This window comes from Gorilla gorilla, chromosome X (genome assembly GCF_029281585.2).
Source record: "Gorilla gorilla gorilla isolate KB3781 chromosome X, NHGRI_mGorGor1-v2.1_pri, whole genome shotgun sequence".
Classification (NCBI taxonomy): Eukaryota; Metazoa; Chordata; class Mammalia; order Primates; family Hominidae; genus Gorilla; species Gorilla gorilla.
Genome location: NC_073247.2, coordinates 151,929,792 through 152,218,149, shown reverse-complemented (window position 1 = coordinate 152,218,149; position 288,358 = coordinate 151,929,792). Strand labels below are relative to the sequence as shown.

At 40.0% G+C, this 288,358-nt stretch overlaps 1 protein-coding gene, 1 non-coding gene and 2 pseudogenes across 2 annotated transcripts; 2 read left to right on the top strand and 2 right to left on the bottom strand.

The window, feature by feature from the left end:
• Positions 1-9,787: 9,787 nt before the first annotated feature.
• SOX3 (SRY-box transcription factor 3) lies at positions 9,788-11,878 on the top strand. The gene has a single exon (XM_004065361.5). The coding sequence runs from the start codon at positions 9,798-9,800 to the stop codon at positions 11,136-11,138; it is 1,341 nt and encodes a 446-aa protein (XP_004065409.2). The 5' UTR covers positions 9,788-9,797; the 3' UTR covers positions 11,139-11,878.
• A 10,289-nt stretch (positions 11,879-22,167) lies between these two features.
• Positions 22,168-43,927, top strand: LOC134757908 (small ribosomal subunit protein eS17-like; annotated as a pseudogene).
• Positions 43,928-63,583: 19,656 nt separating this feature from the next.
• On the bottom strand, positions 63,584-63,644 carry LOC115932519 (U7 small nuclear RNA). The gene has a single exon (XR_004068790.1). It is a non-coding gene; the product is annotated as a U7 small nuclear RNA (small nuclear RNA).
• A 53,926-nt stretch (positions 63,645-117,570) lies between these two features.
• On the bottom strand, positions 117,571-258,268 carry LOC101132329 (polycomb protein EED-like; annotated as a pseudogene).
• Between the last annotated feature and the right edge of the window lie 30,090 nt (positions 258,269-288,358).

The following is a 288,358-nucleotide window of genomic DNA, read 5'->3' as shown; positions in this document are numbered from 1 at the left end:
GATGATGATGATGATGATGATGATGATGATGATGAATGGCATTATTTGAGTGCTTACTCACTTCAGATTTTGGCACATGCATCACCTCCCAAAGAGGCATTTCCTGAACATTCTATTTAAAACATCAACTCCCATCACACTCTAGACCCATATCCTACTTTGTCTTCCTAGCACTTATTACTTCCAGACACTCACTAATTCTATTTATTCATTTGTTTATGTTTATTGTTCCTGTCTTCCCCTAGAATGTAAGTGTGATGGGTATAAGAACTTTGTTTAGTCCACTGTTGTACCTCCAAGTTCTTGAAGAATATCTGGCCTATATTAGACCTTCAATAAAAATGTGTCTATTAATAAATGACCTTGCTTACTTATGTCCATGTGACCCTTGAGCCTGTGCTCTTATTCACCAAGATCTAACAAAAATCGACTGGCGCAATTCAAGGCTTCTGTACAAGGATTCTGCCCTGGGGGATTTCTTCTCAAGCATTAGGATCCCTTCGTTTCCTTAATTTTAAAACAAGGAAACACCCAGGCTCTATTTTACGTCAGCATCCTGAGAAATAGTTCTGCTACATATGTTGACCCCTTCCAAAGCTGCAGTTAAAGCTTCAGTTTTCTTTGACAGCAGTTTTGGGACTCCCTCAAACTCCTTCTCGGTTGACCACAACATCCCATATTGATACCTCTTTCCAAAAAGAAAACCAAGTGCTATAGTACATAAGATCAGACTCACCAAAATACTCACATAGCTCTCAGTCTGGACAACTTCCAGGCTACTGATTAGCAACCACACATTGCTAACTCCTACCACTAAACTTCACCTTGGGAAGGTGGCAGTTTTCCTCTAGCTCCTGCAGAATTCTCTGTGAAAGCAGACACCCTCATAATGCAATAGACAAGAGGAACCGTCTCACCCTTGCATACTGGTAAGATGATGCCCTTTATTATAGGAACCCAAGGGTAGGAAGAGTCAAGGGACTTGATTGCCAAGGAAAAGCACCTTCTTCCAGTTGCCAAGGAAATCAGATATGGCAATGTCATACTCTTTGGCAAAATGCTTTTAAGAACTCCATTCTGACATCCATTTGAAGAAAGCAACAAAGAAGTTAATGCTCAAAAGCAAAAAGCAAACATACCAATTCATCCATATTTTTGATAAAAATGTGACGAGAAGCCATCAAATGGAAGCATCCATTTTCAACAAGAAATACATGCTGAATACAGGAGCATAAGAAGCATTTTTGTTTCGTTTTGTTTTGTTGAGACAGTGTCGCTCTGTCACCCAGGCTGGAGTGCAGTGACATGATCATGGCTCACTGCAGCCTCGACCTCCTGGGCTCAAGCAATCCTCCTACCTCAGCTTCGTGAGTAGCTGGGACTACATGCGCATGCCACCATGCCTGGCTAAATTTATTTTTTGTAGAGACGGGGTCTCACCATGTTGCATAGGCTGGTCTTGAACCCCTAGCCTCAAGCAATCCTCACATTTCAGTCTCCCAAAGTGCTAGGATTACAGATGTGGGCCACCACATCTGGCCCATAAGAAGCATTTTGGTAGCAACTTTTTTGTCATTGTTCTTCAGAAATGCATACTTTGAATAGTCATCCTAGTGGCTCTACTCTGTCCATCCTTTCTAAACTGGCCATCTACCTCTGTTTAACTTTATTTAAAGCATCAAGGGAATGACACCTCTCAGGGACCCGTCCATGGTTATTATCTTATTTGGTTTAAGTGAATTTATAGTTTTGTTAAAATGTTCTTTGTTTTGTGAACAAATCAATTATCCTTAACTGTATTTTAAAAAGATTCTAAGTAATTTTATTAGGACAACCCTAAACAGGAAAATCGCCAACCAACCCCATTGAATTGCACTATTGTTTAGTTATTCAAGGAATTTATACAGTGATTTATAAAGATCAGATAGATAAGCATTTTACTTTCAAAGGAAGTAAAGCCTTCCCAGCCTATAACTCTATTTTGATGTTTCTAGAACATATATCTACAGGCTTACTAAGACTCACTGCTATTATTACTGAATTTTTTTCTCATATTATTACTTTCTGTGTATTGAAAGGTTTTATTTTGTAGCACACCATAAAAACATAATTTTTTTCTTGCAGGCTAGATAATTTCACCAAAATGGTAAAGAATTAATATTTCTAAAATGAAATTATATCTAATGACACCAAACCAATGGGGTTAGCAAATTTCAAAAATTTTATTTTTAAAACACAAAGATGTACAAACCAAATTATGGTCTAAAGGGCATAGCAAAATTATCTAGAGATGGATTGAGCTCTGTGAACAATTAGAAACAATACTGAAAGCTGCTCATTTATGTCCCTCTGTCATCATCTCGTCTGGGTCTTTCAATGATGGACTGAGAAATATAGAAAAAAAAACAAAGCAGGGTTTTCAATATGTTTTTTTTTTTTTGGAAACAATAAAAACATTAAACTTTATGTATATAAGTGTCTGTGTACCAAATGGTAGTCCTTTCATGAAAGTCCAGCTTGGGTTTTGTCTGAGTGGGGAAGTGGGGAGGGAGTCTGTGAATACCCCCAGAGTCATTTAAAATATATAGTATTAGCTAATTGATGACAGGACTAAAAACAATAGTAAGTAGGCAGCCTGGCTGTGAGCCAGGAACAAGGCTTTATGGTGAAAGCGAGTTTACATTAGAGGCCTGTTTTTCCCCTTTCCTTATATGAAATGAACAGCTGTAATTGAAAAGCAAGGAGCTCTATGGTTTATAGAAATAGGTGTTGTGAAGAGCCTTGGCCGTCTAATTTTCTTCCTATTGCAGGGCAGGCTTCCATTGTCTGTTTTTTAGAGCTAATTTCTTTTCTGATCAAAAGGCCCACGTCGTTGAAAAGGTAGTAATGACTATTCATTTGGCTGAAGCCTCCATTCTCCAGACTGCAAGCTTTATTTAGAAATGGCTATTTCTTTCTAAAAGGAAAAGCTCATTTATGTCCTCTATAATGTCAATTAAAGTAGAATATATTTTAATTATTTATCCTGAGGAGAAACCTTTTAGGAACTTAATTTAGTATGCCTATGTTATGCAGACACTACAATATGTGAATGTGGAATGATATCTAGACACATGAGTTTTATTTTATTTTACCACTAATGAATAGTTTATTTGCAACTAATTAACAAGTTAAATCGGCACAATTAGTGTCGGATTTCTTTAATAATATAACTCATAAAGGGATAGCCATTGGAACTAGAAAATAAGGTTGGTTGTTGGCTTTGTAAAGAAACCATTCCACAAAAGGGGCAGTTTTTTCCCATTAGAAAGGGTTATTGGGACGTTCTTCCCGTTGCTTTTTCAAATGAAAGCTGGTCTGTGCTGCGGGAGGAAATATGTTCAGAAACAAGGGGAGATGGTGTTAATTACACAAACATCACATTAGCAAAGCCCCGACGTCCTAACTCGGCGATGCTTTTCGGAGAAATGGAATTGGGATGACGGCGGCCTGGACGCCAAAACGCCATCATGGCCAGACCTCTCGACAGATCTCATTTTGTCGCGCCGTCTGGCCGCCAGCCCGCGGGGAAACGGGTCTGCCTGAGGATAGGCATCCTCCATACCTGGCAAGCAGCAAGCGGTACTCTAGCTGTTCCTGGGCCGCGTCCCCGCTCTCTATCGCGAGCAGCGGCCCCAGAGCCTCCCTTTTAGGCCACTCAGACGGCAACGCCGGGACGCTGGACCGCCAGGGCTCCAGGCACGCGGGCGCTTCCCCCTCCGCCTCTCCGCTAGCTGGACTCTGCGACGCCGTGGGAAAGCGCGCGCACGCAGGGGAATGAGCGTGGCCCCTGCAGGTCGGGGCGTAGCGACCCCTCTCACGCCAGGTCCTTGTCCAAGATGTTGCGCTTCTCGCGAGGCCCGATTTCTCCGTAGATCAACTAGGGGGATGGGGTAGCATCAGGCGAAAATTTCTTTCTCTCCGAATCCGGAGTCCTCTTGAGACTTTCCCAAGCCATTGCCACTATCTGATACGGAATGGGAAAGTGCAGGGTCTCCGTCCCGTACTTGGTGCACAACTCAGCACATAGCAGGTGGATGACAAAGGTTAGTGAAATGAAAAAAAAAAAATGAGGGCGTTGAAGAGATGAAAAGAGAACATAGAAATTCTGCGCACCAAATTCCACGGCTTTCCACTCTCTTAAAAGAAAATGATAAATAAAAAGAAAAACAAAGAAATGAATAAAAGAGTGGAAAAGGAACTGCTGAGTGCTGCCTTCGAATTTAAAATTTTCTCCAGGATGCTCTACCCAACCCCCTGCCATCCTGCGCCCCCTGTGGTTGGGGCGATAGCTTTGCTTGGTCACACTGGAAGTGCCTGGAGGTCCACTGATTTTCCAGACACCCTTTCCCGAGAAGCGCTGCCTTGCCTGGCGGACCCGAATGGAATTGTGGAGACATGGAAAAACTCAAACAGCATTGCATACCGATAACGATTTTAAGATTACTTTATTGGCCCCGGCTTCCTGCAGGTCACCTCACCTCTGTACAGGTGAGCGCTGTGCCTCTGCAGTCACAAAAGGAAGTGGAAAGGGCAACAGGCCCAGTGGGAGGGCAGGCCTAGACGTAGGGGGCCGAATTCCCGGAGTTGCTCCGCAGGGGTGGGGGTTTGGCAGTCTGCGGAGCTGAGCGCGTGAGGAGAGTTGTGGGGATGGGCAAAGACGGGTGTAGGAGGGGGGTGAGAGGCAAAGAGGCTGACAGCGATGGCTCAGCAAAGCCCGCTGGAAATGGGACCCAGTGCATGGGCAGAGCCTTCCTTCCTCCGGGAAAAGGGCAACTTTCGGGTGGTGAGGTCAGCGAGTAAAAGCAGAAGGCAAAGGTTGTCAAATTCCTTGGAGCTGCTGCGCACATAGGGAAAAGAGAGCTGGTGATTAACACCTGAATACTCTGTGGGTGGAAGGAAACTGAGCGCCAACGTGTGGGCCGAGGGGACTCCCAGTATATTTTCCAAGTACAGCTCAGCTAACCAAGTGAATTGAATGCGGAAACTTTTTAAAAAGTACCCCCGCACCCTCCCAAAAAAGAGCAACACCAAACTACGATAGAATACAGTTGTACAGCCCGCAGGAGACTTGATGGTACCTCGAGGACCTTGTTTTCCCATATCTCGCAGCTCCTAGCAACCTTTCTTTAGAGACCATCGACTAAGTTATTACAATCTACACCCACCAGCCTAGGGTCTTCAGCTGCTTCTGTGACCTGTAAGAAAGAGTACTTCCGCTGGAGACGGTGCTACGCTTTGGCGGAGTGGGGCTGGTGTTCCTACTGAATGCTCCAGGAACTGGAAGGTGCTGTCTCTACCACCCCGTTGAAATGATGGTGACCTTTCTGACCTTTTTTTTTTTTTTTTTTTTTATACAAGGGATGGTTCTACAATAGACCTAAGCCTATGATTTTTTGATCAAGGCTCTCGATCAGCGGCCTAAATACACAATCTTGGCTAGAAGCCAGAGTAAACAGACAAGGCGTGTTCTCAAGGGAAAAAATAGAAATGACTGCTTTAAGAAACGCAAACTGTTGCGGGTTTGTTTTTGGTTTTGTTTGTCTGTTGAAAATCAAGGCGTCTCCGAGAGTCCCCAGGATAAGTTGTTCTCACTTCCTAAAAGCCAGACCCCGAGCTGGGCTTGGCTACACTTGAGAAACCTGAAAGGCGAACGCTAGGCCACAGCCGGAGGGCAACCTTTGCTGACCCTATTGTCAGGCTTCAGCGGGCCCAGGCGAGCCCAAATACCGCCCACCCCACCCCACTCTCCGACTCTCCGTCCCCCAAGCGACACAGACACACATCGGCCCCAAACCACCCAGCACGCAGAAGACACCCTTCTTCTTCTTCTTCTCCTTCTCCTTCTCCTTTTTTTTTTTTTTTTTTTTTTTTTTTTGAGACGGCGTCTCCCGCTCTTGTCGCCCAGGCTGGAGTGCAGTGGAGCAATCTCGGCTCACTGCAATCTCCGCCTCCCGGGTTCAAGGGATTCTCCTGCCTCAGCCTCCTGAGTAGCTGGGATTACAGGCGCACGCCACCAAGCCAGGCTAATTTTTGTACTTTTAGTAGAGACGGGGTTTCGCCATGTAGGCCAGTCTGGTCTCGAGCTCCTGACCTTAGGTAATCCACCCGCCTCGGCCTCCCAAAGTGCTGGTATTACAGGCTTGAGCCACCGCGCCCGGCTGAGGGCACCTCTTCTAATAAGTTGGGTCCTAATCATGCCAGGGACCTTGAAAAAGGTCCCCTATGAGCAGTTACTGAAGAGGAATCAATGCAGATACCTCCGCGCGAGTCGTGGGACAGCTCCTTTCCTGCTCTTTCTACCAGTAGCTCTAAGGCACAATTGCTGAGTGTTCTTTGCAGATATAAGGCACTTGGGACACCTGATGTCGGCCAAGCCTAGAAATAGGAAGAAGGCAGAGCAGGGGTGCCCTATGTACCCAAAGCCCATTGGGCCAGTCACGCTAGAGTCTTGGTCCCGGAGTTTTGCTATAACCCGCCCTCTAAGGATAGGCATCACATCTGCTCCGCCGCAAATCCGCTTGGTCTCTTTCGAAGGTTGGGGCGACCTCCAAGCCCCGCAGGGCGAAGCGGCAAGAGGCTACGCTGGGTGAAGTTTCCAACCGAAGCCAACAAACGGCGCTATTGTCGCGCCCTGGGTTCTGGGAGCCCCAGGGCTGGCTCCAGTCGGAGGGAGCGGGAGCTCTCTAGGAAGGGCGGGGGAATGGGGAGGGGGCCTTGGTCGGGTTCCCAGCGCCAGATCCGGAGCTCTGTGAACCGCCCAAGGGCACTTGGAGGCTGGAGAGGGCGAGAGAGCTGCTGAGCGCGCTCTCTTCTCCTGAAGAGGTTGAAGGATCGGTCCTGGTTCCCGCTGCGTTCCTCTGCTTTCCTCGCTGGGTGCAGGGTGCGCGTCGGAGACACTGGAGTTGGGGCTCCGCCAGCTGCCCTGCCTTCCCGCAGCCCCAGCCGGAACCGAGGCCTCCTGCGCTGTGGTACCTGTCGCGACACCTCTCCCGACCCTTAGCGAAGGTTGCGCCGCTGGGCTGGTGCCTAAGCCTGCGCTGCAGGTGGGCTAAGAACTGATTTATTTCCAGCCTTCCCCCATCTCCCCACGCCCGCAATGGTAACCTTGCTTGTCTATTGAAATGATAGCTTGTATTTAGAAAGTGTCCTGGCAAGAGTTTCCAAGGAAATCTGGCGTGGCTCTTACTTGAGAATGTGCAGATCACCCCAGAACCACCAGATACGGAGATTTTATGTATCTACCCCCCGAGAGGGAGCTGGCCTCAGCGAGAAGCCGGGAGAATTGGGAGAGTGTGCCTGGTCCTGGCAAAAGACTGCTGTAAATCTGGCAGGAGGATGTAGGGCAAAAATGAGCTCACCTAAGCCTCGGGCTAAGTGTAATCAAATGTCAGACAGCTGGGAGCAGTGACTAGTTTCCCCTGGTAATCTGCTGCGGGGAGGGTGTCGGCCCAGCACCGTATCCCCTGCCTTGGGAAATATGCAGCCCAGGCGCTGTCACTGCAACGTTTACTTGGGTCCTAAAACTTGGAAAGAAACCTGACATCTGTCAAGCTACTGGACGCCAGGCCGCGCGTCGGTTGGGTAGTTTCCTAGAACGCGCTTCACTTAGCAACAGCCTCCGGGGCCCAGAAAAGCCCAGAGAGGGCATGCGGGAAAGACGGCAGGAGGGCAGAGATATTGCACATTGGCTTCTGTAGGAGAGGATGGATTTGCCTAAGAAAGTTTGACCTTGTCGGCCACTTCTCCAAGAAAACAGGTGCAGGTAGGGATTGCCTAATCATTGTTTTCTGAGACGTACTTATCAGCTCACGTTCGCTGCGCGCGCGCACACACACACACACATACACACATACACACACATACACACACTATATCTACACACAGAAACCTTCCAGAGAGTTTACTTAAATTTAAAACCCTAAATCCGTATACCCATCCAGTTGACTGCAGCCCTTGGCTGCAGAATACTCAGATCAAGTGGAACACAAACTTAAGGGGCAAGTTTCCAGACCCCAAACTTCCGGGAGATGATGCCGACTGGGAGCCGGGATTCTTTTGCCAGAGGTCCGCCTGGCCGAGAGGGGGCTGGCCTGCCCTGAGCCTCCACTCCCCGCCCCCCGACCCCACTAACAAGCCGAAGAGGCGTACTTTTTAATTCGTGGAGAGAAAGGGGGAAGAGCCCAGCGTGCAGAAGTCCCGGGATCGCCTGGTCTTGCATTAACGCTAAGACGCTGGAAACCTGGGATTCCCCCCTGCACCCGCCACCCACTTAAGATTATGCTTTCCGTTTAGTTCCCCACCTTTCCACGGGGCTAGGGATGATGGGGGGGCAAGACCCCACACCGTATGGACACCTTATTTTAGTTTCTGCCAAATCTGCCGGGATGGCTTCTCATTCCCACTCGCTACCTCGGGCTGCTCCGAGAGTTTCAAACGCTGTGCCACTCGCTTCAGCTGGCAGTGGCGATTATCGGGGTTTCCTCTCCCCGCAGCCAGAGTTCCCGCGCCGCTAGTCTTTGGCAGATAACCCAACAAGCAAGTGAATGTCCCGCTCCGAATCTCAGGAAGTCTCTAAAACAATAAAAGAGACGGACGGAATCCGTTAGCAGAGCCTGCTCCCGGGGGAGGCGGGAGGCTGCGCGCCCAGAGTAGCGCTCAGCGGTCCCGGCAGGTGCGGGGGCAGTGGAGGGGGCTCGGCGGTTCGCCCGGAGGACGGCCTCGGCTCAGCTCCGGCCAACTTTCCCCCCTCCAAGAAACTTTTCTTTCACTCTGAGAGGCTCCGTGTTGCCATGAAAACGGATTTTCCAAGGGGCCCGACCCTCCCCCTCAGGGGCATCGGACTGGAAAAACCGAAATGGCCACAGAGCAGAGACAAAAAGGGGCCGCTAAGCGGGGGCCAGGATCGAGAGAGCGGAGGCCAGTTCACCCCCTACGTCCCACACATACTCTCCACACCACCTTGTGCGAGCGCCTCCGACAGGCTCAGGAGACGGGCGACTGACTGCTTGCCCGCCCTCCTGCAAACCCCCAAGAGCCTCATAGCCGAATGCATCCCGCAGTCCTGAAGCCTGTCTCCCATGCCCGGGCCCCTGACCCACGCTGCGTCCTGGACGCACTGGCCCTCCTAGAGAAAGATCTGGACAACCAGCGGCCAATTCCAGGGAGAGCTTCTTGGAGACGCAGCCAGGAGCACTTCCAATGAGCCTGGAGTCCCTAAGCCGGCCTGGGTAGCTGGTGGTGCCCTGCGTTCCTAGGGCTGGCAGCAGAAGCGGCCAGAAAACCTCCGTGCAGACAACGGGAAGCTTTGCGGGCTGGCCGGGGGATGGGGCGCCGGTCTGCCTTGACAGGGTTGCAAAGTTGTTTTCTAAATTCCGAAGGCGCCCCTCTGCCCCCTCCCCCCAATCTGCTTGCGTGCCCCCTCCCCCCTCCCCCCGTCACCTCCTCAGGTTTCGTTCTTTCAAACTTTTTGAAACCCTAATTGGTGGCCTCTGAGTGGGCCTCGTGTACTCCCGCCTCCTAAGTAACTCTTACCACGTCACTAGGCCAAAGAGGGGCGTGGGGTGAACGAAAGGGCTCCCCGAACTTTTTTTTTTCCAGCCAGGCCGAACGGGGGCTCGGTAATGATTGGCCAGGGCGCATCACTGCGAACCTGTCAATCACGGGTCCTCCGGGTTGCGAGGGGCGGACCAAGCCCCAACCCCGGGGGATCCGAGCAGGTATATAAGGGGCCCGGCTGGAGCCCAGGCAGACTGTGAATGCGACCTGTTCGAGAGAACGCATCAGGTGCGAGAAGCCCGCGGGTTCCTGCTGACTTGGCGCGGAGCATTTTGATAAGCCTACCCTTCCCGCCGGACTCGCTGGCCCACAGGCCCCCAAGCTCGGCTCCGACGGAGTCCCAGGGCCTTTTCACCGTGGCCGCTCCAGCCCCGGGAGCGCCTTCTCCTCCCGCAACGCTGGCGCACCTTCTTCCCGCCCCGGCAATGTACAGCCTTCTGGAGACTGAACTCAAGAACCCCGTAGGGACACCCACACAAGCGGCGGGCACCGGCGGCCCCGCAGCCCCGGGAGGCGCAGGCAAGAGTAGTGCGAACGCAGCCGGCGGCGCGAACTCGGGCGGCGGCAGCAGCGGTGGTGCGAGCGGAGGTGGCGGGGGTACAGATCAGGACCGTGTGAAACGGCCCATGAACGCCTTCATGGTATGGTCCCGCGGGCAGCGGCGCAAAATGGCCCTGGAGAACCCCAAGATGCACAATTCTGAGATCAGCAAGCGCTTGGGCGCCGACTGGAAACTGCTGACCGACGCCGAGAAGCGACCATTCATCGACGAGGCCAAGCGACTTCGCGCCGTGCACATGAAGGAGTATCCGGACTACAAGTACCGACCGCGCCGCAAGACCAAGACGCTGCTCAAGAAAGATAAGTACTCCCTGCCCAGCGGCCTCCTGCCTCCCGGTGCCGCTGCCGCCGCCGCCGCGGCCGCGGCCGCAGCCGCTGCCGCCAGCAGTCCGGTGGGCGTGGGCCAGCGCCTGGACACGTACACGCACGTGAACGGCTGGGCCAACGGCGCGTACTCGCTGGTGCAGGAGCAGCTGGGCTACGCGCAGCCCCCGAGCATGAGCAGCCCGCCGCCGCCGCCCGCGCTGCCGCCGATGCACCGCTACGACATGGCCGGCCTGCAGTACAGCCCAATGATGCCGCCCGGCGCTCAGAGCTACATGAACGTCGCTGCCGCGGCCGCCGCCGCCTCGGGCTACGGGGGCATGGCGCCCTCAGCCACAGCCGCCGCGGCCGCCGCCTACGGGCAGCAGCCCGCCACCGCCGCGGCCGCAGCTGCGGCCGCAGCCGCCATGAGCCTGGGCCCCATGGGCTCGGTAGTGAAGTCTGAGCCCAGCTCGCCGCCGCCCGCCATCGCATCGCACTCTCAGCGCGCGTGCCTCGGCGACCTGCGCGACATGATCAGCATGTACCTGCCACCCGGCGGGGACGCGGCCGACGCCGCCTCTCCGCTGCCCGGCGGTCGCCTGCACGGCGTGCACCAGCACTACCAGGGCGCCGGGACTGCAGTCAACGGAACGGTGCCGCTGACCCACATCTGAGCACCAGCCTGCGCTCGTCCACCCTTGTTCCCCACCCCCACCCCCACCCCCGCCCCGCACCCCCAAGTTGGGACGCCTTGTTTAGCTTTGCTTGCCTGGGACTGTTGCCTTGTACCGATGATGGGGAGGACTGAAAGTTTTGCTGTAGCTGTCGGGTTTTGTACAAAAGCAAAAATAAGTCAGGAGCAGCGAAAATGGGACTTCTAGAGAGCTCTCTTGCCCCACGCCGCTGCTCCTTCTTTCACCTTTGTAGGCTGGGAATCGCTGTGTTATTTGCAAAGAAAAAACAGCCCCCACTCCTCCTCCTGAGTTCCAGGGTTATTCTGTTACATTTGAAAATGTTGTCTTGTTAGTTTGCAGTTAGCCAAGGAGTGAATGGGAGAAACATAGTATCGGGTGAGGCCAGCTGGAGAACTGCAACGCCTACGCCCCCAGTCGTGTCGCGTCTGTTTTCCTCGTGGTTTTTTGGGGCGCTGACCGCTCCAAGCAGCGCGGCAGCTAAAGCCAATGTTAATTTATAGCCAGGTGTGCGTGTGTCTCCCGCCTCGCCGCCCCTGGCCGCGGGACAGCTTCTGTCCAGTCATGTTGAGTTGGTGATTTCTGCCGTGATCTGTTTGATATTTCTTCGCGCTAATGTGTTCAGATTTCGTTTGGGTAGTGGGGAGGGGCTACTTTGTTTCAGGTTTTTCAAGCTTTTACTCTTAATTCCTAAATGAGAGATCAATAAATTTTATAACCAACATGATGGAGTCCTGATAATTTTGCGGCCCTGAAACTTTTTTGCAGGTTGGGGAGGGACCAACACTAGGTTTTACAACTGAGATCCCATCCTAGGGGCGGGGTGGGACCTGGGGGGAGGCAAGCATAATCTGAAATGGTTTCCTTTTAACTACTGGTGATCCACCATACACCAGCTTCCAATATTCTCAACTGAAACTCGGAACAGAAAGCGGCTTGTCTTCTAGGAGCGTCTCCCGAGAGCGGGCACACAGTAGTAGCTAATGCGCAGAGCCCGCGGCCGCGCACTTGTTGATCGCAGTGAGCGTCTGCTGAAAGTGTCTGCTGCCGCAGCCACGCGAGGCGGGGCTGGAAAGGCGCGGCCGCTGAAACCGACCAAAAACGGGGCACTTTTACCTTTGTGCACTGGGGCGGGAAGACATTTGAGCCTAGCTGAAATATTTACAAAACGAAAACCCTTCGGAAATCTCGATGATCCTATTAAAAATAAATGGTTACAGGGATCCCCAGCAGGAAACAAATACATTTCAACCCTGGTAGCTGAACCGCCGGAGTCAACATTCAGCGCTGGAAGATTTGGTATTAAAAAGTACTCCTTAGATTTTCAAAGATCTCCGAAACTCCTCCCAGGCGTTTTGTTTTTAACATGTCAACTCAGTCCACCTATTTGTTTTCCAGAGAAGGCTCCTTTTCATCCAGAGTCTCGAGCCCGCTTTCTACTCCATCCCTCCTCCCCACTTTCCTCCAGTCCCTGACCCTTGGCCATTCCACTGTGCCCCCCGAAGGGCCTTTAGTTTCGCGCCCAGCCACACGGCCCCAGTGTATCTGTTTGGGGCCTAGGAAGAAAACAAATAGAACCAGTGTTTTTTTACCCCCTCCTCAGCTGTTTGAGGTGATTTCCTTAATCCCTTTAATCCTGTTACCTCGCTATCCCAGAATAACTAAACTCAGCCTTTCCAATAAGCTTGGCCTGGTGCACTGTTTTTATCCTCATCCACTACTGACCACAGGTTTCTTTGCTTGAGGTCCGCTGGGACCCTAGGCGACAGTCTCCCGTAAATTGGTCCGAATTCCACATTTCCAGCCGGCTTCCTTTGTGTGGGCCAGTCATTCACCTGCGGGCCGGGGAGGGCCTGGTGGGGGGGTGGGCAGGGGGCTTTCTGAGGCTTCGGGGGTCGTGCCCGCTTTTTACACATCACTGCGGATCCTGGAGGCTAAACCCACTCCGCCTCTTCAAGAAAGGTCGGGTCTCCCTGGGAAGGCAGCACCAGCCCCCTAAGACATTTCCACTGCCAACCCTCACCCCCCGCATTCCATCCCCCACTGTGCAGCATGGGGTGGGAGGGGGCCGGCGTTGATTTACAGACCCATATGCTTTGCCCTCCACCCAGTCCTCCTCCTGGTCCTGCCGCGCGTCCAGGCTCGGGTTCGGGTTCAGTCTTAGCCTTGGTACCACTCCCCCTTCTCCCAATCCCAGGGCCACAGACCTCGCGCCCCTCCCGGCTGGTTGGTGCTTCAATCCTTGCTGCTGTGATTGGAGCAAACCTGCAAGCTGCCTGGTCAGTGAGCCTCATCTCCCCTGGCCCCTCAACCCGGGTGCTCCAAAAACCCAGGGGCGAGAGGAAACTCTTTTGTCCTATCTATCCCCCCATCATATTTTTACCGTGTTTGGCCTTCAATAAAATACCTGTCCGTAGGTTACTCTGGGTTTCCAATTGCTAGCAATTGTGGACTCAAATTTGGTCTGAAATGACTCCAGGAAAGGGAGGGTAAAAACAAGCAATTCGCCCCCACTGTGGGAGGCGGTGCCAACAGGGGAATAAACTCTGACACTGCTTCTTTCGAAGAGTCCATTGTGCTGCTGCCTTCTTAGAAGTGCCAGGGTCACCCTTTCAGTGTGTCTCACATATCGCTCACTCTCTCTCTAAACATCCATGGCTTTGTGCTTCACTTTGTCTGATTTCCAAATTGCCTTTAAGAGAAAAGATTTCATCAATCAGCACATTAGGAGGATTTAAATACAGATGAAAAATGATTTTTGTTTTCTTTCCTTCAGCAATAGGGAAGAGAACGGAACCGAACTAGAATGAAACTTTCATCTTCTAGGCCAGAGTTTTCAAAATGGGGCCCCTCCCCCACTCCTCCCTACTCACGTCTATCAGGGCAACCGAACCTTAATCCATTTTATAGATTGGGGTTCTGATAAGGTTTAATTTGTAATAAGGGTTCTGCTGCTTAAACAGCAACAATAATGAAATCTGGTCAAACTCCAATTCCTCCTCCCTCCTCTTCCTTGTTTTACATAGGAGGAAACTGGCCCCAAAAGGGGAAATGACGGTGCTCAAGGTTGCGTAGCTGGTTCTACCGCGGCGCAGTGGAACCACACTCCCAGGCCTGGGAGGGTACTCTCTCCTCTGCCGGCCACAAAACCAAGAGATAAACCAGTGAAATCACAGCCCCAGCTGCCCCTCAAAGCCATAATCCAGCGGGGCCTCTAGAGAAAGGCAATTCCTGACACAGAGACACCTACTAGCCACCTCTTCGTGAATGATGTGATGTGGAAAGCATCAAGTCCTTACCGAGGGAAAATGGCTAGTCCATTTTTTAGCTTCTATGATAGGTGCAGAACTACTTTTTGGTGGGAATTACCCTAGGTAGAGTTTTGCTTTCCTATCTTCTGACTATACAACTTCCTTCATTAATCCCCCTTCTAGAAATCTAGGAGTGGGTGAGGGTGGGGGCTGAAGAAGCGCATCCAAAATGCAGCCAAAGATTTATAACAAAGATACTCATCACAGCCCTTCTTATGCAAAAAAGTTCCAAACAGACCAAATGTCCAACAAATGGAGAAAGGTTAGGTAAAATGTTTTAAAAAGTCTGCTTTGCAGACATGAAAATCGTTTACAGAGAAATTTTTAATGACACAGGGAAAAGCTTAAAGCACAAAGTGTGAACAGCGAGATACACAGAACTATATTCAGTGTATATGACCTTGACTATTTAAAAATAAGTATATTCGACTGGAGAAACATGCAAAAATGCAGGGTAGTGTTATGAATGCTGGTTAGTCATCCTTCTCATACTTTCCAATTTTCTCTAATAGGATTGCATTCCTGTTATCACTAGAAAAGGCAGGTTTAAAATATATTCTCTCCCTATCACAAATACAAAATTGTGTCTCCTTGTGAAAGAGAAAAGTTCAAGCCTTTCCTTCAGCTGTTTTGGGATGGGGAGGGGGCAGGGAGCCCCAGGAGCAGTAATCCTCTAGCTTTTCTCCAGGTTGGGGCCTGCAGTTAACACAAGCAGGACAAGCACACCAGAGCAACCCCCTGCCAATTCCCCTCCTCAGTAAGCAGGAGCAGGATCAGATTAGTGAGCGGCTCCGTCATTCTTCAGACCCACTCACTGGAGAAAAAGACCTCCTTGGGAGCCAAGCTGAACAGCCTGGGCTGCGGGGAGCTGGGGCCGCTGAGGAACCAGAAGGCGCTTAAATGCAGGGGCCCAATCAAACCTCACTGCCCTCTTGAGAAGGGGGCAGAGAGCAAGCCCAGGGGTGGGTTCCCAGGTCAGGCAGAGGAGAGGTTAGGTGAGCACCAACCAGCTGAGTGGAATACATACAACATGCTGTGTCTCTCCTTTCCATTGTCACCATCCTCATCCACACCACCACTGTCATTTCTTGTTGGACCTCTGCCATGGCCTTCTTCTACCTGTTCTCACTGCTTCTACTCTGCCCGCTTCAACCCATTTTCCCTAGAACATTCACTCCACTTGCCCAACATAAATCCTTTCATTGTTACTTTTTAAAGAACTTTCTGGTGGCTTCCTATTGATTGCTCTTTAAAAAATATCCCAACTCTCAAAAGCATTGCCTGATCCAGCTCTTACCTACCTCTCTGGGTTCAACTCCTTGGACCTCTTAGTCTTCCTTCGCTCAACCTCAGCCAGGATTCCTTTTGAGAAATGTTTGTTGAATAAATAGATTATGGTTTGTGTTAGTTTCATATCTCAACACATTTTAAAGTCTAGTAATTGTCTTAAATAAAGATTATTATGCACAGTACATATTTTATTTTTTGCATCTGTAGGATTTCCCCCAAATCCACACATCAAGCACAGATTTCCTAACAATTACATCTATTGACAAAAAGGCACGGTTTCTTTCTTGCCTCAGGGCTTTTGAACTTGCTATTTCCTCTGCCTAGAATGTTCTTTTCCAAGCTTCCTTCTCAAATAGTCCAGTGTCCTTCTGAACATCCCAGTTCAAGCATCACTTTTTTTTTTCATAGAGATGGGGCCTCACTATGTTGTCCAGGGTGGTCTTGAACTCCTAGGCTCAAGCAATCCTTCTGCCTCAGCTGCACAAAGTGCTGAAATTACAGGTGTGAGCCACCACACTCAGCCACTTTTTCTTTTCTTATTTTTGGAGAGACAGAATCTTGCTATGTGGCTCAGGCTGGTCTCCACCTCTTGGCCTCAAGCAGTCCTCCAACCTCAGCCTTCCAAAGTTTTGGGATTACAGGAATGAGGCACGATGCCTGGCCCTAGCACCACTTCTTTTAGAGAGGTTTTCATGGTGCCCTTCTTCAGAATAGGATGGATCTCCTTGTTATAAGCTGTTATAGCTCTGGGTGCCTTTCCGACACTGATTCCAGTGATCATTTTAATTTATTTGTATGATTCTGCCTCTTGTCTGCTTTCTAGTCTATAAGCTCCATGAAGGCAAAGACCGTGTCTACTCTTCACCAATACTTAGCACAATGCCTATTTTATAGGAGGCTCTCAGAATATTCATGAGTGTTTATTGCATGTTTAGGAATGGGTGCCCTGGGGACTTAAAGCCAATAGGATCAGTGAAAATCAAGATTGAGTTTATAATTTTTTGTCTCCATCTCTTACCAGCTGTGGGCTCCTGAGGACATCACTTACTCTGAGCCTCAATTTGTTGAAATGTCAAGTGGGGACAACAATGTGTCCAGTTTATTGTTAAGGATTCAATAAAAAACGGTGCTTTGAGAGCTAAGCACAGTGCCTGGCACACATCGTGCAGTATGTGTTAGTTATTATTATCTTTGTAAATTTTTTTTTAAAAAAACTTTTTTTTAGGAACAGGATCTCGCTATGTTGCCAGCCTAGAGTGCAGTGACTATTCACAGGTTCCATCATAGTACACTGCAGCTTCAAACTCCTGGGCTCAAGCAATCCTCCTGCCTCAGCCTCCTGAGTAGCTGGGACCACAGGCACATGCCACCACAGTTGGCTTATGTAACCTATTATGATCACTTTCTCAATAGCCTCTGTTGACCTTTCAGAAAAGAGGGAGTGTTCTCTGGTCAGATTGTGTACTTCCCACCATGAGTGATGCTTCTCATTGCTGAGGCTAGTTCTTGATGAAGAAGAAGGCACCATCAGTCTTCACCATTAATAATGAAAAGAAAGCCATACGACACCAAAAGCATAAACAGACACACAAAAATAAATAAATTGAACTTCATAAAAATTAAAAATGTTTTGCTTCAAAGAACACCATCGAGAAAGTGAAAAGACAACCTGCAGAATTGAAAAAAATATATGCAAATCATATATCTGATCAGGGGTTTATGTCTAGACTATATTAAAAACTCTTGAAACTAAATAATACAAACACAACCCAGTTAAAAAATGGGCAGAGGACTTGAGTAGACACTTTTTCCCAGGGAAAATGTACAAATGGACAATAAGCCCATGAAAAGATGCTAAACATCATTAGTCATCAGGGAAATGCATATCAAAACCACAATGAGATACCACTCACAAATAACATGGTTATTACAGTAATAATTTAAAAGTAGACAATAACAAGTGTTGCCAAAGATGTGGGAAAATTGGAATCTTTATTCAGTGCTAGTGAGAGTGCAAAACTCTTTGAAACAAGTCCAGCTGTACCTTAAAAGGTTCAGCATTGATTTACCATATGACCCAGCAATTCCACTCTAAGGAATAACCAAGAAAAATGAAAACATATTTTCACGCAAAAATCTGTAAACTAATGTTAGTAACAGCACTATTCATAATAGCCCAAAAGTAGAAACAATCTAAATGTCGATTACATGATTAATAGGTAAATAAAATTCAATATATCCATACAATGAATAGTATTCTGCAATGAAAAGAAATTGAGTACTCATATATACAGGGGCTAGGATCCACACACATCTTTCTTTGTTCTGTCAGCTGAGAGGACCTGGAAGCAGAGACATCCCAGTTACAATGAGTACACCTAGTGCCCAGATCTTAGTTTCTAATATCATTCTTCAATAAAAGGAACCAGGGATCTTTGGGAAAATGACTGATTCTAGGACTGGGGCCAGAAATATACAAAATAAGCCTGTTGCGTCTTGCAGTGATGGAAAGTAAGGGAAGGAAAAAGAGAGAGACAGAGAGAGAGAGAGAAATAGGGAGAGGGAGAGAGAAGACACATAAACTACAATGATGCTCTGTGTCAAAGGAACACAGTAGCCAACTAAAATAGCTCCCAGTGACCAAATTGGAACAATTTGAGCAACAAAATGAATAAAGCAGTATCGGATTATAACCTCAAGTATTAAAAAATGCATGTATCCACACTGATATAAATAAATAAGTAAATAAATAAATGAGAGGAGAGGAAGAGAGAAATCTGTGCAGAAGAAGTCAAAATAATTTATGTAGATACTCTGGACTCAGGGTAGTGGAGCACAACTCCCTATGCCTTAAGTGTGGGCTGCTCATAGTGAGTACCTTCCAAAACTGTATGGAAAACAGGCAAAAAGAATAACTGCAGTGGAGAAACCTGACAAACCCTATCAAATCCAGATTATCAAGGTCAACATCAACAGTCATAAATCATGTTGATAGCATGTAGCCTTGATATGATGTGATGAGAATGGCACTTTACCTCTGCAGTCTTCCTCCCCAAAACAATAATCCCAGTTGAATCATAAGAAAAGCATAAGACAAATTCTAATTGAGGGACATTCTACAAAACACCTGACCAGAAATCCTCAAAACTGTCAAGGTCATCAAAAAACAACAAAAGGCTAAGAAATAGCCACGAGTAGCCTAAGCAGACATGACTACTATTGTAATGTAAATGTATTATGGTATTCTGATAGGATCCTGGAAAAGAAAAAGGACTTTAGGGAAAACCTGAGGAAATCTGAATAAAGTATGGAGTTTATACAATAATAACACATCAGTATTGGTTCATTAATTATAACAAATGTACCACACTAACGTAAGATGTTAATTATAAGGGAAATGGGATATGGCATTATATGGGAACTCTCTGTACAATCTTCCCAATTTTTCTGTAATCCAAAACTGTTCTGAAAGGTAAAGTTTTTTCTTTATTTTTTTGAGACAGGATCTCCTTCTGTCACCCAGGGCGGAGGGCAGCGGCACGATCTCGGATCACTGTAACCTCCACCTCGCGGGTTCGAACAATTCTCCTGTCTCAGCCTGCCCGGTAGCTGAGACTAAAGGCATGCGCCACCACACCCAGCTAATTTTTGTATTTTTAGTAGATACGGGTTTTCGCCATGTTGGCCAGGCTGGTCTCGAATTCCTGGCCTCAAGTGATCTGCCCACCTCGCTCTCCCAAAGTGCTGGGATTACAGGTGTGAGCCACCATGGCCAGTCAAGTTGTTTTTTTGAAAAATAAATGATGAACATCAATGAACCTTGAAAACATTAACAAGTGAAAGAAGCCAACTGTAAAAGATTATATATTGTATGATTCAATTTGTATAAATATCCAGAAAAGGCACATCTATAGAAACAGAAATTAGATTAGTGCTTGCCTATGGCTGGAGGGGTTGGGAGGAAATAGAGAGTTACTGCTAATGTGTACAGGGTTTCTTTTTTGCATGGTGAAAATGTTCTAAAATTGATAGGGACGATGGTTGCACCACTTTGAATATTCTAAAACCCAATGAATTTTAAATTTTACATGGATGAATTTTATGGTATTAAATTATATATCAATAAAGTGGCTATTTGAATTTAAAAAAACACCTGGGGCTCTGGTGGCTGATACTAGGAGAGGTGTTTGAGAGAAAGCTGTCCAGTGCTAGGGGCTATTGTACTAACCAGCTGCTACCTCAAATCCAAATGCATTCTGCTAACCTAGTCTGTTAGAACAGGAAAAGTCCTCAGAAATAATCTAATCCAGCACTCTCACTTTACATACAGGGAAACTGAGGCCCAGAGAGACACAGGCATAACAAGGTCACATAGCTTGTTAATACCAGAGTCAATGAACCAGAGCTTGGGTATTCTCCCTCCCTGTTCAATGATTTTTACAACTACCCTCAACTTGCCTTTAATAAGGCTGAATGTGTTCTTTCCATCTCCACCAGAAACACCTTCTCAGTTTGAGGGTATATAGAAAAGGACAAAACATTCCCAAAAGAAAAACAAAGTAATCTTTTTAGTTACTAAAAGTCTAGAATTAGTTACTAAACATCTAGAATTCCAAAATGGGTTCTTGTGGTAGCAACTCTCCTCAAAAATTTTAAAAGTGAGAACTTCTGTATTAAATAAAATTTTCATTGACAAAAGGGTCCTATTTAAAGAAGTAATTAAGAGCTTGTTTCTTTTTGAAGCATGTATTCTCTATGAAAACGTCAATCAAATGTAACTGAAGTTTAAATTACCATGTTTATTTTACTCTTACATTTTATTAACTAATGATAAATATGCTTTTATATGTGGATCTTGACAATCCCTGATGAGCAAAAATAAAAAATGTATAATACTTATTAAACAGTATTCAAAACATTTAATGAACTTCAATTTTTATCTAAACATGAAACCTTCAAGGACTTTTGAAATATGTTAAAAAGCTCTGCTAATGCTCATGATTTATTTACTCTATAAACACTTTTGAGGCAACCTATATGTCAGGAAGTGTGCAACGATCTGGGAACAAAAGGAAGTCATGTGGCTCACAATGTAGGTTTGGAGAGAGAAGGTCAACAGGTCTCATTCTTGAGACAAAATGAAATGGGAACCATTCCATGGTAGAGCCAGGGTTCATGAGAGAGTCAAAGAAGGGGCTTCATGGAGAAGAGAATATTTAAGCTGAGCCTTATAGTATACATAGAAATTTCATAGGAAAAGAAGGGGTGGTGGGCATTCTGGGCTGACAGAAGAGCATGCAAATAACACAGTCATCTATCTTGGAGTCAGGGAACTTTATGTGGTTAAAGAGCATGGCTTTGAAGGGAGCGGATGGAGTGATGTCATGGGAAATGAGGCTGGAGAGGTAGAAAACGTCATATTCGTGGGCCTTGAATGTCATGCTAAGGGGTTGTGACTTGATTCTGTACTCAGTGGAAACCATGAAATGATTTTGGTCAGTGCTTTATAAAGATCAAGCTGACTACGGTGTGAAGGACAAGTTGGACAAGGAAGAGGCTAGAGGCAGAGAGAATAGCCAAGAGGCTGTTTGATTTTGGTTAAGGCAAGAAAGCAATCTCTGACTGAGTCCAGTAGCAATGAGCATGGGAAGTGGTAAGATCAAGAGGTAGGTAAGCAGGGTGAGTCTCTTCTTCATCCTGGTTGGGGGTGACTAGAGAGAGAGGTAGCATGAACAGAGATAGAGAGCACAAGAAAAGGAGTTTAAGTTCTTAAACTTTTTTTTTTTTTTTTTTTGAGACAGTCTTGCTCTGTCGCCTAGGCTGGAGGGCAGTGGCGCAATCTCGGCTCACTGTAACCTCTGCCTCCCGGGTTCAAGCAACTCTGCCTCAGCCTCCCGAGTAGCTGAGATTACAGGTGCCCACAACCACGCCCAGCTAATTTTTGTATTTTTAGTAGAGACGGGGTTTCACCATTTTGGCCAGGCTGTTCTCGAACCCCTGACCTCGTGATCTGCCCGCCTCGGCCTCCCAAAGTGCTCGGATTATAGGCATGAGCCACTGCGCCTGGTCAGTTCTTAAACTTTTAAAGTGAAAAGAACAGATTTTGATATGTGACTTTAGTTTGGTACTATATGTTTCCATGTATAATCACATTAATATCTACATCACTTTGTTCAAATGAACCATTGCCCCATCAAATTTAATGTGGTTTTGTAGGTTAATAAAAACATATTCCATCTACTAGCATTGCTCAATTGAAAATGATCCTATTTGTTGCTTTATTAATTGCGCAATTGAAATACCATTATTTGCAAGTAGATAGTTTCAAACATTCAGAAGTAGTCTGTGCATTCTTTTCTGAGAAGACCTCTAAGGTGCTTTCTAACTTTAAGATTCTTCTATGAGACTCTATGCAGGAACAGGATATCTGTAATGTCAAAAGCCCCAAGCTGCTCAGCAAAATTGGAATGGTAACAAACTTCTGTGCTCACACCCTGGGTAGGATAGTGTTGTCAACACTTCCAGCACAGCTGATAGAGCTGTCTTTCAGTCTGTCTGCAGGCTCTGTTTACATTCTGCAGATTAGCTAGAAACACACTCACCACCACCAACCCCTGATAAAGATCTCTGGGTCAACTTGACATCTTCTAGACTCTTCATGTACTGTGTTTCTTCTAACAAGCTCTCCTGCTATGTCACATTATATAATTTCTTTGGGAAAAATAAATTAGGCTGAGTATGTAAACAACATATGAACTCTAGAGATGTTGCCGATAATTACAAGCAGCAGAAATCAACAGCAGATTTACGCAGCACACTTAAAAAGGGAACTTGTCCAATTTGGAGAGGGCTCAGGTTAATCTGAAAGGTGAAGAGAGTCAGTCATATTTAGAGTCTTCAGTGAGGTAAAATGAAAACCCAAAAATGGCTGCAAAGATAAGGAAATTTTTTTTTTAGGATGCGAAGTAGTTGCTTAGGAGAAGATATACATAGATAGTACACACAAAAACACATACACACAATAACACTGGTTTGATGAAATGCTGAGGATCTCCAGGGCTTCACTGTTGCACTTCCTAAGCCACCTCTACATTAATGCTCCCAAATGTCCAGTCCATATGATTCTCCTAAACCTCTGCCCTTTGAATCCTGCTGCCTCCTAAGTATATTTACAGGGGTGTCCCACAGGCCCTCAGACTTTGGCCAGCAAACTAGTATATCATATTTCTCCCCAAAGCAACACCTCCTACTTTATTTTCCATCTTAATTAAACAGCATCGATGTCTGCCTAGATATCTGTTTCCTTCTCACACTCCAACCCAGCTTGCTCACATTTTCAGAATTCATCTGCTTTTCATTGCCACTGCCTTATTGGGGCTTGTATTACTTATCTATTGCTGTGTAAGAAATTATCTCAAATGTTGGCAGTATAAAACAACAGATACCCTACTTGTTAATTCCAGTTTCTGTGGCTCAGGAATTTTGGTGTGGCCCACCTGGTTCAGGATCTCTTACAAGGACGCAGTCAAGGAGTTAGCCAGGACTACAGTTATCTCAAGGTTCCACTGGAGTAGGATCCATTTCCAAGGTAACTGATGTGGCTGTTGGCTTGCCTCAGAAGATCTACTTCCCAGTTCACTTAAGTGGCTGGTGGGAAGGCCTCTGGTTCTAGCTAGGTTTTGGCCAGAGACATAAGCCACTTGCCATCTGAACCTCTCCATAGGGCCGCTCACGACATGGCAGCTGATTTTGGAAGTCATAGACTTTCTGTAACCTAATCTCAGAAGAGTCATCCAACACCTTTACTGTATTCTGTTTATAGGAGTGAGACATTAGGTCCAGGCCACACTCAAGGGGAGGGGAATAAACAGGGGCCTGAATGTCAGCAGGCAGAGATCATTGGTAATCAACTTAAAGTCTTTCAGCCGGAAGGTCCTTGTCTTTGGCTGGAATGTAATGCAGGCACTAGCATCCCACTGGCCTCCAGGGCTCCAGGGTCACCTCGCTCCAGGTCATCTTTCATATTGAAACCAGAGCAGTTTTCCTATGAAAACAATCTGATTATGTGATGCTGCTGCTGCTAAAAACCAACTCTGTTGGCAACCTGTGCTACCCACAGGACAAAATACAAGCTCCTTGGCAAGCCATCCAAGGCCCTCCGTGATCTGTTCCTGACTTCTTAGCTCCTTGGTCTTGTTTCATATCAACACACTCTTCCTCTAGAGCAATACCAAATTTCCCATGATTCCCAGGTTCCCTGAAACAAACCAGGTTCTTCTAGGTCCTTCTACAATTTCAGAGGCAGTGAAGAATGTATGCTCCTCTGGCTGCCTGGTCTTGTTTTCTGCCTTTCATCCTTCGAGGCACAGCTTCAGTGGCACCTCCTTTCAGATTCTTACCCTGACTATCCCTGTCTGTGCCTCCCAAACTCTTTGTATGTAGTTCCATTTGAGGAACTTACACAGTGCCTGGCATATATGATGAGACACTTGATGCCACTTTGTCATTTTCTTGGATAAAACCAAATAGAGCTAGAGCTGTATGAAAGAAAAAAAGGCATAGATTATTGCAGTTCAAATGAGGTAGGACTTGGAGGGCTTGAGAGGAGAAAGGAACGCATTTGTCTGAGGTTACACTGCTATTCACTGACTGAGTTGGAACAACTAACAAGCTTAGCCAGACCTCCTTCCATCAACTCAAGTGCTCTTGCTACTCCTACAAAAGTAACTTCACTGCTTTTAGGCTCCCTGTTGCCCCCCAAAATCTATGATTCGCCAAAGGTAGGAAAAACAGAAGTTTAAAAATAAGCCTGCAGGTGATGCTTCTCCATTCCTGTTAGAATCAACATGAGTCCTATTACTATCTCCATCTTGTGTGAACATAGACTTCCTGCATGATAGGGTGGCGAGAATCGCATTCTAATTTGGAGTAAAGAAATCAGAAGAAATTCCGTCCCCTTTTCAGTTTTTGTTGTAGGGCTGAATTTGTTTGCAGGAGTTTATGGTCCTGGAGGACCACTCTTGGGCCTCCTCCAGTAACTGCATTCTTCTTCATTTTCTGTATGTTTATTCAGCATTCTCCTTTCTGGGTACATGGATTTCCATTTCCAGAGCTAAAAGCTCCAGGATATTCATGGGAAGAAATGTATGGACAGCAGAAGGTTCTCCTTTCCTTCTTCTTCCTTTTCTACTGAATAAGTCCTTAACATACCAAAAAGAGCTGTCCTAGAGATAACAAGGACTTGCAGCATGTGATGCCTGAGTAGCTACAGCAGCAAGGGCAATTCCAGTGACAGTGCAGGCTCTGAAATCAGCAAGAATGAGGAATCTGACAGGAGGTGCTGAGGAGGAATATGCTGCAACGGCTCACGAAGTGCTGATGTGGGGAGGGCTGTGGCAGGGCAGCTGGTTGTGCGTCAAAATCCCAAAGATATAGTGAGGTTCTTGCTAGATATTATGTACTTACAGTGGAGAGAGGAAAGAATTAGGGCTCAAATTGTGAAGCCGGTTAAGTCTTTCAGAGCTTGACCAGTGTAACCAGTTGGATTTTAAATTTCAGCTTCTACCCAAGTCCATAGCTTAGCTTGCTTTCATTGAATATGTTTTGTGAACCTCTCTCAGACTCAAGTACCTCTTCTGCAAAATGGGAATAATAGCGGCACTTACTTTATAGCCAGGCTCTAAGTTTAAATAGGAGAATGTATATAAGGGGCTTATCACTCAATACAGGGAAAATATTACCTTTATTATTACAATCCTGGAAGAATCCAAAACTCCACATTCCAAATGAACATTAGACTATGACCTCTAATAAATCAACCCATGTAGTTTCTCAAGACAAATAATATCCAAGGTCACACAGGTAGTAAGCAGAGGCTTTGCAAGAACCTCTGTGACCTTGGATATTATTTCCTAAGCTCTCTGAGCCTCCAATTTCCTTATCTGTAAAATGAAGACAATAATAGTATTGACTTTACAAAGTTGTAGAAAAGATTAAATAAAAGACTTAGCAATGCCTAGCATATACTATTATTATTATTATTCTAGACACAGCCTTTCTATAGTTTATGCAATCCAGGTTTACTTTCCCGCTGTAGTGGAAAGAGCACAGGCTTTGCAATTGGACCAATATCAGTTTGAGATGCTTAGAGTGTAGATTCCAGAGTCTTAGTGCCTGGGTTTCAATCCCAGCCCCATCAGTAACTGTGTGACCTTGGGCAAGAACTTTAACTAAGAGTCAAAGATTTATTGTAGATTATTTGCTTACATTTCAATAGCACACACAAACTATTACATTTTCTTAGGTCTGAATTGAAATATTAGCAGTATATTTATTTTCAGAAGTGGTTTCTATAATTTTGTAGCCTTTTAAAGCCTCAGTATATTATGTTGACCTTTCTATTCTTCAGTTTCCCCATCTACAAAATGCTGATTATAACAGCACATACCTCTGAGTTCTGTTATGACCATCTACCCAAAATTTGGTCCAGTGTCAAGACTGATGATGCCAAACACAAACAAAAAGTGTATGAAAATGTTTGTTAATTGCATAATTGGGGCTCTCCAAGGGAGAGCAGGGCAGGCATCCCAAGCCGGCCCAAAACTGGCTTGAGAGAGCTAGAAAAGGAGATTGGACAGGGGGTTTTATTGTGGCTAGGAGGTAGGACCAGGGTATGGGTTCCCACACATGGTCAGGGGCTTATGTGGTTTGAATCCTGCCAGCACTAAAGGAGGTAGTGCCCAAGCTTTCTTAAAAGCTTGCCCAGATGTGGAGAACAGTGGGACGAGGGGGCTGAAGCTTAAAAGCTGCCAGCAGTCAAACATCAAAAAATGGAATCAGACTGCTTATTACAAGTTGTGACCCAATAAATGAGATAACACACATAAAGTACTTAATGAATAGTGGCTGTTATTATTTGAACCAAAAGTCTTGATAAAGTCATTGGCTGCTTTATTGCAAATCTGTGAATCTGTGACTTCTTTATGTTGAGGGGTTCTGTGGTATAGTGGAAAGAATACTTAATGAATAGGTCACTGGGTAACCTAAGGTCTACCCCTCATTAGTCCTCATTAACTTCCCCTCTGGGCCTCAGGTATAAAATAAAGGGGTAGGACAAGATGTCCTAGAAGGCTCCCTGAGAGTCTAATAAGGTCTGAAAGGTATGATGGTTGGCTCATTCACTAAGTGGTATTGCTGCAGAATGAAGAACCACTGGCATTCCTTTTCAGTCCACTTTCCACTGTTCCATATGTTGTTACACTCTATAACATTTGAGTCTTTAAGGCAGATTTAAACCACTAGAGTAAAGAAGTAAACAAACAATAGACCGAGAATATGAGCTCTAGGTTGTCTTTTTTTTTTTTTTTTTTTTTTTGAGACAGAGTTTCGCTCTTGTTGCCCAGGCAATGGCGTGATCTCGGTTCACTGCAACCTCCACCTCCCGGGTTCAAGCGATTCGCCTGCCTCAGCCTCCCAAGTAGCTGGAATTACAGGCATGCACCACCACGCCCAGCTAATTTTGTGTTTTTAGTAGAGACGGGGTTTCTCCATATTGGTCAGACTGGTCTTGAACTCCCAACCTTAGGTGATCCACCCACCTCGGCCTCCCAAAGTTCTCGGATTACAGGTGCGAGTCCCCGTGCCCAGCCTTAGGTTAAGTTTTAATAGATCAACAGTTGTTCCATAACTTTCTCACAGTCTGAAAAAAACAATGTTCCACATCAACCTTGTCTGCAATAACTTTGATTTTTCCATTCTTAAAAAGCATTCTCTTTTTTGTCTTTATTATAAAGACATATCCATTAAAATATTCATTTGAGATGAAAAAGGATGGAAGAAAGGGGAAAGAAAATTACTAGAGAGAAAGAAAATTTAGAAAAATAGTTTCCAGAAATGAGAAGATCTTACTTCTATCTTAAGAATGTTTCCACTGGTGAGCAAGCTAGCATTACTGTGTCTGGAAGGGGTATGGTTTGCAGGACAAGACACAGAACTACAGCATGTCTTTGATGAACATTTGTCAGGGACAAATGAGGTCGAAAGACAGTTTCCCAGGGAATTGTAACTTGTTTGCTCAGAGCAATTCCTGATGTCTAAACTCTCAGACGTCCCTCAACTCAGCCATGCATAAGAACATTCTTGTCGACAGTGAGTTTCAATCTACTTTTGATCACTTTCTTCAAGCCTGTCAACACTTCAATTGCAGTTCATTTGGGGAGGGTGGAAGGACCTAGACTATGAAAAGAGCACAGCAGACTAGGAGGTAAGCCATTCTCAAGAGGATGTTGCCCAGGGTTGTGCTTGCTTAAAAATATGATGGCCAGGTCTGCTTTAGTAAGAGCCACTCTTCTTGGCTTCTTTGGCTCTAGGTATGTCACAGGGCATCTCTATGTCCTTTCCGATAAAAGATGTGCCTTATGGAAAGTTTCCATCCATTTTTACCGAATTTTACATTATATACATATTTCCTAGAGGAGATACTCTATTTCCACATGTTGAGGCACATAATGTGCCATGGATCTCATTCATGTCACATTTGACTGTCCCAGCCAAATGGATGCCCAGCTTGGAGGCCTCCAGGGATGAACGGATCACTACCTTGTGGGGCAAAGTGGCCCCTGTTTGAAAAGCTCTTACTATTCTGTTTTGTACCTGCCACCCATTCCTCCTAGTGGGGACTTACAGAGTTTCCTCTCTATCCCAGGACAGCACTGTGCAGTAATTTTGCTCATCTCCAAGCCAATCACTCTCACTTCCTTCAACTTTTTCTCATTTGGAAGGTTCTAGGTGCTCTTCAATTTTCATGTGTCTCTCCTGAGAAAATTTTGCAATATTTCTTCATCTATCAGTACAGTGTAGCAGCCAGAAGTGAACACTGGGTGGGGTTTGACTAGGGCAGAGCAGAGCAGGACTCACTTTCCCACACTGAAGAGCAAGTTTCACCACCCCGGAAGTCTATGAGTACATTACACTGTTGACTCACAATAAATTTCATATTGATTAATTTAGCTACTCAATCCTACTTCATTGTCAGGTCCTGATTCTGTCATCCAACACATTCTTCCCAGCTGGTATTCTATAGAGATAGCTTAGCCCAATTTTATAATTAATATAAATTAATATATAATTATATATAATATAATTTCATATATTGTATATAATTTGGGTTATACACACATTTTGAATATTTATCATATATATGGGAGTGTTTGTGTGTGTGTATCTATCTATATATGAAGGTCGAATATTTATCATATATATGGGAGTGTGTGTATGGACACTCCCATATATATGATAAATATTCAACCTCTGTATATTTTAAATATACATTTATGTATATATAAAATCAAACTGATGGCCATATATATATATATACACATATATAAAATCATATATATATAATCAAACTGATTGCCACTTATAATTTTTTTTTTGAGATGAATTTTCACTCTTGTTGCCCAGGCTGGAGTGCAATGGTGCGATCTTGGCTCACTGCAACCTCCACCTCCCGGGTTCAAACGATTCTCATGCCTCAGCCTCCCGAGTAGCTGGGATTACAGGCATGTGCCACCACGCCTGACTAATTTTGCATGTTTAGTAGAGATGAGGTTTCTCCATGTTGGTCAGGCTGGTCTCGAACTTCCGACCTCAGGTGATCTGCCCGCCTCGGCCTCCCAAAGTGCTGGGATTACAGGTGTGAGCCATCGCGCCCAGCTACCACTTAGAATTTTTAAAAGCGAATTCTGGTCACTGGGTAAGTACCCACTTATCTTTTCTATTTCTGCCATTTGGACAATGGGAGTACAGGGGACATTGATTTCTAGTCCAATTCATTTTGTGATCCTGCGCATTTATACACACTACCTCCAGACTTAACCCATTTGATTCCTGGCATGTCATCAGGTCCTTATTCTTCTCATATCTATACCAAACCCTCTATCCACACTGAACTAAAGTCACCACCATGATTGACTCTTAGGCCCCTTGACCCCAGGATCCAGGACTTCAGCTTGAACACTAACCCAAAGAAATCGCGTCAGAACTAAAGCAAAATGGCTTGGACAGTAAGGGCTGCACAATACTGGGGCAGGCTCCTGAGAGGGTCTGGGGCTTCCTTTCCGAGAAGGTCTGGGAAGGCACTTGGAAGTTCTTTTCAGGGAAGGATTCTCAAAGAAAGGAAAAAGTTAGCTTCTTTTATCGTTATACCTAGACCCTAGAGAGCTATTGGGGAACATCCAGCAAGAATAGAATAAGAACTCCAGTATTGCCTCTAAGCCTTAACCTCCCTCCCACAGCCACTGAGCTCAGCTTCATTTGTTGTGTTCTAATAAACTCAGGACCAGATTGAGATTTGGACAGACATGGTTGCATGCTGTTGATGATGATTTTAACATCTTGAAAGCTCATGAAATTCCAGCATTTGATCTCCACAGGGACTGTTAAACTGAACAAGCTACAATATTTTTAGTCACAAATATTAGCAAGACACTCCAAGTTGCAGTATATATGAAAGCTACTTACTGAAACTGTTGCTTCTCAGTGACTTCCTTTGACTACTTTATCAGTAGCTGCCAGATTCCAAGATCCCCTACTCTTGTGATTCGCTGAGCATGGAATTTATTCAGTCTTTCAATTGTGCCTAAGCATACAAAAAACAGGGTTTCTTTTTTCTTTCTTTCTTTTTTTTTTTTTTTCGAGATCGGGTGTTACGCTGTCACTCAGGCTGTAGTGCAATGGCCTAATCATAGCTCACTACAGCCTCAAACTCTTGGGCTCAAGCAATCCTCCCACCTCGGTCTCCCAAGTAGCTGGGACTACAGGAACACTCCACCATGCTGGGCTAATAATTTTCTAGTTTTATGTAGAGACGGAGTCTCCCCATGTTGCCTTTTTTTTTTTGTTAAATGTAATGGCTTAGGTTATAGACCCTAATCAAAAAAGCTTTTTTTTTTTTTTGAGATGGAGTTTCACTCTTGTTGCCCAGGCTGGAGTGCAATGGCACTATCTTGGCTCACTGCAACCTCCGCCTCCCAGGTTCAAACAATTCTCCTGCCTCAGCCTCCTGAGTAGCTGGGATTACAGGCACCCGCCACCACACCAGGCTAGTTTTGTATTTTTAGTAGAGACAGGGTTTCTCCATGTTGGTCAGGCTGGTCTCAAACTCCTGAACTCAGGTGATCCTCCTGTCTTGGCCTCCCAAAGTGCTGGGATTACAGGCATGGGCCACCACACCTGGCCCAAAAAAGCATTTTTATCCACCAAAATACATAAATAAAAAGATACAGACACACACACTCATAGAATTTCAAGAAAGGGCCGATGTCATATTCTAGTCCAAACCCCACATCTTTCAGATGGAAATGCAAGCCCAGAAAGGAGAAGGAGTTTCAGCAAAGCCACACCAGGAGTTAGTGGTGGAGCGTGGACTAGGACTTGGGGCTTTTGGTTACCAGCTTAGTGTCCTTGCCTCCATACAATACTAAAAGTTGATTTAAGATAAACCTATCATGTATCCATGTTGATGACTGAGGGAACCCTGCTAGTGAATACTGATATTTTATCAAGAGTGAGAAGCACCACTTTCTTTTCCCTTCCTTTACTGTGGGAAAAATTAAATGTTCTTCAGAACTTGTTTTGAGATACATTTGTCCACTCACGAAAATACATTTCTACATAAATTTAAAAATTCAAATATGTATGCACAATGAGTACTTCTTGAGCACCCACTGTGTATACCTAGAGAAGTAGAGTAACATACATAACTCTGGTCCTGGGTCAAACACTCACTTGCATTCTGCAGAGAATGAATTCGAATCTTTGCTTCAAAACTGTGGTTACCATTTACATAACTTTATATTACGATTAATGTAATCCATATAACAATATATATCATAATAATGTTATCTAGTATAAATCAAAAGAATTAAAACATTTTACCCAGATTTTTGTCTAAACAGAACTGAAAAGTGGTGTTAAATTCCCTAGCTTTGTGTTCAATTGATTTCCCGGCATGCTTTTTCTTAGTTGGGGATGTTTACTGACCTCAAAATGGCTCTGGACATCTCACCCATCTGTTGGACTAAAGAAATGTAAGTGGCCAGCAAAAACTTAGCAGTCAGCCAGAGGTACTTCTCATTAGATAACTAAGGAAATGTCTAGTTAACAAAGCACTTTTCCCTCACATTGCTTACTTTCCTACCAGCAGCTACTGAGCATGCTTAAACTATCTCCACAAATGCTTATTTTCTAATTGAATTTTTCTTATTTTTACTGTTGAATTTTGAGAGCTCTTTATATATTCTAGATAGAAGCTCTTTGCCAGATAGTGTTCATCAATATTTTCTTATTCTTTGGAGCTTGTCTTTTCATCCTTTTAACAGCATCTTTCCCAGAGCAGAACTTTTAGTTTTGATGAGGTCTTATTCATTAAATTTTCCTTTTTTGGGCTATGCTTTGGATATCACGTCTAAAATGTCTTCAGCAAGCCGTATATCTTGCCTAGGCTTTTTTTCTAAAAGTTTTAGAGTTTTACAGTTTATAATTAAGTCTGTGACTCATTTTGAGTTAATGTCTGCTTAAAGCACAAGGTTTGGATAGATGTTATTTATTTATTGTCTATGGGTGTCCAATTACTCCAAAATGGTGTTGAATTGCTTTTGCAACGATGTCAAAAATAAGTTGGGCTTCTTTGTGAGTCTATTTATGAATTCTTTTTTGTGCTCTATTTATCAATGTTATCTATCCCTCTGCCACACTGTCATAATTACTGTAGCTGTGTAGTGAGACTTCATATTAGATACAATCAGTGTTCCTATGCTATTCTTCTTTCTTCAAGATTGTTTTATTTATTCTATGGCCTCCACCTTTCTAGGTAGATTTTTGAGATAGTTTGTCTATGTCTACTAATAAAAACAAGATCAACTATTACTCACTTTTATTCTACTATTAAAATTCTCCAAAAATAAAATTTCCTAAAAACAGGGAGATAATTCTACCTATTATTACCTGCACTGGGGTGGGGGCACCACTCTCACTACCCTGCCTTTGGAAGGCCAGTGCTCCACCCTAAGTTTCTTAGTGAGTGCCCCAATAGGTGTTGCATTTGTAGCTTCCAAACACTATTATTTTACTGCATGGTGATATTGTTGGTGACTTTCTGTAGGGTACTTTTTTTGGTCTTTCTGAGGCCTTCAGGTGCTCACAGCATCGGGTGAGGTACAACACATACTACTGTGAGGAAGGTGGCCTGGAAGTGATTTTGTTGTCTGCCTTTGTGAGAAGATTGTCACTGTTACATTGGTATCGTCCACACAGCACACCTCGACCCAGATGGGCCCTTCCCATTTCTACTCCTACCTGCTCCCTCACCCCGACATGCAGAAGCACCAAGCCCCTTTTCCCATTTGCCTGTGGGATGAAGTGTGGAGGAGGAAATGTGTCTTCCATGTTCAGTCTTCCCCCGTCCATATTTTGAATGTCTGGCTAACCGTGGAACTCCACCTCCCTCCCTCCCTTCTTACACACAGGGCTTACTTGGATTGGTGGCATTCTCTGAGGATCTCTTGGTTCTGATTTCATTTCTTAGTCAACATGTGGTAACAGACAATTATTGTTGGCTTTTTCTCCTCTCTTATGCTTTCTTGATTGGGTAATAGATGTTTCAGAGGACTTTTTTTTGCTCGCAGAAGGGTAAAGGAGTAATTTATATCCTCATGGCTGGCTTGTGTACCTGGGAAGGCAACAGAGTGAGCACAGAAGGGCAATGGTTTAAGGGAAGAGGTTAGAGATGGGATGGGAAGAGGGGCTTCATAAGGGATGCAGGCTGAGGAGGGGTTTGTGCCAGGCCAGGAGAGGGTAGTGATCTTGGGGGAATGTATGGGGAAGAAGAGAAGGAGCATGGGTGGGGTCATCTGACCTGGCAACTGTCTCTGCACTTGCACTGGCAGGGGGTTGTCCCCTCTTTCTTTTCATCTTGAGCACTTGTGGCTGATTGTTCTACTCTTGTGGTTGGTTGGTCCTTATCTGTGATAAATAGCTGTGGTTTGCTTGTAAATCTCAGCCAAGTTGAAACCTCCCAGTGGTCTGTCCCAGGGCTCTTCCCCTCCCTGTATGTAGCCTCCCTGGGGCAAAGCCAAGCCACACTCTTAAGCTTTGTTTGGTTATCCAGGCACTGCTCCAGCCAATGGTAGCCCTGGAGTGTCTGAGACATCACGAAACACAACCCCAACACCTCCATTGGTGTTTGGGTGGTGGTGGGGAGGCTAAGATGCTGTGATTGGAGAAAGGGGGTTTCTTTAACACCACATAAAGAGCCTTCCCAGTCTGATCTGCCACTCCTTCCTCTTCTCCACATATTCAATTCTGTTGACCCACATGGCAGAGAGAGGGTGCTTCCTCCAAGTTGTTCCCCATAGCCACCACATCAGTGGTTCGTTTTGTTCTCTCCCACCCGTCACCATTACCTAGTTTTTTGGATGACTTCCCTAAAATCCCTCTAAGGTAATGTGGCCACATTTAAGTCTCCATGGCCATGTGAATCACCCTACTTGTCTCCAACCAAATTATGTGCTGTTTTTATTGACTCTCAAGCTAAAGACGTTTTTTGCATTTTTAAATGATTGCAAAAAATTAAAAGAAATATATTCCACGACACACAAAACATACAATTAGGACTTCAGTATTCATAAATAAAGTCTTATTGGAACATATATATGCTGATTCAAATATGGCTTAAGGCTGCTTTTTGTGCAGTAGAGTTGAGTAGTTTGAACAGAGACTGAATATTTACTATCTAGCCCTCTGTGAGAAAGTTTGCCAACTTCTCTATTCGGTTCTATTGATATATTTGCCTATCCTAATATCAATATCATATGGTCTATTTCATCTTGGCTGAATTCTGGTAGTTTGTGGTTTTGGAGGAGTTGATGCATCTCTTCCAAGTCGTTAAATTTATGAGTGTAAAGTGTTTATAGTAGTCCCTTATTGTTTTTTCCATGGCTGCAGGATCTGTAGTAACATTTTTCATTTCATTCTTGATATTGACTATTTGTGTTTTCAGTCTTTATTTTGTTAGTCTTGGTACAAGGTCATCAATTTTATTGATTTTTTTTCAGGGAAACATCTTTTCATTTTATGAATTTTCTCTATTTTCTCCAATTTCCTAGATTTATGCTTTTATCATTATTATTTTTTCCTTCTGCTGGCTTTGGGTTTATTTTGTTCTTCAGTTTCTAGTTTCTTGAGGTAGGAACTTTGATTGTTGATTTGAGACCTTTTCTTATTTGTAAGCAAGCATTTATTACCACGCATTTTCCTCTCAGCTTTAGCTTAGCTGTGTCCCATATGTCTTAATAGGTTGTGCTTTCATTTTCATTCACTTCTATGTATTTTTAAAATTTCCTTTGAGGTTTCCTCTTTGATCCATGGATTATCAGTATGCTGCTTAATTTCCTAGAGTTTAAATAATTTCCTGTTAACCTTCTGTAGTTGACTTCTAGTTTGATTCCACTGCGGTCAGAGAACATACTTCGTATGCTCATTTTTTTTAAAAAAATGCTGAGGTTTGTTTTACAGACTAGGATGTGGTCCTTCTTGGTGAATGTTCCATGGGCACTTGAAAAAAAATATTTACTCTGCAGCTGTTGGGTTGAGTATTGTATTTTCTATATATGTCAATTAGATCATATTGGTTGATCCTGTTGTTCAGTTTTCCTACATACTTGCTGATTTTTTGCCTAGTAGTTATATTGATTGATGAGAGTAGTGTGTTGAAGTCCCCTACTGTTACTGTGGATTTGTGTATTTCTTCTTTCATTTCTATCAGTTTTTGTTTCATAGATTTTGAAGCTCTGTTGTTTGGTGTATACACATATCAGGATAACTACGTATTCTTTTGGAGTGTTCCTTTCATTTTTATATAATGTCCAATTTGCCCCTAGCAATTCTTTTGCTCCAAAGTCTACTTTATCTAATATTAATATACCTACTCCTGCTTTTTAAAATTAGATTGTGCATGGTATATTTTTCATTCTTTTACTTTCTATCTACCTTTGTCATTATGTTTGAAGTGAGTTTCTTCCAGACAGTGTGTAGTTGGGTAATTTACCTTATCCACTCTTTCAATCTCTGTCTTTTCATTGGTGTATTCAAACCATTTATACTTAATTTTTGATATGTTAGCACTTAAGCTGCCATGTTATTATTTGTTTTCTGTTGGTTTGTTCCTTTTCTTCATTGTGCCTGCCTTCTTGTGGGTTACTTGAACATTTTTAAGAATTCTATTTTGACTTTTTGTTTCCTAATATATCTCTTTGTGTAGTTCTCTTTTAGTAGTTGAGCTAGGCGTTATAACATAAATATATAACATTGAGTCTACTTGTTTTGATATTTTTCTACTCATTGAAACTGTACTTCTATTTAGGTCTCTGCCCTTCTCAATTAAAAAATGTAAATGTCATAATTATTTTCTCTATATTGAAACCACCTAGATGATATTATAATTTTTGCTCCAACCATTAAACATAATTGTAATAAGTTGAATTATGTCCCACAAAAATATATGTTGAAGTCTTAGCCCCCAGTACCTATGAATGTGACTTTATTTGAAAATAGGATTAGTGCAGATGTAATTAGTTAAGATGAGGTCATATTGGAGTAGGGAGAGCCCTTAATTCAAAATGAGTGGTATCTTTATAAGTAGAGAAGAGACACAGAGACATAAAGACATGAGGGGAGAATACCATGTGATGATGGAGGCAGAGATTGAAGTGCTGCAGCTGCAAGTTCAGTTCTCCTCCTGACCCCATTAACACATTCCTGAAGAAGGCAGAGTACTGCCTCATTCAGCCTCATTCCTGCATTGGAACTCAGCTCCCCACTGGTAGGGGAGGCCAGAAATCAGAGAGCCTACTAGCCCTGCCACAACACACCCTGTTCCACCTCATTGATGCTGGATAGGTGTGGAGGCTCAGCTTCTTAGTGGGCTCCTCTGATAGCAGCTGGGGAAAGAGTAATCAGAATACCTAATAACCTCACTTCACACTGCTTCATTCCACTTCATTGATGCTGAATGTAGGTGCAGGCTCAGCTTCCCTCTGGGCCCTGATGGTGGAGGGAGGGGAAGAGGGACATGCCAATTTGCCTCTCTTTGCACCACCCCCTTTTCTTATCTGATACTATTGGCCAGAAACTTCATTTATAATGAAGTATGGTGAGCGGCCATCTGAGTCTGATTTTAGGGAAAAGGATTTAGTCTTTCACTATTAATTATCATGTTAGCTGTAAGTTTTCTATATTTGCCTTTTATCAGGTTGGGGAAGTTCCCATTTTTTTCCTAGTTTGTTGAGTTTCTAAAATGAAGAATGGATGTTAGTTTTTATCTAATATTTATTCCGAATATATTGCAATGATCGTACATACAGACACCTATAAGTGTGTATACATATATATGTTTACATATATGTATATATGTTCTTATACATACATAGTTTGTTAATATAGTGAATTATATTAATAATATTAATTGATTTTTTAATGTTAAGCCAACCCAGCATTTCTGGAATAAACCTCAATTGGTCATGATATATTATTTTTTTAATATAGTGTCAGATTCCATTTATTGAAAATCAAATCTTTTCTAACATAGGCTTTTAGTGCTTTGTATGACTTTACATTTTTTGCATCCATGCTTATGAGTGATACTATACTGTAATTTTCTTTCCTTAGAATGCCTTTGGCTGGTTTCTGTTTCAGGGTATTATGGGTTGATTGTGTACGCTAGATTTATATAACAAAGGCCTAACCTCCAGTACTTCAGAATGTGACCTTATTTGCAAAAAGGGTCCTTGTGGATATAATCAGTTATGTTATTATAAGGTCATACTGGAGAAGGATGGGACCTTAATGTAATGTGACTCTTCATTTTAAAAAAGGGGGAGGATTTAGACACACACACATGCATGCACACACACACACACAAGCAAGGAGAACATTATGTGAAGATACAAGGAGAACTAGGAGTGATGTGTCTACAAGCCAAAGATTGCCAGCGAACCACAGAAGCTGGGGAAGAAGCATGCAGCAGATTCTCCCTCACAGCCCTTAGAAGGAACAAAACTTGCTGATTGATACCTTTGTTAACAGACCATGCAAGAAAGAATTTAGGGTGAATCTATAGAATAAAGTGAAAGCAAGTTTACTAAGAAAGTAAAGAAACAAAAGAATGGCTACTCCATAGACAGAGCAGCGTTATGGGCTACTCACCTGAGTACACTAATAGTTATTTCTTGATCATATGCTAAACAAGGGGTGCATTACTCATGAGTTTTCTGGGAAAAGGGCATGGATTTCCCAGAACTGAGGGTTCCTCCCTTTTTTAGACTATGTAGGGTAACTTCCAGACATTGCCATGGTATCTGTAAACTGTCATGGCACTGGTGGGACTATCTTTTAGTTGGCTAATGCATTATAATTAGTGTATAATAAAAAGTGAGGATGATCAGAGGTCACTTTTATTTGCCATCTTGGTTTTGGTGGGTGTATTAGTCCATTCTTACACTGCTATAAAGAAATACCCGAGACTGGGTAATTTATAAAGGAAAGAGATTTAATTGACTCACAGTTCCACATGACTGCAGAGGCCTCAGGAAACTCACAATAATGGCAGAAGGGGAAGGGAAAACAAGAATCTTCCTCACATGGTGGCAGGAAAGAGAAGCCCAGGGGAAACTGCCATTTATAAAACAATCAGATCTCGTGAGAACTCCCTCACTATCATGAAAACAGCATGGGGGAAACTGCCCAATGATCCAGTCACTTCCTACCAGGTCTCATCCTCAACACCTGGGGATTACAATTCAAGATGAGATTTCAGTGGGGATACAAAGCTGAATCATATCATTCCACCCCTGGCCTCTCCCAAGTCTCATGTCCTCACATTTCAAAACCAAACACACCTTCCCAACAGTCCCCCAAAGTCTTAATTCATTCCAGCATTAACCCAAAAGTCCACAGTCCAAAGTCTTATCTGAGACAAGCAAGTCCCTTCTGCCTAGGAGCCTGTAAAATCAAAAGCAAGTTAGTTACTTCCTAGATACAATGGGGGTACAGGCATTGGGTAAAACACCCTTTCCAAATGGGGGAAATTGGCCCAAACAAAGGGGCTACAGGCTCCATCCATGTCTGAAATTCAATGGGGCAGTCATTAAATCTTAAAGTTCCAAAATGATCTTCTTTGACTCCATGTCTCAAATCCGGGTCACACTGATGCAAGAGATGGGCTCCCATGGCCTTGGGCAGCTCTGCCCCTGTGGCTTTGCAGGGTATAGTCCCACTTCTGGCCGCTTTCATAGGCTGGCACTGAGTGTCTGTGGCTTTTCCAGGCACACAGTAAAAGCTGTCGGTGGAACTACCATTCTGGGGTCTGGAGGACTGTGGCCTCTTCTTACAGCTTCACTAGGCATTGCCCCAGTGGGGACTCTATGTGGAGGCTCTGATCCCACATTTCCCTTCTGCACTGCCCTAGCAGAGGTTCTCCATGAGGGTTTCACCACTGCAGCAGACTTCCACCTAGATATCCAGTAGTTTCCATACACCTTCTGAAATCTAGGTGGAGGTTCCCAAACCTCAAATCTTGACTTTTGTATGCCTGCAGGACCAACACCACATGGAAACTGCCAAGGCTTGGGGCCTGCACCCTCTGAAGCAATGGCCTGAACTGTACCTTGGCCCTTTTTAGCCATGGCTGCAGTGGCTGGGACACAGCACACCAAGTCCCAAGGCTCCACACAGCAGGGGGGCCCTGGAGCTGGTCCAGGAAAACATTTTGCCCTCCTAGGCCTCCTGGCCTGTTATGGGAAGGGCAGCCATGAAGGTCTCTGACATGCCCTGGAGACATTTTCCCCATTGTCTTGGCTTTGTTACTTATGCAAATATCTGCAGGCAGCTTGAATTTCTCCCTGGAAAATGGGTTTTTCTTTTCTACTGCATTGCCGGGCTGTAAATTTTCCAAACTTTTATGCTCTGCTTCCCTTTTAAACATAAGTTCCAATTTCAGATCATCTCTCTCAAGTTCAAAGTTCCACAGATCTCTAGGACAGGTGCAAAATGCCACCAGTCTCCTTGTTAAAGCATAGCAGGAGTGACCTTTGCTCCAGTTCCCAGGAAGTTCCTCATTTCCATCTGAGACCTCCTCAGCCTGGACTTCATTGTTCATATCACTATCAGCATTTTGGTCAAAATCATTTAACAAGTCTCTAGGAAGATCCAAACTTTCCAACATATTCCTGTCTTCTTCTGAGCCCTCCAAACTATTCCACCCTGTGCCTGTTACCCAGTTCCAAGGTCACTTTCACATTTTCAAGTATCTTTACAGCAGTGCCTCACTACTTGGGTACCAATTTATTGTATTAGTCCATTTTTACACTGCTATAAAGATGCTACTCGAGACTGGGTAATTTATGTAGGAAGGAGGTTTAATTGACTCAGTTCTGTGTAGTCATGGAGGCCTCAGGAAACTCACAGTGATGACAGAAGCAGAGGAAGAAGCAAGGACCTTCTTCATATGGCAGCAGAAGAGAGAAGAAAAGCCCAAGGGAAACTGCCATTTATAAACTCATCAGATCTTGAGAACTCACTATCATGAAAACAGCATGGGGAAAACCACCCCAATAATCCAACCAACTCCCACAAGGTCCCTCCCTCAACACCTGGGGATTACAATTCAAGATGAGATTTGGGTGAGGACACAAAGCCTAACAATGTTAGTGGGTTTTGGCCGGCTTCTTTACAGCATCCTATTTTATAAGCAGGGTCTTTGTGACCTGTATCTTGCGCTGACCTTCTATCTCATCCTGTGACTATAAATGCCTAACCTCCTGGGAATGCAGCCTAGCAAGTCTCATCTTCATTTTATCCAGCCCCTATTCAAAATAAAATTGCTCTGATTCAAATGTCTCTGACATCTTAATCGTGAACTTCTAGCTTCCAGAACTGTGAGACAATAAATTTCTGTTGTGTAAGCCACCCAGTTTGTGGTACTTTGTTATGGCAGCCCTAGAAAACTAATACAGGGTAACGCTGGCCTCATAGATTGAGTTGGGAGGTATCCTCTCCTCTTCAATTTTCTTTTCTTTTCTTTTTTTTTTTAGATGGAGTTTTGCTCTTGTTGCCCAGACTGGAATGCAATGGCGTGATCTTGGCTCACCGCAACCTCCGCCTCCCAGGTTCAAGTGATTCTCCTGCCTCAGCCTCCTGAGTAGTTGGGATTACAGGCACAGGCCACCACGCCTGGCTAATTTTGTATTTTTAGTAGAGACAGGTTTCTTCATGTTGGTCAGGCTGGTCTTGAACTCCCGACCTCAGGTGATCCGCCCATCTTGGCCTCCCAAAGTGCTGGGATTACAGGCGCCTCTTCAATATTCTAGAAGACTTTGTATAGAATTGCTATCATTTCTTTCTTAAATGTCTGATAAATTTCACCTGTGAAAGCACCTGGGCCTGGAATTGTCTTTGTGGGTAGGTTTTTATCTAGAAACTCAATTTCATTAATAGATATAGAACTATTCAAGTTATCGATTTCTTCCTGTGGGAACTTTGGTAGTTTATATCTTTCAAGAATTTGTCAACCAGGCATGGTGGCTCATACCTGTAATCCCAGCACTTTGGAAGGCCGAAGTGGTCAGATCACCTGAGGTCAGGAGTTCAAGACCAGCCTGGCCAACATGGCAAAATACTATCTCTACTAAAAATATAAAAATTAGCCAGGCATGGTGGCACTTCCCTATAGTCCCAGCTACTCGGGAGGCTGAGGCAGGAGAACTGCTTGAACCCAGGAGGCAGAGATTGCAGTGAGCTGAGATCAGGCCACTACACTCCAGGACGGGCAACAAAGTGAGACTGCATCACAAATTAAAAAAAAATATGTCCATTCATCTAAGCTATTTAATTATTGGCATAAATTTGTTCATAGTAGGCTCTGAAAATTTTAATGTCTGTAGGATCTTTCATGATGTCGTTTTTCTTCATTTCTGATACTGATAATTTGTGTATTCTCTTTTTTTCCCTCACCAGTCTGCCTAGAGATTTATCAATTTTATTATTCTTATTTAAATAGCTTTTAGTTTCATTGATTTTCTCAATTGTTTTTCTGTTTTCTATTTCATTGATTTCCATTCCTTTCTTCTGCTCAGTTTGAGCTTATTTGCTCTTTTTTCCCCTAGTTTCTGCAGGTAGATGCTGAGGCCATTGATTTGAAACCTTTCCTCTTTACTAGCATAGGTGTTTAGTGGTACAAATTCCCCCTTCATCACTGCTTTAGCAGTTTCCAACAAATTTTGTGTTTTCCTTTGCATTCAGTTCAAATTACTTTCCAATTTCACTTTTGAACTTTTGAGTTCTTCTTAGACACTCATGGTTTATTTAGAAGTATGTTATTTAGTGTAAAAATATTTGGGGATTTCAGGAGATTTTTCTATTATTGATTGCTAATTTAATTCCTTTATGGTAATATAACAGACTTGGTATTACTTGAATTCTTCCAAATATATTGAGATTTGTTTTATCATCTAGAATATGGTCTATTCCGGTTCATAGTTTGAATGTGCTCAAAAAGAACGTGTATTCTATTGAAGGTTCTACAAAGGTCAATAGGTCAAGCACATTAATAGTTATGTTCAATTCTACTGTGTCCTTGCAGTTTTTCTGTCTACTTCTACCAAGACTGAAATCCATGTTGAGGCCAGGCATGGTGGATTATGCCCATCATCCCAACACTTTGGGAGGTCAAGACGAGAGTGTAGCTTGAGCCCAGGAGGTTGAGACCATCCTGGGCAACATAGTGAGACCTCATCTCTACTAAAAAATAAAAAATAAAAAATTAGCCAGGCATGGTGGCATGCCTGTGGTCCCAGCTACTTGAGAGGCTGAAGCAGGAGGGTCACTTGAGCCCAGGAGGTTGAGGCTGCAGTGAGCCATGATCGTGCCAATATACTCCAGTCTAGGTGACGGAGCCAGATCCTGTCTCTCAACAAATAAATAAAGTTAAAATCCACACATTGAAAGCCTACCTATCCTTTTTTAGACAGGGTCTTGCTCTGTCCCCCAGGCTGGGGTGCAATGGTATAACTACAGCTCACTGCAGCCTCAATCTCCTGGGCTCAAGCAATCCTCTTGCATAGCTGGGACTGTAGGCACACACCACCACACATGGCTAATTTTTAAATTTTTTGTAGAGACAGAGTCTCATCATATTGCCCAGGCTGGACTCCAACTCCTAAGCTCAAGTGATCCTCCTGCCTCAGGCTCCCAAGTAGCTAGGACTACAGGTGCATGCTACCACGACTGGCTAATTTTTAAATTTTCTGCAGTGACAAGGTCTTGCCATGTTGCCTACACTGGTCTCAAATTCCTGGCCTCAAGCAATCCTCCCACATCTGCCTCCCAAAGTGTTGGGATTACAGGCTTGAACCACCATGCCTGGCCTCTGACCCATTCTTAAAGCTGGAGTAAAACAATCACCTGTATGTGAACTGTACATACTTAGGTTCAAATCATGCCTCTACCACTCATTGTGTGTCCTTACATTAGTCACTAGTCACTTCACCTCTCTGGGCTTCAGTTTCCTCATCTGTCCAATGGGGATAATTGTAGTACCTACCCCACAAGTTCATTGTAGGATCGTGTGAGAAAGTGTCAGAGAGCTAGATGTTTCTAAATGGGCGGTTTCAGAAAAAAAGATTTGTCTCTTTTAGCAAGGACCCGCCAAGCTGGACCACGTTCTCACCAAAAGTATGAAGAAGGCAGCCTGGATCATCATTGAAAAGTACTATACCTGCTGGGCAACTACTTCCACATGAACAAAGGCATGTGTGAGGAAATTGCCATTATTCCCAACAAGAAGCTCCACAACAAGATGGCAGGCTATGTCACACATCTGATGAAAGAGATTTAGAGAGGTCCAGTGAGGGTTATCTCCATCGAGTTGCAGGAGGAGGGCAGAGAAAGGAGAGATAATTATGTTTCCGAATTATCACAACTCTGGATCAGGAGATCATTGAAGAGGATCTGGACACTGAGGAAATGCTGAGGGTTTTGGACTTTGGCAGTCTGTCCAAACTGCAAGTCAATCAGCCTATAGTTAGGATGAATTTTAAAATACCACGTGGAGCTGTTTGAATCTTTTTGCTATGGTGCAATATTTTTAATAAACCTGGAACAACAGAAAAAAAAGATTTATTTCCTATAATTTTCTCATTATTTGGAAAGTTAGAGTTGTAAAGGTCCTTGTCAGTTTTCAGTTTACTATGCCTACCCACTTTTATTTAAGATCGTAATTTATCTGGTCATGTAGTCATCAGCATTTTAACCAAAAGGGATGTAGACTGGGTGTTAAATGTCTGTAGAGCAATAGTTGAATACTATATAAAGAGGTTTTAAATAAAGAATAGTAGGTCGTTAATAGCTCTCTCCCTTCCCTGGACCCACCCCCAAGAAAGATTCAGAAATAATGGGTTTAACAAAAAGAAATGCAGCCATCACAAAGGGCTAGATTAATGTGATGTTTTGCTATTGTTTACTTTTCATTCTGGCTATTACAGAGATATCCTGGCAACAAGTTATCCGTCGCGACTTAGGTCAGAGTGCATGCGAATGAAAAAAGCCCACAAACAAGTAGAGACGGTTCAAGTAGGCTTTCAAAACCCAGACTAATGAGAAATTGCAGATAAAAAAACAGTAACTTTCCCTGCTGCAAAATTGCCTCTCAAATAGATCATCGTTTTCTGGTATCCAGGGAAGGTCTGTTCAAGGCAGCAGAGTGGAGGTGGCTGGAGCATGCACTTTAAAATCAGGAAAAAAATGGGGCTTACTTCTACACTTTGTAGTTCACCATTGATATGACCTGACCTGACTCCATCTCATATGTGAAAAATGAAGCTTGTGATCCCTATCTCCATGTGTTGTGGTGAGGGTTACATGAGATGGTATTGGTTAGAGCCCAGCACTCTGCCTGGCCTGGGAGAATAAATGCCTGTCGCATCTTTAGAGAGAAGTTCCTTTCACTTTTCTAACCCTTTATCTGTTTTTTAACATCTGTGATGTTATCACATTATGTTAAGGTCTCCCTTGGGTTTTTAAGCCTTCTGCTCCTATATAGTCTACGCTCTTTAAATTTTTGTTTTTTCTATAATTAATCTTTTCCAGATAAATATCATACAACTGTGTGGACTCATAGAGTGCAAAACCACCTGGGCCCACAATTCCAGCCTGAAATCCTCTTTGTTTTTAGTCACCTTCTTATCTTACCCAACAACTCAAAACCTCAGTACTCAAATGCAAGCCCCTGAACTGACAGCCATGTCCTACTTACACTCTCAGCAGATGGCTTTGCCTCCTCCTTCACAGAGGAATTCCCTTAGATTCCTGGCCATCGCTTGTTTCTACAGCCATCTTTTCCTTGTTGTTTCTTTCTCAGAAGAACCAGCTTTCCTTTTTCCACCCTGGGTTTTGGATCTCATCCTTGCTGACTCCTTAGGGGTTTCTTTCCTTTTTTTTTTTGAGCCGGGTGTCGGGGGAGGTGGACACAGGGTCTCACTCTGTTGCCCAGGCTGTAGTGCAGTGGCATGATCATGGCTCACTGCAGCCTTGACCTCCTAGACTCAAGTGGTCCTTCCACCTCAGCCTTCCGTGGGGTTACAGGTGTGCGCCACCACACCCAGTTAATTTTTCTTTTTCCTTTTTTGTAGAGATGGGGTCTCATTATGTTGCCCATGCTGATCTAGAACTTCTGGGCTCAAGTGATCCTCCCATCTGGGTCTCTCAAAGTGCTGGGATTACAGGTGTCAGCTACTGTGTGCCCAGCCATTAGGGGTTGCTTCCATCGATTCCTCTCACCATTTCTGTATTTTTTTTTTTTTTTTTTTGAGACTGAGTCTCCCTCTGTCGCCCAAGCTGGAGTGCAGAGGCGTAATCTCGGCTCACTATAACCTGCACTACCTACTGTAACCTGTACTACCTACTGTAACTGATTCTCCTGCCTCAGTCTCACTGGTAGCTGAGATTACAGGTGCCCGCCACCATGCCCAGCTAACTTTCGTATTTTTAGTAGAGCTGGGGTTTTGTCATGTTGGCGAGGCTGGTCTCGAATCCCTGACCTCAAGTGATCTGTCTGCCTTGGCCTCCCAAAGTACTGGGATTACAGGCGTGAGCCACCATGTTTGCCACCTCTTCTGTATTTTAACTTCTTGTTCTCTATTGGAGCCTTCCAATAATATTGGAAACATGATCATATTTCTCTTATCACCATTCCACCAAAACCATAGCCTTCTCTTCACCCAACATCCACTATAGCTAATGCCTTAGTGTCCCTCTTTTTACAGATGACCTTGAAAGAGTTGCCTACAATTACTATCTCTGCTTCCACACTTTTTCCACATTCCTCAACCCAATATTGTATGGGTTTTGCCTATATGAGCCTGTTAAATCTATTCTCATTCTGGTAATTAGTGAGTTTCTCATTGAACACAGTATTAGTTAGGACATAGGTTCTGTTGCTGTAACAGAAATCCAAGATAAGAGTGGCTTAAACTACATGAATGTTGCTTTCTCTCTCAGGTAACCATCAGGAGGTAGGTAGTGCAGGGCCGGTACAGCAACACTGCTCAATGAAGTATTCAGGAACCCAAGTTCCTTCTACCATCATACTCTGCCATCCCTAAAATCTTACTCTACCTGTATGGTCAAAGATGACTTACCATGACACCCAGCCAGTGAGGAGGGGAAAAAGGGAAGGATAAGGAATGTCTTTTCCATTAGAGGTAACAACTCACATACCACACACACCACTACTGCTCACACCCCACTGGCTAAAACTTAGTCTTATGGCTAAACCTGACTCTGCAATGGAGACTGGAAATATAATCTCCATTCTGAATGGCCATGTGACTTGCCCAAGATTCTGTTATTATGGAAGAAGGAGTGAAGAAATATTGGGGAACAAGTAGTCTCTGCCATGCTATCCATATCATCTTAAAAAAAAATCATCCTAGAACATGTGAGGTCAGAGGTTGGTTTCTAGAAGTACGCCTCTGATCACCCGCAAATTGACTGTACCAAGTACCAGAGCTGACTTCTACTCCTGAAATTCTGCTGTGGTTGTAGGATCCTTCCTCAAGCTTGCAACACAGGGTAGGAAGCAAGGAATAGGGAAGTCTCTATGATATCAACATTCTTGCCTAGCATGTTCATTGCTACATATCTGGAAACAGGCAAAATACCTCACATATAGTAAATGCTCAATAAATATTTGAAAATGCATTGATATTATACATGCATTTAGTTAAGGGAAGACGACAGAAGTTTTATCATCTTGAAGGCCCTGAGAAAACCCAGGAAAAACCTTGAGCTTGAGGTAGTAGAAGAAATGAGAGTGACTTAATGAATCTGATGACATCATGCCCCTCCTTAAGATATGTTAGTTCCTTCATTAGCCTGCATCAGAACTCAATCGTACCCTAAACTACTCTGTAAATCATAGTTTCTAGCTAGATGATCAGCTGCATGAATGAATGAGTAGATAGAGAAGTGGGTATAGAACCAAGCTGGTCTCATGCCTGGATGTTTTCCTGGCGAGTCATCGCTTCTGGGAGAAGCTTTCCTTGTACCACAGGATGTCTTTTGGTTTTCCTTAATGACCTCTAGGCCAGTAGTTTCCAATGACTACGTATGAGAATAATCAGGGGCACTTATTTAAATTATAGATACTTAGACTTCTTCCGGAGAGTCTTTTGTTTGAAAGCCATTATCTAAATAGTGAGCGAGAGCCTCCAGGTAGTCATAAGGTTTGGCAGTTCATTCAAAATAAAGAGTAATGGTGGTTAATATAAATAGGACAGATCACTTTGAGAAGTCCTAATTGTTAGTCACACATGAATGGGGTAGATGTGCAGATGGGGCAGAGGGCTGAGATGGGCTTGTCCTTTATAAAACCCCATAGTTTTAAAGGCAGTTAATTTCTCAATACAAAAATGGCCTCTACTACCTTCCAGTCCTCTGGATTTTGATACAAGGGCAACTAAAAAAAAATCTCTATGCGTCCTTAATACAGAAAGGTAGAAGTTGGGGATGAAAAGAGTTTAGGACTTTGAATACCTTGTCTGCGTCATCCACATTCTGGTTCAAATGCTGCTTGGTCCATCAATTCAACCTCCTGTTTCTTGTGGGTTGGACAGATATGGGGCCGTCCCAGTTTGCTCTTGGGTGGCCAGGCAAAGAATATATGATTATATAATTAAGTTATTCACAGAGGTCAAGAGACATTGTCAATTATTATAATTACCCCAATCACATCTAAAAAGTCATTTTTCAGGTACTTCCCTTGTGGACTCAGTCTAGGATTCATGCTCTGAGGAGGTCCAGATTCATGACTACCTGGGCTTCTTTGAATTGACAGAAGACATAAGGAAAGAGTGGGAAGAAGTAACTGTCTCCTACCACCTCGCGTCAAGAAGATCTTGACAGAGCCTGAACTCCCAGTTGTCAATGTCTTGTCCTTGTTCTTGCTGTCATTGCTGTTATTGTCCTCCTCCTCCTCCTCCTCCTCCTCTTTCTTCTTAATATGTTTTGGACCACATTTGTTTTTATATCTGTAGTTTAGGAAGGTATCATCCATAGGTTAAATAATGAATACTTTATTTTTCCTGAGGCCTAGATGGAGATTGTGACCCCACTATATTCCTCCATTTTTGGTGGCTAGTGGCATTTCCTGGCAGTATGTTAAATCTCCCAGATAGGGCATACATACAAATGCCAGGTGAGGCTGGCCAAAAGATGAAGCTGGCAGCAGATACAGTCCTATGAGTTCAACCAGTTCAAACCATGATCCTTTCTGAATGCACTTCTTATAACTGTGTCATAATTGTATGGGCTTTCCAACACAGCTCTAAGAGCATCGTTGAGCCTCTGAAGCAAAACCAGCAACTGCCTGTCTTTAGACTTATTACATTTAAGAAAAAATATGTATTATTAATAGATTTTCTGCTACTTGCAGCTAAAGCATTCCTAACCAGTAATCCTTATATGGTACCCTGTGCCATCAGGATAAGGGCCACAGTGCTTTAGCATTATAAATAAAGCTCTACATAATCTACCCCCTGCCTGTGTCCGTAGCCTTGTCTCTCACACTTCTCCTTGCACTATAGGCTATGGTAACACAGAGCTACTTCTGTTGCCCTAAGTATACCATGCTGTCTCATTCCTCCTAGCTTTATCTATGCTGGCAGAATACAGGCAAGAACTGTCTTCCTCATCTGTGGATTTCTAAAATGTAGCACAGTGACAAATAATAAAGGAACTACACCAAAATGTTGTTACCTTACTCTCTTTTGATAACAAACGAATTACTTAATGACACATGCATTTTATGTATCATTTATTTAATGTTTCAGCATCTCTTCACATATGCAAAGGAGTGTGCCAGGCTTATGTACTGACAAAAGATCTCTAAAGGCACAATGTCATGTTAATAAAAGATTATTCTGTCAGAAGAATGCATCTAGTATGATTCCATTGATGTTAAAATACAAAACCCAATAAAATATGTTTATCCATGAGTATGTGTGTGTACATATATATATATATTTTAAAACAGAGAATGAGCCTTGGAAACATAGATACCAAAATGTTAACAGTGGTATTTCTTACGAAGGACAAAGCCTGGGGGACTTCATGACTGTATTCACATGAAACTTCTGAAATTAAAAGTATAAAATGTAAAAGGCAGGAGAAAGAACATGGGAAATGAAATCAACAGATTTCATTTCAAGTCCCTGCTCTGTCACTAACCAATTATGTGGCCTTGAGCAATGTGTTTTACCTCTCTGAGTCACAGTTTTACCTGTGAAATTGTGGCCCATTCATTTTTTTCATTCATTCACTCAACAAATATTTGTTGAGCACCTATTTAAGTGCCAAGCACTATTCTAGGCACTGGGGTTTCAATCATAAGCATGTAGATCCCTGTCCTCATGGAGTTACAGTTCAGTGGGGAAGGTAGACATTAAACAAATAGTCACAAAACTTGATGTAAAATTGCATCTGTGAAAGTGTGGAGGGGGAAATCCACAGGGTCATGACACCCTGTAGCAGGAGAACATGACCGAGTCAGGAAGGTCAGGGAAGGCTGCTCTCTGAATGGGGTGATAACTAGGTGAGAGTGACAGGCTTGAGACAAGTGAAGAAGGGCGTTCCAGAAAGAGGGAACAGCATGTAAACAGGATGTATATTGGCAAGAACATGACTGATTTAAGATTCTAAAATAAAGCTAGTTTGACTAGAGTGTGTGTGGGGCGGGGGGTGGGTATGTGTATTTGAAGTGGGGGCAATACTGGTATGAAAGGAGACTGGAGAAGGAGGTTAGAGTCAGACTATGTACAGGTCATGAAACAGTTTGGTCTTCATTCTACCAGTAAGAGCAATGTTATGCCATTGTAAGTCTTAAGTGAGGTGATAACATTACCAGATTTTAGTTTGGAAAAGGTTAACTCTGGCTGCTGTGAAAGATGACATGGGCTTGGATCACAATGGTAATAATGGAGATGGGGGGAAAGTGTGTTATCTCAAGAGAAATAGTTATGGCCTAGAATCAACAAAACTTGTTGATGGATTGGATATGTTGGCAGGGGTATGAGGAAGGGAGAAAGAGCTTAGAGTGAGGATGGCTTCTAGGTTTCTGCCTCAACTAACTCAGATGGTGGGATCATTTCTTGAGATTGAGATCACTGAAAAAGGATTAAGTTCTAAGGAGAAAATCGTGGGTTGGATTTTGGTCCTATTTAGTTTGAGGTGTTTTAGAGGTTTCCCTTACCTCTCTCACCTCTTCCACCTCCCTTATTCAAATACTACACCAATAGGGAGGCCTTCTCTCTCTATCCTATCTACAATTTCAACACCACTCCAACATTTCATATCCTCTTCTCTGCTTTATTTTTCACCTTAGTTCTTCATATTATCTAGATATTTTCCATTTTTTTCTTCCTTACTGTGATTCCCCCACCAGAATGTAAGCTCCATGAGAAAGGGATTCTTGTCTATTTTTATGCTGCTATAATCTTCAACATCTAGAACCATGCTTTTTATATAGTAGGTGATCAATGAATATTTGTTGAATAGATGAACAAATAAATTCAAGAACAAAAATTAAGTAAGCAATTGGAAATAGTGGTGTGAAATGCTCAGAAAAGTCTGGTCTAGATATAAACATTTGTCATTCATTTGAGCATAGGTACTAACTGTAGTTGTGGCTGTGGATGAGAGTACACAGGGAGAGGGAATGAAGTGAGAAAAGGGAATAAAATAGTACCTGCCTCAGAGGATGACAAGATAATGAAAGTTAAGTATTTAGCATGATTCCTGGCACCTGACGGATGGTCCAGGAATGTTAGTACTTCTTAGTGTTTTGATTACAGACCTATGGGACTAGAAAACCAGCAGACTGAGTGAATGGCAGGATGTAGCCTCTAACTAACACTCTCATCAGTGAGCTCCCTACCTTTGTTAGGTGGGAGCGAAAGAAGCACTGGCTGGGACAGAACCTGTTACTTGCTTTGCTGTACGACCACATCAAGTCACCTAACTGTGGTTAGCCTCAAATTCCTCACCTGTAATTCAGGGTTGATGGCAACACTGTCCTCACAGAACTGAGATAATGTGCTTGGCACCAAGTCAATTTTCAATCTTCAACCCCTCACCCAGTGTCTGGCACATAGTCAGGGCTCAACAGGTTGTTTGTTTGTTGGTGGAAAGTGTACCAAACTTGGAGCTAGAAGATATTTACAATCTTTTTGATTTTGCACAAATCTCATACTCTCAGAGGATCAGCGTATCTGTCACAGGATTGTTTTGAGTATCAAATGAGAATGTATGTTTTTTTAAAAAGATGATTTATTTATGCCTTACCTCATTCCCAAGTTGATTTGTGGTGGTTTGAAGAAATATATCACCTTCAACAGGAGAGGGAAAATAACCAGACGGCAAAGCAGAGGCAGAGATAAAACCAGGATGGGGAAGTAAGATGGCATCAGAGCTAAGAACAGTACATAAAGTCTATGCCAGGGTAGTTCAAATCTAATAAAAAACAATGAGGCTGGGCGCAGTGGCTCACACTTTTAATCCCAGCACTTTGGGAGGCTGAGGTGTGTGGATCACGAGGTCAAGAGATTGAGACCAGCCTGGCCAACGTGGTGAAACCCTGTCTCAACTAAAAATACAAAAATTAGCGGGGCGTGGTGGTGCGTGCATGTAGTCCCAGCTACTCAGGAGGCTGAGGCAGGAGTATTGCTTGAACTGGGGAGGCAGAGGCTGCAGTGGGCCGAGATCGCACCACTGCACTCCTGCCTGGTGACAGAGCGAGACTCTGTCTCAAAAAATATGTAATAATAATAATAATAATAATCATCATCATCATCATCATCATCATGAGCTGGGGCCAGGGCTCATGCCTGGAATCCCAGCACTTTGGAAGGCTGAGGTGGGTGGATCGCCTGAGGTCAGGAGTTTGAGACCATCCGGGCCAATATGGTGAAACTCTGTCTTTACTAAAAATACAAAATTAGACGGGCGTAATGGCATGTACCTGTAATCCCAGCTACTTGGGAGGCTGAGGCAGGAGAATCACTTGAACCCAGGAGGTGGAGGTTGCAGTGAGCCAAGATCGCACCATTGCACTCCAGCTGGGGCAAAAAGAGAGAAACTCTGTCTCAAATAATAATAATAATAATAATAATAATAATAATAATAATAGTCATAATAATAATGTGACTAGCCACAACATATGGCAGTGGCTGTTCCCTCCCCTGTTTGTCTCTGCTTCTCCCAGTACAGACCCATTGAGAAACTCAGCTCGTATTTAAAATAACACCAGCACCAGTCCCGACCCAACTCCTCAACAAGATCACCTTCTTGGCAGAAGGATGGGGCTGCTCTTCCTTTGCTGCTCTCTCCCCAGTGGTTCCTTCAGCTGCTCCCAGCAGATCTCAGTGGCTCTTTTCTTACTCTAGGTGTCTAGAGTGTTCCTTTAAAACCTTCTCATAGGTACTTCACATGACTGCTCTAGAGAATCATAGACTTGCATACCCTGTCTTAGTCCCTTCAGGCTGATAAAATACCATAGACTGGGTAGCTTATAAACAACAGAAATTTATTGCTCACAGTTCTGGAGGCTGGCAAGTTGAAGATCAAGAAGCCAGCAGATTTAGTGTCTGGTGAGGGTCCATTTTCTAACTCATAGACAGCTGTCTTTTCACACTAACCTCACATGGCAGTAGGAGCAAGGAATCTATCTTGTTCCTCCTTTATAAAGGCACTAATCTCATTCATGAGGGTTCTACCCTTATAACCCAATCATCTCCCAAAGGCTCCACTTCCTAATACCATCATCTTGGGGGTTAGGATATCAACCTATGAATTTGGGGAGACACAAATATTCAGACTATAGCATGCCCCAAGTATTTCACTGGTATGACATGGCCTGAGAAAAAAAGCCCTATCAAATATATGCCCATACCAGCTCAACTCTCAAGGGTTTCCCCCAATTCAGAAGGCTATTCAGAAGGCTATATGGGTCTTATGCTTTTAGGGTTATGGTACATCCTAGATCATAAACCCAAACTTTGAAGTACTCCAGAAATACCCCAGTATTTTCAAGGCAATGATTCAAGAGGATCTTATCAATCTTTATCAAGCACCTACTATATACTGGTCACCAAACTGAAAAGAGAGTCAGTAACAATATAATACTATTAACAATAGTCCCTGATCTCTAGTGGCTCACAATTTAAGTTGGGGACAACATGGCCATATAACAAAATGAGCTACAATTTATTGAATGCTTATTATGTGTCAGGCACTATGCTTTAGATGCATTATCTCATATAATCCTAAAAATAACTCTAGTAAGTAGACACTATTATCATTCTCATTATACAGATCATGACACTGAGGGCTCAAATGGTTAGTAAATTTACCCGAGGTCACACAGGTGGTGTTCCTAAGTCTGCTCTCTTGAAACCACAGCTTGTGTTCTTAACCATTTGGCTACACAAGGCAGGTTGTGTCAAGTTCTTAACAGAGGTACTAAGTGTTCTGGGCACAAAAGGGAAGGAGAGATTGATTCTTTCTGGTGGCATGTGGGTAGAGATGGTGGATATGCCCCAAGGGTCGGGTCTATTGGAGGAGGAATTTGACCTTAATTGATTGACTGGACTCTACCAGAGGCAGAGATGGAGAAGAGGACTCTGGGTGATCAGACTGTACCTGGAAAGGCACAAAGGCAGGAAAATACAGGGGGTGTTTAGTGAAGTGGGTAGAGGGTAGGAGAGGAGCCAGTAATGGCAATGAGGTTGGAAAGGGTGACTGGAGCCAGATGCGAGGAGAGGGGATCTGTAGGGCCTTGCATGCTGCAAGTTAAGAAGATTTACCCTAACTGCTCAACTGCTCTAAGCTTCAAAGAGGACACTCAATTGGTATGCCGACTTGTATTTGACTAAGCCTCTCCTGGCATCTGGACACATTTGGGTTGCCATGACCCAGTTGTCACTTGCTGGCCACCTATTTCAAGGCCTTTGCCCTGGGCAAGTGCCTTGTCATCCTTTAGGAACCAGCTTGTGCCTCCAGTAGGAAGTAGAGCTGCTCACACACTGATATTTAGTCTCAGATCCTTTTGGAGTACATCTTGACCACAGGGCACTCTAATGGCATGGCACTTGCCTGGTTTCACCACTTGACTTCTTCTCCAAGGCAGGGCATGCAGTGCGTCATCTCTGCATCCCTGGGGCCCAGCATACTGCAGGGTTCAATTCAATATTCTGTTACAAAAGAAAGGAAAGGGGTGGGAGATACCCACTCTCATCCTGATGACCTCCTTATCATGACTCAAACCATTGAATATCATAAAAGAGGAACATAGTAATCATTCCTCCTCTGCATCTTTTGTGTTTTGTGGCTAACAATATCCATAATAATAAAACCCACTTCATCTTGATGAATAGTTCTAGGCATCCACTGGGCTGGAGTGCTGGTGTTTGCGGGGACACAGTACTCATCCTAATAAGCTCTGGGGCCAGATGCTTACCAAGCTGTGCAAAACGCTAGGACTCTTCATTGTTGCTCTCCTGCCACCACTGCCCAGTTGACTCATCTTGGACATCTTGGCCTTGCCATGTTTATTTTCCATTCTTCGTCAGGCAGCCAAGTGCTTCTTATAGTACAATGGTTGTCTGAGTGTCAATGGGCAGACAGGTACATGGCTTCTCTCTGACACTTGTTCTAGCAGCACAAAGGGAATTGATGACTCATCTGTACCTTTCTTGACTCTCCTTCCTGGCTTTCCACTGCCTAGGAACAAGGCCCAGGTAAATGTGGCTGGAGTTAGAAGAGGCTCTGTGTCCCTCCTCCTCCTCTATTCTCCATGATAAAGGCTGCGGTGAAGAGGCTGGGTGAAAAGCAGGACATCAGGTGAATAGAGGCAGTCTAGTAGTTCATGGATTTCAGCAGGCCATGTGCTCCTTGAGTCCTCACAGGAAATTTGCCAGGTCCAAATTATTCCCCCTATTTTGGAGATGAGGAAACAGGTTCAAAAAGTGTAAGGTCATCAGTTAGTAATGAGGAATTTAGGATCCAAACTCATGCTAACTACTCCAGAGCTGTGCTCTTAACCCCTATACACTCTCTTGGCTATGGGAAAATTACCTCATTTCATCTCCACACTATTCAGAAGTATGGATAATGACAAGGAAACTGAGGCTCAGTGTCCCTCTTACCAACCTGACTAAGCAAGGAGAATGGTGTAGAAAAGATAACTAACTGAGTTATTCCCCAATTCTATTCCTAGTTATTGCTGGCCCTCTTTCCTGGCCACCCTCCCCTGCCAACCTACTTATCAAGATTTTATCAGTGCCTGAGTGCCATAGTAGATGGGTAACACAGTGTGGTGGAAAGGGTACACTCTTATTTGCATTTTATTTTCTCAAAATAAAAGTGGCTTCTTGCCACTGCCAATTGAAGCAATGTACTTTGTTGTAAAAAGAAAAACAAATACAAAATTACAGAAGTATAAAGAAGATAATAAAAATCACTCCCAAGCTTACCACTGATGACCATTGTCAATATTTTGGGCTATACCCTTGCAGACATTTTTAAAAACACAAACACATAATTTAACAAATGAGGTTATACTATTTATAATATGTTATAATTTGCCTAAAAAACATTTCAAAATATGGTTGGGCATGGTGGCTTATCACTGTAATCCCAGCATTTTGGGAGGTTGAGGCAGGAGGATTTTTGGAAGTCAGGAGTTTGAGAACAGCCTGAACCAGAAAGCGAGACCCCATCTCTACAAAAAAAATAAAGTAAAATAAATTAGCTGGGCATGGTGGAAGGTACCTGCAGTCTCAGCTACTCAGGAGGCTGAGGTAGGAGGAATGCTTGAGCCCAGGAGTTTGAGGCTGCAGTGAGCCATCACTGTGCTCCAGCCTGGGCAACAGAGCGAGACCCTGTCTCTAAAAACAATTTCACAATACATGTATTATCTCATTTATTCCTTATAATAACCCTGTGTGGAGGGGATGATTATCCCCTGATTAACTCCAAGGAAATTAAGGCCCAGAGAGGTCAAACCACTTGACCGAGGCCATGCAACTACCACCTGATAGAGCCAGAATTTGAACCAATATCTGTCTCCTCTTAAAACCCATGCCTTTCTAAACAGACTTTCATATTCATTACAAAGTAATATTAGTACACATTATAACACTTAAATGATGAAAGCAGTGCGGTGCTTATGCCAGAATCAACAGACTTCCATTCATTTGTATTCAACAGATGGTAATTGGGCATCTACTAGACACCAGGCCCTGTTTCAAACACTAGAGAGAGAGAGAGAGAACAGCAAACAAGACAGTGTTCTTAACCTCATAGAGTTTATATTCTGCTGAGGAAGGCAGGTAAACAAATAAATTTAATGGGAAGTAATAAGGGCTATGAAGCAATATAAATTTAAGAGAACAGACAGTGACAAAAAGGGCTATTTTGTTTCTTCCAAGAATGAAGGCCTCTTTGAGGAGGTGATATCAGAGCGGTAAGTTGAATGAAGTAAGGGGGCAAGCTATGTAACTACCTGGGGAAGAGTATTCCAAGAAGATGGAATAGTGAGTGCAAAGATCCTGAGGCAGAAGCATGCTTGGAGTGTTTAAGGAACTGCAAAGAAGTCAGTGTCCCTGGAATCCAGCTTGCATGGGAAAGAGCAGTAAGAGGTATATGATGGTGGAGAGACAGGCAAGGAATCAGGTCATGCAGGGCCCTGCAGGCTATAGTAGACCTTTTGACTTTATTCCAAGTATAAGCTAGTGTAGGGTTTTGAACAGAGGAGTGAAATGACCTGATTTATCCTGTGAGAAGTTCACTCTCACTGCAGACTAGAGAGGGTAAGAGTAGAAGCCAAGAGGCAAGTAATGAGGTGTGCAATGTGGGGACAAGCTTAGGGAAATCACTTAGGGAAAAGACGAGCCTAGATTTAACAAATGACTGAGTCTTATAAGGCTAGGTTATGGAAATAAATGCAACATTGCTACTGCCCCTGCAGAGTTCATAGTGGAGTAGATGGACCAACAATTCATGTGAGCCTACCATGGTAGAGGACTTTAACATGAGCTCTGGAAACTAGAGGAGAGAAATGTTCCTTTTGCCTGGGGTCTGGGGTGAGGGAAGGCTTAACAAACAGGGCTTGAATTAGGTAGAATTCTGAAAACTGACAGGAAATAGACAGGACAAAAAGAGAGAGGGTGGGGTGGGGTTGGACATTCCAGGCAGAGGGGACTGCATTAGTAAAGGCTCACAGGGAAGCAAGCACTTTCGGCTGCTTTCAAGAAATGCCCAATTATTAGTTTATGCCACATCTGCTTACAGTTGACTATAAGCAAACAAATCAAGGCAACAAATATAGCTAAGCTTATTTTAGATTCCTGTTCAGCAACTTTAAATATGTTAGAACATTTTAAATTACAGACAACCATCTAGTGCATGGGTTGGCCAAATTTTCCTATTAGGGGAGTAGAAAACAAATATTTAAGGCTTTGTAGGCCACATGGTCTCTTTTGCAACTACTGAACACTGCCATTGCAGTGTGAAAGCAATCATGGGAAATAGGTAATAAATGGGCATAGCTGTGTTTCAATAAAACTTTATTTATAAAACCAGGCAATGGCCTAGATTTGGCCCATGGTTTGGCAGACCCTGAACTACTGCCTCGATCCCCTAGTTCTGTGCTCAAAACCCCCTAATGTTTAGCTCACAGATGCCTCTTGATGGGACCAGTGGCCTGACCTACAGTCACTCATTCTGGGTAGCTCACAGATCTCAGTCCTTTCGGGAGATTACTGACAGCACTAAATCAGTTTTAAAGTAAAAGATGGAAATGTCAGGACTTCATGCCAAGAGGATGTTAATGGTTGTAAAAGGAGACTAGGCTGAGGTGCTGGACTTAACAAGCACATTGGAACTAAAGTAACAATTATTATAAGACAGATGAATCTGAAGATAAAAGATATATATTTCTGCTTTTATTTAGTCTGGAATCCATATATAGCTCTGATAATGTCGTCTCTCTCTCTTCCCCAATTTTAAAGTTTCAGTATAATTTCAAATGAATCTCATTATACTACATTATTAAAATAGGATCACTGCAATAACTGTATACAGTTATATATATATGATTTTCTAACTATTAAGGGACACAAGGGAAAAGAAATATTCACAGTGCAATGTCAATGATTTCAGGGTACTAATCTCTGCAATTCTCAACATGATTATAACAAGACTCAATTCTGACCACAAAAAAAGGCGGGCTCTGCAAAGGCCAGCTCCTGCTCTTGAAATGGACCATTAGCTTCATACTGGGCTATGTATTGATTAGTTGCCATAGTTTATTTGTCATTTTCCTCTTAATTTCATCCTAGAGCATCACCCTTGGCTAAATGTCTTGAATGGCATCACTGAATCAGACATGCTGTCAGTTCCAACATTTCTAGGAACTTGATGCCCAGAACAACGTATTTGACTTTTCTCACATTGGCCATCTTGATGATCCATGACTTTGCATTGGAGACATCTCCTCCACTGTCTTTCTATAATGCCTCTCGGAGGAAAGACAGCAGATTTTTAGGAAATCTGACAGGATTCATTTGGGGCAGGATAACAGCTTTCAACAAGGACAAATCTCCCAACTACCATCATCATCATCACTCACACTTCCTTACTCTGTGCCAGGCATTGCTCATGCATCTTTACATCTTTTAATTCATTAAAGCCTCACAACAACCCATAAGGTATTAAACTCATTGTACTGGGGTGTGTAGAGGTTATGTAATTTGCCCAAGGTCTCTTGGCTAGAAAGTGGCTGAACCAGTAGCCAAGCCCAAGCAGTCAGGCTCAAGCCCATGTACTTCATTGCTAACCATGTAGCATTGACTTTTGGTTGAGTTTTAGAAGAAATACATCTTAGTTTTGACATTAACCAAGCTTCGATTGAAAGTACTATTATTACATTCCTTGTTATTTCTTGAAGTTTTTTCATAGAGTTAAACTCAGTTCACAGGCAAAAAGCAGCTTTCCTTTATTTTCCCCTCTTAGGAAGAAGTATTCCATCTTCATAAAATAAGGTCATTTCAAGATATGTGAAACTTGTCCTAGCTGTAAAGGCCTTATTTCTCATATAATACTCCTCAGCATTTTCATGTAATTTCTCTCAATTGATGCAGACAACAAATAAATGAGGTAACTGAGGCACAAAGTCATTGAATAATTTGACAATAATCATAAATCAGTAAGTAACAAGGCCATACTTTTCCTTCTACTTGTTTTCCTCTTTGGGCACAAGTCGAGTTAGAATGGACTACAAGTATCCTGTTCAAGTGATTGGACTTGATTGATTTTTACTACATTTGTGAAAATTACATCGCTAGTATCTCTGGCAAGGTTAAAGTTTTTTTTTTATTGTTGTTGTCATTGTTCTTTTTTTTATTATTATTATACTTTAAGGTTTAGGGTACATGTGCACAATGTGCAGGTTAGTTACATATGTATACATGTGCCATGCTGGTGCACTGCACCCACTAACTCGTCATCTAGCATTAGGTAAGGTTATAGTTTTAAATGTGCAAAATTATTCCAAATTACTTTAGAATCCATTTATTCCTTATGCTTCTGTGCATAAAGGGGATCATGCAGCTTGGAACCCGGTCATCTATGAGATCACACTTTGTATTTTCCATTTACCATGAAAAAGCCATGTAGCTCGTGTGCTTTCTCCATTATTCTCTTCATCACTTTTTTTGAACTTTTCCAGCTGAAGAGCAAGATATCCTTTTGGTCTTATTTCCCAAATCATACTCCATATATATTTCAGAAGTCAATAGTTTGTTTACATAAACACAAACAAATAATGGATTAAAAAGTAATAAAGAGTTTCATTTCTAGAATGGCAGTGTGAATAGCACTGTGGACATACTTCTCAATGAAACCATCATAATTGGTGAAAATTGTTCTTAAAAAATCAGTCATTCAAAGTCTCTAAAAATTACCTTAAGGGCATCCATTAAGTAAAACATTTATTCAAGAAAACCTACTAAATCTCAGCAAGAGCAGCAAGAGCAGCAAGAGTCTGTGGTATTTCAGTCATGAGTGGCTCCCTTTTACCTGCCCCTCACTAAGCTCAACTTAGTGGAAGTTCCACTCTGGGTGGGTGTGGTCAAGAAGATGGGGCTTTTTCTCCCCTCATATCCCAGTCAAGAAATATGGCATCCCAGGAGGAGGATCTGGCTGCCAGCATTTCTCATTCTCTCCAACTCCAAATGATAGAGGCTGAATTCCTGATGAGTGCAGCTGAGAGGTAGGGTGTTCCCTACCTCCACCCAGACCTTGTGTATATACTGGGCTTGTCTCTATAGGCCAGGTGCAACAGGCCAAGAATACTAGGGCCTTGATGACTCTCACTCCAGCTAGTTTGCAGAGCAGAGGTTTCATACTGGGAGAAGCAACCCAGCAAGGCAAGAGATTCCCAATGCTCAAAGCAGTGGCTCAGAGATTTTGCCCAGGAGGAGAGTCAGTCCATAAGAACAGATGTAGCTGAAGTTCTCCTCAAAGGAACTGACTTTGAAGGAGTATGTGGCAGTTCAAGCCTAAGGATACTCTAGAAAATGACGGAGATTTTAATGGTGAGCAATTAAGAGGAGGCTGATAGCTCTATCAGAGCAAAAAGCCTAACCACAGGCAATCTTGTTTATCAGAGAGAACCAGGGAAAGGCCCAGCTAAGAGGAGTTTTCTTGGGGTTAGAGCAAACCTCAAAGAATCACAACATAAAGCTACCCCTGCTTAAATGTAATTGGATCAAACTGTGAAGCAATGTATACCCCCAAAATTATTGAAAAATTATTGAGCAATCGGCCAGAAATTCGTGTAGTTTAATAGAAGGAGGCAGACAACTTAACAGAGGTATCAAGGAAAAAGACAAACAGAGCCATGCTGAAACCACTATCATCTCAGGGTGACTGTGCTCATGCTCACAGCCATACCATCTTAGGAGTGACATCAGAGGATTTTATTGTATAGTATGTGAATTCTACATCAATAAAGTTATTTTAAAAAGTGATACAAATAAGAGCAAAGTGAACATTTCCATTTGCTTCCCCTTAAAAGTCACTTGAGAAGAACATGGGCCTGCAATTCTTCTTTTATGTTTGGGTTTATTTATTTTCCATTTGCCACAAGTCATAGTGCATGTCAAAAGAAAAGGGGATCTTGAGACAATTTTGGCCATTTGTTCTCCTTCCCAGCGTACTTCGTGGCACAGTTACTTAGACATCAGCACTGGAATAGCAGGAACATCAAACAGGGAAATGCAGGGTAGGTTGGGAGAGGCTGCTGGTCTGATGAGGTTTATTTGCTCACTCTCTATATGAGAGAGTTCTTAATGCTTGGTTCCTGGCTGCTTTGATGTCTTTTCTATGTCTATTTGAAATTACCAGATGATATGTCCCCTCTTCAAATTTATATCAGTAAAGGAGAGCAAGTAGCAAGCAACATTTCTTCTGCAAAATCACTTTCTTTGGGAGCCACTCATACCAGGATGACCCAGAAGGACCCCAAATTTGACATGTCCAAAATTGAGCTCATTCTTCCCTTCCTGCCTCTGCTACCCCTGCTCCTTCTGTATCTCCAATTCTGGCAGGACACAAACTGGAAAACTGGAAGTCATCATAAACTTCTTCCTCTGCCTTAGCCACACAGCCGATCAATCACTCATCCATCTACCTCCCAAACAGCTCTGTGTCTCTCTGCTCTCTTTCGCTGCTCTTACTGGCCTAGCTCAGGCCGTCATCATTTCTCCCTCGGACTGTAATAGCCCGGCACCCTCTGGCTTATACCTCTGTCTTTGGAATTGCCCCCCACTGGCTCACAACATCTGATTTGATTTTACACAGGATCAAGTCCAAGTTTTCCAGTTATACCCAGAATGGCATATAAGGTCAATCATTCTCTGACCCCTGCTTATTGCTCAAGCCTCATTCCCCAACCTCCATGCTCAGGCTCATCTCCATACTCTTGACCATGACGTTCCCTCTGTCTGGACTGACCTTGTCCATATTTTTCAAGCAGCTAAGCTCTATTCATCCCTTCAGAACCAGCTCAGGACTAATCTCCTCGGAGTAGCTTTCTCTGACCTGCACACTGTGTTAGGGGCCCCACCTCTGTTTTTCTATAGTTCTTTTTGCATGACCCCATCTCTGCACTATGCTGAAAGTGTTAGTTTATTTGGAGGTTTTCTCCATTAGACTGTGAGCTCCTTAAGAGCATGGGCTATGTCTTAGTCTTCCTTATATCCCCCCAGCTCCTAGCCCAGGTCTGACCTAGAGAGGATGCTCAATATATGTATTGTCAGAGTGACCATCAGGTTGGTGCTTAGAGGCAAGGTTTATGAAATCTAATCTTTCTGACTTGATATTTGATGATGCAGTTGATAATTGGTTAGATGCACCTCCTTTATGCTCCCAGAGTGTTCCCTCATTCCCCTTACCACTGTGATAGTCATCCTGTATGTTTAATGGCATTTCCTTCTTTATTTATTTGTCTGGCTCCTCACTAAATGGTGTCAGCTCCTGGAGAGAAGGGTTCAAGTTTCCTCTTCATCACTGCTGAATCCTTGGTGCAGAGCCCAGTATGCATGGTGGAAAGTATCCTCTGGGCAGGTGAGCAGATGTGAAAGGAGGGACTGTGTTGGGAATGTCCATTTCTCTGGTCCATCCCACCAATCAGGTGGAGTGTAGAGAGATGGCAGTGCTGCTCTAGCAAAAATTTCCTGCTCCCCAATACAAACACGAGCCTGGGGAAAGGGAGGACCTCACCAACAACGATTACCTGCTAACCTAGATTGCAATTGTGGGCCTCAGCTTTCAGTATGGTCCAGTTGTTGCAACAGAAAGCTTTTGGAAGAGATTTTATTCCTTGTAAACTCTTGGAGAGTTAGGAGTATAGAACAGACCTAGAGAGAGAGAGCAAAACTATTTCAGAGAGCTGCACTGAGAATTGGATTAGTCATTGCAGGATGGGCATCAGTTGTTACTAACATAACTTCAAACACAGAACTTTGAAAGAGCACGTCTGTGGTCAAATAGAGATTGAAACAGAATCTTGATAGAGCTCCAGTGTTCAGATGTTTATAAACTGTAAGATGCCTCCTTTCTTGTGCTCACTCATCCACGCACCCCTCTCTCCTCTACCTTTTTAAGGGTTTCCAGTGAAAACTGAGAAATCTGCTAGACTAATTCCAAAAGAGCTGTAACACTGTGTCTCCTTCTTTATTGAGTGTGGTCATAGTTTTCAGCACATGAGCATCAGCAGGATTACAGGTGTCTCCCTAAAACAAAAAACAAACAAAAAGTTGACCACTTTTCAGTGCTGCTTAGTGTGAAAACATAAAGACATACTGAATATTTATCAGTGCCAGGGTTGTGTGGGTCTGTCCACACAAACGCAAGCAAACTTTGTCATTCCACTCAAATGAGCCAGTGGCAAAGGGAAATGTTACTTATTTGAGCAGGCTTATGTTACTGTCACCTTGAACAAAAGGTGCTGGTCCAATGTCTCAGTGTAGATCATAAACAAAAAAAGCTTTGAGCCTAGCCTCATCCAGAAAAGAAACCCCTTTGTAGTTTGGACTTCAGGCTGAGTTTGTCATGCACCTGCCCTATCATCCATTCCCTAGGCATTCTAATACTAATTTCTAAAATGAGGATTGAGTAAAACTATTTTTGTTTGGGAAATGTCCTGAGATGTCCTGTGATGACCAGAGACTCTGTCAGGTAAGTTTGACCCCTAAAGCTGGGCTTAGCTCCCCTAGAGGAAACATTCATTAACATTTATTGAGTGTCTACTGTGAATCAGGCACTGTGCTAGGGCACTTCACATGTGCTGTCTTCTTTAACCCTTAAAATGGCCCAATGAGGGAGGCATTCGCATCCTTGTTTTCCAAATTGGTGACCAAGACTCAAGAAGAGTAAAAACTTACCCAAGGTTGCAAAGCCATCAACTGATAGAACTAGTATGCAATGCCAGCTCTGGCTTACTCTGAAGTGCATGTCTTTGCTCACCACTTCACCACACTGGTCTCTTGGCTCCTGGATGCTTGAGAAAACCACATCTAGCCATCATCTAGAGGTAATCTGCAGCCTTTATAAGTCACTATTTTGGAAGATCACTGATTCAGGTAGCCTTTGTTTTAGGACAGCTTTTACATTTGTAATGTGGTTGTGACTGTGGATTTCCCACTAACCAGAAAAGATTGGCATGTTGTACCACTTTAATCATAATGCTTGAAATAATTACTACATAATTTCAACACCTTGCCTTATATCTCAAAATAGGGAGATGATGATGTACTAACAGAGGTTGTTACACTGACAGCCCACTTAGGCTTTCACCAAATTTGTTGAATTGTAAGTCAAACAACAAATAGAGGGACTTATTAGGTAAACATAGTTAAAATGCATAGCTTCCTGAAAGGCTGCTGATAGTAGACATTCATGAAGACTTGTGCAGGTGCCATTAATTTTTAATTTGCCATCTGTAGAGTCTGTACCTCCAAATATCATTTTTGGGGTCTCTACTTGGGCAGTGTTCCAGGTTGAGTATCGGGAGTGGGAGGAATATTCCAAACCCACACCTGTTCAGATAAATGGTGATATCATTAGCAACAAGAAGTAAGTGATCATGGCTTCTCCCGCTTTTCATAAATTACACAAAATAACCATAATGCTGCAATTTAGTGGTCCAAAGTTCATTCTATTCAGCAGGCCATCCATAGTCAACAGTTTAAAGAAAAGGGACCTGCTGAGAAAATAGTGGTCTAATCAGATGCCATAAAATCGAGCTGATGAGATGAGTCTTATTTCTTATTTTGTAAGGGGATTCTAATGAAGCAATGCTCGGAGGGGATTCATAACTTTCATTATTCAGGTCAGCTGCATCCAGTTCCAAATGAGGCTGGGGAGCCTAATCCTACAAATTATTTGTAGACATGCTGGATTGTGCAGGGGACTTATTAAATCCCAATTTCCTCGCTGCCAAATTGTACACCTTGTCTTGGTTCCTATGAGGACTAATGAGAAAGCTTTGGAAAAAAGGTAAATCAAAGGGAAAAGTAATCAAATGAAATGTACTGAAGGATGGTGCCTCAAAAACAAATTCATCAAATGCTGAAAGTGGAAGACAAGAGGGCTCCGTTTGTGTACAGCACAATAACAGCTCTCATATGGTAAACACCTCTGAGGCTCAGGTGGGCAAACACAGGCAGGTTCAAGCGGGAAGTTTCCATGACACATCTAGCACACCTTTCTCTCCAGAAAGAGCCTGAGGGGGGAGGGAAGGGAAGGTTGGCCATTTACTTAAAATCTGCCCACTAGGTCCATAGGCCTCTAGAAATCATCTACCTGTCAATGTACAATTATCTCCTGCCAGGGAGGCATAAATAGCCCAACTGTTAATTTCTGAATTTATTCAATAAACAGTTTCCCAGTGGAATATATAGGAATTATGTTTGAAGTAACTCCAATATGGTAAGTGGGAAATGGACGTATTTCCTTTTGGCAGCACTGAATAGATTGACAATGTATTTTTAATACTTTCAGCATTAAGGAATGCATTAACAAAGCCAGACAAAGGAATCGGTCACCAGCTCCTGGGGAGCAGAGAATCTTTCTGCTGCAGCTCTTGGCTATTGCCTTCTCAGCTCTCTGCCCTCTGCCACTGGGCTGTGTCTTGCTTACTTGCAGGAGAAACTGAGGCCATGGAGAGGAAGGAACTCATACTGTTGTTAAGATTAAATGAGGCAATGCATGCAAAGCTCTTAGCAAGGAGCTTGGCACCTTAAATGATAAGCACTCAATAAATGATACTTAATGTTATTGTTATTATTACTTTTGCAATCACTATCATTATCGTAGGAGGAGGTATCTAACTTTTTTTTTTTTTTTGAGACAGGGTCTCACTCCTGTTGCCCAGGCTGGAGTGCAGTGGCAAAATCTTGGCTCACTGCAACCTCTGCCTCACAGGCTCAAGCAATCCTCCCACCTCAGCCTCTTAGGTTCCTGAGTAGCTCGGTCTATAGGCCTGCACTACCACACCTACCTAATTTTTTGTATTTTTAGTAAATACAGGGTTTCACCACGTTGCCTGGGCTGGTCTCGAACTCCTGAGCTCAGGCAATCTGCTCACCTTGGCCTCCCAAAGTGCTGGGATTACAGACATGAGCCACCACCTCGGCCATATAGAAATCTTAATGTGTTGAAAGTTATTTGGGATTCTTGTTCTCTAAGATCCCAGTGACACTTCCCAGTGGCCCATATGGGATAACCAAAGTGAGCTCAGCCTGTCTTGCCAGGTGAAGTCCTTTCAGTACAGCTTGATCAACCTTAACTAAATAAGTCTGGTGTCCAGTGATCATAGCTCAAATAAAGAGGATTTCTCTTCTGTGTATAACATGGTTTATAAGCTAGGAGTGAGGGGTAACCCACCTCTGGACTCATTAATCAATTCAACAAATATTGGTTGAATGCTTACTAGTTCTGTGCCAGCCTTACTTTTGGATGCTGGGAATAGAGTGATAAACAAAAATAGACACAATTCCTGCCTTTATGTAGTTTACAGTCTGGTGGGTGTGAGGTGGGGGATGAGGGAAGGGGAAGAGACAGACATTGAACTCAACCTACTAGAAGATGTGTACTTGAAACAATGTGCATGATCCCAAAATGATTATATCAAAAGAAAATTTCACAGAAGAAATAATAGAACAGGTTTTCAGTCTGTCATTTCCAGAGCACTGGTACCTTATTAGCCAACCAGACATAGGCAAAACAAACAAACAAACAAACAAACAAACAAAATGAAGCAAAACAAAAACACACACAAACAACAACAACAACAACAACAACAAATCAAAACAAACAAACAAAACACTGAAGCTGCTCCTGAGTCTGAAATCTCCACCCAAAGGAGTGGGGCAGAAGCATGGAAGGAAACTCTGTGAAGCCACTTGTACCCTTGCACTGCCCCAACTGGCAGTAAAGTGAAACAGGTCATACATGACACCCAAGAGTATGAGAGTGAAAAGAGGCACTCCGTACTGCCTTCACTGGTGACTCACTATGGCATTCATCCAGTCAGCATGCATTTATTGAGCCCTTACTAAATTCCAAAGGGTACACAGTAGTCCCTGCTTTCAGAGAGCTTCCATTCTAGTGATTGGCCCTGAGTCACTAACCAATAATGGTGAGTTCATCTACATTCCTAAAGGTAAGGGATAGCTAAATTAATATTAAAGGCAGTTTGGAAATGTATGCCAGGCAGAAAGAACAGCAAATACAAAGACTGGAAACAAGAACAAGCTTGGAGTACATAAGCAACAGAAGAAAGTCCACTGGGGCTGGGCGTGGTGGCTTATGCCTGTAATCCCAGCACTCTGGGAGGCTAAGGCGGGTAGATTGGCTGAGGTCAGGAGTTCGAGACCAGCCTGGCCAACATGGCAAAACCCCATCTCTACTAACAATACAAAAATTAACTGGGCATGGTGGCACACAGCTGTAATTCCAGCTACTCAGGAGGCTGAGGCTGAAGAATCGCTTAAATCCAGGAGGCAGAGGTTGCAGTGAGCCGAGATCGCGCCACTGCACTCCAGCCTGGGTGACAGAGTGAGACTCTGTCTCAAAAAAAAAAAAAAAAAAAAAAAAAAAGAAAGTCCATTGGGATTGCAGCATAGTGGATGAGGGAGAGATTGGTGGCAAAGAAGGCAGGAGAGAGTTCTGGCTTATACAACTGGGTACATGGTGGTGCCATTCACTGGGAGAGGGACCATGGGAGAAAGAGGTTATTATAAATTGTCATTGCTCCCATGTGGCACAATTTTGCCACATGATCATCCTAGGCTTAGGATCACTAAGGCCGTTTCCAACTTACTAATAGGCAAGCTTTCAAGGTCTATTTGTGAGATGGTTTGTTAAAATCCAGAGTTTGTTTTCCCATAGAGTAATGTTATATGTGGCCAGCAGATGGGCTGTTGTATTGGAAGTTTTACTGTCCAAGACCCATGTGTGGAGCTGGAGTGAACCTGGACAAAGTGCCATTCATGGAGGGGCTATGTCAATGTCAAGGCCCTGGTGTAGCCATGGATATCATCTGAATGCTGCCTGTGGCTAAATTAGCGCTCATGGAGTATTGATGGGCAGGACCATAGGATTAGCTCAGGCCAATGGACCATGAGCAGAAGTGATGTGAGTTACTCCTAGGCCAGAGCATTTAATGGCTAGTAAGCCATTAATGTAAGCAACCTCCTTCTAGATGGCAACCCATGTAAGACATGTAGCAAGAATGAAATAGAAATGTATATTACTAAAATTGTGGGTAGTTAGCACAATGTAGGCTAGCCTACCTTATACAGTGGTGTTTGCCATTTGGCAGTCTAAATCCATCAGGTCCTCCTGTGTACCATGCCATAGATGGAGGAGGTATTAGATTGGCCATGAATAATATGCCTGGGTGGGCTTGGTGTGGTGCTCATACCTATAAATCCAGCACTTTGGGAGGCCAAGATAAGAGGGTCACTTGAGCCCAGGAATTCAAGACTAACCTGGGCAACATGGCAAGACCCCATCACTACAAAAATAATAATAATAAAAAAATTAGCCTGGCATGGTGGTGCCTGCTTGTGGTCCTAGCTACTCGAGGGACTGAGATGGGAGGATCACTTGAGCCCAGGAAATAGAGGCTGCAGTGAGCTGTGATGGCACCACTGCATTCCAGCCTTGGTGACAGAGTGAGACCCTGTCTCAATAATGATAATAATAATAATGCTCATTTCAGATATCCAGCTAGACTTGTCCTCTTGCTCGCTTGACCTTTCAATATGCTAATGTTTACTCTCATTTCACTGTGCCTCTATTCCCTAACTGCATAGCTTGACTTTCAATAACTGCCCCTCATGGCCTACCCAGCTTCCTGACACATTTTCATGCCTTTCTCTGCTTTATTGACCTTGAGTTCCCACTTGCCTCTCCTCTCCGTACACCATCTCAATTTGAGCATCCTTTGTAGCAATACACAGGATACTCTCACAAACAACTCTTGGCACTATGAGAGCCTCATCAAGCCCCATCTCCACAGGATAAGGGAGTTTAGATACTAGTAAAAAAGGGAGCCAATGATGTTTTCTGGGGAAGCAATACTGAACATGAGGAATGTAGGATAAAGGTGAGACTGCCAGTGAAAAATGAGGGTAGAAGTCAGAAAGACTGGAAATTAGTGCAGAGCAAAAAATGGCTCAGGACCAAAGATCTGAATGGTGCCTGGTTGACTGAGATGAACTCCCTCGCGTACTTCCTTAGGGGCGCCAGCTGTGTGGTATAGGGGCAGGCCCAACAGCTTAACAAAATAGAACAGGTAGGACTTGGCATCTATAAAACTCAAGACTCCAGATAACATGATACCTACAAAAACATTCTTCCAGGGCTGTAGCTTAGCTCTGCCATGCTACCCTGGCAGATGCAGTAGGAATATTCCCACCCCAACAAGTAGAGAAAGCAGAAATCAATGGTGATGACTTCTATGGCTAAAGGCAGTTTCTAGTGTTGGGACCTGGACTGAGGCCTTGGAATGTTCTTTTTACCCCATGAATGGGATCTTCCAAAAGTTATACAGTGGGGGCTGCCTATAATCTGCTGTGTTTGTGTCTAAGCCAGTTTTGGGTCCAACCATGCACACAAATGATGTGGGCCCTTTCGTTTACAATGTCTCAGTGACTTTTGCACAAGAAGCTTTTTTTTTTTTTTTTTTTTCCGCCAGTTGAAGGCAAGTGCTAAATAAAACAGGAAAAAAGGAAATGGATGGCATTGGGGCCAGAAACAAAGACACTGAAAGATATTAGTTCCAGATACTCGACTTCCACAGCTGGCTGGAATGTTTAACATCTCTAGTTCTGAGCTGTTCTCTCACTTTCCTTAACACAGCCACTTTCTCTGTTATAGATACATGACTTAACTTTTTGTAGGAGAAGCAAAATCCACTGGTAATTTTCCCCCCCTCGATCTCATCCTAGCACCCAGCACTCAGTAGTTGCTCAATAATGTTTGTTGCCATGAAATGTTTCTTTCTTTTTTTTTTTTTTTTGAGATGGAGTTTTGCTCTTGTTGCTCAGGCTGCAGTGCAATGGTGTGATATTGGCTCACGGCAACCTCTGCCTCCTGGGTTCAAGCGATTCTCCTGCCTCAGCCTCCTGAGTAGCTGGGATTACAGGCATTCACTACCATGTCTAGCTAATTTTGTATTTTTTAGCAGAGACGGGGTTTCTCCACGTTGGCCAGGCTGGGCTTGAACTCCTGACCTCAGGTGATCTGCCTCCCTCGGCCTCCCAAAGCGCTGGGATTACAGGCATGAGCCACCGCCCCCAGCCGCCATGAAATGTTTCTATCTGAACAGCAGCCATCCCAGTACCTTACCTTTTCCATTCTATTGAACCCTAAACTATCTCACCTTGTTTTGCCTTCCTTCCTCCAGTCCTAGAAATACTAGAATGCTGTCTACACAGAAGAAATACTAAGATTTCCAAATGAATACATGTCTGCTTCTCTTCTTCCTTGGAGACTCATCAAGAGAGTCAATCAACTGACAAGTATATACTGAAAACCTACAGTGTAGCAAGCAAGAAACAGCTGCAGGGTAGTTACAACCCTTTGGAGAAAGCTCCAGGTACAAGGTAATATTGTCATGAATGGTTTCCATGTCATTTACTTTTCCCACATATTAACGTGCTGCTGGTTCTAATTACTCAGAATATTATCATTGTTACTGGCTTTATGTTTCTCTGTGTTTTCATAGACAAGGCAGTTCTAGACATTATAGTAGGTAACAGACCAAGTAAATTCAATTTAATTTGATTAGCTATCATTTGCCTATCATTTATCATTAGAAAAACCAATTTTTCTGGTTTTTATAAAGGATGTTCACAGCATTTCCCAGTTGAGTCCTGTGTCAAGTATTTGACAAGGTATGATAAGTTGAAATGTTTCAAGTTGCATACAATATTCCTCAAGAAACAATGTTTTACACCGCATGTTCTCACTCATAAGTGGGAGATGAACAATGAGAACACATGGACACAGGGAGGGGAACATCATACACCGAGGCCTGTGGTGGTGTGGGGAAAGGGGAGGGAGAGCATTAGGACAAATACCTAATGCATGTGGGGCTTAAAACCTAGATGACAGGTTGATAGGTGCAGCAAACCACCACAGCACATATATACCTGTGCAGCAAACCTGCATGTTCTGCACATGTATCCCAGAACTTAAAGTATAACAAAAAAAAAAGAAAGAATGTTTTAATACAGGGTCCAGCAAACTATGGTCCATGGGCCAAACAAGCCTGCCAGCTGCTTATTTTTGTAAATAAAATTTTATTAAAATACAGCTATGCCTATTTAAAAAATATATTGTCTATGACTGCTTTCATGAAATATAACAGTTGCAAACAACTGAAATATCTTCCATGTATTAAATGCCTGATGTTTGCAATGGCCATCACATTCATTATTTTACCCAATCCACATGACGTCTCTGATGTAATAATAGCTAGCATGCATTGTACTAATCAGAGTTTTGTTCTTAATCTGGTGTCCATAAACTTAGATGGGAAAAATTACAACAAAATTAGAAAATTAACTTCCACTAACCTCTAAATGAAAGCAAGCCTTTCCTTCCATTATGAATGTAGGCAACAAACCAAAGTCATATTTGCAATATCTGTGACTTTATTACCAGTAGAAATATCACAGCTACTTTTCCAGTACATTACAGTTGTTGTAGTTATCTCACAATACCACTTACTTTCCTTATTGCTTTGAAATGTTGGTAGATATTAGACAGAGTGCTAAATCTTGTTATTTATTCAATATGCTACTAAGGAAGCATGTATATCACAAATTTGTTTTAAAAATATGTCAATAACTTGATTTCATTATAACTAGTTTTCCCTTTGTAATCCAAAGTATTGCATTTATGTATTTAAAAATATTATTCTGAAAAGGGATCTGCAGGTTTTCACAGGCTGCAAAAGTAAGCCATGCAGAAGAAGTTTAGGTAGATCTATACTGAGTGCATTAATTCACTGAATACTGGCAACTACCCTGGGTCATGGGTACTACAACGAGCCCCTGACCACTCCCTTTTTACACAGGAGGACAATGAGGAGCAAGAAGATTGATTTAATTGCCCAAAGTCACAGAACTAGTAATGCGGCTGAGATTTGAACCCAGTCGGAGTTCAGAATCCATGCTCTTCCTCAATATCCTGCACTATGTTACTCTTATTGCATCACTAGCCCAATTTTACAGGTGAGGAAATCAATTCTTTTTTACAAAGGAGGATGTTAAAGGCTGTTGTGAATAGGGAAAAACATGAAAACAAATTCTTGAGCACTTACTATGCCAGGCTCTTTTCAATCATATCTCATTTTATCCTCTTAATGGCCCTCAGTGATTGACTGATGAGTGAACTGAGACATAGGGAGGATAAGCAACTTACAATCACACTAGTTTGAAGCCATGTTAGCATCCAGAGCCTGTCTCTCTCTCTCTCTCTCTCCCCTCTCTCTCTCTCTCTCTCTCTCTCTCTCTCTCTCTCTCTCTCTCTCTCTCTCTCGACTACACCATGCAACCTAATTAGTATGTAAATTATCTCATGCAATCCTGAGATCTTATTTCATTCGTGGGGTTTTAAGTGAGGGGAAGATATTGCAAGGAAATATCCATGCCCTCTTTCCTACTAGAGCCAAGAAATTTTTCATCAAAACAGATGGGCTAAATCAGTATGGATCTGCATGATGCAATTTTAAGCAAAATATTTCATGTGAGGTTTAAGAATTTCACAAAACCACGTGTAAGAGTCAAATTTAAAAATAAAGTAGTAGATTGATATCTATTTCTATGATGAATGTTCTGACTGACAATATAATACAGGAAAATAATACTTTCAAGCAAGAAAATTGATATCAATATAATTTTTTAAAAAAGGAATTGCAATAAATTATGGTGCAAACCTGTTTGAAGGATCTCAAATAAAACTGCTTAAACAAGGCTGACTTAACTTCAAAAAGTAGATTCTTGTTCAATTAGTTGGCCTGATTCCCTCAGTAAACTTCAAATCAAGGCCGAGTTTAAAGTATTTTGTATCAGTTACAATTTACAAACCAAGGAAAGAAGCTAGGAATGAGAAAGTCTTTCTGGGTAGGAACTGCTTTGCTCAGATCCGAACTGTTTATACTCACAAATCACAGTGTGTGTAGTTCAGACATGGCCTAAGCTTTGCCTTGGCAATAATGCTCAAGTCTGCCCTAAGAGAATGCAGAAACTCCGCCCCCAGAAAGCCGTTTCATTAGCAGCCTGCCTCTTCCTGCTAGGAGAGCTTCGTTTCCCAAGGCTCTCAGTGGTCACAAACCACGTTTCTAATGCAACTAAAAGATTCCTCTTCACGGACACTTAATGATGCCGAGTGTGTCATTAAGACAAAAACAAACAAACCTTGTCTTCAGAAAGGAAATCTGGGGCCTTATAGTCCAGAAATGAACACAGAAGAGTGAAATAAAATAGCCTGTATTTGGAGAAGCCCTTCAGGATTCTATGGGGCATTGGGGAAGGAGGCCTGGATTTGCATTTGGCAGATTCATTCCTGGCTGCAACACTTAGCTTCTTAGAACCTCAGCTACTTCATTTGTTCAAAGGCATTGGATTCCACCAGCCTGCCACTATGCAGGAGCAAATCCAGCCATTTATTAAGTATCGTGTGCTGGGTCCTGTATTAAGTATGGGGTGATTGTGAAAAGCAATGTGTGCGATATAAGCATTGAAGAATAGTTGGTTACGGGTAATGTGTACGATATCATCATTATTATTACATGGTCATGATCTCTGACACTTCTTCCTTTTGTCTGTTTTATTTCTATTTTAAACAATGCTTATCGATTTTTTTCTGATTATAAAATTTGTGAACATGTTCATTGATCTGGAAAACACAGGAAGGTACAAAGAAAAAACAAAACTTCCATAACCATGTTCATATGAGACAAAACCACCCAGTCAAAAATGTGAATTAGAAAATAACTAAGGGATCAGAACCCATCTGGTTGAACCACACATCTATGCATGTGTCCTTCCCACCATCTATCCAATTTGTCCCTCCCTCCAGTAATAAACAATGGCAGACACTGTGTAGGTGCCGGGTGTGTGCATGGTGCAGGACCAGAGTCATCTGTGCATCTCCAGACTCACAGAATACGGGGGGTGGGGGGGAGGGGCCTAGAGAACGTTCAGCCGCCCCCCCCCCACCCCCCGCCCTGCATTTTTTCCAGAACAGGAAGAGAGAACATCTTTGTCGTGGGTGACCCTGCAGCGTGCTTGCTTCCCATAGAAATGGAGGAGACATTCCTACCCTGGCCCCTTGGGTTCGAGGACAGGCTCCATCTGGAGGGCCCTCGCCCAGTCCAGGAGATTCCTTCATTTCTAAGAAAAGTGCCTAACTGCGGCCAGCGGCTCCTACAGACCCCTGTATTCCCCCCTCCGGTCCTTGCCCGCCTCCCCTTTCGAAGCCTCTCGCTTGCTCGCTCGGGATTGGATCAATGCAGCAGAGTGCTCTTTGCTGGGCCTTCATGCCCTGTGATCGCCCAGCCCGGGGCTTTAGGGGCTGAGCGTATCAATTCAGGCCCACTGAACTGTATTTCCCCAGCCCGGGCCCGCCCCCGGCCTTTGTGCCGTACCGGGTCCGCCCCCTTTACTCACTCTGCCTTCATGCTTTGTTTGGCAAACACAAAACGCCCGGCCCAGCGGCGGGTCCTTTTCAAGCTTCGCAGCCAGCACTTGAAAACGCCGCGAGGCTCGGGTACCTGGGAACACCTCCGGGGCCAGGCAGAGTGGACGCCCAGCGGCTCGTGCCCCCGCCAGGCGCGTCGGTGGTCTGGGCCGCGCCCCCCGAGACGGCCGGCCTGAGTCTGAGCCGAGAGGCGCGGGCTTCCCCACCGCGCTACCCTGAATGCCCGGGGCATCACAACTTTCTAGGCGCCGGCGTTCCCTTTGAAAATCTGGGGCACTTTTGGGGCCCCCTCGCCTTGCCTTTGTGTTTTAAATGGCCTAGAAGTTCACTTGACACAGAATTTAGAAGCCTGAGAACCGGTTTCGATGATGCACCCGGAGCTTTAACCACAGCAGCCTTTACTGGACACTAAGGGCTGCAAAGGCTCTGGCTCAAGAAGAATAAAAGCAGCAACATCGGTGGGAACAGCAGCTACTGTTTATTGAGCGCTTACTATGTGCCAGGTGTCATGCTAAGTGCTTTACAAGCATGACGAGGTGCAAACTTAATTTACAACAACCTGTGATGTTGGGATTAGAGCCTCTTGTATTGAAAAGGAAGCTAAGGATCTGAGAGGCTAAGAAAGCTTGCTCCTAACCACTCCTCAGTCGAATGAATGTCCTCTTTATTTAAATAGTGAAATCCGTTGACGTCCTTTCTTTTTTTCTTTTATATAAATAGAACGGGTCTTTCTCTGTCGCCCAGGCTGGAGTGCAGTGGGGCGATCACAGCTCACTGCAGCCTCGACCTCCTGGGCCCAAGCAATCCTCCCACCCCAGCCTCCCGAGTAGCTGGGATCAGGGGTGCACCACTACATCCAGCTAATTTTTAAATTTTTGTAGAGACGACGTCTCACTATGTTGCCCAGTTTGGTTTTGAACTCCTGGGCTCAAGTGATCTCACCTCAGCATCGCAAAATGTTGGTATTTACAGGTGTGAGCCACAGTGCCTGGCTCGTTAACTGACATCTTTTGGCCCTTTATAAGAAGTTTTTTTGTTTTTGTTTTTGCTATTCCTGAACATGTCATTTTCTGTCCTGCTTTTATCAGTTGCCTTCATAGCCTGAGTGGAAGAAACTTTTAGGTGTTCTCATATAATAATTATTAGAGTAGCCTCACTTTGTTGAAGATTTATAGTGTGGCAGGCACTTAGCTAAGTGATCAAATATATCCTGTCATTGGATCCTCAAAACCATCCTCTTGGGTGAGTTCTGCTATTGTCTCCATTTTACAGTGGTGGAAACTCAGCAAGCTGAAGTAACTTGCCCAAGGTCACACAGTCAGAGAGGATTTCACAGAGCCAAGGCTTGTCTGAAGCCAATGTGTGTTCTTTTTTTTTTTTTTTTGATGGAGTCTCACCCTGTCACCCAGGCTGGAGTGCAATGGCACGATCTCTGCTCACTGCAACCTCCGCCTCCTGAGTTCAAGCGATTCTCCTGCCTCAGCCTCCCGAGTAGCTGGGACTACAGGCGCACATCACCACACCCAGCTAATTTTTATATTTTTAGTAGAGACGGGGTTTCACCATGTTGGCCAGGATGGTCTCGATCTCTTGACCCCGTGATCTGCCTGCCTCGGCCTCCCAGAGTGCTGGGATTACAGGCGTGAGCCACCGCACTGGCCCCAGTGCCTGTTTTCTAAACCATTAGATGATATTGCCTTCTATTGTTATTAATTGTGTTTTAATGTTTACAGTTCTTCAAAGGGTGGCTTTTTATTTTCCAAAATTTGCCTTTCAAAGTAACATAATTGACAATCACTTGCTTTGTTATTTTAAGTCCCTTTGGGATCATTTTTTCCTTGAAAAGACTAAAATAGCTTCAAACTGCAGTAACACAAAGGGAAACAAGGAGAATTGGGCTCCTAACTTAGGTAGGTCCACCTGTTAACAGGTGTTTGTTGGAGGAACGGAAAATGACTGATGCCAAACTAATAAATTTTAGAACATCCACATCAAAGGGAGCAGCACATGCCAAGACCCTGTGGTTGGAAGGGGTATAACAAGTTTCAGGGACTGAAAATTCAATGTGGCTGGAGCATAAAGAACAAGGAGGAACATGGTGTGAGATGGGGCTGGAGAGATACACATGTGGGGCCTACCCATCATGGGCCTACAAAGTCCTGCTGATGTTTTGAGTCCTTACCCTAAGATCATTGGGAAGTCACTGAAGAGTTTAGTAAATAAAAGGTGCCTGTAATCCCAGTGCTTTGGCAGGCCAAGGTGGGAGGATCATTTGAGGCCAGGAGTTTAAGAGCAGCCTGGGCAAGATAGCAAGACTCTGTCTCTACAAAAGAATAAAAAATTAAAAAGTCAAAGGGTAACATGGCATTCTTAAAAGATCACTCTAGCTTCAGTGTAGAAAACAAATTAGGAAACATAGTAAATCTAGGGAAACAACTAGTAAACCATGTAGTTGTCCAAGCATGAGATAATGGTGGCTTGGACTAGGGTGATGATAGTGGTTTTCTACTATTAATAAATGGTTGCCCAGGGGCCATGCACATAATGTCTCAGATCTTCAGTTTTCTCATCTGCAAATTGTCCCCAACACCATCAACCTTTCTCACATGAAGGTCAATCAAAAAAGAACATATACAGGCAAGCCATTAATTTAACATAACGATAAGCCAGGTCCAGTAATTTTCAATCCTGATTAAGTAATATCTGCTACTTTTCATTATCATGTAATGACTAGGTAGAGCTATAGGTTTTTTTCAGATTTAGTGTTAACTATACAATAAACACCTGACTAAAACACACTTCTCCTTGTAAGGACTTAAACCATTATAGATAAGACTAGAGTTTCCCTTGACTTCCTTCCCAAATCCTGGTCCCCTTTGTCTCTCCTTAGAGGCAATGTTTAAAGTCCTTGAAATTTGAACTTCAGAAACACAGATGATGATACAGACCAACCATTTGTAGCTGAGTTCATCTAGAAGCATAATATTGGGGTCACCTGTAAATACCTAAAAGAAAAACTCTCTCTTTTGGGGCAGCTGCTTTGTAATAGACATCTGTGTTCATGGATCCTCATATCCCACTGTGGTCAAAGGTCAGTTGGATCTCTTCAGGGTTGAATATTCTCCACTTGTACTTTGAAACAGTAAGTGATTTGTCTGCATATGTACACTATATGTCACTAAAAAGCATGGTGTTTTTGGTTTAAAGTGCAAGTGTTCTGTGTCTTGAATTTGATCATAAAGTGAGCACACCTATGAAACCAGCACCCAGGGCAAATTCAAGACAGAGAACATTACTAGCAGCCCAGAAACCCTACCTGGGTCCCCTTTCTATCACTATTCCTCACTCAGAGATAACCATTGACTTCTAATGGCATAGATTAGTGTTGCCTATTTTTGAACTTTATATAAATGGAATAATACAGGATGCACCCTTTTGTGTGTCTGTGTGTGTGTGTGTGGGGGGGAGTTTGTTTGTTTGTTTTTGTTTTTGTTTTTTGCTCAATACTAGACTTGAGAGATTCATCCATGTCCTTTTCATGTAGCAGTAATTCATCAGTGCTGTTGCATAGTGTTCCACTGTGCAAATATAACACACAATGTATCCATCCTATTGTTGATAGACATTTAGGTTGTTGCAATTGGGGTTACTTGATTTTACTATATTTTTTATTACACCTGAGCAGGTTTTTCAGCTTTAAATTTACACTGTCATGAGAATGAAATGCCCACAAAACAAAGCTGATTATTTTACTCTCTCAAACTTTAAGTCCTTTGTTGGCTCTCCCTTCCTTTCCTCTGAATTAAATCTGAATTCCTTAGCATGACACTCAAGATCTTGTCCAACATATCCAAAACTAAATGTTGAGCCTCATATCCTGCCACCAAATTCCAGCTACTCATTTCTCATTACTCCCCAGTCATACCAGCCTTTTTCATGACTCTGTGCCTTTTTTGCACATGCCTTTCCGATGATTTGAGATGCTTTCTTCTTTATCTGGAAAACTTCCAGTGCTTCTTTAAGATCACACTCCAATGTCACCTCCTTTGTGAAGCCTTCCTGAATACTTATAGGCAGAACAAAGTGACACCATCCTCTGGGTTCCCCTAAAATTGGTTCAGCTTATTAATTTTATTTTCACTTAAGAAAGACATTGCATTTAGTGCCTATTCTAAACACTTGAAAAATATTAACTCATTGATCCTTAAAATAACCCCTTTGGGATAGGTATGATGAAAAGAGTACTTTTGCCAAGTGAGGAGACTGAGGCACATAGAGTTTAAAAATGACTTCCCTACCTTATGATAGGTGGATGTAGATGTATTAATTTGTAGATGCAGAGCCTAGGTCAAAACCCAGGCAGCCCAACCCCAGAGCTCAGGCTCTTCCTTACTTTGCCACACTGCTGCTATCTCTGGGTTGCACTGCCCTCTGCTTGGATGAATCAACTGGCTGACACACCAGTCTCTCCCACTAGACTGTATCCCCTGTTACCATTTCATTCCTATTTGTGTCCTGAAAGCCTGAGAAAATGCTCAGTAAATAAGAAACATGGTTGAATTCACTAAGAGGAGTGGTTCAGAAGAGCCTGGGAATTTCTGGGTGTGAAATGCAAACAGGTTGCCTAAACAATTAGCTCAAGAACAACGTTCATCCAGGTAGAAGGGTTGTAAGGCTTAAATACGATCATGGGTGTAAAGTGATTAGCCTGGCACGTGGCAAGCATGTGGTAAATGTTATTTCGCACTACACTAATAATAACAGCAGTTCACATTTAACAAGCAATTACCATGTTCCAAGCAATGCTGTAAGTGGTTTATTTAACTAATTTAATCCTCATGATAACACTATAAAGTAAGTATTATTGTCAGAATCTAAGCAGTAAAACAGAAACCACTTCAAGTGTAAACAACAGTGAGAATTTAATGCCTGAAATTGGTGACACAGTTCAGGGAAGACCTAAGAAACCAAAATGGATTGAAGAGGCAACCTGGACATTAGTAGTAGCAGGAAGCTGCTAACACCCATAGGCTGGAGGGACAAAGGGAGGGGACAGTGGTACAGAGCCAGGGGCTGGGATCACCCAGTGAAAGCTAGAATCACAGTGGCAATCTCTGGGACAGAGAAGGAGGGGCCACCAGCAGGGGCTGGAGCCACAGAAGAGATTCAGCCTTGAAGGAGAAACTGCTTGAAGCAGAGATACTTTCAAGGCTTCCTGGGACATTGGCCTCTCAGTGCTGAAACCAGAAGAGTCCTGGACAAACTGGGACAAGTTGGTCACTCTGGGGCACAGAGAAGCAGGGGAAAGAAATTATCTGGCTTCTTTTTTCTTTTCCCCCTTCTTCCTCCAGTGAGTGCCTCCCATTGGCTAGACCCAGCGGGAAGTCAGCCTGGGAAAGAGCCTGAAGGGGTTAGACCCCCTACCATACAAAGCAGAGCAGGCAAAAAGCTAGAAACGGACTTGAGGGTCAACAGACCCACGACTGGAACAGCCACATGATAGGCACAGAAACTTTCATGCACAAAGGCAACAAACCACTTGCAGTCTGGGTCTTTGAGTAGCCCCTATCTATAGGGTTGGGTTCGGGCAGCCAGGAACTAGTTTTGGCTGTGCAGAGCTATTTTCAGTCCTGAGGGGCTGTGATTAAACATAACCATGTGACCTGTGACTCCAGCCTCTATCACAACCCATTCCTCTTACACAAAAGGTGAGGCACAGTTCTGCAGTAGATCCCACCTCATGTTGGACAGTCATCAGCACCAGGGCTGCTGGACACAGGGACGGCATTGAGCTAGAGAGTTTGTGCCAATGTAAATCAGCAATCACTAAGCATGCTGTTTAGTTCAGCTGACATTTTATTTTCACAGCAAGATTGTTGATGAAGCAAGTAGTGAATTGATTTACATTCTGGCGCAAGCTCCTTATTTCGTCATGGACCACTAACGAACAGTTCTCAGACTGGCACTGGTGTTTGGACCACACTTTTGTTGGCTTTGTCTCTGGAGAAATAATGTGGTTTAAAAGTAGAGGGAAAAAAAGCATCAGATCAGGGCTCAATCTCTGCTTCTTTCACTAATTGTGTGAGAAAGTCACTTAACCCCTCTCTTAGGTCAGTTTCCTCCTCTGTCAGTACCAAACCAAGATGCCCTGCCATCCACACCGGGTCACCTCTGAAGGTTGTTTCCTTTACTGTGGGGCTGAATCCATGACTGGTTGGAAAGGGGTGGATATCTTATTCTTAATCTGCCACAAAACTTGGAGCGGGGAGGCACAGAACTACCGGGACATGCCCATGCTCAATGATGGGGCATTGAAAAACAGAAATAGCCCCTAGAATGTATGGCACAAAATAATCCACTTATACTGGCCTTGTAGCAAACTATGAGTGTGTGTGTGTGTGTGTGTTTGTGTGTGTGTATTGGGAAACACGGTGATAGAGTGGGGTGCAGACAATGGAAAGAAGAGTCGGGAGAATGAGGGGTGGGGTGGTGTGACTGACTGAGCTGCCCAAGGGAAGCGGTAATCAAATGAAATGAGTATCATGGAGAAGTCCAAAGACACTGAAGGAGAACTGCCCATGTGGATGGGCATGTTATGTGACAATGCCGACAGATGGATACCATGTGTAAGCTTCACTGGATCATGCCAAGAGTTCAGTGGATGTGGTGGGAATTACTGTGCCTTCTGGGGATCACATCCTAGCAGTGACACAGGGTTGGGAGCCAAATTGGCATGTCCTCCAAAAATGTGGGTAGGGCTACCCTGGCCTGGCTACATTTTACAGCCCTTACCTTGGCCAGGGACCAGAGTGTGCGTGAGGGTCAAAGCCACCAATGTGCACCTGTGTGTTCACTCACAACAGCTGGGCCACCTCTTTAAGGGCAGCCTTGTATTCCTCTGGTCAGAGGCCAATCCCTCCCCCACCTCCCTTCCCAAACACCCAGCTGCTGTGCTGGGAAGGGCCATTAGTGAGGACAGAAGGAGACAAAGGGGAACCTCTTGTGTCTCCAGATCCTGCAGCTCCCTAGCTGTTCCTATGGGCACACAGATGTCTGCAGACTCTGTGAACGTTGTCTGATAGCCAAAGAGGGCAGTGGGCCAGGTCAGGGAACTGGGACTCCAGCCAGCACTGTCTGCCCTGGACTATCGCCCAGCCTGAGTCTTTCCTGCCAGAATCCATGCCAGGGGAATGTCCAGTGGTAGATCCAAGTATCCCAAGCTCTTTAGACCCATGATGTCTTTACAGAAAAAATTATGTGCCTGTTGTGAAAGGGCCTTGGTATCTCACACTGAGGCCAGATGTTAGAAACTGTTATCTGGAGGCGGCACCTAGAGAAGAACATGCTTGGGGAGGCCACAGCCCATATGGCAGTGAGGAACATGCTTGGAGCCTTGGGAAGTTCTGGGGAACCAGGTGGTCCTGTTGCTCTGGTAGATCCACACCATTTAGTGAGATCCCATGAAAACCCTTAAAGAACTCAGAGTTACTGAGAGTCAGACTTCAAGCAGAACTTTCAAGCCCTTTCTCCACCTTCCTTCATCTCTTCTGGTTTTATGTTGCTCTCCTCACTTTATCTCTCTTTTTTCCTGTCTCCTATTTGATGCCTAGTGCCCAGGAACTCTGGGGGCTCATCCTCCACCTACCCTAGTTCCCTAAACTTGTCTCCTTCCTGCTGATACTGTAGTTGTTTTAGAATGCTCTGCTGATACTGTACTTGTTTTAGAATGCTATCCCAGAAAATACCCCATTGGCTTGGATCTGGCACTCAGTTCTGGGGCGGTGAGGGGAGGGCAAGAGAGAGGGTGTCTTTTCAGGCAGCATGCTGAGACTGACACTGCCGCAGCTTCCTGTGCTTCCTGCCTGGGCAGAGGTGCCCAGGGGTAACAGCGAGGGTAGCAGCAACAGCTCCATTCACTCAACAGGGTCATAGACTAGGCATTCGCTCAGCTGTGTTATATGCTGGGATACAGCCAGCAGGAACCAGTTCATAGCAATGGAATGAAATTGCCTGGGAGGGACTGTGGTATGGAACTACTGCTGTTCTCTGGGAGAGTAAGGGCAAAGGGAACATGTTCAACTCTAGATGGGCACTCCAATGGGCAGAGCATGGACATCAGGGTAGGCTGACAGCAGGCAGCAGGGCCCCAGGCTCTGGGCTAGAGCTTAATGTCAAGTCCTAGGGAACCTCTCCCCAGGCCTCAAATGCCAGGAGCACTAGCCCAGTTTGGTGCGGACTCCAGAGTCCAGGGTGGTGTGGTAGAGGGAGCACTGACTTTGCTTAGAGCATGACAGGCTGAGTTCAAATCACAGCAATGCCATTTAAGACCTCTGTAAAATTGGGCAAGTTATTTAGTAATTTTGAGTCTCAGTTTCCTAATCTGGCAAATGTAGACACTTAAAAATCATCTCACAAGGTTAGGAATTAAATAAGGCAGTGTCTGTGAAAGTACACTGACTGACATTATTACTAAACTTGGGTCTAATGTAGAGATGGAAGTGCTCTTGGAAGAGAGCAGAAGCCCAGCTATTACCACAAGCTGGGTATGAATGGGTTTTGCAGAATAGAGCATGCAAGCCAAGCCCAGAACCCTTGCCTGGGGCTACTTAGAAGTCAGGCTTGGCATTGGAGGGGAAAGAAAGATTTTAAGCATAAAAGCTACCTGATCAGTTTTATGTCAGGGGGAGGCAGAGGACAAACATTTTGGAGCTAGTACGATTCAGTTCTGAATCCCTAGCTCTAGCAATAGGAGCTGTATGAGCTTAGACAAGTTATTTAACTTTTTGGCATCTGTAAAATGAGGATAATGATGCCTACTATTATGGGTTAAATTTTATTTCCCCAAATTTTCTGTTGAGGTCTTAACCCCCAGTACCTGTGAATGTGATGTGATTTGGAAATAGGATCTTTGTAAATGATCAAGTTAAAATAAAGTCCTTAGAGTGGACCTTCATCTAATATGACTGGTTGATGATTAGTTTTGGGTGTCAACTTGATTGGATTAAAGGATACACAGATAGCTGGTAAAGCATTATTCCTGAGTATGTGTTTTTTCATTCATGTTTGTGACAGTGTTTCAAAAACAGGTTAGTATTTGAATCAGTGGACTGATTAAGGAAGGTCTGGCCTCACCAAATGTGGGCAGGTACCATCTAACCAGCTAAGGGTCTGGATAGAACAAAAGGTAGAAGAAAGGAAAACGTGATCTCTCTTTCTTCTGGAGTTGGGACACCCATTTTCTCCTTCCTTTGGACATCAGAACTCGAGGTTCTCTGGGCTTCAGACTCCAGGACTTGCACCAGCCACCCCTCAGGTTGTCAGCCTTTAGAATTGGACTGAGCCAAGCTACCAGCTTTCATAGTTCTTCAGCTTACAGATGGCATATCATGGGGCTTCTCAGCCTCCATAATCACATGAGCCAATTTCCCTAATAAATCTTCTCTCAAATATCTACACATCTATATATGTCATATTGGTTCTGTTTCTCTGTAGAACTCTGATTAATACAACTGGTGTCCTTATGAAAAGGGAAAATTGAAGGACAGACATACACACACAGAGCACACCATTTGGAGATGAAGATAGAGATGAGTGTGTTGCATCTATAAGCCAGGAATGATAAAGATTGCAGCAAACCACAAGAAGCTAGAAGAGAAAAGTGGAACAGAGTCTCCCTCATAGCCCTCTGTAGGAATCAATGTTGCCAACACCTTGATCTTGCACTTCTAGCCACCAAAACCGTGACACAATAAATTTCTTTTATAGTTTTAAAAAATGTTTTAATTTTCAATTTTATGGGTACATAGTAGATGTATATATTTATGGGGTACATGAGATATTTTGATACAAGCATGCAATGTACAATAATTGCATCAGGGTAAATGGGGTATGCACTACCTATCTCAAGAATTTATCATTTCTTTATGTTTCAAACATTTCAATTATACCCTTGTAGTTATTTAAAAATGTACAATAAAACATTGTTGACTGTCATCACCCTGTTACACTATCAAATACTAGTTATTCATTCTACCTAACTATATTCTGGTACCCATTAACCATTCCCACTTCATCTCTACTCCCCATTACCCTCCCCAGCCCCTGGTAAACATCCTTCTACTGTCTATCTCCATGGGCTCAAGTGTTTTGATTTTTAGATCCCACAAATAAGTAAGAACATGAGATATCTGTCTTAATATGTCTGGCTGATTTCACTTAACATAGTGATCTCCTGTTCCATCCACGTTGTTGCAAGTGACAGGATTTCACAAAGCTGAATAGTACTCCATTGTGTTTATGTATCACATTTTCTTTATCCATTCATCTGTTGGTGGACACTTAGGTCGCTTTCATATCTTACCCATTGTGAATAGTGCTGCAATAAACATGGGAGTGTAATTACGTCTTCAGTATACTGATTTCCTTCCTTTTGAGTATACACTCAGCACTGGGATTGCTGAATTGTACGGTAGCTCTATTTTTAGTTTTTTCAGGAACCTCCATACTGTTCTCCATAGTGGCTGTACTAATTTACATTCCCACCAACAGTGTACAAGGGTTCCCATTTCTCCACATCCTCTCCAACATTTGTTATGGCCTATCTTTTGGATGTAAGCTATTTTAACCGGGGTGAGAAGATATGTCATTGTAGTTTTGATTTGCATTTCCCTGATGATCAGTGATGTTGAACACTTTTTCATATGTCTGTTTACCATTTACATGTCTTCTTTCAAAAAATGTCTATTGAGAGCTTTTGCCCATTTTAAAATCAGATTATTGGATTTTTTTCCTATTGAGTTGTTTGAGCTCTTTATATATTCTGGTTATTAATTCCTTGTCAGTGGTATAGTTTGCAAATATTTTCTCCCATTTTGTGAGTTGAGACAATTCATTCATGTTGTTTAAGTCATCTAGTTTGTGATACTTTGTTGTGGCAGCCCTAGCAAACTAATATACCTACCTTAATGGAGGATTAGAGATAATCTAGGCATTCAATAAGTGATGACTATTATTGTTGTTCTTTCTCTCAGTTGCTTAATCAGGTATGACTGGGAAGCTCTCAAAAAGCAGGACACTGTGCAGTGTGAGAAGCACAGGTTCCAGGGCCCAACAAAGGCCTGGGTACACCACTTACTAGTTTTGTTACCTTGAGCATGTCACTAAAACTCCTTGATCTTCAGGTTCCTCAGCTCTAATATGGAGATAAGTGTAGTAGCCACCTTAGAGCATTGTGAGAAATGCTTGAGAAAAAGGAATTTAAATGATTACTCAGCATAGTACCTGGAATATTAAAAACACTCAATAAGAGATAGCTATTGTTACTACTATTGTTGTGGTGATTATTATATTATTATTATTATTATTATTATTATATGTAGTATAGAATCTATAGGCTTATGTCAAGTTCTGCCTTATCCTTGAAGCTTTTCTTGAATGCCCTAATCAAATGATTTTTCTTTCCTCTTAATTCCTGCAGCTCAAGCCTTGACACTGAATTACATTTTGTCCTATGAGTTGTTTCAAATGTTTATCTTCTCTTTCCAAGGGCACTGAATGCTCTATGAAAGCATGGGTTGTATCTTACTATGTTTCTGTAACTCCCACAGCACCTAAACACAATTCTTTGCTTTTAATAGATGCTCAGTTATTGCTTATGATTGATTGACTGATACACTGAAGCCAAGTAATTGCAGCTTCAACAGGGATTCAGGGGCGGTGAGAAGGGCTCATTTGTAAGCATGTCCAACTTTTGAGTTACCTTAAGGGTTATGTTTTTAAATATAGAGGTATTTGCTTTTGTTGTCACCTTTCAAAAACAATAATATCCCATTGAATATTGTTAAATTCACTTAAGTATCATCCCACATAGACATGCAGCAGTTAAAAACCAAAAAACCAAACCAAAAAACCCTCCTATCTCAAAAGAGTTGGATTAGATACTATTTAAATGTTAAATTCTAACTTAAATGTTAAATTCTAATTTTGTCAGTTAAAACATGTCCTGAGGTATCCATGGTGTGGGTGGAAGAAGTGGCCTGAAAAAGTGGGTTTAGGACCAGATTGTAAAAGGCACTGTGGTTGGTTCATGCTAAAGAGTTGGGATTTTGCTTTATAGGCCTGGGGACTCACAATGAAAGCTCTGAGGATGCTGCTTCCTCTGAGGCCTCTCCAATGGGATTACTTTCCCAGCCTTTTTAGCAGAGGGCCTAGAGGGAGAAATTTTTTTTAACTGTTAATTGCTGTTTCCAAAACATGTCTCTTCTACCCTGTCACTCTCATCAATCAATCTCTTGCTCACTTCCCAAGATTCATTGGAGACTGTGATCCCTGACTGTATGGCTTCCTTTCCACCTCACACTTTGCCCTTATGATAGGGGACTTCAACGCCCATGGTGACAATCCACCCAGTACCTTGGCTTCTCATTCTTCTGACTTCATCTACAGTGGCCTTTCCTCCCCTCCACCTGAGCTATGCACTCATGGCCACACCCTGAATCTTATCATCTTGGAGAATTACTCCATCTCGTGAATTCTGAACTCCACAAACTATTCTCTGAACATGATTTTCCTTCCAATTCTCTCATTCCATTATTGTCAGCAGTTTTTAGCTTCATTAAAACCATCAGTCCTTTTTGCTTCTCCAATTACTTACTGTCTGTCCTATCTTTTCTCCCTTAGTATTTTAACCTTTGACCACCCTCTTACTGAAAACTTCAACTTTCATATCCTCTCATTCATTGAATCTGCTTGGCAAAACTCTTTGCCTTCTTCAACTACATTCCTGCAGAAAACCATACAACCACTTGCAGGTTGGAACTGCTGTAAATTCACATTCTTCAGTTTCAAGCATGTCCTCAATATTGTCAAACAATCCTTCTATGCATCCCTAAGATCGTTCCCATTTCACACAAAAGATAATTCAACCTGTCATCACTTTCTTTGAGATTACTACCTCATTACGTCTACTGTCATTCTCCTATTAACTCACTTTTTACCTTACAAAGACATTTGGAGCAATCAGGTAGAATTTCCTCAACTGCCTATCCTCTTTCTTCCTGAGAAATAAATACACCATACATTGTATTTCTGTTCAACTACACCATTCCTTCTTGTCTCATGAAAGAAGTGTATCCTATTACTCCTGAAGGCTTATTTCTTCCCTTGTACCCAGCATCTCTTCTCTGTTCCATGATATTATTATTTTTTCATTCTTGTATCTTCAACCTTTCCATGCACAGCATATAAATATTTTAAGTCTCTCCCATTTAAAAAAATCTCATATTCCTGTTTAGAAAACCAACCTCTCACCTTCTCAAATAATGTTTTTGTTGTTGTTGTTGTTGATTTTAGTAAGTTTCAAAAACCTCGGGCTTTAAAAATCTCTGTACTCATCACTTACTAGTTGTATTACCTTGAGCAGGGACAGTACTTGGCAAGTAACAGAGATTACCCTGGCAGCGTGACTCACTCCTTCCTATATTGAGTTCCAGGGTAACATGGTGGCATTCCTTCAAAGTTCCTGCATATTCTAATTGCCATTTAATGTTTCCTTGGTTAGAATTAAGTCCTTCTTCCCAAGGAAGATTACATTTTACTCAAGAGAATATTTATCTGGCGTTTTGTTGTTAGCCAATAGTATTCCTAGATGATTCCTGTCTTCAATAGTTCACTTGAATAAATATTTACTGAATGCCTATTATGTTCCAGGCGCTATTTATAGGTTCTCCCTCACCTCGTTGTCAGTTTTGTGATCTGTATTAGGAAAACATTTTTCATGGCTTCCATCTGGCCAGTCTGTAGTCCACACCCACAAGGATAATACCTTTAACAGATGCTATTAATGCCCTACCTAATATCTACTTGGCTAACCTAAAAATGTAAAGGGTTAATGCTCCCAGTGGTGGTAGAGAGTAGATAAACGACCTAGCCTCCCTGTGTTCCAGTGGGATAGTTCTGAAGTATGTTCTACCAGTCTTCTCAAAGAAGGTTTCTCAGTAGGATTGAGCCCCATTTGTCCATAGCAGTAACCTGCTCATTAATGTACATGCTATTGGTTTTTATCTCTTCCTGCCTCACTTTTCTCACTTTACCACTTAGGCTAGCCCCCAAATAACCTACAATCTAGTAATCTTTGTTTCAATTCTGTTTTTGGAGGAGCCAAACTAAAATAGTGTCTTACCCTAAAGGCGCATTTACTGTGGGCCAGCCATCATGATATTCACTTCACGTACCTTAGCTTAGTGGTTAAGATTGAGATTAAGTTAGGCAAAATACACAAAATGCTTATAATAAGGTCTAGCACATAGTAGGTACTCAATAAATATTAGCTATGTAATATATCAGACAAGGTCCAGTCAGAGACATAAACCACACCAGTTATTTGAACAGAAAATTTAGTACAAAGAATTGTTACCTAGGCATAAAGTCGTTACACCAACAACTGAAAAGGTAAAAAGAGAACTTTAAAGCATCACAGAATTAACAACTGCAGGATGTAGCTACCATCCCTGGGAAAACAAAGGGAAGAGGTCAGAAGTGTTAAAGCTTAAAACCTTGAAAGAGACTTTCATCAGAGCTGAAGCTCAGACCTCTGAAGAGGGCACTGCTCAGCTGGTACTGCTGACTCTAAGCTTGGAGGAGTGGCTCCATGAACCTCAGACCTTTAGGGAGGGGCAGAGTTGGTATATTAGTCCATTTTCACACTGCTATAAAGATACTACCAAGACAGGGTGATATATAAAGGAATGAGGTTTAATTGACTCATAGTTCTACACGGCTGGGGAGACCTCAGGAAACTTACAGTCATGGTGGAAGGGGAAGCAGGCACATTCTTCACAAGGCAGCAGGAGAGAGAAGGAATGAAGGAGGAAGAGCCCCTAATAAAGCCATCAGATCTCATGAGAACTAACTCACTAACATGAGAACAGCATGGGGGAATCCATTCTCATGATCCAATCCCCTCTCACTGGGTTCCTCCCTCAACACATGGGGATTATTCGGTTACAATTCAAGATGAGATTTGGGTGTGGACACAAAGCCAAACTATATCAGTTGGCTGGTGCTGTTTCTATGAAAGGGTCATGATAAGGTGAGTTTGGTAAGTTCTAGAAAAATGAAAATCTCAATTCAGAATGTGCTGCTTTTGGAAGAAACTGCAACTATTGGAGTGAAGAAGTGTTGTTAAGGAAGATATTTATAGGAAAATGAAACCAACGGGAAGTACATAGCAAGGAGAAAGTCCCTTCGTCCTCCTCCAGTCTCAAGAGTCTTCCTCTAATGTACCCTTTGGCACTTCCTAACAACGAGCCGACTGGCAGAAAAGAAATATGGCTTGTATAGTATCTGTCTCAGCATCACAAAACTGAGTATAGACAGATGGGTTTTGGACTGAGAGGCAGCAACCTAATAACTGGCATGAGTGCTCTCTACAACAATCCTTTGGGGCAAGTACTACAGTTATCCCTGCTTTTTAAAAAGACAGACTTAATTTTTTCGAGCAGTTTTACATTGTGATGATTAATCTTATGTGTCATCTTGACTGGGCCAAAGTTTGTCCTGATATTTGGTTAAACAATATTCTGGGTGTGTCTGTGAGGGTGTTTCTGGAAGAGATTAACATTTACATTGGTAAACTGAATAAAGCAGATTGCCCTCCCCCATGTAGGTGGGCTTCATCTAAACTGTCGAAGGCCTGAATAGAACAAAAAGACTGAGCAAGAGAGAATCTGCTCTCTCTGCCTGATAGTCTTCAAGCTGGGACTCGAACAGGAATTTACACCATCGGCTCTTCTGAGTCCCAAGGCTTTGGACTGCAGATATTGGGACTTCTTGACCTCCATAATCCCATAAACCAATTCCTTATTATCTGTCTATCTATGTATATGTCTATGTATCTATGTATCTATCTATCTTTGTATCTATGTATCTATCTATCTACTATCTATCTATCTATCTATCTATCTATCTATCTATCTATCTATCTATCTATCTATCTCCCACTGGTTCTGAGTCTCTGGAGAACCCTACTACTACATAGGTTCACAGCAAAATTGAGTGTAAAGTATGGAGAGTTATATCCCTGAATTTTTATGATTAGACTGCAAGTTACTAGTCCAAGATCACACAGCTAGTCAGTGGTAGAGCCAGGATTTCAACCCAGGATTTCAGGTGCCAGAGCCCACACTATTAATCACCTAAACAATATCCCCATGTAAACAATATCACTGTTTCTCTCACCTTTTATCCAAGCTCACATGTTCTCCAGTGTCATTAAATTTCTTTACAACTCAAATCTTTTATACATTTGGGTAGGACAACCTTCTTTCTTATTCACACTTCTTTTTCCAAATTAGTGACTATTTTCTACACTTCAGAGTCAGAGCAATTAAGTGTTTATCAGGACACCACTCAGCACCTCAAATGGTTTTGGTGAACTTAGGTTTCTGTGGGTCCCATTGAAGAGCAAGACAAACTTATAATACTGTTGAAAATGTATGTGCATTAAACTGGCATTTATCCTAAGTCGTAAGTAGAAGATAAACTTAGTGAGTATGAACTGACGCCTGCAACATCTGGTAAGGAGGAGAAATTCAGGTATATTCTAGTTCTCACTCCTGAGAGACCAAATGATTTTCCTTGGGCCAAGCTCCCTTGTGACAATGAGTTTATTCTCTGTGGACACTACCTTCATGTAGATTCAATGTCTCTTTCTCAACATTCCTAGTCATTATGCCAAGTCAGAAGCACTAAGCTAAAGTTTGAAGGGTAGGTGTAGGGTCAGCAGAAGGTCACTAATATCTCTTGCCAAGTTGAAGAATTTTGAGACAAGTAATTGTCCAACTGTAGAGCCAACACCTGATAGCCTTCATGCTAGAGGGTGGAGACCTCTACAAGGAAAACTGCAGCTGGAATCCTTCTCAGGGGCTGCCCTTCAACAGAAAGTCTGGTTTCACTCAGCACAGAAATGTTGACTCTGGGTCTGGACAATTCACATGTGACCACATTTTACAGACTACAGTTATCATCATTGTCTAAGGTTGTGATATCTCATGGTGCAGGAGTTCCTTCTTTCCTTTCTAACTGGTTGGAAACCTTCCATTTGCCAAAGTCTCCAAAGAGGGAATTTCCAACATGACAATTTGGACAGGCTTGAGCCTGGTGTAAGACAGCCTTTGCTCTTGTGATCTGCTTTGTGAGGAGTGAAACTGGATGTTATAATTAAGGCTATTCAGAGAAAAACAGTGATACGTGACTGACATTCTGAGCTTCCTAACTGGATAACTATTTGATGAAATCTATAATGAGTAGGATACGTTTTCCTATCATGTTAATCAGAAGCTTGAGCCATTCAGACCCTCTCAAGCAGTGGCCATTAGCCAACTACAGGCATTTCATGACAATGGCTTTCATCTTTAGCATCCCATTATTGGTGCATGTTGCTATGAAGGCTGATGCTTAAAGGGCAAGAGAGGTGAAAATCTCTATTTTCTGTCATTCTTAGGAGAATATCAGGTTCCAGTACTTTCTATCCCTTCTTATTATTGTTCCAATTCCTCTTTAATCCACTTGATCAGGATTTAATTATTCAGATTCTTACCTATAGCAGACACCACCAAATGAAAATATTTTGTGGAGTACCACAAGATTTATGATATATTAAGAGGACCTAGATATATCACAGGACCTAAAACAGGTGGACTAGTGACAAGGTTTGAATCCTAGTGCTGTATTTTAAATTCTCAAAAACAAAGAACAATCTAGTCATGAAGGCCTAGAATAGAAGATGACTGCAGACCTTGGTCATTAGAGAGCATAGATATTTAAATCTTGGAAAACCCAGAGAAAATATCAAGTCTGATGTGACAGTGGACGAACCAAGATGAGAGACAATCATGAACTAGGAGCTACAAAAAACGTCAACAGAACAGATATAAGTGGGGGATAAAGTGAGGAGAATCAGGTGATGGTAGAAAATAAAATATATTTGAAGTGCTTGCATTTATCTGCTGTCGTCTGGGCATGGCATGGATGGGGAGGACTGGCTTAAAGGTACAGGGTCAGAGCAGACAGCAATGACACTATAACACTGAGGAGTCTCCATCAATGTGGCCCATGAACCTCTTCTGGATAGTCTACAGGCTGCTCGTTTGTAGTTTGGGGTTTGAAAATATGACAAAGACTGGCCTCTAGTTTGTGTCACAAATGAATTTACTGATAACATTGATGTCTCCTTTGAAATAAGGTGCTACGGTATGAATGTGTCCCCCAAAATGTATGTGTTGGAAACACAATTCCTCTGCCCTCATGAATAGATTAATGGATTAATGAGGGCTCTGCCTTCATGAATGGATTAGTGTTCTCCCACAGGAGTGGGTTTCTAACTATGAGAGTGGCTTTGTTATAAAAGCAAGTTTTCTCTGGCTCTTGTGCTCTTGCATTCTCACCATGTAATCCCATCTGCCATGTTATGACACAGCAAGAAGGCCATCAGTGGATATTGGTACCATGCTCTTGGACTTCCCATCTCCAGAACCATGAGTTAATAAACCTCTATTTTTATAAATTACCAAGTCCATGATATTCTGTCTTAGCAACAGAAAATGAACTATGACATAAGAATATTATTTTCATTATTTAGTGGATTTTAAAGGTGGCAGCATGTGGGTCCAATGCTTTGTAGTGGCTTTGTTTCCACCAGAGTTCTCTGTGCATTGCAGAGAATATATAGGGAAACTCAGGATAACTTTCACCAACATTTCCAATCTCCCCAATCAACTCCAACCATATCAATTTTGAAAGGGTTCAGCTTCCCTCTAAGCCCCTAACATGTTTGTTCTAGTTTATTTCTGGTGACTTCGGTGCTTTTAAAAAGCAATGTATCAGTAGCTTATATATTGCTTTTTAAAAGCACTGAAGTCACCAGAAATAAACTAGAACAAACATGTTAGGGGCTTAGAGGGAAGCTGAACCCCAATGACTTTCTTCACAGAATTGGAAAAAACTACTTTAAAGTTCATATGGAACCAAAAAAGAGCCCGCATCGCCAAGTCAATCCTAAGCCAAAAGAACAAAGCTGGAGGCACCACACTACCTGACCTCAAACTATACTACAAGGCTACAGTAACCAAAACAGCATGGTACTGGTACCAAAACAGAGATATAGATCAATGGAACAGAACAGAGCCCTCAGGAATAATGTCGCATATCTACAACTATCTGATCTTTGACAAACCTGAGAAAAACAAGCAATGGGGAAAGGATTGCCTATTTAATAAATGGTGCTGGGAAAACTGGCTAGCCATATGGAGAAAGCAGAAACTGGATCCCTTCCTTACACCTTATACAAAAATCAATTCAAGATGGATTAAAGACTTAAACGTTAGACCTAAAACCATAAAAACCCTAGAAGAAAACCTAGGCTTTACCATTCAGGACATAGGCATGGGCAAGGACTTCATGTCTACAACACCAAAAGCAATGGTAACAAAAGCCAAAATTGACAAATGGGATCTAATTAAACTAAAGAGCTTCTGCACAGCAAAAGAAACTACCATCAGAGTGAACAGGCAGCCTACAAAATGGGAGAAAATTTTTGCAACCTACTCATCTGACAAAGGGCTAATATCCAGAATCTACAATGAACTCAAACAAATTTACAAGAAAAAAACAAACAACCCCATCAAAAAGTGGGCAAAGGACATGAACAGACACTTCTCAAAAGAAGACATTTATGCAGCCAAAAAACACATGAAAAAATGCTCACCATCACTGGCCATCAGAGAAATGCAAATCAAAACCACAATGAGATACCATCTCACACCAGTTAGAATGGTGATCATTAAAAAGCCAGGAAACAACAGGTGCTGGAGAGGATGTGGAGAAATAGGAACACTTTTACACTGTTGGTGGGACTGTAAACTAGTTCAACCATTGTGGAAGTCAGTGTGGCGATTCCTCAGGGATCTAGAACTAGAAATACCATTTGACCCAGCCATCCCATTACTGGGTATATACCCAAAGGACTATAAATCATGCTGCTATAAAGACACATGCACACGTATGTTTATTGCGGCATTATTCACAATAGCAAAGACTTGGAACCAAGCCAAATGTCCAACAATGATAGACTGGATTAAGAAAATGTGGCACATATACACCATGGAATACTATGCAGCCATAAAAAAGGATGAGTTCATGTCCTTCATAGGGACATGGATGAAATTGGAAATCATCATTCTCAGTAAACTATCGCAAGAACAAAAAACCAAACACCGCATATTCTCACTCATAGGTGGGAATTGAACAATGAGAACACATGGACACAGGAAGGGGAACATCACACTCTGGGGCCTGTTGTGGGTGGGGGGAGGGGGGAGGGATAGCATTGGGAGATATATCTAATGCTAGATGACGAGTTAGTGGGTGCAGTGCACCAGCATGGCACATGTATACATATGTAACTAACCTGCACATTGTGCACATGTACCCTAAAACTTAAAGTATAAAAAAAAAAGCGATATATCATTGTTTCAGTTGCCCAGTATAGTCCTTCAGAAGCTAACTCTTGTAATGCCACATACCTTTCTAGTTTAAGCCCTTACCATAGAAATAGTGGAAACCAATATTTGATTGATATTAACTGCTACTGAAGGTCTGTAATGTATTGCTTTTGGAAAGAAAATAGATATTCTCACATGAAAATGATGATATAATACATCGATAGGTGAAAATCTGAAGACTGGGTGATTGATTTCAATGGCAGGGGTCGGGGGAGAAAGAGACAGAGAGAGAGAAAAATCTTCTAACTTTCACCTGTTTGACTATAGTTGACTGAATCAGCAATAAAGGTTGTGACATTACCAAAGAATATCAAGTCACTAATACAAATACAATGACCACTTTATTATAAGACAGTCTGGCAATCACTGTCACCTCCTTCACCCACAGACATTTGATTTGAAATACTATAGTTGTAGGGGTATCCCAGCTGTAACAAACATTTATATCCAAGTCACTTTTTAAGTCTTTGACTTCAGCAGCCATGAGATGTTTCTTGTAAAGGAAAATAAAACTCAAATATTTAGAAGCCATAGGGTGAAAAAAAAGTTTGCCCTCAGTTGGTTTCCAGAGTTTGGTGAATTGCTTTAGAAAGACTTTACAAATTTAACAATTTTAATTACATGAAATAAGGTAACATGACCGTCACTCTTCAAAAAGATGCACTTTTTGTTCCAGGATTTGAAGATGCTAACCAGAAAGTACACAATTGCAAAGGCAAATTTTCAAGTACAACATGCAGCTTAATCATAATAGGTAACATTTATTGAGTGCTTACATAAAAGTATTATCCCATTTTATAGGTGAGGAAATGAACCTACAGAGAGTTTAAATAATGCAATGTCACACAGGTAATAAATGGCACAGCTGAGCTTTAAACCCAAGTCTTAGACCAAGCCCATGATCTTAACCGTTTTACACTTACAGAATTGTGAATGGTATGTTGCTCTAGACTACAGGAATCTCATACTTTGAAATTATTTTTGGTCTAGAAATCTTTTCAATAACCTATATGTCACTATTTTGTATAGCCAGTTTATGAAACAAGCAGTAAAAAGTGTCTCAATTCAATCAAAGTTTATGGAACACTTCCTCTTAGTCTTCTATGTTCCACAGTCAAGAAATTACCTTATAGTCAGGGACATAGACATAATATGTTAAATAAAAAGAACACTCATAGATAATAACTCTGATTGAAGTGACAACTTGTATATCCAGAACTTTCCTGCTTTTATGTAATTTTATTATTTTGAGCAATTGCAATTTACTAAATCTCTAACTGAATAAAATTTAATTTTATATCATTGTCAAGCTTTCTATATCATTAAATTCATACATAAAAGAATAGTCTTTGTCAGATAAGGAGTCTTGATTTCTAATTCAGAAAACATGTCTGTTGTAGCAGGTGCTAGATTAGCAGTACTGGCCATGCTAAATGTCAGAAGTGTTCAGCAAATGGAGAGATAACAGAGAGGACTGACTATCTACTTAGGGGGTGCTTCATGGAGGAAGAAAACTTTGAGCAGAACCTTGAAGGTTGAGTATAATTTGAATAGAGAGAGAAAAGAAATAAGCATAGGATAAAAGAAAAGACAAAAAAAGCCTAAGGAGGTCCTCCAGGGGACATTTATGTGTAGGAAGAGAAAGCTTAAATCCATGTAAGAGACCAAAAAGGAATTACTAGAGAGGGAGAAAAAAACTAGAAGCAGAGACAGAAGTCAAAAAAGAGAATTTCAAGGAGTGGGCAATAATCCTCTTCAAATGATAGAGATGTGGTGGAAGGTAAGAACAAGAACAGGGCATAAACTGGGTAAGGCTTGAAGCTTCTGAACAGTGGCCCATAGAGTGGAATAGGTAGTAGACAGGCTTGAAGGTTAAGGTGGATGGATAGGAAGAGGAAGCAGCCAGTAAATACAGCATGTGTGGAGTTTAGCAGTGAAGGGGCAAAGTTAGGTGAAAAGAAAAAATCGACTCACACAAAAGGTCATCTGCTTTTTAAGATAAGATGGTCAAGATTGTTTTTAAGGGTAAGAGGGAAGAAAACTGTGGCCAAGGAGACAGCAAAAATACCACGGATTAAAAACGTAATTAGAGAGATAAAGACCCAAAAAAGGAGGGAAAAAAATGTGGTCCAGAACACAGATGTACCTTACTTTCAGAATAGCAGTTCCTTCATTCAACAGATATTTGTGAGGTACTATGTTAGGCATGGGAGGCACAGGAGAGAAAAAACCAACTAATCAACCAATCAACCAACCAAACAACAAAAAATTGGAATCCCTACCTTCAAGAAACTTTATAGTTTAGTGGGAGAGAAAGATTTTTAAACAAATAACCACTAAAATAAAAATAAAATTACAAATGGTGGTCATCATAAAAGAATTAAGTAGTATCATGAAACAGAATCATGGAGGAAGCTGCAAAGACAAAGCCTTCCTGAAGAAAACCTGAAGGAAAAGAGGGAGCCAGCCATGTGAAGACCTGAGGTCTGGGGATAGAAATTTTCTGAACAAGGGAGACAGCAAGTACACAAGCTCCAAGGTAAAAATAAAATAAAATAAAATAAAATAAAATAAAATAAAATAAAATAAAAATAAAAAGTCTGGTATGTTCCAGAATCTAAGAGAAAGCCAAGCAAATGGCAATGATAACAGTGAGCCTCCTGGTCTCCTAGTGAAAAAGATCAGGCCCAGTTCCATTTTCTTTCTGAGCCAAGTGAAAGAGAGGTGAACCCATCCCACCACCACGACCATACCAGCATTTTCCCTGTGATTCTGTGAAACAAGGAGAAGGAGCAGGGGCTGCTTCTAGGAGAAGAAGCTCAGCAGGAACCAGGGAAGAAGCTTTGAGTAGTTAGGCAGGCAGGCCAAGGTAGGCCTGGGCCAGCTGAGGAGCAGATGGCTGCAGGAGCAGCAGCTGGGGCTCATCCATAGGCATGTCTCTAGCCTGCCTCTGAGCTCTGGATAAAACTTCTAAGGGTCACAGAACAAGAAGCTCTGTGCTGTGTGATTGATTGATTGATTTAGAAATGGACAGATTTTTTTTAAAACAACTAATAGTCATTGTCTGCTACCACATGTACCAAATAAGGTGGGTGATCAAGCTAGGCAATACCATTAAAAATAATTTTTAATGAAATGTAATTTGTGTAAATATATATATATTTGTGTAAATATATATATATATTTGTGTAAAAATATATGAGATTCAACAAATGTATACATCCGTGTCACCACCACCCCAGTTAAGATACAGAACATTGCCAGGTGGTTCATGCCTGTAATCCCAGCACTTTGGGAGGTCGAGACTGGTAGCTGGTGAATCGCTTGAGCCCGGGAGTTTGAGGCTAGCCTGGGCAACATGACAAAACCCTGTATCTACAAAAAATAAAAAAAAAAATTAGTAGTGCGTGTTGCATTGTGCCTGTAGTCCCAACTACTCAGGAGGCTGAGGTTGGAGGATTGCTTGAGCCCAGGTGGCAGAAGTTGCAGTGAGCCAAGATCACGCCACTACACTCCAGCCTAGGAGACAGAGCCAGACCCTGTTTTATAAAAAAACAAAAAAACAACAAAACAACTCCTCCCCCCAAAAGAAACCAGAATATTTTTCACTTCAGAAAGTTCCTTCAGTGTCCTTTCCCAGCAAAGAATGTCATGTCTTTCCCCAAAGGCAACCATAACCATTGTTCTGATTTTTCTCACCATAGAATCATTTCACCCTTTTTGAGGGTGATATAAATGGAATCATGCTGTTTGTACATTTTTTGTATCGGATTTTATTCATTATAATATTTTTGAAATTTTTCCACCTAATTTGATGTATCAGTAGTTCATTTATTTTTATTGTTCTCTAGTATTACATTGTATAAATATACCACAATTTGTTAATCCATTTTACTGTTGATGGGCATTTAGGTTGTGTTTTTAACTATAATGCATACACCCACTATAGAAATTCATACACAAATCTTTTTGTGGGCACATGTTTTCATTTCTTTTAGGTAAATATCTAGGAATATAATATCTGTGTTATAAGGCCAGTGTATATTTAACCTTATAAGAAAATGCCAAACAGATTTCCAAAATGGTTGTAACATTTTACTTCCCCACCAGCAATATATGAGAGTCCCAGTTGCTCCACATCCTCTTCAACATTATGTACTGTCATTTTGGTGGGCATAAAGCAGGGGTCTCCAACCCCTGGGCCATGGAACCAGATCTCACAGCAGGAGGTGAGCAGCAAGTAAAAGAGCGAAGCTTCATCTGAATTTACAGCCACTCCCCATCACTTGCATTACTGCCTGAGCTCCACCTCCTGTCGGATCAGAAGTGGCATTAGATTCTCATAGGAGGATGAACCCTATTGTGAACTGCACATGTGAGGGATCTAGGCTGCACACTCCTTATGAGAACCTAATGCCTGATGATCTGTCACTGTCTCTCATAACCCCCTGATAGGACTGTCTAGTTGCGGGAAAACAAGCTCAGGGCTCCCACTGATTCTACATTATGGTGAGTTGTATAATTATTTCATTATATATTACAATGTAATAATGATAGAAATAAAGTGCACAATAAATGTAATGCCCTTGAATCATCCCAAACCCATCCCTGCACTGGTCGTGGAAAAATTTTCTTCCACACAACTGGCCCCTGGTGCCAAAATGGTTGGGGACCACTGGTAAAAAGTATTATCTCATTGTGGCTTGATTTGCGTTTCCTTAATGGCTAATGATGTTGAGTACCTTTTGATGTGCTTATTGGCCATTCCTATATCTTCTTTTATAAATTGTCTGTTCATGTCTTAGGCCATTTTGGAGGATTGTTTATCTATTTATTGGTGATTTTAGGGGTTCTTTATATATTCTGATTACAAGTATTTTGGCAGATATATGTGCATGTTGTTATATTAATTATTTTATGTGAATATTGTCTCCTTGTCTGTGGCTTGCTTATTCATTATCTTTTTAAAAGCAGATGTTTTCAATTTGGTATATTCTACTTTTTCAATTTTGTCATGGCTAATACTTCTTGTGTTCTAAGAGATTTTGTTTACCCCAAGATATCACAAAGTTTCTTCCAAAAGTTATATGGTGTTACCTTGTAAGTTTAAGTCCCTAACCAATTTCAAATTAATTCTTGTGTGGTTTGAGTTAAAGATTAAAGTACACTTTTCTATATAGATATCCAGTATTTTCAACATGATTTTTTGAAATCAGATAGTATGGACCTTCTAAATTTTTTTCTTCTAGTTTAAGTTCATTTTAGCTGTTCTAAAACTTATGTGGAAATGCAAACAGTTCTTTTTCAATTTTAGGGGGACTGTCCTAGATCCTTTAAATTTCCACATATATTTTAAAATCAGCTTGCCTACAACTACCAATCTGGCTGTGATATTGAGTGGGATAGCGTTGTATTCATAGATAAATTCGAGGGAAACAAATCTTAATATTAGGTTTTCTAATTCATTAGTATAGAATATATCTCTCAATTTATTTAGGTCTTCTTAAATCTCAGTAATGTTTTATAGTTTTCATTGTAGAGGTCTCCACATTCTCTGTTAAATTCATTTCTAAGTATTTTATAATTTTTGATGCCATTATGACTGGCATTTTAAAAATATCACTTTGTAATTTTCTATTTTTAGCATATAGAAATACAATGGATTTTGTCTATTGATATTTTGTGGTGGACTGATCCTTAAGATGCCCCCCAACATTTTAACTTCTTGATGTTCATGCCCTTGTGTGACCTCCCCTTGAATATGGATGTGACTTGTGACTTGCATATAGTCAACAGAATATGACAAAGGTGACAGGATGCACGTGATTCTATGTGATTACGTTACATAAGATTGTAGCACTCATCTGGCTGTAGTCTCTCTACCTTACTGCTATGAGGAAGCAAGCAGCCATGCTGGACAACCCCATGTGGCAAGGAACTGTGGTTGGCCTCTAAGAACTGAAGGTGGTCTGGTCAACAGCCAGCAAAAATACTGGCTGAAATCCTTCAGTCAAAATTAACTGATTGCTACCAATAATCATGAGTTCAGGGTAGTGGGTCCTTGCCTAGTTGAGACCTCCACATGGAAACCCAGCCCTGTTCAATTCCTTGATTGGAGCCCTGTAAGACCCTGAGTGGAAGATCCAGATACACTGTGCCCAGACTTCTGACTGAAATTGTGAGATAATAAACATGCTTTATATTTTAGCTGCTAAGTTTGTGGTACTGTTACGCAGTAGCAGAAAATGAATGCAGCTTATATCCAGTGCCCTTTGTAAATTTGCTTATTACTTCTAATAGCTTTTTGTTTCAGATTCCTTTAGTTTTTTGTTTCAGATTCCTTTAGATGTTCTGTGTACACAATACTTCTGGTGGCAAGGACTATTTCACTTCCTCCTTTCCAAATATTTGGTCTTCTTAGTTCTTCATTTGTCTGCCTTCTATTTTATTAATTTCCACTCTTAACTTTATTAATTTATACTCACTCTGGGATTTTCTCTCTTTTTTGAGCTTTTAAGGATAGAAATTAAATAATTCATTTTAGAGCTTTGTTCTTTTTTAACATAGACCTTTAAAGCTATCAATTTCCCTCTAAGCCCTTCTTTAGTTGCATTCCATAACTTCTTAAACACTCTAATTGCCATTCAGTTCAAAATATTTTCTAATTTCTCTTTTGTGGTTTCTTTCTTTGAATTCCTAGTTATTTAGAGAGTGTTAATTTCCCACTGTTTGCGGATATATATACACATATGGATGTATACATATATACACAGGTGTATGTATACATATATACACAGGTGTATATATACAGATATACACCTGTGCATATGTACAGATATACACCTGTGCATATGTACAGATATACACCTGTGCATATGTACAGATATACACACCTGTGCATATGTACATATATACACACCTGTGCATATGTACACATACACACCTGTGCATATGTACACATACACCTGTGCATATGTACACATACACACACGGGCATATGTACACATACACACACACGTGCATATGTACATATACACACACGTGCATATGTACATATATACACACGTGCATATGTACATATGTACACACGTGTATATGTACATATGTACACACATGTGTATATGTACATATACACATGTGTACATATACATATATACACATATACACATATAATTTCCCACTGTTTGGGAAATACATATATGTATATATGTGTATATATATACACACATATGTATGTATATACATATGTATGTGTATGTATGTATATATACACACATATGTATGTATATACACATATGTATATGCATACATACATATATACACATATGCATACATACATATATACACATATGTACACATATATATGTGTATACATATGTGTATATATATACACATTATGTGTCTACTATACACATTATGCGTATGCATAATGTGTATATATATACACATATGTGTATATATAATGTGTGCATATATACACACGTGTATATATGTGTGCATATATACACACGTGTATATATAATGTGTGCATATATACACATATGTACATATAATGTGTATATATACACATATGTACATATAATGTGTATGTATACACATATGTACATATAATGTGTATATATACACATAATATGTACATATGTGTATACATACACATTATATATACATATGTGTATATACATATACACATATGTATACATATGTATATATATACACATATGTATACATATGTATATATATACACATATGTATACATATGTATATATATACACATATGTATATAGATGTGTATATATATCCCCAGTGGGAAATTATATGTATATATGTATATATAGACACGTACATGTGTATATATGTATATAGACACGTACATGTGTATATATGAATATATACACGTACATGTGTATATATGAATATATACACGTACATGTGTATATATGTATATATACGTACATGTGTATATGTGTATATATGTGTATATATACGTACATGTGTATATATGTATGTGTATACATACATGTGCATATGTGTATATATATACATGCACACGCGTATATGTATTTATACATGAATGTGCATATATATGTATATATACATGCATGCGCATATATGTATATATACATGCATGCACATGTTTGCATGTATGTATATATACATGCATGTGCATGCATTTATATATGTATATATACATGTATGTGCATATACGTATATATGTATATATACATGCATGTACATATATGTATATATGTGTATATACATGCACGTACATATATGTGTACATGTATATATACATGCACGTGTATATATGTATATATGTGTATATACATACACGTGTATATATATGTGTATATACATACACGTGTATATATGTATATATGTGTATATCATACACGTGTATATATGTATATGTGTGTATATCATACACGTGTATATATGTATATGTGTGTATACATACACGTGTATACATATGTATATATGTGTGTATACATACACGTGTATACGTATGTATATATGTGTGTATACATACACGTGTATACGTATGTATATATGTGTGTATACATACACGTGTATACGTATGTATATATGTGTGTATACATACGTGTATACATATGTATATGTGTGTATACATACGTGTATACATATGTATATGTGTGTATACATACGTGTATACATATGTATATGTGTGTATACGTATGTGTATACATATGTATATGTGTGTATACGTATGTGTATACATATGTATGTATATATGTGTGTATACGTATGTGTATACATATGTATGTATATATGTGTGTATACGTATGTGTATACATATGTATGTATATATACATATATACATATACATGTATATACTTATATATATATGTACATACATATGTATATATAGAAAGAGTATCTTTTGGTTATTGATTTCTAATTTAAATCTGTTACAGTCAGATAACATGAACGGGTAGAATGAATGAGTATTAATACTGAAAATGCTGTTGTGTCTTCTGCTTCCTCACTGAAAGAATACTGAAACCTGTGCTCCCAGTCTGAGACATGTTTCCACAAAGGAATGAGAGCCCTGGGGTGGGGGGAAATGGCAGATAGGAGGCAGGACTAACTTGCAGCTCTCACTCAGAAGTACAGGGCAGTGTGTGGAGACCCACATTATGAACTTTTTTTCCAAAAACTACTGCAGGAACATACCACGAATGCTGAGATAATCCACAGACCCTTTGAAGGAGGTGGATTGCTACTGCAGTCTTTGTGGGACAGCCAAGGAACAGTCTGCTTGCTTTCTCAGCTGGGAGGCATGTAGCCTGGGGCAAGTTCTCAGCCCTGCTCACCGGCTGCCTGGACATAAACTCAGTGCTGTTATGGGGGCACAGTGGGAGTGAGACAAGCCTTTTGGGCTGCAGGTGGTGTGGGAACTGTGTGAAGCCTATGACTGCTGGCTTTCACCCACTTTCCTGATGAACTGTGTGATGCAGCAGAGACAGCCATAATCCCTTGGGAACATAACTCCATTGGCCTGAGAACCACATCCCCATCTCCCACAGCAGCTGCAGCAAGCCCTTCCCAAGGAGAGTCTGAGCTCAGACATACCTAATCCTGACCCTGCCTGATGGCCTTTCTTTAACCAACCTGGTAGCAGAAGACAAACGACATAATCTATTGGGAGCTCTATGGCCCTGCCCACCACCTGATCCTCCCTATACTACTACAGCTAAAGCACTCTTGAAATTGCCACCTCCTGGCTGGAGGCCAACCAACACAAAGTGAGTGCATTTAACAAAAATACAACCAAGGACCCCCACAGAGTCCACTTCAGTCCCCTGTTACCTCCACTAGAGTAGGTACTGGTACCCATGGCTGAGAGACCTGAAGATGGATCACATCCCAGGACTCTTTGCAGACACTCCCCACTACTGGCCCGGAGCCTGGTACCTCCACTGGGTGGCTAGATCCAGAAGAGAAATAACAATCACTGAAGTTTGGCTCTCAGGAAGGCCCACCCTAGGGGAAAAGGGAGAGCACCATATCAGGGGAGCACCCCCATGGGACAAAAGAATCTAAGCAGCAGCCCTTGAGTCCCAGATCATCCCTCTGACATAGTCCACCCAAATGAGAAGGAATCAGAAAAACAATTCTGGTGACAAAACAACATTCCTTAACACCCACAAGAGATCACACTAGCTCACCAGCAATAGATCCAAACCAAGAAAAAAATATCTGAATTGCCACAAAAAGAATTCAGAAGGTTGATTATTAAGCCAATCAAGGAGGCACCAGAGAAAGGTAAAATCCAACTTAAACAAATAAGAAAAATGATACAGAATATGAATGAAAAAATATCCAGTGAAATAGCATAAATAAAAAACAATAACAACTTCTGGAAATCAGGAACACACTTAGAGAAATGCAAAATGCACTGGAAAGTCTCAGCAATGGACTCAAACACGTAGAAGAAAGAATGTCTGAGCTCAAAGACAAGGCTTTTCAATTAACCCAATTTGACAAAGACAAAGAATAAAGAATTTAAATAAAATAAACACAGCCTCCAAAAAGTTTGGGATTATGTTAAATGACCAAACCTAAGAATAACTGCTGTTCCCAGGGAAAAAGAGAAATCTAAACATTTGGAAAACATTTGAGGGAATAATTGAGGAAAATATCCCTGGCCTTGCTAGAGATCTAGACATTCAAATACAAGAAGCTCAAAGAATACCTGAGAAATTCATCACAAAAAAAATCATCACCTAGGCACATAGTCATTAGGTTATCTAAAGTCAAGACAAAGAAAAGAATCTTAAGAACAGTGAGGCAAAAGCATCAGACAACCTATAAAGTAAAACCTATTAGATTAACAGCAGATTTCTCAGCAGAAATGCTACAAGCTAGAAAAGATTGGGGTCCTATCTTCAGCCTCTTTAAACAAAACAATTATCAGCCCCCATCTCTACTAAAAATACAAAAAATTAGCCAGCAAGACTAAGCTTCATAAATGAAGGAAAGATACAGTCTTTTTCAGACAAACAAATGCTGGGACAATTTGCCACTACCAAGCCAGCGCTGCAAGAACTGTTAAAAGGAGCTCTAAATCTTGAAACAAATCTTTGAAATACACAAAAATAGAATGTTAAAGCATAAATCTCAAAGGACCTATATAACAATAACACAATGAAAAAAATGTGAGAAAAACAATGTATTCAGGCAACAAATAGCATGATGAATAGAATAGTATCTCCCCTCTCACTACTAACATTGAATGTAAATGGCCTAAATGCTCCACCTAAAAGATACAGAATGGTAGAATGGATGAGAATTCACCAACCAAGCATCTGCTGTCTTCAAGAGACTCACCTGACACATAAGGACTCACATAAACTTAAGGTAAAGGGGTGGAAAAAGATATCCCATGCAAATGGACACCAACAGTGAGCAGCAGTAGCTATTTTTATATCAGACAAAACAAACTTTAAAGAAACAGCAGTTAAAAAAGACAAAGGAGAGACATTATATGATGATAAAAGGACTAGTCCAACAGGAAAATATCACAATCCTAAATATATACACACCTAACACTGGAACTCCCAAATTCATAAAACAATTACTTCTAGACCTGAGAAATGAGATAGACAGCAACACAATAATGGTGGGGGACTTCAATACTCCATTGACAGCACTGGACAGGTCATCAAAACAGAAAGTCAACAAAGAAACAATGGACTTAAACTATAACCTAGAGTAAATTGACTTAACAAATATTTACAGAACATTCTACCAACAACTACAGAATATACATTATATTCATCAGCACATAGAATATTCTCCAAGATAGACCATATGATAGGCCACAAAACAAATCTCAATAAATTTAAGAAAATAAAAATTATAGCAAGTACTCTTTCAGACCACAATGGAATAAAATTGGAAATCAACTGCAAAAGGAACCCTCAAAACCATACCAATACATGGAAATTAAATAACCTGCTCCTGAATGATCATTGGGTCAACAATGAAATCAAGATGGGAATTTAAAAATTCTTTGAAGTGAATAATAGTGGCACAACCTATCAAAACCCCTGGGATACAGCAAAAGCAGTGCAAGAGGAAAGTTCATAGCATTAAACACCTACATCAAAAAGTCTGAAAGAGGCTGGGCATGGTGGCTCACGCCTGTAATCTCAGCACTTTGGGAGGCCAAGGTGGGTGGATCATGAGGTCAGGAGTTCAAGACCAGCCTGGCCAACATAGTGAAACCCCATCTCTACTAAAAATACAAAAAATTAGCCAGGCATGGTGGCAGTGCCTGTAATCCCAGCTACTCGGGAGGCTGAAGCAGGGGAATTGCTTGAACCTGTGAGGTGGAGGTTGCAGTGAGCTGAGATCACGCCATTGCACTCCAGCCCGGGTGACAGTGCGAGACTCCATCCCCCCCCCGCCCAAAAAAAAAGTCTGAAAGAGCAACAATAGACAATTTAAGGTCACACCTCAAGGAACTAGAGAAACAAGAATAAACCAAACCCAAACCCATCAGAAGAAAAGAAATAATAAAGATCAGAGCAGAGTTAAATGAAACTGAAACAAAAAAATAAAAAGATAAATGAAACAAAAAACTGGTTCTTTGAAAAGATAAATAAAGTTGATAGGCCATTAGTGGCATTAACCAAGAAAAGAAGAGCGAAGCTCGAAATAAGCTCAATTTGAAATGAAAACAGGAGATATTACAACTGATACCACAGAAATACAAAGGATTGTTCAAGGCTTCTATGAACACCTTTCTGCGCATTGTATTAGCCTGTTCTCATGCTGCTAATAAAGACATACCTGAGACTGGGTAATTTCTTTTTTTGTTAATTTTATTTTTTTAATTATACTTTAAGTTCTAGGGTACATGTACACAATGTGCAGGTTTGTTACATAGGTATACATGTGCCATGTTGGTTTGTTGCACCTATCAACTGGTCATTTACATTAGGTATTTCTCCTAATGCTATCCCTCCCCCAGCCCCCCACCCACCAACAGGCTCTGGTGTGTGATGTTCCCCGCCCTGTGTCCAAGTGTTCTCATTGTTCAATTCCCACCTATGAGTGAGAACATGATGTGTTTGATTTTCTGTCCTTGTGATAGTTTGCTCAGAATGATGGTTTCCAGCTTCATCCATGTTCTTGCAAAGGACATGAACTCATCCTTTTTTATGGCTGCATAGTATTCCATGGTGTGTATGTGCCACATTTTCTTAATGAGACTGCGTAATTTCTAAAGAAAAAGAGGTTTAATGGGCTCAGTGTTCCACATGGCTGGGGAGGCCTCACAATCATGGTGAAAGGTGAAGGAGGAGCAAAGGCACATCTTACATGGTGGCAGGCAAGAGGGCATGTGCAGGGGAACTCCCATTTATAAAGTCATCAGATCTCATGAGAATTATTCACTACGACGAGAACAGTATGTGGGAAACTGCCCCTGTGATTCAATTATCTCCACCTGGCCCTGCCCATGTGTCAAACATGGGGATTATTACAGTTCAAGGTGAGATTTGGATGGGGACACAGTCAAACCATATTATGCATGAGCTAGAAATCCTAGAGGAGATGGATAAATTCCTGAAAATATACAACCCTCCTAGATTAAACCAAGAAGATATAGAAACTCTGAATAGACCAATAACAAAGTGAGATTGAAATGGTAATTTAAAAGTTACCAACAAAAAAAGTGCAGGACCAGGCAGATTCACAGCTGAACTCCATCAGACATTCAAAGAAGAATCGTTTCCAATCCTATTGACACTATTCAAATGGATAGAGAAAGAGGGAATACTCCCTAAATCACTCTATGAAGCCAGTATCACTGTACTACAAAATCAGGAAAGGACATAACAAAGAAAGAAAGCTGCATACCAATATTCCTGATGAACATAGATGCAAAAATCCTCAACAAAATACTAGCTTACAGAATCCAATAGCATATCAAAAAGATAATCTACCATGATCAAGTGGGTTTCATACCAGGGATGCAAGGATGGTTTAACATTCACAAGTCAATAAATGTGATACACTATATAAACAGAATTAAAAACAAAAATCACATGATCATCTTAATGGATGCAGAAAAAGCATTTGACAAAATCCAGCAACTTTTTATGATTAAAACCTTCAGCAAAATTGGCTACAAGGGACATACTTTAAGGTAATAAAAGCCATCTATGACAAACCCACAGCCAACATTATACTGAATGGGGAAAAGTTGAAAGCATTCCCCCTGAGAATTGGAACAAGACAAGGATTCCCACTTTCATCACTTCTACTCAGCATTTTACTGGAATTCCTAGCCAAAGCAATTAGACAAGAGAAAGAAATAAAGGACATCCAAATCCATAAAGAGGAAGGCAAACTGTTGCTGTTTGCTGATGATATGATCATATACCTAGAAAACCCTAAAGACTCATCCAAAAACTCCTAGGACTGATCAAAGAATTCAGAAAAGTTTCAAGATACAAAATTAATACACACAAATTAGTAGCTCTGCTAGATACCAACAGCAACCAAGCTAAGAATCAAATCAAGAAGTCAACCCCTTTTACGATAGCTGCAAAAAATAAAATAAACTACTTAGGAATATATTTAACCAAGGAGGTAAAAGAATTCTACAAGGAAAACCATGAAACACTGCTGAAAGAAATGATAGATGACAGAAACAAATGGAAACACACTCCACGCTCATGGAAGGGTAGAATCAATATTGTGAAAATGACCATACTGCCTAAAGCAATCTATAAATTCAATGCAATTCCCATCAAAATACAACCATCATTCTTCACAGAACTAATAAACACAATCCTAAAATTCATATGGAATCAAAAAAGAGCCTGCATAGCTAAAGCAAGACTAAGCAAAAAGAACAAATCTGGAGGCATTACATTACCCCACTTCAAACTATGCTATAAGGCCATAGTCACCAAAACAGCATGGTGCTAGTATAAAAAATAGGCACATAGACCAATGCAACAGAGTAGAGAATGCAGAAATAAAGCCAAATACTTACAGTCAACTGCTCTTCAACAAAGCAAAGAAAAACATAAATTGGGGAAAGGACAACCTATTTAACAAATTGTGCTGAGATAATTGGCAAGCCACATATAGAAGAATGAAACTGGATCCTCATCTCTCATCGTATAAAAAAAAGAACAACTCAAGGTGGATCTAAGACTTAAATCTAAGCCCTGAAACCATAAAAATTCTAGAGGATAACATTGGAAAAATCCTTCTAGAGGTTGGCTTAGGCAAAGAATTCATGACCGAGAACCCAAAAGCAAATGCAACAAAAACAGAGATAAATAGCTGGGACTTAAATAAAGTAAAAAGCTTCTGCACAGCAAAAGAAACAATCAGCAGAGTAAACAGACAACTCGCAAAGTGGGAGAAAAATCTTCCCAATCTATACATCTGGCAAAAGACTAACATCCGGAATCTACAAGGAACTCAAGTAAGGAACTAAAACAAATCAGCAAGAACAAAACAAATAATCCCATCAAAAAGTGGACTAAGGATATGAATAGACAGTTCTCAAAAGAAGATATAGAAATGGCCAACAAACATGAAAAAATGCTCAACATCACTAATGATCAGGGAAATGCAAATCAAAACCACAATGCAATACCACCTCACTCCTGCAAGAATGGCCATAATAAAAAAATAAATAAAATAGATATTAGCATGGATGTCGTGAAAAGGGAACACTTTTACACTGTTGGTGGGAATGTAAACTAGGACAACCACTATGAAAAACAGTGTGGAGATTCCTTGAAGAACTAGAAGTAGACCTACCATTTGATTCAGCAATCCCACTACTGGGTATCTACCCAGAGGAAAAGAAGTCATTATATGAAAAAAGATACTTGCATAGTCATGTCTATAGCAGTGCAATTCTCAATTGCAAAAATATGGAACCAACCCAACTGCCTATCAATGAGTGGATAAAGAAAGTGTGATATGTATGTGTATATATATATGTGCATACACACACACACACACACACACAAATACACCATGGAATACTACTCAGCCATAAAAAGGAATGAAATAATGGCATTCGCAGCACCCTGGATGGAATCAGAGACCATTATCCTAAGTGCAGTAATTCAGGAATGGAAAACCAAACATCGTAAGTTCTCACCCGTAAGTGAGAGCTAAGCTTTGAGGATGCAAAGGCATAAGAATGATACAATGGACTTTGAGGACTTGGGGGAAAGGGTCGGAGGAGGGTGAGGAATAAAAGACTACTAATTGGGTACAGTGTACACTGCTGAGGTGATGGGTGCCCCTCAATCTCAGAAATCACCACTAAAAAACTTACTCATGTAACCAGACACCATCTGTTCTCCAAAAACCATTGAAATAAAATAAAATCAGAATAAAATAAAATTGGGCTTATGCAATTAAAAAAAAAGAACCCTGGGCTTGCCAAAGACTGAGTGGCAGAGGTGGTCACAGAGCCAAAGCAAAAGTAGAGGCTGTCACTTGGTTTGACAGGGCACTGCTGACCACAGCATTAGTAAGGTTGTTGGTATCCAGCCTGGCAAAATATGTACTTGTGATTGGTTAGCAGGCAGTCCCAAAATGAAGCACTCCTTTACTACTACTTGGAATTAAAGTAGTGGTTGTTGTCTTGCACAGCTGAAAGTGGGGTACCAGTTCTGCCAAAACAAAAGCTGCTCATGATTTTATGTATTATTGTTTTTATTATTTTATTTTTATTTCTTGTGGATACATAGTAGGTGTGTATATTTATGGGCTACATGTGATGTTTTGATATGGTCATACAATGTATAATAATCACACCATGGAGAATTGGGTATCCATCCCCTCAAGCATTTATCCTTTGAGTTACAAATAATCTAAATACACTCTTTTAGTTATTTTTAAATGTACAATTAAGTTTTTATTGACTATAGTCACTCTATTGTGCTATAAAATAGTAAGTCTTACTCATTCTTTCTATTTTTTTGTACCTGTTAACCATTCCCACCTCCCTCTCCAACCCCCCACTGCCCTTCCCAGCCTCTGTTCTCTCTCTATCTCCATGGGTTTAATTGCTTGGATTTCTGGATGCCACAAATAAGCGAGAACATGAGATGTATGTCTTTCTGTGCCTACTTTATTTCACTTAACATAATGATCTCTAGTTCCATCCATGTGGTTGCAAATGACAGCATCTCACTCTTTTTTATGGCTGAATAGTACTCCATTGTGTATATGTACCATGTTTTATTTATCCATTCATCTGTTTATAAACATTTAGGTTGCTTCCAAATCTTAGCTATTGTAAACAGTGCTGCAACAGACATAGGAGTGCAGATATCTCTTTGATATACTGACTTCCTTTCTTTTGGGTATGTACCCAGAAGTGGGATTGTTGGATCATGTGGTAGCTCAATTTTTATTTTATTTATTTTTCTTCCTTTCTTTTTAAAACTTTTAGGCGTGGGGGTAGCTGTAAAGATTTATTACATAGGTAAACTTGTGTCATGGGGATTTGTTGTACAGATTATTTCATCACCCAGGTATTAACCCAGTACTCAATAGTTATCTTTTCTGAACCTGTCCCCTCTTCCACCCTCCACCCTCAAATAGACCCCAGTGTCTGTTGTTCTCTTCTTTGTGTTCATAAGTTGTCATCATTTAGCTCCCACTTATAAGTCAGAACATGGGGGTATTTGGTTTTCTGTTCCTGTGTTAGTTTGCTAAGGATAATAGCCTCCAGATCCATCCACATTCCCACAAAAGACATGATCTCATTCTTTTTCATGGCTGCATAGTATTCCATGGTATATATGTACCACAGTTTCTCTATCCAGTCTGTCATTCATGACATTCAGGTTGATTCCATGTCTTTGTTGTTGTAAATAGTGCTGTAATGAACATTCGTGTGCATGCATCTTTATGGCAGAATGATTTGTATTCTTCTGGGTATATACCCAGTAATGAGACTGCTGGGTCAAATGGTAGTCCTGTTTTTAAAAGCTCTTTGAGACATTGCCATACTGCTTTCCACAATGGTGAAGCTAATTTATACTCCCACTAACAGTGTGTAAGTGTTCCCTATTCTCTGCAACATTGCCAGCATCTGTTATTTTTTGATTTTATAATAATAGCCATTCTGACTGGTGTGAGTTGGTATCTCATTGTGGTTTTGGTTTGAATTTCTCTAATGATCAGTGATATTGAGCTTTTTGCATGTGCTTGTTGTTCATATGTATGTCTTCTTTATGAAAGTGTCTGTTCATGTCCTTTGCCCAATTTTTGATGAGGCTGTTTTTTGATTTTCTCTTGTAAATTATTCTAAGCTCCTCATGGATACCGGGTATTAGACCTTTGTCACATGCATGGTTTGCCAGTATTTTCTCCCATTCTGTAGGTTGTCTGTTTACACTGTTGACAGTTTCTTGCTGTGTAGAAGCTCTTTAGCATAATTAGATCCCATCTGTCAGTTTTTGCTTTTGTCATAATTGCTTTCGGTATCTTTGTCAAAAAATCTTTGCCCATTCCTCTGTCCAGGATGGTATTGCCTAGGTTGTCTTCCAAGGTTTTTATAAACTTGGCCTTTATGTTTAAGTCTTTAATCCATCTTGAGTTGATTTTTGTATATGGTGTAAGGAAAGGGCTCAGTTTCAATCTTCTGCATATGGTTAGCCAGTTATCCCAGCACCATTTATTGAATGGGGAGTATTTTCCCCATTGCTTGTTTTTGTCAGCTTTGTCAAAAATCAGATGGTCATATATGTGTCACCTTATTTCTGGACTCTCTATTCTGTTCCCTTGGTCTAAGTGCATGTTTTTATACCAGTACTATGCTGTTTTGGTTACTGTAGCTCTGCAGTATAGTTTGAGGTTGGATAACTTGATGCCTCCAGCTTTGTTATTTTTGCTTAGGACTGCCTTGGCTATTAGGGCTCTTTTTTGGTTCCGTATGAATTTTACAATAGTTTTTTTTCTAGTTCTGTGAAGAATGTCATTGGTAGTTTTATAGGAATAGTATTGAATCTGTAATTTGCTTTGGGCAGTATGGCCATTTTAATTATATTAATTCATTCTATACATGAGCATGGAATGTTTTTCCATTTGTTTGTGTCTTCTCTGATTTCTTTGAGCAGTGTCTTGTACTTCTGATTGTAGAGATATTTCACCTCCCTGGTTAGCTGTATTCCTAGGTATTTTATTCTTTTGTGGCAATTGTGAATGAGATTGATTGCCTTTCTGATTTGGCTCTCAGCTTGGCTGTTGTTAGTGTATAGAAATGCTAGTGATTTTTGCACATTGATTTTGTATTCTGAAACTGCTGAAGTTGTTTATCAGCTGAAGGAGACTTTGAGCTAGGACTATGGGATTTTCTAGATGTAGAATCATGTCATCTGCAAACAAAGATACTTTTACTTCCTCTCTTCCTATTTGGGTGCCCTTTATGTCTTTCTCTTGCCTGATTGCTCTGGCTAAGACTTCCAATACTATGTTGAGTATGAGTGGTGAGAGAGGGCATCCTTGTCTTGTGCCTGTTTTCAAGGGGAATGCTTCCAGCTTTTGCCCATTCAATATGCTGTTGGCTGTGGGTTTATCATAGATGGTTCTTATTATTTTGAGGTATATTCCTTTAAGACCTAGTTTATTGAGTTTTTAACATGAAGGAATGTTGAATTTTATTGAAAGCTTTGTCTTGTGGTTTTTGCTTTTAGTTCTGTTTATGTGATGAATCACATTTATTGATTTGCATATATTGAACCAACCTTGCATCCCTGGTATGAAGCCTACTTGATCACAGTAGATTAGCTTTTTGATATGTGGCTTGATGCGGTTTGCAAGTGTTTTGTTGAGCATTTTGCATTGATGTTCATCAGGGATATTGGAGTTTTGTTTTTCCGTTGTGTCTCCGCCAGGTTTTGGTATCAGGGTGATGCTGGCCTCATAGAATAAGTTAGGGAAGAGTCACTCCTCCTTAGTTTTTTGTAATAGTTTCTGTAGGAATTGTACCAGATCTTCTTTGTACCACTGGTAGAATTCAGCTGTAAATCCATTTGGTCCTGGGCTTTTTTTGGTTGGTAAACTATTTATTACTGCCTCAATTTCAGAACTCATTATTGATCTATTCAGGCATTCAATTCTTCCTGGTTCAGTCTTGGGAGCATGTATGTGCCCAGGAATTTATCCATTTCTTCTAGATTTTCTAGTGTACGTGCATAGAGTTGTTTATAGTATTCTCTGATGGTTGTTTGTATTTCTGTGGGGTCAGTGATGATATCCTCCTTATCATTTCTAATTGTGTTTATTTGATTCTTCTCTCTTTTCTTCTTTATTAGTCTAGTTAGTGGTCTATATATTTTAATTCTTTTTTTTTTTTTCAGAAAAAAGCAACTCCTCGATTCGGTGATTTTTTGAAGGTTTTTTTGTGTCTCTATCTCCTTCAGTTCCACTCTGATCTTGGTTATTTCTTGTCTTCTGCTGGCTTTGGGGTTTGCTCTTGGTTCTATAGTTCTTTTAGTTGTGATGTTAGGTTGTTAATTTGGGGTCTTTCTAATAGCTTTTTGATGTGGGTATTTAGTGCTAAAAATTTCCCTTTTAACACTGGTTTTGCTGCACCCCAGAGATTCTGGCACATTGTCTCTTTGTTCTCATTAGTTTCAAAGAACTTCTTGATTTCTGCCTTAATTTCATTATTTACCCAAAAGTCCTTGAGAACCATCTTGTTTAATTTCCATGTAATTGTATGGTTTTGAGTGATTTTCTTAGTCTTGACTTCTATTTTTATTGTACCATGGTCCGAGCATGTCTTTGGTATTATTTCAGTTCTTTTGCATTTGCTGAGAATTGTTTTATGTCAAATTATGTGGTTAATTTTAGAGTATGTGCCATGTGGTGATGAGAAGAATGTATATTCTGTTGTTTTGGGGTGGAGAGTTCTGTAGAGGTCTATCAGATTCACTTGGTACAAGGTTGAGTTCAGGTCCTGAATATCTTTGTTAATTTTTTTGCCTGAATGATCTAATACTGTCACTGGAGTGTTGAAGTCTCCCATTATTATTGAGTGGGAGTCTATGTTTCTTTGTACATCTCTAAGAACTTGCTTTATAAATCTGGGTACTCATGTGTTGGGTGCATATATAATATATTTTTAAGATAGTTACGTCTTTGTGTTGAATTGAAACCTTTACCATTATGTAATGCCCCTCTTTGATCTTTGTTGGTTTGAAGTCTGTTTTGTCTGAAATTAAGATTGCTATCCCTGCCTTTTTCTGTTTTCCATTTGCTAGGTAGATTTTCCTCCATTCCTTCATTTTGAGCCCCTGGGTGTCCATGTGAAATAGGTCTTTTGAAGATAGCATAGCATTGGGTCTTGTGTTTGTTTGTTTGTTTTTAATCCAGCTTGCCAGTCTGTTCCTTCTAAGTGAGGCATTTATTTCATTTACATTCAAGGTTAGTATTGATATGTGTGGATTTGATTTTGTCATTTTGTTGTTAGCTGGTTATGATGTTGGCTTGTTTGTGTGGTTGCTTTATAGTGACACTTTCAACTTTTTTCCATCACAATGAAAATAATAAAAGCAACACACAGCTTTACAAAAACAAATTTTTATTAGAAAGCAGTAGAATCTGAGCAGGAAGACAGTACAAAGAATGTAAACGGTGTAAACATCACTACATTCAGCTCAACCTGATTGAATGCCGAAAGACAACTCTAAATGCTCTATGTGCCCTTACTAGCAAACTACATGAATTCTATTTTATACAGACAATACACTCTAATTTTGATTAGGTGAAAGTGTTTTATCAAAGTCAAACCCAGCGCCAAATACTGGCATCATCACAAACAACTATAAGAATGCTGCTATCCCTGCTAAAACTGGTTTGTTGAATAGCAGCATCACATTTACGATGAGTTAGTGTTGTACATTTGGCTTTATGAGGATCTTAAACTTCTGAATTTCAAACATAAAGTTTTCCAACTTGATTGCCCAATGTAAGCATCTTTTGCCAGAAATTCATAGAAAATCTCATGTACCAAATATCACACTGGCTACAATCAAATCACCTAAGAATAGTCACATTAGACTCACCAGGTTGAATTGTATCTATATCACCTTCCATTTTGCCAGGTTTCCAACACAACTGCATTTTCACAAGACTTAGAAAGTATCAAATCACCTAACCATCACACATGATCAACATAATTCCTGTGTATGTCTCTGATAGAAAAATCAGAAAATGGATTTTCTGAGAATTAAATGGCCTGTAAGTTTTACTTGGGTTATAATCATAAGATTTCCTAATTGAATTCATCATTCTCTTTGAATTGATCCAAAAAGTTTGAGTGATCCATACCACAGGACATTATTTTTTCACCCAAAAGATCACAACCAGCGCTTAGAACTTCAACTCTGTGCCCTTCTATGCTTCCAAATATTGCCACCAGTGTGTCCATTATTCTATAATCATAAAGCATGATCTTTACTTACTGACAGGAGTAGATTTGGATCTCTAGGGTGGAATTTCAGCTCATTGATAGCATTTCCGTGGCCAATATAGTGCTTTTTACACTGCGTTGTTGTGGGATTAATCATTCCAATTATGCTTCTATTGCTATCATAGGTCCATGCACAAGTGTAAAAGTTTCATCAGCATCAGCATCCACACAAGATTGCAACAACCGAATTTCTCCTTGTCAATGACATTCATACAAGGTAACTCTGTTGCTTCCTACAGTTGCAAACAGTAATGGATCTTCTTCTTTACTGTGCCAATTAAATTGAACTCCAAACAGTGGTTGGTTATGATGTTCCTTGAGACTATTTACACATTTGAAAGCACATTTGCATTTCTTTGACTTCCATTTTCCCTTTCCCCAACTTTGCCTTCCAGGTGCATTTGGCATGTTTGTGGGTATATCAGGGTGTTCAGTGATTGTACCACTTTCTACTGACAGCATCATCATTCTCCTCTCCAGAGAGGTGAGGGTTGCTGGTCTCGTCACTGCTCAGCTTCTGCTTCTTCACTGCAGGCATGTCTAATCCCACCAGCACAGTTGACATTTCCCTCTCTTTTTGGTTGTTTGAAGGACCTCCACACTGTTCTCCATAGTGGTTGCACTAATTTACATTGCCACCAACAGTGTACAAGAGTTCCCTTTTCTCCACACCCTCGCCTGCATTTGCTATTGCTTGTCTTTTGGATATAATCCGTTTTAACTGGGATTAGATGATATCTCATTGTAGTTTTGATTTGCATTTCTCTGATAATCGTGATGTTGAGCACCTTTTCATATGCCTGTTTGCCATTTGTACATCTTCTTTTGAGAAATGTCTATTCAAATCTTTTGCCCATTTTTTTTATCACATTATTAGACTTTTTCCTATAGACTTGTTTGAGCTCCTTATATATTCTGGTTACTAATGCCTTGTCAGATGGGTAGTTTGCAAATATTTTCTCCCATTTTGTGGGTTGTCTCTTCACTTTGCTGATTGTATCCTTTGCTATGCAGAAGCTTTTTAACTTGATGTGATCCCATTTGTCCATGTTTGCTTTGATTGCCTATGCTTGTGAGGTGTTGCTCAAGAAATCTTTGCCCAGACCAATGTCCTGGGAAAAGGACATTGTCCCCAATGTTTTTTTGTACTAGTTTCATAATTTAAGGTCTCAGACTGAAGTCTTTAATCCATGTTTATTTAATTAATCCATGTTTATTTTATTTTTGTATATGGCAAGAGAAAGGGTCCAGTTTCATTCTTCTGCATATGGATATCCAGTTTTCCCATCACCATGTATTGAAAAGACTGTCTTTTCCCCAGTGTATGTTCTTGACACTTTTGTCAAAAATGAGTTCACTGTAGGTGTATGGATTTGTTTCTAGTTTCTCTATTCTGCTCCATTGGTCTATGTGTCTGTTTTTATGCCAGTACCATGCTGTTATAGTTAATGTAGCTCTGTAGCATAATTTGAAGTAAGGTAATGTGATTCCTCCAGCTTTTTTCTTTTTGCTTAGGATAACTTTGGCTATTCTGAGTCTTTTGTGGTTCCATAAAAATTTTAGGATTTTCTTTTTTATTTCTGTGAAAAATGTCATTGGGATTACATTGAATCTATAGATTGCTCTGGGTACTATGAATATTTTAACAATATTGATTCTTCCAATCCATGAACATGGAATATTTTTCCATTTTTTGGTGTCTTCTTCAATGTCTTTCATCAGTGTTTTACAGTTTTCATTATAGACATCTTTTACTTCTTTGGTTAAATTAATTTCTAGGTTTTCAATTCTACGTGTGGCTATTGTAAATGCAATTGCTTTTTTGTTTCTTTTTCACATTGTTCCCTGTTGGCATATAGAAATCCTACTGATTTTTGTATGTTGATTGTGTATCCTACAACTTTAGTGAATTTATTTATCAGTTCTAATAGTCTTCTTGTGGAGTCTTTAGGTTTTTCCAAATATATGATCACATCATCAGCAAACAAGGATAATTTCATGTCTTCCTTGCCAATTTGGATGCCCTTTATATCTTTTTTTTGTCTGATTGCTGTAGCTAAGACTTCCAGTATTATGTTGAATAACAATGGTTACAGTAGGCATCCTTGGCATGTTCCAGATCTTAGAGGAAAGGCTTCCCATTTTTCCCCAAGCAGTATGGTCCTATCTGTGAGCTTGCCATATATGGTTTTTATTATGTTAAGTTCTCTCTATCCTCAGTTTTTTGAGGGTTTTTATTATGAAGGGATATTGAATTTTATTAAATGCTTTTTCAGCATCAATTGAAATGATCATTTTGTTTTTACCCATCATTTTGTTGATGCGATGTATCACATTAATTGATTTGCATATGTTGAACCATCTTGGCATCCCAGGGTCAAACCCCACTTGGTCATGGTATGTGATATTTCTAATGTATTGTTGAATTCGGCTTGCTAGTATTTTGTTGAGGACTTTTGCATCAATATTCTTCAGAGATATTGGGCTGTAATTTTCTTTATTTGATGTGTCTTTGCCTGGTTTTGGTATGAGGGTAATACTGGCCTTGTAGAATGAGTTTGGAAGAATTCCCTCCTCCTCCTCTATTTTTCAGAATAGTTTGAATAGGAGTGGTATTAATTCTTCTTTAAATGTTTGGTAAAATTCAGCAGTGAAGCCATCAGTTTCCAGGCTTTTTTTTTTTTTTTTTAACTGGGAGACTTTTTATTATAGCTTCAATCGCATTACTTGTTATTGGTCTGTTCAGGTTTTGTATTTCTTCATGGTTCAATCTTGATAGGTTGTATGTGTCTAGAAATGTGTCCATTTCTTCTAGATTTTCCAATTTATTGGCATACAGTAGCTCATAGTAGCCACTAATGATCCTTTGAATTTCTGCAGTATCAGATGTAATGTCTCCTTTTTCATTTCTGATTCTATTTACTTGGATCTTCTTTTTTTTTCTTAGTCTGGCTAAATGTTTGTCAATTTTGTTTAACGTTTCAAAAAATCAACTTTTGTTTCATTGATATTTTGTACTTTCTTAAAAATTTCAATTTTATTTATTTCTGCTCTGATCTTTATTTTTTATTTTCTTCTACTAATTTTGGGTTTGATTTGCTCTTGCTTTTCTAGTTCTTTAAGTTGCGTTATTAGATTGTCCATTTGAAATTTTTTCTCTTTGTTGATGTAGGCATTTTTAGCTATGAACTTCCCTCTTAGTACTGCTTTTGCTCTATGCCATAGGTTTTGGTATGTCGTGTTTGCATTATCATTTGTTTCAAAAATTTTTTCAATTTCCTTATTAACTTCTTCATTGACCCACTGGTCATTCACGAGCATATTGTTTAATTTCCATGTGCCTGTGTAGTTTCCAAAATTCCTCTCATTACTAATTTCTAGTTTTATTCCATTGTGGTCAGAGAAGACGCTTGATATTATTTCAATTTTTCTTTTAAGACAGGGTCTCACTATGTCACCCAGGCTGCAGTGCAACAGTGCAATCATGACTTACTGCAGCTTCAACTTCCCAGGCTCAGGTGATCTGCCCACCTCAGCCTCCCAGATAGTGCAGACTACAGGTGTGCACTATCACACCTGGCTAATTTTTTGCATTTCTTTGTAGATATGAGGTTTTGCTATGTTGTCCAGGCTTGTCTCAAACTCCTGAGCTCAAGTGATCTGAGTGCCTGGGCCTTCCAAAGTGCTGGGATTGCAGGTGTGTGTGACTGCACCTGGCCTATTTCTATTATTTTTTCAACATTTTATAACTTGTTTTGTGACCTAACATGGTGTATCCTTGAGAATGATCCATGTGCTGAGGAAAAGAATGTGTATTCTGCCTCCCTTGGATGAAATGTCCTGTAAATATCTATTAAATCCATTTGGTCTGTAGTGCAGATTGAGTCTGATGTGTCTTTGTTGATTTTCTATCTGGAAGATCTGTCCAGTGCTGAAAGTGGGGTGTTGAAATCTTCAGCTATTATTGTATTGGTGTCTATGTCTCTGTTTAGCTCTAATAATATTTGTTTTATATATCTGGGTGCTCCAGTGTTTTGTGCATATATATTTAAAAATTGTTATATTCTCTTGCTGAATTGACCCCTTTATCATTACATAGTGACCTTCTTTGTCCCTTCTTATAGTTTTCGCCTTAAAAGCTATTTTTTTCTGATATAAATAGAGCAACTCCTGCTCTTTCCCATGATTTTAAGCCCTTGATGGTAGTTGCTGCTGCTGCTGCCGCCGCTGCTGCTACCAGCCCTGCTCACTCTCTAGGTCACAAAGTAAATTGATAGGTCTTTAAGACTACACAGAAATCAAAGAGGTGGATCAGGGCCTATACGAGCTGAAAAGAAATGGCCTTGTCAGTGGGCAGCTTCCAGCTCATGTGTCTGGTTTTTGTTTTTGTTTTTGTTTTGATCCAGTCTGATTAGCAACAGAGCTGAAGCATGAAACTAGATCTTCCAATTTTAAATCCAGTTTTATATATGACAATAATTTTTGCATGGAGTTTATAATCTAGACCTGAAGACAATTCCCAAAAGAGTTATTAAAGTTATTTGACAGCTAGCATGGATAGGAATAGTGTATAACCATTCAGGATGAATACTTAGAAGAATAGCATTTATTTAGATAAGATTCAAAAAGTGTTACCTCTGTCTGAAAGTTAGCTTTGCTACTTTACAATCACATTTATACTCAGTTACCTGAATTGGATTGTGGGTTTGTATCTCTAGCCATTCCTTCCAGAGTCATCCTTTTCTTCATTATCCTGGGGATCTGTGACCTTCATCAACAGCAAGAGTAGACATGCCACTCACTTCAGAGTGGTTTCCATCACTAATGCTTCCAGTCTGGGATTGTCATGCTAATAATTACAATCTCGTGTACTTTAAGATTTATGAAGCACTTTTCAACATACATTTTCTTATTATATCCCAGAGTATTAGACACCTGAGTGGGGTCCAGGTAGAGTTTTTAGATTTAAATCCAGTTAGCAGATGAAGAAAATCAGAAGTGAGATAATTTTCTCAAGGTCCCACAGCAGTCAGTGGCTGAGCCACGATTGGAATTCACGTCCCCCAATTTTAAATCCTGTGCTCCTCTACCACCCTCATGAGAAGGTAGTACAGGTCCCTTGTCTCCTTGCATGGAGAGGTGTGCATGCACAACAATTTTGTCTATCCTTTGTCTCCACAATACTGTAATAGGTCTTTTCTGGGCTGCATTATGACTTTCATTGATCCTAAATGCTTATGACTTTATGGGTCTCTTCCTCCATAAAAATATAAAGTGCACCCACCACTGGAGCATCCAGATATATAAAAATATAAAACTTATGTTTTACTACTGCACTGTTATAAAGATGAATATGTTTTATTATATACTAAAACATTTTCTTTGAGGTAATAGTCCAAAGTTTTTCTTCTGATTTTAAAATAAATTAAGACATTTTCATGAGTTCCTAAAATTATTGTGGACACTAGGCTTTGTGCCTCCTGTTTTTAATGAAGAAGAGGGCCCTGGATATTTTTCTGGACAGAGTGAGGCAGTAAGAATAGGAAGACTTGCTAGAGCACTTCATAACCTGAAATTTCTGGACAACCTGAATCTCTGAAATCAATTAAGTGGTATAGAAAATTCTGGACATATGTAGAGGTGTGCATTTTTCTGAGGTAAGCATGCATAGTTTACATTAGATTCTTAAAGGGATCCATTTTCCAAAAACAGATTAAGAAAAAGGAGACCATCTATTGTAGTGAAGGTGTACTAAGGAATCCCATGCCAGGTCTTTTTGAGATAACTCATCCTCTGTATTTTTATGGACTATAGAGGCAGTTGCATAGGTTTAGATGCTCCTTGACTCAAGCATAGGTACTGCCCCCCCAATCCCCACCCCTCAACACACACGGTCAAATCTTGAACTCTGTCCTAACAGCCCTGAAAGATCGGTCAGGTGAAGAGAACTGTACCTTTGGAGTTAGTCTCCAGGATCCCAGGATTAAGCCTCAAGTCTATCCCTTTATCCACCAACTTCTAAGACTAGTGCTCTGGGTAAGGAAAAAATTCACCCTGAAGCACGAAAGATCCAAAGGCCATGTGCTTTGGCTGGGGACAGTGGATGATTGTTGGCAGAAGTAAGACATCGGGTGGTGTCACTTAAATGCCCTCAAGCCAGCCCTTGGCAACTTGTCCCAAATTTTTCAACAGAAAGCTCTGTCAACTGAAAGAGCCACAACACCCTTTACGAAGCTAATAAAGAGCTGCAAACATTGGCAGGAAGAGAACCCACCCACACACTGGCAAGAGCAACAGCAGTGATGAGAAGAGCCCTGCAAAGGCTAAAGAACATGGGTACAGAAGTGGCAGCTGCTAATCAGGACCAGCAGGAGGCCTAGAGGAGAGTGACTTTGATGCTAGTTGCAGAATGACATAATAATGCCCACCATTACAAGAAAGGGGTACAGCCTGGAGGGGTTGGGGGCCAGTAACTCTCCCATAGTGCAAGGGCTTAGAGCCCCACCCCCACCCACAACCCAATGGAATACCCACGTGAGAACAGCAGCAGTGGGAGCAGGCAACCCCGCAGGAAGAAGGATTTTATCACTGACATTGTTTAGGATGGCTAGCACATGATGAGCATGAAAAGCAGACAGACTTTGAGTCAGTTTTATTATTGTTTTTAAATTCACCACAGGCAGTGCCATCCTCTCCTCCTTATTGCCTGCACCTGGGGTGGAACTCTCCCACCACTCTCCCCCACTTGACACAACATTGCCCCAATCACTAGGGCCTGAGAAATAGTGGAGATGAAATTAGCCTCCTACTATCGACAGATTGCAAAATAACTCTGGCTCTCCTGGAAGGAAGGCCATCCATTTGTAGTTCTTCCCACATAGGCCCTAGGAAGCAAGTGGGCAAAGGCAGAAAATGTTAAGTCAAGTCTTGGATGGAGTGATGGCAGCCAGTATCCCACAGCTAGAGAGAATGCCTTTCTGTTCTACTCTTGTAGCTTGCTTCAAATACAAAGGGCATTGATCCATGTGGGCTGCAGAAAACACTTCCATATGGGCACAGTATTAGATGCTTGGGTCTTCAAGTGCTTAAAGTGAATGGGAAATGTACAGTAGGCCTTTCATAATGTACCATTCCAATTATCCCACCATTTTGGGGGCAGGGGGGTCCAGGATTGACCCGTCTTTTTACCCTAATTAAGATCTCACGTAGAAGTTTCTTCTAACTTGTGGGAGAAATACCTGCTTACCTTGTTTGCCTTTTTCTTCTATTAAAGCTGTATTCCCTCCTGTCTTTACACTGCTTTTCTGCTCTAGCCTCACCTTGGAAAGTTTCCTTTGCAGAGTCTATTTAAATGAATGCTGTGTCTCTTTCACTCATACACCAAAAACTTAGAAATCTGGACTTTTCATTTCAGAAGGATATTTGGGGGTGGGAGGGGAAATCTCATTAGCTTGTCAGTCAAATGTATGTTTGCAAACACTTGGTGCACATCAAACGATACAGACTTGGATAGGAAACAAATGTATTGTGCTCATTAAATTATTAGTATTATTATTTTTACGAAAAGGAATGCCTGAGAAAACAAATGCATTTGGGTGTGTTCAACTACTCTTAGTTTTATAATAGGATTTACTCTTTTCTTTTTAAAAATCCCTGTTCTTCAAACCTGTAAAAATAATAAATCGTTTATTTCCATGTCCAACTTGAGTCCCTAGTGTTTGATTACTGTTTCACCAAAAGGAAAATAAATACAATGTGTGCTATTAAAGTAATTCAGTGCAAATTGGGCATAACACAAAATTACATTATTAACAGCTGTTAAATGACTATAAAATGTAATTAGACACACTCAATTCACTACTCATGAACTGCACCTGATTTCTAAAATATCAGTTTAGAACTTTGATTATTCATGACAAAAGAGAACATACTTAGATTTCAGGTTTAAATTCCTGATAATGGATGTATTCCCCTATGACCTTTACTGGGATTCCAAATAAGAGGAGGAGGAAAGAGTTGTTTAAGCGCAGGAGGGGGATTGTGAGTTATCATGTGGGTGCCGGCAGGTTCCCACTGAATCCCTGCCAGCTGCAGTGAGGCATGAGTGCCTTGGTTAAATTTTAACTCTCTGCTTGCAAAGAAGCAACAAAGCCCAGCACAGATACTTCTATTCTAGATGTTTACGACTGTTGCTTTTCTTGACTCCTCAATTTCTTGGCTGCCTTTTCAATGTATCCTGTTAATTTGCTTAATAAAAGTAAATAAAATAATGCCAGCCAAAAAGTATGGGGATATTCATTATGCACTTTCCTCCTCCAAGGCAGGATGGAGGCAAGATGACATGATGTCCAATATATGCTTTGGGATCCCATGGGAACATAACTGGTTCTCATTGCAAACTCCTTACTCTAGTCACCCTGGCTTTTCCTACTCTGCCCCTACGTACCTTCTCAGTCTGATTTCCAGCTTCTCCCCTCTCTAGCCAAGGCTACCTGCTATTTACCCAAATGTGCCTTGGGTAGATTACTTTCCGCTTTTCATAGTCCTCTCTTTGCTTCAAGCTACAGTTCCACATGCACATTTCCTTCTTGGAGATTTAACTAACCCCCCAATGAGAGGTCCCCTTTTCTTCATCAGATCCCCTGGAGCCTCAGCCTGAGCCTCTTCTATGATAGTTGCTACACTGTTTTCTGATGAGAGGTTGGTATTGCACAGTGGTTTATAGTGTGGGCTCTGGAGTCAGACAAAACTGGGTTTCAATCTTGGTGCTTCTAATCTCTCGTGGTGTGATTATGAGAAAGTTGCATCACTTCTCTGAGCCTCAGTCTCATTATTTATAAAACGAACACAATAATAGTTTTATTTCCTCATTCTCAAATCATGAGGACATGAGAGTTTTAGAATTCAAAGATTTGGGGATTTTAAACGGTATAGTGCACATTTTGTATGCTACAAAACACCCCTCAGAAGGGATACTGCCTTGAAAGCAAACACCTTAGTACTTCTACAGTGAAACAACTGAATAAATTACACAAAGTAGGTTAAAATGAAAAAGAACCTCATGTCAGTTCAGGTCAGCTTTTACTGCCAAATTGGTTCTGGAAAAAACCATATGAATCAACTTTGAGTTTTTAAAAACTTTGTACTTTAGAATTGTAGATAAAAGACTGTGAACTTGTGAGGGTAAAATAAAATATGTGTAACACTTAACATAGTGCTGGCACATAATAAATGCTTAATGAAATTAAGCTGTTGTTACATGATCATTTGTGTACTTGGCTTTAACCCCTTATTGTCAGTGAGCTCTTGGAGAGGAAGAGGTTTTGTCTTAAACGGCCAACCCCATGCACTGAATTGTACTTTGTAGGTGCTCAATAAATGGTCTTTGGGAGAAAGTCATCATCACATTGCTTAAATACATTTCCAGTTACAGAAATGTAGAGCCTTGTAAATGGCTATAATCTAAAGATTAGATCTGAATTCCTCCAAATAAAGCTTACAGTCTGGGCCACCAAGAAGTAAAATATGTCAAAATAAAGTCACATGGATTTTCACAAGGAGAGTTACATTGCTTAGTCTCTCACAACAATCATGCAAACCTGACCAGCTTTCAGACAGACTGGGAAAAGAATGCATTTGGGGGCAAGCACACTATCCACAACCTAGCAGGAACCAAAGCAAGGGCAAGAGAGAGGTGTTTGACCCAGAGGTCATGTGAAGCCCGAGTGGGAACTGAGAGAAAGTAGCTGACTCCTGGGTGGGATGAGCACTTTGGTGGCATGAGTTGGTGGTCTGAGGGCATTCACCCTCCAAAGGCAACCAGCACAATCAAGACTAATTGGTCTTTGTTGGCAGCCTCAATGCAGTCCCCAATCTGAATAGGTCTCCTTCCGTCAGGCTGACACCCCTAGGAGGATTCAGCACTTGTGAGTAATTTGGCCAAGCCTAACTTGAAGTAATAAAACTTTTAGAGCCTTTCCAAAATCTTTCTACAGGAAAGAAAGATTCTGCAGGCAGATTAGAGGAGCTTTTCTTCCCTCAGCACAGGTACTGGCCTCAATGAACCCCATTTAAGATATTCATACAGATGAAGGGAGAATAGATCCCTAAGGAGAAAAATGAGCTGCCTTCTACACTGGTTGCGATATAGTTTATTGAATGGCAGGTCACTTCGCTTGGATGATCAGCCATTTGTCATATGTAACTGGAGGCCTCTGAGAAACAGTGACAGGGAATGTGAAAGGAATCAATGGGAGTTCTGGCCCAAGAGAAACATTTGCCAGCATGAATTCATTCATTAACTTCTCTAAACTCTGCTTTTGTCTTTTAGCCTCAAGGCCACTCCTGAGTTCAAGATGGTCTCAGTGTAGGAACTAGTCCTATTAACAGGCCATAGGGTCTGCCAAGAGCTAGCCAGTGCAGGGTCTTTGCTCCTGAAATACTTCCCACAAAGGCAGTCATATCAAAACAGGATCTTTAAGTACATGAGATGGGTTAGATTCACTTTGAAATGATGGTCTCATATCAAAAGATATGCCTGGAAAGTAACAAGCATGGATGCTGCTGTTTTAATTTCAACAAATGTATGTGAACCTATACAGCTCATAGGGGGTCTGGCCAGTTATCACAGTGATACTGACACTGTTGAAAGTATTTTTGAGACCCCTTTTTGGGGACTACCTTCAGAGTGTGCACTATATTCTTAAGAATCTCTTCAATGGTGACAAACCTATATCTTTGTGGGGTGAATTTCATTTTTGGAAAGAGCCATAAATTACCCCAAAGCAAAAGTCAAGTAGGTAGCCTAGGACATACCATTTAAACATAGAGTAATGCAACCATAAAAATGAAAGAAATAATGGCATTTGCAGCAGCCTGGATGGAGTTGGAGACCATTATGCTAAGTGAAGTAACTCAAGAATGGAAAACCATATATCATATGTTCTCACTTATAAGTAGGAGCCAAGCTATGAGGACGAAAAGGCATAAGAATGATATAATGGACTTTGGGGACTCAAGGAGAAGGGGGGAAGAAGGTGAGAAATAAAAGGCTACACATTTGGTGCAGTGTACACTGCTTGGGTGATGGGTGCACCAAAATCTCAGCAATCACCACTAAAGAACTAATCCATGTAACCAAAAACCACCTGTTCCCCAAAACATATTAAAATAAAAAAAAAACAAAAACAAAACTAAAAACATAATAAAAATAGAGAAATGAAGAAGCAATGCTTTTCTCACTGACTAATCCTAAAGGGAAAAGAATGAACTTTCACTGAGCACCTACCACATGCCAGTTACCTTTATAAAACCTAAATCTTACTTCATCTTTAAAATAACTGTCTTAAGGTATTAATACTCTCATGTATAAAATGGGGCTCAGAGAAGTCAAGTACCTTCAGCAAGGTCACACAGATCATTGGTGCAGAGCTGAGATTGATGGCCATTTCTTCCATTCGTCTGCAAGCCAGAGAGTGTTCTTTCTGTTATACCACACTGCCTTCTTTGAAGGTCATTAAAAGGATAAAAAAAGGGATCCTTCCCATCTTGATACACTCACAAAATTTCTTTCTCATTTTCACACCAAATAAAATAAAGTAGAAATACATATAAGTTATTTGTTTTGAGATAGGACAATGCCAGGAAAGTTAGGAATGAATCAGGCATTTGTAAATCAGATAACTTTAGATGCTGAAGAAGAGCTTTTTGTTTAAAGAAACCCTGGTAATTATTTGATAAATGTAATAATTCTGATGGAAATGACTTATTTTTCCTAGTTAACCTATATTTTAACTTCCAAGTACAACTGGCAGTGGTGGTGGCCCCCAGGGAGTTTACATTCTAGTGGGGTGGACAGAATCCCCCTACCTCAAAATCAAGTAAACAGATAAAAAAGGAAGCAACAGATACTTGCAAGTTCTAATGAGGTCTATGAAGAAAACAAGTAAAAGGCTGAAATAGAGAATAATAGGGGCATACCTACTTCAGGCCTCTCTAAGGCACATGAAGTGTGGGGCCAAGAGCATTCCAGACAGAGGAAACAGTGTGTGCAAAGGCCTCGAAGCCAAAAAGAGCTTGGTATGTTCAAGGAACAGAAAAAGGCCAAGATTATGGTGAATAAAGAGAAGTAGTGGCACCAGATGAGGTGGAAGGGAGGGTTAAAAGCAGATCGTAAAGAGTTTCCCAAACTGTGGTAAAGACTTTGAATCCCATTTTAGATAAAACTGGATGAGTTTAGGAAGAGCAATGACATGATGGATAGTCACTGAAGGTAGATCACTGGCTGCCATTGCGGAGACTGGATTGGAAGAAAGCAAAAGCAGAAGAGGGAGGGCCTCCACTGTAAGTGTAAAGGAAAGCGATGATAGTGACTGGGACTAGGGTGATAACGGTAGAGATGGTGAAAGGAGGCTGGACTTAGGATTCAAGGGACTTCTAATAAAATGGATGTGGGGACTGAGGAAAAGAAGAAGCCTAGGATGAATCATACATTTGGGGCTTGAATGACTTGGTGAATGGTGGTGCCAATCACTGAGCCAAGGAAGGCTGGAAAAGGAACAGTGTTTGGGGGCAAAAATCAACGTTCAATTTTGGACTTGCTAAGTTTGAAAAGCCTTTAGAAATATCTACATGGAGATGCCAGTTAGGCAGTTGGAGATGTGAATCTGGGCTAAAAACATAAATTTGGAGGTCATCAGCATATGTTGTTATCTATAGTCATGGACTTCATAAGATCACCCAGGGAGAATGTGTATATAGTAAAAAGAAGATGGAAACAGATTGAACTCTGGGGCTCCCCAACATTAAGAGGCTAAGCAGAGGAGGAGTCAGCAAAGGACACTGAGAAGGATATCATGTAGAAGGGAAAGGAGAGAGTGCTGATTTTTGACCTCCTAAAGTTCATGAATCTGAGGGCTCTAGGATAAGGGGAACTTGGTACTATCATCCACCATTACTGCAGTAGGACTTAGATGGTTCTTGTAAAGTCATGGTGTCTAGTTTCGTGCTTGATAATTAGTACTGGTTCCTGGCCTCAGGTTACTGGTCTTTGGGGTCAGCTCCTGTGTCAAATAACCTGCTGGTAGTACACTTTCTTGGTACCCTCGGCATTAGTAAACCAGCCCAGGAAGCTTCCTGGAGTGCCCACAGCAACACTGATGGGTGTAGTCAAAGCTACAGCCTTGGGACTTAGAGCCAGGCAAGACCAAGCACCTATAGGTAGCACAGAAAATCAGTATTCAAAAGACCCATAAGGCCTTGCCTTATAACCTCCTGGGGGAATTCATCATGTAATCTGATAAATTGTGTAATATTTATTTAATGTCCATCTCATGCCCTAAACATGCCCCCCTCAAAGCAGGAATTGTATTCTGGCTTGTTTCCCACTTTATCCCTTGTGCCTAGCATAGTGCCTGCTCATGCTAATTAACAGACTTACAAACCAGATCAGCAGTAGGGGATTGGTATGGGTTGATAAATGGGCTTATTGGAGCAAAGCCAAGTCTATGAGATTCCTGACTCCCAGAAACTACTACTACTGGGGGCTCTAGGCAGGCACCAGCCCCAGCAGCTCTGTAGGCAGTCAGAACACCTTTACTCATACAATATTTAACAAAAGAGAGGTGAGGCTATAGAGCTGAGACTGGGGGTTGCACTGTCATCATCAAGCCTGAATGTTTTCCAGTGGGTCTTAGCTTGTATACCCACATGGCATGAGGCTAGCTTTGCCAGTGTTAGAGCAGAGTCTACCATTGGCTGTCGACAACATGGTGAGTGTCTCTTAGTTGCTTGTGCTCCTTCACTGCTTCAAAATCAGCCCAGCTGGTATGGAGCAGGATCTGCTAGCCATCAGATGTAGCAAGTGTCAGCTTGCTTTGGATGTGTACACAGCAGTCCACGGGCTGGACACGGTTGCCCCCCTGCTAATGAGAGCAGCTCCTAAGGGTAGGGATTGCATGGGGGCCTATCTCAAAGCTGGATGTTCCAATGAAGGCCCACAAACTGTCCTCATTCCAGGGCAAGGCCTCTATTTGACAGCTGGGTCTCTGGCGCAGAGCAGCTGGTTATGGATTGTGTTGTAAAGGGGAGTAAGTCAACCTTGTGGGGTCTTTAAGGATCACTCCAAACACAGCCATAGAAATTATACTGGGAAAGGACATGAAATGAAAGGATTTATTATACTCACAGGCCCTAGAGACAGAAGGCATGGCACACCACACAGGGCCATATGGGAGGAGCTCCCAGGGAACAGGCTTGACCAAGAAGGTGGGGAACTGAGAAAGCAGGGACCTGTGGTCAAGTGCACTTATTGAGAGTCAGAGTAAGCAAAAGGTATGAGGGGATTTTACTGGTGCATCTGAATGTCTCTAGGTCCCAGTTGGGGGAGGGCGAGAAGGGGAACTTGTGGCAGGGCCCAGCCTTATCACACAGGTGTATATGGTCATCTGGGTGGGGTGCTCACAGTTGGTTTGTGGGGATGTTGAGGAATCAGGAAAATATGGAGTTTTTAAAAAATTTCCAATACATAAATTGAATGTGTCTCCCCGAAATTCATTTGTTGAAATCCTGATCCTCTATGTGAAGGTATTTGGAGATGGAGCCTTTGGGAGGTGATTAGGTAATAAGGGTGGAGCCCCTGTGAATGGGATGAGTGCCCTTATAAGAGAAACCCCAGAGAGCTCTCTTGTCCTCTTTTTCACCATGTGAGGACACAGCAAGAAGTTAGCAATCTGTAACCCAGAAGAGGGCCCTCACACAAATCCAACCATGCTGGCACCATGATCTCAGACTTCCAGCCTCTGCAACTGTGAGAAATAAGTTTCTGTTGTTTATTAGCCATGCAGTCTATGGCACTTCACTGTAGCAACCTGAGCTGACTAAGACACAGGTGGCAAACTCCTCCTTGACAGAGGTGATAAGTAGCTCCTGTGGGGCACTCACACAGCATGACAGATGCCAAGAATCCAGTTTGGCTTTCCTGTGGGCACTTTCTAGCTGCCTATGTGGAATTACCTGCCTCTACTGCCAGAACTACTTACAAAAACTAAAGTACAATTTGATCCATCAACACAAGAAATACTAGTTCCTAGGGGTCATCAAAGTATCTAAGTACATGAAGAATTTAGATAGCAGCACATAGTGGTTAAGAGCATGGGCTTTGGAGATAGACATAACTGGGTTCAAATCTTGATTCTACTATCAGTCAGGCAATGTGACCAGGCTACTTAACCTCTCTAGCATCAGTGACTTCATATTCAGTGGGATTATAGTAACACACACACATCTCCCAGTGTTGTTAAGAGGGTGAATGAGATCATGTATGTATAATTCTCAACATAGCACCTGCCACATAGTAAATGCTATAAAAAATGTAGCTATTACTATGATCAGAGCAGCAGTAGGCATAGTGGTCAGGAGCTAGTCTGGGGCCAGTCTGCTATGCTACAATCATGGCTCTGCCTCTTACTTTGTGAATTTGGGCAAGTCATTTAACGTTTCCAAGCCTCAGTTTTCCCATCTGTAAAGTAAGAGTAACAATTTTTCCTACCTCAATGAGTTGTTTGGGGATTAAATAAGAATGTATATTCCATGAGATTTTTGTAGGTGTGGCTGGATTTGGGGAAAATAAAACAAAATGACAGAAACAATTCAATGGAAAATAAGTTTGGGAGTCACTGCACACTATATATCCTTCTTAGAGAGTCACAATGCACCTAGGTGTATGACTAAAGGCTCTGGCAAGTCCTGCAGTAAAGCAACCCTATTATTGTTACATAATTCCATGTTTCTCCAAATTATAGAATCTACACCTCCTTTTCATGCTGCATATACTAACACCTGGTAAACCAGTACCCATGGGACACTTAGAACAGTGCTTGACACAATGTAATGTTTCAGTAAGTGTTAGCAATCAATATTGAATATTATGTATTAATTCCCTAAGAGGATGGTGCCACAGCTGAGGTGGGTGGCAGGGCTTTTGATTTTCTTTTTACTTTTTTTGGTTGAAAACCGATTTGTTATTATTAATATACTTTAAGTTCTGGAATACATGTGCAGAACGTGCTGGTGTGTTACATAGGTATACATGTGCCATGGTGGTTTGCTGTACCCATCAACCTGTCATCTACATTAGGTATTTCTCCTAATGCTATCCCTCCCCTTGCCCCCCACCCCCTGACAGGCCCCGGTGTGTGATGTTCCCCTCCCTGTGCCCATATGTTCTCATTGTTCAACTCCCACTTATGAGTGAGAACATGCGGAGTTTGGTTTCCTGTTCCTATGATAGCTTGCTGAGAATGATGGTTTTCAGCTTTATCCATGTCCCTGCAAAGGACATGAACTCATCCTTTTCTATATGGCTGCATAGTATTCCATGGTGCATATGTGCCACATTTTCTTTATCCAGTCTATCATTGATGGGCATTTGGGTTGGTTCCAAGTCTTTGCTATTGTGAATGGTGCCACAATAAACATACATGTACCTGTGTCTTTATAGTAGAATGATTTATAATCCTTTGGGTATATACCCAGTAACGGGATTGCTGGGTCAAATAGTATTTTTCTAGTTCTAGATCCTTGAGGAATCACCACACTGTCTTCCACATTGGTTGAACTAATTTACACTCCCACCAACAGTGTAAAAGAGTTCCTATTTGTCCACATCCTCTCCAGCATCTGTTGTTTCCTGACCTTTTAATGATCATAATTCTAACTGGCATGAGATGGTATCTCATTGTGGTTTTGGTTTGCATTTCTCTAATGACCAGTGATGATGAGCTTTTTTTCATATGTTTCTTGGCCACATAAATGTGTTTTTTTGAAAAGTGCCTGTTCATATCCTTTGCCCACTTTTTGATGGGTTTTTTTTTCTTGTAAATTTGTTTAAGCTCCTTGTAGATTCTGGATATTAGCCCTTTGTCAGATGGATAGATCGCAAAAATTTTCCCCCATTCTATACATTGCCTGTTCACTCTGATGGTAGTTTCTTTTGCTGTGCAGAAGCTCTTTAGTTTAATTAGATCCCATTTGTCAATTTTGGCTTTTGCTGTCATTGCTTTTGGTGTTTTAGTCATGAAGTCCTTGCCCATGCCTATGTCCTGAATGGTATTGCCTAGGTTTTCTTCTAGGGTCTTTATGGTTTTAGGTGTTACATTTAAATCTTTAATCCATCTTGAGTTAATTTTTGTATAAGGTATAAGGAAGGGGTCCAGTTTCAGTTTTCTGCATATGGCTAGCCAGTTTTCCCAACAGCATTTAATAAATAGGGAATCTTTTTCCCATTGCTTGTTTTTGTCAGGTTTGTCAAAGATCAGATGGCTGTAGATGTATGGTATTAATTCTGAGGGCTCTATTCTGTTCCATTGGTCTATATATCTGTTTTGGTACCAGTACCATGTTGTTTTGGTTACTGTAGCCTTGTAGTATAGTTTGAAGTCAGGTAGCGTGATGCCTCCAGCTTTGTTCTTTTTGCTTAGGGTTGTCTTGGCTATGCAGGCTCTTTTTTGGTTCCATATGAAATTTCAAGTAGTTTTTTCTAATTCTGTGAAGAAAGCCAATGGTAGCTTGATGGGAACAGCATTGCATCGGTAAATTACTTTGGGCAGTATGGCCATTTTCATGGTATTGATTCTTCCTATCCATGAGCATGGAATGTTTTTTCATTTGTTTGCATCCTCTCTTATTTCCTTGAGCTGTGGTTTGTAGTTCTCCTTGAAGAGGTCCTTCACATCCTTTGTAAGTTGGATTCCTAGGTATTTTATTCTCTTTGTAGCAATTGTGAATGGGAGTTCACTCATGATTTGGCTCTTTGTTTGTCTATTATTGGTGTATAGGAATGCTTGTGATTTTTGCATATTGATTTTATATCCTGAGACTTTCCTGAAGTTGCTTATCAGCTTAAGGAGTTTTTGGGCTGAGACAACGGGGCTTTCTAAATATACAATCATGTCGTCTGCAAAAAGAGATAATTTGACTTCCTCTCTTCCTATTTGAATACCCTTTATTTCTTTCTCTTGCCTGATTGCCCTGGCCAGAAGTTCCAATACTATGTTAAATAGGAGTGGTGAGCAAAGACATCCTTGTCTTGTACCTTTTTTTTGTTTTGTTTTGTTTGAGACAGAGTCTCACTCTGTTGCCCAGGCTGGAGTGCAGTGGCATGATCTTGGCTCACTCCAACCTCTGCCTCCCAGGTTCAAGCGACTCTCCTGCCTCAGCCTCCTGAGTACCTGGGACTATAGGCGTGCACAACCACACCCAGCCAATTTTTGTATTTTTTAGTAGAGACAGGGTTTCACCATGTTAACCAGGTTGGCCTTGAACTCCTGACCTCAGGTGATCTGCTTGCCTTGGCCTCCCAGAGTGCTGGGATTACAGGTGTAAGCCACCATGCCCAGCCACTGGGCCTTTGATTTTCTTGGCTTTGGTTTTCTCTAGCAGGCAGGGAACCCCAGGCTTCACAGCAGAGAGCAGATGGGGCTGTCTCAACTGATTATCCTTGTATATACTGCAATTAATGCATAGTGGACAACTACAGAAGTCAGATATAAAGCAAAGGCCTTGGAAGCGTATGCTTTGCTCCTTGACTATCTATTACTCAGGCTTTGTAGCACCAACAATTTGCATCCAAAGTCAAGAGAAAAGACAGAAAGGGTAGCAGTGCACCCTCCTCCAATTCCCACTTCAGTGCTTAAGCACATTCTTTCCTTCGCACCACCCCACTACACCCATACATACACATTGCACAGTAGCCTCACATCCTCACCCCAGCAGGAAAGGTAGTGAATATAGGAAGAGGGTGCCTACACAGAGAAAAAGCACTGGCCTGGGAGTCAGGAGATCTGGCTTTTACTCTGTCATGGCCACTAATAAGCCCCACAATCTTAGAGAAAACTCAAATGGAGACCACCTCTCTGGGCTCACACTTCAGACTTAATAAATTGAGAGACTGAACTGGATTATTTCAAAACTTCTTTCTAGCCCTAGCATTAACATTCAAAGTGAACAGAGATGATCATGTCCATTTTTTAGAATAGGAAACAGGTACAGAGTGATTAAGTGACTTTCCCAGGATTATACCAATGGTAAATGGTAGATCTGAACTGGAACAGGTCTCGACCTCCTGCCTTCCCACCACAGAGCTGCCATGATCTCCCTAGATCCCCCTGTGTTCTAAGAACCACAGACACAAAGTGTGGAAACAGGTAATTAGAAAACAAAACCAAAACGAGCAAGAAAAAATTAGAACATACACTCTGCCATTCTTAAGGGATCTTCTAAATGGCGCAATGGACTTTTTTTTTGGTGGGGGGCATCTCATGGTTGTTCATCTTTTCTATGTTTAGTCCTTTCTCATTCCTTCCTTTTTCTTTTCTGTTTTTTTTTAAAGGTTTTGAAAGGTAATCTATTGTAAAGCATCTTTCCCTTTTATTCGTGCTCAATTTTTTTTTTCATCATAATCATTCATTTTCCCGTTTACTGAGCACATCTTATTTATAACATTTATTTTAGGTTTGGGAGGTGCATGTGAAAGTTTGTAATATAGGTAAACTCATGTAATGGGGGTTTGTTGTGCAGATTATTTTGTGACCCAGGTATTAAACCTAGTACCGAACAGTTATTTTTTCTTTCTACTCCTCTCCCTCCTCCTACCCTCCACCCACAAGTAGACCCCAGTGTTTATTTTTCGCTTCTTTGTGTTCATGAGTTCTCATCATTTAGCTCCCAGTTGTAAGTGAGAACATGTGGGTATTTGGTTTTCTTTTCCTGCATTAATTTGCTAGGGATAATAGCCTCCAGTTCCATACATGTTCCCACAAAAGACATGATCTCATTCTTTCTTATGGCTGCATAGTATGCTATGGTGTATACGTACCACACTTCATCCAGTCTGTCATATGTGGGTATTCAGGTTGATTCCATGACTTTGGTATTGTGGATAGTGCTGCAATAAACATTTGCAGGCATGTGTCTTTATGGTAGAATGATTCATATTCTTCTGGGTATATACCCAGTAATGGGATTGCTGGGTCTAATGGTATTTCTGCTTTTAGCTTTTTGTGGAATCGCCATATTGCTTTCCACAATGGTGGAATTAATTTACACTTTACACTCCCACAAACAAGGTATATGTTCCCCTTTCTCTGCAACATAGCCAGTATTTTTTTTTTTTGATGGAGTTTTTGCTCTTGTCACCCAGGCTGGAGTACAATGGCATGATCTCGGCCCACTGCAACCTCTGCCTCCTGGGTTCAAATGAATCTCCTGCCTCAGCCTCCCGAGTAGCTGGGATTACATGCACCACCATGCCCGGCTAATTTTTGTATTTTTAGTAGAGACAGGGTTTCGCCATGTTGGCCAGGCTTGTCTCGAACTCCTGACCTCAGGTGATCCACTCGCCTCTGCCTCCCAAAGTGCTGGGATTACAGGCATGAGTCACCACACCCAGCCTTCTTATTTTTTAATTTTATAGTAATGGACATTCCGACTGGTGTGAGATGGTATCTCATTGCGGTTTTGATTTGCATTACTCTAATGATCAGTGATATTGAGCTTTTCTTCATACGCTTGTTGTCCACATGTATGTCTTCTTTTAAAAAGTGTCTGTTCATGTCCTTTGTCCACTTTTTAATGGGGTTGTTTTTCTCTTGTAAATTTGTTCCAATTCCTTGTAGATGCTGGATACTAGACCTTCGTCAGATGCATAGTTTGCAAATATTTTCTCCCATTCTGTAGGTTGTCTATTTACTCTGTTGATAGTTTCTTTTGCTGTGCAAAAGCTCTTAACTTTAATTAAATCTCATTTGTCAATTTTTGATTTTTGTTTCAAGTGCTTTTGGCATCTTCATTATGAAATCTTTGCTCGTTCCTATGTCCAGAATGGTATTGCTTAGGTTGTTTTCCAGGGTGTGGGGTTTTACATTAAGTCTTTAATCCATCTTGAGTTGATTTTTGTATATGGCATAAGGAAGGTGTCCAACTTCATCTTCTGCATCTGACTAGCCAGTTATCCGAGCACCATTTATTGAATAGGGAGTGTTTTCCCCATTGCTTGTTTTTGTCTGCTTCATCAAAGATCAGATGGCCATATGTGAGCAGCCTTGTTTCTGGGCTCTCTATTTTGTTCTATTGGTCTATGTGCCTGTTTTTGTACCAGTACCATGTAGTTTGACTACTGTAGCCCTGTAGTATTGTTTGAAGTCAGGCAACATGACACCTGTATCTTTGTGCTTCTTGCTTAGGATTGCCTTGGCCCATTCAGGCTCCCTTTCTTTTTCTTGAACGGCTCTATATGCTTTTCTTGCCTGTTACCTAATCTTCACTTATTTCCTAAGCTCCAAATTGGGGGAAAAACAAACAAACAAACAACAAAAAAAACCTTCATGCTGTTACAAGGTGTGTCTTTTGCCTGAGTTTTTGATATGGTTTGAATCTGTGTCCCTGCCCAAATCTCATGTCAAATTGTAACCCCAACTCTTGGAGGTGGGCCTGGTGGGAGGAGATTGAATCATGGGAGCAACCACCCCCATGAATGGTTTAACACCATCCCTCAGGTGTTATTCTCATGATAGTGAGTTCTTGTGAGATCTCATTGTTTAAAAGTGTGTAGCACCTCCCCCAACTTGCTCCTGCTCTGGTCACATAAGATGTGCCTGCTTCTCCTTCACCTTTCACCATGATTGTAAGTTTCCTGAGGCCTCCCCAGAAGCAGAAGCATCTATGCTTCTTGTACAGCCTGCAGAAATGTGAGCCCATTAAACTTCTTTTCTTTATAAATTACTCAGTCTCAGTTATTTCTTTATAGCAGTGCAAAAATGAACTAATACAGTTTTCCAACTGAAATTGGACCGCCTTTCTTTCTCTTCCTTCGAGAGACTCATTTTCTCTAATGTATTGGTTCTGAAACTTGACTGTACATTCAGAATCACCTAGAAGCTTTGGTTAAAAAAAAGAGAGAGAGAGAAAAAGATTGCCAGACCTCACCCCAGAGTTTCTGATTCAGTAAGTCTGGAGTGAAGCTGAAGATTTTGAATTTTTCGTAAGCTCCTAACTGGTGTTGATACTGCTGGTCCTGGAACTACTGCTTTAATGAGAGTTTAAACCTGCTATCTTCATGTTCCTACAATCACAATTTAGTGCCAATGGAAAGTTAGCCATGAATAGCCCTTGCTCTAAAGAGACCTTTTGTTTAAATCAGAAACAAACAAAAAATGCTGTTTGTTTGGGGTAAAGCTCATCCAAAAGTAATTTGCTTTGATTGTGCTGATTGACAAGTGTCATTTTTCATGGCTTATTACTAATTCCAAAGCTTGTGAGTAAACTGAAGGTTCAATAATGAGCCAATGATGGCATGAATAATCACAGCCTTATTTATGAGTAATGACAACTAGGAAAGCTTCCTGTGACATTTTTCTACTCTCTGATCAAGAATACTTCTTGTTTGGTTTATAGTTTGCATCCAGAGGAAACTGACAGAGGGTTGACCTGGTGTGTGTGGAAAAACATTAATTTGGGAATCAAGGAAAACAAGGTTTAGTCCTGGCTCTGCCATTGACTAGTTGAACGACCAGCTTCTTTCCCTCTCTGGGCCCTAGACTTACAGATGTAAAATGAACTTACTGGAAATATATATTTCATGCAGATTTTAAGATGTGAAGCCAGTTTGGGAGGAAAAAACCCAACCAAACAGTTCAATAGTAAAATATGTTCTGGAATCACTCCATTCTATATGCCCTTCTTAGAATGTCACACTATTCCCTGATATATCTCTTAGTCCGTTTTATGTTGCTGTAACAAAATACTACAGGCTGGGTAATTTATAATGAACAGGAATTTAATTGGCTCATGGTTCTGGAGGCTGGGAAGTCCCACAACAGGTCATTTGCAAACTGGAGGCCAGGGGTTACTGCTAACATGGCTCAGTCCAAGTCCAAAAGCCTCAGAACTAGGAAAGCTGATGGTGTAACTCTTAGTATGAAGCCAAGGGCCTGAGAACCTGTGGGGCTGGCATCTAGCAAAAGCCTTCTTGCTTCCTCATTCTATGCTAGAAGGCAGAGAGGCAAAAGAGGGTGAGATAAAGGGACAAAATAAAGACCAAAATTGTCCTTTTATAATGAACACACTCATGTGATAACAAACCCACTCCCAGGATAACAGCATTAATCCATTCATGAGGGCAGTGCCCCACCTCCCAACAGTGCTGCGCTAACGACCAATTTCTCTACACATGAACTTTGTGGGGGCACATTCAAACCATGGCAGCACATTATAAAGGCTCTGAGAAGTCCTGCAGTAGCACAACCCTTTAGTGTTTTTTAACTAAAGTATATGACCATGACACACATCTTAATGCTACTAATACCTCATAGACCAGTATTCCAAAGGCAGCAAACATCCCAGGATGATCTACAAGGGCTCTTCCAACTTGAAATGCACTGAGTCTGGGACGTGGCTCTCAAGAATTGCAACTGACATCACAGGGATTGTGTAATGCCTGTGATTTAGGGAAAGCAGAAGCTCATACCACCAATCCAGGTTATTTTTTATCTTCTTATTTTCAAGACAGGGTCTTGCTCAATCACCCAAGCTGGAGTGCAGTGGTATGATCATAGCTCACTGCAGCCTTGAACTCCTGGGCTCAAGCGATCCTCCCACATCAGCTTCCTGAGTAGCTGGGACTACAGGTGTGCATTACCACACCCAGCTAATTAAAAAAATTTTTTAAGATGGAGTCTTGCTACATTTCCCAGAATGGTCTCAAACTCCTGACCTCAAGCAATCCTGCAGCCTCAGTTCAGGGTTCTTTTAGTGTTTGGTAGTTAGGCAAAACCTCCTGAAGGCATGAGCACTTCACCACTGTGAGAACTATGCCTGTATTTACATGTGTGCTGGTTTCCACATGTCAAGATGCTGCACTCACTTTCTTGGGCCTTTAAGAAGGGTCTCAGGCTCCCACTTTACTAGGTATTGAAGATGGCTGAGGTACTTCCTCCTGGTAAACTGCGCTTTTGCTGTGACCTCCTTTAAATTACTGGTGGTTTTCTCACTCACTCTCCACTATTTCTGTGGTTTCCATAGATCCCTCAACCCCATACAATGTCAATTTCCCCTGCATAAGTGGCTTTAATGTTTTATCTAGCTGATCTCTTAAAAGCACCACCATGTCTACTAGTTACAGGTGTAGGTTGAAATTCCAGAGTGGGGAATGTCACGTATGTACAATCTTCTATAACTACATATCACTTTTCAATGTAGTGTCTCACAATATGCTGTCAGTTTGGGGAAGGATTTTTATTAATGTATGTTTGACAGGTAAGGAAACTGATGCCCAAAATGGGCTAGTGATTTTTCACAGATTATAGAGTCAGTGAATACCAGAGCTAGAACCTGAGCCCAAATCTTTTCACTCCCAAGCTCATATTTTTGCCTTTGAGAAAGTGCCCATAGAAAGCATTTTGCTTACTTGCATGGATTCGTTGGTAGTGGATGTGTGAAATTCTGTATCAAGGATTCAGAGGCTGGGACTAGAATCAGCTTTAAAAAAAAAAGTATTGTGATCAATCAATCCTGAATGTAGTTTGGAGTAGAAGTCAGAGGGGCATGGGAAATTGGGCTATATTTGTGGTCCCTGAGGTATGCAAAACCTTACTTCTTGTCTTATTGATATTGTGTCAAGCACTTTTAAATATTTTGAAATTATGACACCCCAAACTATAATTTATTTTCTTTGAGGCTTAAATTAATAGAGTACTAGAAGTGAAAAGAATTCCTTAGATAACCTAGTTCAATATTGAGGACGATGCTGCCCAATATGGTGGCCACCGGCCATATGTCACTCTTGAGCTCTTGAAATGGGGCTAGTCTAAATTGAGATGTGCTTTAAGTATAAAATAATATTGGATTTAAATAATCTATATAAAGAAGGAAAACTATCACTAATAATTTTTTCTATTGATTACATATTAGATGATAGTAATTGGGGTACATTGGGTTAAATACACCATTAAAATTAATTTCATCTGTTTCTTTTTACTTATTTTTAAAGTCTCTACCAGAAAATCTACAATTTTATATGTAGTTCGCATTATATATTTTGATTAAATAGTGGCATCTGTCACTTGTTTTTGTGAATAAAGTTTTATTGGAAAACAGCCATGCCCATTCATTTACATATTTTTCATGGTTGTTTTCATGCTGCAATGGTAAAGTTGAGCAGTTGTGACAGATCATATGTCGAATTATTTACTATCTGGACCTTTCCAAGATAAAGTTTGCATACCCCTGATCTAGAATCACAATCTTTGTGTGTTTATTATTTGCGAGGTACCATATGAAGCTCTTCACATGGATGAGTTCATTTAATTCATACAACCACTCTGAGAGGGGTTCAATTATTTTCCCCATTTTATATGAGAAAATTGAGACCCTAACTAACTCAACCAAGTCCACAGATCTAGTAAATCCTAGGAGCAAGCCTTGAAACTCAGCTCTGTCTGACTCTAAAGCTTGTACCCTTAATCATCACACCATTTTGCCTCCCTGTAAAGGTATGGCTTCTTTCTCTCCTTAAGCTTACATTTATGAATTGATGCTGCCTTCCACTTCCCTTTGGAGCCCTGCTGTCACTTAGCCTGATTGATAAAATGTATTTTGCTCTTACTTTGCATCTGCACTGTGTCAAATACTCAACTAGTAGCTTTACATGCAATAATATCTCATGCAATTCCTCTAACTTCCATATTCAAGCCCTTGATTTTGCTGTTCACTCTGCCAAAAATTTGTTCCCTTCATTATTCCTCCTATTTAAATCCTAATATTCCTCCATGTTCCCTTAAGCCTCACTTGCTTCTCTGAGAAGCCATTCTTACTTCTGTTCCTCTAGTGCTCCCTAGTCACATTAGGTCTTTATATATGCTATGTTGTTTCTTCTCTCACAGCACTTCATGTTCCATCTCCTCAGCTTTATTGTATTTTTCCACAGGGCAGGTTGTATTAGTCCATCTTCATGTGCTGATAAAGATATACCCGAATCTGGGAAGAAAAAGAGGGTTTTAACACACCCTTTTTAATGGACTTACAGCTCCATGTGGCTGGGGAGGCCTCACAATCACGGCGGAAGGCAAGGAAGAGCAAGTCACGTCTTACATGGATGGCAGCAGGCAATGAGAGAGAAGAGCTTGTGCAGCGAAACACCTGTTTTTCAAACCAGCAGATCTCCTGAGACCCATTCACTATCACAAGAACAGCACAAGAAAGACCCACCCCCATAATTCAGTCATCTCCCAACAGGTCCCTCCCACAACACGTGGGAATTATGGGAGCTACAAGATGAGATTTGGATGGGGACACAGAGCCAAACCATATCACAGGTCTTATGGTCCTTCAGAACCTAGTTTAGCATTCACTATGGGTGTTCAGTAGGCTCACAGAATGAATGCCTTAAGAGGCCTGGGATACTAAACAGAGGAGAGTGAAGTAACCCAACTTATATTACCAAATCCTGAAAAGACATCTGACTGTTGATTATTGCAGTCTCATAACCAAGGGGCACAACATAAATATGCGATTTTGCTTTTAACAACTTGTCAAAACTTGATTTATTTCCATTTCAGGATGATATTGAGTACATGGTTCATCAATTGTGCACTTAAACTTAGGTGAGAGGTTAGAATGTGTGGCTCAAAAGACCACTGCTTTGATACTCTTTAGATACCAAGATTGAGAGCTATTAGGGCACAGAGGGATTAGATTAGGTTCAGACACTGGTCCAGGCTGAACAATCTGTTCGATAGAAAATTAGAGATGGCCTGGTTGTTCTATGAATAATTATTAAAAAGTTGGAAATCAGATTTCTCATGACCTAATCACCCCCAAAAGCCCCACTTCCTCATACCATCACATTGGGGGTTAAGTTTCAATTTATGAATTTTGGAGGGTTATTAACATTCAGACCATAGCAAGTATTTTGTGTTTCTTTTAGTAAAAGAAATTCACAAACCCCACTTCAATGTGTTCTTCAATTCATTTAACATTTGAGCAATCTAAATCTCTAGCCATGTACTTTACTTCTCCACCTCCACTTACTCCTCAGGTAAACTCCTCCAGTCCCATGGCTATAAAAATTTAATCAGATAGCTATCACCTTTATAGTTTAGGCCATGATCTCCATGCGACCTCCAGACTCCCATATCTGTTTACCTGACTGACTTTACTAGTCCCAAGCCTCACCTCTTATTACCACCCCCCCAACCTAATTTTCTATTGTTTTCTCCATTTTTCGCAATGACAACTCCATCCTTCCAGTTGTCTTGTCCAACAAATCCTTGGAGTCCTCTTTGACTCCTTTCTTTCCAACACATTCCACATTCATTCCATCAGTAAATTCTCTTGGTTTCTCTCTTCAAAGCATACCCAGAATATGCCTACTTTTCATCACCTTCACTGCCATGAACCTATTCAACCTCCACTTGCTACCAACTTTTTGGTGTATGGTGCCCATTATCTTTCATCTGGATTGTGGTGATAGCTTCTCAAATGCTCTCCCAACTTCTCATCTTGCCACCATCCCAAACTACTCTCTTTTCAATAGCCAGAGTGGTCCTATGAAAATATAAGACAAATTATGTTACTGTACTGTTCAAACCCCTTCAATGGCTTCTACTCTCATCCAGAGCAAAAACTAAAATCCTACATGGCCCCACAGATTTGGCGTCTTGACTTTCTTTCAGAAAATTCTCCACTGAACTCACTGTGCTTCAGCCACATTGGCTTGTTGTTGGTTCTCAAAAACACTAGACAAATTCCTGCTCAGGACCTTTGCATTTGTTTCTCTTACCTGGAATACTTTCCTCCCAAATACAATGTAACTTATTCTATAACCTCTTTACAGATCTCTGCTTAAATGTCATTTAGTCTATAAGGTTTCCTATTATCATCCTAACTGTCTCCCTTCCCTGTTTTATTTTTTTCCATAGCATGCATCACCATCTACTGTACTATATATTTGACTTATATGTTTATTGTTTGTCTCCCACCACCGGAATGCAAGCTCCCTGAGGAAAGAGATATTTATGTCTTGTTTGTTACTGTATTCACCAATGCCTGAAACACTGCCTAACATATAGAGACCTTCAATAACTAATTTTAGATTGAATAAATGTAGAGAGAATAAATAAGTCCTGGAGTCCTTTGCAATCTCTCATTGAATAACACCTCTGGCATTGAGACTTGGCATCATGGGGCCATTTGCAAACCTGTCCCTGTTAAATCCTAGTCAATTGCTAGAACATCTACAAGGTTCCAGGCACAGTGTGATGCCCTAAAAAGCTCCAGTCTTAATATTCAGCTGTGACATTTGCAATTCATCAAGTCATACTTCTGAGCTCTCACAGAACTTCTTGATAACGGTATCTTCTTCTGGCTACACATTTCAATGCATACGCCAGTAAATAGCCCATTTAGATTTTGCACATACTGAAGGAAGGCTGGTGTTCATATCTTATTGTTATTAATGCAGTTTATAATTTTATTATTGAACTTAATATGTAATTTGTGCCAACCTGTGGCCTCAGGCATTGAGTCCGTAGTGACTTGCCATTGCAGGGAGTCACTACTGCTTTGTGGACTACATGGCATCAGTAGTAGCCTCAATTTTGTAGCAATGGTTTTTAGTCATTTCCATGCAAATTTAGTTTAAAAAAAACCTATAATGCTTTATTTCTGTTTAAAAACATTACCCCTTATTTAATATTGAACTTATTTCTCATTTTTATGCTCTTGATGCAGGATGTTGAAAGGCAGAACTCCTGGAGAAATGCCAGTGGATTGAAGTTCTCCAACCCTTTTTACAAGAAAACACATGAGGAGTATCTGTCCAGAGAGGATCATCAGAAGAGAGCATGTACAATTAAAGGCTGCAGATAGTGGGTCTTCTTGACTAGCCCAGCCTAGCCCAGAGATAAGAACATCTAAGGTTGCTTCTTACCCTAGGTTTCTTCAACATCCCTATCACTTCACCATCCCTTGTTTGCTGGGGAGAAATCTACCTACCCTACACCTCTTGTAATTAGTGCCTAGCTCAGCACCAGATGAGTAATAGGCACCCTGAAAATGTTTGTTCAATTAATTTATTTATATATTTATCCATTCATTCACTAAATATATATCTGTTGAGTGTTCATTATGTACTAGCATCGTATTAGTACTGGGATACAGTAAGCACTGATCCAGAGAGTCTCTGCTTTCCTCTCAGATCTCCTGTTTTAGTTGTGGGGGAGAGGGCAAAGCAATAAGTACATTGATGATAAGGTGATAAGTGCTACAGAGAAAATATAAAATGAGAGAGAGTGCTAAGGCATTCTAACAAAGGAAAAGGAGTTGTAATTTTCATTTCTGTGGTCAGGTAAGACCTCACTGAGAAGGTAACATTTGAGCAGAAAGGCCTGAAGGAAGAAAAGGATTAAGTCATAGGGTTATTTGATGAAAGAAAATTTCAGACAGAAGGGGGAGAAGATTCAAAGGCCCGGAGACATAAGTGTAACTGACATATTTGAGACACAATATGAAGGCCAGGGTGGCTGGATTTAAGTAATCACGAAGAAGAGAAATAGGATATGAAGTCAGAGAGGTGGAATGGTACAGACCATGTGGGACTTCATAGGCCACTTACATATAGGCTCTGTGCTTTAATAGGATAGGCATGATTAGGGGCTTGGAGCAGAGAGATGGCATGATCTGACAGATTTTAGGAAGATCCTTTTGGCAACAGTATTGAAAATATATTATATAGAGAAGCAAGAGACCAGTGATATTGTAGTAATCGAGTTAAGAGATGATGGAGGTTGGAACCTGTCTGTAATGTTCCAAATGCAACCTCATGACAGACTGGCAAAAGTCTAGCCTGCCTTATGCTGTAAGGGGCCAGTCAGTGCTGTGTAACCCGAGGCTGGCTACAAGACCCACACTGGCTGCCTACCATATTCTCTCTATGGGACACCAAGAATACTGCCATCATCGGGAACAAATAGCTGTATAAACATTCAGAATAATCAAGTTGCCGGATGACTAATAATGTTTTTGTTTTGTTTTGTTTTGTTCATTTTTTTTTGTTTGTTGAGATGGAGTCTCACTCTGTCACTCAGGCTGGAGTGCTTTTTTTTTTTTTTTTTTTTGAGATGGAGTCTTGCTCTGTCGCCCAGGCTGAAGTGCGATGGTGCGATCTCAGCTAACTCTGCCTCCTGGGTTAAAGCGATTCTTCTGCATCAACTTCCTGAGTAGCTGGGACTACAGGTGCATGCCACCACACTCGGCTAATTTTTGTATTTTTAGTAGAGACAGGGTATCACCATGTTGGCCAGGCTGGTCTTGAACTCCTGACCTCATGATCCACCCACCTCGGCCTCCCAAAGTGCTGAGATTACAGGCGTGAGCCACTGGGCCTGGCCTGACTAACAATGTTGAACACGGTATTTTGTATGTGCTTATTGTTCCCTTTATCTTTTTTTGTGAAGTCACTGTTCAAGACTGCTTATTTTTTATTGGTTTTTTAAATCTTTATGATCAATTTGTGGGAAATCTTTACATATTCTTGATAAGAGTCCCTTTTCAGATATATGTATTGTGAATATTTTTCCCGGTGTATGGTTTGCTTTTTCATCTTCTTAACCATATATTTAAAATAACAGCATTTTTTGATGAAGTCCAATTTATCAAATTTTCTTTTATGGTTATTTTTCTGCCATCTCCTAAAAATCCTTGTCTACCCCAAAGTCCTAAAGATACCATACCATGTTTTCTTCCAAAATCTTTATAGTTTTAGTTTATACTTTTCAGTCTATGATTAATCTCATTAATATTTGTGTATGCTGTAAGGTAGGAGTCAGTGTACATTTCCTTCCATACATTTATCCAGCCATTCCAGCACCATTTGCATAAAAGTTTTTTCTTTCCTCACTGAATTGCAATGGAGTCCTCAATTGACCATATATGTATGGATCTGTTTCTGCACTGTTTTCTCCCATTAGTTGTTAGTCTATCCTTAGTGAGGGGTCAATCATTCTTAGTGAGGGGTAATAGGTCTTAAAATTGGGTAGTGTAAGTCTCCCAAAATTGTTCTTCTTTCATAAAAGGTTGTTCTTGTCTAGATTCTTTTGCATTTATAATAAATTTTAGAATCATCTTGTCAACTTCCACAAAGAAATAACTGTAGTGTTTTTAAATGGAATTGCATGGAGTCTGTCAATCAATTTGTAAATAAATAATACCTTAACAGTATAGTATTCCGATTCATAAACATGGTGTATCTTTTCATTTATTTAGATTTTTTGAACTTTATTGAGGTATGATTGACAAATGTAAATTGTATGTATTGAAGATTTACAATGTGATGCTTTGATATATGTATTCACTGTGAAATGATGACCACAATCAAGCTCATTAACATATATATCACTTAATCTAGTTATCTTTTTATTTTATATAGTGAGAACATTTGAAATCTATTCTCCTAGCAAATTTCAAGTATTATTATTAATGATTACACATTATTATTATTAGAGACAGGGTCTCTAAAATAGGTTGGACGGTAATGGTGTGATCATGGCCCACTGTAATCTTGAACCCCTCCGTTCAAGCCGTCCTGCTGCCTAACCTCTCAAGTATCTGGGACTACAGGCATGTGCCACAATGCCTGGCTATTTTTAATTTTTTTTTGTAGAGGTGTGGTCTCACCATGTTGCTCAGGCTACATTACTATTAACTATAGTCACCTTGCTGTACATTATGTCTCCAGAAATTCTTCATTTTATAATTGAAAGTTTGTAATCTTTGACCAACATTTCCCCCTTTTTCCCACCTCACAGACCCTGGTAAACACCGTTCTATTTTGTGTCTCTCTGAGTTTGACTTTTTTTTTTTTTTTTTCAGATTTCACATATAAGTGAGATCATGCTGTCTGTCCTTCTGCGTCAGGCTATTTCACTTAGCCTAACGTCCTCCAGGTTCATTCATGTTGTTGCAAATGGCAGGATTTCCTTTAAGGCTGAATAATATTCATATACATATATGTGTGTGTGTATTATATATATATGTATAAAAACATTTTCTTTATTCATCTGTCAACAGACACTTAGGTTGTTTCAATATCTTGGTATAGTAACCAAGGTATATTATTCATAGTAGAATAATACTCTAATGAACATGGCAGTGCAAATATCTCTTTGAGATAGTGATTTTATTTTTTGTTTATTTATTTATTTATTTTGAGATGGAGTCTCACACTGTCGCCTTGGCTGGAATGCAGTGGCGCGATCTCGGCCCACTGCAACCTCCACCTCCCAGGTTCAAGCAATTCTCCTTGCCTCAGCCTCCCTAGTAGCTGGAATTACAGGCATGCGCCACCACGCAGTATTTGTATTTTTAGTAGAGACGGGGTTTCACTATGTTGGCCAGACTGGTCTCAAACTTCTGACCTCGTGATCTGCCTGCCTCAGCCTCCCAAAGTGCTGGGATTACAGGCGTGAGCCACCGCGCCCGGCCATCATTTTCTTTCTTTTGGATATATACCCAGGACATCTGTGGTTCCTGGGTCCTGGAATATGCCTTGGGTGAGGAGCTGGGGTTGTTGTGGGCAAGGGGTCACCCTGGTCCTCGGTGGCACAACAGCAGCTCCTTCTTCAGGCAGGGTGCAGTAGCGTCTCTGTCTCTGGGGAGTCTGCAGTGACCATGATTGTTGGATAGCTCAGTGGTAAAAGCTGCCGTTATCCTCTGTGGGGCAGCCGATGGGATCCATGCTGACCACCACTAAGGGGACCTCCACTGTGAAAGCTGCAGGGAGTCCACGACTACAAGAAGGGCTGCTAAGTTCCTCATCAGCAAAGGCTGCCGGGGTTCTCTGCAGGACAGGCCATGGAGGATCATGTTGGCACCTTCTGCATGACTGATACTGATGGCTCAACCTTTCTTTGTCTCCAGATGTCTCAAGTATGCCATTTCAGTTATTATTTTCGTGTGGTTTTTCTCCATATTTTACTCCACTGTGTTTCTTCAGGTTCTTGGTTGAACTATTGAGCCCTCTCTGATCTATCTATGTTTATGGATATCTGTATAATTGTTTTTTTTGTTGGGGAACAAAGTCTAGTATCTCCTACTCTGCCATCTTGCTGATGTCACTCTCTCAGGACATAGATTTCTGATGGGGTTAATTCTGAAACTTGGGACGTCCAAGATCAAGGCATCAGCAGATTTGGTGTCTAGTGAAGGCCCATTTTCTGGTTCATAGACAGTGCCTTCTTGCTGTGTCCTCCCATGGTAGAAGGGTGAGGAGTCTCTCTCAGGCCTCTTTTATAAGGACCTCCACTTATTCAGGTTTTAAAATTTTTCTCCCTGTAATATTATGTAGTTTATATTCAGTCATTCTTTGGTAAAATTTTTGGGACAATTTTATGATTTTGGTGCTATAGTGAGTGGCATCACTTTAGAAAAGTTGCAAATTGTTGCTAGCATATACAAAAACAAGAGATTTTTGCATATTGATCATGCAGTCTACAACCTAATTGAATTTACTTATTTGTTCCTATGGCTATTTTGTCCACTTCTTATGATTTTCTCTACTCACACCCATGCCATTTGCAAATAAAGACCATTTTATTTCTTCATTTCCAATTTGTGTGTCTTTTATTTATTTATTTATTTATTTATTTATTTATTTATTTGCCTTATTGTACTGGTTAGAACTGCAGGTGCAATATGAATTGGAAGTGATGATAACTGATATTCTTGTTTTTTCCCCATTGTTAAGGAGGTAACATTAAATATTTCACCAGTAAAAAGTATATTCACTGTAAGTTTTTACGTAGAAGGCTTTATCAACTTTAGAAAGTTTCCTTCTATTCCTAATTTGCTGAAATACTTTATGATGAATGGCAAATGGTAAATTTAATCATGAATGGTGAATGGTCCTGTATTAGTTTTTCTATAATGTGTAACAAATTGCCATGACTTACTGGTTTAGAAAAGACATTTATTAGCTTACAGTGCTGTAGGTTAAAAGTCTAACATGGAATTCCTGGGTTCTCTTTTCAGAATCTCACAAGGTTGCAATCTAAGTGTTGGCAACTGCATTCTCATCTGGAGCTTGGGGTTCTCTTCGTAGCTTTGGGGATGTTGGCAGAATTTAGTTCCTCGTGACTACAAGGCTAAGGCCCTCGACTCCTGGAGGCCACCTGCAATAGGCAGTTTACATCATAGCAGCTTGCCCTACTTTTAATTTTCATTATTTTTTGCTTGGACTACTGAAATAGTGACCAACTTGGCCTCCTCTTAGGTCCCTTAGGTCCTCTCTTACTCATGTTAAAATTTACATCTGATTATGTCACCTCTTAAAAAAAACAAAAAAACAAAAAAACAAAAAAAAAAAACTCTGATGACTCCTGACTGCCCAGAGAAAGAGGTCTAAACCTTTGCCTATGGTAACGAAAGCTTTTCATGCCCTGACCCCAACCTCTCTCTTCGGCTGCCAGTCATAAGCAGCCTATTTTTAGAGCCGGAGGATGTGCCATGCACTTTAGCATGGTTGTCCCAGCAGCTGTTATTTCCTCTACCTAGAATGTTAGAAGTCACCTCCTCATACTCCAGCACCACACATAGTCTTTCCATCTGGAGAAATCTTATTCACTTATGTGAAAGCTAGGCTCAAATGTCACTTTCTCCGTGATGCCTCTTCAATCATTTTCTTCTCCAGGGCCCACATATCCAAGTGTCTAATTTTGGGCACATGCTTTTTAATTGAATATCTGTCTCCTAATAATCTGTAGTTACCCTGAGGTCTCAGACCATATTTTATTTATTTATTTATTTTCTGAGGGAGACTGCTCTGGACCAGGCTCTGTGGAGGGGTTGCAGGTACAAAGATGAGGAAGGCCATCGAGAAGGAAATTCTGAGCAATAAGTACACAATTACAATACAGTGTGATATGGACTGGGCTACAGTGATACACAGAGTGCAGTTAGTGTGCAGAGAATAGGGAATTTAGTTGTTCTGGGGCGAAGGTAGAGGTGGAGAGAGTAAGGAAAAAAGGCTTCACAGAGAATGTTCCACTGGTGCTGGAGGCATAGAGAATAAATAGAGAGGGGAAATGGTATAACATGCCAGTAGAAGAAAAAACCCAAAGGTCTGTAATTGTGTAGTGCATAGCTGGAAGGGATCTCAGCTCATGCACAGGTGGACTCAAAAAGCTAAATAGCAAAACTTCAGATTTTATGACACATGCTAATTCCACTAGTGGTGGTTCCCTGGAGTGCTGTGCTAAGAAGGATTCTTTTTTAATTGAGGTAAAATTCACATACCATAAAATTCACCCTTTTAAAGTATACACTTGAATGGCTTTCATATATTCACAGGATTATGCAACCTATCACTGCAATGTAATTCCAAGACATTTTCATCACCCCCAAAAAGAAACCTCATACGCATTAAGCAGTCCCTCCCCCATTATCCCCTCCCCCTAGCTCCTGGCAACCACCAGAGCCCTTTCTGCCTCTACGGATTTTCCCATTTTGGACATTTTACATAGATGGAATCATATAATATGTGGTCTTTTCTGCCTGTTTCTTTTACCTAGCATCATGTTTGCAAATTTCATCCATGTTGTATCATGTAACAATACTTCATTCCTTATTATTTCTGAATAATATTTCGTTGTATGGATGGACCACATTTTGTTTATCCAGTTGGTTCTGAGAAGGATTTTGAGGCCAGCTCTGGGAGCATCAGGGAAGAAAGCCATGGCCATGGGTGTCTGTCAGGTGCTGGGGGAGAGAGAGCTGTGGTGCTTCCCATGTACCACAAATTTTCTATCCTGCTGACAGAGGAGTGGTTTCATTCACAACTACTGCCCAGTGCGATCTGAGATGTCTAACAAATTGATACAATCGTATACTTGAAGAAAAATGGTACTTAATAGCTAGACTATTTTCTAAGATACATTCAGATCCCTACAGGATCATAAGAAGTCAGAGTTAGAAGAGCGGGAAGAGATCATCCACTACTCTCCCTTTGTTTTCTTGCTAGGAAAGCAATCAATGCCACCAATAGCCTTTCTAAAATTACAACATTTCTTTTCCCAAAATAGCCCAGGGACTTCTAAACACTGGGGGACATTTTCAGTAGACGAAGAGAGAATGTTGAGAAAACCCTTCTGCAAGTAGAGATTGAAGAAGACATGCTGCTGGAAGATACAGAGGTGAGAGACCAGAGAGAGAAAGACAGACAATGGTTGCCTTGCTTCCTGGTGGGTTTTCACTTCCTACCCTAGAGTTCTGCGAGACTTCTAGAATCTTTATAATGCTAGCTCAAGTGGGATTCTATTATTTGCAGCAAAATTCCTAAAATTCATGGAAAAGTTTCTCTAGCCCAGTTTTTTTTCAGGCCAAGGGAAACCCTACCTCTATAAACTCAAGCATGTGTTTATCCAAATGACCCCTGAGGGCAGTGATTCGAATGCATATCCCGAGATGCTTATTTATCAGTGGTATGTAGGGAATGTTGTTCCCCACTTACAAGATCCAGAAATCCTGCTTAAATACCCATGTGCCCGTCACCGAATGTTCTTAACTTTTCCTTGGAAGGTTTCTGATGAATAGAAATTTTATACTTGGAAGGAGGGAAGTGAATAATTTAAATGTGTTGCTTGAAGAACTATACTACAAATTAACCCAAAGGTAAAAATGATAGACTAACTTGGAAATGCAAAACATTAAACAATTGGGAGTAGATTAAGAAAAGTCATCTCTGTGCAAAGAGCCCCAATCCAACTTGCCTCGAAGCAAAACTTCACAAAATAATCTTGGTTGTGTGCCTCCAATCAAAATACAAGGTAATTAAAGACCGGTAGGAACATGTAGTGACCTCTTAAAATCCAGACTGAAAATGGTGAAAAGAAACAAAACTATAGTAAAAGAAATCTTTGTTTTAGTGCTAATAAACTTTTTTTCATCTCACCATTTTTAAATGAGTGTGGGAGTGAGGCAAAATCTAGACAAACTTTCTCAAAACCAAAACATGCATAGGTCTTCCTCCCTTCTTTGAATAAAGAATCAGTGCTGACTCTATGCAGACACCTGCTACTTGGCACTCAGCCAACTTGCTAACCAACCCTGGCTTTCAGCCCAATTAGCTAAGCACGCGTCATCCAGAACACGTTAATTATTCCTAGTGATCTCCCAAAGTATCCGATGGGATTATACAAAGAAAGGTGGACATAACCTTCTTTTACAAGGACATTTACTAAGGAAACACCATTGCATGCATTCTTGAAATTTCGAGACATTCCTATAAATGCATAATATCAGAGCTGGCAGGCACCTTCATTATCCAAGTCTCATTATCCAAGCCCCTCTTGAAAGGGAGAAACTGGGGCACTCCCAAAAGCTTCCAATAAACTACAAGTAGACAGAAGATAAACATAAAAATAAAAAATAATTGAATAAAGTCTACTATTTCAGATACACTGTAGGGAGAGAAAATACATACTATGGCATTTTTGTGAATTAAGTGATAATAATTCACTTTTAATTTCAGTTTATTTGGAACAAAGAGGCAAGATTAGAGAGGATGGGAATTGATAGTTTCAAATCCTTGCCTGCCATTTCTTTTCAACAGTATTCCTATGCCTCAGTGTCTCCAGCTATAAATAAGGGAGCAGGAAAATTTAAAAGTAAAACAGAGTAACATAATGGTCGCAAACACAGGCAGCTTTGAAATTGTCTTTTTCCTGGCTATGAAGGTGCATTTGGTGAGAGGTTCATGGTTCAAGCCTAAGAAAAATCAGTCTTATATTTATTCATCCCTCATGTACTAGGCTGTAGGTGCTCCGCCTGTAGATTTGTGAACCTCTCATGTGCATTATGTTATTTAATTATCAGCAGAACCATGTAAGTTGTCATCGACCCCATGCTACAGATGGGGAGACAGAATCAGAGAGTTTGGGTTATCTGCTTGAGGTCACAGAGCAAGAGTCAGAGTGGTGATTTAAACCAGATTTCTGAGTCCAAGTTCATGTTCTTTCCACTATAGTATGTTGCCTTTCACACACTCGTATAATCTTCACGTAATGTACCATATGCCCCACAGCACTTTCTACACATACTAGGTATTCAATCCAGTGGTTGCTTTAATGAAGAATGTACAATTACTGTGATATAGGCAATGTTTTCAGTACTTTACAGGTTTCAAACTACTTTTAATCTCACAACAATCCTGTGAGGTTGTTTCTATTATCCTAATTTTGGAAATGAAGAAATGAAGGTGTATGGTTTTAGTAACTTGCCCAAGGTCATCATACCAGTAAGTGGTTCATCTTCTGCCAAGTTCTGACTCTTAACTTTTGGTATTCACTACAAGTGTGATGAGCGCTCTTTCTTTGGCATCCTCCTGATGGTCAGAAGGAAGACCAGAAGGAGAGACCAAGAAATACAAAAGGTGCAGTTAGTTATGTTCTAAACAGAATGTGGGCTGGGGGAAGAGGGAGCACAGCTCCTAGAAGTTAAGTCAGTTAAGTCAAAGTTACACAGAGAGCGTCTCAGTGGCAGAACAGAGACTGTTTGTGCAACCTTCCATTGGGAACAGATGGTGGTCTTGTCTGGTCTTGTCCAGTCATACCCTTTTTGGTGGCATTCATTGCTAACTTAACAGCAAAGAGAACTTAGAGGAGCAGAAGGTCTATTTCTTCAAGTGAACATTGATTTCATCAAACGGCACATGGGAAATATTCCCCAAGTAGCAGACTTGTTATAGAGTGCCTGTAATTCAGAAACTCATTCATTTGAAGCCATTCCCTCTGTATTCCTATCACTTCCTTCAATTTTAGTCTTGTCATTTTATTATTTCCATGGGCAATTCCGTTGGTATGAAAGCAAGATATGGGCTCTCATCAAAAGCAAGCCTTTGATGTTACTCATGAACATCAGCTAGAAAGTCAGCAAAGCCAGAGAAGAGAGAGTTGGTTTACAGATCTCAAAGGCAACAGATAATGCTGTCCTCATCAAATTGATCAAAGTGTTGGATTTAATTACACAAATATAGCAATTTGGTGACCTTTTATAATACTTTTCCCTAGGACTGCAGAGTGGGAAAGCCAATTCATTTTTCTGCTTGATTGCTTTAGACTGTTACAAACTGTTCCCTTGGGAAGGGCAGAAAATCAGTTATGATCTTTTGTCTCTCATCCAAAGTACAGGAAAGTCACTGCTTTCCAGTGAATGAGGCACAGATTTCCCCCTGATTTCACTCTCAATCCCCTAATTAGGTGACTATTATGAAAACTGTTGAAATTTAATAGATGGAGGCTGCCCTCAGAAGAGGCCAAGGGACCATAGAGGCTCATAAATGATGGCATTGTCCCCCTAACACCTGGATGGGCAGTTAGCTTGTAATTCTTATCATGGCCCAGCTTCCTTTGGCTCTCTGGCCAGGAACCAATGTGACAGTGTACCTTCTGGAAAGCAGAGGTGTTCGCTGAGCTCTAATTACTCTCTTCTAATGGCTGATCATGGACACTTCTGTTTTCCTATCTACAAAAATGACAGCTATCTTTTGGGTAACTAACCACTCCTATTTTGTGCCCAATTCATAGTTCTGAAGATATGGTCTGCTTGTGCCCACTCTCCACATGGAGCTAAAGGAGCCAAGGAAATCAACAGATTCCCTCCTAGCCTTCTTTGCCCATAGAGACTAAGAGTAGGGTCTGAGACCTTCACAGCCCTTGGGGTGGTTTAGGCTGCATGGGAAGAAGGTTCTTCTTATCTGACACGTCTCACATTCCTTCCACGGGAGAGCAGAAAGCTCATTTCTTATTTTTTAACTTTTTTTTTTTTTTTTTTGAGATGGAGTCTTGCTCTGTCGCCCAGGCTGGAGTGCAGTGGCATGATCTCGGCTCACTGCAAGCTCCGCCTCCCGGGTTCACGCCTTTCTCCTGCCTCAGCCTCCCGAGTAGCTGGGACTACAGGCACCCACCGCCACGCCTGGCTAATTTTTTGTATTTTTAGTAGAGACGGGGTTTCACCGTGTTAGCCAGGATGGTCTCAATCTCCTGACTTCATGATCCGCCCGCCTCGGCCTCCCAAAGTGCTGGAATTACAGGCTTGAGCCACCGCACCCAGCCTATTTCTTAACTTTCAATTAATTTATTTTTAAGTATATACCTCAATGATTTTTAAATAAGTTTACAGAGTTGTACAGTCATTGTCATAATTCAATTTTATAATTGAATTAATCACTCCCAAAATATCTTTTATGCCCATTTTCTTCCATTCCTGATTCCCACTCCCGGGCAACCACTAATGTGCATTACCGTTTCTGGACATTTCGTATCAGTGGAATCAAACAATATTGGGTATTTTGTGACTGGTTTCCTTCACTTAGTATAATGTTTTTGAGGTTCATCCATGCTGTAGCATGTATCAGCAGTCCATTCCTTTTCCTTTTCCATTCCTGCTGAATAGCATTTGAAAGCTATTTCTTTGTTCCTCCCTAACTCCTCAAGATAAAAAAAAAACCATATGTGAAGCCCTACACAATCCAGCTGACTTCTCCAAATTCACCTCTTACACCTGTAGCACTTCACTTCACCTCCCATGCTGCAAGCACATGGCCTTCTTCCGAATCCTCCAATGTGCAATGATCTTGTCTACTGCAGTGCTGTTGAAAATGCTGTTCCATTTCCCTAAACACTACCCCCTCCAACATGCATGTATGTATTTCACCTGGTTAATTCCTACTCATGCTTCAGGTCTCTATTGAAAGCATATTCCCTCAGAGGAAGCTTCCCTGACCCTGTAAATTAGGTCTGACTTTTCTCTTGCATGCTCTCTTAGTATCTCTGTCAAGAGTTCTTGTTGTATGTGGAATTAGCTCATGATTTATAGAATTATTTTTTAAATGCCTGTCTCTGCCCTGTCCCTTCTCTACCTCCACCTCCCCGCAATTCCCTGCCCCAGCCCAAGAGCTCTAAGTTCCGCAAGGACTAATACTCTCTGTTGTGGTTACCACCAGCCCAGGACCAGGAACATAGTAGGTGCACAGTAAACATTCACGCCTTGCCTGCCTGCCTGAACCCTTCCTTGCCTTTGGTGCTGCAGATGGTAGGTCTTCTCTTTCCATGTTCAATTATGTCAGCAACAGCAAGGGGAATCTGTACTTTATATGCCATGGAGTTTCCTAAAATGCGTCCATCTATAAAGATGTGCTGTTTTCAACTGATAGCATCAATGCACTGAAGACAAACACAACCTGACAGCTAGAATGTAGTCACTACAAAGTGTCCGTGAGGCCAGCTACATGGCGTGGAATGGAGGGAATGTGACTATGTGATGAGAACCCCCAGTACACTTCTCAACTTTTCAAGTAGCTCCCGGGGAAGACCTGGGGGCAACCTTGTTCACCGAGGTGCTCACTAACGCTTTCATGTAATGCCAATTCCAGTGCGCTGAGCGGCACTTTGACTGGCTGTTTGTTTGACTCTGCTTTCAACACCTCTCTTGAAAATATGACATATGTCAGAATGAATCCAAGTAGCCTTTAAGCCAGCTTTTACGGCCACACAAAGCTCTTCACCCATTGGGCACACTGAAAGACACTTGATGCTGTTTGAGAACACTCCTCTTAATCTGCTGATAACCTTTTCTGTCTAGCCGGCAAGACCTAAGAAAACATTTCTTTTCATTTGGGTCCATTTTAAATGAAACAAGTAAAAAACATCAACTGTTAAAAACGTGTCTCTTTGTACTTGTGCATCTTTACTTTTGAGTCTTGGCAGGAGATTTTTAAGGGGCAAATGGACTAAATGAATGAATGCCAATCACAACAACAGCGGTAGAGAGTAATAATTCAATTCAACAAGCAGTTATTGAGTGCTTACGATGTGCGGGGCCCTGTGTGCAGCCCATGGGGGATAGAGATGAATAAACTGCAGTTTCTGCCCTCCAGGAGCTCATAATCTGGAAGAGGAGACAGACGCGCACATAAATAACACTAATAAGGATGACACTGGGAAACGCTGGAATAGAAGTGCAAGCAAAAGGCTATGGGAATATGGGGAGGGGAAAATTAATTTCAACCGAGAACATCAGGAGAGCTTTCTTGGCAGAAGAAGGGATAAATATGGCACACTGTTTTATTCTAACAACTTGAGAGGAAAAAAAATGCCATTAAGACTTTAGACTATTCTGGCTGTACGTAGATGGGGCCCCTGCATTGTCTTGGAAGCCCAAGTTCCACTTTAATGCGGTTAATTGGTAGAAAGAAGCTCCTTCAGGCCCAACAAATCCTAGAATGAACAGTTCTGCTTTACCCTTCAGGACACAGATCCCGTCCTGACTCCCTGATTCCTAACCACTAGCCAAATAGTCACACAGTTTGTAAGCGATGATACTGGCTTTTTATTGCTAAATTGAAGCCACCTCCTCTTAAACGGCCTTAAATCCACCTGGTGTGTGGGGAGACGGGGGAGGTGTGTACATATGCTCTCCTGGCTGGGGCCAGCTCACTGTCCAGGGTTCTTTTGCAAATATGACTTCATCCCCATTCAAACCTGCCCTTGGAAAAGGTCATATACTCATATACCCTCGGACTGCAGAGACCTGACAGTGCTAGTGTTAACTCCTTTTAGAGGCATCTGCATTTTAATGGGAATTCAAACCTTTACCATTGGGAGAATGGGGGGTCAGATAAGGTCCTTGGGCTGGGCTTTACCTAAACCTGGGATGACTCTGCTTATTTGGCCTAAGGGTAGAAAATAGTTTGCAGCTTTGTGGGAAATGATGGTTGCCTCATTTAGTAAAAAAAGAAAAAAGGAAAAAACCTGTAAAGCTTTGAGGATGAAAGCACTTAACAAGCAGGGAACAACAGCTAATTAGCATTTCAAAGAGGGGGGTAACAAGTAATAAATCCTGTGAATCCCAGAGCCCCAGGATGTGGCCTCTGATGAACACTCTCACCTCCTGTACCTCTCTACCTTGTTTGGCAGCATATGGGCTTTAAAGCCTAGAGGAACCCCGGGCTGGATTACTGGCTCTGCGACTTGCATGATAATTTGGGCAAGTGACTTAAACTCTTTGAGCCTTAACTTCCTCATCTGTAAACTGGGTCCAATGATAGAATTGTTGTGAGGATTATTGACCTAATTAATGTACAAGGCCTAGCACACTACACTGTATAAAATAGGAACACAATATGACTTCCTCACCTTTTCTTCTGCTGTGTCTGTGGGGAGTGGGGGGTGGGGCGGGGGCAGGGGCGGGGGAACAGGGATGTCCCTGTTCCTTCTTTCCCCTCTCTCCCCTCTAAAACCAGCCATTATATGAGAGTGAAGCATAATTTTAATACTTTCTGTGGTTAACCATCAATGTTTCCTCAATTTAAAAGTAGATTAGTTGAATATTTTCTTTAAAGTGTTCTGTGTATGTGTGTGTGTGTGTGTGTGTGTGTGTGTGTGTGTAGTGGCCTGCAAAATCTCCCCTCTAGAGGTTATGAATGTTCAACAACAACAAAAGTTCTCCACTTCCAGCTTAATAAAGAAATGATCAGAAGGCCGAGTGCGGTGGCTCACACCTGTAAGCCCAGCACTTTGAGAGGCTGAGGCGAGCGGATCACCTGAGGTCAGGAGTTTGAGATCAGCCTGGCCAACATGGTGAAAACGCATCTCTACCAAAAAAAAAAAAATTAAATTAGCCAGGAGTGGTGGCATGTGCCTGTAATTCCAGCTACTCGGGAGGCTGAGGCAGGAGAATTGCTTGAATCCGGGAGGCAGAGGTTGCAGTGAGCAGAGATCACACCACTGCACTCCAGCCTGTGCAGCAGAGTGAGACTCAGTCTCAAAAAAAAAAAAAAAAAGGCCAGGCGCAGGGACTCATACCTCTAATCCCAGCACACTTCGGGAGGCCAAGGCAGGTGGATCACCTGAGGTCAAGAGTTCAAGACCAGCCTGACCAACATGGTGAAACCCCGTCTCTACTAAAAACACAAAATTAGCCGGGTGTGGTAGTGCATGCCTGTAATCCCAGCTACTCGGGAGGCTGAGGCAGGAGAATCACTTGAACCCAGGAGGCAGAGGTTACAGTGAGCCAAGACTACGCCATTGCACTTCAGCCTGGGCTACAAGAGCAAAACTCCATCTCAAAAAAAAAGGGGGGGGGTGGTGGGGCAGGAATGATCAGAGGATTCTGCCAGCAGCTAAGGAAGCTACCACATATTGGGAGTAATAGATTTTTCTCAGGACCCCAGAATTCGTCTCATGAAAGTGGCTGCTTGTTTTTCCTGTGTTCAATTCCTACTCTCTATGCTGACCACATTCCCTTTGTTTTTTGTCATATGAAGGTCAAAAGAGTAGAGCAGAACACATTGAAAAGGTACATGAAATATGTCCAAGCGATAAGTTATCCCTGTGGCCAGGTATAGTACAGGTAGGGAAAAGGAAGGGGGATGGCGATGGTAAGAAAAGCCTAATTAGCAGCCCTGTCCATTTGCTTCTCCAGTCCCTTGGCTTTAAATATTATGTGCATGCTCAAAAATTAGCCGGGCCTGGTGGTGGGCGCCTATAATCCCAGCTACTCAGAAGGCTGAGGCAGGAGAATCACTTGAAACTGGGAGGTGGAGGTTGCAGTGAACTGAGATCGTGCCATTGTGCTCCAACCTGGGCGAGACTCTGTCTCAAAAACACACACACAAAAATGTATATGCTGAGAACTCCTAAATTTACATCTCTAGCAAAGACCACTCCCTACATTTCACACTCATGAATGTATCTTCAATTCAACATCTCCACTTGAATAGATATCTTAAACTAAGTATGTCTAAAACCCATTTTAGATCCCCATCTCCCAAAACTTGATCATCCTTCAAATGTTCTGATCTCAATAAATGCAATCACTGTTTATCTAGCTGCTCAGACCAAATATCTTGGACTTATCCTGGACTTTTATCTTTTTTTTTTTTTAGCATCTTATATCTACCCCCATTAAAAATCGCATTGACTCTGTCTTCAACTTATATCTGAAAAGTAACTCTGTCGCCCCAGCCCTATCATTGGGACTTCAGTCCAAGCCACTAACATCTCTTGCCTATATTAATAGAGTAGCCTCTAAAGTGCTCCCCCTTCCTTCCATTCTTGTCAGATCATACCACTCCTCTGCTCAAAACCTTTCAATGCTAACCCATCTCAGAATGTAATTAAAAGTTCTTGTCATGGCCTACAAGGCCCTGTGTGATCTGGCTCCCTTCTACTCCTCTGAGATCATCCCTACTACTGTCCCAGCACTTTGATCTAGCTCCATTCACTTCCTTGTGGTTCCTTAAACACACCAAGCATATTCCCACATCAGCGCCTTTAAATTTTCTGAACTCTTCACCTGAAATGCTCTTTACCAGATATGTGCAGGCCTTGCCCTCTCATTTAATTCAGATCTCCTCCCAATTTCTCCTCATCAGAAAGGCCATGCTCACCACTATAGCAGAAAGGGCACACACTAACATGCACTCCTGTTGGTCAGTCTCTGCCCCCTTACTCTGCCTTGGTTTTCTTCTTTATCAATTATAATACTACAACATATTCTTTGGTTACTGTCTTTCCCGCCCAGTAAAAAATAAGCCCCTTTTTATTTAAAAAAGTAATGTTTAAAAATCTGAGTTTTCTGAGACTTCCCTATACAAATTATCTGGCTTCCTTAAGAGCCTCTCTACATTTTCTTCTATATAGATAATTTGTAGTTGTAGCCAGAGTGGCATTTTAGAGAGCTTCCCAACCCTCTTGAATTATCTTTTCTTGTAGAGTCATGCTATGAACTTGGACATTGGACCTCACAAATACCCCTTGTCTTAGTCTGTTCTCAGGCTGCTATAAGCACTATCTGAGCCTGAGTAATTTATAAAGGATAGAGGTTTCACTGACTCACAGTTCCACATGGCTGGGGAGGTCTCAGGAAACTTACAATCATGATGGAAGGGGAATCAAACAGGTCCTTCTTCAAGTGGCAGCAGGAAGGAGAAGTGCCGAGCAAAAGGGGGAAAAGCCCCTTATAAAACCATCATATCTCATGAGAACTCACTCACTATCATGAGAACAGCAGCATGGGGGTAACTGCCTCCATGATTCAATTACCCGGTCCCTCCCACAACACATGGTGATTATGGGAACTACAATTCAAGATGAGATCTGGGTGGGGACACAGCCAAACCATATCACCCTTTCTGGTGGTCAAAGACTTTGTGGTTCTTCATTCATTCTCTTGTTACATTTTCATCACTTCCACTTTCTGAACCACTCCCCCAGTTAGTCAGAATTAATTCTAGACTCACAGTCTCTCTAGTTGTTTTCTCTAGGTTCCAGAAATTGTCATCACAATTTTAATACCTTTTCAGCTGCTTTCCGGTCAGGTGACCTTTAACATCCCACGTATAATATACATAACATGCATTCTCAAATTCAAAGCTTTCTAATCACATGTATATTTAAAAAAATACAAGCACATGGTATAAAATCAACCAGTGTAATGGCAAGTTATGTGAAAAGTGAGAGCCCCTTCTTCTTTATTAGTTCTCCAGTTACTCTCCAGAGGCAACCACTTTTTCCAGTTCCTGTGAACCCTTTAAAAAAAACTCCATATTTTTTGGAGAGGGGAGTAAATAATCCACACCATTGTTTTAATGGAAAATCAAACAACTCAGAAACAAAAATAATTTTTTAAAATCTAAAATAAAATGCACTATCTAGAGATAACCATATTAATGTTTTAATATATCCCTATAGATACCTGTGTGTATATACTCAATTGCATATAAATGGAAACACACTGCACATGTTCCATTTTCAGCCCTTTAAATGTAACAATATCATGGACTTCTTTCTATGTCAACACCTATAGATCTAAGTGAATGTCAATTTAATATGGCATATGACTTCACCTAGCAGATATGCTCCTTTTAGATAAGACAGCCTCTTCTGCCTCCAGTCTTTAGATTTGTCTCACTAAATTCCAGTGAATACTGCAATCCCACTTGTACCACTCTGTACTAGACCTTCAAGTTGGCTTTGCACATCACTTGGATTAGCTCATAGAAATTCTAGGTGGTAAGTGGTATTTACAGCCACTTTTCAATCAATATTCTCACAGCAGTATTATTTGTTGTTAGGGTCTTCAAAGTCAGCTTGAAGGTGAAAAAATGATATGGAGGTCTCATGGAACAGTATTCTAAGAGAAATACCTAGGCATCACTAATTTTTAATGTATATTTATTGAGCAACTAATATGTTGTAGCAATAAACAAAATAGACGAAGATCCTTGTTTTTGTGCAACTTGTGAGAGGGGACAAACAGTAGCCAAATAAATATATCAGATAGTGATAATAGTAGAGAAGAAAAATGAAGCAGGGTAAGGGGCAGAGAGTGACCAGCAGAGGTGGGTATATGTTTTTGCCATTTCAGCTACAGTGTCAAGGATAGCCCCTCCAATGATGGGCAGAGATCTGAATGAGGTGAGGGGCAAACCTTGCAAATATCTGGGTAAAGAGTATTACACGGCCAAATTTCAGCAAATGCAAATGCCCTGATTTGGGGATAGGCTTAGCATCTTTAAGGAACAGCAAGGAGGTGCTTGTGGCTGAACCAGAGTGTGAGGAGAGTGGTAGGAAATGACACTAAGGACAAACCCAAAGAGGATCACCAGCTGATGTAAATAATTTCAGAAAGGTGAAAGTCTCCAGTGAGCTGAGATTAGGAGACAATGTCTTGGATAAAAGCATGAGGCTTTGTTAGCTTTGTTCTGAGCAAGAACAAAGAAGTCAGGGGAGAGATGTGCTGCTTCGGGCTGGAGGGGTATTGCTGATGAAAGACAGGAAAAGCAGAACCCCAGAACTCCAAATTAGTTGTATTCTCTGTAAAAGACAATGAGCTTAAGACGGAAAAGTTTAGAGAAAACTTTAGTGAGAAGCAGCAGAAGCCTCAAATTGAGATGAGAGTGTAAGAGAACACATAGGTGCTATCTAAATGTGTTTTAAGCTCATTACCCAGGTGACTGTGTCCCCATCTAAGAAACCTTAGAAAAAAGAACACAAGGAGAGATAAAAAAAAAAAGAGAGAGAAAGAATGCTATTATGGCACAATTTGAGGAATCAGAGCAAATAGGAGAAGATCTAGAATCAAGGAAATGGATATTTACTTTGATTTTCAAAAATGGCAAGAAGTTAGATTCTGGACACAACAAATCAAACATCTTGATGTTAAGATCAAATAAATATATCAAATGAAATACTAAAGTACTAAAACAGAACTAAAATTTTGTACTAAAGTACTAAAACAGAACTAAAGTTCTGTTTACCTAACAGAATTTATAGTGGTTTCTCGGGTCCAGAAACAGTCTTTGGTACCCAACATGGGTTCACTAGGAACAAGGTATGTCTGACTAACCTCAACTCCTTCTTTAACAGGGTTTTCAGATTGGCACATATGAAAACATGGTAGGCAGAAAATCTGAACAGCATTAAGGCATTTGTAAGTATTGTGACTTGGGTGTTAAGGTGAAAGAAATATTCTGGTGGTGTGCCTCAGAGGTCTGTCTTTATCTTTGTCCTAGTGAATGCTTTTATAGATGACTTGCATATGTAGACGGTCCACCTATTAAATTTAGATATGACACAAGCTGGGGAGACTAGGGTTAAGACTGACTGAACTGAGATCCCCAAATAATTTGAATTAATAGAATGATGGATGAAATTTAACTCAATGAAGTTTAATAGTTAGAATAAATACATGATTTTGAATCGAGCCCCCAAATTCTCATAAGAAGCTTAAAGTCTTAATTGACTGTAAATTCTCCAGTGTGATGTATGATATAGCCTCCAAAAGAGCAAATGTGATCTTAAGATTTCATCATACTGGAGTAATTTCTATAAGATACTAGACGAGTTCTCTGGAGGCAGGGACCATGTTGAGTTTCTTCACTGTCATATATCCATGACATAGCATGGTGCCTGCTACATGGGATATACTCATTGATTAAATAATGTGGTTATGCTGCTTTATTCTGCTTTTGTTAGATCATAGCTAGGTTTCTGTTCTCAGTTCTGGCCACTGCACTTTGAGAGAGATATGGACAAAGTCAAGAGAGTCATCAGAACGGTAAAGGAATTAAAAATCACACCCTACTGATTTGTTCAACAAATGTTTACTGAGCACCTAGTATATGCTAAACAAGACAGATGTCCCTGTCTTCATGATACTTATATTTAGCTGGAGAGATATACAAACTCAAAAATGGATACATAATCATCTTTCAGGGAGTGATGTATACTATGAAGAAAATATATCAGGATAAAGGGATAGTGATGGAGATGGGGGAGGTCATTTAGATACAATGGTCAAGAGAGGTTTCTCTGAGGAGCTGATATTTGAGAAAAATGAAGTAAGGAAATAAACCTTGCTGCTAGGTGAAGGAAGAATATTTCCATCAGTGGAAAAAGAAAATATAAGAGAATATGCACTTCATATTTGAGGAACAGAAGGAGGTCATGTGGCTGAAGCACAGGCAGGTAGGAGAAGATTAGGTTACAGAAGTAGCCAGGGGCTTGATATGACAAAAGTCACAAAAGCTTGGAATAGTTAATCTGACTGTTGGAGTGGAAACAGTAGTAAAGTAGAGCTAAGGAAAGAGGGGGAAGGAAACCATCTTCAAATATTTATAGGTCTATGATGTGTAACAGAGATTAGACATGTTCTGAGAGACACCACTAGACTCCCATTGGCTCAGTGGGTTGAATCTAAAGAAAGAAAAAATTCAGTTCAATAAAAAAAATCTTTCTACCTCTCTGAGCTATTTTAAGATGGATGGGCTGTCTTATGTAACAGTGATCTCCGTATCTCCATATCACCGGAGAGATTCTAGCTGAACTGAGGATATATCTCCCCACTTGGTGGGAGCTTGGGGGGAGGGAAGACCTGGAAGGCACACTCAAGGCTGGGAGGGAGATTAGATCAGATGACCTTTAAACCTTCAGATTCTAATTCTTCAGATTCTGGTAATCTAAATTTGTGTCCTGAAATATTAATAACACTTCTGATACTAATTATGGTCAAGGTAAATACTTGCTTTCTGGTGGATCCAAGATTACACACAATGCTCAAGGTGAATTTAATAGTCAAGACACTGAGTAAAAATGTCAGAAAGCATCTGCATGTCTTTTCATGGAATATATGAGTGATAAGGGTCTAGGAGGTACCAGGTTACTAAAGTTTTAATACTTCCTGTGTTTGGCTACAGAAATGCCCCTATGTTTACGTTACAATAAGGTAACACAAACATACCTACCCCGTGTCTTTTTTTTTTCCCTGAACAACTGAAGGATCATTTAGAAGAAATGGAACTCAACTAAATTGTCACTAAGCCAGACTGTTAATCAGCTTGGGCTGGCCTCTCTGCTGTTCAACAATTAGCGTGTTACTGATGTGAAGGAAAAATGGAATCAGGAAGAGTTAGGAAAAGCCAGCCATTGCCACTCTGGACTCTTTGCAATGGCCATACCCAGCTTCAGTCCCAGGAGCATTTCAAGCCATTCTAGCACAGATTCCCTTGATGACAGCATTGTAAATAATCTGCACTATTTGCTTCTGTTTCAAAACATGTCCTCCTCACGGTTCAAAAACTCATTATTCTTCAATGCTGAGCCTACAGGGGCAGCCCAATTATGAGGTCATTCTGAAAGAATTCTGAGAGAAAAAAATACATCTGCCTCTGTCTGAACAGTTAGAATGGGTTGTTAGAGTGGGCCTGAATATATCAAATAACTGTGCAGCCCTGTACTTCCTTCTGTATCAACCTCAAAAATGGCTTAAAAAAAAACTCTTAAACTATTAACTATTGAGTTAAATTTTAAAAGTTTAAACTTCAGCAACTTAGAAGAATGTGTCAGAAGTCCACAATGAATTTGAAATGACCAAATAGTGTCTTCCAGTATGAAGGCCCGGGGAATGAAAGGAGTGTCATTTTTATATTGAGAAAAGCAGAATTAAGCAATTAAAATTGTTTCCTGTTCCCCTTCCCCCAAAAAGAAACTCATAGCAAGAAATATATATTTAATTTTTCCTTTCTTTTGAATTGAGTAAATGCTTTCCACTGCTAACATGGTTGATCAAGAATAGATCACAAGTTTACTTAAAAAAAAAACAAAATATTTCTCTTTCTTTTTAAAAACAGAAAAGTATAAATAAAAAAGAAAATGACTCACAGAAAAGGACTTGAGCAAGCAATTCACAGAAGAGGAAATGCAAATGACCGATATACATATGAAAAGATGCTCAACCTCAATAGTGATCAGAGAAATGCAAATTATAACCCTAAGGAGATAGATACCACATTGCCTAATAGGTAGGAAAATATTTAAAGATTGATAATATCCAGAGTGCATGAAGCCCTAGGGAAAACGGCATGCTTATATATTGATAAACTGGTACAACTTCTTTGGAGGAGAAATTGGAAGTATATGCAGATATTATAAATGCATACACCTTTTGACTCAACAATTTCACTTGTAGAAATCTGTCCTACAAAAACAATCATATAAATGTGTAAAAATATGCAGAACTTCAAAATCATTGTAGCATTATTTGTAAAGGTGAAAAATTTGAGAATAAGCTAAGTATTCATCAGTAAGGAAATGGTTAAATAAAATATAGTACATACTCTGGAACACAAATGCCACCATTTAAAAAAAGCAGATCTGGGCCGGGCACGGTGGCTCACGCCTGTAATGCCAGCACTTTGGGAGGCCGAGGCGCGCGTTTGCGATCAGCCTGACCAACACAGAGAAACCCCGTCTCTACTAAAAATACAAAATTAGCCAGGCATGGTGGCGCATGCCTGTAATCCCAGCTACTCGGGAGGCTGAGGCAGGAGAATCACTTGAACCCGGGAGGCGGAGGTTGCAGTGAGCCGAAATTGTGCCATTGCACTCGAGCCTGGGTGACAAGAGCGAAACTCCGTCTCAAAAAAAAAAAAAAAAAAAAAAAAAGCAGATCTGCATTATGACTTACAAGGATGTCAATGATATATTTACATATTGCTAAGTATACAGAGCAGGCTGTTTAATAGTATTCATTGTATGATCCCATTTCTATTTCAAATACGTATGTGTGTGTATATACACATATATAAGCATATACCTATATATGTATGTGTATATATTTATGCACACATATATGTATATATGTGTGTGTTTGCATAATAAAGAACTGGATGGATATCCATTAAATTGTTAACAGTGATTATTCCTGAAGAGTGGAAATGTAGAGAATGAATAAAAAATACAACTTCTATTTTTAACTGTATACATGTCAATAATTATAATAGTTAACATTTATTGAGCCCTTACTACATATCAAACTTATAAATGTTTTATAAGTATTAATTTATTTTATCTTGATAAACCTATGAGGTCATATAGATAATACTATTATCTATATTTTATAGATGAGGTCTTAGGGCACAGAGAAGCTAGGGAACTTACTCAAAGTTAAGGCAGTTAGTCATCAGTCTGGCCCCAGAGCCTGTGGATTATTGTTCTGTTTTGTTTTAACGATTCACATGAACTTCTTTTCATTTCAATCTCCTGCACTTCCTGCCCCTAGAAGTAACCATGATGACATTTTGCCACCTTTTCTTGCAGTCTTTTTCTTTTTGCCAACAGTTGTTATGGATTCAAGATTTTTCTACCGAAAAGGAGGGCCAAAAAGTCTTCAACTACAAGACTACCTCCACTTCACCACAGCCACTAACTTCCACGGTCAAAACCCAGATCTAGTCATTATCACCAAATACAGGCAGTCCTTACTGCATGATAGTGTGGATGCTGAAAATGAAAACTGAAACAGTGCAAAGCAATCTTAATCAGTGAGAAAAATTGCCATTGTTCGGTGACCTTTAAAAATTTTTGCCAAAACATTAAAAAACTCCTTTACTGTTCATTCCATTATTAATATATAGGGGAACGACCAAGCGCAGTGGCTCATGCTTGTAATCCCAGCACATTGGGAGGCCAAGGCAGGAAGATTGCTTCAGCCCAGGAGCTCGAGACCAGGCTGGGCAACATAGTGAGACCTTGTCTCTACTAAAACAATGCAAAAATTAGCTGAGTGTGGTGGCATGAGCCTGTAGTCCCAGCTACTCAGGAGGCTGAGGTGGGAGGATCCCTTGAGTCGGGGAGGTGGAGGTTGCAGTGAGCTATAATAGCACCACTGTACTCCAGCCTAGGTGACAGAGGAAAAGCCTGTCTCAAAAAACACAAATATATATATATATATATGTAAAATTTATTTATCAAATTTACAAATTTATGAGTTTTATGTATTATATATTTTACTAATTTATTTTGATCCATAATTTATATAATATATATTATATATTATGTAATTTATATATTTATGTTATATATATGTTACACTGTACTAAATGGGGGATCAAATAACTTAGGAAAACTGGATCAATTATGGGGAATCAAAATAAATTAGTAAAACTAACAACTAACTTTTTTTCGTACAGTATAATTTAAAGCATTGGAAACATTGAGCATTAAAATGTTTTATTCCTTTATAAAAAACTCATCAGTGGTAGTTTAAACAGTACTTGCCTTCTTCTTCTCATTTTATAACTTATAATACTCAGCGAGCATCATTTTTATGCCTGTGAACTGTCATATTCCTTTTGAAGTTTGGATCAGCTTCCAACATTTTATGTTTCGTACTTTCAATAGTGTGAAATATCTCCAAGAGTTCCTTCAATGTGAAGTTGTTTGCTGATGTTACTTCCTCTGGGACATCTTTATCCTTTTTGCTACAACTTTCTCATTTATGTCAATTTTGTTCACCTTCACTGAGTTCCTCTGGCTGCATTTCCAGGGTTTCTGGAATGGTGCCAATGTCAACATTCCTATGGTCCCACGGTCAGCTATTTCTTTTATAACTCCCTATACTTTTGATTGAATGTCATTTTCAGCATCATAATTTTTCATTTCTTTGCTGTATTTGCATCTTTGTTGGCCAATTCCCCCTTTTTTGATTATTCATTTTTATAAAATGTCATGTGGGTTTATCACTGTGAGACAAGATGACACAAGTACACACTTTGCTGTCTGTGCATGAACTGAGTAATGTGAATAATAAACAGTCACCGACGGACGTGAAAAAACTTTGAAAGAAATGATTAGTCACTGATCATGATGTGCATCTGTTATTTATGCAGTGATTTGTGGACTGAAAAGAGTAATCAACCCAATCTGTACTTTATGCGATTAGTTACTATTTGATGGTAACTAAGATTTGAAGTGTTGTTCTTGGGAGACTAGTGTTATTTAAGCTCTGGTAATTGAATTAATGGATATGGGAAACATGTATGCCACTTGCTTTCAGGTGATTCTGAATACAGCAGCCACAGTAATCATTTTTTGTTTGTTTTTTAGAGACAGAATCTGACTCTGTCACCCAGGCTGGAGTGCAGGGGCATGACCATAGGTTATTGTACCCCCAAACTCCTGGGCTCAAGAGACCCTCCCACCTCAGCCTTCTGAGTAGCTGGGACTACAGGCACATGTTGCCGCATCTGCCTATTTTATTTTTATTTTTATTTTTTTGTAGAGACAAGGTCTTGCTATTTGCCCAGGCTGGTCTCAAACTCCTGGCTTCAAGCAATCCTCCTGTCTTGGCCTCCTGAAACAGTGGGATTACAGTCATGAACCACCATGCCCAGGCCCACAGTAATCTTTCTTAAACAGAAATCAGCTGACACTCCTCTGCTCAAAACAACAGTGACTCCAATTTTCCTCAGAATAACAGCCAAAGCCTTCCTGTGATCTACAAGGCCCTCATGATCTGCCTCTCCCCTTCTTCCACTCTGCATCTCACTCCTTCCCCTCTGATCACACTGTCCTCTTGCTGTTCTTTCTCACAGTCTTTCCATTGGCTGTCCCCACTGCTTGTGACACTCACCCCCCCTCCCCCACCCATAGGCACCTGGCTGCTTTCCTCATTTCTTTTAAGTCTTTATTCAAAACTCACTCTCTGAGAGAGGCCTATGCTAACCACTCTGCTTAATCTTGCAACCTGCTTTCTTCCCCCACCACAGCATGCCTCATCCACCTTGTCTGGCTTTCTTTTTCTTTTTTCTGTAGCATTCATTGCCTTCTAACATATTATACAATTTAATTACTTTAAAAATATCCATTGTTTATCTCTCCATCCCCTCACAATAAATGTAAGTTCCATGAAGGAAGGGATCTTCGCAGGTTTGATTCAATCCCATTTTCCAAGTAGCTAAAATGTTCCTGGCACATAGTAGGTGCACAATGAGTGAATATTTGTTGAATGAATAAATATAAATATCCACACCACTATCCCCAACTGTGTTCTTCTCAAACCATGTGTTACATTTCTGGTTCAGAAAACAAGGTCATCCTAGGTATATGCACAGGGGTTGATTTTGGAGAAAAATCTCCAAACAGATAAAATGTCAGATTGTGTGTCTTGCAGCTACAATGCAATAAGATTAATCCCAGACAATTCATTTAACTAAGTGAACACACGAAACTTGTCAGTTTCTTCTAAGAGTAGACAAAATAGCAGAATTCATCATTCTCTTTCTTCTAAGAGGTCCAACCATTTCTTCAATGAACACATCTGTAATATAAATCTTCCACCAGTTAAAATAGATTTGGGGAAAAGATGTTCATCTTTTCTTAAGTTCTGTCTACTGATTCAATTCCCCAAAAGTACCCATAGTTCATTTCCAGTTTACCTCAACCCTTAGTGAGCGCCATAGACACTACCATTATGCTTAGAAGTGGTGCTTCAAGATTCTTTGATTTATTGCCTTGCTTCCACATATAAACAGATGACTGCTTTTTACCTGTAGGCAAAGGGATTCAATTTTCTTCCATTGACACATGTTCTAATTGTCATGCATTATTTCCTCATTCGTAATTTACCTGCAAGTGAAGGTTGCTTATTTTCTCTTCCTCCTACGGAGATGAACTGATTATCCTGATTCATATATTTGACTCTACTTCTTTCTTTTCATCCTCAAACTGATTAACACCAATTCATTTCACTTTTTTAAAATATACGCCTATTTTCCAGTCTTTTCAAATGTCTTCTTTTGTTTGTTTTTAAAGTTCTCCACACTCTGAGTAAGATGACCTTTTTGATGCAGGCCCGCTCAACTGTTCCACCCACTAAGCTGATTTCTGAGGGTGGCAGAACTCCCCAGCTCCCTAAAGTACCTGAAGTATAGATTTTTCCCACTTGCTGGGCAAGTCTTCTAATTTTACAGGAATGCCTATTTTTGTCTTAGATCAAGCTCTCTTTCTCTGTGTAATCAGACTTTTAGTTTTGCACCTAAAATAGTCCTGGAAACATTATACTAAAGTCCACTGTTTGCCCCACTGGGACTTCCAGAAATAATCCTAGGAGGATATGAATTCTCTATGTGAATATTTAAATTTTGTGTTCTCATTTTGATGTTTATCTAAAAAGACCTTTAGGTAGGCATGTTATAAATCATCCAGATGGCCACCTTATAACAGAGAATTGACATAGGATTCCTGGGCTTGAGTCTCCTATTTATTTAAGATCAAGGAGGTTCCAAGCAGTGATACTTGAATTGTACTGAGCTAATGGGTAAAGAAAAGAAGTAAAGGCCAGATGTTTGTTGTAACAGCAAAGATTTCATAGTAGTTGGAATGGGAAAAAAAATAAAGAGACTGAGTTACCACTTAGTAGTATAAGCATACCAAATAATTCAAAAGAAATCTGTGTCATATTCAGTTGCAAGCCCTATATTAATTTCTGCAAAATAACATCAATCATCATATCATATCAATGGTGATTATTTCAATGTTATTGGTTTTATGGATTTATTTCTATTTAATTTGTGAATTGACTTTCATTTTATTGTTGTATTAAGAGCTAGGAGCTCTTACACATGTTAGATTTTTCCATATTTAAGTAATGTTATAATAAACCTAATTTAAATCAGAGGGATGGCAGTCCCTGAGATGTTTTGCCCTTTAAATACGACCAAGGGTTACTCAAGCTTGACAATCATGGCTGTGGTGGCTGTAGTCTTATTTGTCTTACGTTTCTCTTTTTCCTCTAGGTAATACATCCTACCCCTGATTCCAAGGGTGGTACATGTGACACATACTGAATTATATTAAGTAATCTATCCCCCTGGCCATGGTGATTGATCAAGAGATGTTGTCCTAGTCTGTTTTGTGTGGCTATAAAGGAATACCTGAGGCTGGGTAATTTATAAAGAAAAAAGGTTTGTTTGGTTCACAGTTCTGCAGGCTGCACAAGAAGCATGGTGCCGGCATCTGCTTCTGGTGAGGGCTTTAAGGAGCTTCCACTCATGGCATAAGGGAAAGGGGAGCCAGCCACATGGCAAGAGAGAAGGAAAGAGAGCAAGGGGGAGGAGTGCTTTTTTAAACAACCAGCTCTCTTTTATGCAACCAGCTTTTTTAAACAACCACTCTTTTAAACAACCAACTCTCAGGTGAACATACAATAGAGTGAGAAGTCACTCATTACTATGAGAGGGCACCAAGCCACTCATGAGAGATCCACCTCCATGACCCAAACACTCCCCACGAGGCCCCACCTCCAACACTGGAGATCAAATTTCATCATGAGCTGTGGAGGGCACAAATATCCAAACCACATCAGATGTCTACATGATGCAAGTCAACCCAAGATCTTCCCTGAGGTTTTTTTCTGGTAGAGCAGTAGGGGAAGATCTGTTTTCCTCTCTGGCTTGCCTCTGTAAGGATGTGGCTCCATAGTCTCCAAACACCCTGATGGGGAAAAGTGTAAGAGACAGAGATAGTGAAAGAGAGTATTCTAGCATGTCTAGACCCCAGTTCCAGGCCCTAAAGCCCACAGAACTTCCCTAGCTCCTGCATTTCTTCCTGATGATGCAAATTATTCAAGTCTTTTTCTAACAAATCCCATTTTTTTATTTAATCTAGTTTAAGCTGAGTTCTGTCATTTAAAACCAAAGAAGTCTGAACCAATACTACTTCTAAATAAAATAAGTAAAAGTTTAAAAATAGCCTATCGGCCAGGCACAGTGGCTCACGCCTGTAATCCTAGCACTTTGGGAGGCCGAGGTGGGTGGATCACCTGAGGTGGAGAGTTCGGGACCAGCCTGACCAACATGGAGAAACTCTGTCTCTACTAAAAAATATAAAATTAGCCAGGCTTGGTGGCACATGCCTGAAATCCCAGCTACTCAGGAGGCTGAGGCAGGAGAATCGCTTGAACCCTGGAGGCGGAGCCTGCGCTGAGTCAAGATCGCGCCATTGTACTCCAGCCTGGGCAAAAAAAAAAAAAAAAGAAGGTGTGAAATACATTATGGCATGTACATTCCCACTGGAGGATGCTCATCAGGTGTAAAAGAGCATGTGGATACTCCCACTACATTGATATAGAAAGATACCCAATATTAGCACTAAGTGAAAAGCACATGGTGCAAATCAGTATACATAGTATGTCATTGTTTGCGTGATGTATATATCACACAGTGTGTGAGTGTGATACACTGTATATACACATACATATTTTATTGCGTTTCCATAAAGAATCACAGTCTATAGGGGATAGAGGTGGGGTGAATCGTACTATGGGTTAGAATAAGACTTTTATGTGGGTTCCTCATTATACTGCTTTGACTTTTGAACCATGTAAACATGGTATCTATTCAAAGCTATAATAATATCAAATATCTACAGATTATTAGGAGGAAGGTTTTGTTTCCAATAAGCTAGAAAATATAACCCTCTCCTTGCACTTTGCCCTTAGACTTTCTCTTCTGTAATCTATTTCTAGCATTTGGGTTTTTTTTTCCTTTACAACTGAACACGACTATCTGCCTGAGAATACCCAGAGCAGATGGTGGCCTCAACAAGCTTGTCTCTTCTGAGAACTGTTTGAATAAATCTAACCAGAAAGTAAATTATGTATGTTTACAACCTTCAGTTGGAATTAGAGTGATTAGAATATTTAGATAAAATTTGAATCCCATTAGTCCCTTATTAAAAGGATAGTAATATTATATGTTTATCACACTTGAATAGGAAGGGACTACAAAAATAGTTTTCTGGACTGAATTAATCTTCCCATAACAAGATAGATAATAGTTCAGTCTAAGTCATCTCTCATTCTTTTGACATTAATTATCTTTTTGTCGATTACTCAGTAACATTTGAATTTCATGAATGAATCGGTTTTTAAATAATGCAGATATAAATTTTACAGTATTCTTATTTATTTGGATCATTAACTTTATCTACAGTAAGGGTTTGTAACCTAGAATCCAAAGGTAGAATTCAGAGGTCTATTAATTTAGGTAGAAAAAAATGACATCTCTGTTTCTACTAACCTGTAACTGAAACGTCACAGTTCCTTTCCTTATGGTGTAAGCAGTAGAACAAAGTGACATCAGCAGTACCTATGACATGGTCACCAATAGAAATCACAGATATTTTTATATAACATTACAGTTGCTGTAGGTATATCTCCAAAGATCATGCTCACCACTATTTCAAAATTACAAAGTTATTAAACTCACTACTAGATTTTGTTTAATATGTTCAGAAAATGATATTATATATCACATATTTTCAAATAGTTGGATAACTTTTTCCATGATAATCTTCTTGGGAATCTTATGTATTTATTTCAGGCATTTATTTATTTTGAAAAGGGCTCCATAGCCTTTATCAGACTGCCAAAAGGGTCTCCCGCATACAAACAGGCCAAGAAGCTCTATTAACTTTCTCGTGCTGCATAAGAAATTACCACAAACTTAGTGGTGTAAAACAACACATATTAATTATCTCACAATTTCTGTGGGGCTCACAGTCTCCAGTTTAGTTGAGTCACCTGGCCATGGCCTCACAGGCTGAGATCAAGGTGCTGGTCAGGGCTATGATCTAATCTGAGGCTTGGAGACCTCTTTCAAGCACATATGGTTGTTGGCAGAGTCTATTTCCCGGCAGCTTGCTTCTTTAAGAGAGTTATTTTGTCTCTGTCCTGTACATCCTTTTATAAAGGGTTCACCTGATTAGGTCAGTCCCACCCAATGCAGTCTCCTTTTTGATTAATTTAAAGTCAACTGATAAAGGCCTTAATTACATCGGCAAAATCCCTTCACCTTCAGCAAATAAGGTAACCTAATTATGGGAGTGATATTTCATAATCTTTGTCATAGTCTATTGGCTAAAAGTAAGTAACAGTTCCTACCTAAAATCAAAGGGAGGGAATTATACAAAGGTGTGACTCATTGAAGGTTGTCTTAGAATTCTACCTAGCACAGAAGTTCTGATCTTCAGGAAGGCAGCGTGGTCAAGGGGAACCATACAGTCCAGGAGGAAAGAGGCTTGGGTTCTAACTGCTCCCATCTAATGGGCACCTACTGTGCAAAGCACTTTGCCAGGTTCTGGACATATCTCACCCTAATTCCCACAATAAGCCCCTGATGAGATAGATATTTTGATCTTTGATTTAGAGTTAGGGAAATGGAAGTTCAGAGAGGTTAAATGACTTGCCTCAGGTTACACAGCCAGCAAAACATACAGCTAATATTTGAATCCCGGTTAGAAAACAATGCACCAAATTTCACATACAATTTCAGTAGGTTTAATAGTACATATATACATGTATATATATACACATACATATATATGTATGTATATATATACATGTATATATGTATGTATATATACATGTATATATGTATGTATATATATACATGTATATATGTATGTATATATATACATGTATATATGTATATATATACATACATATATACACACACACACACATATATGTGTATATATATATACTTTAAGTTCTAGGGTACATGTGCACAACATGCAGGTTTAGGTACACATGTGCCATGCTGGTTTGCTGCACCGATCAACTCATCATTTACATTAGATATTTCTCCTAATGCTATCCCTCCCCCAGCCCCCCACCCCATGACAGACCCTGGTGTGTGATGTTCTCTGCCCTGTGTCCAAGTGATCTCATGGTTGAATTCCCGCCTATAAGTGAGAACATGCAGTGTTTGGTTTTCTGTCCTTGTGATAATTTGCTCAGAATGATGGTTTCCAGCTTCATCCATGTCCCTGCAAAGGACATGAACTCATCCTTTTTTATGGCTGCATAGTATTCCATGGTGTATATATGCCACATTTTCTTAATGCAGTCTATCATTGATGGACATTTGGGTTGGTTCCAAATCTTTGGTATTGTGAATAGTGCCACAATAAACATACGTGTGCATGTGTCTTTATAGTAGCATGATTTATAATCCTTTGGGTATATACCCAGTAATGGGATTGCTGGGTCAAATGGTAATTCTAGTTCTAGAAACTTGAGGAATCGCCACACTTCTGCAATGGTTGAACCAATTTACACTCCCACCAACAGTGTAAAAGTGTTCCTATTTGTCCACATCCTCTCCAGCATCTATTGTTTCCTGACTTTTTAATGATTGCCATTCTAACTTTGTGTGATGTAACTCATTGTGGTTTTGATTTGCATTTCTCCCATGACCAGAGATGATGAGCATTTTTTCATGTGTCTGTTGGCTGCAGAGATGTCTTCTTTTGAGAAGTGTCTGTTCATATCCTTTGCCCATTTTTTGATGGTTTTTTTTTTCTTGTAAATTTGTTTGAGTTTTTTGTAGATTCTGGATATTAGCCCTTTGTCAGATGGGTAGATCGCAAAAATTTTCTCCCATTCTGTAGGTTGCCTGTTCACTCTGATGATAGTTTCTTTTGCTGTGCAGAAGCTTTTTAGTTTAATTGGATCCCATTTGTCAATTTTGGCTTTTTTTGCAATTGCTTTTGGGGTTTTTGTCATGAAGTCTTTGTCCATGCCTATGTCCTGAATGGTATTGCCTAGGTTTTCTTTTAGAGTTTTTATGGTTTTGGGTTTTACACTTAAGTCTTTCATCCATCTTGAGTTAATTTTTGTATAAGGTGTAAGGAAGGGGTCCAGTTTCAGTTTTCTGCATATGGCTAGCAGTTTTCTCAGCACCATTTACTGAATAGGAGATCCTTTCCCCACTGCTTGTTTTTCTCAGGTTTGTCAAAGATCAGATAGCTGTAGATATGCGGCATTATTTCTGAGGGCTCTGTTCTGTTCCATTGATCTATATCTCTGTTTTGGTACCAGTACTATGCTGTTTTGGTTACTGTAGCATTGTAGTATAGTTTGAAGTCAGGTAGCATGATGCCTCCAGGGTTGTTCTGTTTGCTTAGTATTGTCTTGGCTATATGGAATCTTCTTTGATTCTATATAAAATTTAAAATAGTTTTTTTCTAATTCTGTGAAGAATGTCAATGGTAGTTTGATGGGAGTAGCATTGAATCCATAAATTACTTTGGGCAGTATGGCCATTTTCATGATATTGATTCTTCTTATCCATGAGCATGGAATATTATTCCATTTGTTTGTGTCTTCTTTTATTTCCTTTAGCAGTGGTTTGTAGCTCTCCTTGAAGAGGTCCTTCACATCCCTTGTTAGCTGTATTCCTAGGTACTTTATTCTCTTTGTAACGATTGTGAATGGGAGTTCATTCATGATTTGGCTCTCTGCTTGTCTATTGTTGGTGTAAAGGAATGCTTGTGATTTTTGCACATTGATTTTGTATCCTGAGACTTTGCTGAAGTTGCTTATCAGTTTAAGGAGTTTTGGGGCAGAGATGATGGGGTTTTCTAAATATACAATCATGTCATCCCTAACAGAGACAATCTGACTTCCTCTCTTCCTATTTGAATACCCTTTATTTCTTTCTCTTACCTGATTGCCCTGGCTAGAACTTCCAATACTATGTTGAATAGGAATGGTGAGAGAGGACATCCTTTTCTTGTACCGGATTTCAAAGGGAATGCTTCCAGCTTTTGCCCATTCGATATGATATTGACTGTGGGTTTGTCATAAATAGCCCTTATGATTTTGAGATATGTTCCATCAATATCTAGTTTATTGAGAATTTTTAACATGAAGGGATGTTTAATTTTATCAAAGGTCTTTTCTACACCTATTGAGATAATCATGTGGTTTTTGTCTTTGGTTCTGTTTATGTTTTGTCTTTGGTTCTGATTCCATTTACTGATTTGCATATGTTGAACCAGCCTTGCATCCTAGGGATGAAGCTGACTTGATCATGGTGGATAAGTTTTTGATGTGCTGATTGATTCAGTTTGCCAGTATTTTATTGAGGATTTTCACATCCATGTTCATCAGGGATATTAGCCTGAACTTTTCTTTTTTTGTTGTGTCTCTTCTCAGTTTTAGTATCAGGATGATGCTGGCTTCATAAAATGAGTTAGGGAGGAGTCCTTGCTTTTCAATTATTTGGAATTGTTTCAAAAGGAATGGTACCAGCTCCTCTTTGTATTTCTGGTAGAATTCAGCAGTGAGTCCATCTGATCCTGGGCTTTTTTTGCTTGATAGGCTATTAATTACTGCCTCAATTTCAAAACTTGTTATTGGTCTATTCAGGAATTCAATTTCTTCCTCATTTAGTCTTAGGAGGGTGTATGTGTCCAGCAGTTTATCCGTTTCTTCTAGATTTTCTAGTTTATTTGCATAGAGGTGTTTATAGTATTCTCTGATGGCAATTTGTATTTCTGTGGCGTCAGTGGTGATATCCCCTTTATCATTTTTTATTGTGTCTATTTGATTCTTCTATCTTTTCTTCTTTATTTGTCTAGCTAGTGGCCTATCTATTTTGTTAATTTTTTCAAAAAATCAGCTCCTGAATTCATTGATTTTTTTTGGAGGGTTTTTCATGTCTCTATCTCCTTCAGTTCTTCTCTGATCTTCGTTATTTCTTGTCTTCTGCTAGTTTTTGGATTAGTTTGTTCTTGCCTCTCTAGCTCTTTTAATTGTGATCTTAGGGTGTCAAATTGAGATCTTTCAAGCCTCTGATGTGGGCATTTAGTGTCATAAATTTCCCTCTTAACACTGCTTTAGCTATGTCCCAGAGATTATGGTACATTGTCTCTTTGTTCTTGTTGGTTTCAAAGAACTTCTAGATTTCTGCCTAAATTTCATTATTTACCTAGGAGTCATGCAAGAGCAGGTTGTTCAATTTCCATGAAATTGTGTGGTTTTGAGTGAGTTTCTTAATCCTGAGTTCTAATTTGATTCCACTGTGGTCTGAGAGACTGTTATGATTTCCGTTCTTTTGCACTTGCTGAGGAGTGTTTTTCTTCCAATTATGTGGTCAATTTTAGAATAAGTGCCATGCAGCACTGAGAAGAATGTAGATTCTGTTGATTTGGAGTAGAGATTTCTGTAGATGTCTACTAGGTCCACTTGATCCAGAGCTGAGTTCAAGTCCTGAATATCCTTGTTAATTTTCTGTCTCATTGATCTGTCTAATACTGACAGTGGGGTGTGAAAGTCTCTCACTATTATTGTGTGGGAGTCTAAGTCTGTTTGTAGGTCTCTAAGAACTTGTTTTACGAATCTGGGTGCTCGTGTATTGGGTGAATATATATTTAGAATAGTTAGCTCTTCTTGTTGAATTGTTCCCTTTACCATTATGTAATGCTCTTCTTTGTCTTTTTTGATCTTTGTTGGTTTAAAGTCTGTTTTGTCAGAGACTACGATTGCAATCCCTGCTTTTTTTTTTCTTCCCATTTGCTTGGTAAAATTTCCTCCATCCCTTTATTTCACTCTCACCACTTTTATTCAACATTTTTCTAGAAGCTCTAGCCAAAACAAAACAAAACAAAACAAAAAACTGATGAATAAATTAAAGGCATCCAAATAGGAAAAGAAAAAGTAAAACTCTCTTTTCCCAATGACATGACGTTATATATAGAACATCCTAAAGAATCTACCAGAAAAAAATCCCTATTAGGGTTAATAAGAAAATTCAGCAAAGTTTCAGGATAGAAGATCAACACACAAAAAACTGTACTTCTATACACTATAATGAGTAACCCAAAAAGGAAATTTAAAAAAAATTCAGCTGGTAAAATCACAACGTCATAGTGGCTATTATCAAAAAGGCAAAAATTACAAGTGCTGTTGGGGATGTAGAAAAAAGGGAATGCTTGCACTCTGTGGAAAGGAATGTAAATTAATACAGCCATTATGGAAAACAGTATGCAAGTCCCTCAAAAAGTAAAAAATAGAATTACCCTATGATCCAGCAATTCCACTTCTGGGTATATATCCAAAGGCATTAAAATCAGTATGTCAAAGAAATGTCTGTGCTACTGGGTTTATTGCGACATTATTCACAATAGCCAAGATATAAAATCAACCTAAATCATTAATAGATAAACGGACAAGGAAAATGTTTTATACACACACACACACACACACACACACACACACAATGGAATACTATTCAGTGTTAAGAACAAGGAAATCCTGTTATTTGTGACAGCATGGATGAACCTGGAGAAAATTATGCTAAATGAAGTAAGCCAGGCACAGAAAGACAAATACTCCATGATTTCACTTATACATGGAGTCTAAATAAGTTGAACTCATAGAAGCAGAGAGTAGAATGGTGGTTTCCAAGGACTGCAGTTCGGGGCTTGGGAATGGGAAGATGTTGGTCAAAGAGTACAAAATTTCAGTTAAACAGGATAAATAAGTTCTGGAGATCTACTGTACAGCATAGTGACTACAGTTAATAATAATGTATTGTATATTTGAAAATTACAAAAAAGTGATCTTAAATGTTCTCACAACAAAAAATAAGCATGTGAGGTGAGAGATATGTCAATTAGCTTGATATAACCATTTCACCATGCATTCATATACCAAAACATCACGTTTTTACACTGTAAATATATAAAAGTTTTATTTGGCAACTATAATTTTTTTTTTTTTGAGATGGTGTCTTGCTCTGTTGCCCAGGCTGGAGTGCAGTGGTGCGATCTCAGCTCACTGCAACCTCCGCCTCCTGGATTTAAGCAATTCCCCTGCCTCAGCCTCCTGAGTGGCTGGGATTACAGGCATCTACCACCATGCCTGGCTAATTTTTGTATTCTTAGTAGAGGTGGGGTTTCACCATGTTGGCCTGGCTGGTTTCAAACCCCTGACCTCAAGTGATCCACGTGCCTTGGCCTCCCAAAGTGCTGGGATTACAGGCATGAGCCACCACACCCAGCGAACTATAATTTTTCTTAAAAATAATTAAAAACCCAATTCAATTTATAATAGCATCAAAAATAAACTACTTATGAATACATTTAACCAAGGAGGTGTATAATTTGTATACTAAAATCTACAAAACGCTGTTAAGATAAATTGAAGAAGATTTAAGTAAATGGAAAGACATCTTATTTTCATGGATTAGGAAAACAAATATTGCTAAGATGACAAAACTGCTGAAATTGATCTACAAATCAAACATAATCCCCTTAAAAATCAGGGGGATTTTTTGCAGAAATAGAAAAAGCTAATCCTAAAACTCATTTGGCAGAATAAGGGACCCAGAAGAGCCAAAATAATATTGAAAAATAACAAAGTTGGTAGACTCACACTTCCAGATTTCAAAACTTGCTACAAAGCTATATTAATCAAGACAGCATGGTACTGGCATAAGGATAGACATGTAGATCAATACAATAGAATTGAGAGTCCAGAAATAAACCCTCACATTTATGCTCAATTGATTTTCAACAAGGGTATCAAGGTAATTCAATGGGAAAAATGTTTTCAACAAATGGTGCCTAGACAACTAGATATCCACAGTCAAAGTAATGAAATTGGACCCCTTCCTTATACCATACATAACAATTAACTCAAAATGGATCATAGAATTAAAGGTAAGTGCAAGCTGGGCATGGTGGCATTCATCTGTAGTCCTAGCTGCTCAAAAGGGTGAGGTGGGTGAATTGCTTGAACCCAGGAGTTTGAGGGTACAGTGAGCTATGATTGTGCCACTGCATCCCAGCCTGGACAAAAGAGTAACGCCCTGTCTCAAAAAAATACTTTTTAAATGTAATGCTAAAACTATAAAATGTTTAGAAAAAAACAGAGGCATAAATCTCCATGATCTTAAGTTATGTAATGGTTTCTTTAGACATGTCACCAAATGTTCAAACAACCATAGGAAAAAAATAGGTAAATTAGATGTCATCAAAATTAAAACTATTGTGATTCAAATGACACCATCAAGAAAGTGAAAAGTCAACCCACAATATTAGGGAAAGCATTTGCAAATCGTGTATCTAACAAGGGACCTGTATCCAGAATCTATAAAGAACTCTTACAACCCAATAATGAAAAGACAACCCAATTTTTTTTAAGGGCAAATCATTTGAATGTACATTTATCCAGAGATATGCAAATGGCAATAAACACACGAAAAGGTGCTAAACATCATTAGTAATAGGGAAATGCAAATAAAAGCCACAAGGAGAATACTACTTCACATCCAATAGAGTGACTGTTAAAAAAAAAAAAAAGTAAAACAGTTAATAGGCATGGATGAGAGAAATTGGAACTCTCCTTTATTGCAGGTGGGAATGAAAAATGTTACAGCTTCTTTGGAAAGAGTTTTGCATCTCCTCAAATATTTAAACATATAGTTAATATGTAACTCAGCAATTCTACTCCTAGGTATAGGCCCAAGAGAAATAAAAGCATATGTCCCTGCAAAAACGTGTATACTAATGTTCACAGCAACATTGTTTATAACAGTCAAAAGGTGGAAAGTGATGAATGGATAAACTGATGAATGAAGAGGCAGATGATAAATGGATGAACAAAATGTGATATATCCATACACTAGAATATTATTCAGCCAAATAAGCCAAACACAAAAAGATAAACAATGTATGATTTCACTTACATGAGATAATTAGACTAGTCAAATTCATAGAGACAGACAGTAGAATAGTTTTTACCAGGGACTCTGGGAGAAGGGAATGGGGAGTTATTGTTTAATGGGTACAGAGCTTTCATTTAGGTGGAAAGAATTCTGGAACTAGATGGTGGTGATGTTTGCACAACAGTGTAATGTGTTTCATGCCACTGAACTGTACACTCAAAAATGGTGAAAATGGCATATTTTATATTATGCATATTTTACCACAGTAAAAAAGAATAAAGTATTGATAGATACTATAGCATGAATTAGCCTTGAAAACATGCTATGTGAAAGATGTCAGTCACAAAACTACATATTATATCATCTCATTTATATGCTATATCCAGAATAAGCACATCTATAGAGACAGAAAGCAGGTTAGTGGTTTCCCAAAGCTGGGAGAGAGTGAGAGGATGAGGATTTACTGCTAATGAGTGCAAGATTTCTTTGGGGGCATCATGATAATATTTTATAATCAGATTATGTTGATCCTTGTACAACTGGGTAAATATACCAAAAAACACTGTCTACTTTAAACAGTTGAACTTTATGGTATGTAAAACATATGTGAATAAAACTGTCTAAAAAGCTGGAAAAGAAGATGCAAAATTATTACTTTCAGAAACTTTTGTTGTACACCTAGAAAGTTCAAGAATATTAATGGAAAAAATTATAAACAATAAGATGATACAGTAGAGTAAATGGATACCAAAATAAAATATAAAAATAAATAACATTTCTATATGTTAACAACCACTTAGAAAGGATAAAGGGAAGATAGACCTCATTTATAAAAGAAAAAATGCTATATGACCTATGAATAATACTATCCAGCAAAATACAATATGTAAATGAAAAAATTATAAATGATACTAAAGTACATAAAGGAATTCTTAAAATGGATAGTTGTACTTTATTCCTGGCTCAGAAAACTCAATATTATAAAGATATCAACTGTCCCTAAATTAATCACTATATTTAATATGGCCCCAATAAAAACACAAACAGGATTTGGAGGCAGGGACAAGTGATTCTAAGGTTCTCATGAAAAAATACACATGCAGTAATAGACGAATTCTGAAGGACAAGAGTAATGAGAGGGCGGCCGGGCACCATGTGTCACACCTGTAATCCCAACACTTTGGGAGGCTGAGGCGGGCAGACTGCTTGAGGCCAGTTCAAGACCAGCCTGGACAACACAGCAAAACCCCATCTCTACAAAAAAAAAAAAAAAAGTAATGAGGGGAGATAGATTTACCTTATATTAAAGCATATTATAAAGCTTCAGGAACAAAGCTTCAGTAACTAGAGCAGTTTGGAATAGGCACGTGATTAGATAGACAAATCAATGAAGAACAAACAATCCAAATATATATGAGAATTTAGCATAAAATAAATTTGGTATTAAGTTAGTAAGGAAAACACTTTATTTCATTTATTTATTTTTATGTATGTATTTATTTATTTTTTTGAGACAGGGTCTTGCTCTGTCACCCAGGCTGGAGTGCAGTGGCAGGATCTCAGCTCACTGCGACTTCCACTTCCCTGGCTCAAGTAGTGACCCTTCCCTCCTCAGCCTCTCAAGTAGCTGGGACCACAGGTGCCTACCACCACACCTGGCTAATTTTTGTATTTTCTGTAGAGACAGGGTTTCACCATGTTGCCCAGGCTGGTCTCAAACTCGTGAGCTGAAGCAATCTGCTCGTGTTGGGCTCCCAAAGTGCTGGGATTATACACTGTATTTTAAATGGTAGTGAGATAACTTTACAAAACCTTTTTAAGGCCTGACATAAACCCAAAAGCCATTAAAAGAAAAAATATAAATATGGCTACATAAAAATAAAATTTCCTACGTAGAAATAAAACAGTACAAGACAAATACTAATACCAAGCAGAGACCTGCCTCGGGGTCTTCACACTTTCTGTTTCCTTTCACTGGAATACTCTTTTCGCAGATGTATATAGGCAAGTTCTATCTTTATCTCATTGAGTGCTCCTTCTTCATCTCCCTTGCTTCCTCTTCCTCATCTCCCAATCCAGTATCTACATTCACTACTTTCTTGGTGATTTTGTCTAGTCTCATGGCTTTAAGTTGCATCTATCTGTGGTCAGTCCCCAAACTGTTCTAATCACAAACTTTCCCATCTCAGTTGATGACAACTCCATCGTTCCAATGTTAGGTACAAAAATCTTGGAGTCATTCTTATCTCCTCCCTTCTCACACCCTACATTTAATATTTCAGGAAACCTTTATACATCTACCTCCAAAATATCTCCAGAGTTCAATCACTTTCACCCCTACCATTGCTAACACCCTGGTGCAAGCCACCATCATATCTCTTGCCTGGATGAATGCAAGAGCTTTTTATGGCTCTTCCGGCTTCTGTCCTTCCTCCTTCAAGTTTGTTATCAATATAGCAGTCTGACGGATCCTCTAAAAATGAAGGTTATGTCACATCACTCTTCTGTTTAAAATCCTCCAGTGACTCCTATCTAATTCAGAGTCAAAGCCCAAATCCGTACAATGGCCCACGAGGCCCTTCATGATCTGGCACCCCATTACCACCTTGGTGTCATCTATTTCATGTAACAAACTCTGGATCTGGCACTCCTGATCCGCCTGAACTTAACTTTACTGTTTCTTTTACCCATGGCATTGATCAACTACTAAAATAGTATATAATTAATTCATTACATTTATTATTTATTTCTGTTTCCCCCCACCCCAGAGTGTGTGATCCATGGGGTAAAACTTTTTTTGGTTTGTCTTATTTACTACTGCAACACAAGAGTCTAGAATTGTGCCTGGCACAGGCTTAATAAATACTTTTGAAATGAATAAGTGTCCACATGGCTTACTTCATCGCCTTCAGGTATCTATTCAAATGTCACCTTATTAGGAAGGCCTTTCCTGACCACTATATATAAAATAGCAACTCCTTCATACCAAGCACTCCCTATTCCTTGTATATGCTTTATTATTTTATCCCACTTATCATCACCCAGCGTATTAGTTCTTTTCTTATTGTCTGTCTCTCTCCATTACATGTAAGTTTCATGAGAGCTGGGGCTTTGTTTTGTTCAGTGCTGCTCTCTAGAACCAAGTATAGTACTTGATACTTAATAAGCACTGAATAAATATCTAATGAAATAATAAACCCCACAGATACAGGGAGATTTTCTTAATATATAAACAACTCCTACAAATCAATAAAATACCAACAACTCAATAGAAAAATCACAAAAGACAGAACAGAAATTATAAATAGCTTTCAAATATATGAAACTCTATATATCTAAACCTTAATACATAAAAGGGAAATGCAAATGGACACTTCTAAGAGACAATATTTTTAACCCTCAGATTAAAATTTATATTTATACATATACAAAAAGGATATGTATTTATACATATATAATATATATATAAAATACATAATATAAAGACTCTTAGGCAGCATATGAGGAACAGTAATAACATCTAATACATAGCACTTACACTGTTCCAGGTATAATTCTTAAAACATTACAAATATTAACTCATTTAATCCTCACAATGATCCCATGAGGTACACTAAATGTTATGATCTCTGTTTTACAGATGATTCAACTGAGGCACAGAGAAGTTAGATAACTTGCATAAAACTACACAGCTACTAAGTTGCAGAGCAAGGATTTGAAAGTAGGCAACCTAGCTGTAGATTCCAGGTATTTAAGTACTATGTATAACTCTCAACAAGTATGCACAAGTATTTTCAGAAACTATAAATTGGTACCACCTTATTGGAGGGAAACTTTTAAGTGTCCATAAAAGTTTAAATGAGTTTTTGCATTTCTACTAGCATTGAATGGGAGTTGTTGTAACACATCCTTGTCAGTAGTAGGTGTTGTCAGTGTTTTGGAGTTTAGCCATTCTAGTATATGTATAGTGGTATCCCATTGTTCTAATTTGCAATTCCCTAATGACAAATGATGTTCATCATCTTTTCACTTGCTTTATAATTTTTAAATTGAGTCATCTTCTTATTGTTGAGATTTAAAGGTTCTTTGTGTATTTTGTATACCAGTTCTTTATCAGATATGTTTTAAAAATATTTTCTGCCAGTCTGTGGCTTTTTTATTTTCTTAACAATATTTTTCACAAAGTAGAAGTTGTCTTAGCAGTGTCCAACTTACCAATTTTTTCTTTCATGTATCATGCTTATGGCGTTGTATCTAAAAAGTCATCACCAAACCCAAGGTCACCTATACTTTATCCTATATTATCTTCTAGGAGCTTAATAGTTTTACATTTTACCTTTAGGTCTATGGTGCATTTTGAGTTCATTTTTATGAAGAATGTAATGTGTAATGTCTATGTCTAGATTATAATTTTTTTGTTTTTTGTTTTTGAGACAGAGTCTCACTGTGTCACCCAGGCACCCAGGCTGGAGTGCAGTGGCACAATCTTGGCTCACTGTAACTCTGCCTCCTGGGTTCAAGCCATTCTCATGCTTCAGCCTCCCGAGTAGCTGGGATTACAGGCTTGTGCCACCACGTCCAGCTAATTTTTGTATTTTTAGTAGACATAGGGTTTCGTCATGTTGACCCGGCTTGTCTCGAACTCCTGGCCGCAAGTAATCCACTTGCCTCGGCCTCCCATAATGCTAGGATTACAGGCGTGAGCCACCAGGCCCACCCTTTTGCATGAGGGTGTCCAGTTGTTCTAGCGCCACTTGTTGAAAGGACTATCTTTTCTCCATTGAATTGCTTTTGCTCCCTGATCAAAAATCAGTTGACTATATTCATGTGGGTCTATTTCTGGGCTCTCTATTCTGTTCCACTGATCTATTTGTCTATTCTTTGACCAATAACTTGTTGTATTGATTACTATAGCTTTATGGTAAGTCTTGACATCAGGAAGTTTTAGTCCTCCAACAAAATGTCCATAAAATAACTTGATGAAATCTTGATTGAGATTGCATTTAATTTACAGATTAAGATGGAAAAGACTGACATCTTGACAATATTGAATCTTTCTATCCATGTACATGGACTATTTCTCCATTCATTTAGAATCTTTTTATTTCATCAAAGTTTTATAGCTTTCCTCATGTAGATCTTGTATAAAATGAATTTTAATCCCAGTTGTATTGCTATTCTCTAAGGTATCCAGCATCAAAGCGTTAGAGATGACTTCAGTGCTTGTCACCCAGTCCTTACCTCATTCGCTGACAAGTGCTATACATACTGGTTTCTAAATAACTTGAATTCATCTGCTTTTCTCCATGTCTACTGCCAGCACCTTAATTAAGACTGCCATCATCTATCATCTGGAGGACTGTGATAGACTTTTGCCTAGTATCCCTATTTTCACTCATGCCATTTTTATTTCTACCACTTATGGCAGTTAATCACTTGTTTCTAAACTGAAAATTTGCTCAAAATAATTATAGATTAATATGCATTTGTTACAGTAACATCTAGTTTATCTATTGCCCAGTTTTTTCCAATGATAGCATCTTATAAAACTGTAGTATGATGCCCCAACTATGATATTGACATTGATACAATCTACCGATTTTATTTAGATTTCTCCAGTTTGACTTGTATTCATTTGTGTGGGTATGAGGGTATTTAGTTGTATACAATTTTATCACATGTATAGGTTGATGTATCCACCACCGTGATCAAAATAACAGACAGTTCTATTACCAAAAATATCCCTTGTGTTACCCTTTTACAACTACATCTGTCTCCTTCTCTGCCCATCTCCCCATTCCTAGGCACTGGAATGACTAATCTGTTCATTTCTAAAATTTTACCATTCCAAGAACATCATACAAATGCACTTTTCCTCTTGGGATTGGCCTTATTCACTTAGTGTAAGTCTCTGGAGATTCGTCCAAGATGTGGTATGCATCAATAGTGCATTTCTTCTTATTGCTGAGTAGTATTCCATGGTATGGATGTACCACAGTTTGTTTAAGCATTTACCCAGTGAAGGACATTTGTGTTTTTATTTTTCCAATTTAGGGCTATAATGAATAAAGCTTCTATAAACTTTGGTGTACAGGTTTTTGTGTGGACATACATTTTTCATTTCTTTAGAATAAATCCTCAAGAGTGTGACTGTGGATCACATGGTGTTTCTTCTCTAAGAAACTGCCAAACTGTTTCAAAGAGATGTTGTACCATTTAATATTCCCACCAGCAATAAATAAGGGAGCTAGGTTCTCCATATCCTCCTCAGTGTTTAGTGATGTCACTACTTTTTGTTTTTCTAATTCCGACAGATATGCAGTAATACTGCATTACATGTGGTTTTAATTTGCATTTCCCTAATGGCTAGAGATGTTTTCATTGCTATTTTACCACCATCTGCATATCCTTCTTGGTGAAATGTCCTTGGTCATCATGTGATTGAATTGTTTGTATTTTTAGGATTGAGATTTGAGAGTTGTTGTTGTGGTGGTGGTGGTGGTGGTGGTGGTGGTTTTGAGACAGAGTCTCACTCTGTCACCCAGGCTGGAGTACAGTGGCATGATTTCTGCTCACTGCAACCTCCGCCTCCTGGGTTCAAGCAATTCTCTGCCTCAGACTCCCAAGTAGCTGGGATTACAGGTGCCTGCTACCACGCCCGGCTAATTTTTGTATTTTTAGTAGAGACGGGGTTTCACCATCTTGGCCAGACTGGTCTTGAATGTCTGACCTTGTGAGCCACCACACCCAGCCGAATTGAGAGTTCTTCATATATTCTAGATACTAGTCCTTTGTCAAGTATGCGGATTGCAGATATTTTCTCCAAGATCGTAGCTTGTCTTTTTAATTTTCGTAACAGGATATTTCATACAGCAAAAATCTTTACATTTTGATGAAGTCCAATTTATCACTTTTTCCTCTTACAGATTGTGCTTTTAGTTTCAAAACTAAAAATTCCTAAGTCTTGTTCCCAAAGATTTTTCTCCCATGTTTTCTTCTAAAATTGTCTTTGTTTTACCTTCTACATTTAAATCTATGATCCAGCATTGTTATAAACATTAAATAAAAATAGGTACTTAAAGCTAGACATGTTGGCTCATGTCTGTAATACCAACATCTTGGGAGGCCAAGATGGGAGGATCGCTTGAGGCCAGAAGTTTAAGACCAGCCTGGTCAACACAACGAGACTCTATTTACACAAAAAGTTAAAAAAAAAAAAAAAGTAGCCAGGCATGGTGGCACATGCCTGTAGTCCCAACTATTAAGGAGGCTAAGGCAGGAGGATTTCTTGAGCCCAGAAGTTTGAGGGTGCAAGACCCTGTCTCTAAGAAAAAATGAAAAGTAAATCTATGATCCATTTTGAATTAATGTTTGTGCAATGTGTGAGGTTCAAGTCAAAGTTTCTTTTTTCTTTTTGTCTGTGGATATCACATTGTTTCAGGACCATTTATTGAAAAGGCTATCTTTCCTCTATTGAATTGGATATATTTGTGTGGGTCCATTTCTGGGTTATCTATTTCCTTCCATTAATTCATATGCCTGCCGTTCTCCCAATCATGACAGTGTCATGATTCCTCTACCTATATAGTGAGCCTTAATATCAGATAGAATGGTTTCTTTTACTTTATTCTTTTTTCACAAGATTGTTATAGCTGTTATATGGACTGTGACTTTCCATTTACATTTTAGAATAAGTAGGTCTATGTTTAAAATGAAATTATGCTGGAATTTTGATAGAAATTTCACTAAACCTTTAGATGAATCTGGGGGAAATTAACATCTTTATAATGCTGACACTTTCAATCCATAAATATAGTATGTTCTTCCATTTTTAGATTTTTTTGATATCTCTTATCAGCACTTTGTAATGTTCAGTATATAGATCCTGCATGTGTTTTCTTAAGTGTTTATACAGATTTTGTTTGGCATGATTGTAAATTATGTTTTTAGATTTTGATTTCCACATGTTAGTTGCTAGCATTTAGAAATGTAATTGATTTTTGCATGTTGATCTCGTACACTCATATACTGTTACCTTGTTGAAGTTATTTATTAGTTCTGGGAATTCTTTTCTAGATTTCTTGAGATTTTCTATACATACAATCACATCATTTGAAAGTAGAAGTTTAATTTTCTTTTTTCCAGTCTGTATGCCTTTTATTTTATTTTCTTGCTTTATTCTGCTGGCTAAATCTTCTAATACGATGTTTTAAAAAATGAGAACAATCATTGATATATATTATCATGTGATTTTTTTTCCTAACTTGATACAGTGGATAACACAGATTGATTTTTGAATATTGAATTAATCTTGCCTCCCTTGTATAAATTCCACTTTGTCATAGAACAGCTTCAGTGGGATTGCTTGCTTCTGATTTGACCTCACGTCACTTCTCCTGGATTAGATGTCAGATCCTCCACTAGGGACACCTTTAATGTGGCTACAACCTAGGACTACCTCTGTATAGTTTAAGAGAGCCTGCTTATAGGTATATACCCAAAGGACTATAAATCATGCTGCTATAAAGACACATGCACACGTATGTTTATTGCGGCACTATTCACAATAGCAAAGACTTGGAACCAACCGAAATGTCCAACAATGATAGACTGGATTAAGAAAATGTGGCACATATACACCATGGAATACTATGCAGCCATAAAAAAGGATGAGTTCATGTCCTTTGTAGGGACATAGATGAAATTGGAAATCATCATTCTCAGTAAACTATCGCAAGAACAAAAAACCAAACACCGCATCTTCTCACTCATAGGTGGGAATTGAATAATGAGAACACATGGACACAGGAAGGGGAACATCACACTCTGGGGACTGTTGTGGGGTGGGGGGAGGGGGGAGGGATAGCTTTAGGAGATATACCTAATGTAAATGACGAGTTAATGGGTGCAGCACACCAGCATGGCACATGTATACATATGTAACTAACCTGCACATTGTGCACATGTACCCTAAAACTTAAAGTATAATAATAATAAAATAAAATAAAAGAGAGACAGCCTGCTTTACAAATATATCCTCTTTATTCTGCCTTATCAGTGTCTTCTTCTCCACTGGTATTATTCCCTTAGCATACAACATGCTCTGATTTTGAGTATCCGAAAATAACCTTCCCTTATGGCTGCTACTTTTTTTGAATTACTCTCACCTGTATCCCTCTTATTCCATCACTCATGTTGAAAGAGTTGCTTTTCCTTTACTGTCTTTGCTGCACCACCCTCACTACTTAGCCTCTTGTCTAACTCATTCCTAGTTCTCTGCTGTCTCTTAAAGTAAACTCCCAATGGCTTCATATCCCTCTTTGTTTTCTAGATATCTTCATTTCATTTGACCCCACGAAATACTCTTCCACTTTCAAATTATCCTGCCTCCCTTGGCTTCTTGGACAGTGTGCTCCCTATTTCATCCTATCCATTCCTTCAGACTCCTTTGCTAGATTCCTTCTCAAATTATCAGACCTCTAACTTCAAACTTTCTGAAACTCTGGGTAAGTACCACCAATGTTTTGCAGTTAGATCCTAAAAATATAGCTTTGGATTTAACAGCTCTCCTGAGCTTTCCCTTGTTTCTAACTGCCTCTTAAACATTTCCATCTCCATTCTTTCTCCAGAGAAGAGTAATGAGTACTTGCCCTTTGCTAGATATTGTGCTAAGTACTTTTTATAAGTCTTCCCACTTAATCCTCTCATGAATTCCATAAGGCAAATATCAATATCCCAAATCTACAGATGTGGAAACTGAAAATCAAAGGAAAAATTCTTTACCAAAACCTGCACAACGTAAATAATTCAGAATTTAAAGCCAAGCAGTTCTAAAAAAATAGATTAAGTATAATAACAGAGAAGGAAGGGGGAAGGAAACAGTTGAAGGTAATGGCTATGTTCACAATATAGATTTTGGTGATACTTTCATGGGTGTATACCTATCTCCAAACTCCTTGAGTTGTATACATTAAATATGTACAGTTTATTGTACATTAATCATACCTCAATAAAGTAGGTTAAAAAACAAAGCCAAGAATTTCTAATTTCTATTGCTATATTCTTTTTGAATACACAAAACTACAACTTAAGGTCAATATGTATGAAACCAAATTCATGATTCCCCTCTACCCCCAAACCAATTATTCCTCCAGCTTTTTATATTTCCACTAATAATGCCATCATTGGCTCAGTCTACTACGCTGGAAATTCTGGAATCATTCTCAACTTCTTTCTTTTCCTCTCTGTTCATATCCAACCAGTGAACCTATCTGGCACTGCCTTTTCACTCTCTCCCATCTGCCCTTTTTCTTTGCAAATTAACTTCTACCACCCTAATCTAGGCATCTCAATTTGCTACTGAGTTGGTTTTCTGGTCTTTAGTCTCACCTACCTTCCATTTGCACTGTCCAGTCCATTTGTCCATCTTCCTGTAAGGCAAGTTCCATCCATCTCTAACCTCTGCTCCTTCATCTATAAATGAAAGGATCGGCTAGATGACAATTGAGGCTCCCAACTTTTTCATCACCCAAGACCCCTTTTGTTTTGTTTTCAATCTGTAGGGCCCTTGACTATAAAAATTTTTCTAATGTCAAAATTTTTATTGCCGGGTGTGGTGGCTCATGCCTGTAATCCCAGCAGTTTGGGAGGCTGAGGTGGGGGAATCACCTGAAGTCAGGAGTTCGAGACCAGCCTGGCCAACATGGTGAAACCCCATCTCTACTAAAAATACAAAAATTAGCCAGGTGTGGTGGCCTGTGCCTATAGTCCCAGCTACTCAGGAGGCTGAGGCAGGAGAATCGCTTGAACCCAGGAGGCAGAGGTTACAGTGAGCTGAAATCACACCACTGCACTTCAGCCTGGGCGACAGAGTGAGAATCTGTCTCAAAAAAAAAAAAAGTTTTTATTTATTAAGGATCAATTAGCTTGTTTTGCCATTTTTAAAAAATGACTTTCATAACCACCAATCAATTCTTCTGATCAGTGTCCCATTTGATTAATTCTAGCCCAAAGCAAATAATACTGACACTGTGGTTGATCTGTACAGCCTTATTATAGAGAAATACATTGGTTCCTTTGGGCTTTCTGAAATCTTCATGATCCATCCAGAACCCGCAGTGTGGATGCCCATGCTCCCTGGCTAGTCATCACTGGGTGAGTAATCTTTAAGCAATCTCCCAGCCCAGCCAATCTGTGATTCCTAAAATACAGTGCTGATTGTGTAACGTGCAAACCGCACCCCTCACTCCCCCCACCATTGATTATTCTGTAAAGGCTCCCCATTGTCTCTTAAATTAACTATAAACTGCTTAGCCTGGAATTCAAAGCCTGCCATGCTCCAGCCCTAACATAATAGTTTTTTTTTCTAATTGTGAGCTGACAGCCATGCTTGCATGAGCAACAAACTATTAAGCCTGAGCATACATGCAGAGTTTACTGTTCTAATCACAAATAAAAGTGATGAAAAAGTTAATCTAACACATATTTAATGATACACCTAATAGTTATTTTGTTGGATGGGAATTAGCAATAAATGGTAAGCAGTTCGCATAAATGATTGTAATTAGTATTACTTTTCCACATTCAGACCAATTTTTCTAGTTTCCTTCCTTACTATTAGTTTTCCAGCATTCTTAATCAGCATCAGTGCTGACAACTCTCCCTGATACCATGTACCATTTAATCATCATCATCACATACACGCACACACTCTTCCATACATTATGAGACAAAAGGTCCTGGCTTTTCCACTCCAGCAGCTGTCCCCCATGATAGGTCACTTGCTTTGTCTCCTTCCTTCCACCTGACTCCCTCTTCTACTCATCCCTATATCTGAGGGTGCTCTGAGGGATCATCCTTATTCCAGTATCAGAAGGCTCAAGGTTACGGAAATTCAGTCCCTTAAAACTGGGTTGCTTCAGAGAAAGAACTATGGGCTATGGAATGTTCACTCAGTTGTGTTGGGGGGATCAATAACAGGAGTCTTTCAGGGTTGTCAGTACTATATAAAAGCATTATAAAGGGAAGTGGCAGACACTAGGGGGCAGAGGTCTCAGGGAGGGGAGACGTGGTTTCATCAGAATATGATCATGGCTACAACGTTATAATTCCAAACATAGGTATTAAAATAAATGTAAATAAGATACAAATCATACACTTGTTTGAAAATATTCATGTAATTTTTAAAAAAATCACTACTCATATTTGCTATATTATATGCAAAGCCTTCTGAACCAGAATCAGGAGAGCTCAGGAGAGTGGTGGCTCAGGAGACTTCTCTTACTGGCTGATTTGTGACAGTGGACAAGCCAATGGCCTCTCCAGTTTTGCATCTGTAAAATGGGTTTTAATCCCAGTGGTGATGCTGTTCACTCAGATGCCCAGTCTCAAAACCCAGGAGACATCCTCAATGCCTATGACCCACAACTCATCTTATTGGCCACCAAATCCTATACATAATGGCTCCTAAACAGCAGTTTTATTTCCCTCTCTCCAACCCTACTGCCAGCACCTTAATTCAGGCCACCATTATCTCTCATCTGGACCACTGTGATGACCTTCTAACTAGTCTTATTTCCATTCATGCTATTTTCAAATCCATTCTTTTTGTGGCAGCTAGAAAGATCACTTATTAAATTGATGTAAAATTCATATAACATGAAATTAAGTATTTTAAATGTACAGTTCAAAGGTGTTTGGCACATTACCAATTTTGTGCAACCATCACCCTTATCTAATTCAAAAACATTTTCATCAGCCCAAAAGGAAACCCTGTACACATTAATCAGTAGCTACCCACCCCCTCTCCTTCTCCCAGCCCCTGGAAACCACGAATCTGCTTTTTGTCTCTATGGATTTGCCTATTATATATACTTCATATAAACAGAATTGTATAATACAATGACCTTTTCTGTTTTCTTTCACTTAGCATAATGCTTATGAGGTTCATTCATGCTGTAATATGTATCAGTACATCATTCTTTTTCATGACTGAATAATATTTTTATATGGATATTCCACATTTTGCTTATCTATTCATCACTTGATAAACATTTGGGGTTTTTCCTACCCTGAGGCTAATATGAATAGTGCTGCCATGAACATTCATGTGCATGTTTTTGTTTAAATACCTGCTTTCTGTTCTCCTGGGTATGTGGTTTGGCATCCTGGGTCATATGGTAATTCTGTTTCACTTTTTGGGACAAATGTTATAGTGTTTTTCAAAGCAGCTGTATCATTTTGCAATCCCACCACCAGCTTGTTTGCCATTTATATATATTATTTGGAGTGCTGGTTTCTATTTGAATTCTTTGCCCACATTTTAATTGGGTTGTTTGGCTTTTTGTTGTTTTTTAAATATTTTTAATTTTTAATGTTTGTGGATACATAGTAGGTATATATATTTATGGGACACATGAGATGTTTTGATACAGGCATGCAATGTGAAATAAGCACATCATGGAGAATATTTCATTGTACTGTCTATGTCTTGAATAGTTGTTGCAGTTATTGTTTTTGATTGATTCATGGTGATATGGTTTGGCTGTGTCCCCACCCAAATCTCATCTTAAATTCCCATGTGTTGTGGGAGGGACCTGGTGGGAAGTGGTTGAATCATGAGAGCAGGTCTTTCCCATGGTGTTCTCGTGATAGTGAATAAGTCTCAGGAGATCTGATGGTTTCATAAGGGGGAGTTTCCCTGTACAGGCTCTCTCTTTGCCTTCTGCCATCCACATAAGATGTGACTTGATTCTCCTTGCCTTCCACCATGATTGTGAGGCCTCCCCAGCCATGTGGAACTGTAAGTCTGATAAACCTCTTTCTTTTGTAAATTGCCCAGTCTCGGGTATGTCCCTATCAGCAGCGGGAAATTGGACTAATACACATGATTTAGTCCTTCTACTTAGGATAAGAGTAGTTTACACACCACAGTTACAGTGTTATAATAGTCTGTGTTTTTCTGTGTACATACTATTACCAGTAAGTTTTATATCTTCAGGTGATTATTGCTCATTAATAGCCTTTTCTTTCTGATTGAAGTGCTCCCTTTAATATTTCTTGTAGGACAGGTCTGGTATGGATGAAATTCCTCAGCTTTTGTTTGTCTGGGAAAGTCTTTATTTCTCCTTAATCTTTGAATGATATTTTCACCAGATATACTATTCTAGGGTAATTTTTTTTCCTTCAGCACTTTAAATATGTCATGCCACTCTCTCCTGGCATGTAAGGTTTCCACTGAGAAGTCTGCTTTCAGATGTATTGGCACTCCATTGTATGTTACTTGTTTCTTTTCTCTTTCTACTTCTAGGATCCTTTCTTCATCCTTGACCTTTGGGAGTTAGTTTATTACATGCCTAGAAGTAGTCTTCTTTGGGTTAAAGCTGCTTAATATTCTATAACCTTCTTGTACCTGGATGTTGATATGTTTCTCTAGGTTTAGGAAGTTCTCTGTTATTATTTCTTTGAATATGTTTTCTACCCCTATCACTTTCTCTACCTCATTAAGGCCAATAACACCTAGATTTGCCCTTTTGATATTATTTTCTAGGTTCTCTAGGCATGCTTCATTGTTTTTGTTCTTTTTTCCTTCCTCTTCACTGTATATTTTCAAGTAGCCCATCTTCAAGCTTACTAATTCTTTCTTCTGCTTGATGAGTTCTGCTAATGAAACAGTCTGATGCATTTTCAGTATGCCAGTTGCATTTTTCAGCTCCAAAATTTCAGCTTGATTTTTTCTAATTATTTGAATTTCTTTTTTTTTTTTTTTTTAATTTTTTATTGATCATTCTTGGGTGTTTCTTGCAGAGGGGGATTTGGCAGGGTCACAGGACAATAGTGTAGGGAAGGTCAGCAGATAAACAAGTGAACAAAGTTCTCTGGTTTTCCTAGGCAGAGGACCTTGCGGCCTTCCGCAGTGTTTGTGTCCCTGGGTACTTGAGATTAGGGAGTGGTGATGACTCTTAACGAGCATGCTGCCTTCAAGCATCTGGTTAACAAAGCACATCTTGCACCGCCCTTAATCCATTCAACCCTGAGTGGATACAGCACATGTTTCAGAGAGCACAGGGTTGGGGGTAAGGTCACAGATCAACAGGATCCCAAGGCAGAAGAATTTTTCTTAGTACAGAACAAAATGAAGTCTCCCATGTCTACCTCTTTCTACACAGACACGGCAACCATCCGATTCCTCAATCTTTTCCCCACCTTTCTCCCCTTTCTATTCCACAAAACCGCCATTGTCTTCATGGCCCGCTCTCAATGAGCTGCTGGGTACACCTCCCAGACGGGGTGGTGGCCGGGCAGAGGGGCTCCTCACCTCCCAGTAGGGGCGGCCGGGCAGAGGCGCCCCTCACCTCCCGGACGGGGCGGCTGGCCGGACGGGGGGCTGACCCCCCCACCTCCCTCCCAGACGGGGCGGCTGGCCGGGCGGTGGGCTGACCCCCCTACCTCCCTCCCAGATGGGGCGGCTGGCCGGGCAGAGGGGCTCCTCACTTCCCAGTAGGGGCGGCCGGGCAGAGGCGCCCCTCACCTCCCGGACGGGGCGGCTGGCCGGGCGGGGGACTGACCCCCCCACCTCCCTCCCAGACGGGGCGGCTGGCCGGGCGGGGGGCTGACCCCCCCCACCTCCCTCCCGGACGGGGCTTGAATTTCTTTATTAGATTTATCTCATAGAATTCTGAATTCCTTCTCTGTGTTATTTTGAATTTCTTTGAGTTTCCTCAACACAGCTATTTTGAATTCTCTGTCTGAAATGTTACATATATCAGTTTCTCCAGGATTGGTCCCTGGTGACTTATTTAGTTGATTTGTTTGAGGTCATGTTTTCATGGATGGTACTTATAGATGTTCTTTGGTGTCTGGGCATTGAAGAATTAGGCATTCATTGTAGTCTTCACTGCCTGGGATTGTTTGTATCTGTCCTTCTTGGGCAGGCTTTCTAGATATTTGAAAGGACTTCGATGTGGTGCTCTAAGCTGTATCTTTATGGTCCTGGACAAGATTTTGGAGAATTCTCTGGATTAATAGCCAGAGACTCCTGTCCTCTTACCTTTCTTTGTCTCAAAGAAATGGAGTCTCTCTCTCTATTCTGAGCCACTTAAAGTTGGAGGTGGAGTAGACACGCCACCACCGTGGCCACCACTTCTAGGACTGCACTGGGTCAGACCTGAAGTCAGCACAGTACTGGGTCTTACCCAAGGCCTGCTGTAACCACTCCCAGGATATGGCTTATGTTCACTCAAGGCCCTGGGGCTAGGCAATCTGCAGATGGCAGAGCCAGCCAGTTCTATGTCTTTCCCTTCAGGGTGGCGAGCTTCCCCAGGCCCTGGGTGGGTCCAGAGGTGCTATCTGGGACTCATGGACTAAAGTCAAAAACCTTAGAAGTCTACCTGGTGTTCTGCTGTACTGCAGCTGAGCTGGCACTCAAACCATAAGATGCAGTCCTTCCCACTCTACCTTCTCCTTTCCAAAGGCAGAGAAGCCTCACCCCATAGCCACCACAGGCCACATGGAGTACTGCCAGACTACCATTGATGTTCCCTTAAGGCCAAAGGGCTCCTAAGTCAGCTTCTGGTAAATGCTGCCTGACCTACGACTCACACTTCAGGACAGCGGGCTCCCTTCTGGCCCACGGCAGGTCCAGAAATGCTGTGCAAGAGTCAAGGCTTGGAATCAGGGACCCCAAGAGCCCACTACATGTTTTATCTCCCTGTAGCCATGTGGTTTCTAAAGCCAGCAAGTCTCAGATGCTCACCCAAGGCCCTCAACACAGTACCTGGGTATTGCTGTTGGTTATTCAGGGACCAATGGCCCTTCAAATAGCAGGTGATAAATGCTGCCAGGACTGGGTTCTTCCCTTCAAGGCAGTGGGTTCCCTTGTGGTCCACAGTGTGTCTAGAAATGTCATCCCAGAGGTAGGGCCTGGAATGGGGGCCTCATGACTCTGACTGCTGCCCTACCCTGCTGTGGCTGAGCTAGTATCTAAAATGCAAGATAAAGTCCTCCCCCCTCTTTCATCTCCTCTCATCATGCAGAAGGAAGGGGTCTGTTTTGGAGCCACAAGCTATGCAGCCTGGGGTTAGGGGAGGGCGATGATAGCACTCTCATAGCCACCCCGGCTGGTGTCTCAGTAGGTTGTGTGCCCCACACCCCCAGTCCACTGTCTCTGGGCCCAGTTTAGCACCAGGACTCACCTAGGAGTTGCAGTCCTTGTGGTCTGGACTGCGTTTCAAGTTTACTTAGAGACCTAGAACCCTTTGGCCCTCAGTGGCAAGGTTTGTGGAAAACTCAAGTTCCTACCACTGGGGCACTGGGAATGGAGATTCCCCTCTGGCTAGGGCTGGTTTAAATGCTCCCTCCCTGGGTAGATGTCATCTGAGTTTGGTCAGATTTTCCTTTCTGCTCTAACAAGACAGCACTGAGTTCAATGCCTCACGATTTCTGTGCTCTCTTTCCCCCAGTACCCAGAGATGTGCTCCATACCAGGCTGCCACTGTTGGGGTGGGGGGGTATTGTTGGTGATTCATGACTGTTTTTCCTATCTCTTTAGTGCCTCTTTCAGTGATACAAAGTTAACATCAGGTACTATAAGGGTTCCCCTAATTTTTGGTTCTTATGAAGGTGTTTTTTCCTGTGTATGTAAGTATTAAGTTGGTGTCCTTGCAGGGTGGATGATCCATGGAGCCTTCTATTCTGCCATCTTGCTCTGCTTTCCTGTCCTTGCTTTTCATTGCTGATTTGTAAGAGGTCATTATCAATTATGGCTCAGTAAACCCTTAATAGATATATGATTCACAAATATTTTCTTCCATTCTGTAGGTTGTTTTTGGACTATCTTGATAGTAACTTTTGAATTGCAAAAGTTGTGAATTTTGATGAATTCTAGCTGATCTAATTTTTAATTTTGTTGCTTATGCTTTGGTGACATATCTAAGAACCCATTGCCAAATCCAAGGTCATGAAGATTTACCTCTGTATTTTCTTCTAAAAGTTTTATATTTTTAGTTCTTACCTATACGTCTTTCACCCATTTTGAGTTAATTTTTGTACATAGTGGGATCCAACTTCAATCTCTTGCCTGTGAATATCCAGTTGTCCAGGTACCATTTATTGAAAAGATCATTCTTTCCTAATTGAATGGTCTTAAAACCCTTGTTGAAAATTAACTGGAGATGTATATGTACAGGATTGTTTCCGGACTTTCAGTGCTGTTTCATTGATCTATGTGTCTATCCATTTGCCAGTAGCATACTCTTTTGATTTCTGTAGCTTTGCAGTAAGTTTCCAAGTTGGGAAATATGAATCATTCAACATTATTATTCTTTTTCAATATTGTCTTGGCTACTTGAAGTCCTTTGACTTTCAGCATGAGTTTTAGAATCTGCTTTTCCATTTCTGCAAAAAAAAGATTATAAAAGGAGTTTTGTAGAGATTGCAATGAATCTGATTTCCTTGGGTAGCTTTGCTATTTTAAAGTCTACCAGTCCAAGAGCATAGTACCCAATACTTAGTTTCTCAACTCTTACCCCTTTCCCTCCCTCCCCCTTCTAGTAGTCCCCAGTGCCTCTTATTGTCACCTTTAAGTCCATAAATAACCAATGTTTAGCTCTCACTTGTGAGAATATGCAGTACTTAGTTTTCTGTTCCAGTTGCCTCCATGTTCCTGCAAAGAACATGATTTCATTCTTTTTAATGGCTGTGCAGTATTCCATGTTGTATATATACCTCATTTTCTTTATCCAGTCCATTGTTGATGGGCACCTAGGTTGATTCCATGTCTTTTCTATTGTGAATAGTGCTCTGATGAACATATGAGTAAATGTGTCTTTTTGGTAGAACAATTTATTTTCTTTTGGATATATACCCAGCAATGGGACTGCTGGGTCGAATGGTAGTTCTGTTTTAAGTTCTTTGAGAAGTCTCCAAACTGTTTTCCACAATGGCTGAACTAATTTACATTCCCCTGAAAGTGTATAAGTATTCCCTTTGCTCTACAGCCTCACCGGCATCTGTCGGTTTTTGACTTTTTAATAATAGCCATTCTGATTGGGATAAGACAATATCTCATTATAGTTCTGATTTGTATTTCTCTGATGATCAGCAATGTTGATTATTTTTTCATGTTTGTTGGCCACCTGTACATCTCCTTTGGATGAGTTTCTGTTCATGCCTTTTGCCCATTTTTTAATATAGTTATTATTATTATTATTATGCTTGAATTGTTAATTTCATTATCAATCCTGGATATTAGACTTTTGTTGGATACATTGTTTGCAAATACTTTCTCCCAGTTTGTGCATTTCTGTATACTCTGTTGATAGTTTCTTTTGTTGTGTAGAAGTTCTTTGGTTTAGTTAGGTCCCACTTGTCCATTTTTTTTGTTGTCGCAATTGCTTTTCAGGACTTGGTCATACATTCTTTTCCAAGGCCTATGTCTAGAATGATGTTTCCTAGGTTTTCTTCTAGGATTCTTATAGTCTGATGTCTTAAATTTAAAATCTTTAATATATCGTGAGTTAATGTTTGTATACAGTGACAGGTATGGGTTCAGTTTCATTCTTCTGCATCAGGGTAACTAGCTATCCCAACACCATTCATTGAAAAGACTGTTCTTTCCCCAGTGTATGTTTTTGGAACCTTTGCCAAAAGTGAGTTCACTGTAGATGTACAGATTTATTTCTGGTTCTCTATTCTAATTAATTTATCTATGTGTTTGTTTTTGTATCGGTACATGCTGTTTTGGTTACTGTAGCCTTATAGTACAGTTTAATGTTGGGTAATATGGTGACTCTGGCTTTGATCTTATTGCTTAGGATTGCTTTGGCTACTCAGGCTCTTTTTTGGTTCCACATAAATTTTAGATTTGTTTTTTCTAATTTTGTGAAAAATGATGTCGGTAGTTTCATAGGAATAACGTTGAATCTGTAGGTTGCTTTGGGCAGTATGGTCATTTGAATGACATTGATTCTTCCAATCTATGAGCAAGGAATGTTTTTTCATTTGCGTCATCTATAATTTCTTTCAGCAGTGTTTTATAGTTCTCCTTGTAAAGATCTTTCACCTCCTTTGTTAGATGTATTCTTCAGTATTTTTTTCTGTGGCTATTGTAAATGGGATTGCATTCTTGATTTGGCTCTCAGCTTGAACATTATTGGTGTATGGAAATGCTACTGATTTTTGTACATTAATTTTGTATCCTGAAATTCTACTTTCTGAATTTTTTACTCTTTTATTTTCTATTGTACATGGAATTGTTTTCATAATTTTATTTTCAAGTTGTTAATTCCTAGTGTACAGAAATAGAAGAGATTTGTACATATTGATCTTGTATTTTACAATTTTGCCGAATTCATTTATTAGCTCTAATGGTTTTTTTGTGGATTCTTAGGATTTTAATGCATCAGATTATATCATCTGCAAATTGAGTTTCATTTCTTAATTTCCAGTTTGGACTACATTTTTGACTAATTGTCCTGGATAGAACTTCCAATACCATGTTGAACAGAAGTGGTGACAGTGGACATCCTGGTTTTATTCCTGATCTTAGAGGAAAAGCTTTTAGTCTTATGATATCGAGTATTACCTTAGCTGTGGGTTTTTCACATATGGCCTTATCATGTTAAGGAAGTTGCCTCTATTTCTATGGTTTGTTGAGGGTTTTTATTATGATAAGGTGTTGGTTTTTGTGAAATGCCTTTTCTGGGTTAACTGATAATTATGTATTTTTTTGTACTGTTAATGTGGTGTGTTCCTTTGATTGGCTTTCATATTGAACCACACTTGGATTCTTAGGAAAGATCCTACTTGGTTGTGATGTATATTTTCTTAAGGTGCTGCTGTATTCAGTTTGTTAGTATTTTGTTGAGAATATTTGCATCTATATGGTAATGCAGGACTCATAGAATGAGTTAGAATGTGTACCCTCCTGTTCCGTTTTCTGTTTCCAGTATTATCTATAAACAGTTATAATCTATAAGTATAAATATTTATAATTATTGTTTTATGTACTTATCTTTAAAATCATATAGGAAACTTAATCCTTTTTGTTTCTATAATGTATAGATAGTAATAATGCCACTTTTATTTATGATTTTGTCAATTTGAGCCTTCTTTTTTTCTTAGTCTACCCAGAAAAAAGCAAAGAGGAATGAATACCAATCCTTCTTGAACTCTTTCAACAAACAGAAGGAACACTTTCATACTCATTTTATGAGGCCAGCATTACCCTGATATGAAAACTAGGCAATAACACTACAAGAAATGAAACTACAAGACAATATCCCTGATAAACATGAATGCAAAAATCTTTAATAAAATACTAAAAAACAAAATTCAACAGCACATTTATAGGATCATACACCATGATCAACTAGAATTTATCCCAATGATACAAGGATGTTTCAATCTGTATTAATCAATCAACATGATACAATATATTAACAGAATGAAAGAATAATAATATAATCATCCCTATTATTTTTCTATTCTCTATTTTTATTTTCTCCACTCTAATCTTTATTATTTCCCTCCTTCTGATACCTTTTGGTTTAGCTTGCTCTTCTTTTTCTAGCTTCTTAATATATAATGTTAGGTTATTAACTTGGGATCATTCTCCTCATTAAATCCAAGCATTTTCAGCCATAAATGTCCCTCCAAGTACTAATTTTGTTGTATCTCATACATGTCAATTGCTGTGATTTTTTTTCATTAATCTCAATGTATTTTTCAATTTTACTCATAATTTCTTCTTCAATCCAATTTTATGACTGTGTTTTTCAATTTTCACATGTATTTTACTTTTTGTATTTTCCTTCTGTTATTGTTTTCTTCCATTGTGGTTAGAGAAGATTCTTTGTATGATTTAAAACATTTTTAATTTAGTGAAACTTCTTCTGTGGCCTAACATGCAGTCTGTCCTGGAGAATGTTTCATGTATACTTCAGAAGAACATATATTTTCCCATTGTTGAGTGGAGGTATATATATATATATATATATATGGCCTAATTAGTTCATGTATATATATATATACATATACATATATGGCCTAATTAGTTCATAGTTTTGTTCAATTCCCCTGTTTTCTTATTCATCTTCAGTCTTCTAGTCCTATCCAGGACTTAAAATGGGATATTGAAGTTTCCAACTATTATTGTACAACTGTCTTGCTCTCTTCAATTATATGTTTTTCCCTCCTTTCAACACTATGTAAAATTCTGCTACTTTATAGCTCCATCTACCCTACATGTTGTTATTGTCACAAATTACATTTTCATACTTTGTGTCTCCCTTAACAAAGATTTATAATTATTGTTTTATATATTTGCCTTTAAAATCATATAGGGAAAAAAGAGAATTTAAAACAAAATGTGCAATACTTTTCTCTTTCCCATTTATTTATGTAGCTATCTTTAATGTTCTTTATTTCTTTGTTTGGCTTTATTGTCTAATGTCCTCTCATTTCAGCCTTAGAAGACTCCCTTTTTGCATTTTTTGTAGGGCAGGTCTACTAGGGACAGAATTCTTCAGCTTTTGTCTGGAAATGCCTTAATTTCTCCTTTATTTGTGAAGGATAATTTGGCCAGATATAAAAATTTTAGTTTATAGTTCTTTCTTTTAGCACTTTGAATATGTAATCACAGTGCTTTCTGACCTGCATGGTTTCTGAGATGAAAGTGGCCATTAATCTTTTTGTTTCTCTTATATGTAATGAGTTGCTTTTCTCTTGCCGATTTTAAGATTTTCTCTTGCCCTGACTTCAACAATTTGACAATAACGTTTCTCAGTGAGGACCTCTTTGAGATTATACTAGCGGTTCATTCAGTTTTTTGGAGGTATAGATGCAAATCTTTCACCAAACGTGGGTACTTTTCAGCCACTAATCCTTCAAATACTTTTTCTGCCTCCTTATTCTCTCTCTTCTCCCTCTGAGATACGCATTAACAGCACATTCATTTGCTTGAAGGTATTCCACAGGTCTCCTAGCCTGTTCATTTTTCTTTAATTTTTTTTTCTGTTTCTTGGACTGAATAATCTCTACTGAGCTATTTTCAAGTTTGATAATTATTTTTTCACCCTAACCAAATCTACTGTGTAACCTCTCTACTACAGTTTTCATTTCAGTTATTATATTTTTCAGCTCAAAATTTTCTATTACATTTTTAAATAATTATCTTTTTACGATAATTCTCTATTTGGTGATACACTGTTCTGGTTTCCTTTAGTTCTTTTTCCATGGCTTCCATTGGATCTTCAAGTATTTTTAAGACAGTTGATTTAAAGATTTTGTCTAGAAAGTTTAATGTTTGGCTTCCTCAGGAAAAGTTTCTGTTGGTTTATCTTTTCCTACTGATGCAACCACTAATCTGTCCATTTTTAAAACTTTATCATATCATACATGTTATACAAATAGAATCATTTTGCATGTAACCTTTTGGAAAAGGTTTTTTTTTACTTTTAAGTACAAAATTGTAAGTCCCTGGAGAATCATGCAAGTTGTTTCATATATTGACAGTTTATTGTTTTTTATTGCTGAGTAGTATTTCATGGTATGAATATACTAAAGACTGTTTATTCACCCATTGAAGGATATCTGGGTATTTCCCCAGTTTTTGCTACTATAAATACAGCTGCAATAAACTTTTGTGTAGAGGCATTTTTGTTAATGTAAGTTTTCATTTCTCTGGGATAAATCCTCAAGAGTGAGGCTGTGGATCATATGGTTTCGTTTTGCAAGAAGTTGCAAAATTACATTTTTTATTTTTACAAATTTCTGAGATACATTTTTTTAGTCTCTATTTCATTTAGTTCTACTCTGATTTGGGGAGTTTTTTCTTGCTATTTTGGTGTTTGGTTTGTTACTGCTTTTCTAGTTCCTTGATGCAAATCATTATGTTATTAATTTGTAATATTTCTACTTTTTTGATGTAGGCATTTATTGCTATAAACTTTCCTCTTAGCACTGCTTTTGCTGTATCCTATAGTTTTTTTTGTATGTTGTTTCAATTATTATTGGCTTCAAGAAACTTTTTTTTAATTTCCATCTTAATTTATTCATTGACCAAAAGGTCATTCAGGAGCATGTTGTTTAATTTCTATGTATTTGTATAGTTTAAAAAATTCGTCTTGGTATTGATTTCTAGTTTTATTCCATTGTAGTCTGAGAAGATACTTGAAAAGTTTTTGACTTTTACAATTTGTAGAGACTTATTTTGTGGAATACTTATGGTCTACCCTGGAGAATGCTTCATATGCTGATGAAGAGAATATATATTCTGCAGTTGTTGGATAGAATATTCTGTAAATGTCTGTTAGTTTCATTTCATCTAAAGCTCATTTTAAATCCAGTGCTTCTTTGTTGATTTTCTGTCTAGATAATCTGTCTAATGCTGAGAGTGGTGTGTTGAAATCCCCCACTATTATTGTATTGTAGGTTATTTCTCTATTTAGATCTAGTAATATTTGCTTTATGAATTGGGGTGCTCCAGTGTTGGGTGCATAAATATTTAGAATTATATTATCTTGCCAAATTGATCCCTTTATATAATGATGTTCTTTGTCTTTTTTTAAATTGTTCTTGACATAAAGTCTGTTTTATCTGATATAAGTATAGCTACTCCTGCTTGCTTTTGGTTTTTACTTGCATGGAATATCTTTCTCCAACCTTTACTTTTAGTTAATATGTGTCTTTACTTGTAGGTTTCTTGTAAGCAGCATATAGTTGTATCATATTTTTAATCCATTCAGCCATTCTATGTCTTTTATTTGGAGAACTTAATCCATTTACATTCAAGGTTATTATTGACATGTGAGGTTTTGTTTCCATCATAATGTTAATTGTTTTCTGTTTGTTTTACATATTCTCTGTTTTTTCTTCTTGTTCTCCTATTAATAATCATTGTTGGATTTCTATAGGGTATATTTTCTATACCTTTTGACTCCCTCTTTCTCCTTTGTGTGATTTCTTTACCAGTGAGTTTTTTACTTTCTTGTGTTTTAATGATGGTAAATGTCATCCTTTCACTTCCAGGTTTAGGACTCCTTGGAGCATTTCTTGTAGGACTAGTCTAGAGGTAACAAATTCCCTCAGTATTTGCTTGTCTGGGAAAGATTTTATTTTGCCTTTATTTATAAAGGATAATTTTTCTCAATATAGTATTCAAGGTGACAGTTTTTTTCTTTCCTCACTTTGAAGATAGCATCCCATTCTCATCTTCCCTGTAACATTTGATGGGATTTCCCTTACAGAGACTAGATGCTTTCCTCTTGCAGTTTTTTTCTTTGATTTTAGGCATTCCAAATATAATGTGCCATAGAGAACTTTTTGCAGTGTATCTGCTTAGGGATTGCTGAGCCTTTTGTATCTGAATGTCTAAATCTCTTGCTACCCCTGGGAAGTTTTTGTCTAATATTTCATTAAATACGTTTCCTAATCCTTTCTTTGTCTCTTTACCCTTGAGAATATGGATAATTTGAATACTCAGTCCCCTTATATTGTCCCAAATGTTAGGGAGGCTTTGTTCATTATTTTTTATTCTTTTTTTAAAAAGTTTATGTAACTACGTTATTTCAAAAGACCTTTCTTCACCTGCAGAAATTTCTTCTGCCTGTTCTAGTCTTTTTTGAAGCTTTAAAATGTACTTTGTATTTTCTTCAATGAATTCTTCAGTTTCAGAATTTCTATTTGGTTCTTTTAAAAAATATCTGCCACTTTGGTAAATTTCTCATTCATATCCTTAATTGTTTCTCTGATTTCTTTGTATTGTTTTTTCATTATTCTTTTGTATTTCATTGAACTTCTTTAAAATTAACATTTTGAATTATTTATCTGGGATTTCAACAATTTGTTTTTGAGTATGATCTATTGCTGGAGAATTATTGTGTTCTTTTGGAGGTGGCATATTTCCTTGCTTTTTCATGCTTCTTGTGTCCTTACCTTGATATCTGCACATCTGGTATAACAATTGCTTCTTCCTATTTTGAATTTATCTTCATAGGGAATAACTTTTTCCTGAAGTTATATCTATGGTGTTGGTTGGGTAGGGTACCTTGTCTTTGATTCTCAGTTCATGTAGTTGTGTGGTCTCTATACGATTTCTTTGCCTGTAAACAGCATTAATGGCATCTGTGATTTACTTGGTAGGTTAGGGTAAAGTTATTAGTGTAGGCTATGGTGAGGTTGTGATGGCACTGGGATGCCAGATGGACCAGTCTCCAGGACTCAGTGGTGGAAGCAGTGAGCTGGGCATTTTTATATTTATTTATATGCCCCAGGGTGGTATACCCTGGCACCTGTGTTGGCAGTTATAGGCATGACAATTCTTAAGCCTCCAGGTGATTTGCTTGGATGCCAGTAGTGAAAACACTGTGTCTGGTGGGTGGGTGGGTTATTGGGACCATAGGCAGCCAATGTGGCATGGGCGATGGCAATAGTAGTGGTGGAATGATTCTCTGAATCCCAAGGAGTGTGCATTGATCTTGGAGATGGTTGTGATTGTCTGGGCAGGCCAGTCTCCAGGCCCATAGGTGGTGCTTGTAGGTAAGCGCCAAATGAAGTTGTGGTGTCCAGGAATTTAGATCCAACTTCAGGCCCCCAGGAATAGTGCTGAGGTGCCCAAGGTGGTGGAATAGGTATGGCAATCCACAGAACCCTGGTCTATGTGCTCCATCTCGGGCAGGTATGGGGGGCAAAGCCAGTCATGATGGGCTTGGCAAAACAACTTTAAAGAGAATCTATACCATTTCAGATTCCTACCATCAATGTATGAGACAGATAGGTTCTCTTCATCCTCATTAGCATTTGGTATTGTCATTATTTTTCATTTTAGTCTTTCTGACAGGTATGCAATAATGTTGCACTGTGGTTTTAATTTGCATTTTCCTAATGACTAGTGTCATAGTCAATTCAGGCTGCTGTAAGATTAGTCACCATAGACTGGGTGGCTTAAACAATAAACATTTGTCTCTCACAGTTCTGGAATCTGGAAAGTCCAAGATCAAGGTACCAGCAGATCCAGTGTGAGGACACAAGAAGGCAGCTGTCTACAAGCCAGGAACAGAGCCCTGACCAGGAGCCAAATGATCTGGCACCTTGATCTTAGACTTAGCCTCCAAAACTGTGAGATGAGTTTCTATGGTTTAAGCCACCTGGTCTATGGTATTTTATTATGGTAGCCTGAGCAGACTAATACAACAAGTTTGTAAATATACTAAAAACATTAAAATTGTACACTTTAAATTGATAAATTTTATTATGTTTGCTTTTTTTTTTTTTTTTTTTTTTTTGAGACGGAGTCTCGCTCTGTCGCCCAGGCTGGAGTGCAGTGGCGCAATCTCAGCTCACTGCAAGCTCCGCCTCCCGGGTTCATGCCATTCTCCTGCCTCAGCCTCCCGAGTAGCTGGGACTACAGGCGCCCGCCACCATGCCGGGCTAATTTTTTTGTATTTTTAGTAGAGACGGGGTTTCACCATGTTAGCCAGGATGGTCTTGCTCTCCTGACCTCGTGATCTGCCCGCCTCGGCCTCCCAAAGTGCTGGGATTACAGGCTTGAGCCACTGCGCCCGGCCTATTATGTTTGCTTCTATCTGAATAAAAATGTTATTTAATATATGATAATATTGAGTGAATGATAGCTGAAGTGGATGGCTATATGGGTCACCCAGAGTAAAATGTTCAGGATGTCCCTCAGAAGCCAAAATAGATGATAACTTCATCATAGTTGATGGCATGGGATTGAAGAAAATTGTGTGGGGTAGATGGGAAGCAGTGGTGATTGAAGCGGGTGGGGAAATGGAATACTGACAGCATCGAAGATAGCCAAGATGTATATAGCAAATACTTTGTGCCAGACACTGGACAAGGGCTTTATGCTCATCATTTATTTCTTTCCTCATAACAACCATGTGAGGTAGTTTCTATTATTGTCCCTTCTTTTAAAAATGAAGAAACTGAGTCTCAGAGAGGTTAAGTAACCTTTCTAGTATTACATAGCTAGTAAGGGTCAGAGCCAGATATTGAATCAGGTTTGTATGACTGTAGTCCATGCTGTCTACATGACACTAGAGGCCTGGATCAAGAATTAGGAGAGGCTTATCTAAGGCCTGTAGACTTATTAATAGCATCAGAAGATAGAGTGACAGCAACATAGAGATAACACAGGAAGACAGGAAATGGGCTCAAACATCTAGCAGTCAAGTCCCTGTTACTCAGATCCTCCTGCCTCAGCCTCCCAAAGTACTGAGATTACAGCTGTAAGCCACCAAGCTTGGCCTATGACTAGCCTCTTTTACTTGGCATAATGTTTTCAAGATTCATTAACTGCCAAACAATATTCCATTATGTGGATATAATACATGTTATTTATCTACTCATTAGTTAATGGACATTTGGACTATTTATTCTCTCTAGCTATTATGAATAATTCTGCTGTAAATATTTGGATACAAATTTTTATATAAGCATATGCCTTCATTTCTTTTGGGTATATATCTAGAAATGGAATTGCTGGATTATATGTTATGTTTAATCTTCTGAGGTAAGGTTTCCCACAGTGTTTGTAATATTTTACATTTCCATCAGCAATATATACGGGTTCCAATTTCTCCACATCCTAGCCAACACTTATCTGCTTTTTAAAATTATAATAACCCCAGTGTATATAAACTAGTATCTCATTATGGTTTTGATTTGCATTTCTCTTATGAGCATCTCTGGGGAAACTATAGCAGCAGAGCACTGACCAGTCTCATTCTGTTGTCATGATAATGAGAGCAGAAGCTCTGGTTCAGGTCAACCTGAATGTAAATCTGGGCTGTGCTACTTGCTCACTGTGTGACCTTGGGAAGGTTAAATTGCTCTGGGTCTCCATTTTCTCATCTGTAAAATAGAGATGATGAAAATAATGATGATGTTGATAAAAAATAATATTAATAATATAAAACATGCCTTAACAGAGTGTTTATAGTAACTAAGTGAGCTAATGTATGTAAAATACTTACCAGAATGCTTAGCAGATAGTAAATATTTTAAAAAATGTGTATGTGTGTGTATATATACATGTGCATTGTGGAAAGAAAGCAAGAGACAGAGAACATGCATGTACATGTGTCACTCATGTATCACTCGCTAGGGCTCTTTGGAGCATGGAGCCCTGTATAGCACATTTTGCAATACTAGACTCACCTGTATATAACTCTTCAGGGCTGAGAAGGATGCTAAGTTAAAAAAAGCAAGAGATGGAAGAAAGAACATCTGAGGGGTTGAACAGGGTTGAATCCTAGGAAAGAACTGAGCTGAACGAATACCTTATTTGGGGGCAAGGGAAATCTGAGGTATGGGAAAAAGAACTGCCAAGAGATGGGTTTTATTTGAACTCAAGAGTCAGGCCTGAAGAACCAATCAGAAAGGGCACACCTTCCATAAAGTCCAAGAGCAAAAGACAATACTGTAGAAGACCATAAATCAAAAATTAAAAGCTCAGCCAGTCTCAGTTGTTCACACCTGTAATCCCAGCACTTTGGAAGGCTGAGGCAGGAGGACCGCTTAAGCCCAGGAGTTCAAGATCAGCTTGGGCAACATAGTGAGACTCCCATATCTACAAAGAAAATTAAAAAGTTACAATTAAAAACTCAAGATTAAAAAAAGACGATAGTATAAAAAAGTATGAAGACTAGAAGAAGAAAGCTAGGTGCATACATGCAGCTCCAAAGGTTTTACAAAACTGAAGTTTAGCTGTGAATTGGAAACTGTGCTTCCTAAGAAAGGGGAGGGGTAACTAAGCAAAGGGAACCTCCCTACAAGTGTAGCTTGATGAAGCTTCATGACCATGCTTTGCGGTTTTATCCTTGGTTTGTGTTTATTTTCCTAATACCATAAAAGTTTCTTATGCTCCAAAACCAGGGTCAGCAAACTATGGCCTATAGGCCAAATCGGGGCTACCACCAATTTTTGTAAATATAGTTTTATTGGAACAGAGCCACATGATTTTTATGCATTGTCTGTGGCTGCTTTTGTGTAGCAATAGGTGGGTTAAGTCAGACACTCTATGGCCTACAGAGCCAAAAATATTTATTACTGGCCCTTTTTAACAGAAAAAGTTTTCTAGCCCTGGTCTAAAATCACTGGCAGAATGTAATATTTTCCCCATGGTTAGGACGAAGAAAGAGTACTTAAGGAATTAAGGAAAGAATTACATCTCTAAAGTCATCATTTAAAGAACAGACCCTTCATCTTCCTAATTAGATGAGAACAGGCAATGAAAACATATAAACTCAAATGATGATTAACTTAAAACCAAAGCAAAAAGTTTTTAGATTCTATTATAGGACTCTTGATACCAGATATCACTCATTTTGGTTTGTCAAAGATTAAGATTAGTAGGTCTGTGAACTACTGACCTCATTTCATACAAACAAATATCTGTGACGTTGACCAGAATACCAAACTTCATTGAAATCTATATCACAACTGCTGAAGATCTTCCTCTTTGAAAATACCATCCTCTATTGGATTGCCTGACCATGTCACTCAATAGACAAGAATGACTTCCAATTTGTCCGCACATTGTTTATGTTTAAATGTCACTTCTGAAGCATGTGGACAATCTATTCTCTGCAGGTTAAACTCTTCCTGTATCCATCCATGCATACCCTCTCTCCAAAAGAAACTGTCATGCTAATCAATTGCTTAGTAAACTCTTGTTCACAGTGAGCAAAGGAGCTCGTCAACTCAATCCCACTCAAATAATCACATGGCCCATATTAGTCAGGTCAGATGTCTGAGGTTTGCCTAACTTGAAAAGGGGGAGCAGCTAGGTTCTGGCAAGCAACCTAGGTGGCAATAGTGAAAAGAAGGGATGCCAGTGGGTAGCACTCTCCAAGGAGGCTCTGGCAGGATGTATTTGACACCATGAAGCTGAGGGGTACAAAACCAGGATGACAGTTCCTACAATGAGATAAATGAAGACACCCACGAGGGAGAGAACAACAATGGCTCCTGCCCAGGGCGGCTGCGGTCTGCCCACCGGATAGGAGGAGTGCCTGACTAATTGCATTGCTGCCTGTCTCCATATAGCACCGTTTGTTTATTGAAGGTCCCCTTCTTTGTCCTGAACAAATTGACCTATTTGCTTCACTTTGTGAATTTAATTTTCATCTGTACATTTGCAAAATACCCCATCGGTGTTCATTATGGTAAATTAATGTTAGTAGTTCTGTAAGACAACCGTCAGACCTCATTTTCACTAACTCTTTCCAACCTCTCCCCCACCCCTGTTCCTTGACTAATAGATATCATTTCAACAGTTTGACTAACTGCCGTGTTATAGAAAAGGCAGTAATTTATACTGATGTAATGGCCGTGATAAAAATCATTTGTGTGCTGATTTTATAAATTAGGGTGGAAATGTGAGTGCCTCTGAAAAATGAAGTGCTACCACATGGATTCCACTGTTGCTAATGCTTCATACCTTTCTGCTTCATTAAACCAATTTCACGGGGAGATGAGTTAGAGGAAGAAGCTGTGCTGCTTATGAGACGCAACAATGGTTTATTGAAATCAATGGGGCTAAGATTAAATTAAGTGCTACTCAAGAAATATGGAAATATAAAAATATTCAGGCTTCTAGATGGGTAATTCAAAAATATGATAAGTTAGCTCTTTGATGCTCCCAAAACTGGCTCATCATAATTGCATAGAACTGGGTCCACAGCCTACTAATTAATATTGAAGAGTTTCTTGAAACTACCCTTATGAGTGGGAGAACCCAAGAATGAATTTATCCCATTTCCATTTTGAAATAATGTCAATTCAAAATTTTCTTTCAGATCTATTCTGATGGACTTGGATCTTTAAAACGCTTCCTCACTGGTCTGCTCATTCTTGAGAAGTAAACACCAGTGTTAGATAAAAGGGGTGGAGCAGGGGCAAGATGAAGGTATGTGGTAGAAAGTAGGCCATTTATTGGCAATTGTCAATTAGCAAACCTCAGTAATTGTTCTGCTCTTTTGTTTAAGAATTTCAGGTGAGCACAACACCAGCTGAATACAGATTTATGCTGCTCAGCATTTTGCTACTCCTTTTTGGATAATGCCCTAAACTGGAGGTGGAGACACTGAAAAATAAAGGATTGCTTGCCATGCCCTTAGGAACAGGTACCAAGGAATTAAGATGGAGCAATTTCCACTGTTCATTTAAATTTCCTACTATTTCCCCCATGCTGATGAATTTAAAGTTTTCACTTTCTAGCAACTAAACCCTATTTGTTCCCTGAATTGTGAAGGATGTAAATACAAAGGGATTCATTCACTAAATAAGAGGCTTGTGAATACTTGCTGTTTTTTTTTTAATGCAAAATTTCAAAGTGCAGCTGAGGAGCTGCCATTTTCCTCCCCCCTCACAATGAGATCTCTGTGCATAAGTGACCCAAGTCCCGGGGTTGGGTCCAGCTCTCAGATTAGCACAGAAAACACGTACAGACAAGACTTTCAACACACCCCCTCCCACTGATGATAAAAGGAGCTCCAAAAAGTGTTTCTCTAGGGTAGGGGGAAAGGATTTTGTGATTACAATCCTGAAGACTACTATGTGCCAAGAGTCAGAGAACATATCCCCACTCAAATGGGAAAATAATTGATGTGAGTTCTGCTGCTACCATCCTGGAATTCGAGGCTCTACAGACTTAGTTCAAACAGCTAACATAAGCTAACATAGCATGCCTACAGTTGTAACAAACACTTTTCATCACACTGTCATAGAGGGGATTGCAGCAATCCCCTTCAGAGGCTCACCCATTGCTATTAGTTGATAGGCATATCCACCAACATCAGTAAGGGAAAATGCGCTGTCCAAATGCCTGGACATTTTAAACTTTTGAACATTATAAAAAAGTATATACTAGCTCAAAAGTAAAGAACAAACTGAAAGAAAATTAACTTTAAAGAAATGTCATTATTTGGCTTAGATGCATCTGGAGCAGGGCATGGTTAAAACTTGGCCTTCAACTAACTGGTGACCTTAAGCCTCAACTTTCTGGTCCATAAAATGAGATCTCTAAATTCTGTTCTGGCTAGAAGTTTCTATTGCCTGATTTGTACAAACTCTCTTAGAAGAGGCCCACAACAAGCCAGATGTTAATAGTCACAGAGTTGTTCCCTACCTATGACTCAGAAAAATTACATCAGTGAAAAGTATTTCATGTTAATGCCACCAAACATGTTTTAGTCCTCAGAGGTACAGTTTTAGGGATAAAAAGCATTATATTGGGGTGGGGGAAAAACAGCATTCCTCAAAAGATAAAGATGCCTCTACTCATGTCCTTCCTTTGACTAGTCTCCCCACCACTGAAGAATCGAAGTTTCTGTTACCCCAAATTCTGGTTCTCTCTGGGTCCAGCAGCACTTGGAGCCAAAGAACACTGCTTTCTGACAGAGCAATATGTTCCACTGTGGCTAGAGCTCTGGGGAGGATGGGCAGCACTGAGAACTAAGGAGAGATACTTCCCTGAGCAGACTATAGGGATAGAAGAGACTCATTTCCATTACATATGTAAATTTAGGGAAACTACAAACAAATTGAAAGATTTGCTAAAAGTCATGTCATGAGTTGGGAAGCAGATGATTGGGAAATAAGTTCCACAATTTCTTAACTTCATTCAGGCCAGGGTCTGGCCCCAAAAGGTGACATAGATGAAATGGCTAAGACTCACTGATTAGTAAAAACTGACCAGTCCTGGGGACAAATATGCCAACTCACTCATATCATGTAATCATTATGGTTGTCCTTAGCCCTTCTGTCCATCTTCTACTAAGCACTACTTTCTCAAATCACTTTTCATTTATCTCTGAGCTTGTGCTTCAAACTAAATGTTCTATTTAGTCTTTACCTCTGCTGCTTCCTTCTTCCCTTCTCTAATTTTTAATGTTATTTTCTTTCCCACTGCAGACTTTTTTTTGTAAAAGTGAAAGCATGGTAGCCAAAAGCAGTGAAGTCATTTTATATGTTTATTTCCTACACTTATTTCATGTACTATGGCACATAAACATCAACAACTAAGTACACTCAAATAGTTACCATCTCTAAGAAACTGAAATTGCTGAGGAAGGCTAACAGGCCTACTTTTAGATGCGTATTGTATTGGCCCGTTCTCACACAGCTATGAAGAAATACCTGTGACTGGGTAATTTATAAAGGGAAGAGATTTAATTGACTCACAGTTCCACAGGGCTGAGGGCCTCAGGAAACTCACAATCATGGTGGAAGAGGAAGCAAGCACCTTCTTCACATGGTGGCAGGCGAGAGAAGAGTGCATGCGTGTGTATAAAGTGAAGGGGGAAGAGTCCCTTATAAAACCATCAGATTTCATGAGAACTCACTCACTATCATGAGAACAGCATGGGGAAAACCACCCCAATGATCTAATCACCTCCCACTAGGTCTTGCCCTCAACACCTGGGGATTACAACTCAAGGACTGGATGGGGACACAAAGCCTAACCATATCACATATTTACCCACTCAATTGTAAACCAGTGATTCTCAAACTGGAGCATGCATTAGAATCACCTGGTAGGCTTGTTAGACAGTAGACTGCTACCCACTTCTCCAGATTCCTGATGCAGTAGACGGGATGAGGCTCCAGATTTTGCATTTCTAACAAGTTCTCAGGGGATGTTGATGCTCTCAGTCTGGGGAACACAAGACAGACAAACACTATTGCTCTACCCAGCTGTTTTCCATCTTTGCTGAATACTAGAATCAGCTTGGGATCTTTTCAAAAACCCAAAGCCCATTCTGCATCTTATATCAATTAAATCAAAATCTTTGGGGGGTGGTACCAACAGATCAATACTTTTTATGGCTCCCCAGTTGATCCCAATTTACAGCCAAGTTTGAGAGCCAATGCTGTAGACAACAAAGGTGGGTTTTTTAAAAAAAGTTTCTGTTTTGTTTAAGCAAGTGAGGAGAATATAATAATTACCTCGTGTTTACTAGTGCTGATATTTTTTAAAGAGTGCCTTCCTATCCAAGTAATATTAATAAATGGCTTGTTACAGTTCCAAATATTTGTGTTCAATGTTAGGAAGGTGGTATGAGAAACAAGGACAATTAAAAGTACAGATAGTCTGAGAGAGTGGCCAGAAATTTGACAAGGCAAAGTCAGGCCTTGATGCTTCCAGAAATCTCAGATCAGAATATCCAAGAGAGGGCTATGGAAGTATTTCTCTGACAACTGCCTGAGAATTTATGCTTTCTTTTAAGCCAAAGGAGGTTCCTTAGACCCATCTTCTTGGCTCTACCCCCTTGGCTCATTGTACAGAACTAATAAAAACTTTCATCTGTCCTTGACTAAGCTGTCTCATTGCCAGTATTGGCACCAGAACAGTGGTTCCCAATTTTGCACTAAGCATCATCTGAAGAGCTTAAAAAATGCTGATGCCCATTTCCCACCCTCAAAAATTGTGATTTAGTTAGTCTTAGGTGACCTGGACTCTGGAATTTTAAGTTTTCCTGGTGAGTCTAGCATGCAGAGATAATTTGGGAACTAATTAGAGCAATGAGTTCTGTTATAGCCCCCTTCTGTTAGAGGTTTTGATTGCCTGCTCTGTTCACTTTGGACCCCAGATGCTTCACTTGTCCTAGACACCTATTACAAAACTGTTTGAAGACATTCTTTCACTTGAGGTTTGGTATAATGACAGAAGGGATAGCTGATAATGAAGGAAATCTCACTGTACAATGAGAAAGTTAACCTAGACAACTAACTCCTTGATACTTAAATGATGGTCCATGACTAGCAACATCAGCATCACCTGGAAAAGTTTTAGAACTGCAAATAGTTGAGGCCCATCCCAGACATGATGGCTACTCAGGTGATTTGTATACCCATTAAAGTCTGAGAACCAGTCTGCTCCTTCAGCTTGGGTCTTGTCTCCTGACATGGTACCCCCAGCCCTTCTGCTCATATTCTATTAAGCATTACTTTCTTAAGTCAGTTTTCATTTATCTCTGAGCTTGTACTTCAAACTAAATGTACTATTTTGTTGTTACCTCTTCTGCTCCCTTTTTCCCCTCTCTAACTTTCAATGTTACTCTCTTTCACACTGCAAGGGACTTTTTTTTTTGTAGAAGTAAAAGCATAGTAGCAAAAAAAAAAAAAAAAAAAAAAAAAAAAGCAGCAAAGGCACTTTATAAGTCTGTTATATTTTCTACAATTATTTCATGTACTATGACATATAAAATCAACAACATTAATTACACTCATATAAAACTAAGAGTGAATTCTAATGTAAATGATGGATTTGGTTGCAAAAGTTGTGTCAGTGTAGGCTCACCAATTGTAACAAATGTACTCCTCTGGTGGGGGATATTGATAATGTGGAAGGCTATGCATGTGTTGGGGCAGGGAGTATATGGAAAATCTCTGTACCTTCTGCTAAATTTTGCTGTGAACTTAAAACTGCTGTAAACATAAATTCTACTAAAATATTTTTAAAAGACACAACATGCCAAAATACATGGAATGCAGCTTTGGCAGTGAAGAAAGGAAAATTTATAACAGTAAATAATTACATCAGAAAAGAAGACAGGTCTAAGTTTCTACCTCAAGAAATGAGAAAAAGAAGAGTGAAAGACACTCAAACAAGCATAAGAAAGGAAATGGCAGAGGTGCAAGCAGAAATCAATTAAACTGAAAACAGAAACAGTAGAGAAAATCAATGAAACACAGCACTGATTCTTTATGGGGAAAATCAATAAAACTAGCAAACCTGTAGCAACACTGACAAAAAGAAGACACAAATAAACATCAGAAATGAAGCGGAGATATCACTAAAGAACCTGAGTTTATTAAAAGGTAAATAAGAGATTACTACAAATAACTTTAGTACCATAAATTTGACAGGAGAAATAGACCAATCCCTCAAAAACTACAAACTACCAAAACTCAAACTAAGATAAAATAGACATTCTGAATTGTCCTATGACCATAAAGAAACTGAATTTGTAATTAAAAACACCCAAAAAATAAAATATCCAGGCCCACGTGGTTTCACTGGAGAATTCTACCAAACATTTAAAGAATCACCAGCAATCTTATACATATTCTTTCAGAAAATAGAAGAGGGAACACATCACAACCCATTTTCTGAGGCAAGTATTACCCTGATTTAAAAAAACAAAAACAAAAACAAACAAACAAAAAAACACCTACAGAAAAATAGTATTATATACTTTGATTCAAAAGTACTAAAAAAAAAAGCAAATTAAATATAGCAATGTATTGACAGGGTTTAGGACACACAAACCCAAAATATGGAACTTTAGCATACTGAATATTTTAAGCTGAAGGAATTTGAGAAAGTGACAGAAGCAGGAAGGGCCCTCTCACCTACCTACTTCTGCTTTTCTCTTCTAAAGAAGGTCATAAAACCTAGAAAGAATTTTTTTACTCTCCCCTGAAGCAGGTCATAAGACTGTAATGTGACAGCGCGAACTTCACAGCCAGAGGAAAGGAACTTCCTTGTCTCTGAAAACAGAAACACAGAAGAATCTGAACAAACAGGACTTGTGAAGCTATCCCAGTTAATTACCTTTAGATCATACAACCTTTGTCCAATCATACTTCTCCACAACTGTCTACTCTTCATTAAACTTAAGCATAAAAATACACAGGTTTCCCTTTTTCTTTGGATCATCATTTCTGAAGGCTCCAATGTCACATAATACTTATGTTAAAATTTTTGTCTGCTTTTTCCCCTTTTAATCTGTCTTTTTCAGTTTTATTTTTAGACCCAGCCAGAAACCTTGAGAGTTGATGAAAATCTTACTCCCCTACAGTATAAAATAATTATACACCTTGACTGAATTCTTTTTACTTCACCAAATTTGCTTCAATGTTGAAAAATCAATCATAAAAAAATCAGCCAGTGTAATCCACCCTATCAACAAGTTAAAGAAGAAAAAATCAAATGTCATGTAAATTGACTCAGACAAAGCAGCTGACAATCCAACAGCCATTCATAATTAAAAAACAAAACAGGTGGTTCAGTGGACTCAACCATTCTAGCCTGCTGGCTCTTGGGAGTACAGGTGGTCTGGATGAGGAGTGCCCCACAACACAGCACAGTTGCTGTGCTAGATCGTTGCCAGACTGCTGCTGTAAGTGGGACCCTGATCCATCCTTCCTTACTGGGCAGGGCTTCCCTGAGGGACTTTCACCAACTCCAGCTGTGGTTATAATTCTGATCTCTCCCTGGGATGGAGCCCCCAGGGGGAGGGACAGCCACTGTCTCTGTGATTCAGTCAACTCAGCCTTTTCAGCCTGTGGCTCTGGAGAGACCAAGTGGTCTGGATGAGGAAGAGTTCCCCACAATGCAGCAAACCAGTTCTACCAAAAAGCAGCCAGACTGCTGATTTAAGTGGGTCTCTGATCTCATTCCTCCTGACTGGGTGAGACCTCTCAAGAGGGGTCTCCAGACACCTCCTACAGGAGCACTCTGGAAACAGGTCAGTATCCCCCTGAGATGGAGCACCCAGAGAAAGGAGTAGGCTGCCATCTTTGCTGTTTTGCAGCCTTCACTGGTGATATCTCCAGGTACAGAAAAAATGGAGGCAGCTAGGGTCTGGAGCAGACCCCCAGAAAACTGAAGTAGCACTATGGAAGAGTGGCCTCACTGATAAAAGAAAAACAAACAGAAAGCAACAACATCAACAAAAACAACCCCATAAAAAAACCCCATTCAAAGGTCAGCAACCTCAAAGATCAAAGGTAGATAACCCCACAAAGATGAGAAAGAATCAACAGAAAAACGCTGAAAACTCAGAAAGCTAGAGTGCCTCTTCTCCTTCAAATGACCACAACACCTCTCCAGCAAGGGCACAGAATGAGACTCAGGCTGAGATGGCTGAATTGACAGAAGTAGACATCAGAAGATGGGTAATAATGAAATTCACTGAGCTAAAAAAGCATGTTGTAACCCAATGCAAAGAAGCTAATAATTAAAATAAAACTATACAGGAGCCGATAACCAGAATAGCCAGTTTAGAGAGAAACATAACTGACCTGATTAAGCTGAAAAAACACAACATGAAAACTTAACAATGCAATCAGAAGTACCAATAGCAGAATAGACCAAGTGGAGAAAAGAATCTCAGAGCTTGAAGACTGTCTTTCTGAAATAAGACAGGCAGACAAGAATACAGAAAAAAAGAATGAAATGGAACAAACAAAACCTCTGAGAAATATGGAATTATGTATAAAGACCGAACCTATGATTGATTGGAGTACCTGTAAGAGATGGGGAGAATGGAACCAAGTTGGAAAACACACTTCAGGATATCATCAAAGAGAACTTCCCCGAACCTAGCAAGAAAGGCCAAAACTCAGATTCAGGAAATCCAGAGAACCCCAGTAAGATACTCCATGAGAAGATCAACCCCAAGACAAATAATCATCAGATTCTCCAAGGTCAAAATGGAAGAAAACAATGTTAACGGCAGCCACAGAGAAAGACCAGGTCACCTACAATGGAAGCCCATCAGACTAACAGTGGACCTCTCAGCAGAAACCCTGTAAGCCAGAAGAGATTGGGGGCCAATATTCAACATTCTTAAAGAAAAGAATTTCCAACCCAGAATTTCATATCTGGTGAAACTAAGCTTCAGAAGCAAAGGAGAAATAAGATCCTTTTCAGACAAGCATAACGCTGAGGGCGTTCATCACCACCAGGCCTGCCTTGCAAGAGCTCCTGAAGAAAGCACTAAGTTGGAAAGGAAAAACTGTTACCAGCCACCACAAAAACATACTGAAATACACAGACAAGGGACACTCTGAAGCAACCATGAAACAAGTCTGCAAAATAACCAGCTACCATCATGATGACAGGACCAAATTAACACATAACAATATTACCCTTAAATGTAAATGAGCTAAATGCCCCATTTAAAGACACAGAATGGCAAGCTGTATAATGAGTCAAGACCCATCAATATGCTGTCTTCGAAAGACCCATCTCACATGCAAAGACACATATAGGCTCAAAATAAAGGGATGGAGGAAAATTTACCAAGCAAATGGAAAACAGAAAAAAGCAGGGGTTCTAGTTTCTGACAAAATACACTTTAAACCAACGAAGATCAAAAAAGATAAACAAGGGCATTACATAATGGTAAAATGTTCAAGTCAACAATAAGAGCTAACTATCCTGAATATACATGCACCCAATACAGGAGCACCCAGATTCATAAAGCAAGTTCTTAGAGACCCACAAAGAGATTTAGACTCCCACACAATAACAGTGGGAAACTTTAACACCCCACTGACAATATTAGACAGATCATTGAGACAGAAAATTAACACAGATATTCAGGACCTGAACTCAGCTCTGGATCAAGTGAACCTTATAGATATCTATAGAACTCTTCACCCCAAAACAACAGAATATATATTCTTTTTATCACCACATGGCACTTTAAAATGAATCACATAATTGGAAGTAAAATACTCCCCAGCAAGTGCAAAAGAACTGAAATTGTAACAGTTTCTCAGACCACAGCACAATCAAATTAGAACTCAAGACTAAGAAATTCACTCAAAACCACACAACTTCATGAAAATTAAACAGCCTGCTCCTGAATGACTCCTGGGTAAATAATGAAATTAAGGCAGAAATCAAGAAGTTCTTTGAAACTAATGAGAACAAAGAGCCAACATACCAGAATCTCTAGGACACAGCGAAAGCAGTGTATTAGTCAGGGTTCTCTAGAGGGACAGAACTAATAGGATAGATGTATATATAAAGGAGAGTTTATTAAGGAGTATTGACTCACACGATCACAAGGTGAGGTCACAGAATAGGCCGTCTGCAAGCCAAGGAGCAAGGAAGCCAGTCCGAGTCCCAAAGCTGAAGAACTTGGAGTCCAATGTTCAAGGGCAGGAAGCATCCAGCACAAGAGAAAGATGTAGGCCAGAAGACTAAACCAGTGTAGTCTTTCCATGTTATTCTGCCCACTTTTATTCTGGACACACTGGCAGCTGATTAGATTGTGCTCATGCAGATTGAGTGTGGGTCTGCTTTTCCCAGTCCACTGGCTCAAATGTTAATCTCCTTTGGCAACACCCTCACAGACACACCCAGGAACAATACTTTGCATCCTTCAATCCATTCATGTTGACACTCAATATTAAGCATCACAAGCAGTGTAAGAGGGAAATATATAGCACTGAATGCCCACATCAAAAGGATAGAAAAATCTCAAATTAACAACTTAACATCACAACTAAAAGAATGAGAGAACTAAGAACAAACAAACCCCAAAGCTAGCAGAAGGCAAAAATTAACTAAGATCAGAGCAAAACTGAAGGAGACAGAGCCACAAAATGCCATTCAAAAAACCAACGAAACAAGAAGCTGTTTTTTTTGTGAAAAAAAATTAGTAAAATAGACTGCTAGCTAGACTAATAAAGAAAAAAAAAAGAAGAATCAAATAGACACAATCAGAAATGATAAAGGGGATATCACCACTGACCCCACCGAAATACAAGAAGCAACCATCGGAGAATACTGTAAATGCCTCTATGCACATACACTGGAAAATCTAGAAAAATTGATAAATTCCTGGACACATACACCCTCCCAAGACTGAACCAGGAAAAAACTGAACACCTGAATAGACCAATAACGAGTTCTGAAATTGACTCAGCAAAAAATAGCCTACAACCAAAAAAAAAAAAAAAGAAAAGAAAAGAAAAAGAAAGCCCAGTACTAGATGGATTTAGAGCTGAATTCTACCAGAGGTACAAACAAGAGCTGGTACCATTTCTACTGAAACTACTCCAAACAATTGAAAAGAAGGGACTCCTCCCTAACTCATTTTATGAAGCCAGCATCATCCTGATACCAAAATCTGGCAGAGATGCAACAAAAAAAGAAAACTTCAGGCCAATATCCCTGATGAACATCAATGGGAAAATCCTCCAAAAAAAAAATACTGGTGAACCGAATCCAACAGCACATCAAAAAGCTAATCTATCACTATCAAGTTGGTTCCATCCCCAGGATGCAAGGTTGGTTCAACATAAGCAAATCAATAAATGTAATTTATCACATAAACATAAATAAAGACAAAAACTACATGATTATCTCAATAGATGTAGAAAAGGCCTCCAATGAAATTCAACACCTCTTCATGTTAAAAACTCTCAATAACCTATGTATTGAAGGAAAATACTCAGAATAATAAGAGCCATTTATGACAAACCAACAGCCAATATCAAACCAAATGGGCAAAAGCTGGACGCATTCCCTTTTAAAACCAGCACAAGACAAGGATGCCTTCTCTCACCACCCCTATTCAACATAGTATTGAAAGTTCTGGTGAGAGCAATCAGGCAAGAGAAAGAAATAAAGCGTATTCAAATAGGAAGAGAGGAAGTCAAATTATCCTTGTTTGCAGATGATATGATTCTATATCTAGAAAACCCCATTGTCTCAGCTGAGAAGCTTCTTTCTTTCTGTCTTTCTTTCTTTTTCTTTTTATTATACTTTAAGTTCTAGAGTACATGTGCAGCACAACGTGCAGGTTTGTTACATATGTAAACATGTGCCATGTTGGTGTGCTGGACCCATTAACTCATCATTTACATTAGGTATTTCTCCTAATGCTATCCCTCCTTGCTCCCCCGACCCCATGACAGGCCACAGTGTGTGATGTTCCCCATCCTGTGTCCAAGTGTTCTCATTGTTCAATTCCACCTATGAGTGAGAACATGATGTGTTTGGTTTTCTGTCCTTGTGATAGTTTGCTCAGAATGATGCTTTCCAGCTTCATCCATGTCCCTACAAAGGACATGAACTCATCCTTTTTTATGGCTGCATAGTATTCTATGGTGTATATGTGCCACATTTTCTTAATCCAGTCTATCATTGATGGACATTTGGGTTCGTTCCAAGTCTTTGCTATTGTGAATAGTGCCACAATAAACATACGTGTGCATGTGTCTTTATAGTAGCATGATTGATAATCCTTTGGGTATATACCCAGTAATGGGATTGCTAGGTCAAATGGTATTTCTAGTTCTAGATCCTTGAGGAATTGCCACACTGTCTTCCACAATGGTTGAACTAGTTTACACTCCCACCAACAGTGTGAAAGTATTCCTTTCTCCACATCCTCTCCAGCACCTGTTGTTTCCTGACTTTTTAATGATTGCCATTCTAACTGGTGTGAGATGGTATCTCATTGTGGTTTTGGTTTGCATTTCTCTGATGACCAGTGATGATGAGCATTTTTTCATCTGTCTGTTGGCTGCATAAATGTCTTCTTTTGAGAAGTGTCTGTTCATATCCTTCACTCACTTTTTGATGGGGTTGTTTGATTTTTTCTTGTAAATTTGTTTAAGTTCTTTGTGGATTCTGGATATTAGCCCTTGTCAGATGAGTAGATTGCAAAAATTTTCTCCCGTTCTGTAGGTTGCCTGCTCACTCTTATGGTAGTTTCTTTTGCTGTGCAGAAGCTCTCTAGTTTAATTAGATCCCATTTGTCAATTTTGGCTTTTGTTGCCACTGTTTTTGGTGTTTTAGTCATGAAGGCCTTGCCCATGCCTATGTCCTGAATGGCATTGCCTAGGTTTTCTTCTAGGGCTTTTATGGTTTTAGGTCTAACATTTAAGTCTTTAATCCATCTTGAATTAATTTTTGTATAAGGTGTAAGGAAGGGATCCAGTTTCAGCTTTCTACATATGGTTAGCCAGTTTTCCCAGCACCATTTATTAAATAGGGACTCCTTTCCCCATTTCTTGTGTTTGTCAGGTTTGTCAAAGATGAGATGGTTGTAGATGTGTGGTGTTATTTCTGAGATCTCTGTTCTGCTCCATTGGTCTACATGTCTGTTTTGGTACCAGTATCATGCTGTTTTGGTTACTGTAGCCTTGTAGTATAGTTTGAAGTTAGGTAGCGTGATGCCTCCAGCTTTGTTCTTTTGGCTTAGGATTGTCTTGGCAATATGTCAGCCCAGAAGCTTCTTAAGCAACTTCAGCAAAGTCTCAAGATACAAAATCAGTGTGCAAAAATTGCTAGCATTCCTATACACTGACAACAGGCAAGCCGAGAGCTAAATCATGAATAAACTCCCATTCACAATTGCTACAAAAAGAATAAAATACCTAGGAATACAGCTAACAAGGAAAGTGAAGGACCTCTTCAAGGAGAACTACAAACCACTGTTCAAGGAAATCAGAGAGGACAAACAAATGGAAAAACATTTCATGCTCATGGACAGGAAAAATCAATCATGAAAATAGTTATACTGCCCAAAGTAATTTATAGATTCAATGCTATTTCCATTAAACTACCATTGACATTCTTCACAGAATTAGAAAAAAACTATCTTAAAATTCATATGGAACCAAAAAGGAGTCTGAATAGCCGTGACAACCCTAAGCAAAAAGCACAAAGCTGGAGGCATCATGCTACCTGACTTCAAACTATACTGCAAGGCCACAGTACCCAAAACAGCACGGTACGAATACAAAAGCAGACACATAGATCAATGGAACAGAATAGAGAACTCAGAAATAAGACTGCACAACTACAACCATCCAATCTTTGGCAAATCTTACAAAGAAACAAGCATCAAGGAAATAATTCCCTATTTAATAAATGGTGCTGGGGGAACTGGCTAGCCATATGCAGAAAATTAAAACTGGATGCTTTCCTTACACCTTATGCAAAAATTAACTCAAGATGGATTAAAGACTTAAATATATAACCCAAAACTGTAAAAACTCTAGAATAAAATCTAGGCAATACCATTCAGGACATAGGCACGGGTAAAGATTTCATGATAACAATGCAAAAAGCCATTGCAACAAAAGCAAAAATTGACACATGGCATCTAATTAATCTAAAGAGCTTTTGCACTGCAAAAGAAACTATCTTCAGTGAATAGACAACCTACAGAATGGGAGAAAATTTTTGCAACACTGCCATCTGACAAAGGTCTAGTATCCAGCATTTACAAGGAACTTAAACAAACTTATGAGAAAAAGCCAAACAACCGAATTAAAGTGGGCAAAGGACATGAACAGACAGTTTTCAAAAGAAGATATTTATGCAGCCAACAACCATGTGAACAAAAGCTCAACATCACTGATCATTAGAGAAATGCAGATCAAAACCACCATAAGATACCATCTTGTAGCAGTCAGAATGGCTATTGTTAAAAAAATCAAGAAACAAAAAATGCTGGTGAGGTTGTGGAGAAAAAGGAATGCTTATACGCTGTTCATGGGAGTGTAAATTAGTTCAACCATTGTGGAAGACAGTGCAGCAATTCTCAAAGTTCTAGAAGCAGAAATACCATTTGACCCAGTGATCCCATTACTAAGTATATACCCATAGGAATATAAATCATTCTATTATAAAGATACATCCATGCATATGTTCATTGCAGCACTATTCACAATAGTAAAGACATGGAATCAACCCAAATGCCCATGAATGATAGACTGGACAAAGAAAATGTGGCACATATACACCATGGAATACTATGCAGACATAAAAAGGAATGACATCATGCCCTTTGGAGGGACATGTATGGTGCTGGAAGCGAATATCCTCAGCAAACTAACACAGGAACAGAAAACCAAACATTGCATGTTCTCACTTATAAGTAAGAGCTGAACAATGAAAACACATGGACACTGGGGGAACAATACATACTGGGGCCTGTCAGGAAGGTTGGGGAGGGAGAGTATCAGGAAGAACAGCTAATGGATGCTGGGCTTAATAGCTAGGTCATGGGATGATCTGTGCAGCAAACCACCATGGCACATGGTTACCTATGTAACAAACCTGCACATCCTGCACAAGTACCCCGGAACTTAAAATAAAAGTTGAACAAAACAAAACAAAACCTCTGCAAATTAGGAATAAAGAGGAATTATCTCAACTTGATAAAGAACATCTACAAAAACCTACAGCTAACATCATACATAATGGTTAAAAGCTGAATGTTTTCCCCCTTAACATCCAGTGATGTTAGCTTTCACTACTCTTATTCATCATACTACTGGAATTTCTAGCCCTTTAATAAGGCAAGAAAATGTGATGAAAGGCATACAGTTTGGAAAGGAAGGAATGAAACTGTTCCTATTTGTAAATGAAATTATTGTATACATAGAAAATCCCAAAAAGGGAGGCAGAGAAAGATGGTGAAATAAAAGGCCCCACTGATTATTCTCCCCAAAAGGACACCAATTTAAGAGGTATCTACACAAAAAAGCACCTTCATAGGAACCAAAAGTCAGGTGAGTGCTCACAGTACCTGATTTTAACTTCATATTGCCAAAAGAGGCACTGAAGGCGTACAAAAATCAGTCTTGAATCACCAATGCCACCCCTCACTCATCTTCCAGCAGAGGCAGCATGGTGCAGAAAGCATTTCTGGGCTCTGGGGAGAGGGGAAATGCAAAAATTATGAGACATTGAACTCAGTGCTACCCTAGTATAACAGAAAACAAAACCAGACCAAATTCAGCTGATGTATGCCCATGGAACGAGCATTTAAAATAGCCCTAGCCAGAGGGGGATCACCGATCCCAGTGGTCTAAACTTGACTTCCCACAAACGTCACCATCATGGGCTAAAGTGCTTTAGGGCTCCAAATAAACTTGATAGGCAGTTTAGGCCACAAGACTGAAGCTCCTAGGTTAAGTCCTATTGCTGAAATGAGCCCAGAGACAGTGAGGTGGGGAACACGTGACATACTAAGACACCAGGCAGGGAGGCTAAGGGATTGCTGGCATCACCCTCCCCCAACCCCAGGATGCACAGCTCATTGCTTCAAAGGAAACCCCTTTCTTCTGCTTGAGGAGAGGAGAGGGAAGAATGAGGAAGACTTTGTCTTGCATCTTGGATACCATCTCAGATAGACCAGGATACAGCACCAGTCAGAGGTGTGAGGTCCCTTTTCCAGGGCCTATTTCCCAAATAACATTTATGGACATACCCTGGGAAAGAAGAGGACCTGCTGCCTTGAAGGGAAGGAACCAGTCCCGGCAGGATTCACAACTTGCTAACTGAAGGGCTCTTGGGCCCTGAATGCCCAACAGTGATACCCAGGTACTACATTGAGGGCCTTGGGTGAGACTCTGATACTTGTGGCTTCAGGTGAGACTCAGCACATTTTCACCTGTGGTGGCTACAGAGTGAGATTCCTTGCACTTGAGAAGAGCAAAGCGAAAAGTACAGGGGACTTTGTCTTGCACTTTAGGTACCAGCTTGGCCATGGGTGAGGGGACAGTAAGAGGACCAAGGGGGCTCTTGGGGTCCTGATTCCAGGAATTGGCTCTTAGATGGCATTTCTGGACCTGCCCTGGGCCAGAGAGGAGCCTACTGCCCTAAAGAGTGAGTCCCAGGCTGGGCAGCATTCACCACAAGCTGACTGAAGAGTCCTTGGGACTAACGGAAACACAGATGGTAGTCTGGAAATATTCCCTAATGGCCTGTGGTGGCAGTGGCCATGGAGTGAGGCTCCTCTGCCTTTGGAAAGGGCAGGAAAGAATGGAAAGGACCACATCTTGTCTGAGTGCCAGCTCAGCAATAGTACAATAGATAACCAGGTAGACTTCTAAGGTTTTCATCTCTAGTCCCTGGCTCCTGGACAGCACCTCTGGACCCATCTGGGACCTGGGGAAACTCACCATCATAAAGGGAAGGAAAAAGGCCTGGATGGCTTTGCAATTTGCTGATTGTAAAGTTCCAGGGCCTTGAACAAACATAGGCCATAGCCAAAGAGTGGTTACGGCAGGCCTTGAGTAAGACCTGGTGCTATGCTGATTTCAGGTCTGATCCAGTCCAGTCCTAGTGATGGTGGCCACAGGAGTGGTTGTGTCATTCCAGTCCCTGCTCTAGGTGGCTCAGACAGAGAGAAAGACTCTGTTTTGGAGAAAGTAAGGGAAGAGAATAAGAATCTCTGCCGGTAATTCAAAGAATTCTCCTGGACCTTGTCCAAGACCATCAAGGCAGTACCTCTATGACTCTGGAAGAACTACAGCGCTACCGGGCTTGGGGTGCCCCCTAAAGCAGACACAGCTTAGATTAAAACACCGAAGTCCTTTCAAATCTCTAGGAAGTCTTCCCAAGAAGGATGGCTACAAAGAAGCCCAGACAATGAAGACTGCAATAAATACCTAACTCTTCAATGCCCAGAAACCAAAGAACATCTACTAGCATCAACACCGTTCAGGAAAACATGAACTCAACAAATGAACTACATAAGTCACCAGGAACTAATTGTAGAGAAAGAGAGATATGTGACCTTTCAGACAGAGAATTCAAAATAGCTGGGCAAACTCAAAGACATTCAAGCTAACACACAGAAGGAATTCAGAATTCAATCAGACAAATTTAACAAAGAGATTGAAATCATTTTAAAAAATCAAGCAGGACTATTGGAGTTGAATAATGTAATTGACACAATTAAGAATGCATCAGAGTCTTTTAATAGCAGAATTGATGAAGCAGAAGAAAGAATTAGTGAGCTTAAAGACAGGCTATTTGAAAATAGTCAGAGGAGACAAAAGAAAAAGGAATGAAAAATGAATGAAGCATACCTACAAGATCTAGAAAATCTCAAGATGGCATGCCTAAGAATTACTGGCCGTAAACAGAAGGTAGAGAAAGAGATAGGGGTAGATAGTTTTCAAATGGATAATAACAGAGAACTTGCAAACCTAGAGCAAGATATCAACATCCAAGTACAAGAAGATTATAGAACACCAAGCAGATTTAACTCAAAGAAGTCTACCTCAAGGAATTTAACAATCAAACTCCCAAAGGTCAAAAAAATTTCTTAAAAGAATCATAAAAGCAGCAAGAGAAAAGAAACAAATAACATCCAATGGAGCTCCAATACGCCTGGCAACAGACTTTTCAGTGGAAAACTTACAGGCCAGGAGAGAGTGGCACGACATATTTAAAGTGTTGAAGTAAAACAGAAACTTTTACCCTAGAATAGTATATCCAGTGAAAATATTATTCAAAGATGAAGGAGAAATATTTTCCCAAACAAAAGCTGAGGGATTTCATCAATACCAGGTCTGTCCTACAAGAAATGCTAAACAAAGTACTTCAGTCAAAAAGAAAACGACATTAATGAGCAGAAGAAATCAGCTGGAGGTACAAAACTCACTGGTAATAGTAAGCACACAGAAAAACACAGACTATTATAATGCTGTACCTGAGTTTTATAAACTACTATTATCTTAAATAGAAAGACTAAATGATGAACCAATCAAAAATAATAGCTACAAAAACTTTTCAATACATAGATGGTGCAATAAGATATAAATGGGAACAACAGAAAGTTAAATAGCAAAAATAATAAGATAGGGAGCAGAATTTTTATTAGTTTTCCTTTTGCTTGTTTGTTTATGCAAAATGCGTTAAGTTGTTATCAGGTTAAAATAATGGGTTAAGAGGGATAAGATAGTATTTGCAAGACTCATGGTAACCTCAAACCAAAAAACATACAATGGATATACAAAAAATAAAAAGCAAGAAATTAAAACATACCACCTGACAAAATCATCTTCACTAAAAGAAGGCAGGAAGGAAGGAAAGAAGGAAGAGAAGACCACAGACACACACAAAAAGAAAACAAATAATGAAGCAGCAGGACTAAGTCCTTATCAATAATAACATTGAATGTAAATGGACTAAACTCTTCAATAAAAAGACAGAGTGGCTGAATTGATTTTAAAATAAATAAGACCCAGTGATCTGTTGCCTACAAAAAACACATTTCACTTATCAAGACACATAGACTGAAAATAAAGTGATGGAAAAAATATTCCATGCCAATGGAAACCAAAAAAGAGCAGGATTAAGCTATACTTATATCAGACAAAATAGATATTAAGACAAAAACTATAAAGAGAGACAAAGGAGGTTACTAAGTAATGATAAAGGGGTCAATTCAACAAAAGGATATAACAATTTTAAAATATACACACCCAATATGGAAGTACATGGATATATAAAGCAAATATCATTCAAACTAAAAAGATAAATAGGCCCCAATACAGTAATAGCTGGAAACTTCAACCCCTCACTTTCAGCATTGGACAGATGTTCCAGACAGAAAATCAACAAAGAATCATGAGAGTTAATCTGCACTACAGACCAAATGGATCTAATATATATTTATAGAACATTTTATCCAAGAACTGCATAATACACATTATTTTCCTCAGCACATGAATCATTCTCAAGGATAAACCATATGTTGTTAGGTCACAAAACAAGTCTTAAAATATTTTTTTAAAAAACCTGAAATAATATCAAGCACCTTCTCTGACAATAAAGGGATAAAACTATAAATCACTAATAAGAAAAATCTTGGAAACTATTCAAATACATAGAAATTAAACAATATTTGCCTGAATGACCAGTGGGTCAATGCATAAATTAATAAGGAAATTGAAAAAATTTATTGAAACAAATGACAATCTAGACACAGCACACCAAAATCTATGGGATACAGCAAAAGCATTACTATGAAGGAATTTTATAGCAATAATGGCCTACATCAGAAAAGAAAAAATACTTCAAATAAACAACTTAATGATGCATCTTGAAGAACTAAAAAAGCAAGAACACAGCAAACCCCAAATTAAAGAAAAGAAATAATAAATATCAGAGCAGAAATAAATGAAGTTGAAGAAAACAATACAGAAGACAAATGAAGCAAAAATTTATTTTTTGAAAAGTTAAACAAAACTGACAAAACTTTTGCCAGACTAAGAAAAAGAGAAGATTCAAATAAGTAAAATCAGAGGTGAAAAAGGAGACATTACAAGGGCTACCACAGAAATTCAAAGGATCATTAGTGGCTACTAGGAACAACTATATGCCATTGAATTGGAAATTCTAGAAGAAGTAGACAAATTCCTAGATACATACAACCTACCAAGATGGAACCTGGAAGAAATCCAACACCTGAACAGACCAGTAATGTGACAGAAGCTGTAATAAAAGTCTCAGAGTAAAGAAAAGCCTAGGACCTGATGGCTGCACTGCTGAATTCTAGCAAATGTTTAAAAAAGAACTAACATTAATTCTACTCAAACTATTCCAAAAAATAGAGGAGGATGAAATACTTCCAAACTCATTCTACGAGGCCAGTATTACTCTGATAGCAGAGTAATAGACAAAGTCACATCAAAAAAAGGAAACTACAGACCAATCTCTCTGATGAATATTGATGCAAAAATCCTCAACAAAATACTCGCAAATCAAATTCAACAATACAATAAAAACATCATTCATCATGACCAAGTGGGATTTATCCCTGGGATACAAGTTGAGTTCAATATATGAAAATCAATCAATGTGACACATCTTATAAACAGAATGAAGGATAAAAACCATATGATCATTTCAATTGATGATGGAAAGTCATTTGATAAAATTTAATATCCTTTTATAATAACAATACTAAAAACACTAGGTATAGAAGGAACAAAACTCAATGTAATAAAAGCCATATATGATGGACTGACAGGTAGTATAATAAGAATGGAAAAAACTGAAAGTCTTTCCTCTAAGATCTGGAACACAATAAGGATGCCCACTGTCACTGCTGTTATTCAACATTGTACTGGAAGTCTTAGCTAGAGCAATAAGACAGGAGAAAGAATTAATGGGCATCCAAAGTGGAATGGAAGAAGTCAAATTATTCTTGTTTGCAAATAATATCTTATATTTGGAAAAACCTAAAGACTCCACCAAAAAAAGCATTAGAACTGATAAACAAATCTAGTGAAGTTACAGGATACAAAATCAACATACAAAAATCAGTAACATTTCTATATGCTAACAGTGAAAAATCTGAAAAAGAAATCAAGATATAATCCCATTTACAATAAATACAAATAAAATCAAATACCTAGGAATTAACCAAAGAAGTGAAAGAGCTCTACAATAAAACTATAAAACACTATATAAAAACTATAAAACACTGATGAAATAAATTGAAGCAGACACCAAAAAATGGATGTTCATGGATTGGAAGAATCAATATTGTTAAAATGTCCATACTACCAAAGTAATCTACAGATTCAATGCAATTTCTATTAAAATGCCAATGATATTCTTCACAGAAACAGAAAAAACGATCCTAAAATTTATATGGAACCACAAAAGACCCAGACTAGTCAAAGCTATCCTGAGAAAAAAGAACAAAATGGGAGAAGTCACATCACCTGACTTCAAATTATGCTACAAAGCTATAGTAACCAAAACACTATGGTAGCAGTATAAAAACAGACACATAGGCCAATGGAACAGTATAGAGAACCCAGTAACAAATCCACACACCTACAGTGAATGCATTTTGACAAAGGTACCAAGAACATACACTGGGGTAAAGACAGTCTCTTCAATAAATGGTGCTGGGAAAACTGGTTATCCATATGCGGAAGAATGAAACAGATCCCTATCTCTTGCCATATACAAAAATTAAATCAAAACGGATTAAAGGCTTAAATCTAAGACCTCAAATTATGAAACTACTACAAGAAGACATTGGGGAAAATCTCTAGGACTTTGGACTGGGTGAAAATTTCTTGAGCAATACCCCACAAGCCCACAAGCACACACAACCAAAACAAAGGTGGACAAATGGGATCACATCAAGTTGTAAAGCTTCTGCACAGCAAAGGATATAATCAACAAAGTGAAGAGACAACCCACAGAATGGGAGAAAATGTCTGCAAACTACTCATCTGGGAAGGGATTAACAACCAGAATATATAAGCAGCTTAAACAACTCTATAGGAAAAAAAAAATCTAATAATCCCATCAAAAATGGGCAAAAGAGTTGAAGAGACAGTTCTCAAAAGAAGACATACAAACGACAAACAGGCATATGAAAAGGTGATCATCATCAGTGATTATCAGAAGAACGCAAATTAAAACTACAATATTATCTCATCCCAATTTAAATAGCTTGTATCCAAAAGACAGGCAATAAGAAATGCTGGCAAGTATGTGGACAAAAGAGAACCTTGGTACAGTGTTGGTGGGAATGTAAATACAACCACCAGGGAGAACAGTTTGAAAGCTCCCCAAAAATCTTAAACTAGAGCTACCATATGATCTGGCAATCCCATTGTTGGTGATATACCCAAAAGAAAGGAAATCAGCATGTTGAAGAGACATTTGCACTTCCATGTTTGTTGCAGCATAGATCACAATAGCCAAATTTGGAAGCAACCTAAGTGTCCATCAACAGATGAATGGGGCCAGGCACAATGGCTCATGCCTATAATCCCAGCATTTTGGGAAGCCGAGGCAGGTGGATCACCTGAGGTCAGGAGTTCGAGACAAGCCTGGCCGACATGGTGAAACCCTGTTTCTACTAAAAATACAAAAATTAGCTGGGTGTGGTGGCGTGTGCCTGTAATCCCAGCTACTTGGAAGTCTGAGGCAGGAGAATCGCTTGAACCTGGGAGGCGGAGGTTGCAGTGAGCTGAGATCGTGCCACTGTACTCCAGTCTGGGTAACTGAGTGAGACTCTGTCTCAAAAAAAAAAAAAAAAAAAAAAAAAAACTAGATGAATGGATAAAGAAAATGTGGTACATATACATAATGGAGTACTATTCAGCCATAAAAAAGAATGAAATCCTATCATTTGCAACATGGGTGGAAGTAGAAGTCATTATGCTAAGTGAATTAAGCCAGTCACAGAAAGATAAACATCACATGTTTTCACTTATTTGTGGGATCTAAAAATCAAAACAATTGAACTCATGGAGATAGAGAGTAGAAGGATGGTTACCAGAAGCTGAGAAGGGTAGTGGGGATGTTGGTGGGGAGAGGGAGGTGGGGATTGTTTATGAGTACAAAAAAAAAAATAGTTACAAAGAATGAATAAGACCTAGTATTTGACAGAAGAATGGGGTGACTATAGTCAATAATAATTTAATTGTATATTTTAAAGAAACTAAAAGAGTATAACTGGATTGTTTGTAATACAAAGTATAAATGCTTGAGGGTGTGGATACCTCATTTTACATTATGTAATTATTACACATCGCATGCCTGTATCAAAATACCTTATGTACCCTATAAATATATACACCTACTATGTGCCCACAAAAATTAAAATTTAAATTAAAAAATCCCAAGGAAATAACACAAAAAGTCTTAGAACTTATAAATGAGTTCATTAAGGTTACAGGATACAAAATTAACACATAAATATCAGTTGTATTTTTACAATAACAATGAACATGTGGAAAACAAAATGAAAAACCGAATACCACTTACAAGCACTTCAAAGAAAATGATATAGTTATAAATCTAACAAAACATGTACAGGGCTTGCTTATATACTTAGAATTATAAAATGCTATTGAAAGAAATCAAAGGATACCTAAGTAATTGCAGATACATATTATGTTTATAGATTGGAAGACTCAACATAGAAGAGATGTCACTTGTTCCCAGACTGATCTATAAATTCAATGCAATTCCTACCAAAATACCAGTAAGGATTTTGGTAGGCATAGATAGACAAGCTTATTCTAAAATTTATCTGGAAAGCTACAGGCCCTAGAGTAGCTAAAACAATCTTTAAAAAATAGGAATTATGTGGGAATAGTCACTCTACCTAAAATTAAGCGTTACTACGTAGCTATAGTAATCAACACAGTGTGGTATTGGCTGAGTAATAGACATTGATCTGATAGATCAAATAAATAAAATAGAGAACCCAGGAACAGATCCATATCAACATGTCCAAATGATGTTTGACAAAAGTGCAAAAGTAATTCAATGGAGGAAGTATAGTCTTTTCAACAAGTGACGCTGAAGCAATTGGGCATACATTGGCAAAAAAATGAACCTTGGCCTAAATCTCACACCTATTATGAAAATTAACTCAAAATGGATTGTAGACTTAAATATAAAATGTAAGACTTTCAGAAAAAATAAAAAGCATAAGAGAAAGTCTTTAGGACCAGGGGCTTTTAGACTTTATACCAAAAGCACAACCATAAAAGAAAAAAAAATTAAATTGAGCCTCATCAAAATTAAAATATTTTGCTCAGAAAATGCTATGAACTAGTTTAAAACACCACTCATTTATTTAAAAAAAAGAAATGTTAACATGATCACATGTTTCCAAGTATGGCAAATAGAGATCCCATCTGATTTAGTTTATATGGAGTGGTGAGTCCACTGGTCAACTTTCCTTGGAGGCCTGGCTAAGTGTGAAGGATATGTGCTATTGTAATGCCTGAGTCACTTCCAGGGCATGCATTTCCTGTGGTTACGACTTTTCTAAAGGGTAAGTCAGCTGGAAACAACATATAATGAACGTGCACATAGAATGCTGGGCTTTGGAAAAAGAAATACATTTGGGGAAAAGTAAGTAAAGGACTTTACAGGAACCTCTTTTTTTGCAATTCTTACCTAGGACTTGGTTGTAATTTCAAAAACATGGATGATAATGTGCCTGGGCTTATTAAAACCCAGCAATATGAAGAACTGGCTTTGATTTTAGTTGCATTTAAAACTTCCACTGCACTGAAGAAGGAATCCAATACTCAGTGGCAGAATTTGAAACCCAAGGCTGACCTCTTTATGACAAAGTTGATACCAATGAGCATTCTTGGCATCAACTCAAAATGTTTTGTTTGTAGATCCTGAAAGAAAAACTTTCTTAGGAGTCTTTCAGCCTACTGACTGGGTTGGCGTTAAGTAGTGAGGTGGGTGGGGAGAAGAAAAGCTACTGCCTGGCCTCTGGAGTTGGCCATAGCTAACATTTATCAAACCTACTATAGTAGGTGTGATCACTAGTTTTCTTATCTAATTCTCACCACAGTCTTGGAAAAAGTAAACTAAAGGAAGATTATTCAAAACTAAGAGAGGAGAAGTTACATCTATGGAATGATTATCATATGTGCCAAACATTCTGCCATGTACTTTTTTCCTTAGAACATGCTATAAGGTGAATGTTATTTTCATTCCCATTTCACAGATGAGGAAAAGGAGTCTCAGAAAGGTGAAGCGGCTTGTGGCTTCTTTTGTCAGTCCTATGCAGCTCAGCTCAAGTGTCTGTGTCTCTCTCTCTCTCGCCTGCATCCTGCAACACAAATATACCCCAATATGAATATCAGTTACAAAGATGGCTGAGCAGCCATCAAGTGTCCACCAAGGAAAGGCAGCAGGGACTGGTAGTGATCCCAGGAAGCCCAGCAACAGAGCTTGCTGTAGCTCTGAAGCAGAGAAAACAGCATGGAGATTGGCACAATATCAAGGGGTGAGGGAAGCAGGGACAGAACCAGAGTCCTAACTAACATTTTTGGCGCCCAGGGCAAGCAGTGTGACACTCGCCTTCTCTTCAATGGAAGCTGCTCTTGATGGGGGAAGGGGCAGCCCTACGCACAAAAGGTCCCCTGGCTGGTGTGCTCTGAGCCATTGACCTCAGGCCTCTCACTCCATCCATCTCTGCTGCTGCCAAGTGGGCTGGCCGGGGGCCAGGATGAGGCTTCCAACTGAGACCAGAGAGGTGGTGGGAGAAAAATGTGGTGCCCTGTAAATTTCTGTGCCCCGGTGACCCCACCCTAGCCAAGGCTCTGGAAAGAACAGAGCAGAATGTTGGACTGGGAAGGGAGGTGAGGGAAGTCAGAGGGGGACTAACTGAAAGAATAAGGAGAGGCTGGGGGCCATCAGTCACAAAGATGGAGTTGAACAAGTTCGCCAGAAGACAGAAAATTTTGGTAGCTAGAAGGCATTTCGGAGTTCGAGGTCTGAGAGGTGAAGTAGGAAACTGCAAGTAATAGCAGTGGTTGCTGAATAAAACAGGAGGCCCAAATCACAGGGTCAAAGAGGTCAAGGAAATGGGAGGGCTATTATTGATTCCACAAGTTTTCACTGAGCCTACTATGTGCCAGGCTTTGTGGCAGACACTTGGGATACAATGGTGAAGAAGACATGGTTCTCACCCATCTTCAAATGTGATGGGGCTAGTGGAGAGATGGGCAAAAGAGAGGCAGACAAATACAGTATGATGTGGAAATGGTCCAGGGTTTACCCAGATGCTTAAGAGCTGGCTCTCCTGCTTGAGAAAATTTCAGTTTACAGAGATCTTCTGTATATTCAAGAAGAAAGATGAACTTACTGTAAGAAAACACATATAAGCAAGTACTTTAGGAAGATGGAAGATGAAATTATTCACTCAGATTTCTGAGGGAGAGAGTGAGAGAAGAATAAACAGAGAGGTGAGGGGCCAAGATTGCAGAATAGGAACACCTCCAGTCTGCAGCTCCCAGAGACACCAATGCAGAAGGTGGATGATTTCTGCATTTCCAACTGAGGTACCCAGTTAATCTCACTGGGACTGGTTAGGCAGTGAGTGCAACCCATGGAGAGTGAGCAGAATCAGAATGGGGCAACGCTTTACCCAGGAAATGCAAGGGCCGGGGGGACCTCCCTCCCCCTGCCGAGGGAAGCCATGAGAGACTGTGCTACCCGGCCTGGGTACTACGCTTTTCCCATGGTTTTTGCAATCTGCAGACCAGGAGATTCCCTCATGTGCCTATACCAACAGGATCCTGGGTTTCAAGCATAAAACTTGGTGGCTGTTTGGGCAGACACCAAGCTAGCTGTAGGAGTTTTTTCATACCCCAGTGGCACCTGGAACCCCAGTGAGACAGAACTGTTCACTCCCCTGAAAAGGGGGCTGAAGCCAGGGAGCCAAGTGGTCTAGCTCAGTGGGTCCCACTCCCACAGAGCCCAGCAAGCTAAGAACCACTGGCTTGAAATTCTCACTGCCAGCACAACAGTCTGAAGGCGACTTGGGATCATCAAGCTTGGTAGGGGTAGGGGTATCCACCATTACTGAGGCTTTAGTAGGTGATTTTCCCCCGACAGTGCTAAGGAGGCTGGGAGGTTTGGAGTGGGAAGAATTTACCACAGTGCAGCAAAGCAGCTATGGCCAGACTGCTTCTCTAGATTCCTTCTCACTGGGCAGGACATCTCTGAAGGAAAAGCAGGAGCCCCAATTAGGGGCTTACAGATAAAACTCTCATCTGTCTGGGGCAGAGCATCTGGGGGAAGGGGCAGCTGTGAGTGCAGCTTCAGCAGATTAAATCATTCCTGCCTGCCAGCGCTGAAGAGAGCAGCTGATCCTGACAAGGGGGATTCTCTCCACACAGTGCACCAGTTCTGTTAAGGGGCAGACTGCCTCCTCAAGTGGGTCCCTGACTCCCATGCCACCTGACTGAGAGATACCTCCCAACAGGGGTCATCAGACACCTCATACAGGAGAGCTCCAGCTGGCATCAGGCTGGTGCTCCTCTGGGGCGAAGCTTCCAGAGGAAGAAGCAGGCAGCAATCTTTGCTGTTTTGCAGCCTCCACTGGTGATACCCAGGCAAATAGGGTCTGGAGTGGACCTCCAGCAAACTGCAGCAGACCTGCAGAAGAGGGGCCTGTTAGGAGAAAAACTAACAAACAGAAAGCAAAAACAGCAACATCAACATAAAAGACCCCCTCCCAACAAAAACCCCATCCAAAGGTCATCAGCCTCAAAGATCAAAGGTAGATAAATCCATGAAGATGAGGAAAAACCAGGGTAAAAACGCTGAAAATTCCAAAACCCAGAATGCATCTTCTCCAAATTATCATAACTCCTCTCCAGCAAGGGCACAAAACTGGATAGAGAATGAGATTGATGAATTGACAGATGTAGGGTTCAGAAGGTGGGTAGTAACAACTCTTCTGAGCTAAAGGAGCATGTTCTAACCCAATGCAAGGAAGCGCAGAACCTTGATAAAAGGTTACAGGAACTGCTAACTAGAATAACCAGTTTAGAGAGGAACATAAATGACCTGATGAAGCTGAAAAATGCAGCATGAGAGCTTCGTGAAGCATACACAAGAATCAATAGCCAAATTGATCAAGCAGGAGAAAGGATATCAGAGATTGAAAATCACCTTACCGAAATAAGGCGTGAAGACAAGATTAGAGAAAAAAGAATGAAAAGGAATGAACAAAGCCTCCAAGAAATATGGGACTATGTGAAAAGACCAAACCTACAATTGACTGGTGTACCTGAAAGTGATGGGAAGAATGGAGCTTAGTTGGAAAACACACTTCAGGATATTATCCAGGAGAATTTCCCCAACCTGGCAAGACAGGCCAACATTCAAATTCAGGAAATACAGAGAACACCACTAAGATACTCCTTGAGAAGAGCAACCCCAAAACACATAATTGACAGATTCTCTGAGGTTGAAATGAAGGAAAAAATGTGAAGGGCAGCCAGAGAAAAAGGTCAGGTTACCTACAAAGGGAAGCCCATCAGACTAACAGCAGATCTCTCTGCAGAAACCCTACAAGCCAGAAGAGAGTGGGGGCCAATATTCAACATTCTTAAAGAAAAGAATTTTCAACCAAAAATTTCATATCCAGCCAAACTAAACTTCATAAGCGAAGGAGAAATAAAATCCTTTACAGACAAGCAAATGCTCAGGGATTTTGTCATCACCAGGCATGCCTTACAAGAGCTCCTGAAGGAAGCACTAAATATGGAAAGGAAAAACTGGTACCAGCCACCACAAAAACACACCAAAATATAAAGACCAATGACACTATGAAGAAACTGCATCAACGAATGTGTGAAACAACCAGGTAGCATCATGAAGACAGTATCAAATTCAGATATAACAATATTAACCTTAAATATAAATGGGCTAAATGCCCCAATTAAAAGGCACCGATTGGCAAATTGGATGAAGAGTCAAGACCCATCGGTGTGCTGTATTCGGGAGACCCATCTCACATGCAAAGACAAATATAGGCTCAAAATAAAGGGGTGGAGGAATATTTACCAAGCAAATGGAAAGAAAAAAAAAGCAGGGGTTGCAATCCTAGTCTCTGATAAAACAGACTTTAAACCAACGAAGATAAAAAGTGACAAAGAAGGGTATTACATAATGGTAAAGGGATCAATGCAACAAGAAGAGCTAACTATCCTAAATATATATGCACCCAATACAGGAGCACCCAGATTCATAAAACAAGTTCTTAGAGAACTACAAAGAGACTTAGATTCCCACACAATATAGTGGGAGATTTTAACACCCCACTGTCAATATTGGACAGATCAATGAGACAGAAAATTAACAAGGATATTCAGAACTCAAACTCAGCTCTGGACCAAGCAGATCTAATAGAGATCTACAGAACTCTCCACCCCAAATCAACAGAATATACATTCTTCTCAGTGCCACATAGCACTTATTCTAAAATTGATCACATAATTGGAAGTAAAACACTCCTCAGCAAATGTAAAAGAACTGAAATCATAAAAGTCTGTCAGACCGCAGTGCAATCAAATTAAAACTCAACATAAAGAAATGCACTCAAAACCACACAACTACATGAAAATTGAACAACCTGCTCCTAAATGACTACTGGGTAAAGACAGAAATTAAGACAGAAATAAAGAAGTTATTTGAAACCAATGAGAACAAAGAGACAACGTGCTAGAATCTCTGGGACACAGCTAAAGCAGTGTTAAGAGGGAAATTTATAGCACTAAATGTCCACATCAGAAAGCTGGAAAGATCTGAAACAGGCACCCCAACGTCACAATTAAAAGAACTAGAGAAGCAAGAGCAAACAAATACAAAAGCTAGCAGAAGACAAGAAATAACTAAGATAAAAGCAGAACAGGAGATAGAGACACGAAAAACCTTTCAAAAAAAATCAATGAATCCAGGAGCTGGTTTTTTGAAAAGATTAACAAAATAGATAGACCACTAGCTACATTAATAAAGAAGAAAAGATAGAAGAATCAAATTGACATGATAGAAAATGATAAAGGGGATATCACCATCGATCCCACAGAAATACAAACTACCATCAGAAAATACTATAAACACCTCTATGTTAATAAACTAGAAAATCTAGAAGAAATGGATAAATTGCTGGACACATACACCCTCCCAAGACTAAACCAGGAAGAAGTCAAATCCATGAATAGACCAATACAAAGTTCTGAAATTGAGGCAGTAATCAATAGCCTACCAACCAAAAAAAAGCCCAGGATCAGACAGATTCACAGCCAAATTCTACCAGGGGTACAAAGAGGAGCTGGTGCCATTCCTCCTGAAACTATTCCAAACAATAGAAAAAGAGGGACTCCTCCCTAACTCATTTTATGAGGCCAGTATCATCCTGATTGCAAAACCTGGCAGAGACACAACAAAAAAAGAAAATTTCAGGCGAATATCCCTGATGAACATCGATGCAAAAATCCTTAATAAAATACTGGCAAACTGAATCCAGCAGCACATCAAAAAGTTTATCCACCATGATCAAGTCAGCTTCATCCCTGGGATGCAAGGCTGGTTCAATATATGCAAATCAATTAACGTAATCCATCACATAAACAGAACCAATCAAAAAAACCACTTGATTATCTCAATAGATGCAGAAAAGGCATTTGATAAAATTTGATACACCTTTATGCTAAAAACTGTCAATAAACTTGGTATTGATGTAACATATCTTAAAATAATAAGAGCTATTTATGACAAATCCACAGCCAATATCATACTGAATGGGCAAAAGATGGAAGCATTCCCTTTGAAAACTGGCACAAGACAAGGATGCCCTCTCTCACCACTCCTATTCAACATAGTATTGGAAGTTCTGGCCAGCGCAATCAGGCAAGAGAAAGAAATAAAAGGTATTCAAGTAAGAAGAGAGGAAGTCAAATTGTCTCTTTGCAGATGACATGATTGTATATTTAGAAAACCCCATCATCTCAGCCCAAAAACTCCTTAAGCTGATAAGCAACTTCAGCAACTTCTTAGGATACAAAATCAATGTGCAAAAATCACAAGCTTTCCTATACACCAAAAATAGAACAATCAGAGAACCAAATCATGAGTGAACTCCCATTCACAATTGCTACAAAGAGAATAAAATACCTAGGAATCCAACTTACAAGGGACGTGAAGGACCTCTTCAAGGAGAACTACAAACCACTGCTCAAGGAAATAAGAGAGGACACAAACAAATGGAAAAAAAAATTCCTTGCTCATGAATAGGAGGAATCAATATCGTGAAAATGGCCATACTGCCCAGAGTAATTTATAGATTCAATGCTATTCCCATCAGGCTACCATTGACTTTCTTCACAGAATTTGAAAAAAAAACAAAAAAAACAAAAACAACAACAACAAAAAAAACCTTTAAATTTCATATGGAACCAAAATAAGAGCCTGTATAGCCCAAGACTACTTTAAGCAAAAAGAACAAAGCTGGAGGCATCCTGCTATCTGACTTAAAACTATACTACAAGTCTACAATAACCAAAACAGCATGGTACTTGTACCAAAACAGATATATAGACCAATGGAACAGCACAGAGGCCTCAGAAATAACACCACACATCTACAACCATCTGATCTTTGACAAACCTGACAAAAACAAGCAATGTTTTTGCTTGTTTTAGAAAGGATTCCCTATTTAATAAATGGTGCTGGGAAAACTGGCCAGCCATATGCAGAAAACTGTAACTGGACCCCTTCCTTATACACAAATTAACTCAAGATGGATTAAAGACTTAAATGTAAAACCCAAAATCATAAATACTCTAGAAGAAAACCTAGGCAATAACATTCAAGACATAGGCATGGGCAAAGTCTTCATGACTAAAACATCAAAAGTAATTGCAACAAAAGCCAAAATTCAATAATGGGATCTAATTAAATTAAAAAGCTCCTGTACAGCAAAAGAAACTATCATGTGAGTGAACAGGCAACCTACAGAATAGGAGAGTATTTCTGCAATCTACCCGTCTGACAAAGGTCTAATATCCAGAATCTACAAGTAACTTAAACAAATTTACAAGAAAAAAAACACACAACCACATCAAAAAGTGGGTGAAGGATATGAACAGACACTTCTCAAAAGAGGAAATTTATGCAGCCAACAAACATGAAAAAAGGCTTATCATCACTGGCCATTAGAGAAATGCAAATCAAAACCAAAATGAGATACCATCTCATATGAGTTAGAATGGCAATTATTAAAAAGTCAGGAAACAACAGATGCTGGTGAGGCTGTGCATAAATAGGAATGCTTTTACACTGTTGGTGGGAGAGTAAATTAGTTCAACTAATGTGGAAAACAGTGTGGCAATTTCTCAAGGATCTAGAACCAGAAATACCATTTGACCCAGCAATCCCATTACTGGGTATATATCCAAAGAATTATAAATCATTCTACTATAAAGACAAATGCACACATATGTTTATTGCAGCACTATTTACAATAGCAAAGACTTGGAACCCACACAAATGCCCATCAATGATAGAATGGATAAAGAAAATCTGGCACATATACACCACGGAATAGTATGCAGCCATAAAAAGAATGAGTTCATGTCCTCTGCAGGGACATGGATGAAGCTGAAACTCATCATTCTCGCAAACTATCACAGGAACAGAAAACCAAATACTTCTTGTTCTCACTCATGAGTGGGAGTTGAACAAGAAAACACATGGCCACAGGGAGGGGAACATCACACACTGGGGCCTGTCGGGGAGTGGGGGACAAGCGGAGGGAGAGCATTAGGACAAATACCTAATACATGCGAGTCTTAAAACCTAGATGACGGGTTGATAAGTGCAGCATACCACCATGGCACATGTATACCTATGTAACAAACCTGCATGTTCTGCACATGTATCCCAGAACTTAAAGTAAAATGAAAAATAAATTAAAATTAAAATTAAAAAAAGAAAAAACAGAAAGAACTTCATGAACTTTGTGGCATGTGAAAATGGGCAGGATTTAAAAGATGGAGGGGGATGGGGACAGGATTTTAGGCTGGAAAAACAACAGCATACACATGAAGGCAGAAAAGCATAGAACACATCTAGGGACTGGGGAGCTGTTAATAGGCGTGTTTAGAGGTAAAGCTGCTGCTGGTGGTAGCAGTGGTGGGAGGGTGTGTTAGGGGAAGTGAGGGAGAGTTGAGTGTTGATAGCCAATAGAAATGAAGCTGGAAGAGTTGTTTGAGATCAGATAATAGAAAGCCTTCAATTACAGGTTTTAGCGTTCAGTCAAGATCCTATAAGTAATGAAGACCTAAATGAGATTTTTTATTTTTAAGGAAAGAAATGTCATGATTTTTTTCCTGTGGTTTAAAATGCAACTCTCTGGTACAAGGTCTGGGTAATGGCAGTGAGAGAAAAGAGGCAGAAATATCTCTTCAGAAAATGTTACAAAGACTCATGTGTGAGCTGAGATCCAGATATAGGGTAATGGGAATGGAAAAGGAAGCGGGGTGGTGGATTCAAGAAGCACTTGAGATGGGGCTCACAGCACTTGTCAACCAAATAAATGTGGGAGGGGCTAGAAATAACAATATAGCTATGCCGCACCTTTCTTTCCAGCTTAGGATTTTTTCTTATTGACTTTTGGGTTAAAGTGGAAGCCATATTTCTCATTTAAATTCCTAAGAAAACACATAAAGATAAAGAGATGCAGTGAAACTGAAAATCAGCAAGATACCCCAACCATCTGTCTTGGCCCTGGAAGAATTGTCCTTAAGCAAAGCATGGGTGGGTTCCTAAGCAGTACAGCAGGTCCAGGAAGGAAAAAGTTGCTCCTTCGTAATAATAATTTTTAAAATAATAAGATAATGCTTAACATTTATTGAGCTTTTCCTTTGTGCTCTCAGGGAGGTGTCTCATATGCACTATCTCACTTAACCCTTCTAATAATCTCATGTGGTATATATTACTATTTCTATTCCCCAATGAGAAAACAGGCTCAGTGAGGTTTAGTTCACACAGGTTTAGATAATACAGCTGGCATGTGACAAATTGGAGATTTCAACTCAGGACAGTCTTCCATGCCACCAAGATTGCTTTTGAAACAAGTCTGCTTAGCTATGATGTCAGACATGACAGTCCATTTCCAAAGCAGAAGAAAGCCAAGAAACCTTTTTTCTTAGGTAACCAGGACTTTTTTTTTTTTTCACACAGCTGTTCCATGTAAAATCAAAATTCATGATTCCCAATGGACAGGCACCAAATCAACTGAGAACCTGCTAGAAATAATAAAACCTGACAGGGGATTCAGACACTAAGCAAATATACAGGAAGCAAGAACTTTCTTATATATCAAAGGTATCTGTTAGAAAACAATAAAAATAAATCCCATTCCCAACAGCTATAATAAATTTAAAACAACTAAGAATAATCCTATTAAGATGTGTGTATGGAATGGGCTATATGAAGAAAATTACAACATGAGCAAGGTAGTACAGAAACGTTAAAAAGACCAAGCAAGCTGAAACCATACAAACCAGTCTTAATAATCAATGGGAAGAATTATGATTGTTCAGTGACCTTTAAAAATTTCTGTCAATACCCTAAAAACTCTCTCACCATCCATTCCATTATAAAGGTACAAGAAAATGGAAAAAGTAAAATATTTAGTTCACTGTAATTTAAACATTAGAAATATTGAGAATTAAAGTGTTTGTTACTTTGTAAAAAATGTTATCAATGATAATTCAAACAGTACTTGCCTTCTTCTTGTCTTCCATAAAAGCTAGTGTATTTTTATGCCTTGACAAATTGTAATACTCCTTTGTAAGTTTGCATCATCTTTCAATATTGTATCCTTTGCATTTTCAACGTTGCCAAATATCTCAAGGATTTCTCAAATATGTTTTTTTGTTTTGTTTTGTTTGCTTTGTTTTGGGTTTGGCTTTTTTTTTTTTTTTTTTTTTTTTTGCTGGTATCACTTCCTCTGGACCATGTTCATTCTTTTTGTCACAACAATTTCCCACATTTATGTCAACACTTTCACCCCCATTAAGCTCCTCTGGTTGCATTTCTAGGGTCTCTGGAATGGCGGCGGTGTCAACATTCCCATGGTTAATGATTTCTTCTGTAACTTCATTTATGTTTGATTCTAATTTCACTTCTAGCATTGTCACTTTTCGTTCCTTGCTGCACTTTCATCTTTGTTGGCCAACGCACTCTTTTGATTATCTATTTTCATAAAATATCACAGAGATTTATCGCTGAGAGACAAAGAGGCAACATGCTTTGCGCACAGGGACCAATCACCAATTGGGTTTGAAAGAAGTGATACCATTAGTCACCAATCATGATGCACTTCTGTTACTTACATAGTAAATTTGTGGACCAAAGAGATAGCACTGAAGTTTGTATTTTATGCAATTACTCATGCTTAAGATACTGTGGTGATTACATTTCAAACTGTGTTATTGGGGAACTGGTGTTATTTAATTAAACCATCACAAATGAAATTCATTAATATTAGAACCATGAAAGGAAAGGAATGTCTGTACCTTACATAAGGGCTCCAACATACTTTAATAAATGGAGATACATACTATACTTAACTTTTAAGGAATGCCTACTATGTGTCACATGCTGTTCTACATTTCTCTTTATATGTGTTTATTTACTTAATCTAGCTGCAAACCCTACATAGAAGGCACTATTAATATCCCTATTTTACAGATAAAGAAACTAGGGTACAGAAATATTTAGTAACTTTCTAAAAGTCACACAGTTAGAAGTGGCAAAGCCAGAATTTGAATCCAAGCAGCCTGACTCCCAAGGCTGAACACTTTATCATGTGTTGCCTTATATACTAGAAGGCCAAGATGTTTATTTTCCCCATAATGAATTCCAGGAGGATTTTTGTAAGTAAAACTTGAAAGATTCTAAATTCACTTAGAAAGCAATGGCCTAGAGAAACTAAGAATTATCTTCTTATATTAAAACACAATTTGAGGCTGGGTGTAGTGGCTGATACCTGTAATCCCAGCACTTTGGGAGGCCGAGGCAGGTAGATCGCCTGAGTCCAGCAGTTCAAGACCAGCCTGGGCAACATTGTGAAACCCCATCTCTATAAAAAATACAAAAAAAAAAATTAGCTGGGTGTGGTGGCATGCACCTGTAAACCCCAGCTACTTGGAGACTGAGGCCAGAGGATGGCTTGATCCCAAGAGGCAGAGGTTGCAGTGAGCCATGATTGTGCCACTGCACTCCAGTCTGAGTGACAGAGTGAGACTCTGTCTCCAAAACACACACATACACACCCACACACACAAACACACACAATTTAAAGCTACAGTAATTAAATACAGTAATTAAAACAGTGCAGCACTGGAACTAGAGTTCAGAGACACATCAATGGAATGGAGTAAAAAGCTCAAAAAATACTGTTCTATCTTTAAGTGTTTATGTTTTTCAATGGAAGAGTAACTTATATCCCAAATCAGAAAGAAAATGAAGTGTATTATACAAGTGGTATTGAGTAAATTGGTTAACTACAGTAAAATAAAGTTGGACTCTTTTTTCATATTTCACATCAAAATTAATTTCAGGTGGCTTAAAGAGTTAATGGTAAAAATGAAACTATAAATGGATAGATAAAAATAAAAGTGAATATTTCATATAGCTTAGGGCTAGAGTAGGACTTTCGTAACATAAGAGCAATAGAAAAACTAAAAAAAATGAGTAAACTGTGCATATTCTCATTTAAAGAGATCATAAAAAGCAGTAGGAAAAACTTACAGCTCAATAGAGAATAAAATAGAAAAGGCCATAAATACAGAAACCTAATCAATATATTTAAAATGTTAAACTCTACATGTAATAATACAACTACAAATTTACAAAGTAAGCATTTTTGGTCTAGTAACTAGCAAGATGTTTTTGTTTGTTTGCTTGTTTTATTACAGCATTACATTTGGTGAGAGTGAGATGAAACAGTGACCCTCAATACTGCTGCTGAAGGTATACATTGATACAGGTTTTCTGGAAAGCAAACTATCAATTATTATTTTTAATTCAGTTTTACCTGGTAATTTATTTTTTGGGAATATTTCCAAGTAATGCTAGTGCTACTTATAATATTGATAAAGGAGTGCAACGGAAAGGCTCACTGAGATAAAAATGGTTAAACAAATGTTTTACAGCCTTGTAATTGTGCAGCCATTAGTAGTAGTGTCATATATATATATATGTGGAAATCCTCAAATACATTAAGCAAAAATCAAAAGTGGACCATTCAAAATTATACAGTATGATCCCAATTTTTTAAAGATAAAAGTAAATATATACACAGACAAAATTGGGTGGAAATACAGCCCAATGTTATCCCTGAGTGATGGGACTACAGGTGATTTTCATTTTCTTTTTAACTTTCTGTATTTTCCATTTTCTCTACAACAGATATGTATCATGTTTATAATTTAAAGGAATCACAAACATTATTTAAATGTTTTTCTCTGCATTCATCCATTCATTCACCCACCTATGCATTCCTCTCTTTCTCTTCTTCTGCCAAGTCTTATTAAAAAAAACCTGTGTTCCTTCTTTTGTCATAGGCTCACTTCCCTTATAGCCAAGGGGCATCACTTGATCAATTAATTATTGTTTTTTTACAGTTCTGCTTCTCTCTTCTCACAGACTGTCTTATCTCTTCTCAGAGACTTCTCCACCCTTACACAAGGTCACAGTCCTACTAGCCCTGAATCACTTTTACTTAACTCTGTGGTCACTCTGCCACCCTCATGTTTCACTATGAACACCTTTTCAGTGTAGTCTTATTCACTTCATCTTCTTCTTTACTAACTACTCCTTAAACTTTTACAATCTGGCTATCAAATCCATTATTGACATGTTCTCCTAAAGATCACCATTTTTAACTGCCTACTGCAAGTGCTTCCTACCAGTCCTTAACATCTCCACCCCCTCAGCAGCATGTGCTAGCACTCATGAAGCTCTCTTTCATGGAACCATGGCTTTGGAGACGTGGCTTTCTACTTTTTGCTTCCCCTCTCACCTCTCCCACCACCATTTTCTTCTTCCAGCTTTCCTTCTTCCACCCTATTTCTAAATGAAGTGATATTTCTGGCTTATGATGGTTAATACTGTCAATTTGATTGGATTGAAGGATGCAAAGTATTGATCCTGGGTGTGTCTGTGAGGGTGTTGCCAAAGGAGATTAACATTTGAGACAGTGGTCTGGGAAAGGCAGACCCACCCATAATCTGGGTAGGCACCATCTGATCAGCTGCCAGCATGACCAGGATATAAAGCAGACAGAAAAACCTGAAAAGGCTAGACTAGCTTAACCTCCCAGCCTACATCTTTCTCCCATGCTGGATGCTTCCTGCCCTCTAACATCAGACACCAAGTTCTTCAGCTTTAGGACTCAGACTGTCTTCCTTCCTCCTCAGCTTGCAGGTGGTCTATTGTGGGACCTTGTGATCATGTGAGTTTAATACTCCTTAATAAACTCATATATATATATGAGTTTATTATATATATAAATAATTATATTATTAAATATAATAAATTAATACATATATATCCTATTAGTTCTGTCCCTCTAGAGAACTCTAATACAGATTTTGGTACCAGGAGTGGTTCTAGAGGAACAGAATATTAAGGATAATGTTCTTTCATTGGTTTTGGGGTTTCTGGAGTTGGCTGCTTAATACGATTAGACCCCAAAATGCTAAGGACTCTACTTCTATAAGTATGGAGAACACTGATAGTCCTTGGCATGAACTGTTTAGAGAGTTATGCAAAATAAAGTCATTTGACACTCCTGATTCACTGCTCATAAGAGGCAAGTTACTCTATACATAATACCTTTGACTACATGTGGAGAACCAAGGAACATAATAAAGTTAGTTGGTTGCTCCTGAGTTCACTGGACAAAGTGTTGAAAGAAAATGATGAACTCAGGGATTCTATGTTCCAGCTTCAGAAGCAGATACTTAGCCTCAAATCTGCTAAGATTGCCCTGAGTGAGAGTTTTATCTCCTGTATAGAAAGAGCTGAAATTGTGGAAAAACAGACACAAGCTCTTATCATGCAAGTGGCTGACCTGCAAGGAAAGGTGCATTCACAGCCTCACCAGGTGTCTACTGTTAAAATGAGGCCATTGATTGGAAACAAATGGGACCCTGCAACTTGGAATGGGGACGTATGGGAGGACCCTGATGAAGCTGGGGACACTGAGCCTGTAAAATCTGGGTGTGACACTGAGCTTGTAAAATCTGGGTGTAAAATCTGAAGAACCATTTTTGCCAGAAGAAACAGCTTCCCCATCCCCAGTAGCGGCAACATCCCCTCCCTGACACATGCTGCCCTTTCCACCTTTGTCTGCGGAGATAAACCCTGCACTGCCTGAGGCAACAGTGATGGCTTCCCCTGAGGCAGTTGCCAAGCAAGATAATGCTGATTCTCCTCAGAAGCCACCCCCAACACCGCTGTTTGCTTCTAGATCTGTAACTAAAGTCCCAGTGGGCCCCTAGACGTGAGGTTCAGAGTGTGACCCATGAGGAGGTGCACTACACTCAAAAGTAACTAGTTGAGTTTTCTAATTTATATAAGCCTGAATCTGGAGAACAGGCATGGAAATGGATATTAAGGGTGTGGGATAATGGTGGAAGAAACACAGAGTTGGAACAGGCTGAATTTATCGATTTGGGCCCACTAAGTAGGGACTCTGCTTTTAATGTTGCAGCTCGGGGAGTTAAAAAAAGTTTCTAATAGCTTATTTGCTTGGTTAGCTGAAATATGGATTAAAAGATGGCCCACTGTGAGTGAGCTAGAAATGCCTGATCTCCCTTGATTTAATGTAGAGGAAGGGATCTAAATGCTTAGAGAGATTGGGATGGTGGAGTGGATTAGTCACTTTAGACCTACTCATCCCAGCTGGGAGGGTCCAGAAGATATACCCTTGCCCAGTGCTTTGCAAAATAGATTTGTGAGGCAGCACCTGCATCTATGAAGAGCCCTGTAATTGCTCTTCTCTGTATGTCAGATCTAACAGTGGGATCTGCAGTCACTCAACTACAAAATTTAAATTCAATGGGAATAATTGGATCCCGAGGTGGCAGGGGCCAAGTGGTGGCACTCAACCACCGAAGGCAAGGTGGGCATAGCTACTGTAATGGACAGCAGAGGCAAAGCAGCAATCAGAATAGTTTGACTTATGTAGAGCTCTGGCATTGGCTAATTAATCACGGTGTTCCCAGAAGTGAAATTGATAGGAAGCCTACTACATTTCTACTTAATTTATATAAGCAGAAATCTTCAGGTTGAATGGACAAAATACTAATTTGAATTATAGAAACAGAGAATTATGGCCCCTTAATCAATTTCCAGACTTGAGCAAGTTTACACACCCAGAACCCCTTGAATGAAGGGGAGGCTGGGTCCCCTTGAGGAAGGACTCCAATACAATACTGACAATTTATGCTGTTAATCTTTCTCCCATCCTTCCCCAAGGAGACCTCCGGCCTTTTATCAGGGTAACTGTGCATTTTGAGAAAGGGAAATGATCAGATATTTCGGGGACTACTGGACACTGGCTCTTAGCTGATGTGGATTCCAGGGGACTCAAAATGTCATTGTGATCCTTCAGTTAAAGTAGGGACTTATGGAAGTCAGGTAATTAATGAAGCTTTAGCTCAGGTCTGACTTACAGTTGGTTCAGTGGGTCCATGAACTCATCCTGTGTCATTTCCCCAGTGCCAGAATGCATAATTGGCATAGACATACTTAGCAGCTGGTAGGACCCCCGCATTGGCTCCCTGACTGGTAGGGTGAGGGCTATTATGGTGGGAAAGGCCAAATAAAAGCCATTAGGGCTGCCTATACCTAGAAAAATAGTAAATCAAAAACAATATCGCATCCCTGGAAAGAGATTGCAGCAATTACTGCCACCATCAAAGACTTGAAAGACACAGAAGTGGTGATTCCCACCACATCCCCCTTCAACTCTTCTATTTGGTCTGTGCAGAAGACAGACGGATCTTGGAGAATGACAGCGGAGTATTACAAGCTTAAACAAGTGGTGACTCCAATTGCAGCAGCTGTGCCAGATGTGGTTTCATTGCTTGAGCAAATTAACATATCTCTGTGTACCTGGTATGCAGTCATTGACTTGGGAAATGCCTGTTTCTCCATTCCTGTCCATAAGGCCCACCAGAAGCAATTTGCCGTCAGCCGGCATGGTCAGCAATATACCTTTACTGTCCTACTTCAGGGGTATATCAACTCTCTGGCTTTATGTCATAATCTTATTCAGAGAGACCTTGATCTCTTTTCGCTTCCACAAGATATCACACTGGGTCCATTACATTGATGGCATTATGCTGATTGGATCCAGTGAGCAAGAAGTAGCAAACACACTGGACTTATTGGTGAAACATTTGCATGCCAGAGGATGGGAAATAAATCTGACTAAAATTCAGGGACTTGCTACCTCAGTAAAATTTCTAGGAGTCCAGTGGTGTGGGGCCTGTCGAGATATTCCTTCTAAGGTGAAGGATAAGTTGCTGCATTTGGCCCCTCCTACAACCAAGAAAGAGGCACAACATCTAGTGAGCCTACTTGGATTTTGGAGGCAACACATTCCTCATTTGGGTGTGTTACTCCAGCCCATTTATCGAGTGACCTGAAAGGCTGCCAGTTTTGAGTGGGGTCCAGAACAGAAGGGTCTGCAACAGGTCCAGGTTGCTGTGCAAGCTGCTCTGCCACTTGGGCTGTATGACCCAGCAGATCCAATGGTGCTTGAGGTGTCAGTGGCAGATAGGGATGCTGTTTGGAGCCTCTGGCAGGCCCCCATAGGTGAATCACAGTGGAGGCCTCTAGGATTTCAGAACAAGGCCCTGCCATCTGCAGATAACTACTCTCCTTTTGAGAGACAGCTCTTGGCCTGTTACTGGGCTTTGGTGGAAACTGAAGGTTTGACTATGGGTCATCAAGTCACCATGTGACCTAAACTGCCTATCATGAACTGGATGCTTTCTGACCTGTCTAGCCATAAAGTAGGTCGTGCACAGCAGCATTCCATCATCAAATGGAAGTGGTATATATGTGATTGGGCTCAAGCAGGTCCTGAAGGCATAAGTAAGTTACATGAGGAAGTGGCTCAAATGCCCATGGTCTCCACTCCTGCCACCTTGCTTTCTCTCCCCCAGCCTGCACCAATGGCCTCATGGAGAGTTCTCTATGATCAGTTGACAGAGGAAGAGAAGACTAGGGCCTGGTTCACAGATGGCTCTGCACGATGTGCAGGCACCACCCGAAAGTGGACAGCTGCAGCACTACAGCCTCTTTCTAGGACATCCCTGAAGGACAGTGATGAAGGGAAATCTTTCTAGTGGGCAGAACTTCAAGCAGTGCACATGGTTGTGCACTTTGCATGGAAGGAGAAATGGCCAGATATGCTATTATATTCTGATTCACGGCCTGTAGCCAGTGGTTTGGCTGGATGGTCAGGGACTTGGAAGAAGCATGATTGGAAAATTGGTGACAAAGAAATTTGGGGAAGAGGTGTGTGGATGGACCTCTCTGAGTGGTCAAAAACTGTGAAGATATTGGTATCCCATATGAGTGCTCACCAATGGGTGACCTCAGCAGAGGAGGGTTTTAATAATCAAGTGGATAGGATGACCCATTCTATGGACACCACTCAGCCTCTTTCCCCAGCCACCCCTGTCATCACCCAACGGGCCCATGAGCAAAGTGGCCATGGTGGCAGGGATGGAAGTTATGCATGGGCTCAGCAACATGGACTTCCACTCAACAAGGCTGACCTGGCTGTGGCCACTGCTAAGTGTCCAATTTCCCAGCAGCAGAGACCAATACTGAGCTCTTGATATGGCACCATTCCTTGGGGTGATCAGCCAGCTACCTGGTGGCAGGTTGATTATATTTGAGCTCTTCCATCACAGAAAGGGCAGAAGTTTGTCCTCACTGGAATAGACACTTACTCTGGATATGGGTTTGCCTAACCTGCATGCAATGCTTCTGCGAAGACTACCATCCATGAACTCATAGAATGCCTTACCCACTGTCATGGTATTCCACACAGCATTGCCTCTGACCAAGGCACTCACTTTATGGCTAAAGGAGTGCAACAGTGGGCTCATGCTCATAGAATTCACTGGTCTTACCATGTTCTTCATCATCCTGAAGCAGTTCGATTGATAGAATGGTGAAATGGCCTTTCAAAGTCACAATTACAACGTCAACTAGGTGATAATTCTTTGCAGGTCTGGGGCAAAGTTCTCCAGAAGGTCGTGTATGCTCTGAATCAGCATGCAATATATGGTACTGTTTCTTCTATAGCCAGGATTCATGGGTCCAGGAATCAAGGGATGGAAGTGAAAGTGGCACCACTCACCATTACCCCTAGTGATTCACTAGCAAAATTTTCACTTTCTGTTCCTGCGACATTATTTTCTGCTGGCCTAGAGGTCTTAGTTCCAGAGGGAGGAACATTGCTACCAGGAGAAACAACAATGATTCCATTAAACTGGAAGTTAATATTGTCACCTGGCCACTTTGGGCTCCTCCTACCTCTAAGCCAACAGGCTAAGAAGAGAGTTACAGTATTGGCTGGGGTGATCAACCTGAACTATCAAGATGAAATCAGTCTAATACTCCACAATGGAGGTAAGGAAGAGTATGCGTAGAATACACGAGATCCCTTGGGGTGTCTCTTAGTATTACCATGCCCTGTGATTAAGGTCAATGAGAAACTACAAAAGCCCAATCCAGGCAGGACTACAAATGGCCCACACCCTTCAGGAATGAAGGTTTGGGTAACTCCACCAGGAAGAAAACCATGACCTGCTGAGGTGCTTTCTGAAGGCAAAGGGAATATAGAATTGGTAGAAGAAGGAGGTCGTCATCAATACCAGCTATGACCACGTGACCAGTTGCAGAAAGGAGAACTGTAATTGTCATGAGTATTTCCTCCTCCTTTTGTTAAAAACATGTTTGTGCCTGTATACACTTGTACTATGAAAATACCTTCATTTTATTTCCTTTTTCCTTTATCATGTGACAGAAGATTTATTGACTTCATATCAGCATTTAAGTGTTGTTAACTTTATGTAATAGCATTTGGGTTGGGGATTGGTGCATTTCCGGTTGTATGAAAGAATAGTTGCATTATGTTAGGCGTAATTATGACCTTATTATTGTCTTTATTTGAAGATTATGTATGATCTCAGGAGATGTGTATGGGTTCAAGTTGACAAGGGGTGGACTTGTGATAGTTAATACTGAGGGCCAACTTGATTGGGTCGAAAGATGCAAAGTATTGATCCTGGGTGTGTCTGTGAGGGTGTTGCCAAAGGAGATTAACATTTGAGACAGTGGACTGGGAAAGGCTGACCCATCCTTAATCTGGGTAGGCACCATCTGATCAGCTGCCAGCATGGCCAGGATATAAAGCAGGCAGAAAAACATGAAAAGGCTAGACTGGCTTAGCCTACCAGCCTACATCTTTCTCCCATGCTGCTGGATGCTTCTTGCCCTCCAACATCAGACTCCAAGTTCTTCAGTTTTGGGACTCGTATTGGCTTCCTCACTCCTTGGCTTGCAGACAGCCTATTGTGCGACCCTGTGATCATGTGAGTTTAATACTCCTTAATAAACTCATATATATCTCCTATTAGCTCAGTACCTCTAGAGAACACTGACTAATACATGGTTCCTTTGTCTCTTTTTTCTTCTCCCTAGACTCTCTCAGTGCTTCAGGCTTCTAGTTTTACCTATTGCAGGCCTTACCTCTCTCCTAAATTCAAGTCCCACCTTTCCAAGGCCCTGCTCAAACTATCCACCCTGATGCCTGGCATGGATCTGTTGGAGAAATATCTTTCACCTCCCCAAACCTGCTCTTCTTCCATACTTGCGTATTTCTATAAATGGTGTCATCTCAGTTCCCCTTTAAAATATTCACATGACTTGGAGAAGCAAACTGTCTTTCCCACACCAATTGCCAAAGCCTCAGCTTAGGCTCTTGGCACTTTTTTCTGGAGAGATGGAGAAGGCTGCATCCTGTATCTTTTTATTGGATTGATTCTCTGGTTAGGGAGGACCTCCTCCCTGTCTGTAGGAACTATAAGTCGGAAGTTTCCCAATAACCACTGCAAGCAACATTGGCAGCACATATTGGCAGCACAGACATCTTAAATCTATTCTAGGATATATTTTCTTCATTTTTCTTTAAATAGCCCACTTGGTTTCCAAAAGCCTACCACTGAGATGTAATGTTGACAACCAGAAAACGTTTAAGGAAACAGAATGGAAGGGGCCAGAGCGATTTTGGGACAGAGGCAAACAGAGAGGAACAACCCTCAAATCAATTCCATAATTATGGCAGAACTCAGTTTATTGCCAATGTGTGCCATCAGGGAACTTTCCATTTTGCTTAGTAATTCTTGTTAACCAGGAGCTAAGCTTTGAAAAGCACTGTTTAAAATTGATGCACTCAGAATTTCATGGTCTTGGGCAAATCTATGGTCTCCATACTCTAGTGAAGGTTATACTTCATAGCAATTGGAATTTTCTTCCTCAGTCATGTGAGCCTGTTTTGCACACATGCTAACAGCTGCAGTCGCCATCAATAGGCCTAACAATGATTACCTTCTTTTGGGCTACACAGAAAAAGTTGCAAAAAACAAACAAACAAACAAAAAAGTGCCTAGACTTTTCTTAGAGAAGAAAAATGCAAACATGCATGGGATTTTTCTTTAGTGCAGTCTCTGTGTTTTCCCCTTTTTTACATGGCTCACTTCTCTCCATCTTCTCCACCCACATCATTTACTCCCTACACCCCTTTCCACTCTACTACCCTTCCCACCTATGTTAAAAGCTTGGTATGTATCCTTTCATATCGTTCTTCATGGCCAAATAATTATATACAGATTACATATACCATTTAAAAATATGTATTAAAATGGGACATTTTTCTGCATCTTATTTTCATATTTAACAATTCTTCATAGAAACTCTTTCAAATCACCTGGTAGAGCTCTATTTTATTCTTTTTTATGTTTGCATAATATTTCACTGCATTGATGTCTTATCAATTTATTCAGGCATCTTCCCTATTAACAACATTCTCTTTGTTTTCATCTGTGTGCATGTGCATGACTACAGAAAATGCTATAATAAACAAACTTATATAGAGAGTATTGTACATTGGTGCTTATATTTCCATGGCACATATTCTCAAGAATGAGATTTCTGAGGCAAAGCATATTTCAGGATCTTTCAACATCTCTTCAGGAAGCAGCTGTATCACTTTTAAACATTTTGCCTGTCTGGTGGCTGTAAGGTGATATCGCATTATTGCTTTAATTTGAAACTCCTTGACTATTAGTGAATTTGAGCATTTTTCATAAGTTTGCTTAGCTTGTTAAATTACTATTCTGTGAAAGTGTCTCTTTACATCCTTTCTTGATTTTTTCTTTAGGTTCTTTTTTGCCTCCTTTGCCCAATTTACAAGAGCTCTTTGTGCATTTTAGACATACTTTCTATCTGCCCTTTGCATTACAAAAACATTTCTAAAATTATTATTTGTCTGTGGCTTTCATTTATGTTTTCATTTGCCATACAGAATTTTTAAATTCATATAATGTTTAGTAAGCCCCTCTTTCCTTTCATAGCTTCTGAGTATCCAATCTTGTCCTCTGTCTTGCACATATACTCCAGGATTTTTCTACAAGATTGTAATTTTTTTATATTTAAGTCTTCCTCTGGAATTTATTTTAGTATGTGATGAAAGATAGTATTTATGCAATATTATTTTTCTCTCAAAGGATGCCAGATGTATTATCACTTATTAAATTATCCATCTTGTTCCCACTGAATTAAAATATCATTTTGTAGTACCAGATATCCAACACATTACAATACCACCTTAATCTAATCAAATCAGTATATTATTAGCACTGTACTAAATAGATCAGTAGGACAGAAAAGAGAATCACATACTTGCTGTATTTGGATTTATATTGCTGCTATAAATTTTCAGAGGATTTTCTCTCCCTCCTTTTAGCCCCCAAAGAAGAACATGGTGACTAGCACCTAGGCCTAAGATATGGGTTTGAATCTAGGAACCAGAACTTGGCCTTGTGGAGCAAACCAAATTACCTTGCTTAGGCTCAGCTTCCTCATCTCAGAAAGGGATATTGTCAAAGGGATATTGTGAGGATATTGGAAACAAAGCTACATGAAGCACTTAGCATAATGCCTAGCACATAGTAAGCCTGTAGTAATAAAGGATAGTTGCTACTTTGTCTACCCTCTTGACACCCATTCTGTCTTGTAAGCACCATGTCTACTTTTTGTAACCCCACTGTGAGCTCCCAGAGGGCAGTCACTGTCTACCAGGTTCCTCAGCACTCAGACTGCCCTCAAAAAAGAATTAATCAGAATTGATCCTTGTAGACAATACTCTGTGCTTTGTCTGTTGTACCTTTCCCTACCATGCAGAATCGAGGCTGAGTGAGTCCTCCCTCCTCTGGGATGTACTTCTACCACTGGTTGCAAGAGTTGGCCCCTGTATGTCTCTCCTCTGCTAGGGCATGCTCATAGTCAGCTGTGGCTATTATTCGTTGTGCATTCTTGCACAGGGCACTTTCATTGATACAGTTACCTCAGCTTTGTCTCCCTAATGCCTAGCAGTCTGTGGCACAATGTAGGATACACAGTGAATTATTCTGGGCAATTTTTTTCCATTTTAATTAAATCAATCAACTAGTGGGACAGGAATTTTTATACGTTATTTTAGAATTATTTAGTTTAGTTGAGAAAGCTTATAATATGGAAAAATAAAATTTTAATTAAGTTGAACCCTACTAACTAAGCCTTCAGTCAATCAGTTTCTCTCTGGTCTAAGCTTTGGAGGTGAGAAGAAAGTAATAGATAGCAACATCAAAAACCTCATATCACATCAAGAATTCCTTTAAGTAGTGTTTCCAGATATAATATAGGGCTCCCAGTTAAATCTTAATTTCAAATAAACAATGAGAATTTTTTGTATAAGTATGTCCCAAAGATGACATGGCACAAATTACACCAAACAATTGTTTATTTCTCTAAAATTCAAATTGAAGACAGTGCCTTATATTTTTATTTGCTAAATCTGGGAACCATATTAAAAATCTATGTTTCAGGGGACATTTGAGGAATTATAACTGATTCATTGGGATGCCCCAAGTTAAAGCCCTGGAGATTTCTCATGTACACAGTTGGTGTTCAATAAATGTTGAATTGACTATAGAATAGTAATTATTAATAGTTACTTTTTGGTCATTGATTGTTTAAAGGCATGAAAACGGACAGATGTAAGCCTAGAAAGAATTTTGACAATGAGGAAGCCACAGAAAGGGAGTTTTTTTAATTAACCCTGTATTAACCAAATAGGGAAAACACACCCATTTGGGAGAGTGTCTCATGGTGCTGCTGGAAAGCACTTGAAATTTATCTTTACTTGTACATGTAAGGTTTCTAATTTTTTGGCTTAGGGCTTGAATATAACGATGTGTGTGTGTGTGTGTGTGTGTGTGTGTGCGCACGTGGGGAAATGGTTAGAGGCAGGGGGCAGGAGAGACAAGACAAGAAACGTAATGCCAGTGAATGGAAAACAAAACACTTGAAAACTTTTCTTCTTGCTACATTTCATGGAGAGCTAATGGCTTTTTTAAAGTACTTTCAAAATCAGAATTGGTCAGTGCAGAGTAGCAGGCACAAATATGGCCTCTAGTGTTCTATTAATGATGGGATCAAATGAAGAAGCTCTTCTACATGCTATTTATGAAAGGGCAAGAGAACCAATGTAATGTTTAGTTTCTTGGAGGAAACTGAAAAAAAAATAATCCCATATTACCACAATACAGCATGAGTTCAATGCAAATGGAAAAGACTGGTGGCTTATTAATAGGCTCTCCCTGTAGCAAGCTGGCCTTCCCGGCTTCAGTTTGAAATTGATTATTTTAATACAGAATTCCTGAATGAAAGAGGTTCTTGGCCTTTTCCTGGGCTGTTGAATAATGTATGTGGGAGAAAGCAAATAGCAGCAGAGGGTCTCAGCTGCAGGAACAATGGCGCACACCCAGAGCTGAGGGGGCACGTTAGTTTATCATCGCCTTGTCAATCCTTCTAGCCTGGGAATCGCGGGGCAGCCTGGAAAGCAGCAGCTGCCCGACGTGTGGTGAACTGACCGGGGCACTTTAAAGAGACAACTCCATTTACCCATCTGAAAACAAGATATTGATTTTCCTCCAGTGCTGGAGAGAAAAGAGCCGTCCTGAAAATATATGGAGACCACCATTTATCCAGGCTCCTCCCCCACCAATCACACCACCCCAACTGCTTTCTTGGCTTCCTCGCCACAAAGTTCCATTTTTTCCTTCTTCACCTGGAGTGGGAAGAAAGCAACCCCCGCTTTTCTGCCTTCTGTGGACGCATCACTCTGAGTGATTTCAAGCTGAAACTAGAAAAGTACGTAATAACTGGCATTGGGGGACGTATTTTATAAATTAGAAATCAATTTTTTCCATCCACATGGAAATTACCTATTACAGGAAACTTCAGACTGGCACTTTACAGCTTTCTTATCTCAAGCTGTGTTCATCTTAAGTCATTAAGGCAAATCTTCTAGCAACCTAGAACAATAACAACCTTCAACTCCTTAGATGGTTTTATCACAAGATAGTTTTTTCTTCATAAATAATAGCCCAGAAGATCTGAGGACCCAGATCAGATGAAAAAAATGTAGCTTATATTGCCACAGTAAGCATCCATAAGTACTCCCTAGAATGGCAGGAGCTTGAAATCAACGTGCTACGAGCATGGGGAGAAGTGTAGCTCTGAATTGAGGCAGCCAGGAGGCCCGGCACCCGGAAGCTGACTTGAACTACTTCACAAGCTTCAAGAGACTGGAAGTGTGTTATTGGAGGTCAATTCTGATTTCTTTAATTGCTCATATCCACATGTGCTCAAAATTTCCACCATTCTGAGGAGAGTGGATGGTTGATACAGCACATCCTTCTTCAGAGAGGGAAAAGGAGTAGGTGAATGAAGGATGCCTCCCTCGCCTTCAACAAGATTCAGTCACCAAAAAATTAAGCAGGGACTCCAAATGCTGGATTTCCAAAATGGAATTTTTCCTCGAAAATTCCCTGTACTCACCACTACCATGAAAAGTCTCATAGAAAACCTGAGAAGTCCAAGGGAAAAAAATGGGGGTAGGGGGTGGAAAAAATGAGAGAGGAAAAACAACTCTTGAAAAGCAAATAGGAAAACCCACCCCTAGCTGCAGTAAAGGTAGGTCGGAAATGGCAAGTGCTGGCCTTAACCCTGTGTTTACCCCATCAGTATCCAGAAATGCAAGCTGAACATTGTGAGTGGGGCCCCAGTTGTTGAGCTCTCTGTTATGCTAAACAAGCACCCGAGGTGGACTGGCCCAACCATCTGCTAGAGACATGCATAAATCGAGGGAAGGTAGAGCAGTACAGCATGTGTATAATGTGGAATACATGGGAAAAAGCAAAAGCGCGTCATTAAAAAGCAGCAGAAAGCGACCAGAGAACAGAATGTGGTGGGCAGAGATTAGTGTTCCAATTATTATCAATGTTAATAACCACACGCAGGGAACTCCAGGTTCTCTTGTTCATCAGACATGAAGCCTCTGACAGTGCAGGGATTAGGAGGACTAGCTCAGCCATTAGAATTTTTGTTATTTATTTGATTTCATGACACTTTTCCCATCTGGACAAGTACTGGATGACACAGAGCTCTTCTTTCAAGTGTATGCTTTCCCCAGTATAACATTAAGCTTTACAAAAATATACAGGAAACCAAAAAATAGAGAAAAATTCACCTGGGCACAACCCCTGTTAATATTTTCATCTATGTTTTTCTGGTCTTTGTTGATTTTTCCCCCTGCCTTTACTGTTCTTACAAGTTATTGTCCATTTTTAACATAACATATAGACAGTTTTAAATTATTACATTTGAAATGTGCCCATTTGAATAACACATATATGTTTGAAAGTTTTAGTGGAATTTAAAATTAAGTCTACATTCTAGGATAATAAAATATGCCTTGACTATTTAAAAGCACCCTTATTTTGAAGGCAGAAGGCAGAGGGGGGAAAAGCAGAAACTGGGTTGGGGGAATCACTGGCCCAAATGAGGAGAGCATATACCAGAGTTGAACCATCCTGAGGGACAGCCTACACCTGAGGCTTGAAACTGGCAGCCCATTTTAGTCCTCATATACGCTTTGTCTGGCTTACAGAGCTTTTTAATTTATTTCTTTTTTTTTTTAAGAGACAGGGTCTTGCTCTGTTGCCTGGGCTGGAGTGCAGTAACATCATCACAGCTCATTTCAACGTTCAACTCCAGGGTTCAACTTATCTTCCTGCCTCAGCCTCCAGAGTAGGTTGGACTACAGGCACATACTACTCATTCCCAGCTAAAATTTTAAAATATTTATGCAGAGATGAGGTCTCACTATGTTTCCTAAGCTTATCTTAAACTCCTGGCCTCAAGCAATCCTCCTTCCTCAGCCTCCTAAAGTGTTGGAATTACAGGTGTAAGCCACCATGCCAGGCCAGAGAGCTTTTCTTTAAATGTTTACTTTGAATGCCTTTAAATAGGGCATACACCCTCCATTTTGCCACAAGCCCCACCACTCCTTATCATATTATACTCTTCTGCTTTCTGCATTTCCATTTCTGCCTGGTCCCTGAAGGCATTTGCACTTATAACCCCTGTGTCATTTAAGATATCCTGGAAGGCCCCATTTCCCTGCAGAATCCTCTAAACCAATGGATCATAATTATGCGTGATTTCTCTCCCCAGGGGATATTTAGCAGTGCTTAGACATGTTTGTCTTAACTGGGGAAAGCATTGTTGCACTACTGGCATTTAGTAAGTTGAGGCCAGAGATGGTGCTAAACATCCTACAATGCACAAGTCCCCCAAAATAACTATCCAGCCCAAAATGTCCACAGTGCTGAGACTGAGAAACTCTGCTCTAAATCAGGGCTGGATTTGCCCCACTAGAGTTTCCTCCTTTCAATTTAGGATTTTAGTCCCTTGGAAAATGCAAATCCCACCTAGAGTAGTAATATTTTATGCTGTTGGCCACTTACACCTGACTATGAAGCAAGGATCTGTGAATGGGATTGGATACATGGCTGGGTACGGAAGAAGAGGAAAAATAGGACATGGAGGACACAAAGCACACATCCTATTGGCAGGCTTTCACCATTTCACGATAAGGATCACTCCATGCAGGGAGCTCACACCAAATTCCTCTTAGTAACCTCGCCATTAATAATTATGTCACACTATATATAGTTGATTACTTGCTTCAGGAGAAACACCAAATTCAACCACTTTATATCTATAATCCCATTGCATCCTCATAACAATATTGTGAGACAGATAAGGAAACTAAGGCATAGAGGAGATAAGTAACGATCTCAAAGTCACACATATAGACAGTGATAGGACTGAGACTCCGAAACTTGCATTGCTCACTCCAGAGATCAAACTCTTAGCCAAGAGGAAGGGACAACATTTACTAAAAATTTTCACTGAGCCAGACACCATGTTAAGCACTTTGTCTACAGGATGTCACTTAATCTTTACAAAATCCTGAGGGGTAGATATTATTATCATCCCCATCAAACAAGTGAGGAAACTGAGGGTTAGAGAAGTCTCACAATTAGACTTTTATCACAAGGTCTGTTTGACCTCCTAAGTTTAAAGTTAGTCAAAGCATTGCTTCAGTCCATCATGACTTCACTGACATTGGAGGGAATGATGTGGAATGGACAGAGCACTGACCTTAGACCAGAAGACCTAGTTTGTAGTCTTAGCTGTGTCACAATCTTAATGGGTGACCTCAGTCAAGACCCTGAGATCAGGTCCTCTGTCCAATTCCCAAGAAAAGAAAGGAGCCAGACCATTATGAGCCATGGTTTCCTATAGATAGCTTCAATATACTTAGAAGAAATGCTCCTGCCCAATGACAAAGCACTGGGGAAACCTAGTCAGTCTGGTGAGAGCATTTTCAATCAAAGAGGCTGAACCAGAAATACTGAGCTGCTCCAGCTCAAACGGCAGCCATGAACCTTTAAGAACTTTCAATATGGAAATATGCACATTAATCATGACTCTATTATACCTCAATTTTCACATTCTGTTAACATAATCTGAGCATCTTTCAAAGTCAACTTCTACTAACATTGCCTAGCAAAGTCATGATTTTCTAAAACATAATTTGATGATGGTACCTACCCACTTTTATAGTAGTCTTTTCTGGGGATTTGGGGAACTTTTTCCTTGATAGTAATAAGAATAGCCTCCTAGATCTTTTTACCTGAGCTGATAGGGCCTTTTCAGTCAGTTCAGAGGGAAGGTAAGTTAAATTGTAATGGAGTGTCATTTAGATGACCCAAAGGGTTTGTTACTTTATCATGGTAACTTTCCCAAAGCCAACTTCACAAAGATATAATATTATTGAAAGGCATGTGTTGTAAGCCAACAAAAACATAAAGTGGGGAAAGGCCACCCTTTTCAACAAATAGTGCTGGGATAATTGGCTAGCCACATGTAGGAGAATAAAACCGGTTCCTCATCTCTCACCTTATACAAAAATCAACTCAAGATGGATTAAGAACTTAAACCTAAGACCTGAAACATAAAAATTCTAGAAGATAACATTGGAAAAACCCTTGTAGACATTGGCTTAGGCAAGGATTTCATGACCAAGAACCCAAAAGCAAATGCAATAAAAACAAAGATAAATAGCTGGGACCTTATTAAACTAAAGAGCTTTTGCAAAGCGAAAGGAACAGTCAGCAGAGTAAACAGACAACCCACAGAGTGGGATACAATCTTCACAATTGATACATTTGACAAAGGACTAATATCCAGAATCTACAATGAACTCAAACAAATCAGTAAGAAAAAAACAAACAATCTCATCAAAAAGTGGACTAAGGACATGAATAGCAATTTTCAAAAGAAGATATACAAATGGCCAACAAACGTATGAAAAAACGTTCAACAGCACTAATGATCAGGGAAATGCAAATCAAAACCATAATGTGATACCACCTTATTCCTGCAAGAATGGCCATAATCAAAAAATCAAAAAACATAGATGTTGGTGTGGATGCGTTGATCAGGGGACACTTCTACACTGCTGGTGGGAATGCAAACTGGTACAGCCACTATGGAAAACAGTGTAGAGATTCCTTAAAGAACTAAAAATAGAACTACCATTTGATCCAGCAATCCCATTACTGGGAATCTACCCAGACGAAAAGAAGTCACTATACAAAAAAGATACTTGCACACACATGTTTATAGCAGCATAATTCACAATTACAAAATCGTGGAAGCAACCCAAATGCCCATCAATCAATGAGTGGATAAAGAAACTGTGAGAGATATATATAATGGAATACTAGTCAGCCATAAAAAGGAATGATTTAATAGCATTTGCAGTGACCTGGATGAGATTGGAGACTATTCTTCTAAGTGAAGTAACTCAGGAATGGAAAACCAAACATCGTATGTTCACACTGATATGTGGGAGCTAAGCTATAAGGAAAGGCATAAGAATGATACAATAAACTTTGGGGACTCAGGGGGAAGAGTGGTAGGGGGTGAGGGATAAAAGACTACAAATATGGTGCAATGTATACTGCTTGAGTGATGAGTGCACCAAAATCTCACAAATCGCCACTAAAGAACTTACTCATGTAACCAAATACCACCTGTATCCTCAATAACTTATGGAAAAACAAAAACAAAACAAAAACAAAAATTCCCCATAAAGGAAAAAAATGAAAGGAATGTGTCATGATCTAATGTTGAAATTATAAACTATCTTGACTTAGTAGCTTTGGCAATATTTAATAGATTTCTAGTATCATTGTCTTTACCTTGAAATTTCATATTTCCTCCAGGAACACAGGGTACTTTGGTGCACAGTTTGGGAAAACAGGTATACAATAAAAATTACATGCCCTTCCTACTTCAAATCCCAGCTCCTCATTCCCATTCCCTGTGGTATGCAGTATTAACAGTTTCTGGTGTCTAATTCCAGAAAATTTCTATGCATAATCAAATAGAAGCATATCATACATACTGCTTCGATTCCCACTTTTTCTGCTTACTATATTCTGGAGATCATTTCATTAGCAGTACATAACAATTCTTTGTTGCTTTTACAGTTTCATGGTGTAATTTATGCAATAAAATTATTGATGTACATTTAGTTGTTAGCATTACTAATGGTATTGTAGTGAATATCCTTCTACATATATCTTGGTGCACTTGCATAATGAATTCCTAGAAAAAGAATTTCTGGACCAAGGGATATGTACATTTAAAGTTTTGAGAGATATTAAATTTGTTGTAATTAATTTCAATTAATTTGTACACTCCCCCTCACCCCAAAAAAGTCTAGGCAAGAAAGAAGAAACTTGCAGCTGGCATATTAGAAAAGCTTAGATCAAAATACCCAAGTCCTTTCAAATGTCTGGAAAGCCTTCCCAAGAAGAACGGCTACAAATAAGCGGAGACAGTGAAGACTACAATAAATACCTAATTCTTCAATGCCCAGACATGAAATAACATCTTTAGTTCATTTAGTGAGGTCATGTTTTTCTGGATGGTGTTGATGCTAGTAGATGTAACTTTTCAGATAGAGAAGTCAAATAGCTGTATTGAAGAAACTGAAAAGAAATTCAAGATAACATAGAGAAGGAATCCAGAATTCTATCAGATAAATTTAACAAAGAGATTGAAATGATTAAAAAGAATCAATCAGAAATTCTGGAGCTGAATAACGCAACTGGCATACTGAAGAATGCATCAAAGTCATTTAATAGCAGAATTGATAAAGCAAAAGAATTAGTGAGCTTGAAGACAGGCTATTTGAAAATACACAGCCAGAGGAGATAAAAGAATAAAAAAGAGTGAATAACACCTATAGGATCTAGAGAACAGATTCAAAAGGGTAAATCTAAGAGTTATTATCCTTAAAGAGGAGGTAGAGAAAGAGAGAGGAGTAGATAGTTTATTTAAAGAAATAATAACAGAGAACTTCCTAAACCTAGAGAAAGATATCAATATTTGAGTACAAGAAGGTTGTGTAGAACACCAAGCAGATTTAACTCAAAGGCTACCTCAAGGCATTTAATAATCAAATTCCCAAAGGCAAAAATAAAGGATTCTAAAAGTAGCAAGAAAAAAAAGACAAATAACATACAGTGGAGTGCCAATAAGTCTGGCAGCAGACTTTTCAGTGGAAACTTTACAGGCCAGGAGAGGGTGGCATGACATATTTAAAATGTTGAAGAAAAAAAGAAACCCCTTTACCCTAGAATAATATATCCAGTGAAAATATCCTTCAAAGATGAAGGAGAAGTAAAAACTTTCCCAGACAAACAAAAGCTGTGGGATTTCATCAATAGCAGACCTGTCCTACAAGAAATGCTAAAGGAAGTACTTCAATCAGGAAAAAAAGAGTAATGACCAGTAAATAATCACCTGAATGTACAAAACTTATCAATAATAGTAAATACACAGAAAAGCACAGATTATAACACTGTAACTGTAGTGTATAAAGTATTTGTATTAGTCCATTCTCACACTGCTAATAAAGACAAACTCGAGACTGGGTAATTTATAAAGGAAGGAGATTTAATTGACTCACAGTTCAGCATGACTGGGAAGACCTCAGGAAACTTTTACAATCATGGCAGAAGGTGAAGCAAACACATCCTTCTTCACATTATGGCAGCAAGAAGAAGTGCTGAGTGAAGCGAGGGAAAGCCCCTTGTAAAACCATCAGATCTCATGAGAACTCACTCACTGTCATGAGAACAGCATGGAGGTAACTGCCCCCATGATTTAATTACCACGCACTAGGTCCTTCCCATGACACGTGGGGATTATGGAAACTACAATTCAGGATGAGATTTGGGTGGGGATGCCGCCAAACCATATCACTATTCTTGACCTAAGTAGAATGACTAAATAATGAACCAATACAAAATACTAACTACAACAACTTTTCAAGACATAGTCAGTACAATAAGATAAAAATAGAAACAAAAAAGTTAAAAAGCAGGGGGACAAAGTTAAGGCACAGAGTTTTCATTAGTTTTCTTTTTGTTCTTGCTTGTTTGTTTAAGCAAATAGTATAAAGTTGTTATCAGGTTAAAATAATGGGTTATAAGGTAGTATTTGCAAGCCTCATGGTAATCACAAACCAAAAAACATACAATGGACACATAAAAAATAAAAAACAAGAAACTAAATCATATCACCAGAGAAAATCACCTTCAGTACAGGAAGATAGCAAGGAAGAAAAGAAGCAAGAGACCACAAAATAACCAGAAAATAAATAACAAAAGGGCAGAGGTAAGTCCTTACTTACCAAAGATAACATGGAATGTAAATGGACTAAACTCTTTAATCAAATGACACAGACTGGCTGAAGGGATGAAACAAAAAAGACCCATTGATCTGTTGTCTATAAGAAACACACTTCACATATAAAGGCACACATACACTGAAAATGAAATGATGGAAAAAGATATTCTATGCCAATGGAAACCAAAAAAGAGCAGGAGTCACTATACTTAGACAAAATAGATAATCAAGACACGAACTATAACAACAGACAAAGAAGGTCACTATATAATAAAAAAGGTCCATTCAGCAAGAGTCCATAACAATTAAAAAATATATGCACCTAACACTGGAGTATCCAGATACATAAAGCAAATATTATTAGAACTAGAAATAGGCCCCAACACAATTACAGTTGGAGAGTTCTACATCCTACTCTTAGCATTAGACAGCATTTCCAGACAGAAAAATCAACAAAGAAACCTCACACTTAATCTGCACTATAGACCAAATAGATCTAATACATATTTACAGAACATTTTACACAAGAGCTGCACAATACACAGTCTTCTCAGCACATGGATCATTCTCAAGGGTACACCATATGTTAGGTCGCAAAACAAGTCTTAAAACATTCAAAAAAACTGAAATAATATCAAGCATCTTCTCTGACTACAATGAAATATAACTAGAAATTAATAACGAGGAATTTTGGAAACTATACAAATACATAAAAATTAAACAGTATGCTCTGAATGAGCAGTGTGTCAATGAAGAAGTTAATGAGGAAATGGAAGAATTTCTTGAGACAAATGATAATGGAAGCGCAACATACTAAAACCTATGGTATACAGCAAAAGCAGTACTAAGAGGGAAATAGAACTATAAATGCATACATTAAAAAGATGAAATCTTCCAATAAACAATCTAATGATGCATCTAAAGAACTAGAAAGGCAACAGCAAACAAAACCCAAAATTAGTAAAAGAAAATAAATAAAAAATAAAGATCAGAGCAGAAATATATGACATTGAAATAAAAAAATACAAAAGTAATGAAATAAAAAGTGTTTTTTTTGAAAAATTAAACAAAATTGACAAACCATTAGCCAGACTAACTACGAAAAAAAGAGAGAAGATCAAAATAAATAAAATCAGAAATAAAAAGGAGATATTACAACTGATACTACAGAAAACTCAAAGGATTATTAGTGGCTACCAGGAACAATGTGCCAATAAACTGGAAAATCTAGAAGAAATGGACAAATTCCTAGGTATGTACAACCTACCAAGTTTGAACCAGGAATAAATCCAAAATCTGAACAGACCAATAACAAGTAATTACATCAAAGCCATAATAAAAATCTCCGAGTAAAGAATAGTCTGCAACCTGATGGCTTCACTGCTGAATTCTACCAAATATTCAGAGAAGAACTAATACCAATCCTACTTAAACTATTCTGAAAAATAAAGGAGAAGGGAACTCTTCCACTCTCATTTTATGAGACCAGTATTACCCTGATAACAAAACCAGACAAAGACACATTAAAAAAAAGAATACTACAGGCCAATATCTTTGGTGAATACTGATGCAAAAATCCTCAACAAATACTACTAAACAGAATTGAACAATACATCAGAAAGATCATTCATCATGACTGAGTGGTATTTATCCCTGGGATGTAAAAATGCATACACAAATCAATTAATATGATGCATCATATCAACAGAATAAAGGATAAAAACCATATTATCATTTCAATTGCTGCCGAAAAGCATTTGATAAAATTCAACATCCCTTCATAATACAAACCCTCAGGAAATTGGGGACAGAAGGAACATACCTCAACATAATAAAAATCATATATGACAGACCAACAGGTAGTATCACACAGAATGGGAAAAAACTAAAGCTCTTTCCTCTAAGATCTGGAGCATGAAAAGGGTGGCCATTGTCACCACTGTTATTCAACACAGTACTGGAAGTCCTAGGTAGGGCAAACAGACAAGAGAAATAAACGGCATCCAAAGTGGAATTGAAGAAGTCAAATTATCGTTGTTTGCAAATAATATGATCTTCTATTTGGAAAAATCTAAAGACTCCACAAGAAAGCTATTAGAACTGATAAACAAATTCAATAAAGTTATAGGATACAAAATCAACATACAAAAATCAGTAGCATTTCTATATGCCAATAGTGAACAATGTGAAAAAAAATTTAAGTAATCCCATTTACAATAGACACACATAAAATTAAATACCTGGGAATTAACTAAAAAAGTGAAAGATCTTCCTAATAACAACTATAAAACACTGATTAAAATAATTGAAGAGGACACAAACAATGGCAAAATATTCCATGTTCATGGATTGGAAAAATCAATATTATTAAAATGTCCACAGTACCCAAAGCAATCTACAGATTCAACACAATCCCTATCAAAATAAGATTTTTCCCGCAGAAAAGAAAAACAATCCTCAAAATTTATATGGAACCAGAAAAGATGCAAAAGAGCCAAAGCCATCCCAAACAAAAAGAAGAAAACGCAAAGAATCACATTGCCTGATTTCATATTATAATACATAGCTATAGTAACCAAAACAGCATGGTACTGGCATAAAAACGGACACATAGACCAATGAAACAGAATAGAAAACCCAGAAACAAATCCACACACCTACAATTAACTTATTGTTAACAAAGATGCCAAGAACATGCACTGGGGAAAAGAAAGTCTCTTCAATAACTGGTGCTGAAGAGAATAAATATGCAGAAGAATAAAAGTAGACTCCTATCTACTGGCATATAAAAAATCAAATCAAAATGGATTAAAGGCTTAAATCTAAGACCTCAAACTATAAAACTCCTACAAGAAAACAATGAGAAAAATCTCTAGGACAGTGCACTAGGCAAAAGTTTCTTGAGCAATACCCCACAAACACAGACAACCAAAGCAAGAATGGACAAATGGGATCACATCACATTAAACAGCTTCTGCACAGCCAAGGATACAATCAACAAAGGGAAAGACAACCCACGGAACAGGAGAAAATATATGCAAACTATCCATCTGACAAGGGATTAATAACCAGAATACATAAGGAGCTCAAACAACTCTGTGTGAAAAAATCTAATAATCCAATCAAAATGGGCACAAGATTTGAATAGACATTTCTCAGAAGAAGACATACAATGGTAAACAGGCATACAAAAAGGTGATCATCATCACTGATCATCAGATAAATGTAAATCAAAACTACAATGAGATATTATCTCACCCCAGTTAAAACAGATTATATTCAAAAGACAAGCAATAGCAAATGCTGGTGAGAGTGTGGAGAAAAGGGAACCCAACTACACTGTTGGTGGGAATGTAAATTAGTACAACGACTCTGGAGATCAGTTTGGAGGTTTCTCAAAAACTAAAAACAGAGCTGCCATATGATCCAGAAATCCCACTGCTGGGTACATATCCAAAAGAAAGGAAATCAGCATGTCAAAGAGATATCTCCATTCCCATGTTTGTTGTAGCACTGTTTACAATACCTAAGATTTGGAAGAAACCTAAGTGTCCATCAATAGATGAATGGATACCAAGCGGGCCTAATAGACATCTACAGAACTCTCCACCCCAAATCAACAGAATATACACTCTGCTTAGCACCACACCACACCTATTCCAAAATTGACCACATAGTTGGAAGTAAAGCACTCCTCAGCAAATGGAAAAGAACAGAAATTATAACAAACTGTCTCTCAGACCACAGTGCAATCAAACTAGAACTCAGGATTAAGAAACTCACTCAAAACCGCTCAACTACATGGAAACTGAACAACCTGCTCCTGAATGATTACTGGGTACATAACGAAATGAAGGCAGAAATAAAGATGTTCTTTGAAACCAATGAGAACAAAGACACAACATACCAGAATCTCTGGGACACATTCAAAGCAGTGTGTAGAGGGAAATTTATAGCACTAAATGCCCACAAGAGAAAGCAGGAAAGATCTAAAATTGACACCATAATACATCACAATTAAAAGAACTAGAGAAGCAAGAGCAAACACATTCAAAAGCTAGCAGAAAGCAAGGAAATAACTAAGACCAGAGCAGAACAGAAGGAGAGAGAAACACAAAAGACCGTTCAAAAAATCAATGAATCCAGGAGCTGGTTTTTTTGAAAAGATCAACACAACTGATAGACCGCTAGCAAGAATAATGAAGAAGAAAAGAGAGAAGAATCAAATAGACCCAATAAAAAATGATAAAGGGGATATCACCACCAATCCCACAGAAATACAAACTACCATCAGAGAATACTATAAACACATCTGCGCAAATAAACTAGAAAATCTAGAAGAAATGGATAAATTCCTCGACACATACACCCTCCCAAGACTAAACCAGGAAGAAGTTGAATCTCTTAATAGACCAATAACAGGCTCTGAAATTGAGGCAATCATTAATAGCTTACCAACCAAAAAAAGTCCAGGACCAGACAGATTCACAGCCGAATTCTACCAGAGGTACAAGGAGGAGCTGGTACCATTCCTTCTGAAACTATTCCAATCAATAGAAAAAGAGGGAATCCTCCCTAACTCATTTTATGAGGCCAGCATCATCCTGATACCAAAGGCTGGCAGAGACACAACCAAAAAAGAGAATTTGAGACCAATATCCCTGATGAACATCGATGCAAAAATCCTCACTAAAATACTGGCAAACTGAATCCAGCAGCACATCAAAAAGCTTATCCACCATAATCAAGTGGGCTTCATCCCTGGGATGCAAGGCTGGTTCAACATATGCAAATCAATAAATGTAATCCAGCATATAAACAGAACCAAAGACAAAAACCACATGATTATCTCAATAGTTGCAGAAAAGGCCTTTGACAAAATTCAACAGCCCTTCCTGCTAAAAACTCTCAATAAATTAGGTATTCATGGGACATATCTCAAAATAATAAGAGCTATTTATGACAAACCCACAGCCAATATCATACTGAATGGGCAAAAACTGGAAGCATTCCCTTTGAAAACCGGCACAAGACAGGGATGCCCTCTCTCACCACTCCTATTCAACATAGTGTTGGAAATTCTGGCCAGGGCAATCAGGCAGGAGAAAGAAATAAAGGGTATTCAATCAGGAAAAGAGGAAGTGAAATTGTCCTTGTTTGCAGATGACATGATTGTATATCTAGAAAACCCCATTGTCTCAGCCCAAAATCTCCTTAAGCTGATAAGCAACTTCAGCAAAGTCTCAGGATACAAAATCAATGTGCAAAAATCACAAGCATTCTTATACACCAATAACAGACAAACAGAGAGCCAAATCATGAGTGAACTCCCATTCACAATTGCTTCAAAGAGAATAAAATACCTAGGAATCCAACTTCCAAGGGATGTGAAGGACCTCTTCAAGGAGAACTACAAACCACTGCTCAACGAAATAAAAGAGGACACAAACAAATGGAAGAACATTCCAAGCTCATGGATAGGAAGAATCAATATCGTCAAAATGGCCATACTGCCCAAGGTAATTTATACATTCAATGCCATCCCCATCAAGCTACCAATGACTTTCTTCACAGAATTGGAAAAAACTACTTTAACATTCATATGGAATCAAAAAAGAGCCCGCATTGCCAAGACAATCCCAAGCCAAAAGAACAAAGCTGGAGGCATCATGCTACCTGACTTCAAACTATACTACAAGGCTGCAGTAACCAAAACAGCACGGTACTGGTACCAAAACAGAGATATATATCATTGGAACAGAACAGAGCCCTCAGAAATAATACCACACATCTACAACCATCTGATCTTTGACAAACCTGACAAAAACAAGAAGTGGGGAAAGGATTCCCTATTTAATAAATGATGCTGGGAAAACTGGCTAGCCATAGGTAGAAAGCTGAAACTGGATCCCTTCCTTACACCTTATACAAAAATTAATTCGAGATGGATTAAAGACTTAAATGTTAGACCTAAAACCATAAAAACCCTAGAAGAAAACCTAGGCAATACCATTCAGGACATAGGCATGGGCAAGCACTTCATGTCTAAAACACCAAAAGCAATGGCAACAAAAGCCAAAATTGACAAGTGGGATCTAATTAAACTAAAGAGCTTCTGCACTACAAAAGAAACTACCATCAGAGTGAACAGACAACCTACAGAATGGGAGAAAATTTTTGCAATCTACCCATCTGACAAACAGCTAATATCCAGAATCTACAAAGAACTTAAACACATTTACAAGAAAAAAACAAACAACCCCATCAACAAGTGGGCGAAGGATATGAACAGACACTTCTCAAAAGAAGACATTTATGCAGCCAACAGACACATGAAAAAATGCTCATCATCACTGGCCATCAGAGAAATGCAAATAGAAACCACAATGAGATACCGTCTCACATCAGTTAGAATGGCAATCATTAAAAAGTCAGGAAACAACAGGTGCTGGAGAGGATGTGGAGAAACAGGAATGCTTTTACACTGTTGGTGGGACTGTCAACTAGTTCAACCATTGTGGAAGACAGTGTGGCGATTCCTCAAGGATCTAGAACTAGAAATACCATTTGACCCAGCAATCCCATTACTGGGTATATACCCAAAGGATTATAAATCATGCTACTATAAACACACATGCACACATATGTTTATTGTGGCACTATTCACAATAGCAAAGACTTGGAACCAACCCAAATGTCCGACAATGATAGACTGGATTAAGAAAATGTGGCACATATACACCATGGATACTATGCAGCCATAAAAAAGGATGAGTTCATGTCCTTTGTAGGAACATGGATGAAGCTGGAAACCATTGTTCTCAGCAAACTATTGCAAGGACAAAAAACCAAACACCGCATATTCTCACTCATAGGTGGGAATTGAACAATGAGATCACATGGACACAGGAAGGGGAATATCACACTCTGGGGACTGTGGTGGGGTGGGTGGAGGGGGGAGGGATAGCATTGGGAGATATACCTAATGCTAGATGACGAGTTAGTGGTTGCAGCGCACCAGCATGGCACATGTATACATATGTAACTAACCTGCACAATGTGCACATGTACCCTAAAACTTAAAGTATAATAAAAAAAAAATAATAATTTAATTGCACAGTAAAAATGTATCATTGGATTGTTTGTAACACAAAGGATAAATGCTTAAGGTGATGGATTCCCCATTTACCCTGATGTGATTATTATACATTGCATGCCTGTATCAAAATATCTTATGTAACTAATAATTATATTTTGTGGGTACACCTATTATGTACCCACAAAATTTAAAAATAAATAAAATAAAAAATAAATTCAAAACCTTAAAATTCAACAATATGAGAACAAACATCTCAATTAAATATTTGGCAAAGTTAAACATAGTTTTGCCATGTGATCCATCAATTGTACCTCTAGGTATTTACCCAAATGAGTTGGAAACTTATGCTCACACAAAAACCTGCATAAGAATGTTTGTAGTAGCTTCTATGGTCTAATCTGTCCCCCAGAATTCATATGTTGAAACTTAGTCATCAATGTAACAATGTTTAGAGCTGGGACCTTTAGGAGGTAATTCAGCCGTGAGGGCTCTGCTCTTGTGAATGGATTGGTGTCCTTATGAAAAGGCTTGAAAGAAGGGAGTTTGCTCTCTTTTGTCCTTCTACCCTTCTGCCATTTGAGGATGCCTAGACAACACCATTTTAAAAGAATGGGCCCTCACCAGACACTGAAACTGCCAGCATCTTGATCTTGGACTTCCAAGCCTCCAGAACTGTGAAAAATAAATTTTTGTTCACTATAAGCTACCAAGTCTCAGGTATTTTGTTATAGCAGCACAAACAACCTAAGATGAAAGTTTTATTTATAATTGCCAAAAACTAGAGGCAACCAAGATATTCCTCATCAGGTGAGTTGATAAACAAACTGTGATACATCCAGAAAATGGAATACTGTTCAGCAATGAAAAAGAATAAACAATCAAATCAGAAAAAGACGTGAAGGAACCTTAATTGCATACTGCTTAGTGAAAGAAGCCAATATAAAAAGGCTGTATAATTCCAACGATGTGACGTTCTGGAAAAAGGTGAAATTATAGACAACAGAAAGATGAGTGGTTGCCAGGGGTTCAGGAGAAAGGAGAGAGAGGTTAATAGGTGGAGCACAGGTGACTTTTAAGGTGATTTTTATTTCACTTTAATCATAAGTGAACTTATTTTTTATGAACTATAATAGTAGATACATGACATTATGCATCTGTCAAAATGCATGGAGTTATATAATACGGAGAGTAAACGCTAATGTGAATTTAGGACTTAATTAACAATGTATCAATATCAGTTCATCTGTTTGAACAAATGTACCACACTAATGCAAGATGTTAATAGTAGGGAAAATTGCAGTGAGAGAGAAAGAATATATGGGAAATCTTTGTACTTGCTGCTCAGTTTTTCTGTAAATCAAAAACTGCTCTAAAACTTAAGTCTATTGTTTGAAAAGACTCTACAGGATAGGACAAAACATTTATAAATGATATGTCTGCTAAGGGTCTAATATACAAAACATGTACAGGGTTCTTAAATTGAATAAGAAAAGACAAATAATCCAATTTAAACGTGGGCAAAGGATCTCAATAACTATTTATCCAATGAAGATATACAAATGACCAATAAGGATGTGAAAAATTGTTCAATAGAAAAATGCAAAACAATGCCACAATGAAATGCCACTTCGCATCCACTAAGATGGCTGCAATTAAAGACAGAAAATAACTAGTGTTGGCAAGGATGTGGAAAAATTGCAACTCTCCTACATTGCTGGTAGGGATGTAAAATATTGCAGCCACTTTAGGAAATAGTTTGGCAGTTTCTCCAATTTAATTATAGAGTTACCATATGACCCAGCAACTCCACTCCTAGATATACATCCAAGAGAATTGAAAACATATTTTCATGCAAAAATTTGTCCATGAATGTTCATAGCAGCACTATTCACAATAGTAAAAAAGTGGAGGAAACCCAATGTCTGTCAACTGATGAATGGATAAGTAAAATGTAACCTAGCAATATCATGGAATATTATTCAGCCAAAGAATGGAACCGGGTACTAGCACATGCTACAACATGGATGAACCTTGAGAACATTACATTAACTGAAGGAAGCCAGTCACAAAGTACCACTTATTGTATAATTCAATTTCTATGAAATATCCAGAACAGGCAAATTTGTACAGACAAAAATAGATTAATGGTTATCATAGGCTCGGGAGAGAGAACAATGGGGAACGACTGCTAATGGGTACTGGGTTTCTTTTTGGTGTGACAAAAATCTTATATTAATAGAATATATATTGGTCATAGTTGTACAACATTGTAACATACTAAATGCTACTGTTTTGCATACCTTAAGAGAATAAAATTTATAGTATGTGAATTATATTTCAAAGAAACTTATACTGAAAATCTTAACGATCACAAAAGTGACATCACTTTTGGTATATTCAATTTTTTCAAAATAAATTATTACCTCCAGACCATAAACAAGTGAAGGAGATTATATAAGGGCATGAATACAAGGAGGCAGCAATCACTGCAGGCTCTTTAGAGTGTTATTCCTCAAAGCCATTAAAAAGTATTATTCTTTTGGGAGGCCAAGGCGGGTGGATCGCTCGAGCCCAGGAGTTCGAGACCAGCCTGGGCAACTATGGCAAAACCCTGTCTCTACCAAAAAATACAAAAATTAGCCAGGTGTGGTGGCATGCACCTGTAGTCCCAGCTACTCAGGAGGCTGAGGGTGGGAGGATTGCCGAAGCCCAGGAAATCGAGGCTGCAGTGAGTCATGACTGTGCCACTGCACTCCAGCCAGGATGACAGAAAGAGACCCTGTCTTTAAAGTAATAATAATTAAGAAATATTACTCTGAGAAGGGGACCATAGGCTCCACCAGAGGCCAGTGGGATCCATGGTACAAAATAGAGTAAGAAGCCCCGGTCTATCAGGAAAAATGAGTAAGTCGATTTGTTGTTATTGGTGCTGTTGATTTTGCTGGGAAAGCAGAATCTGGCCCGTGTGAGATGGTAAAAAGAAAGGGTAATACTTTTGTTCTAGAAAAGCAAACGGAGTCCAAATTTGGGCAAGTCAGAAGGAGAAAGAAACAGTCATAGCAGCACTGTGATAAAGTTGTGACTGCTCCTCATGGAACCTATGCTGTACTCAATTTTCTTTCCCCCAGGCCCATACTTGTGCTGCAGATCACTGTTTTCATAGGATGGTCCATGGAGACCTTGCATTCCAATCCCCTGGGGAACTTCTTTAAAAGACCTACTTATTCAGACTCTCAGGAATGGGGCTAAGGAATATACATTTTCATAGCCTCATTAGTTGATTCTTATGCACATTCAGGTTTGAACTGGAGGTATAAGGACTGTAGCTCTGGTAACTGACAGGTTTGAAATCTGGCTCTGAAACTTTCTAGCTAACTATGGGCCAGTCGTTTAACCCCTCTGAACTTTACTTCCCTCATCTGTAAAATGCAAATATAATAATAATGCATACCTCATAGAGTGGTTTTGATGATTAAATGAGCTATTATATGTAAAGCCCTTATTACCATACCTAGCGCTCAATGAATGGTAACTATTATTTATAAAGCACGAGCCCAAATTTTTCATTGTTTTGCTCTGATAGTTCCCAATAAACATTGCTATTATTATCATAGGTTAATAGGAGACCACGGAGAGGCAGCGTGGTATAGTAAAATGAGCACAGGACATGGAGTCAGATCTGGATTCAAATCTTAGCTCTGCCCTTATAGGCTATGATCATAAACAAATCATGATCTGTGTGAGCCTCGGTTTCCTCTTCCATAAGATGGTGATAATAACAGTATCTTCATCCTGGAGCTGTAATAATTAAATGAGATAATCCACTTAAAGAACTTGGCATTCAGTAAGCACTTAGTACATAATGCCAAAATTTGTCTCCCCACCCACCCCTCCTGAAGCCTCACTGTAGTGATCAAAATGATTGGCTAAGGATAATACAGGTACAGCCTATGGAAAAATTCTCTTAGAAGTCTAGTCTAGTGATTTTTACCTAGTTTAGATTTTGCCATTGGTAGTTTTCTGAACTTGGATCTTTTACTGTATGATCTCTCCTTACTGTGACTTCTGCATTTGCAAACCTCACCATAACCCTGCTTATTAAAATAGATGCATTTGTGGTTGATGATTATCATTGCATCTCTTTTTCTGGTTAAAAGCTAAACATGTTCCTAGTCCAGAACTTCAGAATGATCCAAGGGTTCCATGAAGCCACATGGCGGACATGTATAAATCATTAGTAAATCTTAAGATCTAAGTAAATCACATCAATATTTAGATAGTCACCCTTCTATCTCCTGATTTGCATATTTAGTCAGCAGTAAAATACATTTTGTAAATCTCTGATGTTTCAGAAGTTGCCAGTTGCTAAAGAAAACGGTCTCACCTGATTAGACAGACTGAGGCATAGTTACCAGTTGGCCAATTCCTGCCAGTATGGGCAAGAGGACACTAATATGATGGAAACCAGGAGTCTGCAAGGCTTAGACATCTGCTTTGGTCTAGATTGTCAAGGCCTTGACCATGTCAGCAGAAGGGCAATTAACTCTAGTCGTTTACCTTGTCAAGACTAGGGTCCAAATAGAAAATTTCAGTTAGAAGAATAAGTTCAATAGATCTATTGTACAACATGGTGACTATGGTTAATAACAATGTATTGTATTCTTAAAAATTGCTAAGAGAGTAGATTTTAGGTGTTCTCACCACAAAATAATAAGTATGTGAGGTAATGCATATGTTAATTAGCTCAATTTAGCCACATTCCCAAATTCATACATATTTCAAAACATGTTATATATGACAAATACATATAATTATATTTCATCTTAAAATCAATCAATCAATGTTAAACAAAACTCCATTAATGAATACTTCAGAGAATGACACCGGTCAGTGAGCATCTATCCTCCTACAGCAGTAGAGATGTGTATGCAAATGTATGGTAGACACACCTGGCAGTGAAATTAAACTTAAGCATAACCTGAGAATTACCCTATATGGCAGATGCACCTGAGTGTGAGTTCTGAGCTGAGGAATCCAGAAATGGCCAACTGGGAGATACGTTCCTTGCCTGTATATCCAGGAGGAACATCTGAACCCCTGGCCATCCAGTGGAATGCAGAAGGGAGTGAGGCCCTTTGTTCTGGGTTAAATCAAATTTGCTGGATGGAGGTTGTTAGGGGGAGGGTGCTAAGTGAATATCTTATATAAACTGATTGCTTTTTGTAAGCCGTTGTGGTTGTCCTGCCCAGCCCGCCACCACTGGACTTTCCCTGTATGTAAATTGCTTCTTCCGTCCAGTCCAGCACCACCGGACCATCCCTGCATATCAGTTTCCTGCTAATGAAACCCTATGTCTCATTTGCTGGCTCTGGGTCTCTTCTTCAGCCTCTTGAACCCGGCACCATCCCTGTTGAAGTTAATAGGAGTCTGGTATGACAGCAAGTACCTACAATGCAAAGCAATATCTTATTAAGTGCCATGTGGGTGGTACAGACCCTACATCTTATGGGGGCTGTGAGGAAGGAGAAGCATATCAGACTCTCAAAGGGCAGGTGCACTTTGGAAAAACATTTAAGATACCTACAGATTTTGTAATACAAATGTAAAACAAAGATCTATAATATTAATATATTATTGGCTGGGGCCAGTATGCAAATGACAGACTAAGAAAGCATGGTTAGGGTCATGAGTTGAAACAGGTCAAGAATCTGACAACCATTCTACCCAGTCAACAGATTTTTGTTAAGACACTGTTCTTGGCACTGGGGAGACAACAGTGAACAAGGTAGATGACACCTATCTTGGGCAAGATAGTTAAACTCTCTACATCTAAGTGTCATCTTTAAAATGGGAAGAAGATTCATTAGAGGGCAAAGAGTATTAGGTGTTTTGCATTATGTGCTGCAGAGTAGACACATCATAAATGAAATAATTAGCCTGCTGGGGAGAATAAGTGGTTCATCAGCTTGGCTGTGAAGATGTATATGGTTTTGATAGGCAGAGACAAAAGGAAGATATTTAAGTAGAGAGAACAGCATTAATTAAGTCACGCAAAGAAACTTTTTGACATTGGCATTCATAGACATATTTCATTTACATGAATTCAGCTATACACACTAGGAGATAATTGTTTACATAGTACAGGCAAATTATCCCACCATTATATTCAGTTAATATATACCCTGGGTTGAGTGTGAGATGAAAGGCACGAATTTGTTCTTTCATCTCATAGTGTGAACACCTCACTTTGCTGAACGTCATTCTTTTGTTTAGATACATATTTTGCATGTAGTGTGGTCAGCCACGAGTGCAAGCCAGTTACTTAATCTGCGGGTCAAACAAAAGGAACAACCCAGTCGTCTGCTCCTACACTGGAGGAGAAGCTGGCAGTGCTGAACGTTCTGAGAAAAGAATGTCATTCTTCAATGTCGCACCTTCCTAAGGCATTACGCAAAGTCATTTGACCAGATGATTTTCATTTTACATGTTGATTTTAGGATGTATCTTGTGTTTAAGGAATGACTTCACTACGTGTGTCAGGAATCGTGCCAGATGCTGGTGATACAGTGATTTCAAAAAACCTGTCAATGTACAAATCTATGTCCAGTAAAAAATCTTGTAAACATAAAGGCAAATTGTGTTGCCAGCATATCTAATCTATGAAAATGCTAAGGAAAATCTGTGAAAATGATAAAACAAGATGGAAATTCAGACATAAGCTAATAAATG

Coding starts and splice junctions, on each gene's coding strand:
- SOX3 (XM_004065361.5), top strand. CDS start 9,798: ATGCGACCTGTTCGAGAGAACGCATCAGGTGCGAGAAGCCCGCGGGTT.